The sequence below is a fragment of the Macrotis lagotis genome, chromosome 2 (assembly GCF_037893015.1).
Source record: "Macrotis lagotis isolate mMagLag1 chromosome 2, bilby.v1.9.chrom.fasta, whole genome shotgun sequence".
NCBI classification, from domain to species: domain Eukaryota; kingdom Metazoa; phylum Chordata; class Mammalia; order Peramelemorphia; family Peramelidae; genus Macrotis; species Macrotis lagotis.
The window spans coordinates 140,617,064-140,905,421 of NC_133659.1; the positions used below are offsets into that span (position 1 = coordinate 140,617,064).

The following is a 288,358-nucleotide window of genomic DNA, read 5'->3' on the forward strand; positions in this document are numbered from 1 at the left end:
GCTTTTTAAAAATCTAAGCCTAAGGATATAGACTTTTTAGTTCCTTATTTTTGCTCTGTGTGAATCTTTACAAGTGAATTTTTTATAATTAACACATTGTTGGATTCGGATTTCTAATCCAATTCTACTTGAATGAAAGCTGGAGGAAGTCTCACTGACATAAACTTCTTATGTTCTGTGAAGAAAATCTTCAGTATCTGAAGGAAAAAAGTCAGGTATCTAGATAATACACATCATATTGAAATAAAGCAATGTCATTCCTTCTTGAAGTACACAGAGGCTGACCTTTGTTCAAAGTCTCAATTAAGAAAACAAGACTAGAAAAATGAATAAATGGAACAATATGCCAGTGATTAAAAAAACAACACAATTTTTAGATCCAGTGATGTCAAAGATACAAATCCAGAAGAAGAGAATTAAGATCACAGTATCTATCTAAAACACAGCTGTGTTACAGTTTACTACAATTCCTGGAAGAAATGGAGAAAGAATTTAATCTTGCTATTCTAAATGAAAGTGATATCTAAAGAAAAGAAAAATGAAAGAACTAGAGCACAGAACTGAAATGAGAATAAGAACTCTAGGACACAAAATTTTACCCAAGTAATAGATACCGAGGAAATTTATAATAGACCAAACAGAAATCAGTAACACTATGAGAAAGTAAGAAATACTAGAATAAAATCAGACAAAAAAAAAGGTAAGATAAGGTGCCTAATTTAATTTTTTTTTAAAGTTGACATAAAAGAAAAGATTATAGAAATTCTTAGACTTCTCTGATTACCTAAAAATGATAATTCTTTTAAAATGGCTGATTACAGTATTTCAAGAAGTCAATAATGAAAATTTTCTACTTGACTACAAAGTTAAATTAGAAAGAATTTACTGGTTAAAGCTGAAAATGATCCTTCAAAAAAATTTCCAAATAAAATATCCAAGTCAAAGACAAACTACAGCAAACAATGAGAAAAAAAGTTCAATTACCATAATTAGAATTACATAAGGTCTGGCAACTACTTCTTTCTTTCAAGAAGATGCAATCTTGGAATAGTATATTTCAAAGGGTAAAAAAATTAAAGACTAAGAACCAGGAATATCTTGCCTGTCAAAGCTTAATAGAATCTTACATGGAAAAAAATAGATATTTAATGAAATGAAGGATATCTCAACATTTCCAATGAAAACTTCAGAATTGAGATGAAAATATAAACATAAGAATCATAAGAAGCATTTGACCAATTGAAAGGGACGTTGATGATACAGTGTATTCATCTTCATTATGGACAATGTGTCCCCTTAGAACCCTAATGCTTCAACTATAATACTATCTAAAGTGTCCCCAATAAAAATTTCACCAATAGAATTGGTAAATATGATCAACTTGTTCCAATGAACCATGAAGTCTATGGAAGCAGATGCTGTGAAGAGATAAGCAACTGTTTAGACATCTAAGATGCCTGGGTCATCTTTTGTATCTTGAACCATTGCCAGTCATCTTGACTTTTGTTCTGTCACTGGATTGTGATGACTCTAGAAGAGCACGAGACTGACAATTTCACACAATTCTACCATAATAATGTCTATTAAAATAGATAAGTTGGTTTTTTTTAAATATGTGAATGATCTTAAGAAATAAGAATGAAAAAGCAATAATTAGGAAAGGTGGGTTAATTTATAATTTCATAAAAATGGGGCATGGGAGAGTAAGCCAGAGGTGAAGCCTGTATTGGATGAACTTCACTTTTATTTGAACCTGAAAAAGGAAAGTTGAACAATAAGTACAGTGACAAATGCACAGATTTTGGCATAGAAATAACTACTCAACTGAGGAAAGGTGATACCAGGGAGAGGAAAGAGTGAGGATTAAGACGGAAGGTAGATTCAGGACAATACTAACAAACCAATATCAGAGTGTATCATTAAAAAAAAGCAAAGCAAGGAAATTAAATAAATGAAAAGGTAACTAATTGGAAATTGGGCAAAGGGAACAGAAGAAGGACAGTTACGGGCAAGCATATCACAGAAATCATTGCTTACTTAAATTGAACATGTTTTTTCGCAAAATATAAATAGGAAAATATGGAGGAAAATTTTAGAGAAATGAACAATCACAACCATGAAAGTGAATAGAATGAATTCACTTATAAAACAGAAGACAACTGCATGAATTTGAAAACAGAAACAGCATATGTTATTTTATAATAAGCAAATTTAAAGATTTACAATAATTAAAATAAGGGGCTAGAGCAAAAGCTACTAAATTACAGGGGAAATTAAAAAAAGCAATGTTGGCAATCATGATCTCAGAGAAGATAATAGTTAATATGCTAAATTAAAAAAGAAAAACAGAGAAACTATACTATGCTTAATAGCAGACTATACAGTGAATAAATATGAAAATGATACCAAATGGCATAATGTCTAAGTACTTAAAGAAAAAGCTAAATGAATTTCATGGAAAATCATAAAGTAAGCTATAACAGGTGGGGTCCTCATTATAACACTTTCAGAACTAGATTAAACTAACAAAAAGACAAAAAAGGCATATGGACCTGAATAAAGTTTAATATTCTAGTTCTTCAGTGACTGCTGAGAGGGAACAGAAGGTAATGTACATATTTCTCAGGTTCTATGTGGAAGATGTACTATGGCATTGAAACCTCATGAAAATATAGAAAAAGAGATATTATGCATATTTTACTGAAAACAGTAAAAGACAATCTATTCAATAATGGTATTTTAAAATAAGCATTAAAATTAGAGACTATTAATCCTAAACAATAATCTTACAAGGCAAAAAAAGAAAATTTAACCAAATTAAAAAAATAAAGTAAAAGGATAGTCACTGGAAGGAGTTTGGGTGATATGGGGTGTTCAGGGAAGACTAGTATTTCTGATTTGAGGACTGCCACACTATTTTTAGGGCTGCTCACCCACATTGGTGTCCACTTGCTATGCAATTCTTCCTTGTGATTTCAAAAAGCTGTAGCATGCACAATAGCCATACTTGTCAAACTATCTCAGCAGATGGACAAAACCAGGTTGAGGATATCTGATGGGCCCCAACCACAATGATGAATTGCTAGGGATGTCTACCCAAGAAATTGAAGATTTCCCTAATAAAATAGGTAAATGTGATCAGCTTGTTCCAATGGGCCATGAAGACTGTGAAGGCAGGTGCTGTGGAGTGCTAATCAATTGGTTAGACGACAAAAGCCATCAAAGGGTACTATGTTTTGAGTCATCTTCAGTCATCATTGCTTTTGTCTTACTACCGGATTGTAACGACTCTGGAAGAGAGAGTGAGGCTGTCAACTTCATACAGCTGTAGCTCACTTAAGTCCAATTTACAATCAAGTTTTAAAAAAAAAAGGAAGGACTTTAAGAAGATTGATAGATTAATTGATATGGATGCATAGATAATTAAAAATCTTTTGATATTATTTTATTAAAAAATTATAGGTAAGATTTACATTTTGACAAATATTTAGATTTGTATTTATTTGTATAAATATGTAGACATATAGAAGCTGTTATTAACTGTGAATTGGTTCTTCCATTCTGTTACATTGGAGGGGTAGATAGTGATATGATACTTTTTATATATATTTAAAAGAAATAGTAAGTTGTATGTAATAGTTTTGCAGTTTCATGTACAATCATTCTACTGTTATAGAAATGCTTGTTTTATATCATGTTAAAAATAAAATAGATTTAATTAAAAAAACATATACCCCTTAAAGTTCCTAAATTGTGTATCTCTTTTAATCATTTGTACTATTTCCAGGCCTATATAGTAAAAAGATCATATTCAATGGAAAAGAATTCACATGTACAAGAATATTTATAGCAACTCTTTTTATGGTGACAAAGAACTGGAAATTAAGGGAGTATCTATTAATTCAGAAATGAATGTACAAATTATGGTATATTAATATAGTATCACTATTCTATAAGGATATTATTAATATTAAGTCATAATTATTACTTTAATTTCAATAAATGATAGCATATTAAAAAAGAATAGTGTCAAAGAAACCTGGAAGACTTGTATATACTGAAGCAAAATGAAGGTAGTTTAGTGAAGTGAATGAGATACTGCACTTTGAGTTAGGATGATAATTTCAAATCTCAAACATTTACTAGCTATATAACAATTGTCAAATCATTTAAGTTCTCTGTACCTCAGTCTCCTTCTCTGAATAATGATTGTTGACATAGCATCAAAAGTTTTCAAGGTCCCTTCCAGCTCTAAATTTAACATTCTAATTTAGCAGAATCATAAAAACAATAACAAATATAAAATGCATAAAACTTCTAGTCAATGCAATAACCAGTCACAAATCCAAAGGATAATCTACCCACTTCCTCACAAAGACAAGATGGACTCACTTGGTCTCAGTGAGACCTATACAGCCTCAGACAATATGTGGATTTGTTTTGCTTGCCTGGCTTACTTGCTAAATAGCTAGAGGTTGAAGAATTGGAGAAGGGGACAAGTAATAATGTTACAATTCCCTCCAAGAAAAAACCAAAGAAAGAAAAAAAGAGTCATTGAGGCATTTAAAACAAACAAAAAAGAACATGAAGTTCAGAATAAGGTATAGATGAGCAGAGCAGCTATGAAAATAACATGTTGAATCTACTATATACATTTTTAAGGTAAATGGTACATAATAGATATTCACTAATTCATATACAAAAATATTTATCTTTTGTGTGTTTGTAATATTCTGGGCTTTTTTTTTTAATATATGACCATTTTGTTTGCTAAAAGGAAAAATATATACTTGTATATGTGACAAAAAATTAGCCTGAATAGAATCACAGTCCATCAGACAAAAGTCCTTGAGGGGAGCTACAAGTTACCATGAGAAGACCACAGAAAGAACAGTATCTCTCACAGGCAAAATTCAAAGTGAAAATAAAGATCCTACAAGGAATTATTGCTCATTGATCACTTTGCATGTGAAAACTTTTAGTATTTTTGAAAAAAATATAGTTGGGAATTTTGTCACAAAATTGTTTGTGAACCATGGGAAAATTGTGTCAATATACATACATATATGTACATATACTTATAAAAACATGCATACAACTGCACATGCTAGAACTGTGCACTCTATGGTATTTTAGCCAGAGTTAGAGATGAGACATTACTCAGGAGGAGTTCCTAATTTGAGACACTGGATATCAGAAAAAAACATGAAGGCAGAAAATGAAAAGTCAGAAATCAGAAAAATGAGAAACCATAGCAACAGTGTTAAGTTGGCTAATGTTTAACAAACCAGTTCTCTAAAAAAATGTTTGATATATTTTCCAATTTAATCTGAATTATTAATATTTTTTCTGAACCTTAATTAAATCTAGGAAATCAATCAAACAATATAAAACTCTGATTTGTTGGGGTTTAGTGGTTCCAAGGTAAAATTCTCATCTTGAAAATTTGACAATCAGCTCTTGAGATTTTCTGAGCTAGCTCCCATACAACCTTGACCAGCAGATACTTAATACCCTGCTGAGGACAGTTGGATGTGAAAAGAGCTTGACCCTTCTGTGTCCTGATAATGAGAAGAGACATGCTTTGCCTAGAAGGAGAACTTTGAACTTTAGAAAAGGAGCAGATAGCAGAGAACTGAACTTACCCTGTATGTGACACAGTAAAGACTGTGCCTTAAAGAGATCAAGTCCTATAGGAATGCATTATGCGTTTCCTAAGAGAAATGGATTTCTTTACTCATTGTTTCAGTGCTATTATTCTGTAAGTAAATGGTCACTCTTCCTCACAGAAATTGCTTGGATTTATGGAACGGTGTGAACTATGTTTGTATATGGTCTGTTATGTTTTCATCTCCCCATTTTTCTTTCTATTTTTTTTGAGCCAATTCGGAGTTAAGTGTCACACAGCTAAAAAGTGTCTGAGGTCACATTTGAAGTCAGGCCCTCTTGACTTCAGGGCTAGTGCTCTGTCTACTGTGGCATTTAGCTCCCCTGTTTTGCTTTCTTTTTAAATTAAAGCTTATGCTTAGTAGTTACTGGCATCACTGAGACTATATTCTGGATAATTGGAAAGTCCACGATTAAGGTTTAAAAGTTACCTTGGGGAGTAGTAGGAATCTTTTCCCTATACATATACCAGAGTTTTCTCTAAATCCCTGAGAGTTGGTTATAGCATCCAACAAGGGCTTCCATCTGAGAACCCCCATTCCTTCCAACTACCAATGAGTAGGGTTTTTATTTTTTTTCAGTGAGTAGGTTTTGGAGTGAGCCAGTTCAGTAAATGAGAATATCAGGTACCAGACTGAGATTCATCCAGAAATACTGTGTGTGTGTGTGTGTGTGTGTGTGTGTGTGTGTGTGTGTGTGTGTGTGTGTGTGTGTTTTGCAAGCAGGATAAAATATACTACAATAAAAACATTAAAGCAAACCAAAAATAGAGAGCTAAGAATTATCTTTGGACAAGTAGATGCCTGGAGCAATGATCTGGTTAGGGTGAAATAAATAAGTGGAGTGAAATGGAAGAAAAGAGATTTTTTCAGTTATAGAGAAAGGGTCTGGAAGTGATAATGAAGAGCAAGAAGTAGACCAAATCCTTCTTGTGTTATAATACGTCAGTGGAAATTAGAAAATTCCCACTCCAAAAGTAAGAAGTCACAGTTGGTAGCTAGGGATCCAGTATCTGTTGGGAAGAATCACTGTATATGTGTCTGTACTTAAGAAGATTGCATTCTACTTAAAAATTTTAGCCTTCTCAATCATCTTGGTACATGGAGGAAAAGGGTTCAGCTACTTGCAGAATCTGAAAAGTTAGGCAGGTATTTCCACTCTGGAACATCTCCCACTACTTCTCATTGATCATCACTTTAAAACTTGAAAATATAGAGAAACTAGGTCCTCTCTGTTATCCTTTTTTTTTTTTAGGCAAATGGGGTTAAGTGGCTTGCCCAAGGCCACACAGCTAGGTAATTATTAAGTGTCTGAGACTGGATTTGAACCCAGGTACTCCTGACTCCAAGGCCAGTGCTTTATCCACTATGCCACCTAGCCACCCCCTGTCATCCTTTTAAACATATTTGATAAACTTGGCAAATTTTTGGAACGATGCTTTCATAGATCTTAAATCTGAAAGAAACTTCACTGAATAATAAAGGACCTGTTTAATGGACTTGTTATTTATTCATGTTCAACTTTTCATGGTCCCATTTGGAGTTTTCTTGGCAAACATATTGGAGTGATTTAATCACTTCCTTTTCCAGCTCATTTTATAGCTTAGGAAACTAAGGCAAACAGGTAAAGTGATTTATCCAGAGTTATAACTAATAAGTGTGAAGCAGCATTCAAACTTGGGTCTTTCTGACTCTAGGTCAAGCATTCTATCCACTCTACCACCTACCTAACCTTTTGATGGGTATGTCTAGTCATATAATGACTGTTCAGAAATGTTTATTGTCTCTTCACTAACTGCCAATTAATATCTAAATTCATGTGTCCCCCATTCATGGTCTCCCCAAACCAGAAGATAGGTTCCTTTTCAGACTATTTTGCTTGAACATAGTACACATTAGACTGAGGTTAGGCATTGTTTTGCCTCTCTTTTATCTCCAGCTCTTAATATCATTCTGCAAATATGCCCTATGTTTTCCTGTCTCTATGTTTTTTGCTGATGTTATTGTCAGTATTCCTCCTCCTCCACAGCTTTACATATTGAATTTCTTCCTGTGTTTTAAGGTTTGAGACAACTAAAATGTAAGGCTCTATGTAAAAAGTTTCTATATATATGTTCAGAGGAGAAAGGCTTTCTTTTTCTTAGTTCATATAGAGCTTTGTTTTACATTTCTTTAATGTACTTATCATGCACCAGTGGATATTAAGTATAATTATTTGTGTCTGTGGGTAATCTGCCAGACCAGTCAATCAGGACTCAAGTTCAAATTAAGAAGCTCAGGCAATGATTACTTGGAGACTTACTGTTCCAGAGGAAAGGCAGTTATATTACCAAGACTCATAGAAGAATAAGCTGGTCAGCAGTCCTTTCAACAGCCCAGCTTTTGTAGACTTTAAGCTAAAAACAAGATTAATCCTATATATACTATCCCAGTTCTCACATTACTGAATGCAGAGTAGAAGTCAGGACTGTTACCATAAAGCTGGGTGACCCATGGTTAGACCATGAAAGGAAAATTATGTAACTCATAGAAGCCAGGTAGAAAGATACTTTGAAGCTGTGTGTGTCTCTGTGTGTTGTGTGTGTCTTCCTTTTTCCTCCACCCTCACCCCACCCTTGGAGTCAATGTAATAGGGAAGTTCCCACGGGATGGAAAAGCCAAGCTTCATGACCCTGACTGGGGATTTTATCACTGTCTTACAAGGTGATATCCTCCCTAGGATGACCTTGGAGAGAGTATTTTTAGAGGGAAGGCAGGGGTTCAGAATAAGAAGTACGTGCCTGGCCTATCTCTTTGGGAGGAAGGCAGGAACTCAGTATGAATGGTACATGTTGGCCATTCTAGTGGTTATGGAATCAGTACAGGATGGGCCTATTGAACTAAGTTAATGAAATACTAATGCACTGTTGTCCTTCATAATATGTGTCTCACCTCCTTAGTGGAATGTTAACTGCATATCTTATTTAAACAAAGTAGGGAATTAATATATGCTTATTGGACTGAAGAAAATTGAAATCCACTGAAAAGTTGATGATGGTTTTACATTTGAACAGAGACTGTATAAATCTACTCTTAAGCACTAGTTCTTAGTAATCTCATATGATCTCTAGTCTGAAACTTGAGTAGACCTATCCATAGACTGACTGCTTGGTAATCTATTGAAAAAAAAAATGTCAGTCAGCCTGCATTCACTTTCTTTTGCAGAGTCAACTGTCCTTCTATCTTGAAGCAAACTCTAGGGAGTCCTAAATGGAAGGGAGCTATAGTTCTGATAGCCTATGGGGTCTAAGAATATGCACCAATACGATATCATACTTACTCATTTTCATCTGAAACAAATCATTTGAATTTTTGAGATTACTGGAAGCATGCTTCTAAGGAAAATATTTATTGCTAACCCCCAAATCTCATGAAGAATACTATTAAACTCTAGATTCATCTGGGCTGCCTTCCTGTTTGAATGTTTCTCCAGTTTACCAAACCTTTTCTAAGGTTCTGGCTTACTATCCTAGAGCGAGGTAGGAGTTCTAGGTTTCAGGAAATTTAGTAGGCTTGAGGTTGTTTTTACAGTCATAAGGTTGAGTCCCCACCACGTGTGTTCCCTCAACTTTTAGGACCCAGTACATAGCGCCCTCATTCTATTTTTATCAATTAGTATCAGTTAATTTTTACAAAGGGACAGCTAATCAAAAGAGAAGAGAAAAAATGAAATATAGAAATCCTTACCCTGTGTATCCCCTAACCCCTACAACCAACTCAGGAAAAACTTAGCTCAATTCCTACAAAACATTGAGGGGGATACAGGTGTTCAGGCAAGATTAGTACCTCTAGTGTGAGGGCTGCTGAATTCTTTTCAGGGATGCTCTCTACCTTTATATCCACCTGTCACCCAATTGTCACCTATGTTTCCAAGAAACTATAGTATGCACAGTGGCCACAATCTGGTAAAAATATTTTGTTGGATAGACTAAATAGGTTGAAGGTAGCCAAGAAGCCTCAAACTCATTGGTAAATTGGGGGATGTCTACCCTCAACATGTGAAGTCTTCCCCAATGGAATAAGTGAACGTGAACAATTTGTACCAACAAGTCATTAAGGTGACAGAAGCAGGTATTGTGGAACACAGAGACATCAAATATACCAAGATCACACACTGCATTCTGAGCCATTGTCAGTCATCTTGAGTAGTCTTGCCACTGCAATTTGAAGACTCTAAAAAATGGAGTGAGGCTGATGACTTCACATAACTCTACCATTTTTTGTGTGAATTAAAAGACATCACCCAATACCATTTTTATCTTCTTCAAAGTCCTATTGAAAAAATAACAGGTTATGAAGCAGTAGATGCTATATACTGGGAGCTAGAAGTGCAGATCATAAGGTAATCACACTCACCTGAAGCAACAGTGGGGTTGGGCAGTAGCCTGGGTGTTTGAGCAGTCTTTTTTTAAGGACCTTTCTGCTTACCTCCTAATGTCTTCATTAGGATAGAAAAAGGTGCCCTAAAAATTGCCTGCATCTCTAGATCTTGGCCTATTTATCATGGTAGGTTGGAATCCAACCCTGCTATCAAAACACAAAACAAATGTACAAAAACTTTTGTGAACTCAACATTGGTACATATTTGTACAACACAAGCATACACACTTGTGAGCAACACGAAATTCATGATATCTGAAAAATGAACAACTCTTATTGTAAGAGAACTCAGCAGATCTCACATCCAGGTATTAGCCCTGAGTGAAACAAGACAGGCAAATGAAGATTAGATAACCAAAGTCAGAGCTGGATACATGTCTTTTTTTTCTCCTGGAGTAGTTACAGTGATGGGGAGTGTCATGAAATCCCAGTAGGTTTCACAATCAAAACTAATCTAGTCAGGTGAAGCCAAGATGGCTGAGTAAAGACAGAAATGCACCTGAGCTCTCTTCTAAACATCTTCAAATACCTTTAGATAATGACTAAATAAATTCTAGAGCACATAAAAGGATGGAGTGAAGCAATTTTGCATTCCAAAACAACTTAAAAAAAGACAATTGGAAAGTTTTTGCATTAGTGTGAGAGTGGAGCACACTCCAGCACAGGTAACATCAGCACAGACCTGGTCGTTGGAGCAGGCTTTAAGAGCCACTGTATCAACAGCATTTGTAACTCACTTTGGTGTTCTTGGTCCCACAGGGAACTGAGTCAGAAGGAGATTACAGGGGTTTCTTTGTCAGCACTGTGGCAGGATTTTGTTGCTTTGCCCGTACATGGATCTGGGGCACAGTCCTGGGTTGCTGTTCCAGGACAAGGGGGGAGTACCTGCACACCACAACTTGCAGCTGCAGGGGACCAGGGATCCTCCTCACAGTTCCAGAATGGAAAAGAATGGCTGTGGTCACTCACAGATCACAGCACAGACCAAGAAAGTAGTAAACACATCTTTCTTTATGTATCATAATACCTTAGAAGAACTGAAAACTTATAGGTCCCTAGAAATATTTCTGAAAACAATTTGCATATAACCCCAGAAGCTTAGAATACTACACCCTTCATCCTAGAAACAGAGCCCAACTTTAACCAAAATTCATTGAAGAAAAAAATTCCTTAAAAGGTAGAATTGGCTAAATGGAAAAGGAGGTACAAAAGCTTTGTGAAGAAAATAATTCTTTAAAAATTAGAATTGAAGGGTGGCTAGGTGGCGTAGTGGATAAAACACCAGCCTTGGAGTCAGAAGTACCTGGGTTCAAATCCGGTCTCAGACACTTAATAATTACCTAGCTGTGTGGCCTTGGGCAAGCCACTTAACCCCATTTACCTTTCAAAAACCTAAAAAAAATTAGAATTGAGAAATAGAAGAGTATGACTTTATGAGATATGAAGGAACAATAAAACAAAATTTAAAAATGGAAGAATATATGAAATAGCTAATTGAAAAAGCAAACTGACTTGGAAACGATCTAGAATAGATAACTAAAAAATTATTGGGCTGCCTGAAAGTCATGATCAAAAAAAGAACATAAGATATCATCTCTCAAGAAATTATCAAGGAAAACTGCCCTGTTATTATAGAACGAGAGCAAAATAGAAATTGAAAGTATCTATAAATCACCTCTTAAAAGAGATCCTAAAAATGAATACTCCCAGGAATAATATAGGTAAATTCCAGAGTTCCTAGGTCAAGGGAAAAAATATTTCAAGCAGATAGAAACAATTCAATTCTCAAGGAACAATAATCAGGATAACATAAGATTTAGCAGCTTCTACATTATTGGATTGGAGGGCTTGGGATATGATATTCTGGAGGACAAAGACCTTGAGTTGCAACCAGTAAAACTGAGTATAATCCTTCAGAGGAAAAAATGGATATTCAATGAAATAGAGAACTTTCAAGCTTTCGTGATTAAAAATAACAGAACTGAATAGAAAATCTGACTTTAAACTATGATATTCAAGAAGAGCATTAAAAAGCTAAGTAGGAAAGAGAAATCATAAGGGACTTAATGCTAATTTGTGTACATTTCTACATAGGAAGAAAACTGTTAACTCACAAGAACTGTCTTCTGCAAGTTGAATATGAAGATATGATAGCTAAAAAAATAAAATTAAGGGGTAAGAGAGGAAAAGGAAAGATAGAATGGGGAAGTTATCTCACAGACCAGAGACAAGAAAAAACTTTTTCAATGGAGGGAAAGAGAAAAGAGGTGGGGGAAGTGGGCCTTATTCCCATCAGTATTGGTTCAAAGAGAGAATCAAATACACACTCAGTTGGGAATAGAAGTCTATCTTATCCTACAGGAAAGTTGAAAGGGAAGGGAACAAGAAAAGGCAGTGGGAGTTGACAGAAGGGAAGGCAGATTGAGGAAGGAACTAGTCAGAAGCAAAACCCTTTTTAGGAGGGTCAGGTAAAAGAAGAGAGAGAGAAAAGAATAAAAGGGGGAAATAGGATGGAGGGAAATATAGTTAGTAGTAGCAACTGTGAAAAAAAACTTGAAACAATTTTCTCTGATAAAGGCCTTATTTCTCAAAAATGTAGAGAACTAAGTCAAATGTGTAAAAATGAAAGCCATTTCCCAATGGATAAGTGATCAAAAGATGAAGAATTTTCAGATGAAATCATCAAAGCTATATATAACATATGAAAAAATGGTCTAACCCACTATTGATTAGAGAAATGAAAATTAAAACAGGTCTGAAGTACTACCTAATTGACAAAAAAAGACAGATTTTAGAAGAGATGTGGGAAAAATGAGACATTAATTTTTTATGAAGTTGTGAATGAATTCAACAGTTTTGTACAGCAATATGGAACTATTGCTCAAAGGGCTACAAAACCATGCCTACCCTTTGATTTATCAATGCCGCTACTAGGTATGTATCCCAAAAGAGGTAAAAGGAAAAAGGAAAAAGGACTTATTAGAACAAAACTATTCATAGCAGCTTTTTCTGGTGACAGGGAGTTTGAAATTGAGGGGATGCCCATCAAATGGGGAATGGTTGAATGAGCTGATGCAGAGGAAATATACTATGTACAAAATAACAGCAACATTGTAATATGATCAACGGTGAATGACTTATCTATTCTTAGCAATACAGTAGCCAAGACAACTCTGAAGGACTTTTGATGAAAGATGCTATCCATCTCCAGAGAAAGAATCAATTGAAGCATGCTTTTTAATTTTGTTTTTCTTGAGGTTTCTTTTTTTTGGGGCGGGGAATCTATGTTTTCTTTCACAATACGAATATTATAGAAATGTTTTGCATGACGATACATGTGTAACATTTCAAATTAATTTTTTCAATGAGGGGTATAGAGAGGGAGGAAGGAAAAAATTTTTAAATGAATGTTAAAATTATTTATACATAACTGATGAAAAATAAAATACTATATTAAATAATTAATCTAGTCAACAAGCTTATATGCCCAGCAAAAAAGAATAAACTACATGTTCATGGCAATGCAATTGCAACTTACAGGAAAATGCTATGTCACCATCATCAGTGAATGTGCCCTCATCATGGACTCTGATGAGGTCAAAGAAAAATTTTATGAAAACCTGGACCCCTCATCATCAATGTGCCAAAAGATGACAAGCTTATAATTTGGGGTAACTGTAATGCCAGTGTTGACTCAGACTATTAGACATGACAAGAAGTCCTTGGGAAAAATGGAACTGGAAATAGGAACAGCATCAGAAACTTATTACTGAAGACTTGTACATCCTATGACCTTCCCATCACCAATACTGTTTTCCATTTGCTAAAATGCAATAAGCTTTCATGAATGCACCCTCACAATAAACACTGGAAGTCTATGTCATTGGAAGGAAAAGAGACAGACAAGATGTGAGAGTGACAAAGTTGGTTCATGGACTTATTTTCTTCAAGTTAAATATTTGCTTAAAAAAAAGGCAGCCCTAAGGCAAGACAACTACCAGAAGACTTAATTTAATCAGATTAGAATATTTCTCCATGCACAAACAATTTGTGGCTAACTTGGAAAGAGAATTGAGTCAACACACAGTTGGCAGCAGTGGATCAGAAATAAAGTAGGCAGCATTCAGAGATTTGGTGTGTAGCACCATATTTACTCATCTGAGTCAGAACGGTTGAAAACATCAAGTTTGACAAAAATGATGGGAAAATTCAGAAGTTGTTAAATGAAAACTAAGAACTCCACAGGGTTCACCAACAGTACTTGTCCCTAAGAAAGCAACATTTACTTCATCAGCAGGACTCTTACCTCAGTAAGAAGGCAGATGAAATTCAGTTTTATGCTGATTGTAATAATCCAAAGAACTTTAACTAAGACTTGAAGTCTATTTATGGGTATTATAGTGTATCTCAGCTCCTCAGTGTTGATGTAGCTACACTGGTTAGTGAAAAGGTCATGTTCTTGGAGAGATGGGATGAACATATTTACAAAGTGTTCTCAACAGATCATTATCAATCAGTGCTCAAACCATTGTCTCAGGCTGAAGTCAATCCCCAAGTGAATTTATAACTGAAGAAGAGGCTTTGAATGCCATTAGGCATCCATCTGGCAAAGCACCTAGTGTTGATTCTATTCCAGTAGAGATTTCCAAGACAGGGGATCCAGTGCTCAAACAAAAGCTGACTGAAATACTCTAGATTATGTAGAAATATTAGCTTATCCCCCAAGAGTTTAAGGATGCCTTTCAAGTCCATCTTCATAAAGGAAAAGAAAATAGCTTGCACTGTGACAATGATAGAAGACCATTGCTGGCAATATTCTTTCCAGAATATTCCCTAATAAGATCCTTTACCTGGAAGGTTGCTCTTCTATCTGAGAACAGAAGTGACTTCAGAAAGTATCCTGTAATCCTGATCTTTTACTGCTTTAATCACTTGCAGTGAAACACATTGGACCTTGATCCTAACATCATGGTATCATTTTGGTTCTCTTTAAGCACAAAGGACAATCAGCCAACATGACACTGATCCTACCAATTCATGAATCTAATAATAATGCATCAGTTTGCATCCATTACCTTTCCAGTAATGACCACTCTCATATTTTGTCATCCATTTCAATTTACTGTGAAATAAAATCTCAATATTGTCTGGATTTGGATTTCTCTTATTACTAATGATATTAGTGATTATTTAATATGCTTGTTGATAATTTGTAAATCTTTTGAGAAATATACATTCACATACTATTAAAAGTTACCCACTGGGAATGACTCAGTTATATATAGGTCTTTTAGATCTTTCTATATCTTAGATAACAGCCTCTACTTAGAAACCTTTGATTCAAATGTTCTACAGATTAGTTATTTCTCTTCTAATCCTGTATTATTTTGTTTATTTAAAAGCTTTTAAATTTCATACAATCAAAATTAGCTATTTTACATATATATATATATATATATATATTTTAAAATTTAAGATAGCACATTTTTTTCTTTTTTTAATGCTACCACAGGTTGAAGTCAATCCTTCTCTAACAGAGTTTATTACTGAAGAAGAGGCTTTGAATGCCATTAAGCATCCTCTCATCTGGCAAAGTACCTAGTGTAAATAATGCATTTCTTCCTGAAGTTTCATTACATTAATGCAAAGTCAACTATAAGCAATGTATCATTTTTATTTTAAATATCTATTAATTATGCTAAAAATTTCTAGGTAGTAAAGTAGACTGAATACTAGACTTGGAGTTAAAAAGACCTTAGTTAAAATCTGACTCCTGATACAATAACAGTGTTACCCTAGGCAAGTCATTTAATTGCCTCTGCCTTAGTTTTCTTATCTGCAGAATAGAAATAATAACAGCACATATCTCCCAGATTCTTGCAAAGATAAAATGAGATAACTTTAAAGCTCTTTACAACCTTGAAGGGCCACATAAATGTTATAATAATATTATTATTATTAATCAACTTGCAAAATAATGTCCTATGTCCGTTTAAACAATATATTATACATATAATAATTAGATATTCATCTTTTACTGCATCTGTAGTTTTATTTACCTGCAGTGAAATAGAATAGATCTTAGTTTCTCATTTAATTGATTGAAGATATATATATATATATATATATATATATATATATATATATACATATATATAGGCTTTTCTTCACATTATATTAGCTACAAGTGGAACCATCCAAAAGTGTTGTATGTATGATCTGCTAAGAATATTTTCAACTGTATCAATCATTGCAAGTTGCATTAATTTTTGTTCTGTAATAGGCTTTTTTTTTACACTTAAGGATTCTTTAGCAACTTTATCCTATATCACTAATCCTTTTGTTAAATTTTCTTATTAAAAACATTTAATTTTCTCAGGAAAACCTATACTACATACAGAAGATATTAATACCTTCGGGTAAAGCATTCGTACAAAGCAAACTATCAGTCTTTCTTTTTCACATATTATAGTGCCTGTGAATGCCAATGATAAATCTTTATTATTTTTATTTAATTTTGTAGACAACTATATTTCTATTCCTTAAATTATTTTTGTGGTCTTTGCTTATTCTGGTTTTGGTTTCTCTAATAGTTTTCTCTTTTAAAAATTTCTATACTTCTCTCATCACAAAGTGTCATTTCTCTTGGTTCCAAATCAAAACTACATTATCCCAAAGCTGTTTTAACCCACTTTAGATGGAAGGGCCAGTGTCTCTTTCAAATTTTCAGCACCCACTCCAACCCCTCTTTTCAGGTTGAGGAAATTTTCTCTCCAAATTTTTCTTGCTCATAATTGTTTTGAAAAGAGAGATCAGACAAAGAAAGGGAGAGTAGGAGCAGCTGCAAAAGTAATGGATAAGAATGAAAGGGTAGTAACATTTCAAAGTGTGTTCTGAAACATGATTAGAGAAAGCTGGAAAATATTATCTGGCATGTTTTCATTGGTCAACATGTAACTCTACATACAGGAGTTAATTCTGCAGAATTCTAAGGGAATAATAAATCAAGAATTGCCATGACCATTTTTATCAAGAAGACTTTGAGGATTTAGTAGGGAGGGGAAAGAGCATATTTTGAGTTTTTTACTATTAAAAGATATTTTTCACTAATTTTAACATGATAATTTTGCATAGGAATTATGGAGCTAAGACTAGTTGCATTCTTGTCATCATAATCATGGTCATAGTACTGTTTTCACCCAAGTAGAGATGTCCTAGTGTGACATTTCTAGTTTGATAACTATGGAAACATTCCTTACATTGTGGCTTCATAATAATAGAACCATTAGAAGTTGGCTGTCTCTTTGGGCCTCAGCAGAGACAGGAAAAAGAGAAGGCATTAACTTCTCACTAAACCTGTTAAAGTGAAGTCACTGAGCATTTTATATCTACTAACATAACACAAACACAATTCTGTAAAGTTTATTTTCATGATAATCCTTTTACTTAAGGGAGAGGGAGATTATGATCATATATTATATATCCCAGAAAAGTGGTGCAATTCAGTGATTTTCTTTTCCTCTTTGAGCACCTCAGTATTTCAATATTTCAGCACCCTTTCAGTTTCCATGGTTCAATGTTACTTACCTACTCTGGACCTGTGATATGTATGTGAGTTTGAATGAGTCTAAAATCAAGGCAATTTTTGAGAGATTTTTCATATAAAATGAGGAGAGATATAATTCAAGAAACTGACAGCATCTGCAATAAATTATGATTATGAGATCATGAACATGTGAGAGTGAGATTTTGTTTGCAAGATACATCAAGAGTATGAGTACAGGGATACTGATGAGTCCAAGAGAGTCAGTGTTTGAAAGGGAGAGTACAATTTTGACAAATAGATGTTCCATATATTAATGGCATGCATGTGTAATCATATGAAAGAACAAAAAAAGAAAGAAATTAGGAGAGAGAGAAGAAATGAGAATGGTAGGAAAGAGGCAAATATGAAGGAATGTGAAGAGATTCTATTCATGTCATTGAAAGTCAATTGATGTACTTATGTAATGATGGTGTTTCACATATGTAATGGCTCATTTTTACATGTTTGACTCAGTGTCTTATATATTTGAGAAGTGAGGTCTTTATCAGAAATGTCTCATGAAAATTTCCTCCAGTTTCCTGTTTTTGCTTCTAATTTTTGGTGCATTTGTTTTAGAAAAACTTTTTAATTTCATGTAATCAAAATTATCTATTTTATTTCCCATAGAGCTCTAGCTCTTGTTTAGTCATAAACTCTTGCCTAATCAATAGAAATAAAAGGCACATTTTTTCCCATGGTCCCCTAATTTATTAATGATAACATCCTTAGGTCTAATTATTAATCCATTTTGACTTTATCCTGTTACATAGTGTGAGATGTTGATTTGTGCCTAGTTTCTGTCAAATTGCTTTGCAATTTTTCCAGCAATTTTTGCCAAATGTTGAGTTCTTACCACCAAAATGAGGATCGTTGAGGTTATCAAACATTGAATTACTATGGTTATTTACCATTGTGTATTGTGTACCTAATTTATTCTAATGATGCACCACTCTATTTCTTAGCTGGTACTAGATTGTTTTGATGATTATCCATTTGTGTTATAGTTTGAAATCTAGGTCTGCTAAGCTGCCTCTCTTCCTTCCTTCATTTACTTATTTCCTTGATAGTCTTTTTTTTATCTTTTTTATTTTTTTAGGTTTTTGCAAGGCAAATGGGGTTAAGTGGCTTGCCCAAGGCCACACAGCTAGGTAATTATTAAGTGTCTGAGGTCAGATTTGAACTCAGGTACTCCTGACTCCAAGGCCAATACTCTATCCACTATGCCACATAGCTACCCCCTCCTTGATATTCTTGACCTTTATTCTTCCAGATTAAATTTGTTATTATTTTATCTAGTTCGACAAGATAATTCTTTGGTAGCTTGATTGGTATGGCAAAGAATAAGTAAATTAACAGGTAGATTTTCATTTTTATTATATTGGTTCAGCCTACCCATGAACAATGAATATTTCTCCAGTTGTTGAGATCTATCTTGTTTTGTAATTGTTTTCATATAATTTCTGAGTTTGTCTTGGCATGTATACTCCTGAAGTTTTGTATTGTCTATTATTTTAAAAGGAATTTCTATTTCTTCTCTTATATCTTTTGTTGGTAGGATATGCTGATGATCTATTTCAGTTTATTTTGTAGGCTACAACTTTGCAGATATTGTTAATTGTTTCAACTAGTATTTTAGTTGATTCTCTAAGATTCTTTAAGTGTTATATCATATCATCTGCAAAGAGTGATAATTTTGTTTTTCCAATGAAGAAGCAAGAATCATTTTTAAAAATTCTATTAATCCCTTTAGTTTTTATATCACTTGCATTTCCTACAACATCCCTGTTCTAAACCTCTCCCAGAGAATTCAAGGAAATGATAAAAAATTTAACATAATTTCAATGGAAGACTATTGTGCTGTAATGAACAATAAATATGATGAATGCAGAGTAACATGAAAATGAATATATAAAGTGACGCAAAAATGACCTAAGAAGAACCAGGAAAATTCTATATACAATGAAACTGGTGCCATAAAGTTTGAATGGCCATTAGATCACAAAGGAAACATTTTTATCCTATTGTACACAAGAAAAGAAAGACTCTGAGTGTAGAATATTGCGCTTTTCAAATGTTTGTTCTTATGCTGTTTCATTTTCTTTCTCTCTTTCTTTTTTATCATAAACCCATTTCATTCACAAGATCTTCCTTACTTTGACATGCAAATGAATTCAAATAAATTTCAGAACTAAATGTTAAGTTGCAGTTTTACTTAGAAGTTGAAGCATTGTGGCAACTGTTATTAAAGAAACCAAGAGCATTAAGACCTGTGGGTAAATGTTATGTGAATTGTTCTGGCTCCATTAATTTCTTTACTCATGTGTTTCCTTGTGAGTTTTTGGTAAGAATGTGCTCATTCTACTCTATAGACTATGTATAGAAGTGAAAAAATATGTATGAGTTTTGTACATAGAGTATTTTAGTATATTATTTTTGGTTTTTCTTTCTTTTGATTAAATGTTATACTAATTCTTATTTGTTTTTCTGCTTAGTGAATTATTGTTTTGGTTTCTCATTTAATAACTTTCCTGTTTATAAATGATTTGTATTATTTTAACTGATTTCTTTGTAAATGGAAAGCACACTTGTGAGGAGTAGGAATCTATCTTCTTCACTAGGGTTTTCCATTAGCACCCTATGAGTGAGAGCATCTTGGTGATGGCTATAGCTTTCCCTCTGAGAAAGCTCCTCAGAGTTCCTGAGAATGTCAATTGGGTATTACAAAAGACTCTACCTAAGTCTATTAGCAGTTTGGGTTCCTGAAGAGAAGGTAGCATTTGATCTATGACTTAAAAGGAACCACAAAGAATATGAAATAGAAGTGAGAAGGTAGATCATTTCATGCTCTAGAGATAGCTAGTTTAAGCATGCTAAGAATGTTGTCTCTGAGGATTAGGATGGAGGCAAGTATGACAGAGACACAGTATGTATAGAGTAGTACAATGTGGAAGAAATAGAAAGGTAAACAAGGGCCAAGCTATGAATATTGTCCATTTTGTACCACTATGCCTTAGATACTTTCTCCTTGCATATTTATAGAACTCTTCTTCCAAAGGTGAACTCCTCCTGAAACTTCCATATTGAGGAAGTCCTATTTTTCATTCCTCAGACTTCACCACCACTTTTCTATCCCATATGAGAGCATGATGATCTCACCTAATACCTTCTACTGCCCCCCCATTCCCAATTCAGCTCCCTTTAATGTATTTTTTTCAAAATATATACTTAAACAGATGGATAGAGAAAACAGGTCAATATTATCTGTCATACTTTTATAATTCTGGATGTAACTCCATTGTTACATCGGAGTTAGTCTTGTTGAATTTCTAAGAGAATGAAATGTCAAGAATTATAGGATATCTCTACAGAAAATACTCATTATGAAGGATAATATGTTTAAGGCACACATGGAAAGGACAGATGACTAGTAAGTATGCATGGATATTTTGGTTCCAAGATCCCATTTGGCCAGATTACAAAGAAGAGTAGTTTTAAAGAAATATATTGGATCTAGATCTATAGACATATTTAAATGTATCTATCCATATGATTTTGAGGACTTAGTAAATCAAAAAATCACTATTTTGAATTTTGCACTATTTGCTTCAATTTTCCACTATTTTTAAAGCATTTTTATCAATGCAAAAGAATTATAGAGCAAGGTCAAGGTGAATTCCTGCCACCATAATTGTTGAAACCACCATATTTTCATCTAAAGTAGAGATTTCCTGATATGGCATCTTCTGTTTATCACTCTAAAACATTCCTTCTCTTATGGTATATCTGCAAGAGAACCATTAGAAGTTATTTCTTCTAGAGACATCTGTCTTTGATCTTTTGGCCAAGTATCGTTAGATCTCATCAAAGCAATGACTAGAGAAAGCAGTAACACCTAGTCATTATAACTTCTGAAGCAGAGTCTCTGGGTATTTTATATTTACTAATATAACACACAAATAAGTGTGAAAGTTTTACTCCTTGATAGCTCTTTAAAGGGAGAAGATGATAGTCATTTGTATATGAATGCAATTTAGTCTTTCCCCCCTCTGAATTCCTCAGTGTGATTATGATACACTTTCAGTTTTCAAAATTCAGTTTTACTTCCAGTGGGCCTCAGTTTGACTATGTCTGAAAACAAGGCAATTTTTGAGGGCTCTTGCATATAAAATGAGGAGAGAATAATTTAAGGGAGTGATAATATCTACAAGAAATATGACTATAAGATCATGAATATATGAGAATAAGATTTTTGTGTACAAAACAGCATAAATAAAGGGATATTGATGAATTCAATGTACCTAGGAAGCATCCAAACTATCAGCTGTGGAGGAGAAATGATTTCTTGGAATATAGTATATTGGTTTAGAGGAGTCAATTCAATGCAATGTACAATTGTACAATGTACAAATTGGTGTGGTAGCCACTTCTCTCTTAGTTTATGATGTTGACAGGAATTGAGGCATTAACATTTAAAAAAGAAGAAAGTTTTTATACAGCAAAGATATAGAGGCACATAGCTTCTCAGTATGTGGCCCACCTTGTCTCTATCTTGATTCATGTCTGGTAAGTCAGTCACCAGGGAATAGTGATTTATGTGCTCTGGAGCAGTCACCCAAGATGGAGAGGCTTGGAACTTTTTGGCTTCTGAAATTTATTGATCAGAGGCCAGAAAGCTACTTGGGAAAAACTGAGACCAATTAGATTTCATGGAGGCAATGTAAACTTCAACAGGAAAATTGCTAGGGAAACTGAGGTCAAAGGAAGTTGTGAGGGTTTGTATGTAGGGAGAGAGCTATGTCAGAGAAAGCGAAGTTATACTAGGAAACTACTGTTCTATCACATTAAGAAACTAACACGTTAAACACTGATCTAGGATCTAGAGATGAAAAAATAAATAAAGCTTGTTCACTGTCTTAATGAATTTTATAATCTAGGTGAAACAGATAGGTAGATAATGATAGAACAGTCAATATAGACATATTTAAATGTATCTATTTACTACAGCATAAAGTAGAAAATAATAACTATATATATAACAGAGATAAAAGTATATCTTATATGTTATAAAATATTTTGCAAGTATTATATAAGGATACAAGTATTATATAAATGTTTATTATTATTGTTATTATTATATTAAAGGAAGCTTTGATCTTTGATCTTTAAAATATGAAGAAGGCAAAACAGGGTTTCTAGTATTAAATATTGGCTTCCCAAAATCCTACCACTTGGTTCAAGGTACTGCATGGGTCAGCATCTACTCAAAAAGCCTCCAAAACTGTGTATATTTTTGCCAAATAGTGAACAAATTAATTGAAAAAAAAACACATTTAAATTAAACAGTTATCAAACAAAATTATAAGAAAATATTGCCCCCCTCCCCCAGTTATATTTTCACTAGTGGGAAAGGACATCTCTACAGAAAATACTCATTATGAAGGATAATATGTTTAAGGCACACATGGAAAGGACAGATGACTAGTAAGTATGCATGGATATTTTGGTTCCAAGATCCCATTTGGCCAGATTACAAAGAAGAGTAGTTTTAAAGAAATATATTGGATCTAGATCTAAATAGTCTTGAGAATTCACACCTCTGATTCAAAAATGCTGTTAATATCTTCAGAGAGTTCTATCTTAATGTCCTTGTTGCTTTCAAAAAAAAATCTATGCATTCATTGTCTCTTCTCATCTCAGATTCCTTTATCTAATTATATCTTTTCATTATTCTATCTTACTTTCTTCTCTAGGCTTTTCACTTATACCATTGTCTGTTTAGGGTCATCTACACTGGCAAACTAAGCCCCTATATGTTAATATACAAAAACTAGAAAACTTCTCTCTTAAAAGGTGGCCAACTCTTTATTCCCATAAATTACCATATTTTGTTAAATGTTTGTCCAAGAAAAGTCAAGATAAGTGTCCCTCAGATTAAAACAAAATCTTTCATTGGGGGCACCAGTCTACAGTAGAATAAGTGAATTTGAAATTCAAAGACCTTTGTTTAAATTCTGGCACCAGTACTGTGGATAAACCATGCAAACTCTTGTCCATTTTCTTTTTCTAACAGGTGAAGGGAATTCGTTTAGTTTAACTCTAAGGCTTCTTCTGGTTCTAAAACTCTATGATCTTATGAATATTATGAACTCACAAAGAGTGGGGATGAATCACAGTCCATATTCATAAATGTGTATCCAAATTAGGGTTATTATTCCATAGTAATGCCTATCTAAACCTTCATGATGATTCTGTGCCTCCAAACACATTTCAGGGGATTCTCCCATCAGCTTTTATTTTAAAATTATTTTGCCAGAAGTAAATATATATTATTATACCAACTTCTCCCACTTTCCCTACAAATTGTGTTCTTCAAAAACCTGAAAGATGCTGTCTAACTTTTAAAATAAGCCTAATATAAATGATCCTTAGGTCACCCATAAGTTTTTCTCCTCTTTGTCAGTCTCTTCCTTAGGAAAGTGCTCATAAAATTAATGTTGGTCTTAAAATAACTTTTATAAAACTCAAATATTTTTTATTACTTTCAATTTACCTCAATATAAAGGCATTATCATTCTTCATTAGGCAGAATTATTTTATAAATTTATTAATTTATTTGTTTTTATAAGAAATCTTCATACTATCTCCCTCTTCTAAGTCTCTCCCAGAGAATTGTACCTTTTTAAATGAAGAATTAGGTAACTAGGTTACTTAGTGGATAGAGTACCAAATCTGGAATCAGGTAGACTCATCTTCATGGTTTCGAATCAACCTCAGTTTTGAGGTACTACCTCAACTATTAAGAGTGTGTGTGTGTCCCTGGGCAAGTTATTTAGCCCTGTTTGCCTCAGTTTCCTCATTAGTAAAGTGAGCTGAAGAAAGAAATGGCAAACCATTCTAGTATTTTTGCCAAGAGAACCTCAAATTGGATCATGAAGAGTTGGGCATCACTGACATGACTGAACAACAATGAAGCATTTAAAAAATACAATGACGCTGAGCAAAATAACAAAGGATTACAGTATAAGCATTGTATTACACTCATAGCATTGGGGTGATGCAACTTTTCATATGCTTTTCTTGGAGCAAAACTTGGTCATTATGACATTTAGTTTCAATTGCCTGTGTTAATGTACTCATTATGAATAATTTTCCTGGTTTTTCTTAGGTCACTTTGTATTGCTTCCTGTATGTATTTTCATGCTATTCTGCATTTATGAGATTCATGAGATTCATTGCTCCTTATAGCACAAATATATTATTATTATTATTATTATTATTATTATTATTATTATTATTATTGTCACTGAGAAACCCTGAGGATCTTACTTCATTTTTTGTCTAGAGTGGCCATTCTTGGTCTCTTTTCCTTTTTCCTCTCTTACCTAATCTCAATCACTGGATGGGTGTTGTCTTTGTCATCCTGTAACCTTGGAAAGTCCTTGCTTTAAAAAGGTCCCATTGCATCCAAAAGCATTTGTTGTCATCCTGATCCATATCTGGCCACTGGATCCAGAAGACTCTGAAGGAGAAAGTGAGACTAGTTACTTTGCACAGCATCCTTTCTTTTAAATCAACTCACATATTATAGCACCATCTCCCTAATCTCCTGATCTTCTTCAAGAATGAAGGACAGGGGCGGCTAGGTGGCACAGTGGATAAAGCACCGGCCCTGGAGTCAGGAGGACCTGGGTTCAAATTTGATTTCAGACACTTAATAATTACCTAGTTGTGTGGCCTTGGGCAAGCCACTTAACCCCATTTGCCTTGCAAAAAAAAACACCTAAAAAAAAAAGAATGAAGGACAAACATCATCATCAATCAATCTCAACCACAATTTACTTAGTATTTCCTTTAATTGATGGGGACCTTCTTTTTTCTTTTGTTTCCAGTTCTTTGGTATAAAAAATATTTTGGTGTTTAGTAAATATTTCTTTTTGTCTTTATTTTCCTATGTTAAATACTTAAAACTGAAATCTGTGGATCAAATTACATGAACATTTTAGCTACCCAAGATCTTCAAGTAATTTGAAATTGCTTTCCAGAAAGGAAGAATCATTCAGAGTTTCACCAACAATGAATTAGTGTGCTGGCTTTTCACCAAATATCCCCCAAATTTACTATTTTCATCTTTTGCCATCTTTGTTTTGATTATGCCTCCTGTCATAAATATTATGCAACAGTCTTTAAATTATTCTTAATGTCCACCTTTTTTGTTTTTTGGTTGTTTTTGTTTTTAAGAACTGCTTATTCATAAGCTTTGACCACTTATCCGGAAATGTCTCACTTATTTCTTTGAATTGTCTATATAAGTTGCTTATCAGACTCTTAACAGTGACATTTTGCATATTAACTTGGGAAAATCATAAAAATGTCTCCCCCCAAGTTTGTTTAGCCAATATTTAATAAAACTTAGAGATATTTTTCCTCTCTAAGGAAAAAAAGAGAGTTTCATTTTATTACACATCACAAGAACTATGTGGATGCTGGGGTACAAAGTCCACTTCATTCCCAAGATCTTCCCTATTTGGTATGCAAATGAATCCAACTTAGCTTACAAACTCAGTGAAAAAAGAAAGGACATTGTCTTCTCCTCTCTTGGTTCTCATCTATGCAAAGAAGCTATCAGGAGCACACCCAGAAAGGCATACATATGTACACATACACAAATATATACACTCTTTAAATACCTTTGGGACAGTATTTTGGGAGGCAAACACCCTGCTTTCATCCTGACATAGCAAAATATTCTTTAGAATCTGAGGAGCAAATGTTCTTTTCCAGCTGTTTGGATCAGGGATGACTTCTTTGAAGAAGTGAATTTGATCTGATTCTTAAAATGTGAATAGAATAGAATTTCAACAGCAGAGTTGAAAATTTCAACATTTAGAGCATGAGATGTGTATGGGACAGGAGTTCTTAAACTCTATTTGGTCTGGAACACGGACTGGGAGTAGTGAGATGTACCAAAAAAATCAGACAGCATCACATTAAAGAGAGTCTGGATTCAAGGACTGAAAAACTACAGGTAGCTAACAACTTGAAGAACTAGTCTTTTTTTTTTTTTTTTTTTTTGGTGCATTGTTGTTCTTGTTGCATCCGTGTTGGTCAATACCTTCCCTTGAATTTGAACAACCTCACAACAGCTTACAAATCTAATCAGTTGTAAAAATTTAAGTTTTCTACTATAATTTTATTTTCATTGGTTCTCTCCTTTTGATTCCTATTGTGATCCTCCTGATATACAGAGCTTCAAAATCACAAATCTGGCAAATTGTAATTGCCCCCAATATAACCAGTCAGCCTGAATTCAGTTTCTTGTCTTTATGATCAATTCTTGTACTGTAGCTAAATTAATTTTTCTCCTACACTATTGTTAAAAGCATCATGGTGGTACAAAATCAGACTCAGAATAAAGAAAACTTAAGTTTGCATTCTGCTTATGACACATCACTTATGCTTCAAATAGGATTCTAGTAAATGTTGCCCATCTTCATTATTAGAGAGATTTTACTCACCACAAGTCTACATCTGTAGAATTACAACTCTAGACAAAAACAAAACAAATAAAATAACAACAAAAACAATTAGCTCATATCATTCCTCAGACCCAATCACTTCAAACCTCTCCTATAGTCTACTAAATCAATACAAAGTTTTTTGCCAACTTTCTTTTTTCTTGATATTTTATTTTTCCAGACACATTTTATGAAAGATTTTCAATATTGATCCTTGTGCATAGGCATATTTTTAAGTTACATGATTTTCTTCTACCCTCCCTTCCCATCTCCCTTCTCTCAATGGTGAACAGTCAGGTAAATATTGCACATATACACATTTGTGTTAAATATGTTTACAGATTAGCCATTTTCCAAATGAGAAATTAGGATTAAGGGAAAGAAATACTTAAGAGATTTTTTTTTAAAAAGTGAATGGAGTGTTGATTAGATTCTAAAGGGTTTTTGTTTTGTTTTGGTTGCTATGTTTTATTTTCCTTCCTCTCGATGGGGATAGCATGGCGCATAGTTGGTCTAATAGGTAGCTCTCTGAAATGCTGGGAGGAGCTGCATCCCTCAAGGTTGATTAACTCACAATGATGTTGTTAATATAGATGTTCTCTTGGTTTTGCTCCCTTCCCTCATTGTCAGATCCTGTAATTCTTTCCATGCTTCTCTAGAGTTCTACCATTTATGGTTTCTTTCTTTGGTTGTTTTTGATTGTTAACATTTAATTTGTTTTCCAGTTATATACAATAGTAATATATACCTATCATTTTTGTAAGGTTTTTGAATTTTACAATTTCCCCCCTCCCCCCCACAGAAGGCTGTCTGATAGTCTTTACATTGTTGCAAATTGAATGTGTTATAAGAGTAAACATAAACCCCCCCTCCCCCCAAGAAGATGAGAAACCTCAATAATAGAGAGAGAGAAAAAAATGTACTTCAGTCTGTGTTCAGATTCCAATGACTCTGTCTCTGGGGTGAGTTCCTTTCTTTATCATAAGTCCACTAGAGAAGTTGCTTCAATATTTTTCCCACAGTTGCTATTATTAGCTGTACCTCCACTGTATTTCTCCCCACTCTCATTTATTGTATTCTGTCTCTGTCCTTTCTTCTTGGCCCTATCCAAAAGTGTGTTGAATCTGAGTACTCTCTCCCTTGATCTTCCCTCTCTTCTATCACCTATTCCCCCCTCCCATTCCCCCTTATCCCATCCCTTTCTTCTTATTTTTCACTAGGGTAAGATAGATTTTCTCACCTTGTTAAATGTATATGTTATTTCCTCCCTGAGACATTTATGATGAGAATGAAGGCTCACTTATTCCCCCTTGGCTCTTATGTGAAATTTCTTAGCTTCTTCTTCATCTCCTTTTCATTCCTCCCAGTACTTTCCTTTATCACCCATTGACTCCATCTTTTTTTACTATATTATACCATCTGCTCCTTCCTGTGTCCTAACTATATATGCTCCTTCTAACAGCTCTTATAAATGAGAAAGTTCATATGAGTTATCAATATCTTCTCCTCATGCAGCAACAGAAACAATTCAATATCATTAAGTTCCTCATACTTAGTCCTTCTCTTCCACCCCCTCTATGGTTCACCAGAGTCCTGTACTTGGAGATCAAACTTACTGTTCAGATCTGGTTGTTTCACTAGGAAAGTTTGAAAGTCCCCTGTTTCATTGAAAGTCCATCTTTTCCCCCTGAAAGAGGATGTTCAGTTTTGCTGGATGATTGATTCTCAGTTGTAAACCAAGATCTTTTGCCTTCCAGAATATCATATTGCAATCCCTATGAACCCTTAATGTAGATGCTGCCAGATCCTGTGTAATCCTGACTATGGAGCCTTGGTAGTTGAATTGTTTGTTACTGGAAGTTTTTAGAATTTTCTCTTAGATTAGGAAGTTTTGGAATTTGTCTATAATTTTCCTGGAAGTTTTTCTTTTGGTATCTCTTTCAGGAGGTGACTGGTGAATTCTCTTGATTTCTATTTTACCCTCTGTTTCTAGGATCTCAGGGCAATTTTGTTGTATTATTTCTTGAAAAATGAAGTCTAGGCTCTTCTCCTGGTCATGGCTTTCAGATAGCCCAATAATTTTTAAATTATTTCTCCTGCATCTGTTTTTCGAGATCCGTTGTTTTTTCCAATGAGATATTTCACATTTTCTTCTAATTTGGGGCTTTTTTGGAAGTTTCATTTCTTCCTGATTTCTTGAAAAGTCATCAGCTTCCTTTAGTTTCATTCTGCATTTGAAGGAGTTATTTTCTTCAGAGAACTTTTTTATCTCCTTTTCCAGCTGGCCAATTCTGCTTTTTAAGGCATTCTTCTCCTCATTTGCCTTTTGTTTTGCTTTTTCCATTAGGCTTAAACTGGTTTTTAACATATTATTTTCTTCAGTATTTTTTTGTATATCTTTCACCAAGCTGTTGATTTATTTTTCATGATTTTTCTGCATCGCTCTCATTTCTCCTCCCAATTTTTCCACCTTTTCCCTTAATTGCTTTCCAAAGTCTTTTTTGAGCTCATCAATAGTCTGAGCCCATTTTTCTATTTCTCTTGGAGGTCTTGGATGCAAGCTTCAATTTTGTCATTATCTGAGTATGTACTTTGATCTTCCATGGGACTAAATAATTCTCTATGGTCAGATTCTTCTTTTTCTGTTGTTTACTCATTTCCTCATCCCAAGACAGCACTTCCAAGACTTTGGAGATTTTTTGGGGGAAACCCCATTGGAACCTTTATTCATCTAAGGTCTTATGCTCTTTTGCCTTGCTTTGATATGTAGATGGCCCCTGTACTTCTCTCTGCCCTGGGGCTATAAGGAGGATCCTGCTATCTTAGTACAGAAGCCCAAACTGTGACCTGGATCTGAGTGTAGGCTAGCAGCAGAATCCTACCCTGAGGGAGAGCAGAGAAATTTCTGCAGTCTTCCCTGACAGCTTACTATCTATGGGGGTGTAGGTTGCTTTCTCCAGATTCTCAGTGCAGATTCTGTGACCAGTGCTCCTCACTCCACACTCATTCTGGTGTAGCAGAATTCTCTTACCACCCCTTCAAGCTGTTGCTGGTTTTTTTATGGTTTCTTATAGAACAATAGTGTTCATTCATATACCATAACTTGTTCAATTATTTCCCAATGGATGGGCATCCCTTCAATTTCCAATTTTTGTCACTACAAAAATAGCTACTATGAATATTTTATAACATGTGGAACTTTTCTCACTTTTTAAAATTTATTTTCATCCATATGTACATGTATATTTTTAAGTTACAAAATTTCCTCCCACCCTCCCTTCCCACCCCCTCCCCTCAGCAGCAAACAATCAATTGTACATACATATTTTTATAAATTAAAAATTAGTCATTTTCAGTATGAGGAATTAGGATTAGGAAGAATATTTTGTAACATGTAGGACTTTTCCCTTTTATAATTATTTCTTTTGGATATAGACCTAGAATTGGAATTGCTGGGTCAAAGGGTATGAACAGTTTTATTGCTCTTTGGGCATAGTTCCATATTGCTCTTCAGAAAGGTTGGATCCATTCACAACTCTACCAGCAATGCATCAATGTCCCAACCCTCCCACAGTTTCTCCAACATTGATCATTTTCTCTTTTTCTCATCTTTGTCAATTTAATAGGTGTGACATGATACCTATTACTGTTTTAATTTGCATTTCTCTAATCAATAATAATTAGGAGCATTTTTTCAAATGATTATATACAGCTTTAATTTCTTCACTTGAAAACTATTTGTTCTTATTCTTTGACCATTCATCAATTGGCAAATGATTTTTGACCTTATAAATTTGATGTATTTATGTATATATTTTAGAAATGAGACGTTGTTGTAAATATTGTTTCCCAATTTTCTGCTTTCCTTCTAATTTTGGCAGCATTGATTTTATTAGTGCAAAATTTTTAAATTTAATATAGCCAAAAATCATTCATTTTGCAGTTTATAATGTGTTCTAATTCTTGTTTGGTCATACATTTATCCTCTTTCCAAAGATCTGATAAAGTATTTCTTGCTCTATTAATTTATCAATGGTATGGTCCTTTATGTCTAAATCTTTTACCCATTTTGACCTTATTTGGGTAGGTGTGAGATGCAAATTTATGACTAGTTTCTGCTATACTATCTTCCAGTTTTCCCAACAATTTTTGTTAGATAGTAAGTTCTTATCCCAGAAGCTGATGTTTTGGGGTTTGTCAAATAATAGGTTGCTGTAGTCATTTGCTGTGACGTCTTTTGAGCCTATCCTAATCCACTGATACATTACTCTATTTCTTAACCAGTACTGAGAAGTTTTGAAGACTGCTGCTTTATAGTATAATTTTAGATCTGGTAGAGCTAGGCCACCTTCCTTTATATATTTTTTATTAGTTCCCTTGCTATTCTTGCCCTTTTGTTGCTCCAGGTTTTTTCTAGCTCAGTAAAGTAGTTAATTGATAGTTTAATTGGCATGACACTGAATAAGCAATTTTATTTGGGTAGGATTGTCATTTTTATTATATTTGTTCTACCTAACCATGCGCATTTGACAGTTTTCCAATTATTTAGATCTGATTTTATTTGGGTGAGACGTGCTTTATAATTGTGTTCATAAAGTTTCTGGGTTTGTCTTGGGAGGTAGATTCCCAAGTATTTAATGATGCCTATAGTTACTTTAAATGGAATTTTTCTTTCTATCTCTTGCTCTTAGGCTTTGTTCATCTATAGAAATGCTGATGATTTCTGTGGGTTTATTTTATATCCTGCTACTTTGCTGAATTTCTTAATTATTTCAATGAGTTTTTACATAATTTTCTCAGGTTCTCTAGGTATGCCATCATATCAGCTGCAAATTGTGAAAGTTTTGCTTCCTCATTGCCAATTCTGATTCCTTCTTTTACTTCTCTTATTGCTACTGCTAGCATTTCTAATACTATATTGAATAGTAATGGTGATAATGGGCACCCTTGTTCCATACCTGATTTTATTAGAAATGTTCCAAGTTTATTCCCATTACATACAATATTTGTTGATGGTTTTAGATAGATACTATTTATTATTTTTTAAAAACTCCATTTATTCCTAAACTTTCTGGTGTTTTTAATAAAATGGATTTTGTATTTTATCAAAGGTTTTTTTCCAGCATGCATTGAGATAATCATTTGATTTCTGTTGGTTTTGTTACTGATATGTTTAATTATATTGACTGTTTTCATAATGTTGAACCATCCCTGCCTACCAAGTATAAATCTACCTGATCATGGTGTATTATCCATAACTTGTTGTAGTCTCATTACTAAAATTTTATTTAAGATTTTTGCATCATATTCATTAAGGAGACTAGTCTGTAATTTTCTTTGTCTGTTTTGGTTCTTGCTAGTTTAGGTATCAGCATTATGTTGTATCATAAAAGGAGTTTGAGAGAACTTCTTCTATTTTTAAAAATAGTTAATGAAGAATAGAAAGTAATTGTTCCTTTAATTTTTGGTAGAATTCACTCCTTGTAAATCCATCTGGACCTGGAGACTTTTTCTTAGGATGTTTATTGATGGTTTCTTCAATTTCTTTTTCTGTAATGAGGTTAAATAATTTATTTCCTCTTCTGTTAATCTGGGCAGTTGGTATTTTTATAGATATTCATTATTTTCACTTAAGTTATCAAATTTATTGGCATATAGTTCAGCAAAGCAGCTCTGAATCATCTCTTTAATTTCCTTCTCATTGGCAGTTAGTTCATCCTTTTATTTTTGATATTAGTAATTTGGTTATCTTCTTTCTTTTTTAAAAAAAATCAGATTAACCAAAGGTTTGCCTATTTTATTCACTTTTTCATAAAGCCAACTCTTAATGGTTTTCTTGCTTTCAATTTTATTAATTACTCCCTTGATTTTCAGAATTTCTAATTTGGTATTTAATTGAGGTTGTTTAATTTGTTCTTTTTCTAGCATTTTTAGTTGCATAACCAATTCATTGATCTCCCCTTTATCTATTTTATTCATATAGGCATTTAGAGATATAAAGTTTCTCCTCAAAACTGCCTTGGCTGCATCCCATAAATTTTGATATGATGTCTTGTTATTATCATTTTCTTGGATATAATTATATTTTATTTCTCATATTTGCTGTTTGTTACATCCATTATTTAAGATAAAGTTATTTGATTTCCAATTAGTTCTTGGCTTATCTTTAATGACCCTTTATTACATGTAATTTTTATTGCAACATAGTCTGAGAAGTTATTATTTCTGCATTTCTGTATTTGAGTATAAGATTTTTGTGCCTTAGTACATGATCAATTTTGATGTAGATTCCATGTACTGCTGAGAATAAGTATATTCTTTTCTATCTCCATTAAGTTTTCTCCAGAGGTCTATCAAATCTAAGTTTTCATTAACCTTAACTTGCTTCTTGTTCATTTTGTGGTTAGATTTATCTAGTTCTGAGAGAGGGAGGTTGAGGTCCCCCATTATTAAAGTTTTGCTATCTATGTCTCCTTGTAATTCACTCAGTTTTTCCCCTAGGATTTTGGATGCTATACCACTAGGTGCATATATGTTTAGTAGTGATATAGCTTCATTACCAATGGTGCCTTTTAAGAAGATAAAGTTTCCTTCCTTATCCCTTTTAATGAGATTGATTTTTGTTTTTACTTTATCTGAGATTAGGATTGCTACCCTAGATTTTTTTACTTTAACTGAGGCATAATATATTTTGCTCCAACCTTTTACCTTTACCCTATGTGTATCTCTCTGCTTCAATTGTGTTTCTTGTAAACAACATATTAGAGGATTCTGGTTTTTAATCCATTCTACTATCTGCTTCTGTTTTATGGGACAGTTCATCCCATTCACATTTATAGTTAAGATTAGTAATTCTGTACTTCCCTCCATGCTATCTTTCTCCATTTACATTTTTGCTACTTTTTTCTTTTATTCCTCCTCATCAAAATTTTACTACCTTTTCCCTTTCTCTTTTCTTTTAAAAATTTAACTTTCAATTTATTTTACTCCTTCCCTTTATCAGTCCCTTTTTCTCATATCTTCCCCTTTCCCAGTCGCTCTCCACCCACCCATAGATTAGAGAAGATTTTTAAACCCAAATGATAATGTATTTTATTCCCTCTCTGAGCTAAATCTATTAAATAGGACTTACTCAACATTCACATACTCCCTTCTTTCCCTCTAAAATTATAAAACTTTGTGCCTCTTGCCTTGGTGTTATTTATTGTTTTAATCCTATTATTCAGGTATCATCAATCATAATTTGATTATCTGATTGCTTGATAAACTCCTATTATTGTGAAGGAACCATCACAGATTATTTGCTTGATTGCTTGACAAGCAGCATTGACTCAAATTGCATAAAATTATAATTATAATCATTTTTCACCCTACCCCCTTTTCAAGTATCTTTCAAGAACACATAGTCTTCTTTATGAGTCAAAGTATCGTCCAAAGACATATCATTTCTTGAACTATTTGTGTTCCTCATCCCAGGCATATTTTCTCTCATGCATTACCCCTCCCCCCATCTCCATCCTCCACCCAGGGTTAGGGTGCTTAACCCCTTGTTAAGTGAATCAAGGGTTAAGTCAAACCCTGTTCTAATTAACTGCAAGAATCTTAAAGATCTCTAAGTGTTGGAAGGCTATGGAAGTCTCACCTGAGAACCTTGTTTATGATTATAAGTTACAGAAGCACTGACTCAGGGCCACCCAGTTTATGATGTTTAAAGGGCTCTAAGTACTGGGAGGCTCTGAAGATGTCACTTGAGGAGGGAGGAGCTGAGTCTGTGTCTCTACAAATGATTGTAGACTGCAGAGACACAGACTCAGCTCCTCCCAGTTTATGATGCTCTCATTAGACAAGGTGCTAAGCACAGTAATATTAAAATTGGTCAAAGGATAATGAGATATTTAAGTTTAAAGTTAACACCCCTGCTTTTCTTCAGGGCTTTCTGTCTTAAATATAGTGATGTCATCTTGGACCTCTTCAATGGAGAGAAAAGACCCAATTATACCCATATCCTTTAGGTTCATTCTATTCAATTATATTCTACCCTTTAATTATTCTAAGAGAAGCAAAGTTCTAAAGAATTAGAAGTGTCATATCTTCCCCTTTAGGTCTATATACAATTTGATGGTCTTGACCAACATTTGTTTTGTTTTGCTTTGTTTTTTCCCTTCCCTTTTTCATTTACCTTATTTTTGCAACTCTTCAGTTGTGTATTTGGTGATTGAATCCTCTGTTCAGTTCTGGTCTTTCTGTCAGGAAATTCTGGAAGTCCTTTATTTCATTGAATATCCATCTTTTCCCCTGACAATATATGCTGAACTTTGCAGGAGTACATTCTGAGTTGTAATCCCAGGTCCTTTGCTCTCCAAAATATGCTATTCCAGTTCTTCCCATCCTTCATTGTTGAGACTGACAGGTCCTGTGTGAGACTGATTGTGTTTCCATTGTTTTTTAATTGTTTTCTTTTTTGCTGCTTGCAATATTTTTTCTTTTATTTGAGAGTTCTAGAATTTGGCTATTACAGCCCTTGAAGTTTTAATCCTGGGGTCTCTCTTCCTGGTCTTCTTTCAAGAGTTATATTATCATCTTGGTCTAGTGATTTGGGCAGTTTTCCCTTATAATTTCCTGCATGATTTTTCCAGGTTCTTCTTTTGATTCAGGCTTTCTAGTAGTCTGATGATTTGTAGATTGTATCTTCTGCATATATTTTCCAGGTCATTCATTTTCCCTAAAAGGTATTTTACATTTTCTTCAGTTTTTTCAGCCTTTTTATTTTGTTTGATGGAGTCTTGTTGTCCGGTCGATTCATTGGTTTCTATTTGTTCAATTCTAATTCTTAGGATTTTATTTTCTTAAATTAGCTTTTTCAATTTAACTTTTATTTAATTTCAATTTAACTTTTCTAGTGTGTTATTTTTTACTTTTAATGGAGTTGATTTCTTTGCTCAACTTTTCATAATTTTCCTGCATGACTTTCATTTCTTTTTTCCACTTTTCTTCTTCCTCTCTTCTTTGTTTTTTTAAACATATTTTTAAAATTTCATTTATTTAAAGCAATGGGGTTAAGTTACTTGTCCAAAGCACAGTTAGGCAATCATTAAGTGTCGGAAGTTGGATTTGAACTTGGGTCCACCTGACTCCAGGGCTAGGGCTAGTGCTCGATCCACTGTACCATCTAGCCCATTGAATATAATTTATAGAATGCTTTGATACTTCTCCTGTGAGTGATTTTTCACTGCTTTCTCCTTCAGACCTGGCATTGTTATCATCTTTGTCTGTAAAGTAGTTTTCTATGGTGGAGCACTCTTTCAGCTTTTTTGTTCATCTTTTTTGTTTTAGATCTGCTCCTGGGATATAGGGAATATAGATAAAAGCTTTTTTTTTTTTTTTTTTTTTTTTTGCTGGGACTGGGGTCTGATCTCTGGCTTTTCAGTGGTCGAGATGTTGCCTGTGCAGCCCAGGCTGTGCCTTTGTGGAGGGCCCCCCCCCCCCTTTATTCTCCAGGTTCTGACTTAATAGTTTGTTCCTAACCCAGCTTTGTCTTTTACCCTGGTGTTCTCAGGGTTTAGACTTTGTTTGGGGTTGGGGTCTTTCCTGCTGGTTTGCTATCTAGCTGCCTGGACCTCTGCTGTTGTTAGGCTTTTGGGACCTGGATTGTACTGTGGCTAAAAGCTCCCACTTCACCGACTTTTCTGCTCTCCTGTCTCCTGGACTCCCTTCCTCCCCTCCAAAGAGACAGACCTTCACTGAAGATCCTCCCCATGTCTGCAGTTGAAAACTTTGAATTTTCTCTTTTTCTTGGGAGGATCTGTAGTGTGAATGTCAGAGTAGAGGCTTCATTTATTTTTGGTAAAGAAAAGCTTTTCCCACTTTTTATGATTTCTTCTGGATATTCCTAGTATTTGTATTGCTGGGTCAAAAGATATGAATAGTTTTATTGCTCTTTAGGCATAGTGTCATATTGCTCTCCAGAATGATTAGATCAGTTCATCTAGCAATGTATTAATGGCCCAATCCTCCCACAACCTTTCCAATATTGATCATTTTCCCTTTATCTCATCTTGGCCAATCTGATAGGTATGAGGTGATACTTCAGTGTTGTTTTAATTTGCATTTCTCTAACCAAAAATGATTGGGGGCATTTTTTCATATGATATATAGCTTTAATTTCTTCATTTGAAAAATTGTCTGTTCATATCCTTTGACCATTTATCAACTGGATAATAACTTGTAACCTTATAAATTTGATTAGCTATGAAAATTGCTTCTCAGCTTTTGCCCAATTTTCAAGGCCCTATGCAATATAGAATCATCTTGCCTTCAATGGCATTTCTCCCTATCTTATCTGTCCTTCAAGACCAATATCCAAAGTCAACTTTTTTATGAAGTCTTCCTTTATCCAAATAATTGGAAATTATATTTCTCTTCTTTGAGTCTACATTAATCATTAAACTGTTCTTGAATTATTCTTATGTACTCAGCATGATTTTTCATATTCTTTTTATTTATGTATCAAATGTATTCCCAACTAAATTATAGATTCCATGCAAACAAAATTCAGCACCAGATAGACTCATTGCAAATAGTATAGACTTATTTTTTCAAAAAAGATGTAGCTCTATTTTGGAATCTCACATCTATCCTGACTCTGCAGAAACATGAAGAATCACTGTGGACAATTTAAAGTTCTTTGCATACATTTCTTCTTTGGCATGATGGATAACTGAACTCTTCAAAATTTTGTACATGGTCCCTTGCATAGACATCAGAATATCAGTTGCATCCAGACCTATGAAAATTATGCCTAAACCAAGGATCTCTTAGACATTCCAAACTAACTCATTGTAGCCCTTATTGATAGTCTAAAATTCACAGGAAGTCATAGGTTCAATTTATATCACAGGCCTACTCCAGCCATTTAAGTTTGAGACTATCCTTGAGTTACCACCTAATCAAGGATACCTCATTTTCTTCTTTGCTACTCCCAACAGTTCATTGAGATCTGATTTGTTCCTTTGAGAAATCTCTCCATTGTCCCTTTTTTAAAAAACAAGATCAGATAATCCCATTTGTAAACTCTTTTAATGTTTATAATGTTCTTCATATTCATTGTCTTCTCTGAGGACCTACCCTCCCTCCCTTCCTCCTTTCCTCCCTTCTTCCCTCCCTCATAGATTTTGAGAGTTGGCATAGCTAAAAATATCATAAATAAATAGCAATGCTAATTGGAGAATGAGTCTCTTACAACTCAGGTAGTTTTCCTCTGATAACTTTTTAAAATTATGCCTCTGTCCCTAGATCTAGGATTTCAAATCCTTCTATCTTGGTGGATTCTACAAGGATTTGTGTTTTTCTGTGATACCCTTCCAGAAGCCAGGGTCACTCACTTAGCAAGTAGGCATCAGAGAAAGCTTTTATTCTGAATAATAAGAATAGTAATAGCTCAATTTCTATAATGTTTTAGTTGACAGAGCACTTTTCTCATAACAATATTGTATGGTAGTAGGGAAAATACTGAAGAGGGGAGTCCCTGTAGTTTTAAATTGCACTAAGACTTTTGGGACTCTGGATTTGTATGTTATGATAAACAAAGTGAATTGAAAATAGGTAAGATTATTTGCCCTTTATCATGCAGTTAGTGTTGCATACAAGATTAGATACATATTTTCCCTCTCCCTCACGCTCTCAAATGTATTGTAAATTCATGGAGAGGAAGTACTGTGCTTTAAAACCTTTCATAGCCATGAAAGTCCTAGTCCAATTTCTTGCACATACTACAATAGATTTTCTTGAATGAATCTTTTAATACAAATTATCTGTGAAAGAGATAAATTTTCTGGGACTGATCAACCCTATCCAATTCAGAAATATGATACAAGGAATGATCTTCCTCTAAAAATGTGGGAAAACCAGAGAAATCTTCTGAGAATCCAACCATAAGCCCCCCTGACTTCCTGCCAGGGGACAATGGTGTAGAATGCTTATTTTATAAACAGCACATGTAGATCCAAGGAAATTGCAATATTTCCATAGAAAAACATTGATTGGTTTTAGCTTTTAATTTAGAAAATTGCTCTCAAATTTGTAGAAATCTGTGGTTATGTACATAGAGTTTACAGCAATTTGCAAGACCCTTAGAGACTGTCGATCTGGAATATTACACTCCTGTTTATGATCTGAAGCACGCAATTCAGAGAGACTTGGGCTTTGAAGATGGACACACTCTCAGGCTTTTCTCCCTTCAGGGACATCTATTTGGGAATTTCCAAAATGTTTTTCCAAAAGTATTTTCTGGCATCGTCTGGGAATTGTTTTGGCTGCTCCGCAGTTCAAGTGCATCCATATGGTCCTCACACCTCGGGCAAAGTCTGTGCTTAAGCCCATGTTGGCGTGTCCACACTGCCTGTGGTTTGGGAGCACTTTCTTGGTTGTGGTGGTGCTGATGGAAGCAGAGAAACAGGCTATGAGGAAGGGAATGCTCAGTGTAACCCAGATTTCAGAGAGGAAGCAAGACTGCAGTAGACTAGGAAGTGGCTGCAGCTGTGTAATAAAAGACAGTGAATGGGACTAATAGTGTACTCATAATGGGGAAGGAAGCACAGCTGGCCTTCAGTGGATTATAGCACACAGATGTGGAAGAACAGGTGATGTCCCTGGAAGACATTCAGTCCATTTTTTCTCCCTTGCAGTTGAGTGTGATCCTAACATAGTGCTATTCTGGCCATGAGGTCCATGAAGTAGGAAAGCATCTGTCCTCTTCCCCACTCCCACCCTCCCCTTTTTGGCAAATAAACTAATAAGTCTCCAGTCAAGTTACTTTAAAAAAAATTACTTACTCTAATATAATATAGTAAAACTCTTCTTGGGGAGTAACTTGAAAATAAATCTATCCTTTCCCAAGGTCTACACGCATCTTCTGATCTTGGAAATCACAAACATGTCTCCATGTTTCATGTTAGCTCTTTGCTTTTATTAGAGATTAATTGAAATCATTATGATTATCTTTTGGTCTTTCATTCCTGAAGAAGACATTAGGGAGGTGATGCCATGCATGAAAAGCACATGTGCTGTGCTAAGTCACCAGCCTCACTTTCCCCTTCAGATTCATCTGGATCTAGTAGCCAGATATGGATTGGGACGACTGGAGATGGCCCTGGATGTGAGGAGGAAATCAGGATTAAGTGACTTGCCCAATGTCACATAGCAAGTGTCTGAGACTGGATTTGAATTCCTGTCCTCCTGACTCCAAGGCCAGTGCTCTATTCACTGCACCATCTTACTACCCTTAGTTCAAATCATACTTGAGCAGGGATTTCCTACATAACAACTGAAAATATGGCAATCAACAGCCATTTATTAAACATCTTCAATAAGCTGTAGACCTTCAGCAAGTATGCTATGGAGTACTCAATAACCTGTACAAAAGTACTTCATTGCTTCCTGAAGTAACTCATTCTACTTTTTAACATCTCTAATTCTTGGGAATTATTTCCCTACTCTAGTTGAAATCTTCTGTCTTTTTGCAATTCCCACACATTGTTCCTAGGCTTGCCTTCTGGAGTCAAGCAGAACAAATCATGAGTCAAATCCATCTTTCATGCAAAAACCCTTTACATCATTGAAGATAGCACTCATGTATTTCACAAATCTTTTGTTCTTTGGATCAAATATTTGCAGTTCTTCAATCTAAATAGCATAGTCTTCAGAATGTCATGATCCTCCAGACATATTTTTCAGCTTGTCAATGACATTCCTAAAATGTGATTTTTTAGATCCCTGGACACAATACTTACCAGGTTTGACTACAGGGATACTAATCAGCTCCCTGAAACACTGCTTTTATCCCTAAAGACTAGCAATAGCTCCAACTGCTTGAGATTCTATGGTGAACTCAGATAAAGATGTTGCCCTCCTCTAAAGACGTGGGAAAATCATACTAGAACTGCTTCCATTTCTAGTTTACATTGATAAGCTATGGTCATTTATTTCATGGCATGCAAGGAGAGATCATCATAGTAAAGGACCACTTATGGTCAAATTGGATCAGAATGATCCAGATCCCACTTAAATGGAAACAACTTTAGACTATGTATCATGAGACAAGATTAAAATATATCAGCGATCTTTATTGCTTCATTGCTTCAAAAGAATTGTAATGATAGTAACAGGAACATTGTGTGATGATCAACTACCAACTATGATAGATTTAGCTCTCTTCAGCAATATGGTGATCAAAGACAATTCTAAAAGATTTGTGATGGAAAATGCCATACATTCGGAGGAAAGAACTATGAAATCTGAATGTAGATCAAAGTATATTATTTTCACATTTTAAATATGTTTTTATCTTTCTTGTAGTTTTCCCCTTTGTTCTGATTCTTCTTTCACAACATTACTAATATGAAAATATGTTTAACAAATATAACCTATATCAGATTGCTTGCTGTCTTAGGGAGGGGGGGTAAGGAAGGGAAAGAGAAAGAAAATTTTATGAAAAATGGGTGTTGAAAAAAATGCTATTAAGTTTAAAAAAATAATTGTAATTAATCATTGATGGTATTCTTCCATCAACTCAAAATTGCAACCCTCTCCATAGCTTAGTAAATGCTCTTCATGAGTTATCTTGGCCACAATTATTCAACATAACACCCAACCTGCTGGTGATGAACTACTTTGAAATTAAATAAAGTGATCTTCATTCAATCGAAATTATGTGTTGGAAGTATGGGCCTAAGACTTTTCTAATTCAATAGGATCTTTCAGAGCTTAAGAGGCAACTAGATGGTTCAGTGAATAGAATGCTGGACCTGGAGTTAGGAAGATCTAGGTTCAAATCTGACCTCAGACTAGCTGTGTGAACCTGGACAAGTCACTCAACTTCTGCTTGCCTTTGTATACTGGAAAAGGAAATGACAAACAACTCCATTTATCTTTGAATAGTACTTATGTGTTGTGTATGGTTCATGGGATCACGAAGAGTTGAAATGAATGTTGTTATTTTGTTCTTTGTTCTCGAAGAAGACCATGACATCAAAAATGTGATGCTATGACAAGCACACAAATTGAATTTGAGTGGGGGATTGCTATGCAAAGTCACCAATTTCACTTTCTCCTTCAAAGTCATCTAGGTCCAGTGACCAGATATGCATCAGGATGACTGGAGATAGCCCTGAATGTGGGGCAATTAGGGTTAAGTGACTTGCCCAGAGTCACATGGCTAGTCAGAGTCAAATGTACAAGGCTGGATTTGAATCCTCCAGACTTTAGGTACAGCATTCTATCCAATGTACCATCTAGCTGCCCTTTGGACATGACTGAACAACAAAAGTCAAAAGAACTTATACTCTTCTGGAAGTCTTTAAGAAGATAGGTAAGGTAAGATTTTAGTGGAGGAATGTATTTATAAATTTTATAAATATAGATTTGTGCACTGTATATGCATAAAGGATTGGACTGGCCAGGTGTACTGGTGTATACCTGTAATTTCTGCCACTTGGGAGGGTGACACCAGTGTTTTGCTTGTGTTTAGAGCTAAAACTGATTAGGTGTCCTCAATAAGTCTGCTCCCAATTATGTTCAGTCCCTGGGAGCATGGAAGGCATCAAGCTACATAAAGAGGAGCAACCTGTTTGAGGTTGGAAACATGTGTCCAAGGGTAAGAGAATATTTTCAAGGTTTTTTTTTTCCTTCATTATCTAACTGTGAAAATTAATCCAAAGAAAATTTTTTTGTTGTTGGTGAAGTACAATCAGAAAATTTTGTTTGATAAAGTATACTTCAAAATGTCTTGGGAAATTTATTGGAATTGTAGGGAGATTCTAAAATTATTTTTCTATATAATTTATGTGTTTCCTATGGCCACTCTGGGTCTTTAATTTTAGAACTTTGAAAAGAAATTTTTTTGTATCCTTTCACTAACTGATGATAATGCTAACACCTATTCCCATTTGTTAGCCAAGCCTCAAAGGGTTCTTGCCTACTCCCCTTAAGTTTCTAGGCCTGATTAGAAGGAGCAGGGTTTTTTTTTTTAATACTATCACTCACAATCCTCTATCCAGTAATCTCCCCACTGATTATCAGCTAGATTTCATTAGGTATAGAAAGCACAGTCTTCACTTGCATAATGTGCATTTGCTTTGAGCCCAGTTCAAACAAAGAATGCACATGTGGGGTAAAAGTATTTTCATGAAAATTTCTAGTCACTGAATCAAGTTGTCTCCTTGACTTTAGCACTCATAAAATCTAATGTGCATGTTCTGGACCCTGAAGTTTAGTGCTCTTATAAAATTTTGAAGCTGCTTTCCCTGTTGTGTCCAATTTGTCCTCCAAGTGTTTCTCAGTTCCCAATGAAGATGCTCTTATCACCCACTGGTGAATTGCCAACAGGTGAATGTGATCATTGACTCCTATTTGCCAATGGGAATTTGACTGTTATTTCTGATGGTGCTAATGGAATTCCCAAACTCTTGTGATTGCCTACATTTCTCTTTTTCCTGTCCCCTCTCCAAGAGATTCCTTTTCATGATCCTAACTGGGGCAGCTTCCCCAGTAGACTTCTCTGCTGCTAGAATATGAAATTCTGAACTGGTTTCTTATGTGATTTATAGCACCAAGGAGCATATCTGATTCTTTCAGCTAATTCTAAGATATTTCCTGTGTGGTATCAATGGTTTTCATTGGTAGTCTAAGCTCTTCACTCTTCCTAATTTGATAAAAGACTTGTTTTCCTCTAGTTTATAAATATAAACTGATTATTTCAGCCAAAAATATAAGTCTTCTGTGTTATTTTATTATTTATTTTATTATTTTCTTAATATTTGTGTGGAGAGTGTTAAAAACTTTCTCATTCATATGATAATGATGATGATGATGATGACGGTGGTGTATTGTGTTTGATTTAATCTGAGTTTTGATTGAAACAACTACAGTCAATTCAGAATTGATCCATACCCAGTTGCAAAGAAATGTATTGCTATTGGTTGTCTTCTAAAGCCTGAGCAGGACCTATAAACAGAATGTATCTGAGAGACTAGTGATTCTATTTGGACAGTCTGCAAGACATAGACGCTGTCTGATAACAAGCAACACATGGCCAAGCAAGACACACATGTGGTACAGGCAATGTTAAAAGGAGCAATGAGATTTGGGATGGAGAATTTTGTTTCCAGGTTTTCCTAGAAGTCGATGTAGATTTTATGCAGACACACAGTAGCTATTCTTGTTCTTAGAGCCTTCCCTTATTGCAATCCTTCTGATTCCTTTGTAAAATAGTATGTTGTTATGTCTGGACAAAATGGAAGTAAAATACGAAATATTGATTCAAATATGCACTTACCAAAAGCTGAGAAAGATATTCTTGCCAGAGAAGAAATCATGATCTGAAGAAGGCTATAGGTTAATGATCATAGTGTCATATGAATGAATAACACATGTAAAATTGAAAAAGTACTATATTTATCTCTGATCAGGGAGTCATCTTCCATGCTTGATGATTAGTCTCTGTAAAGAAGGAGGAAATAACATAAGGTATTGAAGTAACATGTTTCGTAATCAGATGAGGTAGCATGATATATAGAGTACATAGGACAAAAGCACACTAAAAAGCATCTACTTTTCCCAGGCAGGAAGATGTTTGTCATCAGAGGCACTTCTAAGGGACTTTAAGACCCCTTTAAAACGGTCCATTTCATGCGGGAAATCTGGGACACTAATTACATTGTTGGTGGAACTGTGAACTTATCCAACCTTTCTGGAGAGCAATTTGGAATTATGCCCAAAGGGCAAGAAAAATGTGCATACCCTTTGATCCAGCAATACTACTACTACTGGGTCTATATCCTGAAGAGATGATGAAAAAGGATAAAAACATCACTTGTACAAAAATATTTATAGCAGCCATGTTTGTGGTGAAGAATTGGAAATCAAGTAAATGTCCTTCAATTGGGAAAAAGCTTAACAAACTGTGGTACCTGGGTTCAAATGCGGCCTCAGACACTTAATAATTACCTAGCTGTATAGCCTTGGGCAAGCCACTTAACCCTGTTTGCCTTACGAAAACCTAAAAAAAAATTTAGAAAAAAAAAAGAACAGAGTGAAGTGAGCAGAACCAGGAGAACATTGTACACAATAAGAGTAACACTGTGTGATGATTGATTATGATAATCTTAGTTCTCAGCAATGCAATGATTCAAGACAGTTCCAAAAGATGTATGATGGAAAATGCCGTTCACAACCAGAGAAAGATCTGATGCAGATCTAAACAACTATTTTCACTTTCTTTGCTTTTTTCACATTCATTTTTACTTTTGTTCTGTTTCTTCTTTTACAACATGACTGTGGAAATATGTTTTTTTGTGATAGCTTATGTAGAGCATATCAGATTGCTTACTCTGTTGGGGAGGGGATTATAAAGGAGAGAGAAATATTTAGAACTCAAAAATCTTTTTTTTATTTTTATTTTTATTAAAGATATTATTTGAGTTTTACATTTTTCCCCCATCTTGCTTCCCTCCCCCCCCCCCCCCCCACAGAAAGCACTCTGTCATTCTTTACTTTGTTTCCATGTTGTACCTTGTTCCAAATTGGGTGTGATGAGAGAGAAATCATATCCTTAAAGAGAAGAAAAGTCTAAGAGGTAACAAGATCAGACAATAAGCTGTTTTTTTCTAAATTAAAGGGAATAGTCCTTGCACTTTGTTCAAACTCCACAGCTCCTTATCTAGATGCAGATGGTACCCTTTTTTGCAGACAGCCCAAAATTGTTCCCTATTGTTGCACTGATGGAATGAGCAAGTCCTTCAAGGTTGAACATCACTCCCATGTTGCTGTTAGGGTGTACAGTGTTTTTCTGGTTCTGCTCATCTCGCTCAGCATCAGTTCATGCAAATCCCTCCAGGTTTCCCTGAATTCCCGTCCCTCCTGGTTTCTAATAGAACAATAGTGTTCCATGACATACATATACCACAGTTTGCTAAGCCATTCCGCAATTGAAGGACATTTACTGGATTTCCAATTCTTTGCCACCACAAACAGGGTTGCTATAAATATTTTTGTACAAGTGATATTTTTACCCTTTTTCATCATCTCTTCAGGGTATAGACCCAGTAGTGGTATTGCTGGGTCAAAGGGTATGCACATTTTTGTTGCCCTTTGGGCATAAGAACTCAAAAATCGTATAAAAATAAATTTGGAAAATTTTCTTTACAAGGAATTGGAAAAAATAAAATACTATTAAAATTTGACAAATGAAAAGTACTCAAACTAAACAAGTTATGGAATACTATTGTTCTATAAGAAAAATATTCATAGCAGCTATTTGTGGTGGCAAAGAATTGGAAATCAAGTGAATGTCCTTCAATTGGGGAATGACTTAGCAATCTGTGGTATATGTATGTCATGGAACACTATTGTTCTATTAGAAACCAGGAGGGACGGGAATTCAGGGAAACCTGGAGGGATTTGCATGAACTGATGCTGAGCGAGATGAGCAGAACCAGAAAAACACTGTACACCCTAACAGCAACATGGGGGTAATGATCAACCTTGATGGACTTGTTCATTCCATCAGTACAACAATCAGGGACAATTTTGGGCTATCTGCAATGAAGAATACCATCAAAGAACAAAGACTATTACCTTCAAATTAGAAAAAAAGTTATCTTATTATGTAATGTTACGATCTTATACTTTATTTTTCTTCCTTAAGGATATGATTTCTCTGTCATCACATTCAACTGAGATCAATGTATACCATGGAAACAATGTAAAGTCTAACAGAATGCCTTTGGCGGGGCAGGGAAGCAAGAATGGGGGGAAAATTGTAAAACTCAAAATAAATAAAATCTTTCTAAAAACAAATGATAATTTCGAAGCTTCCTAATCTCAACCTTTCTTTCCTTTGGTTCATGTTTCTCTCTTGTACCTAACATTCTTTCATATCTCTTGCATATTATTTTTTTATGAATTATTATTATATTTAGGGCAGTTGAGGATAACTAGGTAATACAGTGAATAAAAGTGCTGGCTCTGGAGTTAGGAGAACCTACTAGCTGTGACCCTAAGCAAGTCACTTAATCTTGTTTCTCTCAATTTCCTCATCTATGAAAAGAACTGGAGAAGTAAACAGCACACCATTCCAGTATCTTTACCAGGAAAACCCCCCAAAAAGATCATAAAGAGCTGGACACAATAAAAAAGCAACTAAAGACAACAATCTCTTAAATTGTTTTTCTTTTTTTATTATTTAATTATTCTTTTCAACCATATGCACATGTACATTTTTAAGTAACAAAATTTCCTTCCACCTCCCTTCCCACCCCCCTCCCCTCAGTGGCAGTCAGGTTAGCATTTTACAAACATATTTCTGACAAACATGTTTATAGATTAGTTATTTTTTGGTGTAAGGAATTAGGATTTAGGGAAAGAGATACATAAGAGAAAATATTTATAAAGTATTCATTAGATTCTGAAGGGTTGGGTTTTTCATTTTCGTTTTTTATTTTTCTTTCTCTGGATGGGGATAACATTGTCCATAGTTGATCTAATATGCTTGTCCTAGGGGTTATTCATCTCATAATGTTGCTGATGTGTACATTTTTCTCTTAGTTCTGTTCCCTTCACTTAGCATCAGATTGCATGCTTCTCTTGAGTCCAACCATTTATGGTTTCTTATAGAACAATAATATTCCCTAGTATTCATGTACCATAACTTGTTTAGCCATTCCCCAATTGATGGACATCCCCTCAATTTCCAATTCTTTGCCACTACAAAAAGAGCTGCTAGAAATATTTTGGAACATGTGGGACTTTTCCCATTTTTTAATGATTTATCCTGGATATAGGCCTAGAATTGGAATTTCTGGGTCAAAGGGAATGAGTTAAATTTTTATAGATTAATATTATATCTATGTGGTTTGGGGCAAGAGTTCTGACTAGTATTACTTTAGTTTGAGTACTTTTTATTTGTTGAATTTTTTAATAGTATTTTATTTTTTCCAATTCCATGTAAAGAAAATTTATTTTTATAAGATTTTTAAGTTCTAAATATTTCTCTCTCCTTTATAATCCCCTCCCCAACAGAGTAAGCAATCTGATATGCTCTACATAAGATATCACAAAAAAACATATTTCCACAGTCATGTTGTAAAAGAAGAAACAGAACAAAGGTAAAAATAAATGTGAAAAAAGCAAAGAAAGTGAAAATAGTTGTTTAGATCTGCATCAGATCTTTCTCTGGTTGTGGACAGCATTTTCCATTATGCATCTTTTGGAATTGTCTTGAATCATTGCATTGCTGAGAAGAACTAAGATTATCATAATCAATCATCACACAATGTTACTCTTATTGTATACAATGTTCTCCTGGTTCTGCTCACTTCACTCTGTTCTTTTTTTTTCTAAATTTTTTTTTTTTAGGTTTTCGTAAGGCAAACAGGGTTAAGTGGCTTGCCCAAGGCTATACAGCTAGGTAATTATTAAGTGTCTGAGACCGGATTTGAACCCAGGTACTCCTGACTCCAGGGCCAGTGCTTTATCCACTACACCACCTAGCTGCCCCCACTTCACTCTGTTCTTATAAGTCTTTCCAGTTTTTTTTTATATTTGCCTGATCATTATTTCTTATAACTCAGTAGTATTCTATTACATTCTTAAACCACATTTTTTTTTATCATACTTTAAGGATATTTAAGATGTGCATTTATAATTCTAGTATTTTTATCTTAATTTATAAAAGATAACATTTTTAATGCATAATTCTAGCTTTCTGGTTCTATTATCTGATAGATAATGTTGAGTCAATTTCTAGTTGTATCCAGCTCTTTGTGACACTATTGGAGGTTTTCTTGGTAAGGATATAGGAGTGGTTTGCCATTTCCTTCTCCAGCTTATTTTACAGAAAAGGAACTGAGGCAAACTGAGTTAAGTAATTCACACAGCTTCTAAATGTGTCTGAGTCTGGATTTGAACTCAGTTCCTCAATTCCAGGGCTGGAACTCTATCTACTTCACTAACTAGTTGTCCTAGTTTTTAACTTTTTACTAATGAATTAGATAAAGACATAGATGACATCAAATCCATAGAAGATCCAAAGTAAAAAAAGATGATTAATATATCAAAGATTAAAGCAGATTAATCATAATAAATTTGAATGGTAGATAAAATAAAAACATGATAAAATTAAATAAAGATAAGTGTAAAATTTCACCTTAGTTATAATTTTTTGGAAAAGTTTAAGAAGTTTTAGTGAACTATATTTAAAATAAGCAATATGCTGCAATTTACTCCACCTAAGAAAAAGTTAATACTTTTGGTTGCATTAGGAGACATAGTGCCTAGAAATAAGAAGGTGATAGACTTGCTGTACTGTTCCTTGTTAGGCCTAATCTTCATTTCTGGAAACCAGACTTTAGGAAAGACGTAGACAAATTAGAGTCTGCCTAGAAGTGGACAACTGGGGGTAAGGGAGAATACATGATAATAAGTCATATGATAATTAGTTGAAGGATTTGGGTATGTTTAGCCTGGGAAAGGGAAGTTTTTGAATTGTCTTCAAGAATTTGAAGAACTTTCAAATGAGAGACTCATTCTTCTTGGCTCCAGAGAAAAGAATGAAGAGAATAAGTGGACTGACTCCGGAGACAATATTTTCCCATATTGGGTGATCTTCAAACAGAGAGTGACTGACCACCTATTCAATTTGTTTTACAGTAGGAAGATGAGTTTTATATTCACATACAGGACAAAATTACCTTTAAAATTCCTTCCAGATCCTAGATTCTGTGATCTTTTAAAAGAGAAAGGGCATTCCAAGCAGGGAATGTAAAGTTCTATCAGCAAAGTTTCAAATAGGGGTGGAGACAAGATGTTGGAGTAGAGGCATTAAGCCAGTTAAACTATCCTAACTTTTCCCTCCAAACAACTTTAAAATAATGGCTTGGATTTTTAAAACAGAGTCAACAAAAGGTCAGGGTGAGACATTTTTCCAGCCTGGGACAACTTAAGAGGTTGGCAGGAGAAGTCTGTAACACCAGGGTGGGAGCCAGCCAAGTGCTCATGCTGTGGCAGTACTAGCAGTGGGCCTTGGATGCAGCTGCTATAGCAGTAGCAACAGCAGTTTCAGAAGTTCCCAGCCCCAGAGATGGTAAGGAAACTGTACAACTGGTTAGAAAGAGGATACAGGGGACCTTTTACTGGCACTGGGTGAAGCTGGCATGGATTGGCAACTTTATTCCCTATACGCAGTCCTGGGTTGCAATTCCAGAACAAGGACAAACACTTGTGGTCAGTTATAGGGAGCAAGAGTCCTGGACACAGTGCCAAGACAGAAATGACACTGGCATTAGCAGCCATAGCAGAGCAGTTTTCCTGGTCATAGTTCCAAGGTCAAGAGAGGTGCTAGTGATTGCTCTGAAAACAGTAAAATAAAAAATCCTGAACCTTGTAACAGTGCCTGCTCCGCAGGAAAAACCCAGGCAAGCAGATCACAACTTTAACATAGCTTATAGTCATGAATTAGGCTGGTGAAAATGAACCAACAGCAAAAAAGAACTTAACTATATAAACTATTATGGTGATAGGGAAGATCAAGACACAAATTCATAAGACAACAATATGAAAATAACTACAAGCAAAACCTCAAAAAATAATAAAAGAACACAAGTTCAATAAGAATTCTTGGAAACAATACAGAAAGAGATGAGTGGTAAAAGAAAAAAGAGTGAGGCAAGAAAATTATGAAAAGGTAATTAATGGCTTGGTAAAAGACACTCAAAACATACTGAAGAAAATAACACTTTTAAAAACAGAATTGGTCTAATGGTAAAAGTAGCATAAAAATTTGTTGAAGTAAGGAACTTAAGACACAGAATAGGATATATATATATGTGGAAAGAAAAATATGAAAGTTTAACTGAAGAAAATAACTCCTGAAAAATTAGAATTAGACAAGGGGAAGTTAATGACTTCATGAGACATCAAGAAACAAAGTCAAGAGAATGAAAAATAGAAGAAAATGTGAACTATGTTACTGGAAAAATGATTGACCTGAAAAAGAGGTTGAGGAGAATTTTTGTACTATCTGATAGCCATGATAAAAAAAATAACATTTCAAGAAATTATCAAGGAAAACCTTCCCAATATTTTAGATCCACAGGGTACAATAGAAATTGAAAGAGACAACTGATCAGCTCATTTTTTTTTTTCTTTTTTAGGTTTTTGTAAGGCAAACGGGGTTAAGTAGTTTGCCCAAGGCCACACAGCTAGGCAATTATTAAGTGTCTGAGACCGGATTTGAACCCAGGTACTCCTGACTCCAGAGCTGGTGCTTTATCCACTATGCCACCTAGCCACCCCCTGGTCAACTCTTAAAAGAAATCTAAAAGTGAAAACTACTCTCAGGAATATTATAGCTAAATTCTAGAGCTCTCTGGCCAAGGAGAAAATTTCTCAAGCAACCAGAAAGAAACAATTCAAATGTCATGGTGGCACAGTCAGGATCATATAAGATTTAGTAGCTTCTACATTGAAGAAGTGAAGGTCTTCAAATATATTCTGGAAAGTAAAGGAGTTAGTTAAAATTACATTAAATAAAAACTTACCCAAATAAAACTGATGATACTTTTTGACCCATCAAACCTATTACTAGGCCTATACCTAGAAGAAATCATAAAAAATGGGAAAAGTCCTACAAGTTCCAAAATAATCATAGCAGCTCTTTTTGTAGGGGCAAAGAATTGGAAAATAAGGGGATGCCCATCAATTAGGGAATGGCTGAACAAGCTATGGCATATGAATGATATGGAATACAATTGTTCTATAAGAAACCATAAATAATCAGACTCTAGAGAAATATGGAATGACTTACAGGATCTGATGCTGAATGAAGGGAGAAGAACTGAGAAAATGTTGTACACATTAACAACAACATTTGTGATTTGATTTACTTTGATGGAAACAGCTCCTCTCAGCAGTTCAGATAGCTAGAACAACCTTGTTAGATCAGCTATGGACAATGTTATCCTTATTCAGAGGAAGAAAAACAAAACAAAACATAACAAATTTTTAAAAATCCTTCAGAATCGGAATGTGTACTACAATCCCCCCCCCCCCCCCCCGCCCTTTTTCAAATTTAAAGCAATGGGGTAAGGGAGTTGTCCAAGTTCATACAGCTAGGCAATTATTAAGTGTCTGAGGGCAGATTTGAACTCAGGTGCTCCTGACTCCAGGGCTGGTTCTTTATCCACTGGGACACCTAGCTGCCCCTATATTCATTTTTTAAGAAATTTCTCTTATGGATTTCTTTTCTCAATCCTAATTCTGCATACTGAAAATGACTAATCTGTAAATTTATTTAACACAAATGTATGTGTCCAATATTTACCTGAGTATTTGTTGTTGAGGGGAGGGAGGTGGAAAGGAATGGGGGAAGGAAATTATTTAACTTAGAAAAACTTTCATGAAGTGTAAGTGGAAAAATAAAATATCAATTGAAAATTCTTTTTAAAAAAAACAAAGTAAAAAAATAAAATAATGTTTTGTTTTAAATAATAAAAAAAGAATAACCTGCTCAGCAAGATGGTGTATTATCCTTCAGGGGAAAATGGATTTTTTTTTGTTTTGAATGTCTTTTTAAAATTTTTCTTTAATTTATTTGCACATTATTAAATATTTTTGCTTAAGAGTAAATATCATACCCCTCCTCCACAAAAATATAAAACTTCATGAGAAATAAAGTAAAAGAAAGAGAAAAATGTGTTTCAGTCTGTGTTCTGATACCATCTGTCTCAGGTGGATCAAAGTTTATCATAAGCCCATCATAGAAGTTACTTCTATATTTTTCCATAGTTGCTATTGCTGATTGTAATTCCCTCCATCCATTCCTCCCTACTACCATCTATTATATTTTCTCTCTCCTTTCACTCTGTCCCTCTTCAAAAATGTACTGTGGGGTAGCCAGTGGCTAGGAGGCCCCAAGCCTATATCCTACCCCAGAGACCCAGAAACCATGGGGCCCTGTGGCCCAGACAGACCATCCAATCCCAGCACTTTGCAAAAAGTAAAAAAGAAAATGTGCTTTATCTGACTATCCTTTCCTGTGACTTACCCTCTACTCTATCACCATATCCCCCCTCCCCTCCCCCTGTCCCTCTTCTCTCCTTTTTCTTCTAGATGTGTATACCCTATTGAGTGTGTGTGTGCTCTTTCCTCTCTGAGCCATTTCCAATGAGAATGAAGGTTCCCTCATTCCCCCTTGCCTTCCCCCTTCCATACCATTGCAAGAGCCACATGAAATATCTTTTATATGACATATCTTAGCCTATTCCACCTCTCCTTTCTTTTACCCCCAGTACATTTCCCCTTTACCCATTGACTTCATTTTTACCATATATTATATCTTTAAATTAATTCTCTCCTGTGCCTCACCTATAAAAAAGCTCCTTCTACCTGCTCAATTAAATGAGAAGGTTAATATGAGTATTATCAGTATCATATTTCCATGCAGGCATACACACAGTTCATCGTCATTAAGTCCTTCATAATTTGACCTTCTTGTCCACTCTTTATGCTTCAACCTGAGTCCTGTACTTGAAGATCAAACTTTCTGTGCAGCTCTGGTCATTTCAATAGGAACATTTGAAATTCCCCTGTTTCATTGAAAGTCCATCTTTTTCCTTGCAAGAGGATGTTCAGTTTTGCTGGGTAATTGATTCTCAGTTGCATTCCAAGCTCTTTTGCCTTACAGAATGTTATATTCTAAGCCCTATGAGCCCTTAATGTAGGTTGCTGCTAAGTCCTGTGTGATCCTGACTGCAGCTAAATGATATTTGAATTGTGTCCTTCTGGCTGCTTGTAATATTTTCTCTTTGACTGGGAGTTCTGGAACATAGCTATAATATTTCTGGGGTTTGTTTTTTCTTTTTTGGATCTCTTTCTGGGGAGATCAGTGGATTCTCTCGATTTTTATTTTACCCTCCACTTCTAGGATATCGGGGCAATTTTCCTAAAGGAATTCTTTAAAAATGAAGTCAAGGCTGTTTTCCTGATCATGACTTTCAGGTAACCCAATAATTTTTAAATTATCTTTTCTGAAATTGTTTTCCAGATCAGTTGTTTTTTCAATGAAATATTTCACATTTTCTTCTAATTTTTCATTTTTTTGCTGTTGAATTATTGTGTCTTGATTTCCTCACAAAGTCATCAGCTTCCTTTAACTCCATTCTACAGCTGAAGGATTTGTTTTCTTCAGAGAGCTTTCTTATCTCCTTTTAAAGCATTCATCTCCTCAATAATTTTTTGAACTGTTTTATCCATTTCACCTAAGCTGGTTTTTAACATGTTATTTTCTTCAGAATTTTTTTGGATCTTCTTGACTAAGCTACGACTTTGTTTTCATGTTCTTCCTGCATATCTCTCTCTCTCTCTCTCTCTCTCTCTCTCTCTCTCTCTCTCTCTCTCTCATTTCTTTTCCCAATTTTTCTTCTATCTCCCTTGATTATTATTTTTCTTTTTTGCAAGGTAATGGGGCTAAGTGGCTTGCCCAAGGCCGCACAGCTAGGTAATTATTAAGTGCCTGTGGTTGTATTTGAACTCAGGTATTCCTGACCCCAGGACAGGGGGTCTATCCATTGTGCCACCTAGCCACCTTCCCTTACTTGATTTTCAAAATCTCTTTTGAGCTCTGTCATAGCCTGAGTCCAACTTCTTTATTTCTTGGAGTCTTTACATGCATAAGCTTGGACTTTCTCATCTTCTGATTGCGTGGTTTGGTCCTCTATGGGATCAAAGTAATTATCTATGATCAGGTTCCTTTTTTTTCTGTTTACTTATTTTCCCAGCCTGTGCCTGGTTTTGAAGTGCTTCCTGAGCTTCTGAGTATTATTGGGACAGCCCCTCCCCCTCCAGGACCTCAATGTGTGAGGCTCTGACTGCTCTCCAGGTCTGTTGAATGATCACAAGCTCACCCCTCTGCCCTGAGGCTGTGGGGGGGGGGGTCCCTGCTCTATAGGAGGCCTAGACTGCAACCAGGATCTGAATGTGGTCAGAGCCCCAGTGTCCTTTTCTAGGGACAGAGGACAGACCTTGGCAGTCTCCCTCTACTCCCTTACCTTCCGTGGGTTGAGCACTCAGGGCACAGCTGCCTGGAGGCTTCTGCTGGGTGGTTCCATAGGTCTGCTTCCGTTTCCTGCGATCTGGGCTGCACTGAGTGCCATGGCAGTATTGAGGACCTGCATTTCACTCACTCTGACAGTGATCACTCTTGGCTGATCTTCCAAGTTGTGCTTGGTGCTCCCTGGGGTGCAGGTCAGGAAACTACTTCTGCTCCTAGGAGCCATGCTCCCAGGTGCCCTGGAGCTGTACCCAGGAGGCTGAAGTTCCTTCACTCTGGCATAGTGTGCCCCTCCAGTCCTGTGGAACAGTCTTTCCACTATTTTCCAAGTTACCTTGGAATAGAGAATTGCCTCACTAGATCTTTCTGTGGGTTGTGTCTCTTGATAATTTGGAGTCAGAATTTTAAGGTTTTTGAAATATTTTGGAGAGATCACCTAAGAGAGGCTGTATTTCTGCCACTATCTTGACTCTGCCCCTCTGGAAAATGGATATTTGATGAAATAAAGGATGATTAAAAAGGTTATGAATTCTAGAGAGAGAACTGAAGAACTCTAGGTACAAATTGATATATTATTTTCTATACTTTTGTTCTTGCTTTTTTTGTGACATGGCTAATATGAAAATGCTTTATATGTCATCACATGTATAATTGATATTGAATTGCTTTCCTTCTCAGTAGTGATGGTGGTGCAGGAGCAAGAGGGAGTGAAAGATTTTAGAATTCAAAGAAAACTTCTAAAAATAATGTAAAAATTAAAAAAAATAATTTTTAATAAGTTTCACATAGGAAAGTGGAAGGTGTGTTTGGTTGATGATAGGTAGACCAGTTTGGTCAATATGCTATATACATTAAAATAAATACTCCACAAAATCATTGTAATGCTACAGAGAACAATTTGGCATTACAAGATTTTCCTTGAATTTCTTCTGAGGGATATTAAATTCCAGAAAGATCTTCATAGCAGAATCCTCATAGTATGAACCCTAAGATTCATGGCACTTTGCCATACTCTAGTTTATTTCCACTGGTCAATTTTCTCTTTGTTCCAATTACTCATCTTATTTTCATTCTGTTTTCCTTGTGTGTCTATTACATTGATTTTATTCAACTTTAAATACCACAAACATTTAAAAAGTGATTGCTATGTACAGAGCAACATACTAAAAGCTAGAGGATAGTGAGCACTGTAGTTAGTGTTAGACATGGAATAAGGAAGACCTGAGTCCAAAACCAGTCTCAGATATTTAGCAGTTGTGTGACCTTCAGCTAGTTATTTAACCTGTATCTGCCTCAGTTTCCTCATCTATAAAACAAGAACTATAATAGCACCCATCTCCCAAGATTGTTGTGAGTATAAAATGATTTGGTATTTATAGAGTATTTCGCAAACCTTAAAGTAGTATATAAATACTAGATACTGAGAATAATGATGACGACAATGATGATGATGATGATGATGATGATGATGATGATGATGACAATGATGGCTCCTATTCTCAAAGTGTTTACAATTTAGTCAGGGAGATAAATCAAGTATACAAATAACTAGGGATAGATAGAGAGAGGGATTGTACTGTGATTTCATGGCAAAGGGTATTCTTGGATAAGGAAATTCCTTTATGAATGTAGTTCAGAACTTTCCTTGCACCTTATGGTCTTATCACAGGGCCTGATGTGTAGTCTAGATTAATAAATATTTGTTACCTAACTGAGAGATTAAGTAATTTAACCAGGGTTATTAGGTACTTTGTATCAGATACAGATCTTGGAATCAGATCTTCTTAACTTCTAGGTTGGCTCTTTATCCATTGTGCCAGCATTCCTCTCAAAAAGCAATCAACTAACTAAAATACAAAAACAATATGATTATTGCATGAGAAAAAACACAAAAAGTTACATATCTTACTCATACAAGTACTGTGGCTGTTTAACGCATGCTCAAAGGGGACTAGTGATGGAGTTCATCACAGAGAATCAGAGACTTCAGGGAAAGAATAGATCATAGACTTTATCCAATTCAAATAATTCATTTTGTAGATGAGAAATATTAGTGCTGCAAAGTTAAATGAGTTAAACCACAGTCAGAACTGAGATTTGAAATCAGGTCATCTGACTAGAGCTTTGGCATTATCTCCATTAATTATGCTTTTTTGATGATTATTCCTTTGAATTTCCTCAGTATTTATGTTTGCAGATTATCTTGAGGAAAAATATATCATTGTAGTTTCATTGAGGTACAGATCCCTATTTGCTGATTTGTAGTGACACTTGAAAAGAAAGTCCATTCCAAGTCCTAAGCTGAGGAGGAATTTCATACCACTTCCATTATCTTATGGGATAGCTATCCAAACCTTATGGTGTGCTGAGCTCATACTTAGGCTGGCCAGCTGTTCCCCTGTCATTATCTGGCCATGAGATCTGTCATATTTGGAAGTTCGTGCAGGACGACCTAAGATACACATTAATTCAAGGCAGAGGTCAAATACTGTTCAGCAAAACCTCCATTTTGCTCCCTCTCAAATCTACTTGGAACATATGTTTCAGGTATCTACAGAAGGTGGGAATGCAAAATTGGGAACAGAGAAGAAACAGGGTGATTGTTGTGTTTTAAATCCAGTTCAGGAATTGGTGACATTGGGACCTAATTTTCCTACTAAATATCCTGGATTTTGCTTTTTGGAAATGACTACAATATAGATTACTACCATTCATAAGATAGCTAATTAAAATGTGGCACATCATATGATATATTGGCCCAACTAATGAAAATACTCCTTGGGAAAATTTGAACTTCCTCTCCTAACAATGACATTTCTTTGAGGTCCAATAGAGGGAAACAGCAGAGTATTCAATTAGTTGAACAGAATAACTAGAATCCTAGACTCATACAAAATAGCAAGTGGTGAGAGTATTTTACTTCAGGGACATGGCTAGAGAAGCTTTAAGAATAACAGTTATCCTGTACCTCTTCTTCCTACATGAGTGTAGAGTTGGGAGATGCTGGTCTTTTCAACTTCACAGGAACATAGAATTATGATGAATAAAAGTTTGAGAGACATAGTTTATGAATAATTAATGATTTTTATTAGTTATTGATGTCAAACAATTAATAAAAGGGATCAGTGGTACTCTTAAAAGCTAAAGGAATACTCATGGAACCCACACATTTAGTTATATGCCTTTGGAAGAGTGGGTGTTCCTAAAAATTGCAATTAACTTTGATTGGTTATGACTATTATAAAGAGAGGTGGACTTATTCTAATGAGGGGCTAAAGGATGTAACTTTGATCACTCTTGGTCCCAGACTACCTCCACACTCAGACAAGCTAGACAAAGAATTTACCCCCTACCAGAGCCTTCGCAGGGTGGAACACAATGGGCCAGAATTCACCTTAGATTAAATTTTCTGTACAGTTTGGTGAGGTCTTCCACCCAGGATCAAAAGCTTGTACCCCTGGGATTTGAGCAATTTCATCCATCAACAATAACCTTCCAATAATGACCTACAGGTTTCTGAATGAGAAAATAATAAGGAAAAACCTTGGATTTACCCAATAATTGGTTATTTTGTAATTATTTCTCTCATAATCATAGAATTGGAAGGAATGTTTATAAACCATCTAGTCCAAACCCTTCCTTTTAACAGAGGATAAGTGACTTGTCTAAGATGACACTGGCATTATGTGGTAGAGTTGAGATTCAAATTCTACTCCTATGACTCCAGGCTCAGCCATTTCAGTATAATATAGCTCCCTTTATACCATATTATCAATGGTTTTTGTTTAGAAGATAAACAGTATAGTGGTTGGACAGCAGATGTCTGGGTTGCTCTGAATGGAGCTTCAAATATTTTATTAGGATTATTTGTCTGAGTCTAATTGCTTAAAAGGAGGGAAAATTTAGAGCCCTTTAACAGTCATCAGGAATAAAAAAGTTGTTTCAGCATTCATATATATCACTTAATATGTTTTTAAGATACCTTCCTAAATGTTATTGCCCCCATTTGACCCTTTAATTGCCCTGTAAGGTGGGCAGCATAAGAATTATTTTCCTCATTTTATAGTGGAAGTAACAGAGACCCTATGAGAAAAGCCCAAAGTCACAGCTGGCTTTTTAATGCTATTAAGTATTATCTGTAATGGAATTCATCTTTCCCTCCAAATGCTCCTTTCTTCTCACCTTGCCTATTACTATCTTGGAGAACTGTTATCTTTCCAGTAATCTAAGGTCGCAATCTCCATGCCATCTTTAATAACCTCCTGACTACCCCCCCATCTCTGTGACTATTTCTGTCACTATCTCTAACTCTATATCTCCACGTTATTTAATCAATGGTCAAATCTTGTAATTTCTGCCTTTATAAAATCCTTCTGTAAGTCTTTTTCCCACCACTCACAGATTTGAACTCTAGTTCAAGATTTCATTGCATCAATTGCAATAAACTTCCAATTGGTCTCATAGCCTTCAGTCTCTCCTCTCCTCAATCTATTCTCCACTCATCTTCCAAAAAATGATTTTCCTAAAGCATAGATCTAGCTGCTTCACCCAGCTATTCAACAACCAGTAGTGACTCCTTATTTTCTCCATGATCAAAGTTGCTTGATATTCAAAGCTCTTCACAACATGCTGCCTTACTATCCTTCCAATGTCCTTATATGCAATCTCTTTATAATGCACTCCATGTGTATTATGATTTTGCCATACTGACCATTTGCACATGACATTCCATCTTCTGCCTCTCTGACTTAGTACTGGCTATTTATTTCCCATGCCTAGAATGCCCTCTTTTCCAACCTCTAACACGTAGAATTCCTAATTACTTTTTTTAGGGTTTTTTTTTTGCAAGGCAAATGGGGTTAAGTGGCTTGCCCAAGGCCACACAGCTAGGTAATTATTAAGTGTCTGAGACCGGATTTGAACCCAGGTACTCCTGACTCCAAGGCTGGTGCTTTATCCACTACGCCACCTAGCCGCCCCCCTAATTACTTTTTAAGACTCAGAAAAAGAACCTATTCTCTGTCCTGCTCTCCCTCCTCCCAGTGGTTACTACTCAGCTCTTCTAAGATATTTTATATTTATCTTGTAAATTCTAAATGATACATCTCCCTACTCCCCCCCCCCCACAACATGTAAATTCCTTGTGAGCAGAGACATTCTACCTTTCTTTATATTCCTATTTATTTAAAAAAAATGCAACACAATGGGATTAAGTAATTTACCCAGAGTCATACAGCTCTGAGTCTAGATTTGAATTTTGGTCCCCTGATTCGAGGACCATGTGCTATCCACTGCACCATCTAGCAGTCCCTGTATTCCTAGTTTTTAGGATAATATCTGATGTATTTGTCTTTGTTTCAGTTGTTTCAGTAATTCCTGAGACTTTTTATGACCTAATTGGCTTTTTCATGGAAAAGACACTGGAATGATTTGTCATTTCCTTCTTCAGTTCATTTTATGGATAAGGAAACTAAGGCAAACAAGGTTAAGTGTTAAAATTCTGGTCTTCTTGACTTCAGCCAAAGCATTCTATCTACTGTGTCACCTGGTTACCCTGTCTAGAATATAGTAAGTATTTAATGCTTGTTTATAATGATTGATTGATGACACATGACCATTTGGTAAATAATAATTTATAGTGGATGCCATTTTCCAAACTAAGTATAGTCTTTTGTCAATCAACTAAGGAAAATTCTCTATATGTTTCTTTGAGGAATAGAAACGAAGGGAAAAAAAATGATTCCTTCAAAGTTCTGGAAACCCAACTTGCCAGTGAGAGTAGCAGTTGGTTTAAGGAGGCCCAGAGTTCTTAGAAAACACTTTACAAATGAACCTGTAAGAGAAATGACAAGTATTGTTATTTCTATTATGTGCATTTATTTGCATTTTCTATTCAAATAATTATTTAGAATTTAACTTTGAATTTCCTATGACCATTTTCTAGTAAAGAAATGTTAGAATTATGCTTAAAAGTTTTCCAAATCATTATACTACATTTACTCTTTATTTTTATACTGTTTATATATATATATATATATATATATATATATATATATATATATATATATATGTATTTACATTTTTGGAATCTATCTGAGACAGATATGTACGTATGTAAAGAGCATTCCAAAATTTGTAGTTTAGTCTGAAGCTAAAACTTCAGTATGTGTGTGTGTGTGTGTGTGTGTGTGTGTGTGTAAGTAGGTGATCTTTATATCTACCTATATACACAGACACACCTATGTATACACACACACACACACACACACACACACATATATTTATATATATTTATCTATATGTACACAAATAGACAGGTAGATAGTCTCCAAAGTCTTAATGATATGTGTGAGTGTAGTGTTTCTGTGTATGCATATTTGTAGAAAAGTGATAGTGTTTTTATTATTAGGAAACTTTTAGGTCAGGAAAATCTCTCAATTCTATCTAGTACATTCTCAGAAATTTATATTCTTAGAGAATTTCTAGAGCACCAAGAGATTATATATAACTTTCCCAGATTCATCCAGCAAGCACGTGTTGGAGATTAGACTTATACAAGTCTTTCTGGCTTCAAGGCCCAGTTCCTTATCCATCACACACTCTGTTAGGTATATGTGTAAATATATGAGAATATACATACATGTATATTCACATATGTGCATAAACACTTTTCCTTATAGAACTCTGTCCTATGCAATCTTTGTCAATTATGTTGGTCATTATTTTTCCCCAGTACATATGTGAATGAAATGAAGAAAGCAGGACTGAATTTGATTAACCAGGACCTCTTCAGTGAGTAGACTGATAGCATGATAGACAATTGAGTCTGAAGTTAGGAAGATGAGTTCAAATTTCCTCTCAGACCCTTACTAGCTTTGTGATCTTAGACAAGTCACTTAATTGCTGTCTGCCTCAATTTACTCAATTATAAAATGAGAACAAAAGTTCTAGGGTTGCTATGAGGATAATATGTTATAATATCTGTAAAGTACTTAGCATAGTGCTTGGTGACATAATAGACATACAATATAAATGTTTAATATAATACATTTATTTATTATATTAATTGTATATTATATATTATACATATGGTTTGCTGGTTGGTTGGTTCTTGTTCATTATTGAAGAAGACCAAAATGACATCACAATGTTAGAGACAAATCACAATGTGGCCATTCAGACACGAATTTGGAATGCTCTACTATAACTTGGGCACCGATAGTTCAAGAGAACACCTGGAGTGGTTATTCTAAAACTTATACATATGATATAATATAATAATATAATATGCAATTATATATTATCTACAACCAATTAATACAAATATATAAACAATAAATATGTATTTTTTGTTTTTACTACAAACAATTGAAATCATTCTCAGAGAGCTCCCTTTTCTAACCTATTCTTCATTCTACTTCACTCAAGAAAGGACCAAAGATGGTCCTTCTCCTTACTAAAGCAAACTCTTTTATGAGCATAAGTGATTCCATCCCAATCTATCTTCTTTAGCAGTTAGCGCTATCTATTATCTCTGGTCTCCCAACTTAATGGCTGCTATCTACTATCTACAACCTGTTTATATCTCTCCCATGCTCAATAAACTTCCCTTGATTTGTCCAACCCTTCTAGCTATCACCTCATATCTCTTCTCCCCTTTGTGGCTAAACTTGAGAATGCTTTTTACAAAGCATGCTTCCTTGTCTTTTCTTCTCATTTAATTTTTTTGTAGTCTAGTTTCTGCTCTCATCATTCAATTGAAACTCCTAAATTTACTAATGATCTCTTAGCTTCCATCTCTAATAACATTCTCAATCCTCAATCTTTTTGTCCTCTCTGCAGACTTTGACAAGGTCAATCATCCTCTTCTCCTTCAGACTTTCTTTTCTCCAGGTTTTTGTGACACTGCTTCTTCCTGTGCAATAGACATCTTGAATTCATCGTATTCAATGAACTCATTATTTTTCCCTCAAATGCTCTGCTCTTCCTAACTTCCCTTGTACTATAACTTACAAATTTAGATGTCATCCTGCTCATTTTTTCTTCCCCTCTAACCCCCCTCCCAATTATCAAAATCAGTTGTGAAATTCTATTATTTTTTTTTTTACCACTATAACATTTCTCAGATGCACATCCTTCTCTCCTCAGATACCAAAAATATCTTGGTGCAGAATCTCATCATCTCACTCCTGAACCATTAAGTAGCCTGCTGGTGGGGATGCATGCTCAAGTCTTTCCCCACTACTGAGCTGTCAAATTTATCTTCCTAAATGAAAGTCTGACCCTATAACTCCCCTAGTCCTTATATTCCAGTAGCTCTATATAACCTACGAAATCAAATTAAACATCTTTTGTTTGACCTTTAGAACCCCTTTTAAATCGGGACCATTCTTACCTTTCCAGTGTTCTTATGTCATATTCACCTTCATGTTCTTTATGATCCAGGGACCTTGGTCTCCTTGCTGCCCACTTGCACAACACTATCTATCAACCCTGGAGGTTTTAGTGGCTATCCTCGTATCCACCTCCTTAACTTCCCTGACTTCCTTTAAGTCTCAACTATAGTCTTAGATTCTTGGAGAAGCCTTTTCTCATCTTCCTTATTCTTATGGTTGTCCCTCTGATACAATCTCCAACTTAACATAAATAGTTATGGTTGTACAAAGCTGTTTGCATATCTCCTATTAGATTGTGAGCAACTTGATGACAAGGATTGTTTTTTGCTTCTCTTTGTACATCCAACACTTAGCACACACTGTACTTGATTCATCTGTTGTTTGCCCATTTCAGGCATGTCCTACCCTTGGTGACCCCAGTTGAAATTTTCTTGATGAGTAGTTTACCATTTCCTTCCCTAATTTATTTTACTGATGAAGAAGCAGAAATAAAGAAGGATAAGTGACTTATCCAGAGTCACACATCTAGTAAGTGTCTGATGCCAGATTTTATAATCTGACTCAGGAAGATGAATCTTCCTGACTCCAGGTCTGGTACTTTAACCATTTGCCACCTAGTTGGAACATATCTATCTATCTATATATCTATATCTATATATGTACCATATATATATGTAATACATATGTAGCACTAGATAACAAATTTCTTTGTTCATATTATTTATGCTACATCTCCTTAATCCCTTATCAAATGTTGTAATATCTCATGCCAACTGTACACCTCTACTTGGGCCTTTAAATAACATTCTTCTTTTAGATCTCCAGTTTTTGACTGGGGAAAAAGCCGCCAGTCGAATAACAGTATGAAAAAGTTAGGGCTTTGCTTCTGAGGAAAATATAGTCAAAGCTGTCATTAATCTTCTATCAAATTAAATAAGGCTATGAACATAAAAGTAATGAACAGTTCATTTATATATTGAAATGACAAGAGACTCAGACCCAGGTTCATCTTCTCTATAAAAGTTTTCAGGAAAACTAGGAAAGATAAGTGTCAGATTCTTCCAACAATTTCTTTTTTCTTTTTTCTTTTAGTTTTTATGGTCACACAGCTAGCTAGACAATTATGTGTCTGAGTTCTGATTTGAAATCAGGTTCTCCTGACTCCAGGGCTGGTGCTCTATCCACTCTTCCACCTAGCTGCCCCACTTCCATCAATTTCTTATGTACATCTTCATTCCTCAGAATGTAATCTTTTTCCATCTGTCTCATAAGCTATTAAGATGGAGGCTCTCTTTTCTCGGTTACAAATTCCTCATCTCTAAGCAAACCATGTCCTGCCAATGGTCTTGGTTACATTCAAAAAACAAAGAATGATGAATTGAAAATATACCTCACCTACTTGATTGATCCCAGTACTGTAAAGAAAATATAGGCTTCAACCTGATTACATAGCTTCTTCCTCTTTTGTTAAATTGGCATTTATTTTCCCAGATCTTCTTCAGGTGAGTTGGAGGTCTTAGCGAGGTCACCCTTGTGGTATGCAGAATGTATCTAGAGCCATATCAAAATGTAATTGAGAAATGTTTAAAAAAATAGTAAATTGCAATATAATTACAGATATTGCTAAGTGGTAGTTTTCTAAGTCAATATGACAAGTTGTAGTTTTCTAAGTCAATATGACTCTGGAAGGAATCAGTTCCTGTTTGAATTTGAAACCTGGCTTAGACTAGCTATACTATTGTAGTGACATGGAAATGAGAGAGGAATTATGATACTCATGACGAGTGATTAGGTAATAGAATAATGTTAGGATTGTTTATTGATCATCTATTCCTAACACTTTTAAATATTCTTATAAAGCATATTGGGACCTAAAAGGAGCATATTCTGATGACCAAAATAGATGTTATATTTTAGAAGAGAACATTTGTATTCAGTATAGATTTATGCGCACAGAGAAAATCTCTCTTTTCAAAATGTAGTTATTATAATAGCTATCATTTACATTGCACTTGAAGGTTTGTAATACACTTTGCTAATGTTATCTAATCCTCTTAACAATCCAGGAGATGGCTGCTATTTTTCATCCTCATCTTAGAAATGAGAAAAAATGAGACAGGGAAAAGTTAAGAAATATCTGAGGTCAGAATGAGTCAGGTCTTCCTGACTCCAGTTCTGATATTCTATCTATTGCGCCACCTAGCTGCCTCTGATAAACTGAGGGCAGGAAGAAATGTTTAATGACATAATAAATTAAAAGAATTTTTTTTATTTCTTATTTGTCAAGTATAAGTTTCCTTGTTCTAGGTCTGACTAATACAAAAGATCAGAGGATCATCAAGTCAATTAATAACCAAGAATTTGTTGTCTATTATGTGCCAAGCATTGAGCCACATGTTGTAATTATAAGATTAAAAAAAAGATAATCTTTGCATTTGTGGAGTTTTAATTCTATCAAAGAGAAAATACAAATACAAGCAAATATTATAGAACAAATAAAAACAAACCCAAAACAGTTGGGTAGGCAGAAATGGAACTAGTAGCTAGACAGATCAGGAAATGCTTCATATGTAAGATTGTATTTGTATATGTTCCTTTATCTCTTTTCATACAACTATCACCTTATTGCATCACTTTTCTTGAATTATTGTAATGCTTTCTAAGGAGTTCTCCTCAAGCCTCTCCTGACTTCATTGGTTTCCTATGTTAATAGCATTAATTAGAAATTCTTCTGTTTAGTTTTTTAAAAACCCTGTATAACTTTGTCCTACTCTATGGTGAGTGGCTGTCTATATCTATCTATCTTTCTATCTCTATGTATCTATCTTTCAAGCTATCTATGTATACATCTATCTATACATATATCTATCCATCCATCCATTCATCCTTCCATCCAACTCTCTCTCTCTCTCTCTCTCTCTCTCTCTCTCTCTCTCCCTCCCCCAACACACACACACACACACACACACACACACACACACACACACACACACAAAATCTGTGGTTTAGTCAAACTAACTTCATCCTCACCCAAAATAATACATCTCCTATCCCTGTCCACTTTGCACTGGCCATCCATTATGCTTAAAATGTGCAACTTTTTCACCTCCACCTTTTAAAATCTCACTCTTCCTTCACCTCAAGTACAATATTCTTCATGAAACTTTTCCTAATACCTCCAACTAACAACCCCTCTCAAAGTATTTTGTCTTCGGTCTCAGACACTTACTAATTACCTAGCTGTCTGGCCTTGGGCAAGCCACTTAACCCCATTTGCCTTGCAAAAACCTAAAAAAGTATTTTGTCTTTAACCGCTTTCCATTTATTCTTTTTATGCTCATTCTGTATACACTTAAAGATATATATGTGTCTGTGTGTATAGATAGATATATATGTATATATTCTTCTCTTTCCCATGAAAATATACCAGTCTTGTATTTGTATTTCTAGTACTTACCACATTGTCTGGCATATAATAGGCACCTAAGAAATATTTGTTATTGATTGATTGATTCTATGGAATCTTAAAAGAAGAAAGGAATTCATTGAGACAGATAAGAAGAAAGTACATCCCAGATAGGAGTATAGTTTCTGCAAAAGCAAAAGATAGGTAAATAATAGAGAGAAGCTTAGTTTGGTTGGATTATAGAGTATAGGAAGCTTGCATAGAAAATCTGGAGGGATACCCAAAGATGTTTAAAATAAATAAGGGATTCTATTTGATACTGGAGATAAGAGAGTCATTGTATTTTGTTGGCTTATAGAATGATATGGTAGTTTTCTAAAAGATGAATTGGAGCACTACTCAGCACGGGTAGTGCTGAGGCAGATGAATTTGGAGGCCATTGAACAGTCCAGACAACAGGTGATTAGGATTTGAATGAAGGTATCAGCAGTGTTGTTTCTTGTTCTCCTATCTTCCCTTCTCTTTCCTAATTCTTCAGTTAAATGCCCACTTATAAATTGATCCCTCATATGAAATGATCCCAAAATCCTTTGCCAATTTGTTTTGCCTTTCTTAGGATATTTTTCATTTTTTCTGCTTCTTCAGTTACATGGGTCAGTGTATGGAATTTTGAACTTGAAGTCAGGAAGACCCAAGTTCAAATGTAGACAAAGACACTTGATATTTGTATGATCTGGGACAAGTCACATCTATCTCAGTTTTCTCAAGTATAAAATGTAGATAATAATAGCACCTACTTCAAAGAGTTAATTTAAGGATCAAATGAGAGCATATTTGTAAAGCATTTTGCTAGCTTTAAGGTGTCATGAAAAGACCAGCTATTATTAATTATTATTAATACTCCAGAGGTATCCTAACAAGGCAAAGCCCAACAGAATACCAAAGCTTACCCTCTTTCATTGTACTTTGAGTCTTCCAGGCACTTCTACCATAATATGAAATGGGAAAGAGAAAAGGAGAATAGATTACAAATGTTCATTGTTTGGGTCCTAACTAACAGATGAGATGAGGGGCAGATCTATGATTTCATTGCTAATGGAAACTCCTAGAAGAGAAATTTTCCTACCAATGAATGTCAATACCTTCTCTGCATCTTAGAGAATTGTACAAGTGTCAAAAACTAGGCCTACTGGGTACCTGCAGACCAAAATGCTCCCCAGAGTGATGAACCAAATGAATATGTAATTAGGAAATATTTACTAAAAATTAAAATGAAGCAAGATAGTTTTAATGTTTTGCAAGTCATTATGCATCTGCCAGGATCCTTTTGTACATATTAGTCCCTGTTTTCATCGGAGTTGAACATCCACAGATTTAGAACACCGTGTGCTCATGATCACATCATCACTATGTGTTGAAGTCAGGACTCAATTCATGTCTTCCTGTCTCCAAGGCCAGCTTTATATCCACTGTGTTATGTTATCTTTTTCAGAAGTCAGGGAGAAATCAAAAAGAAAATACTAATAACTAATATTCATATGGTATGCTACTGTAACAAAAAAACATTTCTTTTACCTTGTTTCATTTGATCCTACCATTAATATAGTGAGGTAAACAGTACCAGTATTTAAAAAATAATTTGCAGATAATCACAGAATATCAAAGCTGAAGTTCACTTAGCTGTTCTTTACTCCAACTCCATTCACAGAGCAAGAGAGCTAAAAATTGCCTGTGTAGTTAGTACATGGGAGAATCAGGATTTATTTTCTGATTCTAAGAATGTCTCTTTCTACTAAATCATTATATCTATGAGATGAGGAAATCGAGTATCTTTGAATTATTGTAGCTAGTTAGTATTATATAATATATCATATAGTATTTTATGGCTAATATAATATAATATTTTATAATAATATACTATATAATATTATATGAAAACTTTAAAAGTATTTTACAAATATCTAATTTTAACTTCACTGCCTTGAAAGGTAGGTTCTATAATTATCTCCACTTTATTCATGAAGAAACTAAAGCAGACAGGAGTTAAATGACTTGTACAGAGGTATTTTAACTCAGGTCTCATAGCAGATAAGCAACTAAACTAGTAGAGAAATATGAGTCTTCTGACAGAAAATAGAGAATTTTTTCTTATTATACAAAAGCAGGCCTGGAAATATCTAAATTGTCAATTACTTCCAAATGTTGATTCATAGATAAGGCATTGCCTTCACTATTATTATTATTGTTACTATTAATTATCATTTGAGTCATGTTTTAGTCCTGGAAATGCAAAAATAAATGTAACAGACCTTAGTCCTTTTTTTAGGGGCAGTCTTTCCGGATAGATGGCAAAAATAATAAAACAAATTCTTGGCTACTAATCTCCAGGATAGTGCATAAGTAGTTATTTCCAGAGTTGGCTAAATGGTTTCATGAATGCAATTGATCTTCAAAATTATATATAGTACTAAGCCTCCTGTATCATCAGTTCCCTTCCTTTGAGTGGCATAGCAAATATGAAATGCTAATTTTAAAGAGGGAGGGAAGGAAGCTTGGAAGGAAGGGAGAAGGGAAAGAAAGGAAAGAAGGAAGGAAGGAAGGAAGGCAGGAAGGCTCTTCTAGCAGACAGAATAAGCTTTGCATTTCACCTTAGAGCTGCTATTTGCAAAAGCTAGAAGAAAATCCCTTCACTATTCTGTGACTTATTTTCTCTATTCATAAGATTGATACCTATTTCCTGCTTCCTTCTGTCATAAAAAGATAGTTTACAAACTCATATTTGAGAATTTACAATGATGGTTTTAAAAACGTGGTGACAAAAGAAAAAATGGGCCTATTGTTTTAAGTTATAGAGGCATGTTAAATGATGTTGGCGTGTATGATGAGCAGGTAACCAAATGTGCAATGTTTGTGTTATTTCCAGCTGCAGTTAGGTTAATTGATTCTGTAAATGAGCATTAGTTTCATGAGATCTACTTAGCTGGAGGAAGCAATCAAATAGTCTATACACAAATGACCAATTCCCTATCTATTTCTTTGGCTTTTGAGATTCTGTGTATATGGATGTATGTATGAATGATGATTATGATGATGAAGAACTTGCTTCACATCAGCTCACAAAGTCAGGTTAACTCCTGTACTAAAGGCATAACAGGAGATTGAGGATTTTGTTCTAAGTTGAAAAATCAAAATAGGGCAAAGTAATTTATGTAGCAATGGCTACTTGTCAAGAATAACTGTCATTAAAATTTCCATAAGCTCCAGTGAAATTGATGTTGTGGGAAAGGCTTCGGGAGGGTCTATTACAAAGCACAGTGGATTCTTCTGAATTTTCCCAGCCAAGTTTGGAAAATCTTAAAAGATTTTTTTTTCCCCTTGTTGGGTTCTTCTTCTGTCCAGAGCTCAAAGGTCTCTCTTTTCTATTCATCCCCATGTAGTCAACATCCTAACCTAGGAGCATATGTCAACTGAGGCTGAATTCTCTCCTCTGGATAGAGAACCATCTTAAAATGCAGCCAAGAGAAGAGAAGTTTTTTTTTTTTTTTTTAAAAAGCAACAACAAAAAAAGAGAAGGAAATAGCAGGCATCACTCATACCCCTCTGATATAACCAACCGAATTTACTGAACAGAAGAATTGGTCTGGCGTCATTGTTCCAGTTTCTCTCAATGTTGCAGGGTCTGATTTGCATTAGAAACCTCTGCATTCAATAAACAAAAATAGGGATAATAATGACCGAATCGCTGTTGGAAACACAAACTAAACTCAAGCATTGAACGCTTTGCGCTGCCTTAATTGAAGATTTTACTGAAGGAATTCTCACTTGGTCAGGAGACTCATTGGGATTTTTAATTTTACTAGGCTCACTTATTCAAAACAAAAGAATCACGATGTGTGAGTGAGTATGTGTGAGTGTGTGTGTGTGTGTGTTTGTGTGTGTGTGAATGTCAGATCTGTCACACAACGGGCTACAGCCTTCTTCGTGCATTCTTCACATTGCAAGCCCATCAACAAAAGGAGGAAGAAGATCTGAGGGAAACGAGTGGTTTTGTGGGCTAGGCGATGGGAGAATTTCTCTACATAAACAAGAAGGTTTGGATTGGAAGTCTGCTAAAAAAAAATGTTAGAGTTGACCACAAGGTTGTAAATCCACAGACTGGAAGGAGGAAAAAAGAAACAGTGCAAGCGACTGAAGTGTGTGTGGCTGCAATGTTTGTGGGTTAAGAAGAGAAACAAGCTCTGAGTGAACCAGGGAGGGGAGGGGGGCGGGGGGTGGCTGGTGTGATTTGTTTGGTGATCAGAGCCAATAGAAAGCCTAGACTGTGATAATATACCCATGCAGTGACTGAGAGGAGTCAGAGCTGAGACTCCGGTGCTCCTTTTCACATCTGCAGCCGGAGACAGCCTTAGACCGTGAAAAAGAAGGCACGATCTCCCATTTCCAGCTCCCTTAGCCTGTGCTCTATCTTATGGGCATCTGCTGCAGCCTGGCTGAGGCAGAATTGAACCCGGCATCAGGAGATCAAACTTAGGAGCCCCTTTGGACTATATCACCTCCAGAGGAGGGAGAGAGAGCGAGAAGGGAGCAGAGCAGAGAACTCCAACAGCTTTGCAGGTACGGAGCTCATCACAACTCATCTGGCAAGGACGTGCTTCTCTCTAGCACATTTTTCGTAGGTTTTGCTAGGGTCTTTTGCCTTTCCTTAGCTTTTCAGAATAGAATTCAAAGATTAGCTCTCTCAATTCATTCTCTATTTTATGCAATTGCCACCCATCTATTAGATTTACAGGGAGTGTGAATTAGAGACCTGCAAACTTGGCAGTGTCTTCTCTACCCCCAATAAAATCAAGGGCTTTGCTGTCAAGAGATCTTCTGGGGGGCATATTAAAGTCCTAGATTTTAATTATGTGCAATAAAAAATAAATCACTATCTGACCTCTGTAAAGCAACCTTTTTTTTAGCATTCCCTGTGGTTTTATTATGTGTTATTATTAGACCGATGAAACTTTCCTGATGTAAGGAGGAAAATGGAATGATTCTTGTTTGGTTTTGAATCGAACAGGATGTGTTATGATGCATTAACTTTACCCATATAACGTTCTCCCTTTCTTCCAGCAGTTGATAATTTTTTTAAAAGTTATATTCCCAGTCCTCTTCTTCCCTGCACCTGATTTTATTTTTAACATTTGAACTTAAGATATTCATTCCTTATCTCCATGTAGAATGAATTCAGGGAGCTCTGTGATTACATTTACAAGCTGAGGTTTAGGATTCTTGATTAATATATTTCTTGTAATAAAATACCAAGGATGGATTTGATACCAACAGGAGAAGAATCTATGACTTTTGCTGTGGTTGATATGGAGATCGTCAAAAGAAAGAAAGAAAGTACTGGTAGTTTACTTGATAACTAAATTATTTTTTCAGCATTTTGAATCAAGTGACTATATAATTTAGTTTTCCTCTATGGATTTTTGACTCCAGCCTTTCTCAGTCAAAGACAGAACAAGCTGAATGAAAGCTCAGTTAAAAGCCTGCTTTGAATGCTTTGAGTGACTCTCAAGTACACGTGCTCAGCTGCTTTGAATCTTTGTAGAAAGAGTGGCTCCTGCAGTGGAGACAAAAATACAGATTAGGTAGGACTGATTCCACAGTCTAACAGAGAATGGTTCCTACAGCAGGTGCAGTAGCAAGTCAAATACTTCTGGAGGTCTAATTAGCACTTTGCATACTAGACCCCTCCCAGACCCCTGCAAGTCTAATTCACTGCAAATTTCCCATCTGTTAAGAGCTTCAGCCAGATCTTAATTCAGGTGTTCTCCCCATTTGCCTGTGTAAAGATGATAGTGATATTTGTTTCATCTGCCTTTGCACATTCACGATGAAGAATTTGTATTGTTACCTTGACCTAGATTCTGAATATTAAGACTTCTCTCAGGCTGAACTATTACATAAATTGATGAAACAATTCCCATTTTCCTCCCTAAATGACTACTCATTTTGATTTGATAAAAGAATTTTACTGAATTCCCCTATAAAATATATTTTCATTGGGGGGTAAAAGAAATAGATGGAATGTAAATCCTCTTTTGGGGTGCTATCAGCATTAGTCCATTATTTTACTATCTCTATGTCATAAGGATGTTTTTTTTAAAAAAGAAACCTTAGTGACAAGAAGGCAGTCGACAATGCAAGTTAATGTTGCTAAGACCCAATCAAATACTATCAATTGAATCTAATGAACACTTTTTCATATATATATATATATCATATATATCTTATAGTATACTCTTAACTTGTAAGTAGAATTTAATTTCATATTTAATAATTCATACTAAAATACTTAGAAAGTCTTGGATAACTAACTGCAGCAAAGTTGGAGTGTATTCAGGACTCAGCACAGAAGGAGTGAATTACTCTGACAAAATACTACATGCCTTTATTTTTTAATTTGTGTACCCCAAACTATCCTGTGTGACCTTGGATGAATCAATTAATCTTTTTGAGAAAGATTTTCTTCATCTGTAAAATTAGAATTATAAAATCACATATCTACAGTTGGAAGGGACTGAAGAAGACATCAAGGTCAACCTCCTCACCAGGGTCACACATTAAGTTTCTAAGGCAAGTGTTTGGACTAGTTGATTTAAATGATCCTTTCCAGCCCTAAAACCCACAATTTACTTTATTTTTGGAATTATTTGTATAGTTTTCTAGTTTTCTATTGGGATAGATAATTTACAGAGTTGACTACGGTTCTATGCCATAGTCAGCCACATCTTAATCTTGAGGCTTCCTTGAACTGCTATTGAAGTAAAGTTTAAACAATGTACACTCCTTCAAATCTGCTATAAAATAAACACTTCCTCCCTCAGCTTTCTACCACTGGAACAAAGAAAGAGCATTAGGTCGAAATCTTTGCATGGTATTCTTATTGATATGAATAGAACTGACACCTGGTCAAAGACAGAGTTACTCCAGAGGATTTCTGGAGTTTTGTCTATATGATCAGATAAGGTTGAACCTCTTTCATTCCGCTACATACAGGAAAACTGTTTTATATCCATTTTCTCCTTGTTGGAACACTTTAAAAATTAGGTTTGTTGATTATGACAAAAATTTTGCTGGTGACAGGAAGGGAAAGGAGGGAAAAGGACTGAAGAGTACAAAATTATTTTTATTAGAGAGAGTTTAATGTAATTGTAAATTATCTTGGGCTCCTCTCCTTATTCCTCCACTCTTTTGATAGTAGACTTCCTTATCTGCACCTCATTTTCTTGATCTGTTAAGTGGACTTATTTGCATTCTCCCTCCCATTCACTAGAGATGTGCAATATATCTTATGAAGGAAGGGTATGGAAGAGAAGAATCAGTAGGTATCAAGCACCTCAAGACATTGAGCAAAGCACTTTATAATTATTTCACTTTATTCTCAAAACAACCCTGAGGTACTGGTACTATGCCCCTTTATTTACAGTTGGGGAAACTATAGCAGGATGGAGCTGAAGTGACTTACTGTCACACAGCTATTAAGTGTCTAAGATCAGATTTGAATTTACATTCTTGACTCTAGACCTGTTGCTCTTATTCTCTGATCCTAAATGCATTTTACCATTCCTACTATAATAAATGTTAACCATTTCTAATGTTCCTAAATGGCTTTGGGGGCCAATGGAGAGTATACTAGTCAGTGATACTACTCTAGGTTCTTGTATGCGCTCTTCAAGATATTTTTAGCCCCCACTGTTCATTTTGTAAAGTGTTACATGTTTATGTTGTATGGATTTTCCTTTCTGTTGTTGGTTACCTTGAATATTTGTAGAATTTCGACCATCTAGTGAACTAAATCCTTTTGGACTGGGACCATTGATTGACATTTGACCAATCGGTGTCATTCTGAAAACAAACTTTATTTCAGCACTTGTTTGAAGAGCAATGTCCCATGTCCATTTGTTGAGGGAGAATTATTCACAGAGGGATGTTGTATAAAGAATGTTCAACTTATTTATGGCATAATGGTAGATATCCCTACTCTACAAGCAAGAGGTAAAAGGATTAACGAGTATGTAAAAAACCAAAACAAACAAACAAAAAATTCCCATTACCTACAAAGAAGATCACATTGGAAGTTGGAGCATTATAAATTGGAAAGTTTTATTGAAAGACTTTACCCATTATGAACAGGTGGGCAATTAAATACTACTTGATTGTGACAACACCTACACATAAAGACCAGGAGAGGGCAATCTTCCAACTCTCAAAAGTGAGTTGCCTCTCTAGTTGGCCATTGAATGTAAAGAAGAACTCTGTTTCCAGCCAATCTTCTGTCCTATTAAACATACCCCTGTTGCTCCTTAATGTCAAATATAGTTAAGTTTCTTTTATTTCCCCAAATGGTATTAGTCTTGTCTGCCAGAAAAAGGAAAGTGAGAGACACTAAAAATAGAGTTAGTTTTACTTATGCTTTGTACATACTTAACTTTGGTCTCTCCCAGCTGCTTTGCTATTTGTCTTCTTCATATAGTTTTAATGGGAAAATAAAAAGAAAGAAGGAAGGAGAAGGGCAAAGGAAAGAAAAGGAACTTCTTTTAAGCCGACCCTTGATGGTAGATGATCTCAGCAACCATGGACCAGTGCCACTATTGGCATTGGACCAATGTGAAATATACATTTGCAAAAGTCATGCTGAGTGTGTTTTCATACTTCTGATAGTCACCAGTACCTTGGGTAGTCTGCTTATTTTGTTATATTGAGTTTGGGGATAACTAGAAGCAGGTTTTTGACAGTGGTTTTAGGAATGCTAAGCATATTTTCACTAGAGTATGAATAGTAGGGAGTTGTATTTCCAAATATCTGAAAGATGATAGATAGCCAATCTTAATATTAGAGCAGAAAAAGTATATGAGTTTCTTATGCTTCTCATAATCTCATAGTCCAACTGATTATTTTCTTCTTTTTTTAATTGCCTTCACATTTCTGGATCAGTCATAAACCACAGTTAGCTAAGAAATGTCACAGTTGAAATGTAGGGTAATTATCATTAATGCTCATGACATGATAGTTGCTCTATTCAATAAGTAGTCTGCTGTTCTGGTAGGTTAGCACTAAGGTTTGGAAATATCACTGTTTCCCCTCCTATCATCTCTAGCTCAGGTATTATAGAGTAAGAGATCCCAATATTCAATAGTTCAACAGAAGAAAGTCTTATAATCCCATAGAGATTCTACTGGAAAGAATGGGAATTTCTTCTGACCCAAAAAAGAACTTAGGGAGTATTTGCAAAATAAAATAAGAGAGATTCCAAAAGCTTATGGGGAGCTGAATTCGGAGAGGCCTGGAAGATTGAGGATTTTTTTTGTGAAATGAACAATACCAAGAATATTGTGGTCTTTGTTTTTTGCACTTGTGTTGCTAGAAGCTGTGCATTTCTCTGTGTGTGTGTGTGTGTGTGTGTGTGTGTGTGTGTATACATATGTTTGAATTGACACAGTGAACTTTTTCATAGACAAAGAAAAGGTTCCAGAGTGTCTAGAAGGAAAGACAAGGTGATCTATCTCATCTATCTCATTGTCCTTTCTTTATGAGAAGATTGCTCTCCCCTTTCCTTCACCTCCAAATTTAGTAATAGACAAAAAAAAATAAAATTTGTGCTAAGAGTTTTGACAAATGTAAGTTATTTATCCTACATCACCAAAAGATCAAGTAACAACATAATATTTAAATAGGAGAGGGGCAAAAGAACAGAAGATGTAACAATGAACATAAAAGATCCTGCATCTCTCTTCCCATTTTTAGCAAATAGAGCAGCTACAATCAGAGACAGAAATACCAATTCCCCTCTCCTTTTCTCAATATTGCTTTCCGATAAATATATTTAATTTTAAAGATTAAACCTCTTTGAAAGAACTCACCCAACTGACAGGAATCAAAAGGTAAATAAGATAATAATATTATGATCAATTACATAAATCTCGCCAGAAAATATATTTCATTGTACAAAATACTATGAAAACATTCCTAGATAAAGACTACAGGGGAATTAGGAACAAAGAAAAGACAGTGACTTATGGAAAAATTCTCTTGGAAAACAGTTTTTGAAGGACATGACATCTAGAATACAAATACTCTTGAATATGACATTCATTTTATAGATTACCAGCAATGCCAAACTAAAATCCTTGTCTCCTATAATTTATTTAAGCAGTGGGAAAGAGGAAAAAAAACAAAACACACACACACACACACACACACACACACACACACACACTGAACTGGGGAACACTTGACTAGCTCATGTGAAATGCTAAGTTGACTTTGTCTTGTACAAACATTGTCTGCATTAAAAATATTGTTCAACCTGGCGCTAGGACTGAGACTCCAAAGGGTTGGGAGGAACCTAATCTTATCATCCGTGGAAAATTAGCTGCCTTTCACTATTTCTTTGCAATTGTAATACTGACCATAGGTAATCCATTATATTTTCTGCATTTCATAACAACTGCATTTTAAGGAAGGTAGTCAGTCAGATATTTTGCTTGAAGGCTCATAAAAATTTGGTAGCCTTTCAGTGATATTTCTTTCTTGTTTCTTTTGCTCTGAATCTGTCTCAGCTGATTGTAGAGAAGTGATTCCCTTTATGATGTATTTTATGGCCAAGCCTAATGCTCCCAACAGTGTGAAAGATATGTAAATTTGATATGGGCAGTTACCTTGAATGATGGTGTCTTACTAGCTACCAGTCCCCATAAAGCTTCAATTGATTATAATTACTTACATTTACAAAGCACCTAAATCTTTACAAAATATTTTGAATGTTTTCTCAGAGCATGCTTGCAAAAACTCTGAAGTAGGTAAGACAAGTATTATTCCCATTTTTGCAGTTGAAGATAGAGGAAATTGAGTCTTGGAGAAGTTGTGACTTGGCAAGTTTCACAACTAGTGCATTACAGAATTTACCCATATTGTAATGATTTTTGATGATGTTGTTTCTATGACTCCTGAAACTGATCTCAACCTTTTGCAGAATTAGAGAATAAGTGCAATATTTTTTAAGTAGGAATTCATTTGTGTATGTATTTTTTGAATCTCTACCCTGAGCAAGGTACTATATTCATCCACTCAAATACCAAAGAAGAAAAAGGAGGTTTAAAACAAAACAATACAGGGCAAACATGCCATATCATGCTTAGAAATCTCCTGAAGCACCCTGCCTGTCCAAAGAAAATTTGAAAATGTGAAAAGGGCATAAGATATATGAAGTTAGAGAATCTGGTATTCTCTCAGTTCTTCCAATTTGGGGCATAGATTTAAAGCTGAAAGCATGGAAATGCTCTTTCTACAGCAATCATGAGCCTGAATAAATCATGTAAATTCTCCAGGTCCCAGTTTCTGTATCCATTAAATGAGGGTGTTGAACTCAATCAGAGCTATCAAACACTTGAATGCTACTTTCCACTGGAACCAAATTAAAAAGTAATCTTAGCAAAATAAATTTAGCAAATTTAACAAAATATATACATTTATAATAAAGCATAATGTTAGTATATGCTTTTCTTAATCAGTATGTGGTCTGCAGTAATACTTGGGTCAGTTTTGGCCTCTGTTTCTATTTGAGTTCACCACCTTTGGACAAGATTGTCTTGAAGGTCCTTTGCAGTTTTAAATCCTATGACTTATTTTTCAATGTTGGCCTAGGCTAGGGAAAGGAATAGTTTAGACCTATGGAGGTGAGCACCCAGATGTAAAGAGGTTTGGCTCTCATCTCTTTGATTAGGAGTCAATTGGATGTATACCCAGCCATTCCTTTTTGCCCAGTGGTATGTGTGATGGTATCTTCTATATCCCTTGGCATCTTCTGTGGCACAATGCCATAGATCTAATCATCTTAGGTTTGATATTTTTGATTATCTCAGAACTGTACAAATATATACATATATGTGTATATATATATATATATATATATGTGGATGTTGAACAGCCAGTCTTAGACCTTCTGTTATCTCTAAGTCAGGAGTTAGAGCACAAGTTAGGGACCAGTTTTGGGGAGAATGTAAGAGGAAATCTTTACTTTACTTTAAAGAAGGAAAACTCTTCTTTACAAAGACCATAAAGAACATGGCTTCTCCAGCAGTCAGGTAAGGTTTGCCTCCTTGTCTAAAACAAAGGACAAAAACTATCATGAATGACTTAAGTAGCAGAGAAGACTCAGATATATGTCATGAGTATTTACATAAAACTGTCTTTGTTGTATCTGATAATGGCTCATATTTATATTTAATCATGTTTACCTTAAAGTGGGCCTGAGTAATAAATAGCATGGTTAATAAGATTATGCATTTTCAAATGATTAAATGATCTCAAGGGAGGGTAGGTAATTTGTCCAGTGGCACACATCAGTTCTGGACATTTTCTTGGACTGACTTCCAACTTGGAATGTTTTCCTTCCTCATCTTCATCTATTAGTTTTTCTGCCTTCCTTCTAGTATCCCAAATCCTATTTTTGATTGGAATTCTTAATTCTAGTACTGTATCTTGCTTATTTTCCAGTTTGTTTCTACAGCTATTCACTTGTATTCTTCCTCTTGTAAGGATTGTGAGATCCTTGAGGGCATGGACTGTCTTTTGCCTAACTTTCTATCACCAGGGTTTAGCCTTATATTTATTTGTCACACAGTAGGCACTTACATGATTATTTAATGTTTATTGACTGAATGATTGGGCAATGCATTTTCACTTGGGAATAAATTGTATTTAAAAGAGACAGAGTTGTCTGAAGTAGTCAATCTCACTTTCTTTTCCATAGTTGTCTGAGCCCAGTAAAATGAAAAAAAAAATCAAGAGAATTGGAGATGACTCTGTGGACTTTTTCCATCTCTTGGTTCTGTGCCTATATAGGTTCAGCCTGTTCTGCTCACCTAGAATGTTCTCCCCATCCATCTCTACTCCTAGGAATGCCTTCCTCCCTTCAAGACTTAGTGAGGGAACCCCTTCATATACAAATAATTTCTTGATTTGTGTTTTGTCCCCATTCTCATCTCAGAAATTATGTCCATTACCCATTTCTGTAAATTCTTTTCTTCCCTCAGTAGATACTTTGAGCTCCTTGAGATCAAAAACTATCTTGCTTTTTATCTTTTAATCTCCAACTCCTAACAAAGTACTAGTTTCTTAGTAGGTGCTAAATGTGCTTACTGAAACAAATGGAATTGAGTATAGTTGCATTGATATCACAAGAGCATTTATAGAGTAGGTCTGCCCATGCTATCTTTGTCTTTTGAAACCATAAAATCTTTCTTTTTTTTCAATTCAAAAGCATGTTTTAAGCCTCTTTGTAACTTGAGAAGGCTGATGTTTACTGCAAATGAATATCTCAATTCATCTAAAGTTGTGGAGATGGTTCTACTAGGCAAGTTCCCTGTTAGCAATTGAAACAGCACACTAGATGAAAATCCATTTGAATGGGAAATTTATTTTAGAACAGAATTTTGTTAAGTTAATTTTCATTCACATTGATAGATTGATCTAGGGAAAGAAAATTAAATCCATTTAGGAAAGTATTAGCTTATGATTCTAGGGTCAAAATCATTTTCTTGTCCACTCTAAAGATTCCAAATATTTTAGATGCACTCTATCCACTTGAGAGACAAAATGCTAATGCAATGCTAACATAATTGAAATAGTTTTAGATACCGATATTTTGAACTTACATATAGCATGAGAAAATAGAGCTTTTAGATAGCCTCAGCAAACCACGTCCCTCATGATACTCCTGAAAGCTATTTGCGTAGTGTATGAAATGGCTTTTTTTAAACTGAAAACGTTCTTAGGAATATTATTTATATTTATTTTGGCTTCATCCACACAATCTCTAAGCAGCTGGGCACAGCAGTTATTTCAATGAGAAAATCAATGTGTCAATAAAAAATGATTCAGTCAAATTTTAGTAACATAACCCCAAAATTTTGAAGTTAGAAGGGGTTGCAGTATCTACCTATATATACATGAAATATCTGTCACATGCCTGGCAAGTGATCAACCTATTTTTGAAGACCATCCTCCTCATTTTTCCTCTCCCTCTCCCCCCACAGTGATGTGAGAATCCCCAATCTTCTGAAGCAGTTCATGGAACTTCTTGAGAGATCAAATTTTTAGAAAGTTGTCCATTAAGCCTAATGCCTCTTTTCCTCTTCTACCTAGCAATTCATTAAATATGTAATGACAACCATTAGGTTCCCTTCATATCTTCTCTTCTTTAGGCTAAACTGCTGCTCCTTCAATATTTTGACTGTTTTCTGGAGGTTCTCCAGCTCACCTACACCAGACTGTACAAACTGAACTGAATCCTCCAGGTATGGTAAGATCAGGGAAAAATAAAATGGGACTCTATTCTAATTTAGGAAATTCTGCCTCTCTTAATGAAGCCCAGATAGCCTGTAATTTATAGTCTTAAAGAGTTTCCCAGGTTACCGATTCATATAGTGAAACTCTTTAAGGCTATAAATTATAGAAGTACATTGGTAGAGCCTCTTGCCTATATCAAGTAAATAAGAGAACTGGATTAAGAACGAAGCATTATAAAGTGCTAAATAATTATTTGTTTGTATATATACTCTAATGGACTGACTATAAATATTTGAGTTTATTATAGTTCTGGATCCCCCAGTTTAACTATGTGCCACTGGACTGAAATATTTGTTTGGCTGAAGGATTCAAACATGTAATATTCTTAAATCACAGACATCTCACTCTTCTGCACATGAAAAGGTTTTGGTGATGCCCTGGAGTTTTAGAACAAACTGTGAAACCCACAGTGCCTAAGTCAATTACATTTTAGACTATATGAAGGAAGGAGGTATTTAATCTCCCTTTAAAACATTGTCTACAAAGCCAACCATAATGCTTGTAATGCTGCATATGCTTAAAAACTGTCCTTACAACCAAATTAAAATTTTATAAAGAAAGTATGCATTATATATGAATTAAAAACTTTTAGTAATTTTAAAAGTCATTAGTTATTTTGTTCTCCTTTACATGGCTAATTAGGTCCCAAATTTCAATTTTTTTTGGAAAGTATCAGTAGAATTCATATAATGTAGGTAAGAAATCAAGGAATCATTAAGGGAGTTCCGGGGAGGTGATACTAAGAATGGTTTTGTTTATATTTGCCTGTCTGCAAGTGACCACAATTGCTTTTTAAGTAAAATAGGAGACAAAAGATCTTGATTGTGAATGGAAATCTTAGGGAAGTTTGAAGAGGAATGAAAAGCTTTGGGAAAACTGCTTTGGTAAGAGGAATAGCAAATAGATCAGGAAACTGTAAAAGGATTTTTGCAATGAGGACTCAGTTGAGATTATGCAACATAAATTTGTACTGGACCCAGTCAGCAAAATTTTGCGATTTTTATCCTGATTTGACCTGGTTTATCTAGGAACCAAAACTCTGGTAATGGAAAATAATTCAAGAGTGAGTTTTGGGAAGGCAAGATTGATGATAGGGTAAAAGGGCAAGAATCTAGAGAGAAAAGACAATGTAAAGTTGAACTAGCTCATCAAAGGGTCAGGATGGAGAAGGGAGGAAAGTATAGCAGGGTTGATGGCCTGGGAAAGGACTGAAGAGTAGAGAAATTGAAGGTCACAATGAGTACAAAGAATAGGATTAGGAGTTATAAGGCAAAGGGAGAGGTAAAATGACCAACTATTGTACTTAACTAAGGGACTTGCATTACTCATGAATGTTAAAAAGGATTACTAGTGGATGATGGCAAGATCATCCCTGTGTGTTGCTGAAGTGAGATAGAATAGTGCTACAGGGGAAATTAGTAAATTGAAAAATGAGAGGTTAAGGTATTTAAGGGGGTATTATGATGTCTATCGAACTTTTAATTATAAGAGGAGAAGTTAGGGAGGAGAGAAAAACCCTATGAGGCACAGAATTCATTGAGGAAAGAAGAATGTTGGTTGGCAATAGCTACCAAAATCTCAATTTGATAATCAATATGGATTTTATGAACTCCAAAAGGAAAGAAGTTGCTGAGTAATGGTGGTTATTGGGGAAACCTAGAAATGACATTGTGTACAAGGAATATTCAGATTCCCTAGCCATGAACAGCAAGTTGGTGGTATGAGTAAAGTGCAACCAATGTTGGGGAAAAAAATGTCAAGAGGATTGTAAAATTAGGAGAAGGAACGATCTAGCTGAATGTGAGATGAAAGGAACAAGAAAGGGAAAGGTTTAAAATGAAAACAAATTTGTTATCTATAGAATTCCATGGAGCAAAATTGAAAGTCTGGGTAGCTGTATTGAAGGGGATAAGAATAAGAACAGTCACTGGAGATGGAGAATAGAGTTTGAGCAATAATAGCCTGAGGTGGGATGGGTTTGGTGTGATGTGGTGAGGAATATGTTAATCAATGAGGAAAGTTCTCATTATGAGGATGGAATTAACCTATGGCATTATGTAGAAGTATGTAGTAGAAAACTAGTAGGCAGGCATAGGCAAAGCCACAATGTGAATGTGGAGTTAAAGGTGGCCTGATGGGAGCAGAATGGTTGACTGATCCAGACTCCCTCCTGTCTTGGTCAACTTAAGTGAAGCAACTGGTTTTATTGAGAAGGTAGCTTTGTCAGGCATCTACTATACTCCAAGAACTGTGTGAGATGCTGGAAATTTTTTTCTTTTTCTTTTCTTTTTGGACTGAATCTATACTTTCATTGGTATATGGAACTCCAACTAAGAAAATTTCCTTTATCAGTGGAGAACCTTTTCTGCAAGTCTATGCCTTCCCTGAAAGAGTTTATATTGTCTATTTCAGGGAAATGATATATACTTAATCATTAGAGTGTATATAAAATGATTTATGGAGAGAAGGTACAAGTCTAATATACAGAACTATTTGTTAACAATGGAATAAGAATTCCAAAGGGCATAATCAAAAACAATAGGGTAGAATAGAATGGGAGCATGAGAATGGTAGCATTTATATGGATGGTTATGAGAGCAATGAACAGTAATAAAACTATATACTCTATAAAATTTTTTAGATTTATGTTGATCTGCAGCATTTTTCCCATGATATTCCTGGTATAATAAAACATAAAACCTAAGAGGTCTTATTTTGGCTATATTCTCTATGTAGGAATATAACAGACATCATCCTGCAAGGAAACAAGGATTAAATTTCTTATAAGATTTTGATTTTCCCTTTAATGTTCTTTCCCTTCACTCCATCTGACTTGTCACTCGGGAGATTTTCAATCAGAAATCTCTATGTGGTATTTGCTAGTAACCTACACCCTCACAGTAGCTTGTGACAGCACTTAACTATAATTATCATGAATAAGGAACATCTGAACAGTAATGAAATTTGTAGTCACTCTGTTCCTGCTGGAAGATTTTATTTGCAGAGGAACCAAGAAAATATGTGAAGCTCTTCTGTATGAGTATTGTATTTGTAAAGTATACATATGAAGATTGTGACCTGAAGTAAATATTTTAACCTCTCCATGCCTTTGTTTCCTCAATTCTGAGGGAAGTTGAACTAGAAGAGAATCTTTCTAGATCTAAATCTATGGTCTTTATGATCTCTGTAATCCCTAATAGCTCCCAATCCTATTAACCTATTAATTGCTTCCCTCTCAATGAAGTTTTTCCTTATTGCCTAATTAAAGATTTATTTCTCCTTCCACTTAACTTCCCTAGAAATTATTATTATCACTAACATGTGTTTTAACATAAGTTGTCATATATTTCATACATATTATGTGCATTATCTCTCTAAATATCAGTGTTTTACATATGGTGAGTCCTCAACTATTTGTTGAATGAATGACATCTCTATTTTCAGGTTGACTTTGCAAAAAAGTATGGTTTATAGAATGCCAAACCTGGGCAAAAGTTAGGGTACTAGTCTTAGTTGTTATGTTAGTGTGGAATAGTGGATAGAGTGTTGAACTTGGAATTAACTTCAGTTGTTTTCAGATATGTTTGATTCTTTGTTATCCCATTTAGGGTTTTCTTGGCAAAGAATTTTTTTCTGTTTCCTTCTCAAACTGTTTTACAGTTGAGGAAACTGAAGCAAACCTGGTTAATTGACTTGCCCAGAGTCAAATAGTTAGGAGGTGTGTGAGGCTAGATTTGAGTTCATGAAGATGAATCTTCCTGATTCCAAGCCCACTAACACCTAGCTGTCTGTGAGTCTGGAAGCTCTGGGTTGAAAATGCAGCTGGTCCTAACTGTGTGACCATGGGCAAGTTACATAACTTCTCTGAGTCTTAACTTCTTTATTTGTAAAAGGAGGGGGTTGCTCTAGATAGACTTTGAAGTCCAATTCAACTCTAAATCAATGATTCTAGAAATCATTCTAAACTTCAGTTGTCACTATTACAAAAAGCTGGGGGGCGGGATGAGCAGATTTATTTGATTGCCAAAGTACTTTCCAGTTCTCTTTTAACCATGTTTCTCTTGTATGAAAATATTATGAAGTAGATCTGAAAGTGATAGATTGGGGGAAACAGTAAAGAAACAGAAGATAAATATTTAAGCAATTTTTTTAAGGTAACATGCAAAATTGATAATATGAGTCTCTTTACTCTTAGTTGAGTATTATTCTATTATACTCAGACATGACCAAAAGAAAGCCAATAGAAATAAGTCAAAATGAAAGTCTATTCAGTAAGTGTACATGTTGGCTAGACAAGCAGGTCACACAAAACAAATGCTCTTATGTTTTTCATTCATTCTGACTTTATTATTTGTTGTTTTCATCTAAGTCTATTAGGCAAAGGTCAGGTTCATTTAAATCCATGCATAGAAATACTTTTAAGCCTCTGTTTAGACAATTTTGTTGCCATCTTTCTCATGCCTATATTCTGTGATAAATATGATGAATTATATATCCTATCTTGTACTCCCAGGTACTGCTATGGCTGGTGGAGAAGAACAGAGCAAGCAACTATTAAGCACCTCCTGCATACTGATATTGTGCTAATAAGGGCTTTACAAATCCTATCTCACTTGATCCTCTCAACCCTGGGAGCTAGGTTATTAATACAGCATTTACTGTTAAGAAACCTGAGGCAAACAAAGGTTAAGTGACTTGTCTAGGGTTATACAGCTAGTAATAGTCTAAAACTTAATTTGAACTCAGGTCTTCCTGACCCAGACTTTATCTACTGGACCAATCAGTCGACCATGGTTAGACCAAGGCAAGGTCTGAGACCAAGAACAATATGTGTTTCTACTCCCACTTTTCCTCTTCTATGCTCAATTCTCTATTATACATTACTTATATTTTAGTGAAATATAAAGTAATGTTTGTAAGTTGCTTATAAGGAAGCAGACACTGGTGCTTAAGTAATCTAATCTAGTGGGGGGAATGCCCTGGATCAAACAGCATCCACTGTTTTCAACCTTTGGGGGCATTTTTCCAAATTGCTTTCCTGAATGATTAGACCCATTCACAACTCCTCCAACACTGCATCAATGTTCTTGTCTTCTCATAGTCCATGCAAAATTGATCATTTTTTTTGTCAAATTTACCAATCTGGAGTTTTTTTAATTTGCATTTAGCTAGTTAGTGACTTGGAGCATTTTTTAACCTATTCTAATCCCTAACATACTTATGCATTGAGGAATGGACCTTACACTCACTTCACAGCCCCAACCATTGACTTGTGTGAACAAGTCAATAATTTTAGCTCCCCAGGAAAATGGAGTCTTTGACTCATGGCTTTCCCTGTAGGAAAAATGCTCACCTCTCCTTTGTGGAAGCAGTATAACCTAATTCCAAGCCACTTTGTACCAGGTCTACTGGAAGAAGCACTGGTCTTGGAATCACAAGAATCATGTTCCATTTCTGACTCCAACATTTACTAGTTGTATGACTGCAAGAATAACTTCTCAGAACCTCATTTTCCACATCTGTAAAATGGAGGTACTTTTTAAAAAAACATACTGACCTTTCAAAGTCATTACAAAGTCATTTTTTAAGTTGGAAAGGATATAATAGGCATTTATAAGTAATTAGTGAATGATTTGTTGACTGAATCATTCTAGGTATGTTTGCTGCATATTCAGGAAGATGCTCTATTCTACTGACAATTTATCTCAGGGATCCTGTCATTAGAAAGAGACAAATAGGTATAGAAAAGAAGCATAGGCCAGTCAGTATGTTTTCAAAGCAGAAAAACCTTATGCCATGGCTTCTAGTTAAAGTTTGCTGTTATAAATCAGCTGAAGTTTATGTGCCACTGATTTTTTTGGTAGCTGGCTCATGGAAGATAAAACTCCAAACTAATACTAACACCTCATAAAAAGTTCCCTTTATCTTGAGTTAGAACTGAGGATTCTAACTGTTGTCCTCAATGTAGCATGAGAACTGAGTAGTCTAAGAATGATGTTTGAATAGGGACCATGTGAATTGGTACATGGAGAAGGAAAACAATTTTTTGATGTAAAAACACTGACTACCGTCTTGAGGATAATATACACCCACATTTTTTGGCAGGTGGTATTGCTATAAATGATTATTCTTGGACTGATACAAAGTTCCACTTTCAAAGAGATTGAACATTTTTTCAGATTATCAATGCCGCATGCTAAATCTAACCACCTCTGACTGCAAAGCTCAAAGATAGAGAGGTCATTTGAGGTTGTATACTCAAACTTCAACACTCCAGAGAAATCTTTTGGTGACCAAAAAAGTCATTAATAGGAGGGATTATACTTTTATATAGCACCAAAAAAAAAAGCATCAGTGGAAATTAAAATCTTACATATCACACTTTCATTCATTTTGTTTCTCAAAAGAAAGCTAATTGAGTTAATATCTAAAAATTTAAAATTCTGACCATCTGCTGTTTTGAGCTTTTAGAGCTGCTGGTTTGGATTGCGGTACTAGTGATCTGATTGAATGCCAAATGCCAAATGATCAACTCAATCAAAAAGTGTTCATTTTGGCAATTGGCTGATCAGAAAATCAACTGAATTAGTGGACAAAGTTATAGAATTTTTAAACAGGATGGGGATTTTGAAATCATTATAGTTCACTTCTCTCCAACCTTCACCTTTAGAGATGGGAAAACAGACCAAAGGACAAATCATTAGTATGGATAGGAGCCTGTGCTCTTTTTTACCAATCTATTGTTCTTTAGATTGGTTGGAGAGATGATAGTTTTCCTTGTTATCTTAATTTTTTTAGTTTTTTATTATTTTAAAATAGTATTTCATTTTTTCCTAGCCATTTAACTCAAAAATAATTGAGTTCTGGGGGTGGTTAGGTGGTGCAGTGGATAAAGCACTAGCCCTGGAGTCAGGAGAAGCTGGGTCCAAATCTGGTCTCGGACACTTAATAATTACCTAGCTGTGTGGCCTTGGGTAAGCCAGTTAACCCCATTTGCCTTGCAAAATAAAAGCCTAAAAATAATTGAGTTCCAAATTTGTCCCCTCCCTGATCTTCCCCTTCTCTAAAAATGGAAAGCAATTTCTTATTATAGGTTTCATATATATATATATATATATATATATATATATATATATGTTTATATATTATTGTTAACCAATTTTTTTTACTAAAGGATATCAATCTTGATTATAAGTCAAAAATGAAAATTTGAACGACAGATTTTCTTGGTAGGGAATAGAGCATATGTTGCTCCAGGGGAAAAAAGAGACAAGATATTTCAAAATTTTAATAGCTTAAACTGCACTAAAACTTTTGGAATACCTGAGGTTGGGCTGTATAAATCAATCTTCTTCATCTTCTCTTTAACAGAGCGGATATTTTTTGCTATGGTTTATTTCTAGTTTCTAAAAGAACAAGTAAACCTAACTTGTGGCATCTGAAATATTCCCCTGATTTTATTGTCTCCTGACTCAGAATCCTACCTCTGACAAACAGAGCTCAGAAAACTGCCAAGTTCTGGCTTCTAAGCCTTGTTTCTCTCTAGAGACTGGTTTCATTCCTGGCATTTCTCTCTGAGTCAAGATTGCAACTAGGGTCGTAAAACGTGATTTTTGGAATCCAAACAAGCTCTACTCAGGTGTAATTCTTTGGAAAATGTGTTCTGCATAAAGAGAATGAGTACTAGAGGAGTCATCCCCTATGTTTCTGGTTTCATTTCTGGGACTGGCAGGATATTAAGCTGTGAAAAAGAATGGTAGTTCAGGCTTGTAGTTTCCAGGCTTTATTTACTTGTATATTGGCCAGAATGCAAGATGGAGAAAGTGAATATCAAAAGGTCATATCCTTTACTTTTCTTCCAAGTACGCAAAATGAGATAACCAAATGTTTGTTTTTCTATATGAGCACTAGTGGGGGTACATCTACGTGACCAGAAGCAGCTGAATTGAAATTCTCTTTCCTAACTTATGCTTCCTCAAAGCTCTGAATATCCTCAAGTGACACTGGAAGTGAATTAAGCTTTCGTTTGATTATTTAGCACAGAAGGAAAACTATTACCTGAGGCAGACAAATGGATTCTCATTCTGAGTTGAACTGGGTGAATTGGGCTTGCTATATTTATTTGGTGTTCTATTCTCTGCCAGAGAACAGAATAGTTCACTAGAAAATAGTGAGGGTAGCTAGGTATTGCAGCAGATAGAGCACTGGACTCATCTTTCTAAGTTCAAATCTGGTCTCAAACACTTTACTATCTGTATGACCCTATTTCCTCATCTGTAATATGATTTGGAGAATAAAAGGATGAAACACTGCATTATCTTTGCCAAGAAAACCTCAAAATGAAGTTACAAAGAGTCTGACATGACTGAAAACAACAAGAAAACAACAAGAAAACAGTAAACATCCTCAAAATTTTATATGTAACATAAAAGCATATTTAGCAGAAAGTTCACTCAATTTGGAGGGTGAACCCCGGATTCTAATAACACCTTCATGATCTTGAACAAGTTACTCCTCTCTGACTCAGTTTAATTATCTGAAAGAGAAAATAAGGCTAAATAATATTCACCTATTACTCTCATCTGCAAGGATAATGACTTTGCCTTTCTTTGTGTGCTAATTGTTTAATATAGTTTCTGAAATATAATTAATTAACACATCCTTATATATATTGTAAGTAATTAATGCACCCTTGTGTACTTTCTCATCTTTTTTTATAGGGATCACCCATATGATGGTACTCTAAAAACATCAAGGTCAGATGTTAAATATAAAGTGGAATGATTTAAAATACTTTTTATTGATGTCTTTTTTATTACCAAAATATCCCCCCCCCCAGTATTCTCTCCTCCCCTTTCTCTTTTTCTTCCTGAAGAGTCATTCCATAGGAAAAAAATAGAAGTTTTTTTAAAGAAAAAGAAAGAAAAAGAAGGAAAAAATCAACTTAATTGATAAAAATACATAAAAAGTCTGAAAATATGTGCAATATATAACATTTTCCTTCTTTGAAAAGTGGGGTTGAAGGGAGGTTCAGGGTTCTTCTCATTCTTGTTTTAAGCCATGTTTGTCCTTTATGATTTTGCAGCATTTGCTATTGATTTTTTCTAGTTCTTTCCATTAACATCATTGTAGTTATTGTGCATATTGCTTTCTTAACTCTCCTTCTATCTATATCAGTTCATATTGGATTCGACATGTTTCTCTCTATTCATATATGCTATTTTTTCAGTGGAGTAATAATATTCCATTACATCCATGTAACTCAAGTTGTTTAACTTTTCCCCAATTGATAATTATTTCTTTTGTTTCCAGTTCTGCTTTTGTTTCCAGTTTTGTTACCAGTCCGTAAAAAAAAAGATTTTGATACAAATGGGGAAGTCTAATAATAGAACATCAGGGTTGCATATGGGTATTTTAGTCTCTTTGTATTATTCCAAATTTCTTTTCAAAATTGTTATTTTAATTTACAATTCCCCCATCAATGTCTTAGCATGTCTGTTACCTAAAAACCCTTATAACATTGACCATATATTACATTTTTGTCATTTTTGACAACATGTAGTATCTGAGGTGAAACTGTAGAGTTGTTTTAATTTTCATTTCTTTTGTTGTTAATTATTTTGAGCATTCTTTTAATATGGTTGTTAATAGATTTTTAAAATTTTGAGAACTATTTATATCCTTTGATCACTTTTCTTTTATGAATTATATATACATATTATATATAAGCACATATGTGTAAATTTATTTGCATCAATATATAATATATCATATGTCAAATTCTTATCAAATGAATTTCATACAGATATTTTTTCCCTTCAAACTACATTGCTTCTTATCCTAGTATATTACTTTTGTTTTTGCAAATAATTTTCAGTCTCATAATCAGTTACCATCTTATCTTCTGTAATAACTAACATCTAACACTTGTTTAGTTAAGAATACTTTTAGTCATATCTGTGCGAGTATGTAGTCTTTTGCTCTTCTAATTTTTTTATAGTTTATTATTTAGTTTTAAGGCCATATCTTCTAAGGAGACATATTAAAATTGCATATTATGGAAAACAGTGAAAGGCATTTTTCTAAATTCAATTTGTGCTAGATTGATCTCAATTGTCCCAATAGTTTTTAAAATTAAATAAATTTTTCTTAAGTATCATATTTTAGGGGCAGCTTGGTGGCACAGTGGATAGAGCACTGGCCCTAGAGTCAGCAGTACCTGAGTTCAAATGTGACTTCAGACATTTAATAATTACCTAGCTATGGGACCTTGGGCAAGTCACTTAACCCCATTGCCTTAAATAAATAAATAATTGAAAATATTATGTTTACTATTTTATCAAATAATGGATGTTTGACTTATATTTTTTCTGATTCTCCCTTGTTGAATCTCTTTCATTGATCTGCTTCTCTATTTTGGCTTTAATGAATGCTGCTTTGTAATATAGTTCAAAGTACTAACCTTCATTTCCAACTCCCTTAATTGAAAGGCTAAATATTTTGGTTTTTCTAAGTAAAATTGTTACTATTTTAGAAAATTGTTAGATTTATCAAGCTGCAACGTGTCCTTTTGATTGTATAATTTGATTATAAGAGTACTAAAAGTTTAAAATAACTTTGGAAATGTTTTTTTTTTGCTTACTTCTATTATGTTGACAGCACAGTCTTGAGCACTGAATATAAATCCAATTATTTAAGTTGCTATTTATTTATTTAAGAAACATTTGTTAACTGGATATATACAAGCATTTTATGTATGCTTAGACAGATTGATCTTTGGATATTAAATATGCTTTGTAGTTATCTGGAATTTCATTTTCTTTCTTTATTGTCCTTAGATTTTATTATTTTTACATAGAAATTACTTCTGAGAATTTACTTTATGACCTTCAACTTTCCTTTAGCTATTATCTCAATATCTTTATTGCTTCCCTAGAGTTTTCTAAGTAAACAATCATAATGTCAAAGTTAAGGATATTTTTATCTCCTCTTTGCCTATGTTTTATGCTTTTAATTTTTGCCTATTGTCTTATTGCTATTAGTGTTTCAAAAATATATTGAATAATAGTAGATAGAGTAGACTGCTTTGGTTCTGTATTTGTTGGAAATATTTCTAGTTTATCTGAAATGCATATGATATATCACATTGGTTTTAAATAGATACCTTTTATATTAAGAAAATAAGGGTCAATAATTTTTTGTTTTCTTGTTTTTTCTTCTTGGACAGTTCATAATAACTGGTTCTATTTCTTTTTTTAAGATTTAATTACTTAAAGTCTATAGTTGCATGTTTTTAGTTCAGATATTTTGTACTTTGGGAGGTATTTCTTTTTTCCTTGTTTTTGCTTTTAGTTTTGTTTAGTTTGTTTTTTTAATTTAAATGAGTGGTATAGTCTTTCTTCAAAGATTTTTTTCCTCATATCTCTTGAGATTTTCATGTAGTTTTGGATATTTTAATTTTTCAATGATCAATTATGTTGACTGTGTTCTTAAAGTTGAATGATCCTGGCACCCCTCTCATAAATCCAATTTGGTCAAAATGAATGATTTGTTTGGATAATTCTTTGTAGACTGTTTGATAGGACCATATTTACTATTTCCAAATATATATTCCTTAGTGATAGTAATCCATTCTTCTTCCTTCTAGGACTTAAAAACTAAGACAATATTTTTTTCTCATAAAAGGAATCTGGTAGGTGCTGTCTCAATTTTTGAGAATAATGTATGTAGTGATATTATTAACTATTTGAAAATTCATACAATTCTATCTTGAACCCATAAGGATCAAAAACTTTTTGTTTTCTTGTTTTTTTCTTCATGGACAGTTCATAAAAACTAGTTCTATTTCTTTTTAAAAAAAGATTTGATTACTTCAGGTCTGTAGTTGTATGTTTTTAGTTCAGATATTTTATACTTTTGGAGGTATTTCTTTTTTTGCTTTTAGTTTTGTGAGTATTTAATTGTGTAGAATAAGTGCTGATTGTTGTTTTATTCTAATTTTGGTGTAATTTCATCTGGATTAGATGCTGTTTTATTACATTTTTTCTCTGCCCTTTGTAATAAGATTAACTAAAAGTGTATTAATTTTATTAGTATTTTCAAAGAATGAGCTTTTGTGTTTATTTACCATTTCAATATTAGATTTTGGGAGGTTTCCAGTTTAATGCTCTAATTTTCAAAATTGCTTAGGTTTTCTTTTTGGCTGTCTCTATTTTTTCAAATGAATGTTCTCTTCTTTTATCTCTTTTTTTCTATTTTGCTAATATATGTTTATAGGAATGATTTTTCCCTTGACTCCTTTAGTTTCACCTCAGAAATTTTGGTATGTTGTTTATTATAATTTTCTTCTATATAATTATTAATTGTTTCTATGATATATTCATTCATTTATCTATTATTTGCTATTTAAATTTTGTCTCCATTTGGCTCTATATCTTTTGTTTGCTTCCTGAATGAGTTACTTTTATTTCCTTTTTTCTTTACTCCTTTCCTTCCTTCCTTCCTTCCTTCCTTCCTTCCTTCCTTCCTTCCTTCCTTCCTTCCTTCCTTCCTTCCCTCTTTGTTTCTCTCTCTCTCTCTTTCTTTCTTTTTTTCCAATCTGTAAGGAAGATACTTCTGCATTTTTACACTTCTTTATACTATACCCAGAGTTGATCATGTTTTTTTTTGTAAAATCACGAATCCTTGGTGATAAATCTCACCTTTTCTTCCTCCTTATCCAATTCTTTAGATTCCCTTTGTGATTTGATTAGGTTATAACAAACATTCCCCAATATCTTCATTTTCTTTCCATTTTAATTCATTCTCTCATGCTGTAACTTAGTTTCACAAAGCACTGATTCACCTGTAGGAGGGGCTGTTGTGAGATTAATTCATGATATTTCCCACCTGTTTCTCCACCATCACTTCTATTTGACTTCTGCTTTCACTTTAGGTTCTTTATGTATTTAAAAAAGAATCTCTTAATAGTCTCATGGTCTTTCTTATTTTTGCTATTGTTGTGCTTGAATTCTTTATTTGTTTACCTTGTTTTTTGCTTGTTTTTGTTTGTTTTTGTTTTGGAGTGTTTTCAAAGTGAATATTTTTGTTTGTTGTGTTTTTTCCCCCAGGTCTGTTTTGCCTTTCTAGGAAAGCTTCTAAGCTCATTTGTATTGAACAGTCATTCTTTTCCATTAATGGTTAAGTTCAGATTTACAGGATAGGGAATCTTTATTTTTTCCTTTTTCTTTCCCTAAATGTATCCCAAGTCAGATTTCTAGTGCCTAAAATTTGTTTAAAAAGATTCATAACTTTTCATTATTTATGAATGAGAATAAAACAAGAATACTTGTAGGAGGTTTATTTGCATTAGTTATTAATAAGAAGCAAAAGGAAGAGGAAAATGGGCAATTGAAGGTAATAATATAAAGATATCACTACAGGTAGAATGGATGCAGAAAAGAAAGGCTTATGAAGACAGGTTTTGTTTTATTTTGTTTTTTGCCAATTTCAATTTAGTTCATTTCAACTAATATTTATTGTGCAAAACAGTATATTACTTTTTGGGGGAAAATACAAAAATCAACAAGAGATGGTCTTTGCCATCATACAATTCACAATCTACTAGGAAGACATAATGCATGAAAAATTAATTACTATAATGTAGTTTAAGTGCATAAAAGTCTCAAATAAAGTGCCAACTCTACACTCATATCATTGGTTTATTAATATAAAGAGCAAATAAATATGACCCAAGTTACTCTGATATAATTCCTGGAAAGGATGTCACTAATAGGCAGGTATAAAATGGTACCATGTATATATAGATTAGTAACTTGGGCTGAATGCTTGATTTCTCCTTTGAATCCGTCCTTGGGCTAATCATTAAACAACCTGACTTTCTCACATGTGTATCTTTCTACCTAATCCAGATAGCAATACCAGTAGTATTCATGAAATTTGTTGGCTCAATTCTCATGTTGTCTCAGCATCGAAGGAAGGAGCTATTCCTCCCTACTCTCCCTGAAACTTAAGACTAGTAAAGGAGCAAATAAACTGCTTGTATTTATTCTATCAATGGATATTTTGGGGGAGTCAACTATATATAACATCAACTCTTTGTATCAACTTTAATAATGAGCAGTATGGTAAAGTGGAAGTGGTAATAGTATAGTAGGAGAGGAGAGAAGGAGGAGGAAGAGGAGACTGAGGAAGAAGAGTAGTAGTAGTAGCACTAGCAGTAGCAGCAGCAGTACCTGGCATCTATATATGGGACTTTAAAGTTTGCCAAGAACTTTATTAATATCTGATTATCTGATTTTATCCTCACAACAACCTTATGAGCTAGCTGCCTTTATTACCCTATTTTACAATTTAGAAAACTGAGGCAGGCAAAGTTCAAATGACTTTCCCAGGGTAATACAAATAATATTACCTGAGAGACTTAAGCTGACTCCAGGTAAACTCCTTAATCCACTGGGACACCTCCCTTCAAGAGTAATGGATTTGGTGTCATAGAACTTAGGTTGGAATTCTGGCTCTGTCACCTGTGACCATGAGCAACTTTTTAATTCTCACTTTTCTCAAATGTAAAATAAGATTGCTGATTTAAATGATTGTAATGCTTCTTCCAGTTCTAAAACTATGATCTTATAGAATACTGAGAGAATAAGTTAGCTTAATGGGTATATTTGACCTATCAATACTATGATAATATACTTCATTCTAAAACTAAATATATACATTTACACACACACACACACAAACACAGTACTTGTGCATAGACAGACATTCTCAATTCCATTCCCCCAAATATAATAGCTGAGTTGATTGATGTGTGTTTATATAAGTTTGTTCTCTTCCCCTTGAGAGAAGGAGATTGGCCTCAATGTTTACCAAAGTTTGGAGATACATCAACGGATAATGAAAACTGCACCGAAGTAGTGTTTTTAGGTTTCATGATTGGGGTGATTTTTTCCAAATTGAGGTTTGAGAAAAAGTTTCTAAAGTGGGGGTCCCAGTGTAGAGACTAAAATTAGGATCCATTATTTCCATGTCTTTGTTCAAACTATTCCTAATGACCAGCAGCTCTTTCTTCCTTTTTCTTTGCCTGTTTAATTCCTTCCCATCCTTTAAAGCTCAACTAAAATGCCATGTACTCCCGGAGACTTCTCTGGTCCTTGACCCTTCCTTCTTAGACTACACATGTATCTTCTTATGCAAATTTCTTCTGTATTTTTTTCTTTATTTTTGACCCTGTCGTGACATTAAACCTGTTTCACTGATATGAACATGCATACTTACTACCTCAAAATCTAACTTTGTCCATTCAGACCTCTCAATACAGAAAATTCCTTTTACCAGGGAAGAGTGCCAATTTTTCCACAATTTATAGTCTTGGTGCAGTTTCTGGAGACACTGAGAATTTAAATCTTTTTTTCTAGGGTTATATAGTTAGCATGTCAGAGCCTTAGATTATTGTATGTTTTATATAATGCTGTTTAATATAATTATCATATTGGAATCTTATATCTTTTTGCTATTGGATCAGTTTTCAGTTTTGTCAGACCCTTTGTTTAGGGTTTTCTTGGCCAGGATACTAAAGAAGTTTACTAATTGCTCATTATAGAGATGACAAACTAAGGCAAATAGGGTTAAATCACTTGTCTAGGATCACACAGTAAGTGTCTGAGGTCAGATTTGAATTCAGGAAGAAGAATCTTCCTGATCCAGGTCAGCACTGAAGCTGGAATCAAAGGAATCTGAATTCAAATCCTGCCTCAGACACTAGCTAGTTGTGTGGCCCTAGCAATCTATGTAACTTCTCTCACAACTTCAGTTCTGTTGTCTGTAAATTGGGGAGAATACCAACTATCTTAAATGGCTATGTAAAGCACTATGTAAACTTTAAAATTGTAATTAGTATTATTCGTATCAGCTTTTTAGATGACGTTATTTCTAGTTATATCTTCCTTTATTTAACTTGGGAAGTTGATTCTTGAAAACAAATTTGAAAATTTTCTAAACACAAATTTTTTATTATTCTGTTAAATTTTAAATTATCAATTCACCTCAAAAATCTAGTCTGTAAATATATACTTTTGGATACTGGGTCCAATTTTTCATTTTGTGATCTACAAGTCTTATAAGGATGCTGTCTGTGTATTCCTTTAGTTAAGTCATTAATAAAATTATCTAACAACATAGGGTGAAAAATAGATCCCTACACTACTCTAGAAATGTCCTTCCAAGCTTACAGTGAATTATTACTAATTATTCATTTGGTTCAACCACTAATTTAAAATGTATCTATTTATACTTTGTCTAATTGATGACAGCACATTTTCCCTGTTTGCTAAAAGTGAAAATGTCTTAGACGTATTACCCTGATTCTCAAAGCTGTCAAAATGAAAATGAGTTTAGTAAGGCATGACTTGCTATTGAAGAAGGGTTGTTGGTCTTTGTGGGCACAAATTCTTTTAATTTATTTTATGTAAGACACTTGTATGCAACATGTAGTTCCTATTTCTATTTCTAACCTATTGGTTTGAAGGGTGACTGTCTATTCCATGTGATTTTCTGTAGGAGTCAGTGAAGGACACTGTAAAATCTCATTAATGTAGAAATAGTGCAGATTTATTCTCCCTTTTATATAATTCAGAAGGCATAAAGACCCATTTTCATTTATAAGTGACCACAATTTTAAATCTTTGGCACTAACAGAATTAGGACAGTTTTTTTTTTAACTCTCATCTGCAAGCCATATAATCTGAAATATTGAGAGGATCATAAGGCATGAATTCTCACTCTATCTCTGATGGTAACTGATGGTTGTAATCTTGGACAAATAACTTCACTTCTTGACCTCAGATTTCCCTGTCTATAAATTGGAGAAGCAAACAGTCTCTCTAACTAATCTCATAGATTCTTTTTAGAAGCTACAAATGGCAGTCAAGTGACTTATTGGATAATTGAACAGTGTACCTGAAATCAAGGAAATGAGTCCAAATCCAATCTCTGACATTTACCAGTTGTGTTAACTTGCATAAGTCATTCTACCTTTCTCTTATCTCAGTTTCCTCTTCTGTAAAGCAAAAAGAATCAAACTTCTTACATCCTTGGGTTATCATAAAAAATAAAATCAGATAATAAATATAAGGAATTTAAGAAATTTAAAACCTTATATAAATGCTAGCAATGATGATATGATGATGATGATGAATATAAAATGCTTTAAAATATAAAATAATATTAAATAAAGTACATATAAACTACAGTAGACCTGAATCAAACATAATATATATTTTAAGATATTAGATAATTTCTCATTATCCTATGTGTAGAATGTGGAAACTGCAGATAAGTCCACAAAGGACTACTAGAGCAGAGGTAACATAGGATCAGTCAGCAATTAGGATTTGAGCGGATTTGGAATGAGATCTATAACAACCTTGGTTGTTATATATATATTGGTGGACAAAATGTAAAGTAGAGTTTTTTTCTATTCCAAAAAAAGATATTTAAGACATTTAGCCATTCATAAAAGGCCTGTGATTTTTGCCAGTATCAGAAACCAATATAAAATCATATAATCTCTAGGATCATAAGAATACGGATTTAGTGCTAGCAGATACTGAAGACACTGCTCATTCTATCACTGTAATTTTAAAGATGAAGAAACAGGCCAAGATAAGCTAAAACACTTGTGCAAAGTCATTCAGGTCATTAGTATCAAATCCAGGAATCAAACTCAGGTTCTTAGACTTCAGAGTTCACCTTATTCCATTGTCTGTGGTATAGAAATATTAAATTCCTTGTCCAGGGTCACATAGTTTGCAAATATCTGGTGTAGTATTTGAATCCATATTTTCATGACTTTAGGCCCAGCACTCTAACTATTATGCCTCATATTCTAAATCTGTCTACGTAGTTATATTTTTTTGTTTCACAGGACCTTCAACCTATTGCAAATTTAATATCTTGTACATAATTCAGTGCAGGAAAATACACAAACATACATACACAATTACCCACATATGCAGACTCCAGAGTAGATTAGATTGTACCAAGAATATCTTAAAATATTTTATAATATATCTAATAAAATCTCTAATTCTTTCAAGGGTGATAGTAATTTGTCTAGTTGTAGCCTACTCTTTCTCCTTTACTCCTCTAATTTCATGTTTTCAGGAAGAAAAAGTTGTCTCACTACATTTGTGTGAATCTAAATTATATATTTTGGGATATGGAGTTGCTTTGTCAAAGGCATCTTAAATAGAGATACACTAAAGAGCTGAAACTAAATCTTCTGAACTTCATTCTTTAAGAGTCATCTTATTTATAATGAGATAAATACACTTACAGATCTCTTTGAAAGGAACAATAGAAACATATAGAGGCATGTAGGTAATCTGACTAATCCTAAATCAGTATTCCCTATGGCAGTGGTTCTTAATTTTTTTGTTCCTTAAATTCTCTTTTTCTACAAAAACGTATTGAGGAAAACTAGGGTAATTTAGTTTACTACTCATAATATTCTTTAAAATTATTCCCTGTTCATGACACTATTAAATAATTTTTAGTGTAAACCCCCATGTGGTCCACAAACATTAAATGAGAACATTTCTGTGAAAAATCAGAATGAGAACATGTAATTTTATTTGTTTTTTATGTTTTTAAAAGGAATATGACAGGTACTATAATTGTTATGAACATCCTAGACCTAAGAGGGGAAAATACAAACAAAAAAATCTTTTCTTAAATATCTTTTAATTGGAAATCAGGCTTTTTACTTCTAAAGAGTAAGATTCTTTTCTGGGATAAATTTTTTATTTCCATTTGTAGGTTTTCTTAAGAACTAAAATCGGACCAGTAATACAAGATACAGTCCCAAATTATGATCAGGAATATTCCAATGTGAATGGTTCCTAAGGTTGTGGGAAGTGGGGTAGGGAAAGAGTTTTCATTTCTATTTGAAAGAGACTAGTTATAATTCTCTAGAAAGAGCTACTTGACCAGAGAAATAAAAATTTAACCTGCCCTTTTGCCAGCAACAGACTTCCAAGACCAGGGGATTTTACAATTATTAATAGCATACTAGGTTGTGGCATATGGTAGTCATTAGTGAGCAAGTAACTTTATCCTTTATGATTATGCTTTGTCACTATGTAGTAATCTTCTTATTCATTTTATATAGAGTTGGAGGCAGCTTAAAGTCTGTCTCAAAGCATGACAGTCTCTAAGTCAAAGTAAAACATAATGAAGGTTTTCTTAGTTTGGAAACTATATCTATAGTCTTTGGGACTTTGTTACTGTCAATATGTGGGTTCTGAATTAAATAGAGTATAATTCTCTTAAAGTAAATTCTAAGAGATGGGGCAGTCAGGGACTCAAGTGTTCTTTGGGTAGAGGTTGGGTTAGATGATCTCCGAGATACCTTTATAAAACTATTTTTCCACACTCATGAGATTGAAATTCTCATTGATTGAGAAAACCTCTTTCTTCAAATTTTCTAATTTCTACATGCCTAAAATTCATTTGCACTAATTCATAGCGAAAATTGGCTTCCACTTACATGATATAATTTCATGGACCCTTCTCAGTTTCCTAGGTGGGAGTTTGCTTTAGTTTTAAATTTTGAGCTTTGATATTATATAAATTCACTTAAGAGCAGGTCAGGGAGTGTATGAAGCTTTAAACCATTATCAGTTATTTATACTTTAGTGTAAATGAGCTCTAAACCCTATCTTGATAATAAGATTTTGTAGAGAGAACAGGAAAGGACTGGACAGCTAAAAGGTAATGAAGGAGAAAAAGGATTACTCCAAAAGAAAGCAAGTTTCAGAATTAGGAGGCTGGGTAAACAAAAGATAAAATGTTTCCAAATCAAGAATTTTTCCAAGGTCTCATTGTTCCAATTTATTTTTCAGTCTAGTGTTGAACTGTGTATTTATAGATTTTTTTTTTAAAGTGCATAAGGGAATATGAGCCAATAGATATTATTTTTGATATCTTGCAAATATATATTACTCTACACATATAAGTTATGTATATAAATGTCATATATTCATATAAGTGCTCTAAATAGAAGTTTACAGTTGCTTAAATTGTCCTTTTTCCTGTTCTTTTTGGTATATTAAAGTGTAAATGGTTGATTATAAATTCATAATAACAATATTTTAAAACCAAAAGAGGGATTAAAAATCTCTATATAATCTAATTTAGTATTTAATGTATAAACAAAGGAAATGCAATGATGGAAATTTTAAAAAAAGAAGAGTAATAATAATTAAGGCTACCATTAAATGACTCCAGGAATCTTTTGGGGGCAATGGGGTGGGGAATGTCTTCAGATCTTATTTCACAGTCTTTTGAGTACTTAGAGACATTACATCTTCATAAATTATGAGTGAATTACAATTTCAGGAAAATGTTTCTTAAGAATGACTATTCAGAATCAAGTCTAGTAAATGAAGAAGTAACTCACTTGTGCAATTATGATACAATCAATAATTGGATGTATATGATGTATATGATGTCTCTGGTCAAATCATGTAATATATATATATATATATATATATATATTTATGCATCTCAAATGACAATATTGGAGAATTATATAGCTAATTATTTATTTAAAAATATTTGTTCTTTTAATAGATTCAGTTCAATAGAAAGTGCATATGAAGTTAATCCTGTCCTGCCCAATCTGTCTTCCATAAAACAACTTTTAAAAAAAAATTGCCTGTCAATGAGTTTCAAGAACTTATGAATCTATAAATTTAAACTTCAATTAGAAGTGTATAATATTATATCTAAGAATTTAAACTAGGCAGACAAAAAATTCTAGACTGACCAGGAAATGTGATATATACATATATATATATACATATATGTATATATATATATATTAACTAGAACCTTAACAGAAGCTAATGATCACAGCACCAGTTAACAAATTATTCTTGTTTATATAAAATTCCTGTTAATCATTCACTTCTTTTAATAAAACATATTTTGATTAGATATATCAGTACACTAATATATTGACTGGCACAAGATTTCTAATGTAAAATATAAAGTTCTGAAAATTCAAAGATATTGCATTTGTTTAAGGTTATTTATGAGTCTAAGTGAGAACATTTAAAATAAATATGACCTGGAAAATAGAAGTATGAAGAAAACAATGATTAATGAGTTTATTACATGTGCCTTTTCTGGGTCACATATTCTATACTTTGACCCTTAGCTTTGACATATTACCTTGTTCAGTATTAATCTCTTAAGGATTTATCTGGATTAATTAGGAATCTGAAGGGAGAATGGTCTCTACTCTTATGGAAGCATGTCATCTATAGATTTATGTGAAAATGGGAAAAGATAGTCTATTTCCATCTGTGAATGAACAAAGTATTCTACTCACAAATTTCTTGGGACATACTGAACTAGACTGAACTAAGTACATAACACCAAGGTGGGGATAAGGGTTTGACCAATCTGTTCTATTCTTCCCTTTCTCCCAGTTCTGGCCTCTGGAATCAATCAAGCGATTCTAATCTCTCTTCCATGTTACAGCCCTTAAATAATTTGAATAACTTGTATGTCTCCTAAGTTTTCTTTTCTACAAAGTAAACACTCTAACTTTCTTCATTTGTGGTCCTAAGCTTCCTCATCTGTTATGATGGGGTTAGTCAGAGGATTAGTCCCTTTGCTTCTTCAACATTGCTTTCTTCATGTCTTTAGAATTTCATTCTTGAGAGCATCCTATGCTTTTTGGGTAGACTTTTTCTATAGAACTTTTGCCTAGGGGATCATGCCTATTTATCCTTTCTCTGAACCCTTTGAAATCTTCTCTTCTAAAATCTACCATGCATGTCAAACTATGTTTGGCTTTCTTTTCTGGGGACAAATTCTAAGAAATGTTACTTTCCCATAAGGTTTCTGTGATTTCTAACACTCTGTTAGTGAGAATCAGATCCAGAATATATTTCTTCTACCTTTACTGAAGGATGAAATAATCTTTTAATTAAAGCTGATGTGCTTTGGGTAACAAGAGAACCAGGATGGATATCCAGGTAACTGAAGTCTCCTATCACTCACTATTCTATATATGGTTGAATTAATACTTCCTTTCAAGATTCTTTTATATGTTATTTCTTAATCCTTGCAGATAGCCAAATGGCTGGACCCACTTATGGCCAGGCATTGATAAACTTTATAACTTCAATATATTTTAACATTTTAGAATTCCATATATTTTAACAATATATTTTAGCATGACACCAGTCATTTAACCTTGGTAGAGATTGGAATGATATGTATAAGTGAATTAATAAATAAATAACAATAAGATATTTAACATACCCATCTCCCCAGTGAGTGTGACAATAGGCAGACAAGTAGGTAGCAAATAGTGGTTTATCTTCATTTAGGAAATGAACTAACTAGAAGGAAAATAAATAATTTTTCTAAGGGAAAGCAATATGGGAGTCATAATTCATCCATGTAGACTAGAGCAAGCTTCAGATTTCTGTGACTTCAGTCTGTCACATATTGACCAAAGTGATTAAAATCCTCAAAAAAGTGACCCCATATCCTTGTATATTGTTATATTTTAGAAGTATCAGTAGTTTCACATAGTCTATATCCACTACTTCTATTTAGAACAAATTTTAGAGTTTATTGCTTATAGTAAGTAAAAATGGAGGTTTTTAGCATACATTTATTGTCACAGTAGCTAATATTTGTAACTAAATATTTGACAATTAGGATCTGGCAAAATTGCATGCAAATTTGGCCCTGAGACTAATTCATGCAATTATTCTTTTAAGAGAAATGTGCTTCATTGAAATCCATATTCAAAAAACATGTGTATAAATGCAAGATCCACCTCCCATCAACACTAATTTATACATATCTCTGAACTTTTTTTCAAGCAATGTGAAAGTGGTGGGAACTAATTCTGAAAATAAAAAAAAGTATTTTTCAATATTCAGAATAACACAACATCTTTATGTGTATGTCATTGTTGGAGAAAGTTATGTTTATAGTAAAGGAGAGGAATCTAAATTAAGAACATACTAAGATTTCCTTTTCTCCCATTTCTCTCTTGTATGACACATGACAGAAGAAACATGTTTTTAATTTCAGAACTTTTCTTTGTTGAAATAAGTTGAGACAACATCACTTTTTTAGTCGGATCAGTTCCATGTTAGTTTTCAGGAAAGAAACTTCTATTTGTTTTGATATTGACAATGCCAGGAATATTTCTTAAGCTTAGTTAAAGGTGAGAATCCTATTTTGTGTGGATCTTGTAAGATAATTAATAAGGAAAGGGAAACTTTGAATATAAGTCTATTTTTGATGTCTATCAAAAATTGTCAAAGGAAAATTTCTTAGGAAAATTAAAAAAAACCTGTTTCAAAAATAAGGTTTATTAAACGTCATCCTGAGGACTACATTGGGAATAAAGACATATTGGACATATGGTACCTCAATGATAGCAATTTTGCTAACTACACATGTTCTAATTAAAATTTCAGATCTTTCATGCCAAAAAAGTATTTGTCAAATCTTTGAATTCTTAATTTATTAAATCATAAAAATAAAAGTTTAAAGAAAAGATGGAAACAAAGGTGAGCAAATTTCAATAAAATCAGCATAATTACTGATCAATTATCTTTTCAATGGACTGCATATAGCAAATCAGGGGTTTCAAAAAGAAAATAGTTTCCCGTTTAATATAGACTATCTTATTACTATTTTGACTTCAGTCTTTGATCTTGAGATGATTTGTAAAGGATGGAAAAGATTCCCTTAGAATAATACTATCTTTTTTCCCCCTCATCTTCATGGTATATACTTTCATTGGTATTCTTACTAGGTCAATCCTTCATGTTTAGAAATCTTAATAGCTATAGATTCGTTCTGTTTTTGGATGTTATTTTTATTTTTTTAAGAAATTAAGATAAAAATCTTTTGAAACCAAACCAAAGTCATGATTTGAAGGGATAAGCAGATTTGTCTGAAATCTGAACAGGAAGTATGGGCAAGTGATGTCCAGCTGTCACAAAGGTTTCATTACAATCCCAAAATGAGACCAGGAAGCTCAGTTAAGAAATAGTTCAGTCTATCTAGAGAGGAAAGGCAGATTCATTTCCAAGTTCAATGAGAGACTAAATTTGGGAGGAAGGAAGCGGAGGTGCAAACCAAGTTGAGGACAGAGCATGGCCAATTTAGTTGCTGGGCTTCCTGCAAAACAAACTGCATGTGATTTCCAATTTCAGGCTAAATGTGCATGCTGTCTTAACTCTGAAATGGTTTATCTGTCACTGAGCCCATGAATTTTTTTTCCCTTTCATTACTGAGATATTCTAGTACTCTCCAACAAGGTACATGGATATGTGCCATTGAATTACATTTCAGTGCATGCTAAAAGTGCTTACTTCCTTGAGACATATGGAGATATGATTTATCTTTTTTGTTTGTTTGTTTGTTTTGGCAGTTATGTTTCTTTTGTGGGTTTCACTATTGATAATATTGTCCTTGATTTGACTGGAAATGATCCTTTCCTCATTTATTCCTTCTAACATTTGCGGATATACAGTCCAAATCTTGACATTTTTAATGATTTTATCTTTATGCTTGTCATTCTTTGAAAGGAATCTATTGTTTTCCTAGGTTTTTGTATGAATACAATATTAATGATGTCATGTGTGGCATAATGGATAGAGAATTAGGGGAATATCTGAGTTCTGACACACAAAGAATGTATGTTCTCAGGCAAGTCATTAAGCTTTGGGTGTCCCAGTGAACTACATCAATAAAATAGCAGGGTCCAGTAAAAACAGATAATATTGAAAAATAAAGATGATGAGAATGATGATATAAATTGAAATTAGCAGTCAGAAACTGTCTTCTATAGGCTAAAAACTATGCTAAACACTTTTAGAAATATTACCTTATTTTATCTTCACCACAACCCTACAAGGTGCCCATTTACTGCTATCCCCATTTTACAATTGAGGAACCCAAGAAAAATAAACATTAAATGCCTTGTCCCGGGTTACAAAACTAATAAGTATGTGAGATCAAATATGATCTAGTTCCTCCTTTTTTAGGCCCAATATGCTATCCACTGCTGGCACCTCTTTCTTTAAGGGTATCATGAAAGGCTGAAAAATAAGATTTTTTAAAAATTGATAAAATCAGCACAATTACTGGTCAATTATCTTTTCAATGGACTCTAAAAATCAATTAGATTCCAATACAAAAATCAGAGATACACTTCAGAAAAAAAATCTCCGAATAAAAACTGCTAGTGAGAAAAATGTTTAAATGGGGGGGGGGGATTCTAGCAAAAAGGTAGGAACTGAATTATAGCAGTAACCTTTGCCTTCTAGGAGTTACTATCAATTTTAAGAAATTTTCATTCCTAACACTTTCAATGCTTTGTAACACTTCTCACCCTGTAATTTGTTTATTGTTATTTTCCCCAAAATTCAGGAACACAGCAATTTTGCTGGTGTTATGAATCTTCTCATTCCACACTATAAAACTGAGAGAATTGTTCTTCCTTATTACTTTTGGCAGTATTATAGAATTTCAGCTTTAGCAGGAATTTCTTACTCCTTCTAGTCCAAATCCCTGCCTAAATAAGGATTCTTGCCATACATGATAAACAATCACCCGTCTTTTGATTAGAGGTTTCGATCAATAAGGAATCCACCACTTCTGAAGGGAATTTAATAAATTCCTTAATAAATTTAATAAATAGCTTTCTTGGTTGGAAAGTTTCTCTATTGAGCTAAAATGTACTTCTAGTTCTCTCCTTTGGGGCTGGGCAGAAGCATTCTATTGCTACTTCCATATGAGAAACCTTCAAATCCTGAAGATAATTCTCCCAATTCTTCTTTCCTCTAAGTTAAAACTATCTAGTTCCTTCTATTCATCTTTATATAATATGATATTAAGGTCTTTTACCATTCTGGTTGCTTTCCTCAGAATGCTCTATTACCTCTCAGTACACTTCCTTAAATATTCTTCTGGGCATAACTCAGAAAGTATTTTGACCACCAGAAAATGATGTAGCATCCAGAATGATCATTATTGTGGTCCTAAATAAGATGATTTTTAATTTAGCCCAAGATCACATGTGAATTTTCAGCTGATTCATATTGAATTTTTTATTCACTAAAACACCCAGACTTTTTCTTTTGTCAGAATATTTGCAGTGTCTAATATTGCTGAGATGAAATTTTACATTTGACCTAAAAAATACTAAATATACTTAAACCTGAAAATTTCTTAAGTTGGCTCTTTATTAGGTTGTATGTAATAAGCTAATATTATTCATATCTTTCATTAATAATTCTACATGTGAATATGTGTGGATATATGTGGATATACATGTGTATATCTATATCTCTATGTATCTTATTATGCCTATAATTATGCGCACATCAATATACAGGCATGGGGGGGTGGAGAGACAGACAGAGACAGAGACAGAGACAGTTTATTTAGATAAAAGAATATATAGAGAGTTTAATTTGGCATGCTTCCTTCTCTCCAGTCCATCTTTCCCTCTTTGTAAATTCCATCTAGATTGAGACCATGTCTTTATTTGACCCTTTTATCTTTCCCAGTTCCAAGCATAATATTTCATAGAAAGTTGGCATGCAATATCTATTGAAATACCAATAAAAGTCCTTCATAAATTTGCCTGTTCCTGTCTTTCTAGTCTTCCTATACTTTATTCCTATTGAATCCTTGCTACAACACTTTCTTCCTTGCTGAATCTTGCATGCTATATACTTTATCCCAATTCTGTTCCATTTCATTGGTCACCCATTGCTGAACTACTCTCTCTTCTCACTTCTGTCTATTGGTTTCTCTGAATCCCTTTGACACTCAACACAAATCTAACCTTCTTCAGGAAGCCTTTTCCTACTCTAACCATTTCTCTTAGTGACTTCCTTTTAAGAATGCCAAATAGATACATATATATATATATATACATACATACATATACACACACACATATATATACATATATTATATTGATCTTGTAAGCACATAGTTATTACTATGTTATCTATCCCACTTGAATTTACACTTCATGAAAGTAATGACCAAGTTTTTGCTGCTCTTTGTATATCCAATGCACAGCATAGTGAATCGTAAACATTAAGTGCTTATTAAATGCTTGCTAACTAACAAGTTCCAATATTTTTATTTTTAAAAAGTTTAATATGACATAAAACATGTGGATTTTTCTCTTATGCAATGATACCTGTATTAAATGAAATAAATTTTTAAAAATTACAGATCTTCCCCATCTGATAAATGGTCAAAGGATATGAATAGACAGTTTTCATATGAACAAATTAAAGATATATATATATATAATCATATAAAAATGCTCAAATCATTATTGATTAGAGAAATGCAAATTAAAACAACTCTGAGGTATCACCTATCAGATTGACTAAGATGAGAAAAAGGGAAAATGATCAATGCTGGAGAGGTTGTGGGAGGATTGGGATACTGATGCATTGCTGGTGGAATTCTGAAATGATCCAACCATTCTGGAGAGCAATATGGAATCATGCCTAAAGAGCAATAAAACTGTTCATACCCTTTAACCCAGCAATTCCAATTCTAGGCCTATAACCATAAGAAATCAGAAAAAAAAATGGAAAAAATCCCACAGGTTCCAAAATATTCATAGCAGCTCTTTTTGTAGTGGCAAATAATTGGAAATTGAGGGGATGCCCATCAATTGGGGAATGATTAAACAAATTATGATACATGAATATTATGGAATATTGTTTTAAAAGAAACCAAAAATGGTCAGACTCTAGAGAAGCATGGAAGGAATTATAGGATCCGATGCTGAGTGAAGGGAGCAGAAAAAAGAGAACAATGTACACATTAACAACAACATTGTGAAATTATCAACCCTGATGAAAGCAGCTGCTCCAGTGTTCAGAGAGCTAGGATAATCCTATTAGACTGGCTATGGACAATGCTATATCCATCCAGGGGAAGAAAAACAAAGCAAAACAAAACAAAAAAATCCTTTAGAATCTGAGGAGCACTACATTCACTTTTTAAAATATTTATTTATTTTTAATTTTTTTTCATCCACATACACAAGTATATTTTTAAGTTCAAAATTTCGTTCCACCCTCCCTTCCTACTCCCCCATTCACTTTTTTTTGGGTTTTTTTTGCAAGGCAATGGGGTTAAGTGGCTTGCCCAAGGTCAGACAGCTAGGTAATTATTAAGTGTCTGAGGTCAGATTTGAACTCAGGTTCTCCTGACTCCAGGGCCAGTGCTCTATCCACTGCACCACCTAACCACCCCTACATTCACTTTTTAAAAAGATATCTCATGCATTTTTTTCCCTTAACCCTAATTCCACATACCAAAAATGGCTAATCTGTAAACATGCTTAACACAAATGTGTAAGTACAATATTAATATGACTGTTTTCCACTGAGAGGAGGAGGTGGGAAGAGAGGGTGGAAGAAAATTTTATAACTTAGAAATATGCATAGACATGTGGATGAATGTTAAAAAAAACTTTCATAACATGTATTTGGAAAAGTGTAACATCAATAAAAATAATATAAAAATAATGGATTATCTATTGTCAATAATATATTGTGTCATTCTAAAATCTTAAGTTATATTGATTTTTTAATGTATTATTATCACATACCCTATAGGAGCTCTTCAAAAATGCTTTCATAATCAGCATTTTTCAAAGCATTCTTAACTTGCTCAATCATAATCCACTATTTTAGATGTTTACCGACTGAGTAGATGCCCCCATCCTGATGGGTGCCAGGGGACTATACAGGGTTGTACTATATGCATTTACTTTTGGACATGTGTACTTCCAGGTTCTTAAATAGTATAAATGAGAATTTGTTGAATTGGGAGATAACTATATTATTCAAACTGCCTGGCAAAGAATAAGAGGTTAATAATATTTGCTGATTTATTGGTTGCCATGTTCAATAGCATAATTCAGATCTTAGAAAATTCATCACTTAAACCTATATATTCCCCAGAATCTACCACAAACTAATGAACAACTGAACTCTATTCATGTAGGCTTAAGGAAAAGGAGATACTATATTGTAAGCAATAGAATGGGCACTATAATTTAGTAATGATGTGGGACATATATATATATATATATATATATATATATATATATATATGTATGTATTCCTGAGGGTAAGTCATGGTCATAAGTGGAGACTGTAGATACATTTGTATTAGTTATGAATGTTCTCTAGTAACACTAAGAAAGTCGGTCTTTTCCTTGGAACAAAAGGAAGAAGAATGGCCTTAAATGAACAATAACATTTGTAATCTCTTTAAAGAAATAGTATCAAAACTTGAGCCATCCATCACAGAGAAATTCCAGAGGTTCTGCTCACAATTGAGTCAAGGAGGAGAAAATATTTAGGTAAGGTGTTAGTTGCAATACATAATGAAATAAAACAGCAAAATTGGTCTATTTCAATGAGTTTCACAATGCTGTGTGAAGGAGAGTGTAGAAATATGTGACCCCAGATATCTCTTGTGAACTTTCGTTTGTTTGGTTTTAGAGTTCAGGCACCATTTCCTCCAATAACCATTTTATTTGGTTCTAGCTATTGAACTTCAAGAGAGGAGTTCAGGAGTTAGGGTTATATATGGTTATATTACCATGTTGCCTTCAAAGTATATCCATACTTGAAGTGAGTGGTTCCAAGGCCCAGATAAAGTACACTAAAGAACAAATTTGGCTATGATGATGATAATGCAATATTAGCCATGTATTAAATCATTTGAAGTTGGATTCAGTCCCTTGTCTCTGGAGCATGGAAAGAGGAAGATGGTGAGGACATAATAAATCATGCCATAGAAATATTTCTATGACATTTTATTTTGTCCAATTACATTACAAAAATAGTTTTCAACATTCATCCTTTTGTAAGATTTTGAGTTACACATTTTTCTGCCATCCTCCCTTCCCTATCCCCTCCCTATGTGAAAAAATATGATATAGAATGCACATGTACAATCATTAACATATTTACACATTGGTCATGTAAAAGAAAAATTAGAACTAAGAGGAAAAACATGAGAAAGAAAGAAATGACATAAAAGAAGTTTTAAAAAGTGAACTAGTAGGCTCTACTCTGCACTCAGGCTCCATATTATCTTCTATGGATATGGATGGCTTTTTCATAACAGATCTCTCAGGATTGTCCTTGATCACTTAACTGCAGAGAGGAATCATATTCATCATAGCTGATCATCTCACAGTGTTGCTGTTAATTTGGACAATATTTTCCTGGTTCTACTCATTTCACATAGTATCAGTTCATGTAAGTCTTTTCCCCCTTTTTTATGATCTTTTTGGGATAATACATATATATGTGTGTATATATATATATATATATATATATATATAATACAGCAATTGTCCAGCAATCTCACTATTAGGTATAGTGATATTGCTGCATAATTGGTATGCACAGTTTTATTGTCCTTTGGGTATGGTTTCAAATTGTTCTCCAGAATGGTTAGAACAGTTCACAACTCCACCAATAGTGGAGCTAAAGTGTCCCAATTTTCCCATATCTTCTCCAACATTGATCATTTTTCTTCTTTTGTCATTTTAACCAATCTGATAGGTGCGAGGTGTACCTCAGCATTATTTTAATTTTCCATTCTCTAATCAGTAATGATTGGAGCATTTTTCATGACTAGAGATAGCATTAACTTCTTCATTTGAAAACTGCCTATCCATATCCTTTGACCATATATCAATTGGGGAATGACTTGTATTCTTATAAATTTGACTCAGTTCTAGGGGCATCTAGGTGGCATAGTGGATAAAGCACCGGCCTTGGAGTCAGGAGTACCTGGGTTCAAATCCGGTCTCAGACACTTAATAATTTCCTAGCTGTGTGGCCTTGGGCAAGCCACTTAACCCCATTTGCCTTGCAAAAAAAAAAAGCCTAAAAAAATAAATTTGACTCAGTTCTCTCTATATTTTAGAAGTGATTTCTTTATCAGAAACTCTACCTGTGAAAATTATTCCCCACCTTTCTGCATTTCTTCTAATCTTGGTTGCATTGGTTTTATTTGTGTAAAACTTTTTTTAAATTTAATGTAGTCAAAATGATCTATTTTGCAACATATAATGTTCTCTAGCTCCTTTTTTGTCACAAACTCTTCCCCACTCCATAGATCTGACAGATAGGCTATTCTTTGTTCTCTTAATTGACCTCTGATATTACCTTTTACATCTAAATCCCGTAATCAGTTCTACCTTATCTTGATATATAGGGTGTGAGATATTGGTCTATGCCTAGTTTTGCCATACTATTTTCTAGTTTTCCTAGCAGTTTTTGCCAAATAGTGAGTTCTTATCTCAGAAACTGGAATCTTTGAGTTTATCAAATAGTAGATAATTTAGTCATTTACTATTGTTTCTTTTGTACCTAATCTATTCCACTAATCCACTTTTCTCAGTTTTAGCAAATACCCATCAGTTTTGATGACTGCTGCTTTATATTATCATTATAAATCTGGTAGGGCTAGGCCACCTTCCTTTGCATTTTTTTTCATTTATTCCCATGATATTCCTTTTTTTTTTAAGGTTTTTGCAAGGCAAATGGCGTTAAGTGGCTTGCCCAAGACCACACAGCTAGGTAATTTTTAAGTGTCTGAGACTGGATTTGAACTCAGGTATTCTTCCCTCCAGGGCCAGTGCTCTATCCACTGTGCACCTAGCTGCCCCTCTCTTGATATTCTTGACCTTTTGTTCTTCCAGATAAATTTTTGTTATTGTTTTTCCTGGCTCTGTAAACTAATATTTTGGAAGTTTGATTGGCAATCATTGAATAAATAATTTAATTTAGGTAGAATTATCATTTTTATTGTATTAACTTGGCCTATCTATGAACAATTGATATTTTTCTAATTGTTTAGAATGGACTTTATTTGTGTGCCATAGAAATTTGATTGAAAGCAATGGAGATGTTTAGGCTCAAGAAAAATCTTGGATGGTACAGATAAGAGGAGGCATCATTTCTATCTTCAAAATTTTAAATGTTTTTCGTGTTAAAGGGAGATTAGTCTTTTACTGCTTGATCTTATTCAGTAGAACACTTGTATTGTGTCAACAAGTAGTGAGTTCTCTTTCACTACAAGTATTAAAGTAGAAACTTAATAACCCCACTTAAGAGTGTCACAGAGCCAATTCATGTTCAGATTTGAATCAGGCTAGAAAAGTTTTCTAATGGGGAATTAAATTGAAAAAAGTGTGTTTCCAATCCAATCCACAGAAGATAAATGAACATAAATTTGAAAAGTTTTCAAAAGATAAAAAGCATTAATAAATGACATAAAAACTATGCTCTACAATATTAAAAATACAAATAAAATAGATTTTAGGTACTTTTCGCTGGAAAAATAATGATTAAAAACAATGAAGCTCACTGCCAGCAGACATAGAGAAATACATGTATTGATGCATTTGGGTGGTGGTGGGGAGAACTACAAATTTGTAGATTATTATTATTTTTTTTTTGCAAGGCAAATGGCATTAAGTGGCTTACCCAAGGCCACACATCTAGGTAATTATTAAGTGTTTGAGATCTGGTTTGAACTCAGGTACTCCTGACTCCAGGGCTGGTGCTCTATCCACTGCACCACCTAGCTGCCCCCTATAGATTATTTTTGAGGAGCAATCTGGTAGTAAATAATAAACATTTGAAAATCACCAAATTTTTTGATCCAAGCATTATATTTTTGGAGATGTAGTTTTACCCCTCCATGAAATATATGTTCAAAGACTTTTATAGCAGATCAACAAAAGGGGAGTCATTGAATAAATTATGATATATATATATATTAATACAATCGAATGAAATTGAAATCAATAGACAAAGGGAATGAATTAATGCAATATGTGTAAAAAAGGGCAAAAAGTACAATCAAATTATGACCATGTAAAAGAAAAAAAACAATGTGACTGGATGAAGAATCCTAAGGGAGAGACTTAGTAGTGACTGAAAAGTCATTATGAAATTTTGCATCCTGACATTCATTTATTTACATATAATAATCTCAATTTTTAATGCTTTTTTATATCAAATTTAGCACAAATGTATTTGAAGAGAAGAAAAAGAACATGACCCTCTAAATATCTTTTCATTTTGATGGCAAACTTTCACCAACTTCAGCATAAGATCATTAGCATTTGATTGAGGCCAAAAAATGATAGGTTTCTTAAGACACTATAAATTGATAGGAATTAGTTTCATCATATTTTTAGCATATTTCCCTGACTCATAATTATGAAATGTTAAAAATAATTTAATCATTTCAATAAAGCAAATAATCAAATTTATTTTTAAAAATCTGTGTGACCTTAGGTTTTAATTAACTGAAATTTCCAGTGAATTAAGTGAAGATGGTTGATTCAGTAATCCACACAAATATAACTTCTGAATTAAAGGAGTGGGGGAGGATAGATGTAAAAGAATAACTTAAGCATATAGGGTTAAGGACAGGAGGTAGCCTAGTACTAAAAAACATTATTTCCAAGCAATAGTCTACAGAAACTTGAACTTGGTATTGACAATCCTTCTTCTGTTAGAGATAAAATTTGTCAAAAGATGGGAAGATTTTGTAGTTTTTTGGTAGAATTTTGAAGTACCAGTAGTTTATCTGTTTCTGTTTGTTGTACAAACAATACTAGTTTAACCAAAACTACCTACAAGTTTCTCAGTGCATCATCTTTACTGTGATGATATAATAGCATTATGGTTTATTATCTTCATTTAAATCACTGGACATACTTAGAAAAAGTATAGTCCAGTTATTTAGAGAAGAGTCCAGTATGTTTAATTTGTTAGGTTTTCTTCATTTGAATATGGAAATTTTAAATGAAAATGCTAGCTTACATATTTAGCGAATAAATGTATATGATGCCACACATGCAAACGCTTATTATGTTTTTCTCCTTTAAAGAAATTAGAACCTTCCAAATTCCTTGCATCCTGAGAACTCTATTAAGATATTCCATATGTAATTAAAACCTCAGGAAGATTACAAAAGATGAAGAAGATGCTTATTTATCCTCCTCAGTTCAGCATCAATTACATCCTGAATATAAAGGTGTCAAAATACTCAAGGGACCATATGAAGTTGTAATTAGATCCAAAGTTAGATATCCTCCATTGCTGTCATTCACCTCAGAGCAGTGATGGCGCCTAGTCCCAGCAGTCAAAAATGCTCAGTAATGATTCTTCAGAGGTGATAGTCCAGGAGGCAGGATCGTTTAACTTATTTGCTACCATAGTGCTTATGGATCAAAGAAAACTAATAAGGAGATTTCAGAAAGAAAGCTGAGAAGCCATTGGTGGTGACAATTCATTTCTCTTTTGCAGCCCCCCCCCCAAAAAAAAAAAAAATTTTGCAGGAAAGTAAACCCTATGCATACAAAGCAAAAATGGACCCCTCTGTATTTATTAGGCCACTCATATAGATTACTTGTAACTAGAGAATTTCAGAGCCAGAAGAGGCCTTAAAAGATCATCTAGTCTGACTTCCTCTTTATACAAAGCAGGAAACTGAGATTCAATAAAGTTTAAGTATTTTTCACATCATATAATTAATTTGTATTTGAATTGTGTGTATATATATATATATATGTATATATATATATATATATATATATATATATATATGAAATACACTTTTTTTTTAGTTTTTTGCAAGGCAAATGGGGTTAAGTGGCTTGCCCAAGGCCACACAGCTGGATAATTACTAAGTGTCTGAGACCAGATTTGAATCCAGGTACTCTTGACTCCAAGGCAGGTGCTTTATCCACTACACCACCTAGCTGCCCCTAGAATACACTTTTAAAATAAGCTTGTTTCAATAGGATGGTCTGGAAAGAAAATTTTAAAAATTGATAGAAAAATGGCCTGCCTTCTGATATATTACATATTAATTTTCAGTCCCCTAAATTTTAAGCAATTTGATTACCCATTCAAAAATATGCTCTAAGTCTTTCCAATGAAATCGATACATTTTTTTCAGTGAAGTAGATACTTTTTTGATATCAACAAAGAACAAAATTATGTAAAAATGAGTATGAAATATATTGGAAAGGAGAAGCTAGGTGGTACAGTGGATAGAGCACCAGCCTGGAGTCAGGAGGAATTGAGTTCAAATATGGTCTCAGACACTTAATAATTACATAGTAATGTGACCTTAATCCCATTGCCTTGCAAAACCAAAAATCATAAAAAAAGACAAACTATATTGGGAAGATATTTCTACTTTTCTGAATAGGAAAAAATAGGAAAATGAAAAAAAAAGTACTAATTTCAAAATAATAGTCATTTGCTTCTAAAATGCTCAAAGAAAAAATGTATTCTTAAATATAACTATTGCAACTTAACTTCCTCTCCTGTTTGGAAAAGAATATTTTCCCTAGAAATACATTTTTTTTTCTCCTAATTGGAGTCTCCACTAATCTAAAATACAGTTCTTGATACTTTACTTATGTCACCTTATGAATGTGGCCTCCCCACATTAGAATGTGAGCATTTCAAAGGAAGGGACTATATTTCTTTCTTTGTATCAGAGCACTTAGCACAGTGTCTAAATGCATAGAATGTTTTTAATATAAGTACTTCTTGATTAGTTAATGTTAGATGAATACAAAACTCTCCTCTTCTCCCAGAAGCTCCCATTTGTTTTATATATGTCTAAATATTCACAATTGAGCAAAATTACATTTTAGTATTATTATATCTGATCAAAGAAGAGAAGACTCTACATGGTCTTTAGCACACTTAACTAGTCATTGACTCTGCTAGTCATTTAGGTCTCGGTTTCTTCAACTGTAAAATGGAGGTAATAATATGACCTTCATCCCAGAGCAGTTGTGAGAAGCAAATGAGATAATATTTCTTAAGTGATTATGCCTGAAACTAATAATAAAAATGATTATTAGTGGGTTTTTTTGATGCTGTTACTGGTTGATAAAAAGCATCACTTAGAATCAAAATTGATTACATGTCCAGTCCCATGGATTAGTTTTTAATAGGCCATTGTTAAGACGGAGTGTTATCTCTGGATGGAGTGCCCTAGGGATCTATGTTTAGTTCTTGTCCTACTTATCATTTTTCTCAGTCACTCATATGAAGAGATAGATGACATGTGTCAGCTTTTTGGACGGTAGAAAGGAGGTGGAAGGTATAATTCATATCACAAAAGACTTGACAGGCTAGAATAAGCAGACTCTAATAAGATGAAATTTAATGAGAATAAATGTCAAGTGAATTCAAGTTTAGGTGACATTAAGAGATACAGTGTACAGAACAAGGATGGTTACAGTTGTATTATAACTGATGAAACTGCATTGCATTCTATTCTACCTGCCACATTTATTTTTAATAAAGTTTTATTGATGACTTTTAAAAAGTACCATAATTATTTCCTCCATTGCTTTATATGCAACAGAATCATCCCTTGTTACAAAGAAGAGCATTTAAGAGAAACCAACTATAACACAGCAATAGAGTCTGACAGTGAATGTAATATTTAGGATATATATCTACACTTCTGCCCCCAAAATTTCTGAGGAAATGTTTCAACATCTGTCTTCCAGGAATATGTTTGAGCATTTCATTTAACACAAAATACAATAGCTGAAATTGTTCTGTGAGTTCTATTGTCTTTTTTCTCCATTAGTTTATACAAGTTTTCCCACAGTTTTAATTATCTTTGGGTAGAATTTACTAATATTTTATTAACTTCATGTACTGTAATGTATTCAATCATTCTTCAGTTGATAGAAATATGCTTTTCCCAGTTGTCATGGGAATTCTTGCTATAGTTTGTTATAGATGTAACTATTTTTTGCTATTTTTACTTCTCGAGGGTATACAACCAGTGGTATTTCTGGATCAAAATGAATGAAGAGTTTAATAACATTTTTCTCCAAATTTCAGACAGGCAGAATGAATCTAGAATAGTTGGACTAATTCACAATCCAGCCATCAGTATATTAGAGTTGCTCTCTTTTCACAGTTGCTCCACACTGATTCTTTTTACCTGCCTCTTTTATGGTGTAAAGTGAAATATCAAAATTGTTTTGATTTGCCTTTTTCTCATTAATAGTAATTTGAAACATTTTAATGTGATTGTGGATAAGCAAAGCTTTTCTTCTTTTGAAAATAATTCATGTCTTTGAGCACTTAAGCAATAGCTCTGTCATATATTTGTGACTATTATAACTCTTTTATAGATCAAATATTTAACTGAAATAATTCATGCAATATTTTCTCCACTGACTGGTTTCTTCTTATTCTAGTTATGTTGATTTTGCTTGTGCACTTTAAAATTTAATATAATTAAAATCCATTTTATTTTTTGTGAAATTCTCTGTCATTTATTTATATAAGAATTCTTCCCCAACTTTAGACTTCAAGGCACCTCTTTGCAATACATATACTTATTTATTTACATACATGCACATAAACATACATCACAAATATACATAGGCTTACATATATGTACATATAAATATAAACCTATCTACTTATGTATTATATTTAGCATATGCTTATATATGCATATTATATAAATATACATACAAGTCTTATAAAAGATATGATGGCTAAAATCAAATATTAGAAGAGGGATTTTACTTTTTTTTACTTGGCCCAAGAGGGCACCTAGGAATGATGGGTTGTACCTTATGCAAATTCCAACTTAATATATGAGGAAAATCTTCCAAATAAAATAAAACTATCCAAAGAGTAAATAAATTGTCTCAGTAAATACTCACTTCCCTATCATGATAGATACTTTCTTTTTAATCAATTATTTTATTTTCATCGATAATTTATTTTCATGCATATTTCCAAGTTAAAAAATTTACCTCCATCCTCCCTTCCCAAGCCCCTCTCCTCAGCAGGAAATAGCCAAGTTAGCATTTTATATACATAATTTGATAAACATGTTTACAAATTAGTAATTTTCAGCATGAGGAATTAGGATTAAGGGAAAGAGATACATAAGAGATAATATTTGTAAAGTGTTCATCATATTCGGAAGGATTGGTTTTTTTCTGTGTGCTTTTGTTTTTCTTCCTCTGTTAGGGATAATGTAGTCCATAACCTCTGTCATGGCTCTCTGGACTGCCAAGAGAAGCTGCTTCCATCAAGGTTGTTCATATCCTAATGTTATTGATGTGTACATTGTCCACTTGGCCCTACTCCCTTCACTCAGCATCAGATTCTTTAAGTCATTCCATGCTTCTCTAGAGTCTGACCATTTATGGTTTCTTATAGAACAATAGTATTCCATAACTTGTTTAGCAATTTCCCAAGTGATGGGCATCCCCTCAATTTCCAGTTCGTTGCCACTACAAAACGACCTGCTCTGAATATTTTGGAACATGTAGGACTTTTCCCATTTTTTATAATTTCTTCTGGATATAGAGCTAGAATTGGAACTACTGGGTCAAAGGGTATGAACTGTTTTATTGCTCTTTGGGCATAGTTCTATATTGCTCTCCAGAAAAGTTGGATCTGTTCACAACTCCACCATCAATGAGTCAATATCCCAATCCTCCCACAGCCTCTCTTTGCCATCACTAATCTTTCCTTTTTCTCATTTTGGCTAATCTGAGATGATACGTCATTGTTGTTTTAATTTGCATTTTTCTAATCAATAATGATTTGGAGCATTTTTATATGATTATATATGGATTTAATTTTTTCATTTGAAAACTGCTCATATCCTTTGATCATTTATCAATTGGGGAATGACTTATGATCCTATGAATTCCCTATATATTTTAGGAATGAGATCTTTATCAGAATTTCAAGTTGTAAAAATTGTTTCCCAGCTTTCTGTTTTCCTTCTAATTTTGGCAGCCTTGATTTTATTAGTGTAAAAACTTTTTAATTTAATATAATCAGAAACAATAATTTTACAGTTTATAATATACTCTAATTCTTGTTTGGTCATAAACTTATCCCTTTTCCATAGATCAGATAGATTGATTATCTTTTGGTCTATTAATTTATCTATGGTATTGCTCCTTATATCTAAATCTTGTACCCATGTTGACCTTATTTTGATATAGGGCATGATAGATTCTCAAAGAGAAGTTGTATATTTGCTTACGTTTGAATAGAATCAAATAACCTGAGACAGAAATACCATTCACTAAGGGACATGTTTATAAAACATCTGCTGTTCTACGTACTTTGGGGCCAAGAATCATAAAGTAAGAAAATGGAGTAACTTCCGTGTTATGCTTTTAACCTAAACTGTTCCACTAGACAACGGGATATAAATGTTAGAAACAAAGAAGAATCAAGAGTTCATAGAAATTTCTGAACTAGTAGAACTGGAAGATGACCCCTTGAGCATGGAATCCAACCACTTCATTTCAAAAATGAGGAAATTAAGATTCTAATAGGTTAAGTAATTTGCCCAAGATCATATAATTAGTTAGCATCAGAGATGGAAATATAGTTTTCCTAATCCCCAATCCAGTATACTCTATGCTCTCTAATAATGTCTTCCTATAGACTATGAAATTTATTAGAATGATTAGTCAGAAAAGACTAATTGGATAATATGATATTTATAAATTAAATGAGTCTCTAGCATGTTTTAATTATGTAAGTAGTGGGGGTTGGAAAAGAGTATATTGTTCAATTGCTAGCACTACTAGCACATGAATCATCCTGCTTAGTTATATATCTTAAAAATATTTCAAACATAGGCATTTCATCTAACTGTGCACTTGGCTGAAGGACAATAATGGTTAGTCATTCAAATGATTTCTTACCACATGCACAATTTTTTACTTGCCAAAGTAAGAAAAAGTGGTTATATACATCTTTATTACTTGGGCTATATTTTTTAACCCTCTATCCTTAGGGTGCAGAGATGGGGGGAAAATAGAAGATGAGAAAAGAGAGGGGTGCTTTCTTAACCAGGTGCCTAAAATCCCTTTGATCTTTAAAAGATGGATACTTCTTGAATGGTGGCCTGGCACTGGATAAGATGTTTGTAGAGATTTCTAGACTTTCTGAAATTGGAGATGACCTATCTACTTATCCATCTATCCCTGTTTACCTCTATCCATCTATTTATCAACATCTTTCTATTTCTTTTGTCTAAGAAATCATTTATCCATCTATGTATTTAAATATAGAAGATAATTCTGTGGGCCTAGACAGAAGATATTGACCAATTTTTGAGTAATGGAGTCCTTTGTCAGTGTGATAAAGCTTTTCATATTCAGGAAAAAGTTTTTAAATGAATAAACTAAAATTCACAGGATTATAAAGATACCAATTACATTGAAATATAGTTATCAAATTTTTTAAATTCACAGAATTCAGGTTGAGAATGAAGTGTCTAGAATATCCTCAGAATTTCCAACAACTGTGTCTGACAATATAGCAAGTGAAACATTTTTTCAAGCTACAATATATAAAAGTTTCAAAATGGTAAAGCCTTGACAGATCTTTCTTGACTTTTGAAAATAGGATAGGCTTAGACGTGATAATTATCACCAGGAAGCTAACAGAGGTAAAACAGAATTCCAATAGAATATTTGCTAGGCTTTAAACAATTTAAAATATTTTTGGATACTGAACTACTTTTAGTAGTTTTTTTAAAATTGTCAACTTTATATCATTTGTACATTTATAAAAGGAAAAAAAATTATCCACATGAATTCAATACCTATATCCAAAGAGTTTAAAGGTTTTTGCCATCACTTTCAGATGTCAAGTTTAACTCCTGATTCAACAAATTTGGGTCCATTATATATGTAATTTATATACAATGTGTAGGCCTAATTTATATACATATATATGTATATAGTCTATTTTGCAAATAGTTTAAAATATAATGGGTCAACAGAACAAAATATACATAATACAATAAATTAAGAGGAAAATAAATGATACTTCTAATCAAAGACAAAGCTATATGCATGACTTTCCTCCTACCCACATCCCTAAGCCCCAGAAAAGACCTCATTTATTCTTTAAATTCCATTTTTAAGTACATTAAGGCCCTAATATGATATAACAGGGACTAGACAACTAGTGCATTGCTCAAGGGCTACCGAATTTAGATAACAGTAAATCTCATTTGTCAATATTGAAAATTATTAAATGACATGCTTTCTTTTAACATCACCACTACCCCATCCAACCTTAAGTGAGGTTCTCTCTGATTATATAGGATCCTTCCTCCATTACTCATATTATTCATGGCCAACTTCTCCAGCAGCAATCACATGTTGCTGTAGAGTCTTTTTCTCTTCAGTGTACCTCCACAACTGAACAATGTACTTGAACTAGTTTATGTGAAGCTTGCTTCAGGTGCAAAAATACAAGTTACAGCTCTTGCTGCATGTACCACTTGGGCAAAAACCAAAAGAGACTTTTTTATGTAGAAACTGAAGACTGAGATTGGATAAATGAAATTATTAAAATGGAGTAGGTTGATTAAGGAAGGTTACCTGAAGGACAGAAAACACCAGGAAGCCTCAAAAATACCAAGACAGTCACCTTTGCTCCTGGATACCTTGGCAGTTTCCATGGCAACTAAATGAGGCCTTCACTAAGGTGAAGGAAATGCAGACAAAAGGTAGCAACCCTATCCTATGCTTGGATTAATAGCTGAGTAAAGAATGACTTTTCCTTTCTCAGCTATTCCATTCTTGTCTAAATCAATTTGTTATGCCATTATGTTGCCGAATGTATTCATCAAGCAATACTTGGTAATTTATTTTGTAGTCTTTAACAAAGAGTTCAAAACAAAATTGTCCCATGAAACATATTGTACTTTCTACTGGCCATAAGCTCATCTATGTTGAAGGATGTGGAGAATAAAAAAGGGTTTATGGAGAAATAGATAAATCACTGCCAATCAGTTATATGTGTGTATGTGTATATACATATTATGCATATATGTGTATATAGTTCCTTTACGGTGTGTGAGCATGTATACACACAGTGAAGACACAACAAAACAGCATTCCTACCTCAAAGTTCCTAGCATGCTTAATGGTAAATCCTAAGGGAAAACCCTCTGTCAGTTATAAATAATTCCCTGCAGGAATCTTGGAAATCCCAGGGCATTCTCTAGGATCCTGTCTCTTGGTGTCTTTCCCACAGAGAAACATTAAACTAATGGCGAGGATTACACCTACAGTGAAAGGGGAAATCGAACACCAAGACGGCCCCTGGAGGATTAAGTTTTGATTCCTGACACCACCTGTTAGTGCAGGAATCATAATCCCTGTGAGCCACAGAACGGCAGTGTCTCAGACACAGGACTTGTTTCTAAAGTTCAGAAGTGACCTTGTAATTTTTCAATTTCACTAACTTCTTTAGCCTGACAAGGTATATAGTAAAAGGTTCTGATGGAAAAGTACTATTGCTTTATGGAAATAATGTGCCATATTTTTTCAGAGCAGGGATAAAGGTTTTTAGGACTATGTATCTCCATTTCCCATTATTCTCCATTTCTATGTCAATTACAATTATTCAGACCACACTCTAAATATTACTAACAAAACCCTAATCCCTCAAACCCTACAAACTCTCTACCGGAGAGAAAATATTTTTTGATCACTTTCCATATGCAAAATTTTTATATTAAGTCATTCAACATTCTTTTTTTTGGATATTTCATCAAGTAATACACTAGCAGTTTTTGTTTATTTTAAAATCTTTAGAGCTGAAGAGATATTTGTCTCTCTTATCATTTTATGTTATCATATTGATTATAAAATTTGATCTCAAGTTTTAAGAACTAATTTGGAAGAAGCTCATCCTTCTTGGAAAACAAGTAGAATAGAAAATGATTGATTCTGAGAAACCTAGCTATATTCAATGAGCTGAACACCTTGTCAAAAAAGATCTAGAGCTACTTTCTCCATTTCTGCTGTTCATTTAAGCTAATGCCTGTCAAAAGTAGGAAGAAAACAGAATATTAAAAAGTATAAAGAGAACTGGACTGAGCTTGGACTAATGTTATAGTCCCATGCACAGGGCTACTCCTCTCAGGGAACAGAGATGCTCTCAGGGGAGCACAGGGATATTTTAAATTTTTGAGGGAAAATATGCAATACTCGATATCTATGAAGACCACTGCAAGAACTAACTTGAGTTAGTTAATAGTTTTAATATTAGATCATGCTACATTACTTCAGGTGATGTTCTTGAATGTTTGAGATTTTATATTTTCACTTGGACTTGGAGCTATGCTGATAATTTCTCAAATTTTTTCATTTGTGACATTTTTGGTAGCTAGGTTTTTAGTGGGAAATACAGTGTTAAATAGGAAATGAAATTCATGGGGTCCAATCTTATTTGAGGATTTGAGAGGTTATACATTGATCATAAGCCATTTGTAAGCAATTCAATTTATGAATGTAACATCTTTAAATGTTTACTTGTTATTAGACATAAATGAAAATTGTATAAACCTAAGTACTTAATAAATTCAACTAGTAGGTTCTTTTGACCTATGGATGTGGATATTGTGAACTAAGAAAGTCCAGGAACCAAAAGTGTCTATTATGTTTCAGATACAGTGCTAGGTGCTGCGTGTATATTATTTCATTTGATCACAGATTAGCAACTCATATACTGAAAATTGCCAGGGACTCTGAATGGTTGAGTGACCTGTCTGTGATTACCCAATTATTTTGAATCCAAGATGAGATTATACCCAGGTCTTTCTGACACTAAATACAGTTCTTATCCACTGCTCTGGAGTTTGATATTTTGAATATCTTGGGAACAATAAATTATAGTATGGGAATAGAGGTTTGAAGGTATGCTATAGAATATAATAGAATTTCAGAGAAGGGCGAGGTTATTGGAGGTGATATGGACAGGTCCTGGACTTATGATTGTATATGCAGGGAACTTCTGGTTGAGAAAACTCCCCCTACCAAAATGAGTTGCTACCTTGTTTACACCTTATAATCTTAGATGCCTAGAGGACAGAGAAATTAAATGATTTGTCCTGAGTCACATGGCCAGACAATTTCAGGTGAGAGACTTAAATTCAGGTCTTTGAACTTAGAAATTAGCTCTCTATGCCCTACACCTAACTTCTTCTCTAACCAGAGTGAAATAACAGAATTGATATAAATGATAATTCAACAGTGATGAAAGGAAGTTCATTAGAGGAGGTAGGGTGTTAAGTTAAATCTTAGAGGATAGATAAAAACTTGAAAAGGCTTAAAAGGGGAAAGCAAAGGAGTTCTAGGCAGGCTGTTGTCATGAATAAGGGGTATGGGGTAAAAAAAATTAAGTTTCACTTAGAAGACAGAAAATTTGAATTGAGGAACAAAGGGACACAGGGCCAGAGAAGCAATTTGATCCCAGATTATGTAAGGCCTTGAATATTAGGCTAAGGAACTTGCTGTATTCAGTGATGAAATATGAAATCTAAACTTTTTGTCTGGACCAGGATTTCTTAAGTTTTATTGTGAAATGAAACCCTTTTGAACTCTTTGTCAGAATGTTTTTATTTTTATTTTAAATGATCTTCTATTTTTACCCAATTACATGTAAAAACAATTTAGCATTTTTAAGCTTTTAGTCCCCTTTCCTTCCTTTCTCTCTCCCTGAGACGGTAAGAAATCTGATATAAGCTATACATGAGCAATTGTGTAAAATATTTTCATATTAATCACTTTTCTGTGAAAAATCAAACCAAAAAAAGAAAGTGAAAAATAATATGCTTTGGTCTGTATTCAGATGATATCAATTTTTTCTCTGGAGGTGGATGTCATTTTCCATCAAGAATATTTTGGGATTTTCTTGGATCATTGTATTGCTATAAGCTATCATTCACAATCACTCATCATACAATATTGCTGTTACTGGCTACAGTGTTCTACTGGTTCTGCTTGCTTCACTTTGCATCAGTACATATAAGTGATTCTAGGTTTTTCTAAAATCATCCTGTCATTTATTATTGCATGATAATTTTCCCTAATAATAATATACTTGTTCAAAACTATTCCCCAAATGATAGTTGTTCCCTCAATTCCCAATTCTTAACCTCCATAAAAACTGCTATAAATATTTTTGTGCAAAGAAGTTCCCTCCCTCTTTTTAAAAAATCTCTTTAGTACTGATATTGCTGGATCAAATGAGTGCACACTTTTCTAGTCCTTTGTTCATAGATCCACTGTAGATCTACTCTATGGTTGGATCAATTCACACTTCCACCAACAGGACATTAGTGTCCCAGTTTTCCCATATTCCTTCCAATGTTATCATTTTCCTTTTTTTCTCATATTAGTCAATCTGATGGGTATGAGGTATCTCAGAGCTGTTTTAATTTGCTTTTCTCTTATCAGTAGTAATTTAGAGCATTTTTTTCATATGACTATTGTTAGCTTTGATCTCTTCATCTGGAAACTGCCTGTTCATATCCTTTGACCTTTATGTATTGGGAAATGAATTTAACTCAGTTCTTTAAATGAGAAATGAGGTCTTTATCAGATATTTGCTATAAATTTCCCCTCCGGTTTTCTACTTTCCTTTTAATTTTGGTTGCATTGGTTTTGTTTGTACAATATGTTTTTAATTTTATATAATCAAAAATTATGCATTTTACAGTTTGTAATGTTCTCTGCATTTTATTTGGATCTAAATTTTTTTCCAACCCACTATCTATCAAATAAACCATTTCATGGTCTCCTAATTTTCTTATAGTATCATTTTATATAAACCATGGACTTGTTTTGACTTCATTTTGGAATAAGGTGTGAGATAGGACTATACCAAGTTTCTGTCATACTGTTTTCTAGTTGTCACAGTAGTTTTTGTCCAATAATGAGTTTCTGCTTCAAAAACTTGGATCTTTGTATTACCAAACACTATATTACTATGGTAATTAACTACATTATATTGTGTACTGATTTATCATTCTATTTCTTAGCCAGTACCAGAATTGTTTGGGTAATTATCACTTTATAATACAGTTTGCAATCTGGTATGGTTTGGCCACTTTCTTTCACATTTTTTTCTCATTGATTCCTTTGATACCCTTTACCTTTGGAATAATGTTTTTAAATGTATAGCATAAAATACCTAGAATTACAAAGGAAATAAATTACAGTGGTACCTCAATACTCATCACTCATTTTTCTATAACTCCTGATGACTGATGAAACCAAGTAGAGAATTAATTTATTTTTTCCATGAGAAACAATGTAATTAGAAATAATTTGTGAAAGTTCCTGAGAACCTTCATATTTTATTGAACTAATATTAAGTAATGAGGTTGTTTTGTAATATACAACCTTAAAATGAAATGGGCCTGCATAAAAAAGCAATTAATTACATAAAAATAAAATTCAATTTCACTTTGCCTGTACTGTGAGAAGTTCATGGCATAATGGGTTGTTGTTTGTCCTTTGCTCTCTAAGAGGAACATGATATCAGGGAGGAGATGCCAGAACATACAACTGAATTGGATATAAGTAAGGGGGTGCTGTGCAAAGTCACCAGTCTCATTTTCTCTTCTAGAACCATCTGGATCCAGGGGACAGAGATTTATCAGGACAATTGAAGATGGCCTTAGATACCTGGGCAATCTTGGCCTTTTAAAATTAGGGCCTTTCCTAGGTCACAGTTTGACTGAGGCAATGCCCATTCAGTGATTAAGGGTAGAGAAGAGATGAAACAAAGAGGCCAGGAATGACACTTTTGCATAGTTCAAAAAAAATTAAACTAGAAGGGCAAGACCCCCATGCTTTTCAGTATTTAAGATATGTAAAAAAGAAATAATTAAGTTTTCTTATGTACCTGCTATGGTGCAGGCACTGTTTTAGCTTCTGACAATCCAAATACAAAGAATGAAGCTCCTTCTAATGAAGAGTTTTTACTTTAATAGGTAGACAAAAAATGCACACAAAAAATATACATACAGTATAAAAATAAATGAATAAATACAAATATATATATATATATATATATATATATATATATGGAGAGAGAGAGAGAGAGAGAGAGAGAGAGAGAGAGAGAGAGAGAGAGAGAGAGAGAGAGAGAGAGAGAGAGAGAAAGGAAAAATCTCAGGAAGTTTGGAAAGTAGACCACTAGATACTGAGGGAGTGAGGAAAAGTTTCGTGAGGAAGAAAATGGTGACCAAGTAGAATATAAAGGGGAAAATGTGGAATTCTACAAGGTAGAGAGGTAAGGAGGGAATGCATTTTGAGTATGTGGCCAATGTGAAGGCATGGAGAAAGAAGATGGAGTATTGTGTGTGAGAAAAAGAGAGAAGACTCTTAAGATCTCAGAGGGAAGGGAGAGTGCTGTATTATGAACCTGAAAAACAGATTTGTTCAAGGTTGTGAAGAGAAATAAAAGTTTTTAAAAATTGTATTTTATTCTATAGGAAAGCATTGCATTTTACTGGGGAAGGGAATTACATTGTTGTATCCATGTCTGAAGAAAATTAATAGCATTGCATAAGATGGATGGAAGTAGGGACAGTTTTGAGGCACGTATACCAATAATAGGCTATTTTAATAATTCAGTTGAGAAATGATGAGAGTGTGAATTAATGTGATATTTGTGTGAGTGGAGAGAAAGGATGGAAGAGATGTAGAAATGTTGTTAAAAAGTAGAAATAGAAAGATTTGGCAACTCATTGTATATGTGGAATAAAAGAAGTGAGGAGTCCAAAATAATGCTGAATATTGAGAACCTAGAATGATGGGATTTGTGTCCAACAGAAAAAGGGAAGTTTGAGTTGTCTGTGTTGTGTTGGGGGCAAGGATTAGGTTAACGGAAAAAAAATAATGAAGTCCTAGTCCTAAAAAGAGCCTTAGAAATCATTGTTTTAGGGGCGGCTAGGTGGTGCAGTGGATAAAGCACCGACCCTGGAGTCAGGAGTACCTGGGTTCAAATCCGGTCTCAGACACTTAATAATTACCTAGCTGTGTGGCCTTGGGCAAGCCATTTAACCCCATTTGCCTTGCAAAAAAAAACCTGGAAAAAGAAATCATCTGATTCAGAAAGCTCATTTTAAAGATTTTGAAGTAGACAACTATTTTTTATGAATGAATTTCAAGGTACTGTTACTAAACATTATAGATATGATTTGAACCCATTTCCTTTGATGAGAGCCATTTCTCTTTCCACTGTACCATACTTCCTCCTTCTGGCATTGTGGGGTAAGTACAAGGAAAAAAATTCTATGGTAGGAAAGTCCTAGGCATCAGGACACCAGGTGCTATCAAGAGAAATTATTGCCAAAGGAAAAAGAGGAACTTCCTTAAGAGATGTGCAATTACATCTCCTACAAATTACGTTAACTTTACAATTTTGCTGTGGATCAACTCTGGATTGATGCATTTCCTCTTTACTGCCTAATATAGCTGTAGTATTTTCTAAGGAGGCTGGTCTAAGAAATGTGACATAACAGTTTCTCTTCTTACCTCTCTAATTCTTTCAAAAATTGGATTGAGTTTAAAAAGTTTCCCTTTCCATTTTTATATCCACTAACATTACATTGATTTATGAAAGCCAGCAGATCTACTTATTATGCTTAATTTGTTGCTGCTGCTGTTGTTGTTGCTTTTGGAATTTTATGATCTCTGCTTTTTTTTGTTTTGTTTTGTGGGGTTTTGTTTTATCTTTTGAATTTTGGAAGCAATCGGGATTAAGTGACTTACCCAGAGTCATATAGCTAGTGTCTGAAGCTTTATTTGAACTCAGGTCCTCCTGACTCCAGGACTCATAGTGCCACCTCTGTGTCCCAATTTACTGTATTTTTAAAAAGATTTTATTTATTTTGAATTTTACAACCCCCCCCATCTTGCTTCCCTCCCCACCTCCCCCACAGAAGGTAGTCTGTTAGTCTTTACCTTGTTTTTATGGAATATGCATTGATCTAAGTTGAATGTGATGAGAGAAATCATAACCTTAAGGAAGAAACATAAAGTATAAGTTATAGCAGAATTACATAATAAAATAACGTTTTTTTTTAAATTAAAGGTAATAGTCTTTGGTCTTTGTTCAAACTCTACAATTCTTTCTCAGGATACAGATGGCATTCTCCATAGCAGCTACCTTATAATTGTGCCTGATTGTTGCCCTGTTTTTATGAGCAAGTCCCTTAAGGTTGATCATCATTCCCATGTTGCTGTTAGGGTATACAATGTTCTGGTTTTGCTCATCTCACTCAGCATCAGTCCATGCAAATCCTTCCAGGCTTAATTTACTGTATTTTAAAAGAGATTTCATTTTTGCCTTTGGAACACTAATGTTCCTCTTTCCTGAAAGCTAATCTGACTGAAAGAAAGTAAAATGCCTTGGGGACTGCAGCTACAAAGGGGTAGGTATAGTTGAAAGAGCAGATACTTCCAGAGGCAGAGTAAGAGATCTAGAAGAGGATGGATGGCTGACTGTTAGAATCTAAGACAGAAAGGACAAAGCAGAGATAGAATAAGTTCTTGTGCGTATTTCCAAGTTGGAAAATGTTGATTACTATAGCTCAGGGTTTCTCCTGGGCAGTAGAAGTCAGGCATTTTCTACCAGGAAGACTGAGTTTCCATTGGTTTCAGGTTTCTGGCTATAAGTTTCACACAGTTCCATTCTGAATCTGTAACTGCCTGGAATGGGTTATTCACTTATACATTTTTGTCAATTCATCTTGAACCAGATTCTTATTTTATATAAATTTATGGGGCCTTTTCCATGGAACACTATGAGGCAAAATAAAAAATTGCTGGCAAAGAAAAGATAAGAGTTCAGAAGACATCCTTAGAGGAATATGAACTCTGCACTAAATTACTGGTTTAAGTATGTGTGGCTTTTTTTCCCCTCCCTTTGTCTCCTTGCACTTTCATTTCAATTGGTCTCAAAAGTATTTGATATATATAAATAAACTTTGGCAGCCCCAAGACCTCACACTGCATTAAAACATGAAGTGTTAACTGTTTAAATTGTGTAAGCTAGTCTGTGATTGCTAATTGGAGGCTTTGTGTAATTAAAAGTGGAGCCTGTCAAACTGTGTAAACATCCACATTTCAAATTGGTTTCGGGAGACTTTTATTTGTCTGTCAGGTTGTAAGAGCCAAGTCCTAAATGGGACCCAAAGAGAATCTCACTTAGTCTGATTCTTAAGAATGCTAAAACATGCCCTTTGGTTTGTGGTCTTGAAACCATGAATACACCACATTCTAATCCAATTTAACCAGCATATATTAAGTGCCTACTATGTGCAAGATGTGGGCTGGTAGTTGGGAAAACAAAGACAAAAATAAAACAATGCCTGCCCTCAAGGAACTTAGATTCTACCAGGGGAATACAGTGCTTTAACATTTAAGGATGTTCAGTTAGATGTTCCACAAACTTTTGTTTTACCTACTTACTATTTCCCAGAAACAATTTTAAATGCTGAAGATAGAAAGGAAAATTTTGAGAGAAGTCAGAAAACCCTAAGAACTAAGGAAATCTTGTAGGAGGTGGTGAAAGCTAGAGGAGTTGAGAATCAAGACAGTATCAAACTCCTTTGTTATTTCCCCTTGCAGTAGATGTAACTATCACATGGCAAAGTCCCTTTCTTCAGTCTTTGTTGCACTTTGGTTGAGACCCCTTAAAACTGTCTAGTGTGAACTGGAAGCTAGATGACCAGATAGCTCCTTACTGAACCAGAGATAAGCTTTGGTAAAATGTACAAAACTCAGAACAGTTCATATTTCAAAAAGTTCACAGGCTTTACAGATTTGGCTAGATTTTCAAAGTTTTATGGTCTGGAAGACTTCTATACAAGTCTTTTACATAATAATTCATTCAGGTCAAAAATACCACTTGAAATTGCTTTTTTATGTAATATTTTAAAAATATTTTTTCCCTTTTATAATTCTTTGCCTTTGGCTTATATAACCTTGTTCTATGCTATATTTTTCTTTTCTCCTGCCTGATTTTCCCTCTTCACTGATCTATTTTCCTTTTTCTTTCTTTTTTTTTCTTTTTGTTTTTTTAGTTCTTTTGCAAGGCAATGGGGTTAAGTGGCTTGCCCAAGGCTTAATTATTAAGTGTCTGAGGTTGGATTTGAACTCAGGTACTCCTGACTCCAGGGCCGGTGCTCTAGCTACTGTGCCACCTAGCCACTTCCTTTTCCTTTTTCTTAAGTATAGGAAGAGTCCCTATTAAATTTTGTCATAAACCACATTTTTTATTTCTTTCTTTATTCTCTTGGTGATCTTCTTGACTCTAATTATTTCAACTAATAACAACATGTAGAGGACTCAGATCCATACCTCTATCCTAATTTCTTCTTTGAGTACCAATTTTAAAAAGCCAACTGCCCATTGGATAGCTGTACCTCCACTTCATCATATCAAGTAAGGAATTATGAATGTTATCACAAAAATATGTTGCTTTTCCTTATTTATTTGTGTTGAAGATGTTTTCATCCTCACAGTTACTCATGTACAAATCTTTGGAATCACATTTCATTCTCTGCATTTTCTTATCCCCTATATCCAACCAGTCATTGAATTCTTCCTTATGCCCGTGTAATACTTTCCACATCTGTTCTCTCCTTTCCATTACTATCATCACAATTAAAGTTCATTCAGTCATTACTTTTGTATGGATTATTGTAAGACCTTCAAGCCTTCTCTACCTCTATTTTCAGCCATCTTTGATCCAGCCTTGACACTTCTACCTAAGCAATCTTCCTAGGAAGCAATGATGTCTTTTCATTTCCAAGCTCAAAAACATTCAGCATAAAAAATAAACATTTTATTCTGACTTTCAAGGCCCTCCATAGTCTAGACCAAGACTACTTTTCTAAGGCTTCATTCATTCTATTAACCTCTTTATATGCTTTGATTTTCATCCAGAATGAATTAAATCCATTTCCTGAACTGAGGCAGCTAGGTGGCTCAGTGGGGCTAAATTCAGATAAGCTGTACTTGGAGTTAGTTTTGAACTAACCTGCTGAGTTTTAACCTGCTCTTGGACTCTAGCTTTGTGACACTGATCAAGCCACAACTATTGTTTACCTCACTATTCTCAACTGTAAAATGAGGATAGTAATAACAACCCCCCCCCCCCAGTGTTATTGTGAGGATCAAATGAGATCATAATGGTAAAGCATTTGGCACAGTGCTGACTCATAATGATGATGATGATGATGATGATATTGCTATCCTGCCCTATCCTACATCAGTGCTTTGCACGCTTCAGTTCTTATATCCATGGGTTTTTTTAATTTAAAAATTTTATTGATGTTTTACTTTTCCAAATACATGTTATACATTTATATTTATACATTTATATTTATACATTTTTTAACATCCATTCATATGCCTCTGAATAGTCCTAAATTACAAAATTTCCTTCTCACCTCCCTCCTCTCAGTGGTGAAAGTCAAGTTAATATTGTACTTACACATTTGTGTTAAGCATGTTTACTTGTTTAGCCAATTTTGGCATGAGGAATTAGGATTAAGGGAAAGAAATACATTAGAGATATTTTTTTAAAGTGAATGTAGTATTCCTCAGATTCTGAAGGATTTTGTTTTGTTTTGTTTTGTTTTTCTTCCTCTGAATGGGTATAGCATTGCTCATAGCTGGTCTAATAGAGTTGTCCTAACTCTCTGAATTGCTGAGAGAAGCTGCTTCCATCAGAGTTGATCATCTCACCATGTTGTTAATGTTGTTAATGTGTCAATTGTTCTCTTGGTTCTGTTCCCTTTGCTCGGCATCAGATATGCTTCTCTAGCCTGACCATTTATATTTTCTTAAAGAACCATAGTATTCCATAATATTCTTGTACCATAACATGTTTAACCATTCCCCCATTGATGGGCATCACCTCAGTTTCCAATTCTTTGCCACTTCAAAAAGAGCTGCTATGAATATTTTGGAACATGTGGGACTTTCATCATTTTTTTATGATTTTGTATAGGACTAGAATCGCTGGGTCAAAGTGTATGAACAGTGTTATTGCTCTTTGGGCATATAACTCCATATTGTTCTCCAGAATGGTTGTATCACTTTACAACTCCACCAGCAAAGCATTAATGCCCCAGTCCTCCAACGACCTCTCCAACATTTATCATTTTCCCTTTTTGTTATCTTAGTCAATCTGATAGATGTGAGGTGATACCTCAGAGTTATTTTAATTTGCATTTCTCTAATCAATAATGACTTGGGGCATTTTTTATATCATTGCATATATATATATATATATATATATATATATATATATATATATATATATATATATAGCTTTAATTTCTTCATTTGGAAACTGTCCATATCCTTTGACCATTTATCAATTGGGGAATGACTTGCAACTTTATAAATTTGACACAGTTCTATATATTTTAGAAATAAGACCTTTGTTTGAACTCCCATTTGTGAAGATTGTTTCCTAGCTTTCTGCTTTCCTTTTAATTTTGGCAAAATTGATTTTATTAGTGCAAAACCTTGGTCTATTAGTTTATCCATGGTGTCACCCTTTATGTCTAAATCCTGTACACATTTTGACCTTAGTTTGGTCAAGTGTGTGAGAGATGTGAGTTTATGCCTAGTTTTTGCCATATTATTTTCAAGTTTTCCCAACAATTTTTATCAAATACTGAATTCTTATCTCATAAGCTAATGTCTTTGGGTTTGTCAAACAATAGATTACTGTAGTCATTTACTATTGTTTCTTTTGAACCTATCCTAATCCACTGATCCATTACTCTATTTCTTCAGCAGGCAGTTTTGATGATTGCTGCTTTATAGTATAGTTTTAGATCTGGTAGAGCTAGACCACCTTCCTTTACATTTTTTGTCAGGTCCTTTGCTATTCTTGATCTTTTGGTGCTCCAGATGAATTTTGTTACTATTTTTCTAGCTCAGTAAAATAATTATTTGATAGTTTGGTATGACAGTGTATAAGTAATTTAATTTGGGCATAGCTTTTCTTTATATTTCTCCATATTGAAATTTTTTTATTCCTTCCTTGCTTATTAGAGAAAGCAAAAGCAGTGATAAATATGTAAAATCCCTGTATAGGGGATTCCATATTGACTTTCTTCTATTTCTGCTCTAGTTACTTCTTCCTCAGAACCTCTTAATGTTAGAGTTAGTACCCATAATTTTTGTATTCTAAATTCTAAATCTGTTCTGCAGATTATGGAGGATGCTCCTCTTAATTGATAGACCAGATATGACCTTAGGAACAGAAGTCTATCTCCTCAGATTATTTGTACCTTTACTTTCTGACCTGGCAGAAGTCTAGTCAAGTTTCCAACAATTTGAAAAATACACAGGAAGTAATAAATTACCAGCAAAAATTACAGTATTGTGGAGGTCTGTTAATTTGGAAAGTTTCTAACCAAGAAAGGTCAGATTAAGTCAGAAAGTACATATTAAGGGCTTCTATGTGAATAATACTGTGCTAGGGATACAAAGAAAGGCTAAAAACATACCCTCAAGAATCTCATGAAGTTCAGAAATGATAGGAGAATCAACAAGCAAATAAATATGTAAAAGAATACACATGTAGGATAAAACGAAGACATTCATAGTAAGACTAAGATTAAGGACCTGGAAAGGCTTCTGGTACATTACTGAAGTGACTTAATTGCTATGGTCAAATGTGTAAAATAGTTATCATCAGATATTCTTTATAGTAACAGAAGACTAAATAAGAGAATGTGGATTTAAATGAAAGTAAAGGGATTCTATTTATTAGAAGGAAACATTTATTAAGAATTAAAGATATTCAGCTAAGAAATTTTTTTAAATGTCATTTTCTTCAGTGTAGATCTTTAAAATCAGCACATAATTTCAACCATCTGGTAGTCTTTTAGTATTCCTTCAGCAGATTAGATAACTTTTTGAAGTTCTAGCCCTATCCATATTCAGTTGATACTGTAGCAAGAAAAAAATTAGGCTGTCTGGGAAAAACTTCAAAATTTTAAGCAAATAAAAAAGTTAGATAAGATTTTGAAAACCACCATAGTTTTGGTGAGAAAGTACTAAACTAGAAGTCAGCACACCTGCTGTCTAATCCCAGTTTCCAATTACTAGTTGTGTTACCTTGGGTAAATCATTTTGCTTCCCTGAGGTCTTAAAATTTGTGTAAAAGGAGAGAATTGATGTTTGATACAGCAATCTAGTTCATCTACTTCTTGCCCTTTTTAAATTTCAACAAACATTGAATACCCCATATTAGGTATTTGGGGACTACTAAAGAAAGAGAAAACTTAATGACTAACAGAACAGAAGTTGCTCTTCTGTAGGATTTGGCTAGCTTTATGAGTTAAATAAACTAGTTGGTCCATTTCTTATAAATGAATCTATTGTGTCAGATTCACTCACCAGAAATGGACATTCTTCTCCAAACTCAGTTTTGTAATACAAATTAGTAAAGTTCTTTTAGCCATTAGGAATTTAAGACCTCCAAGCCATGTTACTCCCAAGGACCAATATTTAATCTTGCTTTGAACCTTCATGGAACATATCCAAATACAAAGTCTCCTCTAACACTTAAGAAGACTTTGTGCTTGGATCAGTTCCATAGAAGTCTAGGAAAGAGATTAGAACTTATCCTATTTCAGAATAAGACAATATAAATCAAACTTTAGAAGACTAAAAAAGATGTACCACAGTATAGAATGATTTTTAGCTGTTTCATTTGGTCACCAAAGAATTATTTTGAGTCATTACTTTTTAAATTCCAAGTTTCCATTCCAATTAACCTTCTTGACTCCTCTTTATTTAAAGTAATGTGGTTAAAATATGTAGAACCTCCTTTAAAGTGTTTTGAAAATTGGCAGACATTAGGCACCAAAGTATGGTATTACTATTAAGCAAAGGTTACATTATTTAATAAAAGCAATCTAATTTGGTCTGGGTCACCTCTAACATTAAAGACCATCATCAAAAGATTTTCAGATTGGCCCCAAAAGACTATTGTGTAGATTTGTAAAGGAAAGTGCACTGAAATGTTACCAAAAACTTGCAAAATAAACTGAAGATGTTTCTATATATAGCACCACTTCCCTGAAGCCTAGTGCAAAGACAGAGTGGAGGCTCATTTTTTCTATTCTCCTCCAATTTAATTGTATAAAGGGGAGTCTTGTCTCATGACCTTAAATACTGATCCACCACCATCATTCAATAATTTCATTCTTTTTAAAATTCCATGCCATTGGTTTAAATCTCCTTGCTTACTCACATCCTTCCTGACCTCTAACACTCAGTACTATGAAATGGAGATTGTAATAACTCCTACCTCACAGGATTTTTGTGAGGATTAAAGAAGAAAATATTTATAAAACACTTAGAACAGGACCTGTCACAAAGTAGGTGCATCCTAAATATTTGCTCAACTTTCTGATCAGTGCCTTTTCTGAAATAACCTACTTGAGAAAGCCATTTATATTAGGTCTTTCTACTTTTTCCACTCTTAAATTGCTTTTAATTTTTCTGCACTCTGACTTCTGACTTCATCAATTAATTGAAACTGCTCTCTTCAGTTACCAAGAATCTCTTAATTGCCAATTCTAATGGTCTCTTTTCAATTCTCATTTTTCTTGATATCTACAAAACTAACACAGTTTATTACTGTCTTCTTTTGGCTATGTGCACTTTTATAGTTTTTAGTGACATTGCTCTCACTTGATTTTATTATATAATCAAGATTTCCTCAGTCTCTATTGCTGGATCTTCGTCCATTATGTCTCTGTCCTGGATTTTCTTTTCTCCCTCTATACTCTTCTTGCTTGTTGATCTCATCATCTTTCCTGATTTCAATTATTATCTTTATTCTAAAATTTCTATCTCTAATCTCTCTCATAAACTCCAACTGTCTTTTGCAAACAATAATAGTAATAATAATAGCTAGCATTTATATTGTGTTAAGGTTTATAATATATTTTATAAATATTATTTTATTTTATTTGAAGAACAATCCAGAAAGATTGGAAGTTCTTATACCCCAATTTTACAAATGACTAAATGGAAGCAGAAAGAGGTTAAAAGAACTGAGGAATTGAGGTGGGAGAGGGAGAGAGAGAGAGAGAGAGAGAGAGAGAGAGAGAGAGAGAGAGAGAGAGAGAGAGGAAGCAAGAGACAGGTGGAACAGAGAATGGGAATGTTCTCTCTCCCTTTGCCTTTTGACTTCCCTGGCTTCTTTCAAGACTCAATTCAAATTCAGCCTTCTACATTAAGATGTTTCCAGTCTTCTTCCATTAACAATGCCTTCTCTCTAAGATTACTCCCATAATGTTAATTTTTTGAGAACAGGAAAAGTATTCTTACATTTCTTTATATCTTGTATCTTAAGAGAGTGTCTGGAACATAGCAAATATTTAATGTGTCTATTTATTTATTGACTAATTGAAGCTTTAGTTTTTTCTCTTCATTGCTTCTCTTTTAACTATAAAAGTGATTCAGATTATTAAATTTTATAATTTTTTCTAAAAATTACTTTGACCCTCCTTTCTTCTCAGCCTTCATCTTTTCATTCACTTTCCTTTATAAGTTAAATTTCTTGAATGCATTTTATCTTATTTATCCAACTTTTTTATTACTGATTCCTACTTACCTTATTGCAATCTGATTTTGCCTCTGTAAGATTACTACTAACCTCTTTATTCCCTTGATTTCTCTCAGTATTCATTTTTGATTGCCTCCCTAAAGATTCATTTAATTCAATAAATCTTAATTATCTCCTCAGAAAAAATCTCTCTTCTCTCTTTTGGCTTCCCAGATACAATACTGTTCTTGTTCACTACCTCCTTCTAAATTCTTGGCTTTTTTCTTTCATTGGATTCAGTTAGTTTTCTCATATCCTACATATGAATGCACACTGTCTCAATCCTTCCTTTCTGGTCATGGTCACCTTTTTTGTAGAATTACTCTCTCTCTCTGTCTCTATGTGACTGTCTGTCTCTTCGATATATTCTCTATCTCCTCCTGTTCAGAATTTATTCATTACTTCATACATCATATTGATGAGAATGACTATCATCTATTTTCTAATTTCTCATTTGAATTTTGTTTCTATTTTCTGGCTTCTTCATGAACATTTTCCATCATCTCAAATGTGATATGACAAAAATAAAACATCTATCCTCTTCTCCTAAAAAAACCTAAATTTTCTCCATACTTCCTTATTTCTAACAGTAGCATTATCTTTTGTTCTCAGTCAACAAAACTTAAAATCTTGATGTATTCTTAATTACTTTCTCCTCAAGCATGTCCATCTTGTCTCCAAGTCCAGTTTGTTATTCCTATCTATTGAAGTGGTTCTTTCTTTTCCATCCTCACCTGCCACCATGTTCATTATCTTGTTTATGATTTAAGTGATCTGCTTGGTTTAAAGTGTAATAAAGAGTAGAACACAACTGAAAACAACTGAACACACACACACATCTGTTTTAAACTTTCCCAGCTTTTGTTGTTTGTTGTTTAGTCATCTCAGTTGTGTCCACTTCTTCATGACCCTAGTTGGCAAAAATACTGAAGTGGTTTCCCATTTCCTTCTCTAGCTCACTTTATAGATGAGGAAACTGAGGCAAATAGGGTTTAATGACAAGTCCAGGGTCACACAGTTAATAAATGTTTGAAGTTAGATCTGAAGTCTGGTATTTTTGACCTGAATGCTCTTTACACTGTTTCACCTAGCTTCTCAATCTTAATACTCTTCTACAAGATAAATTCATATGAAATATTTTTTGCGTGTGTAAACCATCCCACTCAAGAATTATAGTGGTTCCCTATATCTTATTCTGGTTTTCAAAATCCTTCATACTCTGATCCTGACCTCTAGATTTATTTCTGACTGTCCTTACACAAATCCTCAGAAGTTACTTATTCATTTTTTCCCAAGGAAGCATCTTTGTATCTTCACAGGGTGTTCATACAATTTCTCCTATTTCCACTCTTCTTACTCAAATCTTATCTTACTTCAAGAGCTAGCAGAAATCCTATCTTATCCATGAAGTCTTCCCCAGGTACTAAAGTTATTATTGATTTTTGACTGATTACAAATTCTTACAATGTATTTTTATATGCAAACATGCTACCTTACACATAGTTGGTATTTAATGACTTTTTTAATCTGTAGTTTATCTTTTTAAATAATTTTCAAGTGTCTTTGTGAACAAACACCATACCTGAGACTCTACTACAGTTTCCTAGACTCAGTAGAAAACTTCATAACTGTTTGTTGATGATGATTACTGTCAATAACTAATAGATTTTCTTTATTTCTCCATTCACCAAAAAATACCATGGACAGTGCCTATGACACATTTAATAATGTTTAACCAGAGGGGAAAGGCTATTGTAAACAATTACAGCTACCAGAAACATCGTGTTACTTAAAACACATATAAAATAAATGGAGAAGTTTAGTTTGTACTGTACTTTGCTTTAAGAAAACCCAAGTTCAAATCCAGTCTCAGATACTTAATGGTGGTGGACCTTGGGTATGGAACCTCTGTTTACTTCATTTACCTCATCTCTAAAAATGATGATAATAATAGCACCCACATGACAGGATTTCTATGCAGATAAAAGGAAATAAAATTTATAAAGTTCTTAATACAGTGCATGTCATAGGGAAAGTGCTATATAAGTTCAAGTTATTATTATGGAGATAATAATAGCCTATATCTCCAGGTTTGTTGTGAGGATCAAATGAGATAATATAGTGTCTAGAAAAATGGTAAAGTACTATGTAAAAATTTATGATTATTATCTTTTTTCCTTTTTAAAAACAAATCATATACTACATTCACATTTTTAATGATAGTATAACCAGAGATTTTGTTCTTATTTACAAAAAGTACAAGTATGCCATAATGGAATATTGGGGCTCAGGAATTTCTATAGCCAGGTCAAAGTGGGAGACTAATGGACAGAATAGTTATTAAGAGCTTTGACACTATTTCTTGCCCCTATTTTGAAGTCTCCCACCCAAATTAAATTTTAAAAACTCACTAGTCATATATGTGTGTGTGTGTGTGTGTGTGTGTGTGTGTGTGTGTGTGTGTGTGTGTGTGTGTATGGATGTATGTGTGTGTGTGAGTCAGGAGAGCCTAAGTTCAAATATGGCCTCAGACATTTACTAGCTGTGAGACTCTGGGCATGTCACTTGTGTTTTCCTTGGTTTTCTCATCTGTAAAATGAACTGGAGAAGAAAATGAAAAACCATTCCAGTATCCTTGCCAAGAAAACTTCAAATGAGGTCAGAAAGAACTGAATATGACTGAAATGACTATAAGACAACAATGATGAAAAGATAAATAAGTTTATTATTGGTGTGGTAATAAATGAATATTCAAAGTCTAATTAGAAATTCAAACAATTAAAATTCAAATGTGGTAACATTGAGTTTATCAAATCATTTTGATGGTTTACAGAAGTAGGATGGCCCCAGCTAAGTGGTTGACTAATAAATGGTATTAGGTAAATTAGTAAGAACTTTCCAAATCATTTTTGGACTTATTTTTATAATATGTACTGCCTTTGCTATAATTTTAGTTTTAATTTGCTATAGTTTTAGTGCTTCATACACTTCACAGAGTAGTGTGTGTGTGTGTGTATATATATAATATTAATATATTATGATGTTTGCATAATTAAACTATAGATTATTTATAGTTAATTTTATATATCTATATACATGCACACACACACACATATATATAGCTAAATTTTTTGTCTATAATATGCTACTAAATTTAGGACTTTGAGTTTTAGATGTCATGAACCTATATTTTAATTCTTTTTTTTGATAATAATTATAAAGGATCAATATAAATTTGGAATTGGCATGATAAATTGATAAATATGCTATGCATTAATTTAAATCAGAAATAAAGACTGAAATAAGTTTTCCATTCCATTTCAGAGCTAATATTTTGGCTGCGTTCTTAGAGGCATACTTCAATAATACAATAGATTGCTGACATTATATCTTCACATTCTGTGAGGTTCTTGTTCTTCTTCTATTGATGCTCCTCAGGGCATTCTCTCAGTAAAATAGGACCATCATCTTGTAAACTATTTTGTTTTTGAAATTTAATGAATTTCAATAAGGGTAAATGTGAATTCATATACTTACTTATTAAGATCAACTTCATAAGTATTATATGGAGGAAAATGATATTAAGTTGCAGTTCATTTGAAAAAACCCTGAGGGTTTTTAGTGGACTATATGTTCAGTTTGAGACCACCATATGATATGGGAGTCAGGAAAATAATACAATTAATCCAGAACTATGGATGTGAGAATGACTTTCTTGCTGTTTCATGAATACAATATTGACCAATTTTTCACGATTAGTCAATTAAATGGTTACTTTTCTCTGATGATGTCCAAACATGGATTGGGTTATGTCATTCCTATTAGATAATCCCTGTCTCCCTACCACTTGTTTGAATTTATGAACTGGTCAGATTACCTCTACAATATTGTGTCTAGTTCTAGGTAACAAATTTTGGGAAAAATGTGAATGAACTGGAAAGTGCTTGGGAGGGGATTTTTAAAAGTATACTGAGGGATCCTGAGATAACTTCATGTAAAGATTGTTTTAAGAAAGTGGAGTAGCCTAGAAAATAGAAGATTTAGGGGAAAATATGATCACTGATTTAAAATATTTGAATGGCTCTCATTTGGAAAAGGGATGAGAATTGTTCTGTTTGGTAAAACTAGGAGCAATTATGGAACACTATTGTTCTATTAGGGATAGGAATTCAGGGAAGTCTGGGAGGATTTGCATAAACTGATGCTGAGTGAGATGAGCAGAACCAGAAGAACATTGTATACTGTACAGCAACATGGGGGTGATGATCAACCTTAATGGACTTGCTCATTCCATCAGTGCAACAATCCAGGACAAATTTGAGGTATCTGTGATGGAGAATACCATCTATATCCAGAGAAAGTATTGTGGAGTTTGAACAAAGATCAAAGGCTATTTAGTACCTTTCATTAAAAAAATTGTTATCTTATTATATTTAAAAAAACTAGGAGCAATGGATAGATGTTTCAAAGAACAAAATTCAGGTTTGATGTAAAGAACTTCTTAAGATTAGAGTTATGGAAAAATGAAAGGGATTGCCTTTGGGCAATGCATTTCTTTCTTTTTTGGAGAATGCAAAGTAAAACTTAAATGACTATCGCATGTTTTTGAAGAAACTTTTTTTTCATATATGGGTTAGATTAGATATCTTTTACTGTCTCTTCTCACACTGTAATTAGAGGATTCATCTATTATTCCTTCTAAGAATATGAATTCATATCACACTATCAATCTACCATTATTCCTGAAAATATATTTCCTTGAAGTCCTAGAAGCATAATCAATCCTAAAATGAACTTTGACTGAGTGTGATATTTAGGATTAAATATAGAAGAGGGGTTACCTTTGCACCAAAATAATGTTTTTGCCTGTATCAGAAGCATAACAAAAGTTCAGCAGAGAGGAAATTGGGTTAAGTTGTATTTATACAATGCCAAATCATCTGTCCAATTTGGTAAAGTGAGTCAGAGCTTCAAGCAGGTGATGAGGCAGTAGGGATCATCTAATAGGAGTGACATAATCCAGTTCAGTTTTGGGTCCCATAAGACAAAAGCCACTATTTGAATGACTGATTGGAAGGAGTTAGTCAGTAAGCATTTATTAAAAACCTACTATGGGTCAGGAAAACAGAGAAAAGTAAAAAATAATTTTCCTTGTCCTTAAGATGTTTGCAGTCTAATGGGGGAATACAGAGAAAGGTAAAAAAAATTAATCTTTGCTCTTAAGATGTTCATAGTCTAATGGGGAGGCGACAAGCAAACAAATATGTAAAAACAAGCTATATTGAGGTTAAATAGGAAATTGTTGATGAAACTAAGGCACTAGAATTAAGACAGATTGGGATGGTGTTCTGTAGAAGGGAGAATTTTAGTTGGGGCTTGAAGGAAGGATTCAGAATGCAGAGATGAGGAAGATGGGTATTTCAGGAAAGGGGCATAGCTAGAGAAAATACCTAGAGGTGAGAAAGAGAAAAAGTGTCTTGTTCATGTAACATTAAGAAAGCCAATGTCATTAGACTGAAAAGCATAGGGAGTGGAGTAAAGTGTAAGAATATTGGAAACTTTAGGGAAGAGGTAGGGCAGCCAAAAAGATGATTTTATAAAAAAAAAATCAGTTTCTTTTATTTAAATAAATAATTTTGTTGCCAGGAGACTGGAGAAAAAGAAGTCTGCAAACAGTAAATAAATAGATCAGATGGGGGAGGGATGCAAAAGAAAGAGGAAGTGAATCAATGAAATGTGAACTTTATTCACTACAGATGATTCACCTGGAAAATGTGGCATAAATTAGTTATAGTGACATGAAGCTGATCCTTGGCATCTTACTCCCTCTACTTACAGTTTCTTCTAATTTATAAATGGTAACTTGAGTCATATACTCACCATTTTAGAAATAACATAATGGGGCTTAGTCAGTGCTATTTGCCTTGGGATTATATCTTGACTATGTACAAGGAAAGAGTTTGGAGATTCTTCCAAAGCTTTATTGACCCACTTACAGTCAGTTCAACTCAAGTTAAAAGGACATCAACCAAAAGAAACATATTTAAGAGAAAAGGCAGCAGTAAAATGAAACCTGTCATCACATCTTAGCAAACTAATCAGTCTTTTCGCAAGGCAAACAATGTAGAATGTTTTGGAATTGGAATTTGTTAAGCAGAAAGGTAAAACACAGCATCAGAGACTGGGGGTTGACTGAACAGAGCTCTCCAAGTGTGCAAGAGCCTCCATGGATACCATCCAGTTCTGAGACTCTCTGGGCCACAGTGGTTGAACCGGATACTGGGAAGCCAGTTTGGCACAGCAGCCATTTCTAGCTACCATAGACAATCTGCCGCCACTTGTGTGGATCCCCTCCCTTTCCCCAAGGCCATTGTGGAGCAGTGAGCTCTGATCTCCACATTGAGGTCAATCTAAGCTGAATCTCAGGCTTCTGAGGAGTGTTAAGAGACAAAGTGATTTGATTTAAGCTGGAACCACCCCCTTATCCAAGGGAGAGTTTTCAAGAGACCCTGGGTCCAAAATATTGTATTTCTCCTAACAGCTTAAAATCAAGGAAAAGCCTTGGTATCTTATATGCAAACCATTTTTCTTTCAATATCCAGGAACCCAAATTAAAAAAGATGTCTCAGAGAGGGCAAGCCAGCTATGGAAGAATCAATACTAATGGGAACTATTCAGGCTAGCTATGCAAAAGGAGTCAAAAAGACTGCTATTTTCCATTTTTGTCTTTTAGCAAGTAATAACTCTGCTTCCCTCCCTCCTCCCTTCTCTCTTTCACACTGTTTTATAGTTTTTGTTGTTAGTGGTAGTTTTTCCAAATATTATCATAGAGTCAAGACTCTAGATGGGTTCAGTATCCACCTCTGGTAGTAACCAGCTTTCTGATCACTGGCAAATTGTTCATTGAGCCTGTTTTCTTATTTGTAAAATGGGGATAACAATTTCTTTAGAATTTACCTCACTAGGTTCTTGTGAGGATCAAATGGTATAATGTGTGCAAAGTCCCTCTAAAAACTGGAAATTCTATATAAATGTCAATTATTATTATTATAGCTGAACAGTACTTTGGTGTTTTTAATGCCTTTTGCCCTCACCTCACCCCAAATAGCATTTGAAAGGTTCTCCCCCCCCACAAAAATGTTTTAGGAAATAGCCCATTAATGAAAAAATATTAGTTCTGTTTTGTTTATTTGTTGTTGTTTTTTTCCTTGGGCCTATTAATGTTTTTCTCTCCTTTTTGGTTGGCAGAAATTGAAGGACTAATGATGCTTCTTTAAAAAAATGTAGAGATCTTCTGTGTATTAACTTAGTCTAGACAAAGAAAATTAAGCTAATTAGCAGAAAGATTGTAAATGTGCTGTGTAGGAGGCCCTGTCATTATGGTCCCTCACCCAGGCTCCTGTGGTTTGGTGTGTGTTCAGAATGATAGTTCTGGTTTTCCTCTCTACAGAAAGGAATAAAATAATCTTGGTTTTCAATTAGAGACACAACTACAATTCAGTCAGGGTCAGAGGGGCCGGGGAGGATGAGTGCTATGCCAAGCTAATGTCATAAAATGTGAAATTCCAGCACATGGCAAAAGATCCTGAGGCCCTAGAATTACCACAGCGCTCATATTCAATAAGAGGCTAAGACTGCCAATTAGGATGCAGACAGAACAAATATTTACATTCTGAGAAAACAAGAGAGAAGTCATCAACAAACATAATGAATCAAAAGCCACAGGATCTCAGATGTGGGTTAAGGAAGTGTCACTGTCTGTGTGAAGCAGGGAGATTTAACTGGTTTCCAGTATTTGCAATGTTAGAGACCTAGATTACTGGAAAATTTATAGTAACATTTCAGTGAAATATCACCACTTCATCAATGATACCCATGGTTTAGAGAATGATGAGAAAACTACTCTTTCATTCCTTACATCCCCCAAAGCTCATTGATAATTCCAAGCTTTCCTTTACTCCATATCCATAGGGTTTAAGATCTTGTAGATCTGAACATAATTTTGGTGAGGCCCTTGAAAATTCTCAGGGTTCTAAAAGATATTTTAATGGCCTTTATTGTGTCATCCATTTTCATTTTTTGAAGAAAATGAGACTGATCCTCTGATTCATTCACTTGTCAGACTCTGGGATGAGATAAACTCACACAAAGAAGCTTTTTACAGCTTCACACACACACACACACACACACACACACACACACACACACACACACAGTATCTGTATTTTGTAAACCAAAACCACGTGGTTTACAGGGATTTGGAGTATGAGAAAGGGAGACAATTTGGTTTCTCTCCATTAGAAGTTATAGGTTAAGGATTTACCTCTCCAAGTAACTTCGCAGACATTTTTTTGTTACATTCTGCATTGATGGCTCAGACTTGAGGATAGAGAATGGGACTTTTGTTCATCCTGACTGTCTCATACATATTAATGTTTTCCAAATTGATTTGAAATTGCATTAAATCTTAGGTAAATATACATACATACATACATATATATATATATATATATGTGTGGTGTGTGTGTGTGTGTGTGTGTGTGTGTGTGTGTGTGTATACAGATGTTGTCACCACACCAAGAACCCCTAGGATAATTTTATGTATCTTTAACAAGATGTCTAGCTTGGGTCCTATTTCAAGGTATCAAGTTGTCCTAAAAATTTTTTTGTTGAATAACTTAGTGGTAAATTTTGATGGAAGGGCTTATCAGTCATATAAGGAGAATATTCTATATAGTTTGTCAAATATTGCTATCTTTTCCACTTCAAATTTCACTAATTCTGAAATTGTATAAGCATGATATTATATCTAGCTTTTTTCTATTCCATAATGGATCACTGCCATAATTTAGCATTTATACTTGGGAAAATGACTTTGCTGCCAATGATCTAATTCTGTGATTTTATTTTTACAGTACTGCCATCCAAAATTATTCTTTTGAGATTTTGTTTAAGGTATCATTATCTTTTTTGCCAAGAGATAGATTTTGGAGTGTTAATATTTACTGGTGGGCACAGGGGACATGGAAAAATATTCAAATTTTCATTTAATTATGGTCTAATATGGATTCATGTCTTACTTTCCACATTAATATGAAAGTTTTGATGATGGTAAATTATTGCCTTTTTTTAAAAAAAGCTAAACTATATAAGTCCACATTGCCAACGTTATTGCAATGCACAAAAATATGAAGAGATCAACTAATAGAAGATTAAGGAAAGTATATTAGGAGGAATAAACAGTAAGAAAGTCAAATCTGATTCACAAACCACAGAATTTTAGAGGCACACCCAATCTGAACCTCTGAACTTTGAGGTTAGACTATAAGTAACAAGAATAGTGCTAATCATTGTCAAAGAAGCCAACAAATTCTGCTTTCTAGAGAGTCTGACCTCAACTTGTCCCTTAATTCATTGACCCCTATTTATTTGCATTAAACACTTTAAGCATATGAAACTTATTGTGGTTCAAATTTTTTTCTAGTTTAACATTGGAAATATCAGTCTCTTTTTTTTTGCAAGGCAAATGGGGTTAAGTGGCTTGCCCAAGGCCACACAGCTAGTAATTATTAAGTGTCTGAGATGGGATTTGAACCCAGGTACTCCTGACTCTACCTAGCAGCCCCCAGTATCAGTCCTTTTTAAAGATACTTTAAAGTAATTCAAAGAACAAAGTCTGTAGTTAAATCCTGTCAAGTGGGGATATCATGGTAGCTCCTACACAGTTCATTTTAAGTATTGTTTTGAATTCATGTAAGATTTGACTATAATTAAGTCATTTTTATTACTTAGCTTCTAATGAAATTCTTCTTAAATGAATGAAAATGAGCACAAAGAAACTAAAGAACATTCTAAATTATTAGCTCCATGAAGGTTTGAAAGAAGTCTTTTAATTTTGAACGTGCCTAAGTTTTCAGGTAAACATATGTTCTAAATAAATAAATAAATAAATAAACAAGCAAACAAACAAACAAACAAATAAATAAATATAAATATCAATTACTGAAGCAAAGTTTAAATCCTAGAACTACTGAGAATGTTATTTAAAATATGTCATTTCTTTAAAATTTCTTACATTGATACAAATATCAAACATATTTTGCTATTAATGGTTTTATAATTTCAATGACATCTCCTCTATCAGTGTAGTTACTCCTTCTGAACCTCCTCCTCAACTATTATTCATGTCTTTCCATAAATATTCCAAAATGCATCTATATGTGTTATTGTTTCTTAATTTTAATGTGTTTACATAAATATATAATAAATATGATGTTTATGCATAAATTAGAAACATAGGTACATATATTTTATTCTCAAATATTTTCCATATTCGTATAAGGGATTTGTCTCCAAATCAATTAGACTTACCTTTTAATTAGTTATCCATCTCCACTACAATCTCTACATGCTGTTCAAGTGCTTAAATGAACTACTTATATAGTGGAATTAGCCTCTTAGGATAAGTATAATATGATTCATAAAGGACATCCATAGTAGTAGTAGTAGTAGAGATGCCACAGGGAAAATAACCATTCCCTACCTGACAGATCATATTATGACTGTGGTAGTCATACTTTTGAACTAGTGTTTTTGTTAGGGGACCAATGAAAAAGAACCTTTCCTCAACCCTTTGCATCTTCGATAGAATAGATTAAGTCACATAGATGAGTATACTTGGAGAGGTTGCAATATGCATCACAAAGTTATTACATTATCTTTTTTGCCTCATCTCCAAACATTCAGCAGTGGTACCACTTTACTTTTAGTCCACCAAGTTTAGAACTTGAGTGTAGTCTTTGATGGTTTTCTGACTCAGCTCACCTATTATGTTAACCAAATTCTGTGTTTCTATCCTAACACTACCTTTTTTATCTGTCTTCTTATACCACCATCATTCAAACCCTCATCTTTTACATGGACAATTGTGATAACTTTCTAATTGTTTTAGCCACTTCAAGACTGATAATGTCTTTCAAATTCATAGTCCACAGAGTTTTCAAACTGATCTTCCTAAAATACAGATCTAACAGAGCTACTACTCTAAATAATACACTACAATGCTATTACTTCTAAGATCATATATCACCTCAACTTTACCTCATTATTAAAACATTTTTGTAAATTGTGTAATGTACATAATTACTAGTATAGTAGTACATGTGTGTAATTTGTAAATAAAAATATATTCATAAATTAGAGGTATTCAATTTTTTACTATATATATATATATATATATATATATATATATATATACATAATTTTAAAAGTCATTGTAATTGACTGTGGAGTAATAGATGCTAGTTGATATGACACTGTCCATATATACACCAGACTAGGTGTGAAACTACATACAATGGACAAACTAATAAGTATTTATTGATTACTTATCATTTGGCCAATATAATACTTAAATCAATCATCTCAGTTAATTCATTGTCTATAAAATCTCTTGGGCCTATGCAAAATATACCATGTGTTCATGGTAGACCCAGGGAGAAAAATTCTGAATATTTCTTCATATTGAGTGAAGTTAGAAAATCCTGGGATTGTTTTCAGCTAGTTTCATTTTCCTTAAATGTCCTTTCTATTTTGATCTTATATAGATACTAATTAGATACTGTCCAGTTTTCAACAAGAGGTTTCTTCTTAAGTTTTTATTTTTTCTTTTGTGGCCCAGTATATATTTAAAATATACCTTTATCCCTAAAATATATATCCTTAATCTGAAGTCCATGGCATTATTTTATTTTGTTAACATTGATAATTGAATTTCAATATCATTGGTTTCCACTGTAATCCTATGGATTTTATTTTGTTTAATATTTTGTGAGTAGCCATTGGATAATTAAAGAGGCATGTGACATAAAAAAGGTTAATAACCATTGCAAAAGATGCACAAATATTATCTTTCCATTTCTTTCTCTCTTTATCTTCTCCTTTCTCTCTCTGTATCTATATGTATATATCTATATAGATATATACATATTTATATATATATACATACACATGTATATCTATACATTTAAATATACAGGTATTTATATAGTTTTACACCCACCTTTGGGCAGTTAGGTGCTGTAGTAGATAGTGTGCCATGTCTGGAGTCAGGAGGACCTGATTTCAAATCTGAAATTTCTGATCAGCTGTATGACCCTGGGCAAGTCACTTAATCCTGTTTACCTTAGTTCCTCATTTGTAAAATGAGCTGGAGAGAGAACTGGTAAACCATTTCAGTATCTTTTCCAAAAAAAATCCAAGTGGATCATAAAGAGTCAAACATGATTGAAATGACTAAACAATAGTAACAATATATGCAATGCATATGAAATAAATCTCTATTATTAATAGATAATTCTAGATACAATGCTGGAAGGAAATCCAAGTTGCCATCATATTTCAAGAAAGAACCTGGCACATAAATTATAACTCCCAGTCAGAAAGTGACAAGATGCCAGATGGGTGGAGAAATAGCCTCACCACATACTCAAATACTCTATATTGTTTTGTTTCTTAATTTCCTTTATTTGGAAGATTTTTTTCCTCCCCAGGAAAGGAAAAATAGCAGTGGAAAATTATGAAATACTACTACACACACAAATCTGATTTAAAATTACAGTGACTTGGTAAGCACTAAGTTGAAGACACATTTCCCAGGTTTGGTATGCTGTCTATTGAGGTTTATGAATCTTACCACCATTTCTGCCCTAATTTAACTGTCTTGCCTTTCTATCCCCTACCCTGAGTCATCTCGCAAAAGAAAAAAATAGTGTTGTATTTATATCATCAATTTTCCTGAGTTGTTCTAACAGTTTAGAGAAAGCCAATCTTCTATAAATAGAGGTGGAGACAGAACAGAAAGAAAGTGAAAGGAAAGAAGTATTAATACCAGACAGAAAGGGAAGAAAAAAGAAGACAAGCATAGTTGGCAGGACTCCTTTCCTTTAAGAGATCCGGTCAAGTCAACAAGTATTTATTTTGTGCCTTCTGAGGGCCAGGGATTGTTTAAAGTTCAAAATTACAATTCCCTGTACCCAAGGTTCTTGTATTCTACATTTCTACTAGAGGGAAATAACGTGTACAAAGAGAAGTTGATACAAAAATATCCAAGGCAAAAAACACTGTAGTTTGATGTGGTAGTAGCAATAGTGGTAGTATGAAAAAACATCTAGCCATTAAACTGAAACTTGAGGGGAGCTAGGGATTAAAAAAATGGATGCAGGGAGGGAGTACATCCCAACAACCTAGGTATAGAGACAGATAGAGTCACAGACATGCTTGAACATGACAATTAAGATTATTTGTTGGAAATTTAGAGAATGTGAGAGGTAATATGTAGAAAAAGTCTAATTTAGAATATGAAGAATTCTAGATACCAAATGGAAAAGTTGAGGGTTTTATTCTTTTTTAAAAACATAATATAAAGTCTAGCTTTATTTTAAAAAAAATTTACAAGTCTGTCTTTTAACCTAAAGTATACATGGCTGAATTATTCATATCTTTCATTAGTTGTGGCTTATTGCTTCAATTCCTCTCAGGAAAATACAAGTAAAAATAAATTTTCTTCCACAAAATACATCTCCCAATCACATGACACTGTGACTTGATTTTATTCCACAGTGCTACCCTGAGTGGCAGCACTTAGATTGACTTGTGCTGGCTGTGGCAGTCATTTGTTTTACTTGGCATAGATTCTGGTTCCACTCTAATTTCCAAGCTTCACAAACTAGCAAATAAGTGCAGGTTAACTATATGGCCAGAAAAGTTCAGTGAAAGCATCTTGTAAGGCTCAATGGCAGGCAAGAGAAAAAGTATAGCTTCCAGCAAGATCCTGTGGTGAAGCAGCTTGGACATGATTTAGATACCCAAACCTTCCTAGCATCTCCAAGGGAGGAACATGGGGTCCACATGTCTCTATTTGTAATGGTTGGTATTCATACAGAGATTCCTCAAGCTTTTGAATTGGGGCTAATGAAATATGCTGGCCCATTTTGATGCCCATGGAGAAAGTCACTGGTTTTACTGATTTAGTTTTCTCTAGTTGCATTTCCAGCTGTGTCGATCTATCTTTATTCTGCAGAGCTGCAGGCTGATTAGAATTCTCCAGTTCATCTAAGAGGGCCTGCTTATTCTTCCTTTTTAGAATTTGCTGCAGTTCCTTCTTTTATTTAAAGAGTCATCTTTGTTCATTTTCTTGTCGTTCCACTTATAAAGCTTCTTCCAAATTCTCCTGTACCCAAGTCAGTTTTAACTTGTCTTCCTTTTGGTAGAGTTCCATTTTCTTTTTGTTATTGTCCAAATCCACATTATTGGTCAAGTTTAAAAAGACTTAAAGAGTTGTTCAGAATGTTAACTGACTTGTTAAAGGTCACATGGCAAGAAAAGTGTCTGAAGCTATATGTGAACTCAAGATCTTTGTGAACCAAGCTCCAGTTCTGTATCCACTATGAGTTTTATTCTTGATACATTAGGGAACCACTGAATCTTCTGGAGCAGGGGAGTGAGATGGTATGTGAACTCTTTGAATATTACTTCCCAAATTTGGTGAGGATAATTCAAAAGAGAGAGACAATTTAGGTAGTGACATTGAGCAGGGTGGTAAGCAGGTGAATGGAAGTGAATTTAAAAGATGTAGTCAAGGTAGAATCAACAAGATTTTCCACCTAATTAGATACGTGGGGTAAGAAGAAGGAAGACTCAGAGACAGCTCATAGATTGTGAACCTGGATAAATGGAAGAATAGTAGTCTCCTCAAAATAAATATGCAAGGGAAAAGATAATGAGTAATGTTTTAGACATAATGCCTTTGAGATACAGGTAAACTGACTTTTAAGAATAGTTCAAAATATTCAGTAGGTCGAGACTTTTTCTTAAGTAGAGTTAAGAAGACAGATGAATGAAGTCTTGAGGAGTGATGAGATCTCTGAGGGTGAATGTAAGTGGATAAGAGAAGCATATTTAGCACCGAATTTTTGGGCACACCAATAGAGAGAACATGAATGATAAACTGGCAATGACAACCGAGAAAGAGAGATCAGACATACCACCATTCTTGACCCTGTTACTTCTTCAAGCTTTTATTTTCTTCTTCCTCCCATTCACAGATGAATTTCACAGTCACTGTTATTACCTTCCCTGCACTAATCCCTAGCAGTTTGATTTTTGTTCTCACAACTCTACTGAAACTATGCTCAACAATGACTGCATTCTCACTTATAGAAGGCTTTTTCCCTATACATTTGATAGTTGATTCTCTTTTATATTTCCTGACATTGTTCTCTCCATGCACTACCCACTACTTCTACTTCTTAATGAATTTGTAGAATTCTATGCGTTTCATCTTTATCTCTTTGGTTAGTTTCTTTTATCTCCATCACTCTTCTAAGTCTGAACATTTCTTGCTCCCCATCTCTGTCCTGCCCCACAATAGACTTGTGTTTCAGCCTTTATCTCTTTTCTTCTCTATATATTGTCTTCCTTGGAAAGCTTAATGACTGTTTATGTCTTGAAATATTACCTGAATGAAAATGAGTAATATAATTTTCTCTCTTTCCCTAACCTCTTTTTTGATCATTAGTCCCTCATGTTCAAGTATATAATTATCATTCATCTCAGCCTGAATCTTCTGCAAGAGTCTCAAAATTAATGTGTCCAAAGTATAAATCCTCATCTTCTTCCTATAACATATTTAGTCATTTCTTCAAATATACCCATTTTCTTGATAGTGTCTTGCTCAAATCTCTGGATTAATTAACTCCTTCCTCTTTCTTATTACCTTTTATTCAACTGATTTTCCTCTGAATTTTTCTCTCCAAAATATTTATTCCTTTCTGCTCATCTCCATAGCTGCTTATCCTAGTTCAATGTTTATCTTTCATAATTTATTATGGTAAGTTTTCAACTGGTCACAATCCAACCTATCATCTACCTCACTGGGAAAGTAATCTTTCTAATGCACAGAGGTGAGGAAAGAATTCCCTTGTTAAAAACAAATAAAAAAAAATAAACCAAACCAAAGAATATACCTAAAGTGCCTCAAACTTCTTGTCCTATCAATCAAGGCCTTTCAGAATTTGATCCCAACCTCCTTTTTTTTAGGTGCAATTCTTTTTTTTTTCTTCTTTTTTTGTCTTTTGCAAGGTAATGGGGGGGGGATTAATTGACTTGCCCAAGGTCACACAGCAAGGTAATTAAGTGTCTAAATCCAGATTTGAACTCAGGTTCTCCTGATTCCAGGGTCAATGCTCTATCCATTACACCACCTATCTGTCCCTTTTCAGATGTATTTCATACTATCTCCATCATTACCATCCCTCTACTCCAAGATAAATTCTTTATTACAACCAAATTGAACTACTTCTTGCTCTCTAACCCTTTTTTTACCTACACCTTCTTTCTTATAACAAGAAACAGGCTAATTTGCCATTCTCTCCTTGTTAAAGTCATAGATCAGTTATTTGCCAGCACCATGGTACTTTCCCTACTTCTCTACAAAGATGTGATTTTTCCTTCCATTGCTCAGATTTCTGTATGTAATAATTCTTATATAATTAATCATGTAGCATAAACTTATTTATGTATTTTACAACCTTTTAGAATATAAACTCCTTTAGGAAGATTACTATGTCATTGTTTATGGTATCCATACTGACTAATATGGTACCTTGCATATATTAGGAACTGAATAAATGTTTGTTAAATTTGGTGGTGAAAATTGAAAGAGAAAAACAGTAGGGAGATGGAATGATTCCTGGAAAAAGTAGAATTGAAATTTTTTTTAAGAGACTAGGATTATAACATGCTTTTAGGAGACCAACATAAAGAAAAATATTAATTTTACATTCCTCATATGGTGCAGGAAAAACATTTTAAAAAGATAAAAAGAAAAAGACAGAGAAATAAGATAAGAACATACTCAATAAAAATTGGGACAGAACTATTTTCACAAATTAAACTGTTACCCACAATCACATGGACATTATATTATTCATAGAATATTAAGAATAACCCTTTTAAAGGAAAAAGAAATATTGGAGAGAATGTAAGAAAATTAGGATACTAATACACTGTTGGTCGAGTTGTGAATTGATCCACCCATTCCACAGAGCAATTTGGAACTGTGCCAAAAGAGCAATTAAACTTTGTACTCACTTTGATCTAGCAATGCCATACTAGGTCAGTATCCCATAGAGATTATAAAAAAAAAGGAAAAGGATCTACATGTGCAAAAATGCACAGCCCTTTTTATTGTGACAAAACATTGGAAATTGAAGCATGTCCATCAATTGGGAAATAGTTGACCAAGTTGCGGTATTTGAATGTAATGGAATACCACTGTGCAATAAAAAATGATGCAGAGGTGCATTTCAGAAAAACCTGGAAAGACTTGTACAAACTGACACAAAGTGAAATGAACAGGACCAGGAAAACATAGTACTACACAATATCAGTAACATTATGTGATAATCAATTATGAGTCATTCCATTCTTCTCTGAAATACAATAATCCAAAGGACTCACAAAGGAAAATTATATCTAAATCAAGATAAGGAGTTGATAAACTGAAGCATATTTTTTCACTTACTTGTATTCTTTTTTTCTTCTTTTCCTTTTGATCTGTTTTCTTTCACAACTGTGACTAATATGGAAACATGTTTTACATTGTAAACCAAGTATGATATATATCAAATTGCCTACTATTTTCAGAAGAGGGGAGGGGGAAGGAAGGGGAAAAATTTGGAACTTAAATATCATATAAATTGAATGTTAAAAATTGTCTTGACATATAACTGGAAAAAAGTACTATTTTTTTAGGTTTTTTTCCAAGGTAATGGGGTTAAGTGGCTTGCCCAAGGCCACACAGCTAAGTAATTATTAAGTAGCTGAGGTCGGAATTGAACTCAGGTCCTCCTGACTCCAGGGCCAGGGCTCTATCCATTGTGCCACCTAGCTGCCCCTGAAAAAGTACTGTTTAAAAAAAAGAATGACCCTTTTTAAAAGGTATTAACTACCATTCTAAAACTATATCCCTGAGCTACATGGAACTTAAAGCTTTCAAAATATAGAAATTTGGATGACAAGACCAAAATTATAAATGAAAAGGATGAAATATATAGAATTCTTGTTTACTCATCTGTCACTGGAGCTCTCTTGGATACTTGATGAGAGTAAGCATATATTACAGTATTTTAATTCAGCTACTAAAGAAGTGACCTTATCTCTTTGCAATAGTCTATAGAATCTTAAATATGAATAAATAGTCATAGTTTAGAGGCATGCCCTAGGACTATTTCTATTAATACATTTAAAAACATGTGGCAGCTAGATGGCAGAATAGAGAGAGTATTGTCCCTGAAGACAAAAGACCTGAGTCCAAATATGGCACCAGAAACTAACTTGCTTTTTGATCCTGTAAAAATCACTTAACTTCTATCTACCTCAGTTTCATCAATGTGTAAAATGAAAATAATAATATGTACCTCTCAGAGCTTTTGTGAGGATCAAATGAAATTATATTTATAAAGTGCTTTATAAACTTTAAATACTATATTAATTCTATCTAATTGTGATAATTATGATATGCTTCCCAACATTGCTACACTTCTACTGATTGATATTAGGAGAAATTGCAAGTCTTCATTGGTTTTTGACAGATGATAATAATTATATTCAGCTACAAAATCACCTAATATTCTAGAGAAGACTAAATACAAAATAAAAATTCAGTGTTGTTCAGTTATGTCTGGCCCTGATTGGGGTTTTCTTGGCAAAATACTGTAGTGACTTCTCCAGATCATTTTTTACAGATGAGGAAATTGAATCAAGCAGGATTAAGTGACTTGTCTAGGGTCATTTAGCTGGTAAATATATGAGGCTTGATTTGAATGGAGGGAGATGAGTCCTCCTGCACACAGGTCTGGCACTCTATCTATCTGACCACCTAATTGACCCAAAATAAAAATAATAGGATAACAACTTGTCTCAGAACTATTTCTACATGAAATGAAATTTTGCATAGTTTTTGATATTTGCAAAGTCCGCTGAATAGATTATCTCATTTTGGCCTAGATATAAATCTGTAGTACATTTTCTTTTTCTTTCTTTCTTTCTTTCTTTCTTTCTTTCTTTCTTTCTTTCTTTCTTTCTTTCTTTCCTCTCTCTTTCTTTCTCTCTTTCTCTCTCTCTCTCTCTCTCTCTCTTTCTTTCTTTTCTTTTTTTTTTGGTAAGGCAATGGGGTTAAAGTAACTTGCTCAAGATCACACAGCTAGTAAGTGTCAAGTGTTTGAGGCAGGATTTGAACTTGGGTCCTCCTGATTCCAGGACTGGTACTCTATCCACTGACTCACTTAACTGCCCCTGTATTATATTTTCAAAAACAATTTCAAAATATTCTTCTTTCTGCTTATTAAATACACACTCAGAAGAATCAGATACCCAAATAAATGAAATAGTAACAATCAGTAGAGAGGTATATTACTTGGACCTTTCAGTCTCTGATTTTTAAAGGTTATTTACAAATCCAACACACTTTTTCTATTTCTAATCACTTTTCTGTTATATTAAGAATATATTAAAGCAGTTAGAAAGAAATTTAGAACTTGATAATTGGCAAGGTATCTGTGGTATTGTCTTTTCCATTCTTCTGACAAGACAAAAAATTCATGTTGTCTTATGAATGGAGATCTATGGCAAATATTTGAGAACCTCATTAGGATTATTTGCTGTAGAGTGGAATTCTATATGAAGCAGGTCTGCTTTGGTCTCTATCCAACAGTATTTAGTTACTGAGGGACTTTACTACGAATATGGTTTCATTCTAGTCAGTGCCTTGGCATCATGAATGAGGACAGCCCTGGAGTTGGTGCCAATGTTTTGTTAAATAAATTGTTATTTTTTGATTCTCATTGTGTGCCCTTCTATGCCCTAGTATTATTCTCTGGATTCTGGGTTGCAGATGTGCAGTCATAAATTTAGAACTCTCTAGGGGAAAGACTCATCACTGGAGAGGGAGAGGAAGAGAAATACAGAAAAATTTAAATCTTTTAAGCAAGTAGGCAAAATGTGGATAACTTGACATCATTTTAACCCAGTTTCAGGGAAGGATATTTATTTGTCTTCTGTACTGTACTTACTAGAGCTGTAACTTAGAGCTAGAAGGAACTTTAGAGCCTTCTAGTCTAATGCCTTATTCTACAGATGAGGAAAGACAGGTTCAAAAAGCTTACCTGAAGTCACACAGGTTATTGGCAAAGACAAAATTTGACTTGGATCTTTTGATTTCAAATTCAGAACATTCCCCTACTGCTTCCTAACATTGCCACACTTCTACTGATTGATATTAAGATAAATTGCAAGTCTTCATTGGTTTTTGACAAATATCAGTGACATATGAAAATCTCAAAATCTATATTGATCTTCCTTACCTGCAAAAATTTTGGATATTGAACATAGGAATCCATTGATTTTTTACCTTCAGAAAAGTCCCAGGTGCTCTGAGGTTAACTGATTTTCCACAATGTTACTTTGGCAAACTTCACCCTTAAGTTCAAAGCTTACTGTGAATGCAAAGGATGACTTTAAGACTAGAAGGTAATAAAAGCCCAGCAGTCATGCAGTTTATCATTGCCTTGACAAAACTCTGTGGAGAACTGAGATGGAGAGGACCAACTTATTTTAAAGAAACACTTTTATGAGTACTGAGAGGATTGGCAAGGTTAATTCCAAACAGGAATTTACTGAAATGATACACTGAAAGCTTAGAGGATCGAGTGGCATGAGGGTGTAGTGAAAAAATAAAAGACAGGGACTTAGAATCAAAAAAACTTGAATTTTGGACCTGAATCTATCCAACTTAAAAGTACTGTGAACTTGGCCTAATCGTTTAACCTTGAAAATCACTTCTCATTATTAATTAAGAATAATATAGTTTTCAATAAGTATTAAATCATGTCTATGAGAATGTTTTGTATATTATTGTAAAATGCTTTCTAAATAAAATACATCAACAATTAGCTTTTTGTTTTTAATTTATGGCTTAAGTTATTTTCCTATGAAAGTATGTCAAGGAAAAGATTTGAACACAGGTTCTGCATTCTATGTAACATGAATCTTTTGTTAAACATAATAAATAATCCATGGTACTTTAAAAATTATTTACACATTTCCTTTTACTATCTTAACATTTAACAAGCATTTTATCAACATACCCATTTGTAAAGTCTTTAATGTCCTCCTGAACTTACTTTTCATCTTATCTCCATACAGAGAAATTATTTTATATTTACTCAGGGTTAATTCTATTTTAACTAATTTGTAGATTATTGTTTCTTTTCAGTTAAATAGGAGTTCCCTGGGATCAGATGCCATTTTCACTTTATCTTTCATAATTGGCACCTAGTTCAATGACTAGTACTTAGAAGGGGTTTAATAAATGATTATTGAGTGGGTAACCAAAAAATTCTTTAATAAGTTGGCATGACTGAGAGAAAAGAGGACTAGTTGACTAATGAAAAAGTAATGATTGATAGTTACCTTTGATTCCAAATGCCATAGTCAAACTCTATCAAGTCTATATATTGCAAAATACTGCACCAAATGTGAGGTTTCAAAATCCTGATAAAAATATAATGTATGATAATGGAAATCAAAACCATCTAATGAAATGTTATTTCAGGGCAAATATATTTCATCTAGAACTAAGGAGTTAACTATAATACGTTTTCTAGGATGATTCCAGGGCAGCTAGTTGCAGTAGAATGAGTGACAAACCTGGATCATTAGGAAGACATCTTCCTGAGTTCAATTCTGGCTTCAGACACTTAATAGCGGTGTGAATCTGGGCAAGTCACTTAACCCTGTTTGCCTCAGTTTCCACATCTGTAAAAAGACCTAGAGAAGAAAATGGCAAGCCACTCCAGTATCTTTGCCAAAAGTTGGACACAGCTGCAATGACTAGACCAGTACAACAAGAGATAATTCCAAGCTCAAAGTCAATGATTCTATAATTTATGTTTCACAGGAAGTTTTTCCTATTCTCTTTTTCTTCCTCAATTTCACCATCTACTTTTCTTATCTCTTTTCTCAAGAGCTGGAAGGGCTCTTAGGAGTATAACTCATTCTAGAAAGATATCTTCCCTTGAACTCAGTACAAAAGACAAGAAGGCAGATAAGAATGTAGCTCAATAATGATGAAAATGCTCATTTCCTTTAAAATAAAACATTTCAGAAATTTTTAAGGAGACATTGAAACAAATTAGGAACTGTAAGAACAAGGTTTGATTGTAATTACCTGTATACATCAAAATTTTGATCTTATGCAGAGTAAACTCCTTTATTTATTTTTTTAGGTTTTTGCAAGGCGATAGAGTTAAGTGACTTGCCCAAGGCCATACAGCTAAGTAATTACTAAGTGTCTGAGGCCTGATTTGAACTCAGGTACTCCTGACTCCAGGGACAGTGCTCTGTCTACTGCACCATCTAGCTGCCCTGAGAGTAAACTTCTTTTAAAGGTTTCAAATGTACAGAAAGGAAATGTCAGAGCTTAACATAGATGTTTGTACTGAATAACTATGACCAACTCTCAGTTTCTTCATCTATAAAATGGAGGTTAGATAGTTTCTAAATTCCCTTCTAATTTGACAGTTATAATTGTTAAGTCCAATATTCCTCATTTCCATTCTTTTCACTCAGAATCATAGATTTAGAGCTAAAAGAAAATTTAGTTCAACTCTCATATTTTAGGGATTAGGAAATTGAGGACCAGAGATTAGATTACTTGCCTAGAGTACAAACCTAAGGTTGCTTGGCTAGTAAGTAGTGGAACCAGAATTCTCCCCCACCCTCTCTCATCTCACCTCCTATTTCTATTCCTTTTCCGCTGATGTCTTAAACCTGTCATTGGCACCCACAAGCATTGCTTAGCTAGTAGTAATCAAGTTAATTGGATTAAAGAGGTAATGAGGTAATTGACACTCAAAGATCATGTTTCCCTTCACATCAGGTTCCTTGAGCTATATACCTAGTGAAGTAAAATTTCAAAATATACTGTTTTTCAGAGTGATAGCATCTTCATGAATTTTTATTATAATGCAAAAAATGGGATATTTCATTAAGATAATAGATTTGTTTAGCTAAAAAAAGAAATCCTTGACTCTCTTCAATACACATGTACACACATATGCATAAACAATACGATATGGAAAAATTGTGAAATAAGCCAGATAAGTAATAGAACATTTATATCAAAGAATCAGTTATATGACTTATCTTAATACAAAAATTGGGACATTTCAATTGGAATATGGATTTGAAAAGCTAAGTAAAGGGGGAATATTGACATGTCTCCTAGATTCTCTTCAAAATACAATATAGATGCATATATATTAACATACACATACATGAGCAATACTATTTGGAAGACATGCAAAATGAGACTGGGCCAGATTAGAGAAAATTTGGTAGATCAGTAATAGAATATTAAAATCAAAGTACTTTCTGGAAGAAAGCCAAGTCAGAGAAAGAAGACGGGGGAAACCTGATCTATGATCTTGGCACTGATGATAATATGAGCAGCTGCATTGAAAACTCTTTGGACTAGCTGATCGAACTGTCAAGAAGTCCAGGGACTACAGAGTTATAACTGCTTTTTTTGTATTAATGATAAAGAAATAATAAAAATTAGTTTGCTGAGTCTTGTGGGGCACTTAATGGGTAGAAAGAAATATTTTAAATTTAGTAGAAGTATCTTAATGACTGACAGACAGAGAGAGAGAGAGAGAGAGAGAGAGAGAGAGAGAGAGAGAGAGAGAGAGAGAGAGACAAGGAGGGAGGAAGGAAGGAAGGAAAAGAATAACAGATTTTACAGATTGATTTTTCTTGTGGTGTGACTTGGAGATATACAAAAAACTACTAGCTCACTGGCAAGGTTGTCCTCCTTAAGGAATGTGTGGAAGAGGTAAATTCTTGATTTGGTCTAATGCCCTACATAAATCCTCCAGAGTCCCACCTTGGAAACTGCGAAGCATATTAAGAGTCATTTTACAGACTGATCTAGCTCTAGCACAAGCTCCCCCAAGACATATTTGAGAACTTTAGAGAAAAGGGATGAGAAAAATTCCCTCGGACTCACCCCATACCCTCCCATTTTCCTGAATCTACAACTTTTACCTCCCTAGATTATTCAATACTCCTTTCTGAAACAGACAAAACTTTCTGTTCCTATTGATGTAGTTATTCCCAGTGACTGAGGGTGTGAATCACCAAAATTTTATATAATTTCCATTCTGGAAAGTGTTTAGATTTTAAGGTTGACTAGTGAAAAGGAAACAGAAACAAATCACTTATCTCTTTCTCTTTATATAATACCTTCCTTCTCTGATTCTGTGATAAACCTGCTCAAGTAAAAGGTTGAAGAAAATTCTATTCTTCATAAAAATAAATTCTATAGATACGCATATATATATATGTGTATGCACACATATACATACACAACTATAAATAAACATGCATGAAAACATAATAGTACCACATACATGGAAAATTATATGTAACTAAATATACAATACATATAGAACCTCAAATTTAGTGTTGGAAAGAACCTCAAAAGTCAACTAGTACAACCTCCTCATTTAGCAGATAAGGAAAATTAAGGTCCAGGGAAGTTAAGTGATTTACCCAAGGTTAGTTCGTAGCAGAGACCAGATAGATCATCTAACTGCAAAGGCAGTGCTCTTTCTGTCTTTCCATTTTAAATTGTGCCTATTTTTTTCTGTATACATAAATATAAAACAAGCATAATACATATTCATACACTAAAGTATGTATACCTTCATATACATATATGTATATATGCATATATAAAATTACACACACACACACATATATATGAGTGAACTAGAGATCTCATTTCATTGGAAACTTTATTTTCTCAGTGAAGAAATCCTCCTAAGTCTGATCATGCAACCTAGAGAGCTGTTTAGACTACTGAAAGATTCAGTTACTTGCTTGCTCAGGCTCACATATTCAATGTAAAGCAGAGGTAGAACTTGAACACAGATCTAACTCAAACCCAGAACCTAGAGCTTCCTGATCTAGATTGGCTATCTGTACACTCTCACATTGACTTTAGTGATGGGACTGAACTAAAGGAGCTCTTCTGATTTACCCTAATTACTGAGCTGGAGCCTTGGAGTAAGAAAGACATGAAAGTCTGGCTATATGAGAATAACTTATATTTATAGGGCATTTAAGGTTGACCTGGAAGATGCTCACCAGGACCTTTTTATTCTCATTTTTGAAATTGTACAATTTAAACTCAGAAAAGCACTTTTTCTACCTTCCACATACTCTCTTGAAAACATATGTTGGAATGTCCATCTCTTTTTGGAAAAGAGAAAGATATGTAATTTTGTTTCTCTCAAAGCTCCTATTCTTTCCCTAGACTCGGGGATTTAGACAATGATGGTTTCAATCTATTCAATATAAAGTGTTATCTACCAGGAACATAATGTTAGAACAAAAAATATATATGCAAGAATTGTATGATATTAGAAAGAGAAGGAACACTGGAGAGAGATTTTAGTTTGTTTTTCATCCCTAAGACTTAATTCAAATTCTAGTATGTCATAGATATTTAATAAATGTTCATTGAATTGATTAGTCCAATCTAGTTATTCTGGAATAAGGAAACTGAAACTTGTAGAAAATTATTCAAGGTCTTTCAACAACAAAGCTGTAGTTGAAATCTCACTCCCCTGCTTCCATATCCAGGATCATCTATTTGCTTGCAATAAGTATATTATGCTATCCAAATGCCTAGGCAGATCATAACTTAAATTATTGAGGATTTAAAATGAAGAACTTTTATTAAGAATCATGGATTTCCTTTAGAAAGTATCCTATATTTAGAAGTGAGTCAATTAAAATTCACAACATTAATATATTTCTTGGTGTATGGTTGAAGGTTTTATGGAAGTCATCCCACTAATTACAAATCTCTAGAGAATACTGCACATCAGATATTAGTGACCACTGTTTTATAGCACTAACAGATCTTCTAAGACTCCTTGAATTGCCCTTAAATGAAAAATATCTTTTATGATCCTGCTCATATAATATCATGCTGGCTTCCTTTCTTCTAGATTTCAGGGGCAGTTAGAGTTGAAGTTCATTAAGATGAAAATATTGCAACTATGGCTCTCTTTAATAAAGGATACAATTTCCAGTATTATTAAGTAACTTGCTTATGCCCATATCGAATGGAACAATAAAGTTGCTAGAATTTGAACCTGGCTATTCTGACTCTGAATCTAAAAATTCCATGTTTTGGAATATCTGCACATCTTGAGACTTGTCAGTGAGAGAATTAAATATTACTGAATACTTAAGATTAACTTTGCTGATAAGTGAAGTAAAAAGACATGGTATAAGGGTGGGTGGGGATCATTTTCCTATTTGGATCTCTACAGGCATTGATGTAGATGTCCCAGGAAGTGGATAGGTTATTATTGTCCTAAGAATATAGGGGAGGTCAGAAACTTGCTCAGAGGAAGAAGGGGACAGATTTGGAGAAGATTAAGGAGTGAGGTAGATGTGATTGTTTTGGAAAATAGTTCTAAGGGAACTAAGGGAGGGATGCAAACATTTTCTTAACTCGTAATTGATTTATCACACTGAAATCAAGCCTTGACTTTTACTTTGGAAACCACTATTTTAAGAAATCATTTTATATTTTAGCAAACTATAATAATATAAATTTCTTGCATGTCCCCCAGCATAAAGATCAGCACAGAGTAGATGCTTACTTCAACTCTAATATAGGCACAAATAATATGTCTTGTTTTTATATTAGTTTGATAAGTAGAATGTATTCTTATAAAATGATAATTTACAGCAGTCATCTTTTTCTTTAATATTTCAGAGGTATTTTCATTCACTAAGACCTTTCTTTAAATTCCTCCAGTGCACTTAAAATTTAGTCAATGTTTCTGTTCCCTGCTCCCCCAATTTACAAAATACTTTACATACCATTTTCTTTTCAAGGAATGACTATGTTTTTTTTTTTAAGTGAAATACATCTTATCTTAAATTGTCTATGGAAGATAGCTATGAATTCCTTCCTCAAACCTTACATCTTTACCCTTTGAAAAGATCAATAGATGGTAGAGATGATAAGATGAGAGCCAGACTGGAGATAGATAACTGTTTAGTGTGTAAGCTGATATGATAGCCAAGAAACTTAGAAGAAGATATCAAAAAACATTAAGACTTACTCCTGACAACTCTCAGACATTTTGAACTTGATAGCCAATAGGAATTTTTAGAGAGTGACCCATCAAGAAATACATTTTAGCTGACTGTCATATACAAAAACGAGTTGTCCTAACAGTGATGTCATGGAGATACCTTATACTGAACCATCAATACTTTTACCCAATTCCCCAGTGACATTTCTGTATTACTAGAACAAAATGCAAACTTTTAGTTTTGAGAAGACTTTTCTTTTTATGACTTGAAATATTCTGCATGGGGATTGAATTCATGACTTTGTTATCAAACAGAATCAAATGGTTAATAAGAAGTCTCTTACGTTTCTTTTAAAAGAGTATTAGCATGAAAACAGACTTTAGTAGATAAAATATAAAGAAAACAAAATAACATTTCATTCATTCCAATGTCTGCTGAAGACTTATTTTTGATCATGACCCTGTGCCTCTCCTTTAAAAAAGTTAACAAAAAGCTATTAGATTCAAGGTACTTCTTGATTTTGATCTTTGTAATGGATTTAATTAGCTTATCCTGTCTGACTGACAGCATATTTGATATATTAACTATATTTAAAAACTGCTGTGATAGCTTTTGCATTAGCAATTCTAGGTCTGTCTCTTCCTAAAGAATGCAAATTCCCTTACAGACTATAAACAGGTCTCTTAACTTTGACCTTTCTGAGGAAGCAGGGCATCTGGAAAAGATGGGACTCAAGATACATGAAACCAACTTTGCAGTCCATGAGAAAAGATACAAACATTGATGTGATTTCCAGAAATTACAGAGACATTTTCTGTATTAAATAAATGGAATTAATGTCTAGAGTTTCTACTGTTTTAAGAGGAGTGTTTATAATATCTGACTCCATTGCAATATGTTGAATTAAAGTTGAAAAAAATTGAATGTTTGGCAACTGAAGAAAAATTCCAATCTGTGAAAAAAGTAGCATTTCAAATACCACAAATCATATATTTTTGACTAATGAATTCTTGTCTTGGCACAACATGTTTGACTCAATTTCCTACTTAATATCATCAATTTTTCTAGCTAGAAAGTCTTATTTTGCTTATTTGCTTCTTTCTATTTTTTAAAAAATATTTTTATTTAAGGCAATGGGGTTAAGCAACTTGCCCAAGATCACACAGCTAGGGAATTATTACGTGTCCAAAACTGAATTTGAACTCAGGTCCTTCTGACTCCAGGGCCAGTGTTCTATCCACTGCACCACCTAGCTGCCCCTTATTTGCTTCTTTTAAAAAATATTGATGCCTTTGTTTTTCCAACTCATTTATTTTCAAATATATCCTCCTACCAAGAAAATAATTCTTTATAAAAAAAAAAATTAAAAGAAAGAAGAAAAGAGAAAAAGAACCCACATAAGACACCTCTTGTGACAGTATATAAAATATTCTCCATTTCATTGAATATTTAGTCTTCCAACCCTGCAGTAGAATAAAAGAGGTACATTTTCTTAACTGTCCTCTGGAATCCCATTTCATATTTAAGAACTATGTAATCATTACTGAAAAATTCTTAAGATTTCCACAGAATATTTTAAAACACATAGCATAATATCAACAATGCCTTGATTTTGATCAATAGATTTAAGAAAATTTCATTATTTATTACTCAAACTTATCATACTGTATAAGCAATTTTTTTCCTAAAATATTATTACTCATAATATTATTGCTATAATTTACATCCACAATTGTAGGGAGTCATGTACTTGAGGGCAGGGACGATGAGAGTAGCAAACCACCAAACTCAACCTTAAGTACAATCTCCATTCCCTAAAAAGGATATATATATGTATGAAGGTGAAGATGAGGAAGGTAGAGGAAGAATGTGTTTTGCATGCTCTCTAGTTTCTCCTCTGTTTTCTAGTTTCTTGAATGTGGTTCAGGTACCCCTGGGAATCTCTAGGACACTTTCAAAAGTCAAAACTATTTTCACAATAATACTATGATATTTTAATTTCTAATATGGTAAATATCAATAATTATGATCATAGCACTCCTCTGCTCAATGAAATCCAGTGGCTCCCTATCATCCCTAGGATCAAATAGAAGATCATCTGATTGATGTTGAAAGCCTTTCATAACCTCCCCACTTCCAGTCTTCTTAAACCTTATTTTCCTCCATCTACTCTTTAATCAAGGGACATTGACTGCCTTGCTCTTCTAGAGTGAGACTCTCCATCTCTCAGATCCAGGCATTTTCTCTGACTGTTTTCCATGCCTAGAATGCCCTCTCTGCTTATCTCTGTTCCCTTGATTTCCTTCAAATTCCACACAAAATTCCACGTTCTATAGGAAGCCTTTCCCAATTATTATTAATTTTATTAACTTTCCTCTTTTAATCATTTCTTATTTATTCTTTCCATAGCTTGTTTATATTTGTTTATTGTCACTCCCAAAAGAACATCCTTTAAAATATGGAGTATCTTCTCCTTCTTTCTATATCTTGGTACACAGGATATAGAAGGCACTTAAGAAATGCTTATTTACTGAATCATCCAAATAAACAAAAGTTGTATGGTAGAAAGGGGATGGAGGAATACTCATTAATTTTTAAGAATGCAAAGAGATCATGAGACCAAAATGTTTAAGAAATGCTATTTTGGAGTAAGACAAGGAGCTTAATATCATCATCATTAATAGACAGTAACTTCTGAAATGTTTGTTGCAGTTTACACAGAAATCTTGTTAAACCTTGTCCTGACATCTTGGCCTCTAATTTTATTAAACATACTAATAGGCATAATTGTCATTTCACAAGATTGTTAATATATACTATGTAATAATATTTTGAAACCTTCTATAATATATTTTGGAGGTCAATCATCCATTTTTAAGATTTTTGTTTCCATGCAAAGTCCTCTGCCAGCAAAGGTACAGACACCCACACAACCAAGGCGTAGGCAGACTGATAAAACCCTGCTTTGAATTTGAAGCCTCAAAAGTAAGTAAATTTTCCAAGGTCATGGAGCAAGCTAACTGTATCCCACCCAAATCTCTGTTTGCTCCTTGAATACCAAAAAGGACATATTTATTGATCCAAGTTTGATAGTTTTTCTTCACATCTATCTGTCAATGGTTTTCCTGACAACTTTGTTAGATTCCTGCTAAAGATTTGCCTTTCTTGTTTCAAATTTCTCTGTTAGATTCCTTTCTGATATGATGATTTGGATTTTATATTATTTGAATTTAACAAACGAAATTTCAGAGGAAGAGGAATGGTATGATGCAAAACGTTCTTTGGATTTGCCATCACCTTGTGTGACTATGAATAGAATACAGGACCTGGAGACAGGAGAACCTGAGTTTAAATCCAGCCTCAGACATTTAATAGTCACTGACCCTGGAATATTTAATCTTCCAATTATTCAGTGGAATAAAAGAGGTACACTTTATCAACTGTTCTAGACAAGTCACTGAACCTCAATCTGCCTTAGTTTCTTCATTTCTAAAATAGAGATAACAAATAGGCAGCAACTACCTCCAAGCTTGTCAGTTTTTCAATACCTTGGTAGAACTTCCTACAATGCTTCAAATATGAAACAACAAAGTTGTGCTTCACTTCCTGTCTCCTTTGACTACAAGCCCAAGGAGAAAATCTGAGATGGCCAGAAAAGTATACCCTTGGCTCTGGCAGATCAAACCATAAGTGCCTTCCAAGGGGAAAAGGTACAAATCAGAAAACTTGTTAACAAAATTCAGCCCTATATGTAGTTGCTAGTAATATCTGTATTGCATTAGAGAAATGAATTTTTAGAACTTTGATTGTACTGATATTCAAATCCCTTGCCATTTGGATATGAACATTCCTGTTTCACTTGTGTTATAAATCCTAACGAGGAGTTGGGGCCCAGGACATTGAAAAGCATTGTGTTATAATGGAAAGGACAACACTCAATGTCAGGATATCCCGATTATGAATTTCTTTGTTCATACATTTCTCTGTCCATAACACCCTGATGTGCCACATCTTGACTGACCTAAAAAGGAAAACAGCCTGGTCTGCTTAATACTTGGATGAGAGACTACCATCTGGCTGCTAGATGGTATAGATAAAGAGCTAGGTTTAGAGATATGAAGACTTATCTTCATGAGTTCAATTCTGACCTCTGATACTAGATTTGTATCCATTGACAAGTCATTTAATTCGTTTTGCCTCAATTTCCTCTTCTGGAAAATGAAATAGAGAAGGAAATGGCAAACCATTTCATTATCTTTGTCAAGAATTCAAAGCAGATAAATGTCTTGCTCACATTCATATAATACGAAGGATATTAGAGGAAAGCTTTTAATCCAGCTTTTCTTGATTCTAAACCTAGGGTTCTGTCCACATTACAGAAAATATATCCCCTAAATAAAAGAGAGAAATTATATACACTACTGATGAGCTGCCATATAAAATGTTTTGAGCAACAAATGAGAATATTTCAGGCATCGAATTAAGTGTTTTACAAATGCTATCTCATTTGACACAGCCTCTGAGAGTAGGCACTGTAATCCCTATTGTACAGTTGAGAAAACTGAGACAGTCAGTAGTTAAGTGACTTGCCCAAGGTCTTATAATTAGTAAGTGTCTGGAGTTAGATGTAAATGTTAGCTTTCATGACTCTCAGGCCAGCATTCTGTGTAACCCAGCTGCCTCTGATAGTTTCTGATTCTATCAAATATTCAAAGAAAAATAATCTCTATATTTTGTAAGCTATTTTTAAAAATAAACAAAGATGACATCCTATTTAATTCTTTCTATATGGAAAACATAGTCTTGATCCCAAATCTCTCAAAGAAAAGATTCTTAAAAGAAATTTAAGGACAAATATAAATGTAAAAAAGGAAAAAATAAAATTGAATGCCAGCAAATAGAATATAAAATATACATTATTATGAAAAATGTTTTATACCAATATAAAGAATAGTTCAGTATTAGAAAAATTATAAATATAAGATATCCTAACAATATCTGCTATTCTATATGCTACCTTGATTTGTGTTCTTTCCTTAAACAATTACACCAATTGTTTGTAATTGAAAGTCCTGTGCTGACTTTTCAATTTCAGTACATTTTTGTAAAATTTCTTTGCTATTTTGAAAAGCAATGCCTCTCCATCCCTACTCCAAAAATGTGGATTTCCCAGAATTAATTTAAATGTTACTATAAGAAATCATAGTTTATCAATGTTAAGATCAACAAGTAAAGAAATGTCAATTCAGAAATATGTCAGTGTTCAAACTGCTAGACAGAATTTTTTTTTCTCACTTTTTAACTAATAAAAATAATTTAGGACACAATCTTTATATTTAAAAATGTTTTCACACTTTTTTGGTGTGATGCTAGAAGTACTATCAGTCTTCATTTCTTTAATTGAGATAAGATGATTTGCACAAGATTATATAAAGAATAAAAGACAAAAATAAAATGTTTTCAGCTACATTTTTCCATTTGCTCTTGTTATCCCCACTTCTGTGCTAGAGAAAAAGTCCTGGATTATTTTTTAAAATCTCAGAAGATGAGATTATTGATTAATCTATTGAAATTACCTTTATATGTAAGTAAATTGCCTTCTTCCGTAGAAAATTAATTCGCTATGAACTATGAAATTAATCCCAATTGTTAATTTAAGGGTAATGGCTGTAAATACTCCCCTGACCAGGTGCAAATACTTTTTCAATTGAATCAGATAATCAGAACTGAATGAGAATAGGGTTTTGCATATCCTTGAATCAATCAAAGCCACTGAGTAAGAGACTGGATCACACTGGGCACTTCCTATAAAAGGAAGTTGCTATTCCAAAATTAGGGAAGAGAATCCAAGCCAAAGCAAAGCATTGAGAAAGACTCCTTTAGCTTCTCCTGCCTCCCTACCTTCTCTATTATATCTCACCTTCTCTATTCAGAGATACTTAATCATAATCAACTGTTTCATTACTTAAATGTTCCCAGTAAATTGATTTTTGCCTCAACCATAGTAGTCAGATGTTAATTAGAAATGGACATAGAGTGGGATAGAGTCCCCAACCTTTTCCTAAGTGATGGACATTTTCCTAACTGGGGATTTTAAGTGATTATGACTGAAATCATAACTTTTTATCTGAAATAAATAGTCTAAAGTTGAAGAGGAGGAAACCAAAGTCTTTATAATGTTTTCTAGGCTTAATTATTATAGGAGCTAATAAGAGGGTGTTACATTAAGCTTTAATGTGAATTAGGCTTTGTAAAAACTGAGTTTGGGCTAACCATAATTGCCTCACAAAAAACCCCAAAGAAAAAGAAAAGAAAAGCTGGGTTTTATCTTTGATCTTTCAGTTTAATTTAAGAAGAGCAAATGAAATTGGCACTTCAATGTATTGTGTACTATGCTGGGTGTTGATGATACAAAGATGGTGAAATCATCCCTGCTCTTGTGTTTTTATATCGTATTGGGGAAGAGAATATACTCATAGGAGAAAAGAAAGATGAAATTTATACAAAGTCATTTGACAACTAGGGGAGAAGAAATCAGTATAGGCATCCTGTAGGAGGTCACTTGAACTTGGCTTTGAAGAAAGCTGTGCATGTTAAGAGACAGATGTGACGTCAGAGTGCATTCCACTGCATTCCAACATGTGCAAAAGCAGAGACGGGAGGTGGAATGTTTTTTCTAGGGAAGAGCATGCTGGTCAGGTTGGCTGGAACATTGAGTACATTCAGGAGAGTACTATGTAGTAGTCCTGGAAAGACTGGAGCCAGATTAGAAAGGGATTTAAAAACAGAGATTTGAGGTTTATTCTAGAGGGATCACCTTGAACAAAAAAGGAGCCGCTTGAGTTTTGAGGTTAGTCCTGTGCTTTGGAAATACAAATTTGATTTCTGAATGGGGGCTATTGAAGGATTGAATAAAGATTAGAGACAAGGAGACCTAGTCTGAGCGATGCTATTATAGAAGTTCAGACCAGAGATGATGATTGGGAAGAAGCTAGATAAAAGATTTGTGGAGGAAAAAATCAACAAGGCTTGGCTATTTATTGCATGCAAGGATTAAGAGAAATAAATGGAAGAGCTAAACATGATTCTAAGGTTGAACATCTGAGTAACTGAGGTAGGCATCCTCAACAGAAATGGAAATATTAGGGAGGAGAAGGGGGTCAGGTAGAAAGATGAACGATTTTGCTTTGGACATATTGAATTTAAGATGTATATGCGTCTGTCAGTATAGTAGGGCAAGACTGGAGATGTAAGGTTAGCTATATGAAAATCTGGGAGCTTTAGTATAGGTGTGATAGTCGAAACTGCAGGAGCTAAGGAAAGCTTTATGAGAGGAATTTTTTGGGGAAAAAGGAGGACCTGGTGGGGGAAGAATCCTCAGATTATCTCGAAGCAAATATTATTTAAAATTAGACAGATTTTTAATGATTTATTTTAGCCTGAATACTTAGGTCACTATCTCATCCCAATTCTTGGATACTTAGATTTTTCTTTGTACCTATCTATATGTTCTTGTATCACTCATCTCACTCCCTGTTGGATTGCAGATAGGAATTACCACTCTTAATTTTTGTATACTTGGTGCCTAGTTCAAAGCAGGTAGTTAATCAACATTGGTTAGATTTAAAGAGTTTGCTAGAAATATTTTTTAAAAAATTTCATTAAGTCATAAAAACTTTATCATGTAACTTTAAGGAAAGAGAAAGAAATTCAAGAAAAATTAAATTGAATGTTCATTCACTTGGCTTCATTAACAGTTTCACCAGTCAGTGTTGCATAGTAGAGTTCTGCAGTTCTTGCAGTCTGACAAATCTGAGTTCAAATTCCTGTTTTAAATACTCATTAGCTATGAGCTTTAGCTTCCTCATCCATAAAATGAAAACAAGGTAGTCTCTACGTCACCAAGTTTTTGAGATGCTCAAATAAGAAATTATACATGGCTTTTGGCAAAGTTTAAAGAGTATCTAATTGCTATTGTTATGAAAGAAAATTACTTTTAACCTACATCCACTCATTTGGAATTTGGAAATTTTAATATTTTTCCATTTGAATTCCTTGTGGATGACACACTTAAGTTAGCACAGCAAACTATCATTAAAAACCTAATTAAAGACAAGCATATTTAGAAATCTGATGATTTTTTAACACACAAATTATTGATATCTGAAAAGTAATTTTTGTAAACATCTTACAAATTGGATCATTGTGCAAACTATTATGATGTACACATTTATAGATAACTTTAGTATTACCTCTGAAAAGTGTATTTGAAATTTTGGCATAGAAATACCACATAGCCCTGTAGAATTGTAATACAAAATGTTGGAAAGAATTCTATAACCTGACTCTAAACTGAGGAGCCCATGGAATAAATGGGAGGCTCTATCTCCATGGGAGGTCTACCATAAAGGCTTAGATCTTTTCTCATTATATGAAAGATTCATGATTTCAGTGACTGAGATTTTAGAAACCTTTAGGAGCCAGAAGAGTCATCACCTAGTAATTTAGCATCAACTGTGTGGTTTAGTGGTGGGCTTTTTCATGTTTGGGAGTGGGGGGTGTGGGGGATTGTGCAAACAATATAGTTGGTTTGAAACTCATCCAGGACCAATGCAAACATCAAGTGGGCTGACTAAAAAACCACACATTGTTTCCTTCAGACAAAAGATAATGATGCACTAATGAGTTTTACCCTTTATTACCCTCCCTGAAACATAGCCTCAGGAAAGAAAACCCACAAAAACCAAGTTGTTAGGTCCAGAATTTAGGTTATTTTGCAATGACCCCTATCCCTTTTTCCTCAAGCAGTAGTATGTGTATTGTTAAGTGTGTTGTTTAACCCATAAATTCCAATCCCATGTAATCTTGATAATGCCCTCCCAGGAAGAGAAAGGAAATGAGGAAAGGTAATAATGAAACCATATTTATATATAGTGTTTCTCCATGGGATATGAAACTCTTTACTAATTCTAATCCCATTGAAATGAAAAATCATCACAGATTAATATTCTTATTTTATAGATGGAGGAGTAAAGGAAGAAAAAGATTAAGCAACAAACATGACATAACAGATAAGTAGAATAGAGTCAATGAAAGGAAAAGTTAAAGTCCTCTTAGATTCCAAAAGAATGGTCTAAATAAAATTTTTGCAAGTTTTCTCTAATCAAATTTCATATTTCAATAAAGAATGTTCTTGCATATATTCCTTTCACCGCTTCCATCCACTGGAATTTCTAAGTGATGACACAAATGTAATTAAATGAAGCAGGAAATAGAACCAGGGCTAGTTGATTAATTCCATCTATTCTCCTATCATTCTCTTAGGCCAAGTCAAAATGAGAATCTAACTTCTTTATCTATTAATCTATAAAATGTAGAATATTATAATTCATCTTAGAAAGGAAGGTCTAGGTCAATTTCTGGATCATTTCTACCTTTTTTTCTACTATGGAATTACTAAGCAATCTGGATAAGTCATCTGTTTTTTTAAACATCTTTTTGTCTTGTATTTCTATGCAAAGATTTTTTTTTCCCTATGGGATATTTTCTTAGCAGGTTTACAGAAATTGTCTCCATTTAAAACTATCTCTTGAATGTTTTTTATGTTGACGTTAAAATGAAAAGAACACTAATCTCATTTTTTCCTTTTCTCTATGTTGTAACTTTCCTGATGAATTCCATTTTTAGAATTCCCTCCTTTTATAATCACCTCTTTTCCATACTGTACTTTTCTATTTTGAAGAAGCCATTTCTGTTGCCAACTGAGACCTGTGAGTAGAAGAGTAAAGCAAAGAGTTAAATTAAAATAATTGCTTTCTATGTTGGAGAGGGAGTAGAAAACCAAGGGAAAGGACAGGAAATTAAATCAGTCTTCATCTTTTCCCAGTCACTCTTCCCATCTCCCTTATGCCTCCACTGAGCTTGGTATGGTCCTTTCATATATCCCTGTGTCTGTGGTTTTATGTCAGTAAAAACTTGAAGCTTCAGAAGTAGCTTGTTCCATATTCCCCTGAGATAATTCTTCAAATCCCATATAATAAAATAACAGATCTAGAAAAAAAAATGTTAAGATGTCTGTTAGTAGAACCTTTTGCCTCATTCAATAATTACTTTTATGTCATTCTTAACTACCTTTCATGGGTTCCCATTTTGTGATTAGAATGTTCTTTGAGGTGAGTCAAAATCTGCTGTCTTACAGAAAAATTGGTACAATTCTTAATTCTGCTCCTTGTCACAACCCAGAGAGAATGGAATCTACCTCTTCTACATGAAATCTCATCACCTATATAAAGATTCAGTTTCTCCTTTTTTTGGGGGGGGGGGGTCTAAATATTGTTAGTTTACTTAAATATCATTATGAATTAAGGGATATTAGTTCACCAGCCACTTGATTCATTTGTCAAAGTCATTTTTAGGAAACTCTACATTTGGACTGAATATCTTATATACCCAGTATGTTCCACAGGGAGATTGTGAAGATTAATGTTATTGTATGGGAAATCTATGAAGAACACAAAGAACTATATTAATTGAAGACTATTGTTTCTGAGTCCTGGACTGGACTCATGGATTTTTCTGTCATGTTTGGGTAACGCAGCTAGTACTCTTGACTACTGAGGAAATTTCTGTAAATGTTGGAAAGAAAGGAAATCCTAAATCTAAATGAGCCCCTTAGATTTGTGACCAATTGTCCTGCCCTTTTCCTTGTCATTTTGTTAGAAATAATGAATTCAGGTTTTCCCACTAAATAATGAGGAATAGGAGGAATAATGAGGAATCAATTGTTACTGATAACGATGTAACTCTAGGTGAGTCAGTTTTCCTTATGGAGTGGGAATAAAAACAATTAAGGTTGTTAGGGACAGAAAACTATGGTACATTTACTGTGACAGTTTTCCCTTTCTTAAATCTTAGACTGAAAATAATGAATAAATATGACAGATATAGTCAATAAAATTTTTCTAAAGAAATATATCATTTCTTGCATCTGTGTTATACCATATGATATAGATTTTCTATAAAACTTGCTCAAGGTTTGTCCAAGCAAAATAAATGCATCTTTTAAAAATTATATTTGAAATTATTAGAATTATGTTAGAATAGGGCAAATACAAAGGGAAAACATAATCAGCCATTCAAAGAGAATATATAGATAGTTTTGGGGGGGTTTGTGAGATTTTGGTGTTTTTATGTATATGTGTGTTTTTAAGACACACTCTCCCTATCATAACCAGGTTGTGGAAGTACAAGAGTTCTTCACAAACCTAGTCCTCTCTTGGTTGGTGGAGGGTCTTAGACCTTCACCATATTTAACCATAGGGAAAAAATTTGATGACCTCCCAAAAAGAGAGCTCATTATATTTATGTTGAACATAATGTGGACCTTCTCTTGGCATGGTTGTCTCAGAATTGTTGATCTCCAGAGATTCCCCACTTTAACTCTCCTTGGAGGCAAGAATTGTGGATATGAGTCTTCATACCATACTGGACTAATTTTTGATTTTATTCCTTTTTTATTAGAGGCAATGGGCTTAAGTGACTTGCCCAAGGACACACAGCTAGTGTCTGAGGCTGGATTTGAACTCAAGTCCTCCTGACTCCAGGGCTGGTGCTTTATCCACTGTGCCACCAAGCTGCCCTTATTCATTTTATAAATCACTAAATAGATATTTTATTTGATTAGAGAAGTGTTCAGTTTACACTTGGGATTTGAGAATATGCATATCATAGGCAGTGAATAAATATATCATATCATAAACAATTTGATTCATTCTGCTACAATTTCCAAGGCAGAGAAACTTTTTCCTCACACATCCCAGATGGTCCTTTATGTATACATCATCTATAAAGAAATGCCTTCTATGACTCTTGGCACACACTGTCCCCCAAAGCCTTCTTAAATATTATTCTATTGGTATCTATAGTACCTTATGCAATCTCTGATGGGCATTCAGAACATTTGGATCCATTTTTAGTACAAGGTAAGGGTCACACCTACCTGCATGGTAGATCTGCCCACTTGCTTTATTTTCTTCTTAATCTCAGGGTGATATTGTGGTTTTATTCTTTGCCTCTCAGAAAATCATTTCTACTGAACTGGGGCTATTTTTTTTTAACCAATCTCATTCAATGAACAAGATTCAGAGATTGGGGCAAAATATATGGCAGAACCTTCATAGGTCAACAATGACTTAAAATATCAAAGGATAGGACAGGATGAGAGACCAAACACCCAAACAAATAGTAAGTAATGAGGAGATCTATAGAAAATAACTAAGAAAGATAATCATAAATACTGATACAGAATCCCCAAAAGGACAGTCCTTCCTTACAAGACATTTTTTCTGTCCTATGATGGGTGTTTTTAAATGTGGTTCTGTGAGGAAAGCACTTCATTTCAAAATGACCATTCCAGTCTAAGTAGGCAATTGGAAATACTTTCTTAAAAGTCTTCAACCCCTAAAGTGTAGCTATCCCCCAAGGTTATGTCCTTCTCTGTCCATATCATCTCTCAGGGATCTCCTCTCTCTTGATTTCTGTCCAAAGTCTTACATCACCCACAGCATTCTGGATATCACTGCCTGAAAATCCCATAGTCATCTCAAATACCATACAACCAAATGGAAACTCATTCTTTATCTCAAGACATTTCTCTCCTTTAAATGTCCCTACTTTTAAGAGCAACACCAACCCAACAGTCAGCTAGGCCTTCAACTTAATCATTCTTGATTCTTTTCTCTCTATGCCTCCATTTCCATCCCATTAACATGTTTCTCATCCATCCCCTATTACATGATTGCTAACCTATATAGAGCTTTCATCAGTTTTCAACTGGATTTTTCCAATCTTTCTAACTGGTTCCCACTTATCTTCCCCTTTAATCCATATTCTACACAGCTACCAAGGTGATTTTTTTTTCTAATTCACATATCTGAAGATGTTGTATGACTATTTGAGAAGCTCTGATGACTTCCTAATGCTAAAATGCAAAGCCCTTGAGTCACAACTTAGTTTTCTAGATAAACTATGCTGGTTTTCTCACTCAGTTAGAATAATGGATGGAATTCTAGGCCTGAAACCAGAAAAATCCTAGTTCATATCTGACCTTGACACTAACTGCTTGACTGTAGTAAGTCACTTAATTTGTTTGCCTCAGTTTCCCCAATCATATAATTATTGTGAGGATCAAATGAGTTATTAGTAAAGCATTTAATTAGTACAGTGCCTTGTTCATAATAGGCATGGTATACATTATTTCATTATCATTTTATTACCTATATTACTATTTGTGTTCTAGCCAAACTAGCTTACTTGCTATTCCCTATACATAATTTCCCATCTCAATATCTGTGCATCATAGGCAACTAGAAGGCAGAGTGAAAATCTAGCTTCAGATACAACCCAAAATGGCAATCCACTCCAGTATATTTTGCCAAGAAAACTCCAACTGGGGCCACCAAGAGCCAGGTGCAATTGAGCAACTAATCTTTTCATTAGTATTTTCTTATGCATGTAATGTATTTTTTTTTCTCTCTCTCTCCTCTTGAAATCCTTTATTTCCTTCAAAAGTCAATTCAGGTGCTTTCTCCTAGAAGAGGAATTTCTTTACCTTCCCACATTGCCTTCGTCCAATAGTCCTCATCAAATTATTACTTCTCCCCTACAAAAATATTTTCCATATACTTTTTTTTCTTTGCCTATGTTCATCTTCTATTAATCTAGTAGAATAATAATAACTCCTTCAGATCAAGGACTGGTTTGTATCCTGAGTATGGATTGTATGTAGATGAAAGGAAACTCAGAGGCCATCTGAGTTTACAGATGAAGAAACCAATATCATCAGAATGTTTGACTGGCTACAAACGAATTATAAAGGACATAAGGTAGGAAACCAAAAATAAACACATCGTACCAAATCCTCTGCTATCTTTAGGCTATTTATAGAGAAAAGTTTTAAATAAAAATGTTAAAGATGAGTCCAAATTGATCCAAACTAATGATTCAAACTGATGATTATGATTTTAAATATAGGCCTATTAGTTCTTAGGGTCCTTTTTTGATACATATCAGTAATATAACAATGATAAAGAGAGTTGTTGGGGGTGGCATTCAGTCATTTTTCATTTATATCCAACTTTTTCTGACCCTATTTGGTGTTTTCATGGCAAAGATTTTGGAGTGGTTTGCCATTTCCTTCTCTAGCTCCTTTTTCTAAATCAGCTGAGACAACTGAGATTTTAAGTATCTTGCCTAGGGTCCCACAGCTGCTAAGTGTCTGATGTTGGATTTGAATTCTCTTCTTCCTGACTTCAGACCCAGCATTCTATTCATTTTGGCACTTATCTGCCCTCATGAGATAATGCATACAACTAAACAAACAGAGCTTCTCCAAAATGATAAGGGTTTGCATTTGTATAATGTTTTGTGATTTTCATATTGTACTTGTATTTGTTATTTTATTTGTTTCTCTAAACTTGCTCAGGTAGTCAGCTCAAATATTCTTATGCATATTTTATGGAGTAAAATCAGGTAAAAAAAAGCATCAAATGCCTACTGTCTCATGTAATATATGCTAAGTGCTAATGAGTATAGAGAAAGGCAAAAAGTAGACCCTGATCTCAAGGATCTCAAAATCTTATGGGGAAAAAAAACATGCAACTATGTAAAACAACACACACACACACAAGATAATTAGAGAAGGAAGGCATGGCATTAAGATTTCTTCTAAAAGGTGAGAATTTAGCTGATAATTAAAGGAAGCTACCAGGTAAAGATGAAGAGGGAGAAAATGACAGTCATGGAATGTAGTCAGCGAAAATTCATCAAGGCATGGAGGAACAACAAGGCCAATGTAACTGTATGATAGGAAAAATGGAAGGCATAAAGTATGAAAAGACTAGCAAGGGGGCGGCTAGGTGGTGCAATGGATAGAGCACTGGCCCTGAAGTCAGGAGTACCTGAGTTCAAATGTGACCTCAGACACTTAATAATTACCTAGCTGTATGGCCTTGGGCAAGCCACTTAACCCCATTTGTCTTGCAAAAACCTAAAAAAAAAAGACTAGTAAGGTAGGAAGGGACCAAGTCATAAAGAGCTTTAAAATCCAAACGTGATTTTATATTTGATCCTAGAGAACTATTAGAATTTACTGATTAGTAGGGTGACATGATCAGACTTGTGCTTCAGGAAGACCAATTTGACAGTTGAATGGAAGATGAACAAGAGTGAGGAGAAGCTTGAGGCAGGGAGAACACATAAGGCTATTGCAATAATTGAGGTGTGAAGAGATGAGGGCGAGTACCAGGGTTGTGGTAGTGTCAGAGGAGATAACAGAGAAAAGAGAAGACATATAATGAAGTAGAATTGATAGGCCTTAGCAGATGGCTATAGGAGATGGTATTTAATAGTATAAAACCTGGTTTGGAACCTGAGAAGAAAGATGGTGTCATCAGCAATGAAAGGGAAGTTAGGAACAAGTTGAAAAGAGAAAAAGTTCAATTTTGGATATATTGAATTCAATTTGAGAAAATTGAAAATGTTAACCTAGAAACTAGGAGAGGGATCAAAGTTGGATAAATAGCTCTAAGAATCATCTGAACAAAGATGATCATTGTATCCTTGGGAACTAATGAGATCACCAAACACAGTGGTATAAAGAGAAAAGAAAAGAGGACTCAGGACAAAGACCCATATGGGAGACATCTATGGTTAGCAGACAGGACCTACAGAGTGTATTGGTGAAACAAGTAGGAGGAAAGCAGGAAAGAGAAGAGAGTACATGATGAGGGCAATAAAAGGTGTCAAAGACTGCAGAGAGGTGAAGGATGAGGATTGTGAATCTCTCATTACATTTGTAGAAGAGATAATTGGTAACTTTGGAAAGAGCAATTCAGTTGAATGATGAGATCAGAAGCCAGATTGTAGAGAGATAAGAAAACATGAAAGGAATTAGAAACACAGAATGCAGATGGTCTTCTCAAGGGAGGTGTGATATAAGGGACATAGTATAGCTAGGGTAAATGGACAGATTAAGTGAAGGTTTTTGCTTTTTTTTGTAATTCGTTTTCATTCTGTTATGAGATTAATGGAGACCTTAGTTATAGTAAATAGGGAGGCAATTTGTAGTCTGGAAGAGATTTAATCTTAACTAGTGAGAGAGTGGGTGATAGAGATGACAATCTTCAGGAAATGAAGAGATGGATCAGATAGATCTCTTGTTCATGTGGAGAGGTTTGTCCTGGCAAGAAGAAAGGTCATCTCTTTGTCCACAAGTATAAAAGAAAAGATAGTGAATGAAAGGAGATGTACAACAGGAAAGAAGAGGGAGTTCTAAATGAATGACTTTAATTATTTTAATGCTGGGGAGAGAGGTAAACTATAAGAAGTTTGAGAAAGAATTAAAGATTTAGAAAAACTACTGTGATTAGCCTTATTCCTCAGATTGTCTTGAGTTATAGAGCTTAGAATTGAGCATCTGTCTTCTGAATACAATTTGTTCCTGTTTGAAAAATAAAAAAGGTACAATAATTAATGAGCATCTTTTTTTATTTAGTTCTGATGAACTATTCTTGTTTAATTCCATTATTAAGCAAACTACTTGAAAAACATGTGCCTGCTATAATCTTTTTACTTCACTACCCCAACAAATGTGGTTGACCTCTTACCTACAAATATCTACCGTGATGCCCATTTTTAAAATTGTAAAATTTCGGGGCAGCTAGGTGGCACAGTGGATAGAGCACTGGCCCTGGAGTCAGGAGTACCTGAGTTCAAATCCAGCCTCAGACACTTAATAATTACCTAGCTGTGTGGCCTTGGGCAAGTCACTTAACCCCATTGCCTTGCAAACAAGAAATAAAATAAAATAAATTTGTAAAATTTCTATATAAAATCAAGAAGCAACAGGTCCAGCCTGTGAAGGATTTCAGCTTTAGGTTATCTTCAGACTCTTACAATTTATTTCAAATACTAGTGTTAACAGATGCAGTGGGATCTGAAATTGATGTGGTAAATGAAAATACTGGTTATAATATTTTCAAGAAACCCAGTTACATTAATTAAATAGGAAAGAAATGCTTTGTTATGAATTACCAGCAGAAATTAGGAAATTTAGTAGCTAAGCATGTTAAAGCCAGGACCAATCCAATTTAACAAACTGTTAACATAAGCCAGCCATTGCTTTACTAGTAGTATTATTAGGTTAAGCTCTCAAACCCTTTAAGGCTCATTTTCTGTTTGTTTTAAAAGAAATATTTCCTCCTTTAAAAATGCAGATTGTAATTTCAGATTCTCTTTGCCTAGTTTAAGGTGAGAACATAAAATCTGAAAAGCAGTATCATAGTTCAGACCTTGACAGCAGTGATTTTTGATTCGGTATAGTTTACTCATCAATAAAATGTCGGGTTGGATTAGATGATACTGAAAACTCATCTCTGAGATGTGACATTCTCTTTTTAAAAATTAATTAATTAATTATTTCATTTATAGGCACATGTATATTTTCCAGTTACAAAATTTCCTTCCACCCTCCCTTCCCACCTCCCTCCCCTCAGCTGTGAATAGTCAGGTTAGCATTGTATATACATATTTTTAATAAACATGTTTACAGATTAGTCATTTTTGATATGAGGAATTAGGATTAAGGGAAATATATATATGTATATATATATATATATGAAATAATTTTTATAAAGTGTTCATCAGATTCTGAAGGGTTTTTTTTTGTTTTGTTTTGTTTTTCTTCCTCTGAATGGAATAACATTGTTCATAGCCAGTCTAATATCGTTGTCCTAGTTCTCAGAACTGCTGAGAGGAGTGCTTCCATCAACATTCTCTTTTCCTAATGGAATGGAGCAGGAAAGCAAAAAGTATAAGCAGAAAATTTAGGTGCACGCATGCTAAAATCATAGATATTTTGGCTGAATTGTTTTTCTTCTATTTATTCATTGTTTTGGGGGGTTATCTATACTAATGTTGATAGTTACATGTTGGATGTTCTATTGAATGACAGATTACTTTTCTGAAAAGTGTTCACAATCTTAAAACCTGGTAAGAAGCCAGTCTTTCATATTTGTCATTTTATATGTCTAGGTTCTTTGGTATGGTACTGAGTTTGACTAATTCTTTTTTTGGGTGTGCTTCAGACAGTCAATTCCAGTATTACTAAACCAGAATTTCAAAACTCTTACTTCCCAGGAAGAGGACCAGACTTGGAACAGAATTCTTAATAGCTCACAGATAAATAATTAAATGTAATCACATGAAGGACATTGTCATTTCCTTCTTTATTAATTTATCAAGCATGGAACTGAAGTGTGAATTATGTGAAGGAGGGCTTTAAATACTACAAGAACTAGTCAGCATTATTAATCACATTTTTAAAAAATCTGTGTTAATCTAATTTCTGGAAATGATAGAGGCATTCACCCTTACGAAGTGAGAGAGACCCCATGATAATACCATAACACCAAATACTGGAGAAGGCAGACCTAAGAACATCAAAAGATCTCTGTGTGGGCAGGGAATAAAGGGAAAAGGTGGACGATGGATTAATGTACCCAGGTGTTAAGAACAGGTGTGCTGTCAGCCTCCTGTTTTAACTAATTACTTCCATTACAAACAATAGCTTAACTTCATGATAAGCTTGGTTGTTACTTCAGTGACGCATATTTGAGTTTCAATAGATGACAGTTCTGACAACAGAAAGCACAGAATTAATTTGACATTCTGCATTTTCAGGATTTGGCTAAGGTAACCAAAGGTAAATAATAGACATCAAGAAGGTCACAAAATCATGATCTCCAAGGTAGAGTGTATTTTACCAACTCAGAGATTTTGTCTTAAAGACAAAACAAATTGAGGACAGTGAGAGATGAATGCAGAGTGGGGCATATAACAGAGTTTTGAGATTATAGAAGACATGGTAAATGGGATGCAATGACAAAATTGTGATTGGACAATCTAAGAACAAATACTTCATGTTAAATAGATGTTTTCCTCTGTCTAGGACAACATTCTTTCCATTAGAAATAGATTTTCTCAGTTTAGGTTACTTATCCCTAGTCTCTAAATGAAGGCTATGGTAGACTTCAGCTTCTCTAGAAGCACAATAAAATAGGACGTCTAGAGGCAAAACTCCAAACATCTGATCTATTTCTTCTGGTCTTCCTAGCTTCAGAAATGGGAGGGTAACAGAATGAGAAACTTGCCTTTTTTGTGTCTTTTTTATATCTAGTGTGAAGTATTATGTAGATGGGCAGCTCTTATTTGTGCTTTCCCTACTATGGAAAGCCATAATGCCAGTGTTAGCTCTAAAATCACTCAAGTAGCCAATCAAGTATTAAGCACTTATACCATATGGTCAGGTGCTGATCCAATAGAATGAATGAAACAAATACCTATTCACTAGGAGCTTATGTTCTAATGCACAAAGGTCTGAGAGGTATGTTATTGAGGTTTTGTTTTTGTAGGTACTTTTACAAATTAATTTCAAATGTGCCCTATACTCTTTCTCTACTTTCTTGTTCCTTGAGATGATTTCAAAACTTTAATTCGTGTTCTCTTGTGCTTATTTCCTTTGTTTAAAGAGTCCCATTGTCTCCTGAGGTACTTCAAATTCAACATTGCTAATGATAAGTAATAATAATTAATAAAGAAATATTTTAAAAGGGAAGAATATTATATATAAAACTTAATAGCAGTTGCAATCAGATTATTATTTTAATTAAATAACCTAAAGAGAGATTCCACTGTATCTTTGTACTCCCCTTATCTCTGGACCCAAAGAGCATTTTTCTCCTCTCAGATTTGACAGATCAATTACTATGAGAAGCATATCAGTGAATAAGTCAGTAATGTGCTCAGGCCACCCTGCCATTTTGGAAATACTGTCATTGTTGATGTTCATTTCATCCCTAAATCAGTCTCTCTGAGCCTTGGTTTAGATTGAAATCAGTATTCAAAGTCACTAGAATAAGATCAGGAATTGAATTTTCATTTTTTTGCCAATGATTCTTTTAAATGTTAAAAGCACTGACCATGTCTCTGGATACCAAGGCATGAAAACTCAATCTTTTCCCCCAAAATTGGTTGTAAGGCTATGGGCATGAGACTGATGTAGAAGGAGAATAATGGGTAGAACATAACTTCTTGGATCTTGATAGTTTAGGCTCTGAGATACAATTAAATCTGACTTTTCTAACGGATCTCTACCAATAACATAAAAATTCATTTTACATAGTGCTTTAAGGTTTATGAAACCCTACATACACATTATTTGACTTGATCTTCAAGTTGTAACTAAGAAGTAGTTAGAGAAGCTATAATCAAGCCAACTTTATTGATACATAAATTGACTCAGCATACTGAAGTCACTTATTCGTATGTCATCGTAACTGTGCCTTTTTTACAGTTTGTTTTCTCATGTGTAATATGACAACATGAAACTTGATGATCTCTTAAGTTCATGGAAGGTAGTGAAATAAGTATGTAGTTTTTTTGAGAGGTCACTGAATCTTAAATCAGAGGACTGGGGTTCTACTCTCTTCATACCCCAACTAATATGCCACTTTCATTAAGCCCCTTCTCTCATGGGTTTGACCTCATCTGTGAAATTAAAAGGACAATGCCTGTATTATCTATTTCACAGGAATTCTTTGAAGGAAATACATTAGAAACTTGACTAAAACTATTATTATTTCCCCAAATGACTTAGCAACATTCATATAGGCCATAAGTACTAGAACTAAGATTCGAACTTAGGCCTCTCTGACTCCCAGGCTAGTTCTCTTTCTGTGAAACCACAGCTGTCTCCTGTAATATAACTAACTTTGTCTTTTAAAACCTATCAAAAAGGTTCATGGCTGTTGGGCAGTGGCTAGAATCATTAGAATTTTTTCTTGTGAGCTGCTTTGAAGGACACAAAGGTCAACTTCACTGGGGTGTGCTGAACCAGGGAAAAGAGGAAAAGGAAAGAATTCTTCATGTGTACCAGAGAAAGTACAAAGGGGAAATGGTTCTGCCACTCCTCGGTTTATCACCATCTCCACGACTGGTCACACTATATACAAAGCAAATGCAGCGTGAAGCAGTGAGCGGCATACGGGTGGGTCAGACAGGGTGCATGGGTAGGATGTTTTTGATTTTGTGGAAAGCATTTTAAACAGGCCTCTTTAATTTTTACATATACAAATGCAAAAAACTCTCTGTCTGCTCCAGGCCAACTGGAAATGGTTGTTCAAAAGCTTGTCTTCAACATACAAGACTAACACTAAGAGAAAATGAGTGCCTTAGTGGAAGATAACTGATTTTTTTTCTCCCTTTATTCCAGCAGCATTGTTCTCTCTTTCAAGATCCTAAAACAAAACAAAAACAAAAATGAAAACAAAACTCTTTTATGGAAAAAAATTAAACAGCATAACAATTCCATAGAACAATTCCTGAACAAAAAAAGCTTTAAAGAATTTATCACCATTTTGATCCTTGCTTTAAATAAAAGTAATGGCACCCCCCTCCCCCAGAGAGTTCTTGGATTACCCCAAGATTCAACACCACATTCCTCACATCTCCAAGGAATAGGGTGGTGGCAAGTACCATTAACACTGTTTTACAGAGGAGCAAACTGAGAAGTAGAAAAGTGACTCATAGTTTGGACAAATGAAAGAATAGAAATCTTTCACCTAACTCCTACTTTTTTTAAATTTCCCCATATCCTGTCTACCTTTCTTACAAACCCTATTTCCCACTTTCCCCCATTCAGTTTGAATTCTTTTCTGAATTGGATACTGCCACTCCTAACATTATCTCATTAAAAACAAATCAACAAACAGGTGAGAGATCCCAGTCTCAGGATTTATTTGATAGTCAAAAACAGAAGGAAGTTATACTGGTTTCATTCTTTTGTAGTTGGATGTTCCTTTAGGGAAAATAATCTCATTTTTTCCAAGAAGGAATCAATCCTGTCCTGGAGGGAAGTGACACTACTAATTCCACTTGGGCAGTATCACTTGGAAAAGTAGATGAAGAAATTTGTAGTTCTTTCTCTTGAATCATGCAAGGTGCCCTGGTTATTCCACTATCGACTTGCCTACCACTAATAACTTCCTGTCTTTCCTTACCACATCATGCAAATTAACCCTCAATGTTTATTATTTTATATTTTCTCCTGTTTTTATTTCTTTCAGTAGGAATTGGTTAAATTCACCTATTCCTTTTCTTCAAGCCATAGCTCTCTCAGACTCAGGGTTTAACTTGTACATCCTCTTTCTATCTTTTTCTTCAAAAAGCAGATCAGATAACTCTTCTCTTATTGCCCATGTGATTCCCAAAATATAAATAATGAACTTTGCTATGTTCTGTCAATTGGCCAAGACAGATTGGAGAAGAGTAGAAACTAGGGATAGACATGTAGATAGCTACCTTGAATACAACACAAAATGACATACCTGTCAAAGAATGATGATTTGGCACTCCTTTTTCCTTTCCATGAAGCTACCATCAGAGTTGCCTCTCAGTTCCCTGGCTCCTAGAGGGACCTTTTGCCTTGGCTTATGGCACTTCTTCATGCTGAATAACATTTTAAATGACTACAGTTAGAAAGACTTGAAAGGTGCTTCCTTTACTCTGGCTAGTATACTTTTTGATAATACTTCTATATGGTAATCAGAAAAACTTGAGTTCAAATCCTGTCCTCAGATTGTATTACTCTGGTCAAGTCACTTCATGCCTACCTTGATTTTCTCATTTATAAAAAGAAGCTTGGTTATAATACATTACTCTTTTATTTTGAGGAAAATATGTAAAAACTTATTTTGAGTGTTTTGTAAAATTTAAAGAACTATATAAATGCCAGTTAGAGCAAACATAGATATATTCAGGTTTAGAGAATTAAGGATTCAGTGTTCAGTCCAGAGGGACAAGGAAAAGAATAATATTTGACAAAGGAGAAATATGGCACATAAGCTTAATGTAGAATTTTAGAAAAAAAGCGTCCCATGCATCCTCTTCATGTTAGTCAAGTGGGACTATGAAATGTTTCAACATGAGAAACATATCATTTTATCACTTGAAATTATATTAAGGAAGATGGAGGTATTAACATCTACTTTACTGTTGCACATGGGCCATGGGACCTTTTCATCTGAATTGCATCTGAAAGTTTCCATGTAGGTTGTCTTCCTATTAGAAGATGAACTGCTTGAAAGCAATCTGTCTTTTGATGAGGACCTAAGCAATACTTTATTCATTCATTTATTTTTTCAGAGAAACCACAGATATTTCCATCCTCCCAGACATTAGACAAAGTTTTTAGCTCATATATGCAGCAGTATTTTTCAGAGAGGCAGAGATCCCTAGGTATACACACCTGTCAATGAATGATGACTTGGCACTCCTGTTTCCTTTCCTTGAGGTTACAATCAGAATTGTCTCTCAGTTCCCTGGCTCCTAGGGACCTTTTGCCTTGGGTTATGGCACTTCCTGATGCTGAACAATGTTTTAAATGACTACAATTAGAAAGACATGAAAGGTACTTCCTTTACTCTGGGCAGTCTGTTTCCAGAGACTAGGCGACTTTGGTTCTGTACATCCCTCTCTGTGGTAGTTAAATAGCCTACACCAAAAGCAATGCCTTGGAAGAAAGGACCCCATGGTCTTTCTGTTTGCACAAGAGCCTTTGTCCAGTCCAGTCTGCTTAGGCCATCTGCATTTATAGCCTTGGTTCCCCTGCTGATTGACAACATTGTCAGACCAGCAGGAGAGTTAATAAAACCAACAGGATATATTTATGAGTTTCTCCAGATAACAGCTGAATTCAAGATGTAAGGGCAGAATAAAGTATCCTCAATGTTATGGATAGTAGTTATTTCAAACATTCCTGAGAGACCAGTCATTTGACTATCATTTCTCACTAAATGAGCACCACCAAACCAAATGCTTTGCTAAATTCTGTTGATTCTGTCTTAAATAATCCTCTCACAACTGTCTCCTTCTGTCATCTTGCAAAATTATCTCATGGCCTCTTGCCTTAATGATGATACTTGTCCTCCGATGTCAAAAAAGACCATGACATCAGAAAGGTGATGCCATGGCAAACATGTAAACTGAATTTGAGTGAGGTGTTACCATGCTCAGTCACCAGTCTCAGTTTCTCCTCCAGAGTCAACTTGGTCCAGTGACCATACATGAATCATGATTTCTAGAGATGGCCCTGGATGCAAAGTAATCAGGGTTAAGTGACTTGTCCAAGATTGCACAGTTAATAAGTGTCAGGTATCTGGACTGGATTCAAACTCATGTCCTGACTCCAAGGTCAGTGTTCTATTGCTTGTCTACCTGCTTTTCTACCCTGCTTTTCATCTCTCTTCCTATACCTTTAGACTATACCTGTCAATTCACTTCAATATTTCATTATTTCTATTATCCCATAATATGGGCAATTCCTCCAAGTGCTACAGATGGCAACCTCTCTATAACTTTTCATCTTTTGAGATCCTTCGTCCAAGTCCTTCCATAAATCTTTGGAGATGAGTGGTCCACATAATGTGCCTTTTTCTAAATCAATATCAGTGTAACATGCAAACTATACTGGGCACCTGTTTGTTGACCCTTTCCTTCCCTATGCATTTAGTTCATTTCCATGTTTAATCATTTAGCAATCTGATTATCTGCTTTTTAAGATCTATTCAAGTGTTAGTAGCAATCTATCCACACAGCTGCCAAAATAAACTTCCTAAAATCTCATTAATTTCATGCCCTAATCATTCAGTAGTCCTCTATTGCCACTAGGACAAAATTTAAATTTCCTAATCTGTCCATGAATGCATAGAATTATCAATCTAGACTAGGAAGGAACCTCAATGACCATATGAAGTACTCTAACCCCTGACTTTTTTATAGAGGAGATTATTGAGATCCAGAAAAGTAAATACTGCCCATACTCACCTAATTAGCAACAAAGGAGCAAATGGAATCTATGTGCACCAGACTCATGTTTATTCCATTGTACCAAGCTGTTCTGTTGTTCTCCCATTTATAAATAACCAATCTTCCAGTTAAATTAGAATTTAAACTATTTGCCTAACTTGAAAAAATTGATGCTAAAGTGCAGTGAAATTGGCCTGGGGGTCAGGAAGATCTCAGTTCATATTCTGCCTCAGGTACTTGCTAGTTGTATGACCCTGAATGTCATTCAATTTTACTCAACATCTGTAAGCTGAAGAGGTTGGATGCAGTGATCTCTAAGGTCTCTTTTGGCAATGGTCCCTGTGACATTTTAGGACAGCTAAATGGTACAATGAATAGAATGTTGGTCATTTGCTACCTTACAGGTAGTTATGTGGTCCTGGGTAAGTCATGTAATCCTTTTTGGCTCAGTTTCCTCATCTGTAAAATGAAACTGGAGAAGGAAATAACAAATCATTCCAGTATCTTTGCCAAGAAAACTCCAAATGGGGCCTTGAGGAGTCAAATAAAACTGAAGCAAATGAAAAACAACTGTGATATGTTGGGTTGCATGATTACATTCTCACTAGTGTTCATACCCAACCTGAATCTTTTCTTCATATATCCTTTTCAGATTATCTTTTCTCCCTTCAATATTTTAACATCTAACATGAAACATTCCCTGATTTCCACCAAACCAAAGTGTTTCTTCCTCCAAATTTTCCAGAGCACTTTATCTGATATTTCCTTTACCCCATTCCATTCTCTGGAATGTCTGTTTACCTGTAATATCTGCCATTGATCTAATACCACTTATGTCTCTTAAAAGGAAGGACTGTTCATTCATCTTATATTCTTAACACCTACCATGATGCTGTACACTTGTTTGTCTTTCATTCTTGAAGAAGACCATGACATCAGTGAGGTGATGCCAGAACATACAAGTGAACTGGATTTAAGTAAGGGAGAGCTATGCTAAGACACCAGTCTCATTTTCTCCTCCAGAGCCTTCTGGGTGCAGTGGCCAGATATGGTTCAGAACTACTGCTGATGGCCTTGGATACACTGGGAGACCCTGACCTTTTAAAGTTAGGACTACTTGCACATAATAAACTTTACTAAATGACTCTTCATTGACTCAAAGTGCATGAGGAATAGATAAGGATTGTGGACTACTGAATTAAAGTCTTCCTTCATTTAATTTGTAAGAATGGGGATGATTGTACAGCTAAAGTACTTAAGAACGCACTGTCTCCTACTTCAGTTTTGAACACATAAAAAGAAAATGTCAATTGTAGCAGCTACCATATACTGTCTCTAAAGGTGATTGAATGAGCTTTTAGCCAACTTTCCTGCCTTAAATTTTTTCCTGTTTTTGGTCATGGGTGAGAATATTATTTGAATGAAAGAGAAAGGAGAAGGATACAGGGAAGGGTAGTTAAACTTTGTCTCACGCAGTTTAGTCTGACCTCATAACACTTTCTTCTCATCAACTTCATTTTCTTCTTTTGAGAATTTAGTAGCTTTTTCTTTTTGGATTCTTATAAGGAATAACATTTAAGGAGGATCACCAAATCTATTAATGTTAAAAATAAGAGAGAAGTGTACCCAAGAAAAACACACTTATCAGGCACCAAGTCAAGAATTATGGCTTTCAAAAATATTTGTCTCTGGTCTGAATATATTTCAATACTCTTCTCAAAGACAATAATTAGCATATGTTGAGGGAAAGATAGATTTTTGTTTTTATCAATGATATATGTTTGTTTTGGGCTCTGAGGTGGACAGAAAATGGCTTGATTTTGTAAAGGTTTCCTGGCTGCAGTTTATCAAGTTTGGGTCATATTTACTTCTAATGCTAATAATTTTGGAAATTATTAAACAAGAAATCATAATGCTTTCCTTTTAAGAGAACACTGAAGCTCAAATCACTTTCAAATACAATGAGACAATTAAATTTTATAGGTTAAATATATCATGTTTGTCATGAACTTCTTGGAGGTGTGACTGCTTTTATGTGTCTTTTATGCATGGAAATAAAGATATAGCGAAAGACTTTTAAAAACTTGGCTCCAAGACTCACAAACATTTGCTAAAGCTTAAAAAAAAAAGAAACTTTTTACTTTATTTGCCTTCTTCCTCATCTTCAATTCTTCATTTTTCTTTCCTTTTTTTAACTCTCTTGTCTTCAATGAAGGCTTACTAAATACTTTTATATCCATTGTCTTCATAATTATGTCATTATTTAATGTCCATTTTCATACATTGCTCAACTAGGTACCATATTAAGTTTTCTTTGAGTTTCCAACTGGAAAAAAATGATGGCAAAATTTAATTATGATATTCATCAAACATTTCTTTTTAATGCTTGCCTGTTGTGCAAAAAGAATAAATATTTGTTGAATTTGAATTGAATTTGCTCCATTAATTTAATGTTGTACAGAATCTCTGCATTTGAAGAGATCATTGAGAACAATCCAGCTGAATTATTTTTTCAAAAGAGACAGAAGGACAAGTAGAGAGATCCCTGGGGAGAGGTAACAGTGTTAGTCGGGGCAAAGGAGCTTGGTTCAGGATCCCCCCTGTAATGTGTGTCCTTGGACAAGTCATGTAACCTGTTTCATTTCTAAAATGAGAGGGTTGCATTAGATGGCCTCTGAAGTTCTTTTTCCATCAAAATCTATGATCCTCACCTTCTTCTTCTTTTCTTCTTTCTTTCCTTTTTCTTTTCTCATCTTTTTTCTTCTCTTCTTTTCTTTTCTGATTTTTTGAAAGGCAAGTGCCTTGCTCACAGCTAAGTAAGTATTAAGTGTCTGAGGCTAGATTTGAGTTCATCTTCCTGACTCCAGGGCTGTTGCTCTATCCACTACGCTACTTAGCTGTCCCCTCTTTTCTTCTTTCTAAACATTTCTGCCTTCCCCCCACAAGTTTCTTCAATGACTTTTTAGATAATGTCTATTTCTATGTTTATACTGTGCATCTTCATTAAACATCTCTAAAGAGCATATATCTCATTCAATACCAGAATTCTAGAGATATTATAATAATAAATATTTTCAAGAATGATAATAATGCTTTCATTTGTGAAAGGAAATAGAAGTATTTTACAGGATGATCTAACAATAACAATAATTAATAGTTTATATTAAGGATGTAAAATATCCTTAAAGTTAATTCCTAAATGTATTATAATCCCACTATATAGATGAGAAAATGTAGATATATAAAGGTTTATTTGTGCACCCTCATGCATTAAATCTAAAGATAGGTTAAGTATATTAATTTTTCAATTCATTTGTCTAATCTTTCCTTCTATAGTAATATCTAGGACATTGCCATTTTGGGAGGTTTGGGGGGGGTGTGGCAATGGAGTTAAATGATTTGTTCAAGGCCACACAACTATTATACATCAAGTGTCTAAGGTCAAATTTGAATTTAGGTCCTCTTGATTTTAGGGCTTGTGCTCTCTCCTCTCCCATTCTGCAGGTAATCAATAGTTCAGTTTGTTTGTTCCATGACCTATGTTACTTTTGAATGGATGCTATTTAGTGAACTTGCTTTGGGGACTCCTGGGATTTCTCCTTTTCTAGAATTCTCTTACTCCTAACTCAGCTCTAGTCTTCCTTCAAGACTCAGTTAAAATCTCAACTTCAGCAAGAAGCTCTTCCCGCTCCTTTTCACTACTGGTGTCTTCCCTCTGAATTTACCTCGTATTTGCCCAGCATACATTTTGTACAATCATAATTATTAGCATTTTATTTCCTCTAACAGCATGTGCACTCTTTAAGGAGAGGGACTATTTCTGTCTTTCATCGAATCTCCCGTGTTACCTAGTAAATACTTAAGAAACATTTGTTTCTGATGGACTGAGAACTCTGCCACCGGAGTCACAATAAGCGCAGTCCGACAAATCAATTGATTCTCTTAACTCCTGAACAATGGCTCTTAAAGGTTTTGCTGCTTCTCATCGACTCTACAAAAAGCTATGTTAGAAGCAAATATCACGCCCCTGCTGTCTTTCCTAATTAATGCTTTTCCCTGCCTCTTTTCCTATTGCAGGATGTTTTGGAAACTTTCCCTCTCCTTGTTCCTGGTAGCTATGCTGGTGAAGGTGGCTGAAGCCAGGAAAAACCGGCCTCAGGGAGCCATCCCCTCCCCATACAAGGACAGCAGCGGCAACAACTCGGAGAGGTGGCAGCATCAGATGAAGGAAGTGCTGGCTTCCAGCCAGGAGGCCTTAGTGGTCACTGAGCGCAAGTATCTGAAGAGTGACTGGTGTAAGACCCAGCCCCTGAGGCAGACGGTCAGTGAAGAAGGCTGTCGGAGCCGGACCATCCTCAACCGCTTCTGTTACGGCCAGTGTAACTCCTTTTACATCCCTCGGCACGTGAAGAAGGACGAAGAGTCCTTCCAGTCCTGTGCCTTCTGCAAGCCCCAGCGGGTCACTTCTGTCCTGGTAGAACTGGAGTGTCCAGGACAGGACCCGCCCTACCGACACAAAAAGATCCAGAAGGTAAAGCAGTGCCGCTGCATGTCTGTGAACCTCAGTGACTCAGACAAACTGTGAATGGCCTCTGTGGCAGGATGCTGCTCAGCATTTGGGGGGACCCCCTCACCCCACCTCCTGTCAGATTTGCTGCTGCCTCTATCCCTTTCCTCTGAGCAGATTCACGCACTGGCTGGTCCTTTCCCTTTCAGCAGGCAGTTCTCTCGGGAGATGCAGGTTTCCGTGTCACAGTGACAGGAAATAGAAGCTTGGCTTATGTGTTCCCAGGTGCCCCTTGGCAAGATTCCTGCATCCAAGACCAGGCTGTGAAGCAAGGCCTAAGGAAGAAGATGGAAAACAGTCACCAACCAAAAAAGACAGAAAGAAAGAAATTGGAAGGATATTTTAGGTGATGCACTGTTAAATCCAGCATTAATGTTTCCACTGTGTGGGAAAAAGATAAAAAAGAAAAGAAATATATATCTCCTTCTCAACCCTACACTCCAACCATACCCATGTGAAGTGAAAGATGTCTCCATGGCTTCACAGTCACTGGATTTCCCAACTGGGAGCTTTTCACTTTCATGCCACCACTGCTGCCTGAGCTGTGATGTAGACAAGCACATGGTTCAAATAAAAAAAACAAAACAAAATCATGGGGAGACTCTTGACAAATCTGATTACAAGACGACTGTGGGAGTCTTTTGAACCAAGGATTTGGCTTCCCTAGGGAACCTTAAGAGGAATTGGAAGGGACTTTTCAGGTCATCTAGTCCAATCTTCTTATTTGACAAATGAGGAAACTGAGACTGAGAGGCAAAGTGATTAGGCTGAGGTCAATGTTAGAGGCAGGTTTTGAACATGGTTCTCTGACTCCAGATTCACTATAACACACTGCCTTCTCCTTACCACCCTAAAACATGGGTGGGTATCAGCTTCTTCACTGTTTTGTTGTTGTTTCCCTCCCCCCTCCCCCATTCCTGGACTTGAGACAGATTTTGGTTTTGCATGCTTTGTTGCTGCAGTTAGAATATTATTACACACAAAGGTCTCTACATTAACGCTGGTTTTTATAATCAACCTGTAGTAAAGAGTTGTTCAAAGTAAAATCATCCTATCCACATATTGTTTCATGTGTCAATTTTGACTCTGGCATTGGATGACAATTCTGAGTAAACACCAAGTTGCTGGGGTTGGAATAATCTTCCTCCACATAGACCAGCTTCATGGTAGTTTGAGGTGCAGAAGCTTGCCACTCAGAAATATTTCTCAGTCAGCCATTCATTGCAAAGTAGCTATGCTTGGGGATGGGCAGGGTGGGGAAATACTAATTTCACTTAAGGTACTAGAGCATCTTAACACTGGGTTGGGGTTTGGGGGGAGGAATAGGGCAAGAATGAATGGGATTATTTGTTAAGCTGAAAAAACAAAAGCCTCATTAACTTTTAAGGTTTAGATACAAAAAAAGAATATTTTTCACTGCCATGAAACTAAGCATAGACCTTTCCTGCTAAGAAGAAAGAGGAACTTAACTGACAAAGGATTTGGGACATTTTTCTATGCAGAAAGAAATGAACAATGAAATATATCCAATAAAAAACTAAGTTAAACCATTCAATCAGGGATTCGTAAACCTTTTTTACATGTCATAGACTTCTTTGGCAGTCCAATGAGGTCTATGAATCCTTCTTAGCATAAATATTGTTTTAAAATCTTAATGAATAAAATGCTAAATTTCATTTGGAGATTAATTTTTAAAATTTGAAAATTCATGTTCAGGAATCCCCTGAAATCTCTATTCAGATCCCTTGGGAATCCAGGTTAGGAGTCCTTGTATTAAAGAAAAGAGGCATGGGAGTTCCTTTTGGAAAGTTAACTTTTTCCAAATAACCCCTTATTTTATAGTGATATATAGGATCTTCCATATTAATTAATTGGCTAATAAAAGTTTAGGTAATTGAAAATTTTCATTTAAGTTAAGCAAATTCTTATTAAGTGCCATTTGCTTACATGTTACTATGGTAGGTTGTAGAGGTTCAAAGAAAAGCCAATGAATTTTTTTTCTCAAAAAATATTTTCAAAATATCAGGTCCCTTGCCTCAAGGGACTGACATTATACAGGTCACAACAATACCCTGCTTCTCTTTCTTCGAAAGAGGATTTATAAAAATTTACAAGTGAGAAAAGTTTGCATATTTATTAGACTTAGCATCCTCTGAAACAATTTTGGGTCATTTCTCAAGAATTGACTCTTTTATTCCTCCAAGCATAAATTAATAGACTCTTGCTAAGAGGGTTCACATCCCTGTCCATTAGAAAAATACACTGTCAGAAACCAAGGATTCATTTCTTTCTGACATATACCTGTTGAGATTAAAAGAGTCTTCACAGGATTTCAGTGGGAGACCTGGGAAGTTAGAAGTCATTATCCTGTTTCCTTTCCCAGCCTCATTGCTTTAATTTCTATCAGTGATTCATATTTATGAGGATGGGGAATGTGATACTGAAAAGATACTTGGCTTTAGCACCTGTCTTTGAGGTGCTTCTCAATTAAACATGTAGTGGCCCTAAAGGGAGCAGCACTAAATTACAATCTTGGTGAAGGAAACTGGGAGTGAGGGGTGGGGGTAGATGTAGGCAGGTGAGAGCAGCAAGGGAAGGAGGATGGGCAAGTCCTACCAATTCAGAACTGACATTCTTATACTTAGTGATGATTTAAAAGCAAGATTCTGAGATTAAAAGCAAGATTCTGGGATTACAAAGGTCAGTAGAAAAGCTATGTAAGGAAGGGGCTTTCAGGAGCCTACATGGGCATCCTTTGGTGACTCTCTCTTGCAAAGTCAATCCCTATGACCAAGTTAGCAGAAGATCATGCAGATTAAGCTATACATAAACACAACACAAACATGCACTCTCCAGGGGTATCAATGAAAGCAATATGATATGCTGCAGTGTGAAGCCCTTTCTGGAGTTTATTGTATGTAATAACTAAGTTTACCTTATAATGGTTCAAACTGTATTTAATTGTTTGTGTTTTTTTGTTTTACAAATGAAGAAAAAAGCTATAAGTATAATGTAATTATTTTATAGGTGTACTATTAAATTATAGAAAAAATAAAGATAATCTAGGATTATATGTAATTTAAGTCTCATTGTGCTGCGGAAGGTTAATTGGGAAGTTGTATGGGGTGGTGTGCTCATAAAACCCAACTTGTTCAAGACACTAAAACTGATCAAAGACTGGGAGGCAGCTTCTTGGACTGGTGATGACTGTGGGCAAGATCCAGAAGAGAATGTCAGGGCAGTCATGGGGCAGAAATGACTACTGGTGGTTTTCTGGGGTAAAATGGGTCATATAGACTTTGTGAACAATCAGAACTTGTGGTCAAATATAAGATCATATGTACAGAGGAAGAAGGAACAAAGAATAATAGTAGGTAGACAGTGTTTTGCAAGGGTTACTCTAGAGTGAGAGAGTCTAGATGCAAATCCTAACTCAGACACAAAAAAACTAAGTAATTCTGAAGAAGTTACTATGTATGAAGAGCTCTTTACAATAAAGGCAAACTTATTGTTTATGCCTTCAGAAAACTCATATTCTAATGGAAGAAAGAAGATGGAAATTGTTTTGGATATATATATATATATATATATATATATATATATATATATATATATATATATATTTAATATGTGTAAATCCAAGAGGGAAGATGCTCACAGTAGTGGAGAAACCAAGAAAGATGACTTACAAAAGGTTGGATTTGAATTGAGAATTGAAGGATGCATAGGAAATTAGAAGATAGAAGTGAAGAGAGAGAATTATCCAGCCATAGGAGATAGCCAGTCAAAAAGTCATATTGTGAGGAGGCAGTGTCATATGTGATGAGGAATATCCAGAAGATTGAACGCAGAGTTTATGGAAGAGAGCAAAGTTTAAAAAGATTGTAAAGGTAATAAAGGGACATATTGTAAAGAGATGTAAATGTCAAAAGAGTTTATAGTTGATCACAAAGGTAATAAATAAGTACATTTTAATTTGGAGGAGGAGAGAGTGACATGGTCAGGTCTCTGCTTTCAGAAAATAACTTTGGCAGTTGATTGAAGATTGCATTCAAATATGAGAAGATTTCAAGCAGGAAATAACAAAGTAGAGAGATATTGTTATATTTCAGTTAAGAGATGATAAGATCTTTGCCAAAGTAGTGGCTATATGAAAGGACAGAAAGGGATATATAAAAAAAATTTTTGAGAAAGTAGAAATGACAAGATTTAACAACAGATTAGATATTTTGGGTGAAACTGAAGAATTAGAGATGACACTTTTCTTGAGAACCAGGGTGAAGGGGAAAGTGGTGGTACCCTTAAAAAATTTGGGAAGTTGGAAAGAGTGAGATGGGTTGAGGCAAAAATTCTATTTTGCTCATTGGGTTTGAGTTGCCTTTCTTACAGTGTCACTGCTTTTTTCTTTTGGATGACTCAGCTACCATTTGAGGAATTAGAATTTCCATTCAGGAAAAATAAAACACTTAATAAAACCAAAGAAGATTACTTGGGGCATGGTCATCAATATGACTCAATATGACTCAATAAAGCTATCTGATGATTTTATATTTGTTGACTGAATACAAGAAGCTATACAGTTTCGAGTGATAAACTCCAATGCCTTTGTTTGTCAAGTTCCCATATTGGTTTCTCAATTATACATAAAATGAAAATTAATGACCAAGGTGATTCATCAACAGGAAGGGAGAGCAATAAGGAAGATCAAAAGGTTGTTTGCAGAGCACCAACCTGCTGTCTGAATCGGATTTTGATGATTAAAATGTCCGCAAAGATTGTTGGAAGAGTTTTTCCTCCTAAAGTGGTACCATGCAAAGAACTAAATGATAAAAATAGACTCTCATATTTCTGAATATCCTCAATATATCCTCCTACCTATTATATGGTACTCTAAGAGATAATAGGAATAACCATTCAAATCAAGAAACACTTAGGAAGTCACAATAATGTACAATATCATGAATGTAAAACTATTTCCTAAATTTATTTTCCCCCAACATACCCACAAACAATAACCAACTTTAAACTAGAACAATCACCAACTTTAAATTACTGGCTAAGGACAAGATAACTTAGAAACTGAGGTAATTCTTTCTATAAGAATCATGCAACCTCAGAACTGTGAATTCTTTAGTAACACCATTCTTTGAATCAATCCATCTTGAGATCTTGGATAATTGCTTTTCCTTAATACAGCCTATCCTACCACCTTGCAAATGTTTGAAAGCCACATCTTTTACCTCCACACTATTTCTCTTTTCATTTCTAATAATTATAACCCTTGTCAACATCCTAGTTTGTGCCCTGACTAGCTTTTGCCTAGGAAAAATCATCCTAAATGTTGTCCCCGATATTTCATTATTGAAGTAAACAAAAACCTATTTAACACCTACTGTGTGCCAGATCTTTTGCAAAGTGCTTAGGAGACAAAGTGAGGCTAAAACAACAAAACAAAACAAAATCCAAACCATACTGTATCTGCCTTCTATATAGTCTAATTGAGGTATCATATAAATACCTGTGGACAAAAAGGCAATAGGCAAAATAAATTGGGGATAATCAATGAAGGAAAGAAAATTTTGAACTGCTTCCATGGTTTGAAATTTCATTTGTTTTTAAACCAAGCATACCACCTTGTAATTTCTACTTAATTAGTCTTTTTTTTCTGTTTTTTTTGGGGGGGATAAATAGAGCAAAGCCTTCTTTTAAATGATAACTCTTCCAACCCTTTAACACTTGGCCCTGATCAAGGGTTTTTGGCACACTGGGTAGAAAGAATCCAGACTAGAACACAAACATGAAAATGCTGGAATGTAGGAGATTTGTCTTTATTCAACACAAAAGATGCTAAGCTGAATTTTTATACTCTAGCAATTCAATAGATGTTTGATGCTTTGATGTGGATACTTTCTCCACAAGTTTTGATAAGCAGCCTTCCTAACCGATCTTTTCTATATCCTACTATGTACTCCAAAGAGGCATATATCTAACTACTAAATTAAAATTTTCCTAAAAATTGGAGAATTCTGAGATTCTTCTAGACTATGACCTGATTGCTGAGGGTACAAAGATGCTCCCTGCTCTCAAAGGTTCTTTTATCTCAATATAAATAAATTTTAATCGAAATATAATATCTCAATCTTTTATCTCAATTTAAATAAATTTATCCAATCTCCATGATCCTGGATGTCAAGGCATAAAGTTCTTAAAAAGTGATGTTAAACCCAAACAGAAAGGAATCCCTTTCAATCTTGACTTAAAAAACAAACTACAAAACAGGATAGTCTGTTTATTGTATTTTTAATATTTTGGTTAATATTTTCCAACTTCATTTTAATCTGGTTTAGACCCACTTGGAAGTGCATGTGGAGATGGGGGTAGAGATGAACAAGGAGGAACAATGATACCAAAGATAGTTTTTAAAGGGAGATAACATTTATAGTGAGTGCCCTAAAGAGAATCTGAAACATCGGAGTCCTATTTTAATATCCATGCTACCTGTGTCATGCTAGTTACTGCCATAGAATGGTATGAGTTAATCATAAAATTATGTTATCATAGGACTAGTAAGTAGCTACAAAAAGCTTGTCTATTTTTTTTTGTTGCTTTTCTCTAAGACTATAGCATCTGGATTCCCTTACACAAATGGACAACCTACTACTTTAAAATGTTAAGGAGTGATTCCCTTATATCTATTATAGTCCATATTCATGACCTTGATCATCAGCAAATTTTCCTGATGTTTAATTTAACTGGTGATGCCATTTGCCAAAAAAATCTCCGGAAAACTGAAACTTCCTATCTTTCAAAGAGTAATGGAGAGGTACATGAACAAAATTACTAGATTTTAACTTAATATGGAAAAGAGAGGGATAATCATAAAAGTTATTATGAAAAAAATGTACATCCTTTGTGGCTGGAGTACTTTCCCTACTCCATCTCTCTAATTCTTTGAGTGCCTAGGTCCCTTCAAGTTCTAGCTCAAGTAGATAGAGTATTGGACTTAGAGTCAGGAAGACATAGATTCAAATACCACTTCATACATACACTAGCTGTGTGATCCTGGCCTCAGTTCCCTAACCTGTAAAATGAATGATCTGGATTCAATGACCTCTAGGATACCTTCCAGCTCAAAGTCTATAACTTCCTCCTTCTTCAGTAGACAAAGGAAGGAGAAATCAATCACTGGAATCCTGAGAAAGCAATGAGTAATAAATATTTTTTTCCATATCTCCTTAGCCCAGGAATTATAGGAGTTACATTCCTATCCTCCTCTATTTTCTCTTCCTTCTTTTTGATTCTCTATCTTCATTCTCTCTATCCTTTGGCTAAACTCTTTTAAAATTCTCTCCTTACCTATCTTGCCTTTCAGTAAGGAGGGGAAAATATTTTCACTTCAACCCCTTACATGCTATAATATGTAAATCAAATTTAATTAAAAAAGAATTTATTAATTGCTTCTTATGTGCTTCAGATTTCTTATCTTTAAATTGGGAATAACTCTTAAATGATAGTGTTCTTGTTAGGATAAAATGAGATAACATAGGTATGTGTGCGTGTGTGTGCGTGTGTGTGTGTGTGTGTGTAAAGCATTTTGCAAATCTTAATGTGTAATATAAACATTAACTTATTAGCTACTTGAGGAGAGTTTTGACACTATCTTTTGGGTGTATAACAGCTCTAGAAGTTTGATCCTTCTTCCATTAACCTCAGAAACTGTCTCTACACTACATCTGGATAGGGTGGTCCTAATTTTTCCTGCTTTCAATAACAATAACCCATATATGTATAAAAGTTTTGAGTTTAGAAAGGGCCATTTTAACAACCACTCTATGAAGAAGGTAAGGGGGGCAGCTAGGTGGTGCAGTGAATAGAGCACCAACCCTGGAGTCAGGAGGACTTGAGTTCAAATCCAATTTCAGACACATAATAATTACCTAGCTGTGTGACTTTGGGCAAGTCACTTAGCCCCTCTGCCTTGTAAAAACTTAAAAAAAAAGAAGATAAGGGATTGAAGCATTATTCCCATTTTGCAAATTAGGAAACTAAATATCATACAGTTTTATGACCTGCTTATGATCATGGAGTCAGGAAATAGCAGAAGTGACCTTAGACCCTGGTCTTCCCCAAATCATCTGCTCCTACAGTACTACAATTTCGAGTGTAATTGTGTCAAGCTAGCAAAAAGAAGTTATAATAAAAGAAAGGAAATCCAACAATAGATATTGTTCAACCACAAATCACAGTAATTCAAGATCTTACAGTGAACATTACTAAGTACTATTACAGCCCTTTGGGGAAAATTCAACTAGGATTACCATACATTCTTTTTGTCTAAGATTGGATTACAAAAATGGAATGTTAGTATATAAATGCACAAAGGTGAAAGGTAGTATGTTAAGAAGGATCTCAGAATTCATTCTCTCAAACTTTTCTAAAGTTTTTGAAGGGAAGGGAATGGAGTCATGAGAAGACTAAACTTTTTCCTTTAGAATTAGAGATAAATAAGTACTCTATTTTTCCACCCTTACTGATGGTCTCACTTTATATCCAAGTCTTGTTTTACAAAGCATGATGGGGTAGTATCAACAGCTTCAGAATTTGCTCCTTCATGTTGGTCTCTGGAAAGCTAGTTGGTATAGTGAACAGAGTGCTGGGAAATGGTAAAACACTTCAGTATCTTTGCCAAGAAAACCCCAAATGTAGTCATGAAGAATCAAACATTACTTAAAAAACTGAACAACAATAATCAGTCTATTCCCTAAAGGCATGAGAGAAACCCTTTGTTCCTCAAATAAATTATCTTCCCCAAGAGAGTAACACTGAGATTATAAGTGTGAGAGTTAAGTTATTTTGATTTTGAGTTTTTCTCACTTAAAAATTGAGGGATTTAACTAGTATGAAGTTCAATTTTCTAATAATCATTTATTTGATTTCTATTTTCCTCTCTGTAAATTTTCTGGATTCTTTAGAATCCTTCCTCCTAAAAAACTAGTATATATTTAATATTATGCCTTTACTTTCACCTTAATTATATATCATGAATACATAAAATTCTCATGTCTTCTCAATGCATCTATATTAAATTCTACTAGAAAAAAAATAAGAAAGGTATGCAAATAACTGGAGAGAAATAGCACTATATTGGGAATCAGAGGATCTGTGTTAGAATTTTGCTTCTAACACTTACTTGTCACCTGTGGGACAATGATTAAATCATTTTCCCATATGAACCTCAGTTTCTTCATCTGCAAAATGAGGAATCTGGGTAGTTGGTGAGTGGATAGAGCACTAAACCTGGATTAGGAAGATGTTAACTAGCAGTGTGACCCCCAGCAAGTCACTTAATACCTATTTGATTCAATTCTCATCTGTAAAATGGCAACATACTGAAGAAGAAAATGGTAATGTCAAGAAAACCATGTGGACAAATCCATAGGGTCACATAGTCAGACACAACTGAATGACTGAACAATAACAATTTCTACAGTTCCTAGGAGTTACAAATATATGATCCTATGAACTTTTGGTATAAAATAGACTATAAATAAAGCAAGAATAACATTCTGACATTGAAATATAATGTAAATTAGCTTGCTAGAGGAGGTAAGGACATGAGGAATATTCTCCCCACCTTCACTGACACTATTATTTAGATTGTTTATATTCCAAATCTGATGGGCTCTATACTCTCAGGATTTAAGCATTGATTAATGATAGGGACGTGATCCTAGAGAGATGGGCTGAATACTTCCATAGTATTCTTAAAAGTCCATTATCAATCAGTGCAGAAGCCATTGACCATTTACCTCAAGTTGAAGGCAATCAGTCCCTAGTTGAAGTCCCAACTGAAGAAGAGGTTTTTGAATGCCATTAGAGTCCTTTCAAGTAGCAAAATTCCTGGTGCTGATTCTATTCTAGCTGAGATCTACAAGGTGGGGGTCCATTGCTCATCCAAAAACTGATTGAAATTTTCCAGATTGTATGATATTAAGAGATTATCCCACAAGAATTCAAGGATGCCTCCATTGTCCATCTCTATAATGGTAAAGGGAATAGATTGTCCTGTGATAATCACAGAGTCTTTATCAATAGGCTGATCTTCCACCTGGAAGATGATCACCTCCCTGAGAGCAGTGGAACTTCATACTTGTCTACATCCATCAATTTTTTGGTGAGAAAAAGCTCAAAGTCAAAATAATTTAATTTTCATATTTATAAACTCAGTGTCACTCTCTTGGGGAAGAGAATTTATTTTGAGAAGAAATGGTTTCTCATGCCTTCAGGGAATGGGCTGATTATTGTTGTTCAATTTTTTAAGTCATGTCTGACTTTCATGACTGCATTTAGGATTTTCTTGGCAAAGATTCTGGAGTGGTTTACTATTTCCCAGCACTCTATTTGCTACAAAAACTAGCTGACCAAAGACTATGGGAGAATAGTCGATACAATGTTTGTTGCCCAACAACTACAGGAAAGAGGTATGTATGCAACATTTATAGATCTGATCAAGGCCTTTGATATCATCAGTCTTGAGGGTTTATGGAAAATTATGTCAAAATTTGGTTGCTTGGTGAAGTTCATCAGTATTTTATGTCAGTTCCATGACAGCATGCACGGTCAGGTTCTGAATAATGGATGATGCTCTCAAGACTTCCCAGTCACCAGTGGAGTGACACAAGGATGTGTCCTTGCTCCCATGCATGATGTTTTCAGCCATGTTATCAAATGCCTTTATTAAGAATGAAGTTGGGATCACATTCAGCTACTGCACTGATGGTAAATCTTCATTGAAAACATAAGCCTAGACCAAATCTGAGGGAGTCTTGGTGCATGATTTTCTATTTGCAGATGATTGTGTACTCAATGCATCCTCTAAAGCTGAGATGTAACAAAGTTTTGATCAATTCTTTGCTTCTTGTGCTAATTTAGGACAGACAATTAACAAGAAAAGGTAGGTGCTCCATCAGCCAGTGATATGTGGAACCATAAATTACAACAAATGGAGAAGTTTTGAGGACTGTGGACAAGTTCATTACTTTGGCAGTGTCCTTTCCCGGGAGGTACCCAGTGGTAATGAGAATGACACACTCATTGCCAGAGCTAACTCAGTGTTTGGGTGGCTCAGGAAAAAATTGTAGGAGAGAAGAGGTATTTAGACTGACTACCAATTTGAAGGTCTACAGAACTGTTGTGCTGACCTCATTGCTACATGCCTGTGAAACCTGGACATTCTACCAGCACGATGTCAGGAAAATGAATCACTTCCATTTAAATTGTCTTAAGAAGATTCTGAAGATCATCTAGCAGGAGAAGATACCAAACACTGGGGCCCTTTCTCAAGCTAGACTGTCTAGCATTCAAATGTTACTATGGAGAGTGTAACTACAATGGGCTGGACACGTTGTTAGAATGTCAGACATACACTTTCCAAAAAGACTATTTTATGGAGAACTCACAAAAGGCAAGCACTCACAAGGGGGTCAGAAGAAGCGATACTGAGATACCCTGAATGTCACATTGAAGAACCTTAGAATTCATTGCATACATGGAAACACTGACACAGAACCACCCAGCATGGCGTACTCATCAGTGAGGGTGATGCACTCTTATGAGGAAGACAGAACTGAAGTAGCTCAAAGGAAACATGAAATTTGTAAATTTAGAGCACCCACCCTAGGTGTTTACATGGATTATTTGTGCCCAACCTGTGGTAGAACATTGCAAGCTCATATTAATCTGATCAGCCACAGTTGGATACACTGTAATTTGTCTCAAACATAGTGATGTCATTTGGTCTTCTTTGATAAGGAAGGACAAGAGTCAAGCATTGAACATTAGAGAGCTTTGAAATAGGATCCACAGAAAATAAGCAAATGAGTAAATAAATAAATAAATAAGTCTTTTTTTTAAAAGAACTATTTAATGGGAACCATACAGTATATGGATTATAGGATTAATTAACAGCTCAATAACAGACAATATAAATTCTGTAAACAATTGGAAGCTCTCAAGTACATATATCAGAGACATTTCCTAGCATGCAAACCATTCAATGACATAAAATTACTTTTATGTAAAAAGCTTTAATAATAAACAAAAATACAAGGCATATAATTATTACTGAAAAGAGTTTGATGATGGCTTGCCTCTTCAGGAGTTCATTTGCACATATCTTGTCATGAGGCCATGGTGACATCTCAACTTTTGGAAGAAGTCAAGAAAAGGAAAATGGGATTAGAAAAAACTAGTGGTGGTTTCTTTATTTTCCAGAAGAGCTTTAAAGAGGAAGGAGAGGGAAAAGGAGAGAGAAAATGGAAAATAAAGAGGGAAATGGGAGGGGAGGAAAGTTTGGAGAGATTTGGAAGGAGAAAGGAAATTCAAGAATAAACAAAAAAAAAATTCTATCTTGAACTCCAGATTACTAGAACTAGTCCAGTTAAATCACATGCTTCTGGTCATGCAATTTATTAATAGATCCAAAGTGTCTCTTCATCTACTCTCCTAAAAAATAAAACAAATATATATAAAAATCTGTCAGACCCCAAAATCTAAGAATTTTGTTTGTTGTGTCCCTTTACTAAGGAAGGATATAAATTGGAAGAGTCAGCAATATCTTTATTACACATCTATTCCAAAAGAGATCAGAGAAAGAAGGAAAAGATCAATATATACACCAAAATATTTATTTGATCTGTTTTCATGATCATAAAAAAAGGAAATTAAGGTGGTGCCCACCAATTGGGTGATGACTGAACAAATTATTGTATGTCAATTAATGTAAAATTACGGTACCATAAAAAATGATGAAAAGAATAGTTTAGGGAATCATGGCAAGAATTGAGTAAACTGGTGCTGGTAAACAATTCATTAGTAAAAACACCATTGTAAAGACAAACAAATTTTAAAAAAATTATTTATTTTCATCCATATGTACATGCATATTTTCAAATTACAGAATATCCCTCCACCCTCCCTTCCCACCCACTCCCCTCAGCAGGGAACAGTCAGGTTAGCATTTTACATATATAGTTTTTTAAACATTTAAAAATTAGTAAATTTTGGCATGAGAAATTAGGATTAAGGGAAAGAGATACATAAGAGATTATTTTTCTAAAGTATTCATTAGATTTGGAAGGTTTAGGTTTTTTTCTGTGTGATTTGTTTTTTTTTTTTTGTTTTTCTTCCTCTGAGCTAAACAATTTTAATAGATTTAATAACTAATCAAAGCAAATGACTAACCATGATTCTAGGGGACTGATATAGTCTACTCACTTCCTAAGAGGTGATGGATTGAAGATGCAAAAAAAAGCATAAGATTTTGAAGATGAACAACACGAAAATTATTGATCTTGACTACATATTTATTATGAGGGCTTTTCTTTTTTTTTTCAATTGTATTTGGGAAGTTGGTGGAACAAAGGGGGCAGGCATGGATTTGTCAAAAAAAAAAGAAAATAAAACCAAATTTATGAAGTACTTTCCTTAAAAATGCAATTTAGGGGCAGCTAGGTGGCACAGTGGATAAAGCACTGGTCCTGGAGTCAGGAGTACTTGGGTTCAAATCTGGTCTCAGACACTTAATAATTACCTAGCTGTGTGGCCTTGGGCAAGCCACTTAACCTCATTTGCCTTACAAAAAACTAAAAAAAAACCCCAAAAATGCAATGTAAAGAACACGAAAAGCTAGTACAGATTAGTGACAGGAAAGAAAACTTGGAAAATTATATAGTAACATATTTTGTATTAAAAAAAGAAAAGCAAAGCAAGATGTATAGAGATTCACATTTTAATGATTAACCCATATTTTCTCTTCTACCATGAATAGGGAAATGCTCATTTTGTTTGACATTAAGTTTAGAATTAAAAAAAGTTTGTTTTTCGAATTTGTAATTTCTCTTCTGCTTATATTCTCAATCAAATATGCATGATTTTCAGGAACCATAATAGAATATCTCTAATAGAAAATCATTCCCTATATTTGTACGTTGTAATCAATCCTAGAATGGCTAGAACTAAATGAAGCAAAAGTGAGTTCTTCTTTACTCTTGTTCCCTTTCAAATCTCTGGAAGCCATTAGTTGCTCTGATATTATCAAAGATAATTAAGAAAAGGCATTTAGAATGGTGTCAATAAAAGAATGATGTTGATAAACTATGCAGGGAGTAGAAACTAGTTTAGCTGATCTGAAGTATAGTATAAATGGCAGGGATTAACTAGTTTGAGATAATATTAGCAAGGTATGTTGGAGTCAAATGCAGAGGGTCTTAAATATCTGACTAAGGAGGTTACACTTATTCTGTAAACTGTAGGTCTTTTTAAAAAAAATTTATTTTAGGCAATGTGGTTAAGTGACTTGCCCAAGGCCACATAAGTAGGGAATTCTTAAGTGTCTGAGCCTGGATTTGAACTCAGGTCCTCCTGACTCCAGGGCTGGTGCTGTATCTACTATGCAACCCAGCTGCCCCCACTATAGATGTTTTTAAAAATTCTTTAAATCATTGAGGGATTTTATTATAGGGGAGGAATTTGAATAATAAATCTGGCAGTGGTAAATGAACTGAATCGATGTGATATGGGAGATTGAGGTATGAGTAAAAAAATAGCTTGAGGTATGATTTGTGAGTCAACATTCTAATAATGATAGTTAAAATCATAGAGGTGTATAAAATCATGAAGGAAGAGTGTCCTGTAGAGAGAACTGCAAATGCCAAGAACAGAATTAGTAGGATTAACTACATTTAAGCTAATTACATAGAAAATGTATTCATAGAGAATGAAAATCAAGATTGTAGTCATGAAAGTTAAGAGTGTACAATCAACAGTTCATTAAGAGTGTCAAATCTTTTGTAAAACTTAAGGAAAGAGGAATTTGAAAAATCTGATTAGATTTGGAAATTAGATGGCCACTGATGTTTCCACACCAACATTGCATATATATATATATATATATATATATATATATATATATATATATATATATGTATATATATATGTATATATATATATATATATATATATATATATATATATATGTTACAAGGGGTTAGCACTTCCAAGAAGGTTGGCTGTAACGAAAGATTGAGTAGTAATTCTTTAGAAGAGTCAAAGATGGAATAGGAAGGAAGCAAAAGGAATCATACATAGCTTTGCACCTTTATAATGAAGTGTTAACTTCAGCTATTTCTTTATTTTGAAATTGGAAGGAAGGCTAGATAGATGAAGTCATGAAGAAGTTTTGATTTAGGATGATTAGGAACAAAGGAACTAGGGGAACTTTTTAAAAGAATTTAATCTCCTTAGTAGGAAGTAAGGTCATTACCTGAGGACTGGGGAAATAGGAGACTTGGGGGCTTTTCTTTTCTCCACAATGCCACTGATGTCTGGGATTTCATTTTATACTTCTATATGCATGCTCATTTCAAATTCCCTGAGGAAAGTAAACAGCTTCTGAATAAGCTAAATAGACAAGAAGGCATTACCCCGACTATAACTCCTAAAAAGACCACATTCTACATTTGACAAAACTGTTTATTTTAAAAGTTGAAACTTGCTCATTTAGGGTGAGGACATATAGGGTATAAATTACCACTTGGGTGTCTCACCATAGCTGGGAACTAAAAATTCCATGTTTGAAACTTCAGCATAACATTTGAGAATTATCAAAATATTTATGGTTGTAGTTTCTTATTGTTGTTTTTTTTTAATTTTTGTGGTAGTGGTGTTTTGTTTTCCTTGGTTTAAGGAGACAGAGAATATACTACTTGGGTTACTATAGGCACCACATTGCCCTGTTCCCATGTATGGGAGGCATTATATCAGGAGCATCTATTTTAGTCTTTAATTACAATTCTTTGTTGATTTTGCTAAAAACACTCAAGACTCTGTCTCAGTCTCTGTTTCTGTCTTTCTTTGTCTCTCTGTGTGCCTCTATGTCTCTGCCTGCCTCTCCCTTTCTCTTCTTGTCTTTCTGAAAAAAAAAATATGTCACCTCTAATTTAGGAAGGTTTAATGATAGGTGCCAGAAAGTAAGCAATTGGATAGTTAACATTTATATTGCACTATGTTAAATGATCTATAAACTTTATCTCATTTGATCATCATTACAATGCTGGGAGGAAGATGCTATTATTGCCCTCATTTTATAAATGAGGGTAAAAAGAGATTAAGTGACTTGCCTAAGGTCACACAATAAGTAATTATCTGAGACTAGCTTTGAAATAAGGTACTCTTGGCTCCAGACCTAACAAATCTATCTACTATGCCATCTTGCTGTTCCTAAAGTCAATCAGTGTAATAATAGAGCCCTTTAAATTATGGCATGTATATGATTGTATCATTACTCAAATTATGACAGCCCTTAAATAAGAAAAAATTATTTCATGTAACATAATTAGCTTATAAAGTATGTGGTAGTCCTGTTTGCCTGTATCAGAATTATATAGTGTTCATAATTTGTAGTAACTGATACTGGTTTTCTGGAAAAAAAATAAAAATTATATTAAAAAAATAAACCCATGACAAGAGTGTAACATTGTCCTGCAAAATCTCTGTGTAATATTAGGTAACTCTTAAACTCTTCCAATCTGTTTCTCATCTATAAAATGAGAAATTTGGACTCTGAAATTCATTCTAGCTAAGATACTTTCTAACAATTTCAGTCGGAGATCTAAGGAGCAAATCTATAATTTAGGGAGATCTACTATTGTGAGTTTATTGTTTGTGTGTCTAGCATGAAAAATAAATCTCTGGAGTATATAGCTACTATAGGAAGTAATTGAACATTTTCCTGAATTTATTATACTTTTCTAGTAGGAGTGAGAAATGATCTATGACTCCAGAAATATTCTGGCTATCAGTTGGGCATCAAGGAAATTGGAGCTTGGTTTATATTGAAAATGTCACTTGTCTCCATGGGTAGTAGTGTTTTCAGGAATAGAAAAAAGAAAAATGATTGTTTTTAATAAGCATTGAGTGATAAGGATATGAAGAATAATGTAAGGAAAAAATTCAGTTGGAGAGATATGTGACTAGAAAAGGAAGTGAGTGATTTGTGTAGTATAAGGCAACCTTTGTGCTCCAATGATATCTATGCTCCAATGAAAGAGCTAGAGGAAGACTCCAAGATGTTGAATGAGTACTGTGAGAAGGCCTTGTGGAAGGACTTGAACCAAGATAAGAGAGCATACATGGGTTATAATCTGAACAATTAAATGGAATAGCCACATTGAGGCAATCTAGTATCATATTATAGAAAATAGATAATTGCTTTGTATTTAAAAATGCATTTTTATAGATGATATTTCTAGAGTAGAAATGGACCTGAGATGATACTTTGTTCCATGTTTCTGAAAGAATGTGCTGAGGTACACTAGTAGTTTTCTGAATCTATGGCAAATCTTTAAGTCTTTTTCATCCACAGCCTTCTTGTTCTCTCTAATTTCTCAAGATCAGTTTAAAGTCTCTTCCTGACTTAGAGACACAAATCCTCAACTTTCTGAGGGAAAGTAAAGAAATAAGGTAATGAAGCAAAAGCAGGGAAGGAAAAACAAAGTAATCCCAAACCAAGGTAAAAGGTATAGAAGACTGGCTTCTCAGAAACTCTTTTTTTTGTATCCAGCTTAAATTCTTGGTCTCCCATGGTTCCTCAAGAAAATAAAATACTGTGTCTTGAGAAGAAAAAAATAAATCTGAGCAACACTGATGTAGTGAATTCCCCTCCATTTACAGAAAAGGAGACATGGACTCAGTGAGATTAACCTACATTCCCAAATTTAGACATTCTAGCCCAGATTCTCTCACTCCAAATTTAACACTCTTCCTCTGCTGTGCATTGCTCCATGTCCTCAGCAAATATTTCATCCAAAGAAGTATTGAATTTTAGCTCATGCTGCTGCATTAGTAGAGGGAGTTTCCTCACCAGGAGATCCATTCACCACTCACATGTATACATATTTCAGATTTGAGATTTTCTTTTTCATATTTGCTTTTCTTCATCATTGAAAAGAATACAAGGGGAAAGCATGGTGGAGTGAAAATTGTTGTTGTTGTTTGTCTTTCATTTCAAAGAGGACCGATGAAATTATGGTTGACACATGACTTGTGTCTGAATTGGATTTAAGTAAGACAGAGTTGCACAAAGTCATTGGCCTCAATCTCTCTTGCACAGAGTTTATCAAAATCCAGTGGCAAGCCAATAGTTAATAAAGACAGCTGGTGGCAACCTAAGATACAGTGGATGACCTGGTTTTCTTCAATGTCTCACTCAGTTCCTTATGGAAGGACATGGACTATGAGTTATTCCTACTTCAACTCACTTCATGGCCATGGGAACAAAAGGGTTTTCATCTGCCCTTTCAGCTGGGTAAATCTTTACTTGTTTTTTTTTTTTTCAATCTGTAATAGAACAGTTATGGGATCACTGAGAAAGATCTCATTGAAGAGGTCTCTTCAGGTCCTGAGAATACCTTCAGCAAGTTAAAATATATCTCTTAAAATAATAAATCTGTACAGTATGGGGTTCTAGAAAATCAGAGTAGAGTAGTTTTGTCTTACTTGAACTTCAGAGATTTTACTTTCTATTGCAATGACTAGAAAAGTCCAGGGTTCTTGGTATGTACTTAGTGAAACCTTGTTGAGTTGAACTGATAGGAATGTTCCTGTGCTTGTTGACTAATTAATCCATTAATTTTACTAAAGCTTAAATTGCCCTAGATCTCTCCAATATAGAATGGGCAAAATAGGATTAATCACACTTGGTTTTGCATCAGTTTATTTACAATCCATTTTCCCTTTCTATTAGTAGCATTCCTCCAAGTTCCCCTGGCCTGATCTCTATGTCAGATCTCCCTATGGGGACTGTGATTCACTGTTGTTGTTGAATCATTTCAGTCAAGCCTGACTCTTCATGACCCCATATGGGGTTTTCTTGGCAGAGATATGAGAGTGGTTTTGCCATTTCTTTCTCTAACTCAATTTAAAGATGAGGAGCTGAGGTTAACAGGTTAAGTGACTTGTCCAGCATCACACAGGTAGTAAATATCTGAGGTTAAATTTGTCCAGGTCTGGAACTCTATTTATTATGCCATCTAACTTCCCTGATTCATTAGCCTTTATTAAAATATTAATAAATGGCTAATGTGTACACGCAGAAAGGACTTTGGATAAAATTACTCACCTTATTTTAGTTAACATATGACATTCCTTATGTAAGTAAAGTTATCTCTTAAAGGCATTTGGTTAGTCATTTTGGCAAAAAAGTTGATTAAAAATAAACTATTAAAAACAACCAGCAGACTATTTCTTCCCTTTATTTTTCCCAATTTAGAACAAGCTTATTACATTTTTTCTCAGAATCTTGGTAAATAGATTTTTAAAAGGTCATTTTTAGACGCAAATAGGACTGCAATGATAAAATACTTCTAGTCCTTAGGGAAGCATGAATTTATCAGTGGATTTTTTTCACTGGCAAAGATTATAACTCCTCTCTAAAATGATAGAATAACTTTCAGATATATTGCACCAGAAAAAATCTGATTAAACTGGTAATGAGTATATCTGAATTTAACTGGCTCATCCTTGGAAAATAGACTTAATTGACCTTGTTCTCAAAGACTTTCCATCCTGATAGGATTTGTCAGAACTTTTATAATTATTAAAAAAAAACCACACATACAAAATTAAGAAAAAAAAAGTAATTGCATCTTCAAGACACAATTTCCTCATCTATAAAATGAACTTGTTGGAACAGATTACCTTCTACAATAACTCTTTGTATTCCAAATCCTATAATTCTAGCATCTGTCTATTCTTTAATAGCAGCTTGTAAAAAAGGTGATAGAATGGGTATATTACAAATAACTTAGCTGTTCTCACCTCTTAGATCTCACTGCCCAGGCCAGCTTCAGTGCTCCCATAACTCCTCTTTCTGCAGTCAGCATTTTTTTTACCAGTACTCAAATTTTTTAAAGTCACTGCAAGAACATAGCATCCTGGGAACTCATCATTGCACAATTATCCTGTTCTCTCATGTGGGAATTCCAGAGTGTGGTCAGCCTTACTGGCATTGGTAGCAAAGAAAATCCTAATGAATTTTTCTTTCACCATTTAAAAAATAATTTACATAGCACAATGTTCACTATTTTGGAAAGGTAATTCTTATCAGGGTACAATACACCGACTGAATCAACTCTGCTTGCCAGCAATGACTTGGGTCTGGCTGTCAATCCTACTTGTTTAGATGCTAAAGTAGTTTTTTCCAGAAAAATCAAGGGTTTTAGAATAAGGCATGGATCCTTATGATGATGGCTCTTCTTCCTGTGGAAGGGGAGATAACTGAATAAGTACAATGCATAATTTTTGAAGGGTGGTTACATTATATTCAACATTATTTGAATCAAGGAAAGAAAAGGATTTCTGCCATCATACATGGGGGGAGGTGAGAAATCACAAGCAACAATGTGGCGAATTTTTCTTTCTTATTTTAATTTAAACTCTCATATTAAAAACAGATGAGCATTATAACTGGAATTTTGTGGGATCTAAATCTCCAGATAATAATTACTTTATGGCATCATATAACATTACACACATATCAAGATGGTATTTTAAATCAAATTTCATTCACTAAGCCTTTATAAAGTACCTACCATGAGCAAGACAGCTTTTACTGCTTTGTAGAGGGAGGCTAGAGCCTCACTGAGAGTTTAGAAATAGGAGCTCAGCAAAAAAGATTTTTCAGAAAAAAGACTCTCCTAGAGTCTCCCATGTAGGGCATATTTTTGCTTTAGCTGAAATATAAAATTTGGAGCCTTAATCTAAAAGAAAGAAAATAAGCAAACTTGCCTTACTTGTATTTGCAATAGAACAGTCTTCACATTTGTAGACTTGTTTTAATTTAAGGCAATAATAAAATAGAAATAGAAAAGCTTGGCACAGAATAGAAAACATTTTCCCTCCCTCAGATCTAGTTTAGGATTCTTTCTTTTCTCCACCATTAGAATAGAATCGTCTTGAGGGCAGGACCAATTTTTAGTTTTGATTTGCATGGAGCTCCAGTGGTTAATAAATGTTTTAGCTATTTGATTCTCTAATATAATTTTTATGCTTTATTTTACATCACATGGTTTAGTTATAGAGTGCTGTGAAGTCAGGAAGGCTTAGGATCAAATCCCATCTCAGATACATTGACTAAGGGACTGTGGATAAGTCACTTACCCTCTCTGATTCTACCTCTGTCCCTTCCCCCTTTCAACTTCCTCTTATGGCTTATTTTCTTTCATTAGAATATAAGTTACTTGAGGGCAGTGACTATTTTTCTTCTTTTGTTTTGGACTTGTGTATTTCTAGTGCTCAACAAAATGCTAGGACCATAGTAAGCTCTTTAATAAATACTTACTGACATTTGACTGACTGATTCTCACATTACTCTTCTGAAAAATGAAGTACTTCTTTACATGGTTAAAATGAGACTCAATAATATATCTGTTAAGGTCTTTGCAAAGCAAGATAGGAATGTCTGTAATTATAATTATTATTTGTGTATATGTATTATATATTCTCACAGGATTATAAATTCCTCAAGGGAGCGGACTATGCCTTAATCATCTTAATACCCATCTCCAGCGCTTATCCTAATGTTCTATAATTCTTAGAAGGCCCTAATTATATATTTTGTAGTACTTTTTTCATCAGCTTTAAAAGATGAACTGACAAAATGTCAAATACCTTGATTCTATGACAAAAATTCTTCATATGAATTCTTGAGTCTAAACTAGGGATTTTTAATTCCATGAAGTGTTCCATTCCAGCAATTGAAATCCTACTTTGCTATCTCATTTTAAATTAGGTTTAGCTCTTTATTCCCAAGGTAACTTCTCTACCTATATTCTAGCAGTCTCCTCATGCGGCAGCACCTCCATCCCTCTGGTCTCCTGGTATCCTATGATTGATGAGTTCCTTCCAGAACTCCATTTGAGGAAATATCCATATGTAGTATTCACTTCAAATACAGATCTGTCCGTTAGAATGTAGCTTTCTTTAGAGGAGAGACTTTTGGCTTTAATTTCTTTTTCAATCATTTAGCACAGTGCCTGGCCCATTGTAAGTGCTTAATAAAGTTTCTGTCTCTGTCCATCCATGCATCCATCCATCCATCCATCCATCCATCCATCCATCCATCCATCCATCCATCTCATTAAGGCAAGGGATTGAGTCTGCCTTTCCAAGGGCTATGTCAGGAGCACAAGCTCTTGCAGATAGTTCCATCCTGGAAAGGCTTCATCTGTTCAATAACTAATGTCTGTTGGGTTGGCCATTTGGTGATGAATTATTTGCTTATAGCAAATCAGAAAAGTGCTAGGGGAAATAGAAAATGCTAATGCCCCTAACCTGACAATGTTGGTAGAAACAATTTTTTAATTGAAATTTTATTTTATTTTTCCAATTACATTCTATGGCAGTTATTCAACATTGATCCATTGCCAAATTTATGAGTTACACATGTTTCAACCACTTCCTTTCCCTCCCTGCTCCCCATGGTGACAAAAAATCTGGTAAAAGTTGTATAGGTACATTTGTGTTTAATATATTTACATATTGGTCATTTTGCATAAGAGAAATTTGAACTAAGAAGGGGGAAAAAAAGAAAAACATTGGGATAGGAAGGAAAAACACAAGAGAAGGTTTTTGGTTTTTGTTTTTAGGTTTTTGCAAGGCAAATGGGGTTAAGTGGCTTGCCCAACGCCACACAGTTAGGTACTTATTAAGTGTCTGAAGCCACATTTGAACTCAGTTACTCCTGAGTCCAGGGCCAGTGCTCTATCTGCTGAACAACCTAGCCACCCCAAGAGAAGTTTTGAAAAAGTGAACATCAATGGCATTCAGATTCTTAAGTTTTTTTCCCTCTGTATGTGGATGGCAGTGTCCATAGGAAGTCTCTCAGGGTTGTTCTTTATCTCCAACTGTTGAGAGGAGCTGCATCCATCATAGTTGATCATCTCACAAAATTGCTGTAAATGTGTACAATCTTCATTCAGTGTACAGTATGCAATACTTTCCATGCTTCTCTAAAATCTGTGCACTCATGATTTCTTATAGAATAATAGTATTCCATAATATTTATATCCCATAACTTGTTTGTCCAATTGCACTTTCCAATTCTTTGCCACTACAAAAAAAGTTGATATAAATATTTTTGAACATGTGAGATTTCCAATTTTTATAATTTCTTTTGGATATTAGTATTAGAATTGCTGGGTCAAAGGGTATGATCAGTTTTATTGGTCTTTGGGCATAGTTTCCGAGAGACAGTGGTTAAACAGCTACTTGCAACAGAGTCCCATCATTCAGTCATGCTTTACTTAATAGAAAGAAGGAATGCTAAAAATACAGATTTACAAAAATGTCATAGATCATGATACCTTGTAAATATTTCCAGTAAAAGTGGCTGCTCCTTTTGGAATAGATGCTTCCCAGTGAATTTCATTGTTAAGTGAATCTTATTTTCTTCTTAAGTTCGTTTATATGATTGACTATGTGTACTCAGGGAGAGAGTATGGTGATTGTGCATGAGAAAAGATAATACTCTCAATAGGCTGTGTTAATTTTATTTTACAAAAAAAAAGTTTTAAGATGAAGATTAGCCCTTTGACATACTAGTGCTATAGTATAAGAACAGTTTGTAAGGAATACATTATTCCTTCAGGATATCTCTACCTCAGTGACTATTTCTCTCCTACCCTCCAACTCAAATTCAGTGTGCCAAAAACTAAAATTTATTATAATTGTGATTATTATTTTGCAATTAACATCTTTTCTCTGGTTGACTCCATTATTTTTGTCTATAGTATCATTGTTTGCCTATTCTTCCAAGTTTAAAACTTTAAGCATATTTTTATTCTATCCTTTTCATTATTCTTAATTAGTTTCAAAGTCCTATTACTCTTTTGCAATAATAATCTAATTTGTTCTCATTCATCCATTTTTTCCTGTATTCCTATAAACACCTTAGTACAAATTTAATTATGATCTACCTATCCTATTATAAAATTTTACTAACTGCTGACCATAGATCTCTATAATCTTACCAAGATCTGAATAAACTTTCTTTTTCATAGATCATGTCATTCCTCTGCTAAAAAGCCAGCAGTAGCTCCTTATTGCTTACTGAATAAAATAAACTACTATTCTTGATATTCAAGGCCTTCTACAATTTAGCAAATGAGATTAAAAATCATAAAGGTAGGAAATTTTAATACATCAAAAAACTCCTGCAATAAATTGCAAAATACCATAACATTGACCTCTCACCTTTGCAAAGGTATGTTGTTAGAGTTATCTTCTCCTACCTCTTCTTTAGATCTATACTTCTTTATACTTTTTCAACATTCATTTTAATTTTTTGTGGTTTTTCTTTCTGTTTCCATTGTTATAATCACTGTGTAAATAGTTTTTTGTTTTTTTAATTTCAATATATATATATTATTTTACTTTAAAGCAGGTCACAACACTAAACTCAATCCCATTCTGCTATTGTACAAGCTACAAATGCTTGCTTGGCAGTTGAGGGGCAATCTTTAGAAGCATATTTGAAAAGTGAATAAAAATCCATGTAAAACAAATATTCAAATAGTTTCCATAGGAACACAGATAAGTGTGACCCCATTTCTAAGTCTTCCATATTGTTGCATTTGCGCCAAACCTATTCTTAAAATATTTAAAAACTCTAGCAGGAATTAAGTTAATGGTCCCCCAAATGCTCTAATACAAGCTAAACTTGCAATTAATGGCTACAAACAGCCTCTATACATTAATACTAGCTGAAGTACAAGTTGTTGAGTGACGTTCCATTCCACTTTCCTAAGCACAAGATAATGGCAAAGTGTTGATATCCTGATCCTCTACTTCTGCTGGAAAACCTTGGGTCTTGATTTGTTGCATGCATTACCATGCTGGCCTAGACATCACATACTAGATAGTAGGTATCTGGAATCCATTGAAAGTAGAAGCAGCAGCAACAGTATAAGTACCCATGTTTTCAAATAGCATCCAATCTCCCACATGCATTTCTGGCAAATCACAGCATTCAACAATTTGATCAAGGCCATCACATGTTGGTCCCCATATGCTAGTAGAATAATATTTCTCATCTGGTTTGGGTCTCTTTTGTAGAATAGGTTCAACATGTGCATGATCAAAGAGGATGCAATTAAATGATCCATATATTCCATCATTTACATAGTACATGCAAGTTTGGTCATTTGCCTCATCTTCATCAATAGAACCTGTCTGTTCCTTTAATATAAGTTTTTTGGCATTGATGTTAACTGCAAGTGTGAAAGCTGATGTAACATAGTATCTGCCTGGTTCAGCTATGATTCTCACTCCAGAGTCAGAAGGAAAATACTTGTCCAATGCTGGATTGATTACACTTATGATCTCTTCACAATTAAGCTTTGCATCTTCAGATCCAGGAAAGCCACCACCAATATCAAGAAGATACATGTTGAAACCAAATTCCACCGCCATGTCAAAGACACATTGGGTATCAGAAACTGCTTGGATATACATTTCTGGATTGGTACAACCACCTCCCACATGGAAACTGATTCCAGTAACATCAATATTCAGCTCCTTTGCTAGCTCAAGGAGTAGCCTACTAGTTTTGAGAGTGGCACCCAATTTAACACTTAGCTGACAGATGGCTTTGGAGTCATCAGTGGCAATCCTCAAAACCCGCTTTGCCTTTGGATGGGATCTGGCAACTTTCATTAGCTCTACTTCACTACCAAAAGTCATCATTTGCACTCCATTGTTGGCTGCATACTTAATTTGTGACACTTGTTTGCATGGATTTGCATAGATTATCCTCTCTGGAGGCACCCCAACACTCTGTACTATTTGTATTTCAGTCTTGCTAGCACAATCAAAACCTGCTCCAGTAGTAACAAATGTCTTCACTATAGCTTTGCTGTCATTAACAGCATAAAAAGGAGTTACTCGAGGAAGAGCTTTGTACCATCTCAGATGTTTCTTTAGAATGTCATGAAGGTCAGCAACATAGAAGGCATCTTATCATCAGAAGAAGAAACTTCATTAATTTTCTGGTCCAGAATATCCTTAGCAGTAAAGCCTTCATCAAAGAAACTGAAGTTAAATTCATTATTGCTAAAGTTGTTCATGGTTTCTTGATGTTCCTCTAAAGTGCAACAAAACGTGGGGCGGCTAAGTGGTGTAGTGGACAAAGCACCAGCCTTGGAGTCAGTAGTACCTGGGTTCAAATCTGGTCTCAGACACTTTAAATAATTACCTAGCTGTGTGGCCTTGGGCAAGCCACTTAACCCCATTTGCCTTGCAAAACCCTAAAAGTGCAATGAAACGGAAAAACTAAGAGAGGGAATTTAAAGACAGGCTATTTCTAGCTGTACACCGAAGGTGGTTCTTCAGGAAAAAAAAAAAAAAAGTCCTGTTAAGGCTACCATTGTACCTTCGGTGCAGTGGTTACACTTAAAGGGCATGGACAGACGCTCAAGGTGAAGGTCCCCCAACCTCTGCCCCCGTTCAGCTGCCTCCCACTGGGCTGGGGGAGCCATGCCTAGCTGCCCGGCCTGAGGTGGTGCAAGAGCTGGTGGCAGAGGAGCTGGTGGCGGCGGTCGAAGGGGTCTGACCGTAAATAGTTTTCTTGACTGCTTACTTCACCCTATATCAGTTTATGAAGCTTTTCCCCCCCTTATTGCAATATATTCATCGCATTCATCAATTCTTATAGGATGATCATGTTCTCTTACATTTATATACCACAATGCATTTAGGTATTCATCAATTGGTGAACATCTTTATTTTTTAATTCTTTCTTATCTCATAAAAGTACTTTTATAATACTTTGATGGGGATGGGGACTTTCTCCTTATCAGTGCTTCACAATCATTGGCTAAAAGGTTTTCTTTGCATAATTCCAAGTTGCTTTCCTAAATTGTTTTACTAATTCACAATTTGGTGTAAAGTATTTGCAAACATTAAAACTGGTTTGCTGAAATGTTGGGGAAATACCAAAGCTGCTGAATGAAAAGTGAGAACTCCACAGGATTTACCAGCAGGATAACTCTTCCATTTCTAAGACGGCAGCATTTGATTCCATCAAAAGTAGAGTTTAGAGAGAGGCAAGATACTTGGTTCAGTGTGAAGGCAGATAGTAATCCAAAGTGCTTTTATGATGCTCCAAAGGCTATTTATTGAACAAAGACATATGGTCATCTCAACTACTCAGTGTTGATGGATTCACATTGATTAGTGATAGGAACATGATCCTATAGAAATAGACTGAATACTTCCATGGCATTCTTAACAGATCATGATTAATCAACGCAGAAGTCATTGACTGTTTACCTCAAGTTAAATTCAATCTATCTATAGCTGAAGCTCCAACCAAAGAAGAGATTTTGAATGCCATTAGTCTCCTTTCATGTGGCAAAGCACCTGGTACTGATTCTATTCCAGCTGAGACTTATAAAGTGGGGGTGGGTTCCAATACCAAAAAAAGCTCACTGAAATTTTCCAGATTACATGGCATAAAGAAGTTATACCCATAAAAATTCAAGAATGCCACCATACCATCTCTAAAAAGGTAAAGGGAATAGATTGTTCTATGCAATCATAGGGGTATTTCTCTTTTAGTCATTGTCAGTAAGTTCTTGCCAAAATCTTTGTCCATAGGTTGATGATCCTATTGTGATGCTCCACATTGTGATGATCCACAATGAGAGCTATTGTGGCTTCAGAAAGAATTAAGGACCAGTCCATATGCTGCCCATCAGCTCCGGGAAAAAATGGCAGGAGCAGAACAGAGATCTGTATACATTATTTGTAAATCTGACCAAAGTCTTTGATACCATCAGTCATGAGGTTTATGGAAAATGATGTCAAAATTTGGTTGCCTGAAGTTCATCAGTATGGTACATCAGTTCCATGACATCTTTCTTGCCCAAATTCTGGAGAGTGAATGATCCTCTTGAGATTTCCCAGTCACCAATGGAGTGAAAGAAAGATGTGTCCTTGCTCCCAAGCACAATGTTTTCAATCATGTTGTCAAATACTTTCACTGAGGATGAACTTGACATCAAAGTCAGCTACTGCACTGATGGTAAATTCTTCAATTTGAAAACACTAAAAGCCTAGACCAAAGTTGAGGGAATGTTGGTGTATGATTTTCTGTTTGCAGATGGTTGGGCACTCAAAGCAGCCTCTAAAGCTGAGATGTAACAAAGTATTGATCAATTCTTTGCTACTTGTGATAATTTAGGACTAACAATTAACATCAAGAACACACAGGTGCTCCATCAGGCAGCACCACGCCATTCATGTGTAGAATCATCTATTGCAGCAAATGGAGATGTTTTGAAGACTGTGGACATGTTCATTTACCTTGGCAGTGTCCTTTCCAGAGAAGTACCTAGTGGCAATGAGAATGAGACATTCCTTGTCAGAGCTAGCTCAGTGTTTGGGAGGCTCAGGAAGAAATTGTGGGAGAGAAGAGGTAGTAAAATGACTACCAAACTGAAGGTCTACAGAACCATTGTGCTGCCCTTATTGCTGTATGCCTGTGAAACAGTTTACCAGCATCATGCCAGGAAGATGAATCACTTCTATTTAAGTTGTCTTAGAAAGATTCTGAAGATCACCTGGCAGGAGAAGATACCAGACACTAAGGTACTTTTCTGAGTTAAACTCCCAAGCATTCAAATATTACTACCCAAAGCACAACTACAATGGGCTAGCATATTGTTAGAATGCCAGGGATATGCTTGCCAAAAAAAGACTATTTTATGGAGAACTCACACAGGTCAAGCACTTACAAGGCAACCTCAGAAAATGATACTGAGACATCCTGGAGGTCTCTCTTAAGAACTTTAGAATTGATTGTGTAGCATGGGAGACACTGAACAGAACTGTCCAGCATCCATGCCCTCATCAATGTGGGTTCTGAGTTCTATGAGGAAGGCAGAATGGAAGTAGTTTAAAGTAAACCTGAGATATGTAAGTTTAGAGTGGCCACCCCAGGTGTTCACATCAGCTATTTGTTGCCAACCTGTGATGGAGCATTCCAAGCTTGTTTTGGTCTGATCGGTCACAGTTGGGCACACTGTAATTTGTCTCTATCTAATATAGTGATGTCTTTTAGGTCTTTGATGGAAAAGTACAAGAACCAATCAACTAATTCAAAGCTCCATCACAAATGAGCTAGTATACTTTCCTCTCCACAATTCTTGGAGCATTAAATATTCTCATCTTTTTCAATTTTTCTAATTTTTCAGGGTATGGGATTCTTTTCATTTGTGTTTTTCTTATTAAGGATTTTTTCATATATTGTCAATAGTTTGCAGTTCTTCAGAGAATTTTTTCTTCATGTTCTGTGATAAGACCAGGATCATCTAAGTTAGAAACTGCTAGGTGGCCCAATGGATAGAACATTGGAGGAAATTATATCATTTCCTCTCCTATTTTTTAATCTATATCTATTTAGAATACTTTTGAAATACTATGAAATGTTAGTCTAAGACTAATTTTTCTGAGACCAATTGTTTTCTGAGCAGCTTTTTAAAAAAATAGAATAAGGATTCTTTCCTAAGTAATCTATATTTTGATTTTAGCTAATATCTAAGTCGCACTGTTTCTGGTTCTCTCTTTTTTTTAAACATTTAAACATTTTATTTGTTTTCCAATTATATATAATAGTAATAGGTACCCATAATTTTTGCAAGGCTCTGAATTCTACAATTTCCCCCCTCCTCCCTTCCCTCCCCCTCCCCCACAGAAGGCTATCTGACAGTCTCTCTCTACATTGTTTCCATGCCATACATTGATGTAAATTGAATGTTATAAGAGTAAATATAAGAATAAACATAAACCCCCTAAGAAGATGGGAAGCCTCAAGAATATAGAGAAAAAAAATGTACTTCAGTCTGTGTTCAGATTTCAATGACTCTGTGTCTGGGGTGAGTTGCTTTCTTTATCATAAGTCCACCAGAGAAGTTGCTTCAATATTTTTTCCCTCAGTGGCTATTACTAGCTGTACCTCCACTCTATTTCTCCCCACTCTCATTTATTCTATTCTTTCCTTTCATCCTGGCCCTGTCCAAAAGTGTGTTGTATCTGAGTACCCTCTCCCTTGATCTTCCCTCTCGTCTATCACCTATCCCCCCCTTCCCTCCCCCCATTCCCCCTCATCCCTTCCCTTTTCTCCCATCCTTCTCCAGGGCAAGACAGATTTCCTCACCCTATTAGGTATGGATGTTATTTCCTCCCTGAGCCATTTTGATGAGAATGAAGTCTGACTCATTCCCCCCCCCCCCCCCTTGCCTTCCCCATCTCCACTCCATTGAAAAAGCTTTTTTCTTGACTCTTATGTGAAATCTTTCAGCTTCTTCATCTCCTTTTCCTTCCTCCCAGTACTTTCCCCCCATTGCCCATTGACTCCATCCCTTTACCACATCATACCATTATATTCTGCTCCTTCCTATGTCCTTTCTACATATGTTCCTTCTAACAGCTCTTGTAAATGAGAAAGTTCATATGAGTTATCAATATCTTCTTCCCATGCAGGAATACAAACAGTTCAACATCATCAAATTCCTCACAGTTAGTTCCTCTCTTCCACCCCCTCTATGGTTCACCAGCAAACTGGACTTGGAGATCAAACTTTTTGGTCAGCTCTGGATAAGAAAGTCTGAAAGTCCCCTGTTTCACTGAAAGTCCATCTTTTCTCCTGAAAGCGGATGCTCAGTTTTGCTGGGTAGTTGATTCTTGACTGTAAACCAAGATCTTTTGCCTTCTGGAATATCATATTCCAATCCCTATGAGTCCTTAATGTAGATGCTGCCAGATCCTGTGTATTCCTGACTATGGAGCATCGGTAGTTGAATTGTCTGTTTCTGGCAGCTTTTAGAATTTTCTCTTTGATTTGGGAGTTTTGGAATTTGGCTATAATATTCCTGGAAGTTTTTCTTTTGGGATCCCTTTCAGGGGGTGACCAGTGAATTCTCTCCATTTCTATTTTACCCTCTGCTTCTAGGATTTCAGGGCAATTTTGCTGTATTATTTCTTGAAAAATGAAGTCTAGGCTCTTCTCCTGGTTGTGTCTTTCAGATAGCCCAATGATTTTTAAATTATTTCTTCTGGATCAATTTTCAAGGCCAGTTGTCTTTCCATTGAGATATTTCACATTTTTTCTAATTTTTGGCTTTTTTGGAAGAGTTTTATTTCTTCCTGATTTCTTGCAAAGTCATCAGCTTCCTTTAGTTCCATTTTGCATTTGAAGGATTTATTATCTTCAGAGAGCTTTTTTATTTCCTTTTCCAGATGCCCAATTCTGCTTTTTTAAGGCATTCTTCTCCTCATTTGCCTTTTGTTTTGCTTTTTTTTCCCATTAGGCCTAAACTGGTTTTTTAACATATTATTTTCTTCAGTCTTTTTTTGTATATCTTTCACCAAGTTGTTGATTTGGTTTTCATGATTTTTCCACATTGCTCTCATTTCTCCTCCCACTTTTTCCTCCAAATACCTTAATTACTTTTCAAAATCTTTTTTGAGCTCATCCATAGTCTGAGACCATTTTCTATTTCTATTGGAGGTTTTGGTTACAGAACTTCCATTTTGTCATCATCTAAGTATGTGTTTTGATCTTCCATGGGACTAGAGTAATTCTCTATGGTCAGATTCTTCTTTATCCTCAACCCAAGACTAATTTACAGCACTTCCAAGGCTTTGGGGTTGTTTTTTTTTTTTCAGGGGTACACCACCCCATCTTTACTCCTCCAAGGTCTTAGGCTCTCTTGCCTGTGCTTTGATATGTAGATGACCACAGCACTGCCCTCTGCCCTGGGGCCATAAGGAGGGATCCTGCTATCTTACTATGGAAGCCCAAACTGCAATCTGTATCTGAGTGTAGGCAGACAGGAGAGTCCCACCCCAGGGAGAGCAGAGAAATCTCTGAAGACTTACCTTATTGTCTCTGGGGGCACAGGCTGCTTTCTCCTGATTCTTGCTGCAGATTCTGTGGCTATTCTCCTCACTCCACATTCACCCAGGTGCAGCAGAGTTCTTTGCTGCCACTTCAAGCTGTTGCCAGTCATTTCTAGGCTGGGCTGGGCTTTTTTTTCCCCCAACCTCTGGTCTTGGTGAAGCATACCTTTCCTGCAGAAGTTCTAAGTTATCTTGGACTGGGAACATGTATCACTCAGTCTTTCTGTGGGTTCTGCCCCACTAAATTTTGGCTAGAGCCATCCTTTGATTTTGGGGGGTTTGGGGTTCTTGGGGAATGCTGCCTTCATGCTGTCATCTTGGCTCTGCCCCCCATTTTTTTAAGAAAGATTTTATTTTGAGTTTTACAATTCCCCCCAATCCTACTTCTCTCACCCCACCCACCACAGAAACAGTCTGTTAGTCTTTACAATGTTTCCATGGTATACATTGATCTAAGTTGAATTCCTTAAGGAAGAAAAAAATAAAGTATAAGAGATAGCAAAATTACATAATAAGATAATGGTTCCCCCCTGCCCTAAATTAAAGGTAATAGTCTTTGGTGTTTCTTCAAACCCTGATTGTTGTATTCATGGAATGAGCAAGTCCATCAATGTTGATCATCACCACCATGTTGCTGTTAGGGTGTACAATGCTTTTCTGGTTCTGCTCATCTCACTCAGCATCAGTTCATGTAAATTCTTCCAAGCTTCCCTGAATTCCCAGTCCTCCTGGTTTCTAATAGAACAATAGTGTTCCATGACATACATATACCACATTTTTCCAAGCCATTCCCCAATTGAAGGACATTTACTTAATTCCAATTCTGATTCTCTTGTATGAGCTCTATTCAATTGATCTACCTCTCTGCTACCTTATGATATAATTTGAGGTCTGGAAGTGTTATTCTCCCCAATTTCCCTAATTTCCCCTTGATAGACTACATTTTTGTAAAATTTCTTAGTACTTTAAATCTTACAAATCAACTCTTTGAGAATCAAATATATATATATATATATATATATATATATATATATATATATATATATATATATATAATCAGATTTTGGTGTATGCCCAGATTCAAGATGGAGACAACCAGGAGTAGCTAGGTGGCGCAGTGGATAGAGCACAGGCTTTGGAGTCAGGAGTACCTGAGTTCAAATCCAGCCTCAAACATTTAATAGTTACCTAGCTGTGTGGCCTTGGGCAAGCCACTTAACCCCATTGCCTTAAAAAATCTAAAAAAAAATGGAGACAACCACATGAAATATGCCACGGACCTGCTCCTGCTTCTGGGAGAAGACATTCTGAGTTCCCTTACCATATAAGTAGGAGCAATTTCTTTCCATTGATTACATATCAAGATCTTCCTGACAGACTTTTGGCCAAGATGGTGAAGAGAAGTCAGGCACAGTGCTAAAGTCTCCTGATCTTCCCTCACATATAATATGAAACAAACCTCTTAACAGAAATCCGATTTACAAAACCCAGAAAGAGAAACTAGGAGATCTACCTTAAGGTTTGTTCTCTGGGATAGTGGGTGATCCAGGCTCAGAGGGTGGACTCTGCCAGGAGCACAGGAGGTCAGAGCCAGAGAGCTTGACTAGCCTGACTGGAGGGGTGGGAGAGATCTTCAGACCCTGAAAGTGTGCCCAGCCTGATCAGTAAAGGGGTGGGTGAGAGTCTGAGAACTTGAGTAGCCTGATCAGCAGGATTAGAAAGCCTAAAATCAGGGGCAAGCCTGATTGGCCATGGGTGGTGTGGGCCAACTAGGGAGCAGAGGCATAGGATGTGGCACTGATAGTCTGAAGTTTACAGGCAGAGCTGAAGGGAGAGTTCAGAGCTGTAGAGTTGCAGCCATACCTTCATTTCAGCTGAAGCCTCTTCCCAGAACAAACACAATTATAGCCTACCTCTGCCCCAAGGTGCTAGTGTGAGCAGCAGACCTCCCTTAGCTGTGAATAGGGAGATCAATTACCTTGCCCTGGGACAAAACCCATCCATTTGTCTAAGATAAAAATATTCAACAGCTTCATCTACCCCCTCCAGGCTAAGGGAGAAGGCCTCAAATTAAGGTCACAGAAACTCCAGAGAAAGCAACCAGCACAGCCTACTGGCCAGCCCATTTGGAGTTACTAAACCCAGTGAGTAAAGCCTCTAGGAATCTCAGCACCAAATCTCTGTGAACCAGCCCCTCACCAACATAAGATCTTAGGAAAATGAAGAAAGTTCAGCAAAAAGGAGGGTCCATAGTAAAATTCCTAGAAGGAAAAGACCCTAACTCAGATATGCCTAGAACCTTTGAGGAGAATGTGATCTGGTCTCCAGCACAGAAAGACTTCCTTGAAAAAATCCAGAAGGAGTTTAAAAATCAATTGGAAAATTTGGGAGAGACAACACCTTGCAAAAAGAAAAAAATCACTGGAAAATACAATTGGAAAAATTCAAAAAGAAAATAATTCTCTCAAAACCTCAATTGGTCAAATGAAAAACTCTTTCAAAAATAGAATTGACCAATTGAAAAAGGAACTGCAAAAGGTAAATGAAGAAAATTCTTCTCTAAAAAAAGAATGGAGTCTGTGGAAACTAATAACTTAATGAGACAGCAAGAGCCTGTTGAACAAAACTAAAAAGATAAAAAAATTAGAAGAAAATGTAAAATACCTCATCAGAAAAACCACTGACCTTGAGAATAGATCAAGGAGGGACAACCTGAGAATAATAGATCTTTATGAAAACTTTGAAAAGAAAAAAAGCCTGGACTTAATATAACAGTATTAATGATGGAAAACTGCCCTGATATCATAGAACCAGAGGTCAAAATCATTATTGAAAGAATACTTTGATCCCCTCCCAAAAGAGAATTTAAAATGAACACACCAAGGAATGTTGTGGTCAAATTCCAGAACTATCAGAAAGAGAAAATCCTTCAAGCAGTCAGAAAAAAACCATTTAGATACCAAGGAGCCACAATAAGGATTACACAGGACCTGGCTGCATCAACATTAAGGGATCAGAGGGCTTGGAATGAGATAATCCAAAGAGAAAGGGAGCTTGGATTGCAGCCAAGAACCCACTACCCAGAAAATCTGAGCCTTCACTTCCAGGGGAGAAGATGGACATTTAATGAAATGGGAGACTTCCAACATTTCATGATGAAAACACCAGAGCTCAATCTAAAATTTGGACATCAAACAAGAACTGCCTGACAATTTACAGATGGGGAAATCAAAGCAATCCATAATCATATGAAAAGTTGCTCTAAATCTTTACTGATTAGAGGAATGCAAATTAAAGCATCTCTGAGGTACCACCTCATACGTCTAAGACTGATCAATATGATTAGAAAGGACAATGATCAATGTTGGAAGGGATGTGGGAAATCTGGGACACTAATACACTGTTGGTAGAGCTGTGAACTCATTCAACCTTACTAAAGAGCAATTTGGAATTATGTCCAAAGGGCAATGAAAATGTACATACCCTTTGATCCAGCAATATCACTACTGGGTCTATACCCTGAAGAGATAATGAAAAAGGGTAGAAACATCACTGGTACAAATATTCATAGAAGCTCTGTTTGCATTGGCAAAGAATTTGAAAATGAATCAATGTCCATCAATTGGGGAATGGCTGAACAAAGTGTGATATATGTGTGTTATGGAACTTTATTGTTCTATTAGAAACCAGAAGGGATGGTAATGCAGAGAAGCTGGGAAGGATTTATATGAATTGATGCTGAGTGGGATGAGCAGAACCAGAAGAACATTGTACATCATAATAGCAACATGGGCTTGATGATCAATCTTAATGAACTTGCTCATTTTACCAGTGCAACAATCAGGGATACTTTGGGGGTATCTGCAGTGGAGAATACCATCTGTATCCAGAAAAAGAATTGTGGAGTTTGAACAAAGACCAAAGACTATTATCTCTAATTTAAAAAACAAAAAACATTATTATTATGTAATTTTGCTATCTCTTATACTTAATTTTTTCCTTAAGGATATGATTTCTCTCTCCTCACATTCAATATGTGTAGCACAGAAACAATGTAAAGACTATCAGACTGCCTTCTGTGGGGGTGGGGGAGGGAAGCAAGATTGGGGGGAAATTGTAAAATTTAAAAATAAATTAAAAAAATAAATGTTAAGTTAGTCAAAAAAAGGAAAAAAAAGAACTACCCGAGTCTTTAAAGCCCACCCTTCCCTCAAAAATTAAAGATTTTAAAGGTATTTAGATATAAAGATATCAGAAAAGTTAGACTAAATTCTGCATACTATGGTTCCAGTCTCTTCTTAATCCCTAGTGACAAACAATATTCCTTCTTCCATAGCCTTGCTACATAGAATCCCAAATTTATTTCAAGATTTAGCCTTCTCCTTCAAGAAGCCTTTTCTGATTCTAGTTATTATCATGTGGTTTTTCTTTTTTGAATGTATACTCTGTGAACTTTGTATCCCCATATAGAATATATGCTTTTTGAGGACAGGGGCTATTCATGGTAATCTCACCCTCAGAGTCTAACACAGGTAATCGGTACTTAATGCAATTAACTTTTCTTATAATCATACTCACCCATGGATGCTTGTGTCTAATAGAGTTATTCAACTTAGAAAATTTTTTAAATTCAAAGCATACATAAAGTGAATTATTTCTTGCCTTTGTGAGTTTGAAATAAATGAATAACAATTAAGTAAGAGATATAGAAGATTTTTTGCATCATTTTAATGAATCACTATTTCTACAAATATTTTAAAACAAACAGAGCTATTTGCCTCCATCAGGAAAATGATCACTTGGGAACAAACCATCATAGCAATGTTTTTCATGCACTAGATTTTATTGTGATACATGGCAAATTTAGTTCAAAAAATAGTTTTGGCACCATAGTACCCTGTATTATGGTTCCTAGAGTGGCTTAAAAATCAATGTTATTAAAATTATTATACAAGTACTTATCAGATAAATAAAAAGTTGTTTCAAGGCCATAAAATTCTACTAAAGATAATATTTCCTTTCCCTGTTCAAAAGTGTGAAACTTCAGTATTTCCTTGCTGTCAGAGGTCAAGGTGAGAAGAATGAAAATCCTGATTAAGATGCTTTCCTTTCCTAAAAAGCCTCATAAATCTAAAATTGCACATTACCTACATCCCTAACAGGAAAGAAGTTAATCATCAGTATTAACAATAATGGCATGGGTAGGATTTATTTATGGAAGCAAAAATGCTAGCATTCTTTTTAGAATTTTTCAGTTTTTTTCTTTTTTCTCAATTCTCTTAATATCTTTGTGTTTTTATTATTCCTATCTACTTTCTTAACCCCTATCTTTCATATTGTCTCATCTGCTATGGACACAAAGAAACATAAAAAAAAAATTACCAAATATAGTTATTCTATCTCCAATAAACCAAAGAATCTATGGTCTCATTAATTCTTATCCTTATTTTTATATACATACATACTTACATACATGTATATACATATATATATACACACACATATGAACTACAGGATGTCTGCCTAACACATTGAGAGTTTATCTTCCACACTCCACACATGACTAGGCAATTTTAATATTAATGTGTGTATGAGAATGCACACATGCTTGCCAATATATTTATATTTCTGTTCCAATAAACCTCTATTAACTATATTCTTTTTTTGGAAGGTACTATTTTCTATCTGCTATGTAGAATCTAATATTTAATATTTGTGCATAATACTCATTTTCTAATAAAACACATTATTAATGGATGGAAAAATAGAATAACTAGTATTCCTTCTAAAATACAAGTATCTAATATATGCTTTTAAAATATTAATAATGATAAGGTCTGCAGTAGAAATTTATCTTTCCTCTTCCTTCTAAAATATAGATGTAAGATCTTATTTCTCATTTTTTCTTAGTGTAAAAATACAGCTAAAGATTTTAAAGATATTCTTAGACAACACATATAACATAAGAAAACAATTTTTATTATTCATTTTATTTTCATATAAATTAACATTCTAGAAAAAATTGAAATAGAAACACTAAATACAGTATTGCACATAGTGATCTTGTTAAATGACCTTTTACTTATTTCACTGTAGCATGGTTAATATACATGTCATTGAGGGAAACAGGAAGACTATAAAATAAACTATTCTGTCTTTTCACTTAAAATAAGTCCCAAATATAAGAATATCAGACTATACATAAATACAAACATGATTATGAATCAGTGATATTGAAGTAGACTATCATTTTTAATTGTTTTCCCTAGCTGGCTCAAAATAACAAAACTTCTCCCTTTTTAACACAAAACAAGAATCCAACAACATACCATTTTCCCAGAAATTTTTTTTTCCTTCTCAGCTAGAAGAAAACATAAAAGAAAGATGAAAAAAATTTAAAAATATTATGTTAGAAAACAAATATAACTTTATTCTCATTCTGCATCTTTTAAATTATCCTGTTATATTATTAATTCAGAAAGAGCCAAGGACATTTCTGATTTCTTTTAATGTTGCTTTTAGTGTTGTGGCAGGTCCCAAATAAAGTGTAGATTTTAATTTAAAGAGTAGATTATAATTTAATCAGGGGATTATTTATTTTATTCCAATTCTTGCCACAAGATGAAAGTTTATGGGTATCAAGCATTTAAATTCTTTCAAAATATTGATAAATGGTCCTTTTGAGAGAGTATGTGAAATAGGAATGAAGAGGATAAGTTGCTGCCTCTAACTGAGAAAATCATTGGTTTCTTTTAGGAGAGAAAATTTAAAACTAGGTAAAAAATATCCTCATTAAAAAGAAACTTCCATTGATTTCCTGTTATTTGCTAAGAATAGTTTCTTTTTGTTGTGGTTGCGCCTCCTTCCTCTCTCTCCTGACCCCATTCAGTATCTGGAATAATTTAACATTTGGGGAAAAATACCCATAATCATCTTCACAATTATTTGAGTATGGAGAGTAACCAAAGAGCAGGGAAAGCATTGATTATACTGGGTAGACAGCACTTAAATATTTAAAATACAAAATACAAATGTGGATATGAGATTGTTGCAAAGAATTCACTAGGAGTAACATTTTCCTTTCTGAAACTCAGAGCAGTGTGGTAGAATCTAGATGTTTGTGGGACTGGAAACATTAATTCACATCACTGCAATCTGAGGGTTTAAACTCAGATTTAAGTTTCCACTAGGTTCAAAATCTTTGTTGATGATGCCCATGCAATTTCTTTAAAACTATTCCCTAGGCTTAAAAGTAATAAAATATAGAATATGATAAAAATAGAAGGTATTACTACTAGCCTATTTCTAGGTGTGTCACTTTTGATGTTGCTTTTGAAAATAGTGTGGTTTGTGAATTACAAAGGGAAATATAATAATTTTGATCTAGTTTCATCTTGGAAGAATTAATGGCTGTGTTAATGTGCTACTTTTGCCATCAAGCTGACTTAGAACATCAGTCTTTAGCTAGAGGAAAATGGATTGAGCTGATTTTCTTGTATTTAGTCAGAGTTCAAATCATTTGAGTGCTAAATTTCATGCCATTCATGTTTCATTATTTCCTATTTTTGGATTTTTTAAAAGATTTTTTAAAATAGTGTTTTTTTTAAGAATTGACATTACTCTGAGAAAATGTGTAAAAGATATAACTCATACTTCAGTGACTACTAGGGATATTTTAGTGGCTTTCAATATGGGAAAATCAAGGATAATTCAAGCCCCTAATTAAATATTAGTTAAACCAACCAGCAGAGCAAGACATGGTTAAAAAAATACCAAGAACCTCAAATAGATAAACTATTTCCATATAACCTGATTAGTCCTCAGAAACAGGTGAAGATCTTGAGAGAGGTGGTTACCAATTGGAGGATTTGCTACTGATTCCTTGTGGATAGATTCCTTGAAATTAGAAGACCAGTTTAAAATCAGTTACTAACCATTGTTATAAATAAATAATGCTCATGATGGGTAAGATGATGCAATGAATATTGTACCAAAGATTGGTAAAAGTTGTTATTCTGGTTTTTTTGGTTGATGAAAATTTTTTTTTCTTTCAAGGCCATTCCAAAAACAATGCTTAAGTAAGTCCACGTGAGTTTGTAAGGTCTAGAACTCTTTATAAGATATAAAACATCCACCTGCAAAGAATATTTTGGAGACTTTTTTTTAATCTTTCAGAAAATCTAGAAGTACATGCCCATTGAGGGAATGATGACATATGAAAAATATTTTGATATACTAGGAAACAGAGTTGTTCTAGAATTGTAGGAATTACCAAATGGAGATGGAATATTTTACTACTGTTTTGAATTAGAATGTAACATGAAGGTTAAGATATATATCCAAAAGATGTGTCATTAGCCTGGGAAATTATCTGAACTAAACCCATTTTAAAATTTTAGGCAAAGAAAAATTGGTAAAAGATACACTTAAAAAATAAAAGTGATAAAATATTTCTTTCATAATGAAGAATTAGATAATATTCATCAAAATTCTGTGAATTAAACTCAAATAAAATAAACAAGTGATTGCCAATAAACAGGAGGACATATTGCATGTAATAAGTTTTTTCTTAATATAAAAAGTAGTTTATTTTCTGGGTCAATAAATTTAATTATTTTACTTTTTATATTTAATTTGTGCACAGTACAGTGGAATTGATCAGTAAATCAGTCATGAAAACAGAAACTAGACTTAGGTCAAAATGAAAAAAAAATGATCCAAGTGATGTAGTTTCCTTTCCCCTCTAAATACACTAAATTTTGTTGATCTAGTGGCAATGATATATCCATTCTGACTTTTGGTGATCATATTTTCATGCTTATCTTTGCTTTCTGAAAACAGACAAGATAGAAAAAAAAGTTAGATATCAACATTTCCAAGAAATGTAATTATATACATCCTTCAATGTTACTAAGTACAATTTTTTTTTATTTGGAATAGATTCCAAGAAAAATACTATCCTTTCATGGAGAGTAAGTGCTTTTAATGTTCAGCTTTGTTTACTGTAAAATTAAAAAAAAGGCATTTGCCTCTGCCCCCAAATCAACAAGCCCCTCCTCCAATTTTATGTACCACATTTCTCCATCAGTCTCAGAAAAATGTGACTAAAATTAACATATTAGTCAATACTCCCCTTCCTTTGTGACCTTTTAAACATATATTTCAATTAAGAAAGCAAAGTACTGAAAAAATGTTGTCTGCACAATACATTTCAAGCTGAAATTTGAAACTTGATCCAAATTAAATGAACTATGATTTGTAGGATTAGGAATAAAACTAGTATTAGTAAGTAAAATATGACTACTAAACATATATTTTCCCCTTTCTAATTATATTTCATTTTAGAATATTTTAATAACTTGTTTTTATAGACAGTGCTGACAAAACTCAATTGTCAAATTTCTTCAAATTTAAAAATATATACCAATTCATTTTTGTATCTTCAGTCTTTGGTGGCATCAAACATTTTCTAAACTGTGTGATTCAATATTTCAATGAATCTATATATGATCTCATAAATATTGGTATTCCAACTCAGAGGATGATGTAATGACAGAGACAAAGATGACACAGCAGCTTATCTACAAAGTCTCAATATGTATGACTCTTATTCATATGCTGCCATAAATTCCCCATAAAGAATGTATGCATTGCAATGGAGTGTTTTAAATGGTTAACATTAGATAAGTATCAGTATAATGCTTGAATTATCCATTTGCTTTTAGGACATTCCATCTCTTTTCCTGATCATAAATTTCTGGGCTGATTTCTTTTGTTATTTGTTATAATCCAGTCATCTTTGGTAATTTGCTGTAACTTATCTAAACCAAAAGATGAATCTTTCCATTGCTTCTGGGGTGCCTATAATTTTGGGGTTGTTTTAGAGATTATAGTGATGTAGTCACACAGCAATCCTAGAAGAATAAAATTTAGAATTTGAAAAGATGAGTTTTGTTTTAGAAAATGGCTTATGATTGTTTAAAGCACACATTTCCCAAATTTAGCTTAATCTACTCTGTTCTTTGTTCAATCTGGGTCTAGTTCATTGTCCATTTCCAGTGTTAATCCAAGATATATGCAATAAACATACTAACTCAATGGCTTGTCATATCAATTGCATATTATATTCTGATTAAAGAGATATTATTTATGTATTTGCTTTCTTTTCCTGTACTAAAAATTATATCAAACTCAGTTGTGGATCACATGATACAATCAATACAATGTGTTACCTAAATAAAATCATCTGCAGAACTTGTTATGATGAATGTCTTTTCCATAATCTAAATTTCAATAATTTAATTATCAGTTTGCATGCTCCATAACATACACATTATACAAATTATTTGCTTCACTAGTAGTGAAGCTTAATGTTCCTTTTCCCCATGAATAATAATTTGTCACATTATGTAAATAGAGCAAGTGAGCAAAAGGAAAATCTTAACTTGGGTGGTTAAATTCAGCTCATTATCTGACATCTGTTAAGCAACTAACTTTGTAATGCCACTCTTGGTTCTGAATTTAGTTTTCACAGTCACAGGCAAAGGACAACACTATTTGGAATTTCCCATTTTTCTCCCTATCCCAATAAAGCTAATCAAATTGTAACATTTACTCTAACTTCAAAGGGAAGTATGGAGAAAGTTTGAGTTCCCTTTTCTCAATGGTCTCATCCTCTTTTCCAATCTGAAAATTCTGGAAACCCTTGCCTCAGCTCAATGGCAGCATTCTGTGTGAGCAATTGCTTGTGCAAGAAAATCACAAATGTGAAAAGAATGAAATAATAGTCCAGTTTAACTGTATGTGTATCTTCATGTACATTTTAAGAGCAAGTTCTGGAAGCCATAGGCAGTAAACAAAGAGTATGCTATATACTTACAATTCCAGAGTCATGTTTCGGCTTTATTTTATACAGAGATTTTTCTTTTTTCTGCCTACACACTTCCTCGGCTTCTTTTACTCTAAAGACACAGAGAACACATTTTGAAACACAAGTTAAAGAACAATAAACAATTCCTATTATAGCAAGTGAGAATTTTATAACCGGTAAAAACTTTAGAGAGGGACTTACAACTCATATCCCAAAAAATACAATGGAAAGCTCTGTAAAATGGTGACTATCAGAAGTACTAAAGCCAAACTCTAAAGTCTCCTTTTGGGGACAACATGAAAGCAGGAGAATAACCTCTCTTGCAAGCCCAAGCTGATGAAAAATAAGCTTAGGCAGATCCTGCTAGGCTGTAAGAGCTTATGATATAATTAATATTTGCTTTTCACCTTATTTTTTAAAACTTCATTTTCTGAAGAACAGTCTTGGAAGGTTTTGATCAGGGAGATTCATAGATTCTTATTTGTGAACTAATAAATGTGCTTGAAGACAAGTTCACTCTTTAGCTTCATTTAAAGATTCCTTTTTCAAATACATACTCATAGGAAATAGCCTTTTTGTTTATGGAAATAGAAAAAAATGTATCCCTTGGATTGGGGAAGAGAAGAAACTAACTGTTCAGTGATTAGTGGTATGAATTTGGTCAAGTCACCCACTCTAGGCTTTAATTTCCTCATCTATCACATATAAGGATTGAACTAGATAATCTCTAACATTCCAGGCCTTGATACTCTAATGATCTATGAGTCTGTGAGGCTACTTTATGTTTAAAAGATCATCTTTCTTTTTAGAACTGTGCATACTGTGTTCCTGGAAAAATAACAACAACAAAAAGGCAGGCACTTACATCTTAACCCAATCCTTTTATGCAGCTCTGGAAGGCCAATTTATCCAAGAGAAATGTATAATAAATATGCTTCTCAAGTCCTGTCTGTGGCAAAGCTCTGATGAAGGAATTCATCTTATATACAGTTGAATGAAACATTTACTTTTTACAATTCAATGAAACAAATACAGTCCAATATCAGTGGCAAGATGATTAATGATACAGTATACATTAAAGCATGACAAATGAAAGCAATTCCTTTGGACATAAAAAGCCTGCTGGGGTTGATCTTGTTAGTAATTCCAGAAAATGATGACAATTTAGAAGACACTCCATTGTTGTTACTTTTATTACTTTCTACCCAAGCAATAAATTGTCTTTAATCCTCCCTCTAAACATTTGCAGAAGAAAAAAAAAGTTTCTTTATAACAAGCTAATGATCACAGAGACCACATTTTCCCCTGAAATAGCTACCAGTAAATTTAAGTTGAAGTATTTGGATGAGACATTAAGAGAGAACTTTTTGTGTACTTAGTCAAAATCCTGTAGATCCCACTATTAAATTCACTTTTGACTCTTTAAAAACATTTTTTTCTTTTTAAATTTTGTTGACATTATATATCTAACAATATGAAAATCCTAATTTTTCTACCTTTCTATTTTCTTTTCTAAATACATGTTAGCTATTTGTGAACAGTTGAGTGCAATGATAAAAGATTTTTTCATTTCATGCTAAACTAATAATGAAATTGCTATATTACAGAGACAATGTGATGTTCAAAAAAAAAGAGAATCAAAGATGATTTTTAAATTTTTTTTCTTATTTTTTTACACAGGCTGATTGATTAGAATTGTCAGAATCAAAAGTTGAAATTAATCTGATTTGCCTATGAGATATAATATAATCAGAAAACCAGGAAAGCCAGATTTTTATAGTTATGTCATTTAGCCATCACTTTATGAACTGGGTCCCAGGTGATACATCCCACAAAATATAGAGGTTTTCATAAAATTGTGATGAAAAAATATTTATTAATCTGAATTAATTACATGTGGTGGTTGTGGGAAGCGAGGGAGCCAATATGAATGGGCAAAAATGACAAGAAATAATTTATTAAAAAGATAGGAAATTTGCTATTTTGATAAATACTTTAATTCAATCTGTCTGCTAACCTAATTCCAGATAAACATCCTAAGGGACCCCCTTTAGTTAAAAAAAATGGCTAGATTAAACTTGTAAAGAAAAGTACGGATGTTCAGATCAATTAATAAGCATTTGTTAAGACAAAACAAAAGGAGATAGTCAAGCTGTCAGAGATTACATTATAAACATAAAAAATCATATAAACTACTAATGTGCTAGGTTGCTCAAAATAAACTTTTTTAATAAGACCCCATGCAACCTAATTAATATTGTTAATTTGATTAGGAAGGGAACTAGGAACAATCAAAGATTTAGAAAAATGGGAGATTTAGATGCATGAATTTCACTGAAAGATTAAATGCAAAAGGTTTATGGAGAGGACAAATCCAAAACCCATTGTCAGCTTTGATTTTCAAGGTTTTGTAGAATATCCAAATAGAAATATAGCTGGAGATAGGTATCTGGAGCTCAAAAGATGGAAAGATATATTTGGGCGTCAATTGTTTAGGTCATAGTTAAAATCCTAATTGTGAATGATATTACCAAGGGAGAGCTTGTAAAGAAAGAAAGAACGGGCAAAACTATTAAGAAATAAGAGAGTAGATGAGGAGTACCTGGCACATTGCAGATACTTAATAAAAGCTTGTTGGTAGATTGGCTGATGGTCTGATTTATTGAGTAAATGATATATATTGAGGTCCAGAAAGATGTGAGTTGGAAAAAATGTGCCTTTGTATTTTAGGTGATTAAGAGATCATTGGCAGTGTTAGAATACTTTTAGTAGAGTGGCCAAAAGCCAGATTCTAAGAGTCCAAAACAAGAATGATTAAGGATTAAATGGAAGCATCAGTTGCAGAAAATACTTTTTAAAAATATAGCATGAATAGAAAATAAAAAGGGCAAGGGACAAAGAAAGACTCTCAAGCAAATTTTTCTCAAAATCTATGATCCTTTTTTAAAGTTATTTATTTATTTTGAACTTTACAATTTCCCTCCTAATCTTACTTTCCTCACCCCACCCACCACAGAAACAGTCTTTACAATGTTTCCATGGTATGCATTAATCTAAGTTGAATGTGATGAGAGAGAAAAAGCATCCCTAAAGAAGAAAAATAAAGTATAAGAGATAGCAAAATTATATAAGATAATTGTTTTAATTCTTTCTTTGGATACAGATGGCATTCTCCATCTAAGATAACCCCAAATTATGCCTGATTGTTGAAATGATGAAATAAGCGTGTCCATCAAGGTTGATCATCACCACCATGTTGCTGTTAGGGTATATAGTGTTTTTCTGGTTCTGCTTATCTTGCTCAGCATCAGTTCATGCAAATCCTTCCAGGCTTCCCTGAATTCCCATCCTTCCCGGTTTCTAATTGAACAATAGTGTTCCATCACATACATATATATCACAGTTTATTAAGCCATTCACCAATTGATGGACATCCCCTCAATTTCTAATTTTCCACCACAAACAGAGCTACTATGAACATTTTTGTACAAGTGATGTTTTTACCCTTTTTCATGATCAATAGAGGCCCATTTTACAGATGAGGAAACTGAAGCTAAGAGAAGAGCAGTGACTTGCCCAGGGTTACACAGCTAGTGGTTACCTTATACAGGACTCAAACTTAGGTCTTCCTGATCCCAAGGCCAGCATTGTATCACTATGCCTCCTAATTGCCTTATTACTTTGCTAGCATGTAAAACGATCCTTCTCTTTTTATATATCACATGGCTCTCTTTCTACAGGTTCTCATGTAGCCTTCTTCTCCAGAGCTTCCAGCCTATTGTTGTGGGTCCTTGGCAAGCTTGTACTAAGTAGAACAATGATGCTTGTCACTGTTTTCTATCTGGATGCTCCTTTTTAGCACCCCAATTCCCCACTTGGACTGAATAGTTACGTGTGGAAAGGAAAGAAATTTGAAGTAAAGGGTTACAGTGAGAGAATAAGGTTTCTTTTGGTTGTGGCTCAAGTGTGATCCTTTTTTAAAAACATTATTTTATATAAATAAAAAGTAATTAAACTTATTGAAAGCTGACTCCTATTATTATTTTCATTCCCAGTATTCAGAAGCTCCAATTATTAATGGTCCAGTGTTTAATTGGATTGGTTTCCTTCCAAAACACAAGTCTCCAAATATCTTGTCTGGATGGTGAATTGAATTGAATTGAATTAGACAGAGGAGTAAATGGTTCCAATACATCCAAGGCAACATATAAGAAGAGAACTTTGTATTGAGTCTAATGAAGCTAACAGATCAAATATATTATATCAAATGTAGGGCTGAGGAATATAAAGATTGAAAAAATTCCACATGGCTTTGTGTTAGTAAAAGGAGGTAAAGAGTAAAGTCAGGAGCTATAATAACATAAGATCAGAAAGAGAGATAGCATTCTATTTTATAAACAAAGAGAAAATATTCCAGTATTCTCTTTGATCAAAAACTTCAGAATCAGAGAAGAAATAACATAGGAGGTAAAAGTATAAATTATTAAAGAAAAAAAAGAAATAAAAATACCAAAAAAAACCCACCTTTACCTCTATCAATACCTGGCTTTAGATTTTCAGTAGATATAGAACAATCATCACCTGATCCTTCCCAGGTAAAGATCTGTTCATCTGTGAAAGAGAGCCCACTTCTCCCTCATAGACAAGATTGATATTGAGCAATGGAACCAGAGGCTATGCATGCTATATACAATGTCAACCAAATTAATCTCTTCCTTAAAGGTAAAGTCAAAATTAGTTATCTCTACTTTGTGAACTCATTTTTCTATTCTCTTAATAGTATTTATTAAGGGAAGTATAAATATATAAATACAATTTCATATAAATGAAATTATATATAAATAAAATTATATACATATACACATCTATATATACTTACTTACACACATACACATATATGTATGTGTGTATATAATTAGAAACTGTATACTGTCCCTAGCCTTAAAATGTTTATATTCTATTGAGGGGACTTAAATTTATATACTCAGAAAAGCATATACCAAGTAGGTATCAATAAAGTAAATAAGTCTTTTGGAATTTTTTTTGTAAGAGGGGAAATAGAAGAGTATTAACCCCTGGAGGGATAGGAAATGTTTAATGGAGGCAAGTAGCACCTCCGTTAAACACTGATTCTAACAGAATCAATTGTGTGGATGTGGTGTTATCTCAAAGTGGGAGAACAAATATCAAATACAGAGCTCTTAGGAGGACCCTAGATATACTAGGAACTGGTTAGAGGTGCAACCAGTAGAGATATAGGTTCTAGTGTCAATAGGCAGAGATACAGGCTAAGATTATCTTACTGTAAACGAAACCAGAAAAAAAAAAGTTGCATTTAAATGACAGGATGATTCACAGGTTGCTCTTGGAAGAAGGCAAAGAAAAGCATTGATAGAATCGGCTTCATGTTTTGTCCCAAATTATCAAGAAACATTGTAGAGTTAATTATAAATATGTGCTAAAAGGTCACTATAAAGTAATCACAGTTTATTCCACAAATTTTATTTCAGAGAATGAAATGGTGGAGAAATTTCCCAAAGAAACTTGATAAAATCCTTCAAATTATTTCAATAAATATCTAATACTTCAATGAAAAAGTGGCTATGGGCAAGAATGGCATGAAATATATTAGAAAACATGGATTCAAAACAAGGAATGAGAAAGAACAAAGATTTATCTATTATGCAGAAACATCATTACCATACTTCAGGAATACTTTCTTTGGGAAAAGAATAAGAAAGCATTAGATGATAAAACTTGAATAACATTACAAAAATTAAATTGATTACATTTTAATAAACAAGAAATGACCCATCAGCAATGTGGGAGTCATACCTGAGATTAATCATCTACAGGTAGTCATATCAATGATCTATTGCAGCAAGGATTAACCTCTAGGACATAATTAAAATGACATGCAGCACTAACACCCCATACTGGCTTCTCTCTCAATTTATATTCATACACATGGGCTGGTTTCCCAGAGGGTGAGTGGTGATTTGAGATTCAAAGGGTATTCTGTGAGTACTGACTTCACAAACAATAGTTCATTAGTCCTTACTAATATGTTTCCCCTTTACAACCAAAGAGTAAACACAACAAATTCAGAGTGAAGGCATTGCTAAAATGCTAAAGTAAGGAGGTGAGCTAAAAATTATTCTCCCCCCCCCATAATTCGGTGGGGAGAATGGGCACAAATTTAAGAACACATGGGTAGTGAACTCTACAACCAAGTCTATTTAGTACTTCAGTGTGACTGGACCTTGAAATTTTTTCTCTACTGTTGTTGTTATGTTCTTAGTTTTTGAAGAGGACCAATGACATTTCAGGGTGATATCTTGACTTGCACATGCATTGATTTAAGTTGGGCAGAATTATACAGTTATCAGCCTCACTCCTTTTTTCCAAATTCATTGAAATCCAGTGGCAAGACAAGAGTCAAGATGACTGGCAATAATCTGAACTGCATTGAATGATCTTGGAGACTTTGATGTCTGACCAAATTCTCAGTGTTCCATTGCTCCTACTTCAGCTACCTTCCTACCATTGGAAGAAATGATTTACTTCTGTCCATTCAGCTTGGGGATATACAGTCACTTAATTCACCTATGGGTTTGAGGTCTGATGATTACCTCTCCTGAGATGGTTTACTGGCTGAGGTTGCTGTGCATGCTACAGCTTCTTGAAACCATACATGAGAGGTGACTTACAAGTGGACACCAAAGTTGGATGGGTAGACCTGAAAAGGGTCCAATGCCCTCACATCAGAGATGCTAGAACTCCCTGAACACCCCCCCCCCAATTCACTGCTCTCTACTAAAGGTCTCTCACTAAGCTCCCTCTGGTATGTAGTATGAGTGTACTCAGAAGGGTTTCTAAGGTCTGCTCCTGTCTACCACTCAGGTATTAAGGTTCACCTCTTTGTCAATGGATAGTTGGCTTTTGTTGTTACAAGGGGTCACAATCCTTTCAGCTGCCTTTGAACTCCAATCTGTGTAGCATTTGTCTTTGCTTGCTGCAACTCTGTACCCCAACTACTCTAACACTGACTCTTCAACTAATGGATTATAGTGGTTCTTTTTCTAGGAAAGTAGCTTTGTTACTAGAAACCATAACTCATATATGGGGAAAGTTGGGAGAACAGAAAAAAAATCTAAAAAAAGGTGAAGAAAGGGTTCTGTACTTCTTTATCTTTAATTAGCTCTTGATCTTTGTTTTTAGAGATTAATAATTTAAAGTTCTGAAAATTCACTTATGACCCTTGTTTTACTAATCCAATAATATTCTTTCCTGCTGATTCAGAAAAATGTTCATACTTTACAAGGTGATACTAGGGAGGCTAATACATTGTTGACACATTATAACCATATTAGCTATAATTACATTCTATAAATATATCAACTGAGTTGAGGGAAAATGTCCTGCCTTTATATTTTTTTCCCTAATAAAACATTTGATAAGCAGCTAGGTGGCCTAGTAAATAGAGGAGTGTGACCTGGATTCAGGAAACTCCTTCCTAATTTCAAATTTGGCCTCAGACACTTACTAGTTTTATGACCCTGGGAATGTCACTTAGCCTCTTGCCTCAGTTTCCTCATCTTTAAAATGAGCTGGAGGAGGAAAAGATGAACTATCCTAGTATGTTTGCCAATAAATCCCAAATGGTGTCACAGAGTTGAAATGAATGAAAAATTATTGAACAACATACATTTTAATGTCCCTATCAAACTGGGGTGCTTTTTGGAAAAATTGATAGTTAATAGTTCAAAAATAGCTTGGAAATTATTATTTTCCTACCAGTATACAGGTTGACCATAGCTGGTGGACCTGAGAATTGCACTCACTTCCAAAATCATGTTGACTCAACTTTTTATAATGTTATTATTTTGCAGAATGCCTGGTTCCCTGTGTAGTGCAAAAGTCCACTGAAAGCCAGACTGTTAGGAAAAGAAAAATTTTTAATAAAAAGCCTCCTCTCTCCAAGCCTCCCCCTCTCCAAGGGGAACCTGGTCCCTACAAGGATTCCAGAACATATAAAATTCTCCCCACAAGAATTAGGAATCAGGAGTAAATTAGAAGTTACTTCTCCATTCTTCAAGAAATTAAATTGTGCTGGGTAAAAATCCCTCTGGCTCCCAGTAACTTATAGGCACCTGAAATTTCTACAGACATCTGCAAAATATACATATATTGGTTAATGTATAAAATGTATCTTAAATATTTTAGATTCCATTATACCTTTAATATTTTTTCCTAGATATTTCCTTTTTTGGAGCTTTTTCTTCCTATAAACTCTCTCTTGGTTTTATCTATTGGTCATATGTTCTGAGAAATACTGATGTTAGGCTTGTCTCAGTTTTCTTCTTGCTTAATTTTTCTCCCTTACAAATTAATCAAATGCAAGACCATTTTAGAAATAATAGTAAAAACCAAGGTTTTGATGTTGAATGAATCATCAACAGATCAGAGATAAAGAATGATTTTTTTAACACTGTCAAGTATTATTTTCATCTTAGTTCTGATGGAATATTTGTTTCCTGAAGCTTAAAGAATTAATACCTGGGGATTCCTTTCTTGTATTGGTTGGATCAAATGACTGCTAAGTTCTTTTCAATCTCTCAAGTTTTGTAATTCCATGTATTTAAAAAATATTGATGACAGATTTTGATGCTTTAGCTGTGAATTTAATTCCCTATTACATGTGGAATTTTAGTGTCTGATTTTGCTATCCTAGTAAAAAGAAAACTTTTTTTGTAAAGAAGGAAGGACAAAATAAACTTCTGAAAAGGTACACACACACACACACACACACACACACACACACACACACACACAGACATATATATTTAAATCAAGGCATTTTGATAGTACAAACTGGTTCCTATGTACCAATAAACAAAAAGTGAATGGATTAGATTTACCTTAAATTATCAAATGTTTTCCCCATCAACTCATAGTTTTTTCTTTAATTAAAGAAAAATTGAGGGAACTTTATCATTGCTATAATAGAATCAAGAATATTTAAGAAGTATTGCTACTTTTTCAGTAATGTCAATACAAGATGGTAATGAATCATTTAGCTTTGTCCAAACCAGTCACTAAAGTCACGGAGAAGAAATAAAAAGTTATGATTAACTGAACAGAAATTTGATATTAGGAGGCTAAATTTTATAATTCTATTTTAGGTTCTAAATGCTAACATTTTCCAAAGTATTTTTCTACCTCAATACAGGTTATGAGATAGGGAAATATGACCTTAAAAGGAAGATTAAAATAATAAGACCTAAGAAGGAAGACTTAAAATAATTCAGTTAGTTAGAAATCAAGGTGAAAAGGGAACTTCTGAACTTTCAACTATCAGTCATCTCTGTAGACATCATTTTGAGTGAATGTTTTTTACTCCTTAGTCAGTTTGCCTATCCTGCTAAGATCTGACATGTCACTGATGACTTCTGATCATTCAAGAAGGATTTAGTTATGTAAATAAAATTAATCTGATGTGAACTTAAGAATTACATCATGTGGAAGATAAAAAGGCAAATTCGTGTAATGTTATATAAACATGTATAATCAGTATATATATATGTACATACATACATACATACATTTGTTGTTGTTATTATTCAATCATTTTAGTCATGTCAAATTCTTTATGCCTCCATTTTGGGCTTTCTTGGAAAAGATACTGATTTGGTTTGCTATTTTATTTTCCAGATGAGGAAACCGAGGCAAGAAGTTAAGTGATTTGTCCAGGGTCACAGTTACTAAGTATTTGATTTCAGATTTAAACTTAGAAAGGACAGACTTTATGACTCCAGGCCATTCTATCCACTGGGCCACTTAGCTGCCATAAACATATATATAACACATACCTACACATTTACATAGATACATACATATGTCAGATTATCTCTCCTGAAGCAGGAATAATACATTATAAACTTTTTTATGACATTGTTTTATTGTCTAGCATAATAAATGACCAAATGTGCTTTGATTTAATCAAAGTTAGTTATACTTTTTATATAAGCAGAATCCATAAAGTCTAACAAGATTTGTCATTAAAAACAAAAATACAGTTCATATATTAAACACAGTACCCCTTATTTTATATTTCTTTTGAAAATTGAAATGAACAAAGAAACTCCCCATATCTAAACTATGTACTTTTTTTATATTTTCAGGGCATAGTTTACATTATCTCTTTTGAGCTTTGCTACTATAGTTATCCCTATCATCCCCATTCAATAGGTGAGAAAACTGAGGCTCAGAAAAATAAAATATGATTGACTTGTAATCACTGAACTAGTAAAGATAAGACAAAGGATTTGAACCAGATCTCCTCAACTCCAAATCCTGTTCATCAAGCTGCATTCCCAAATGAACATTAAAGGCCATAGGAATTATTGAGGTTAGAATTGGGGGGGGATAATCTGTTTCCATAGGGACAACATGGGAGACATAATAATTTTCTACCATCTCTGAAATTTGGAAGAGATAACTGGTCAAATAATCAAGGCCTCTTTTGTAAAGATAGAGCAAGCTTTTCCTTTGAACTTCAATACTTTCTCTTATCCATTTTAATGTATATCTTTCTCAAGTATATAATACATTTCTTTGATTTCTTGAAAAGAGGTACTGATCATCATTTAATCAGTCCTTAATGACTTATCTTTAGTAATTTCCCCTAATGTATTTTTTGTGCTCTGATTCCTTCAGAGCTACTGTGAAACATTAATCTACTAATCCAGTACGAATACTGAGCCCAATCTGCTTTGATAAATTTTTTATTTTCTTTTTCATTTTTCTGTTTCATACACTGATTTCAGCTCTCACTACATATGGGCTCTCAATGACTTTTCACCAAAATCACTCTTTTATTCCATTTCCCTCTATCATTCTCTTTCCTATACTACTCCTTTATACACTTTAAATCTGTGCAGCCTGGAAAACATATCTTCAATAGCCAAACTATTTTGAAATGTGTGTTAAATAAGAACTAAGGCAATAATAATGTATAAATAGACATTTAATAAATGTTTCTTAAATGAATTAGGAGACAACTCTCCTCTACAGAATAAGTTACATGAGTGTCAGGTGTTTCAAAATCCTTTACTTGTAAAAATCTGGTAATGTCAGTCTGTCTTACAGATAATGGGGAATTATTGTAAATGTAGCTATCATGGCCAGATTTCTAATATTCTTATATAATAATAATAATGATCCATAATATAGAAAATTATAGGAATATGAATTTGAAATATTGAAATCCAAGTTTATCAAGGAAAATGATACCGTTACTATTCATGGCAGATTTATTATGATACAAGAGAAAACTTTTTGACCAGCTGGTAAAGTTAAGATGCTACTTGGTAGGGAACAAACTGTACTGTTAATCAATGACTAAGCTGACCTGACATTCTATCATCCAGAAAAAGGATCAGGGGGAAAAAACTACAAAACTTTTAATTGTTAAAATTTAATAATAAATTTGAATCCTAAAAAAATCACACACAAACATTCTCTCCTCTAGTTTTAAATATAACTAAAAAAAACTGTAAACTATTTTCAACTTGCTTTTAGGGGTACTTTTCTTTCCCCATGAAAATATAAGTATAAATGGTTTTGCCTACTTTAGGGATTTGGTAGCATAAGAGAGCAATTTTATCAAACAGATAACATTTTTCTGTAAGATGGTGAGTGTTTTTTAAAGAATAAATGAATAAAACAAAAATCATCATCCCTATAGTGTTGTTTCAAACCAGCATAATTTGAGTGATTGGTATTTTATCTTTAGTATCTTACAAAGCAAAACAAAGATTCTCAAATTTCATTCTTAGTGACACTTGCAGTAAGGGTTAATCTAAACAAAGGGAACACTTTTTTGTATCTGTCCTAATAAAGTTGTGTTATTTTTTTTTCTCGGCACTTTCCCTCCCTACCCCCAAACTCATTTATTGTCAGGCAAACATACACAAAATGTTCAGCATGATTAACTTTAAGGACAGTTTGCAAGATGAATAAAGGAGATATACTTTGGCACAGATACAGGAAAAAGAAACCAGACATCCTTGCAGCCTGCAAGCAGGAATAATTTTTATCTACCTTCCATACCAATACCAGGCTGGCCACAATCTTATTAAATAGCAGATATGCTCTCTCTCATCATTCAATCTGATTAGAAAGACCACTTTTTAACTACTAAACATTCAATTATTTTGTCTAAGGATATATCTATAGTAGACAAATGCATTTCCTAGTGGCACCTTCTGCATTTGGGAGAAAGCTTAACACATCATTGAAGTCTACTAGCCTAAGACCAATTTAAGCCATACAGAGCTAAAATGGACACATGCATTAGGCACTGACATAGCAGTAGTAATTCTAACAATCCCTTCTAGAATAAGCTAAGCTAAGAGTAGACACTATTATCATTACCAGCTGACAACACACTTTTATGAAAGCTTACACCATCCTGCCTGTCTATGAACTTGAAATTCTGAAACTGAAAAATGGAAGGGGGATGGGACATTAGGGGACTGAAGTAAGGACAGCTTGTTTTAGTTTTATAACTAGGTTTTTCACTAGCTAAAGAGAAGATGTTGGAGGCTTGTAGGATAAAAAAAAGAGTTCCTGGAAGTTGATTCTTAGCTTACTGTGAAACATAATGATAATGGAACCAAAGTTTTATTTTTTTTCCTTTTCTTAAATTCAAGTAATTAGGAAATTAGAAACATTTTGTTCTAAAATTTCTGCATTGCAGGTAAGTTTCCATTTGCTGGGTCATTTGCTAAAGAAACAAATTATCACCTCAAATAATTACAGAAGGAAATTTAAATCTAATAAAGTAAGCTCTACGTGGCAAAGTGGATAAAATCCCAGGTCAGGAGTGAGGAAGACTTCTCTATGTCTTCAAATCCAGCCTCAAACACATACTAGCTGGGTGACCCTGAGCAATTTGATGACTTAAACCTGTCTACTTCAGCTCCTCATCTTTAAATGAGCTGGAGAAGGAAATGGCAGATCTCTCCAGTATCTTTGCCAAGACAACCCCAAATGTGTTCACAAAAAGTCAGAAATGACTGAAAAATGACTGGACTGAAATGAACTTAAAGCTTTGAAGACACAGGCAAATCACAAGGTTCTATGAGTATTAATAATAATAACAATAATAATAATAATAATAATGATGATGATGATGATGATGATGATAATGTTATGATTCAGTAAGGTATGGCAAAGGTTTTCATGAAGATAAAAAAGACATTATATTTTAACTGATCTCTTCAAACAATGATTTCCACACTACATCATTATAGTCAAATTTTAGAAAACACTTTCTCGATTCAGGAAACAAATCTGAATTCAAAGACTAGGATAAATGAATTGAAAATATTTTCATGTCATCTGTTTTAATAATCTCATTGTTTCTTACCTGGCTGTTCTCCTGAATGCTCTTCAGAAACTTGTTTTCCCATAAGATCACATCAATTCTGAAACTTACACCTCCTTAGTGTACTTGTTCCTAGGGCCCCTCTCTTCCTCTGACAAAAATTTCACAAAATATCCTTTTGTGCATACTGAATCATCCCTAATAGGCTATAAACTGCTTGGGAGCAGAACATATGCCATTTTTTCATTTAAAAAAAATCTCCTATCATGTAGTAAGCAGTAAAAAATTATTCATTGATTTGAATTCATAAACTATATTTATAGAAATGTATTATCCATATCAAGAACAGTAATATTTTGATTATATATTGTTCTGGACTGACAGAACCTGAAATAATTAGTTTGTGCTGTATACTTTAAGACAGACTCTGTGTAGTCTGAAAAAACTGACTAGTTTCAGACAAGTATGGAACGGACTACCTAGAGAAGAGGGAAATCCTTAACACTAGAAGCATTCCAGCAGAAGTCAAATGATTACCTCCCTGAGATTTGGGGGAAATGCTGAAGTTATTTGTTGAATTGAGGAGTTTAAATTAAATTTGTATTTAAATTAAATTGTATTTAAATTTGTATTTAAATTAAATCTGTATTTCAATAATACAGATTAAAAAACCTTCTTAACATTAATGTCTCCTGAAAATGAATAATGAATAATATTATATCAGAAACAACCAAAAGACCTTAATGTTTTGATGCAAATGTCAAACTTGCTTCATAGATTAAGTTAAGTCAAGTCTTCCTTCTATTAGGTTTTATGCACCTTGAGGGCAGGAACTGTTTTCTTATTTCAATCTTGTCTTTGTTTTCTTGGTGCTTTATTCACAATGATTCTTATAATGCACTAGAGGACTGATTCCTTGTAAATATATATTGAAATTATTTAGCCTTGTATCATGACTGATATTTTTTTCATGTGAGAAATTCTGGGAAAATAAAGGAGGTTTTTAACTACTTAGAATTGAATTTATGACCATAATAGACACATTGCTATAAAAATAATCCCATTAGGAGATTTATAGGAACTGAGGGTGATTTAAGCAGACCCATGAAAATGATACATATGATGAGCACAACAATGGAAGTGGAAAGAACAGAACAAATTTAATTGAATACTGTATAATTATAATTACCAAGAATGGCCCCAAAGATAACTTGAGAAGCCCCATCTCTTTTTTTGCAGAGGTGGAAAACTGTGGGTGTGCATCAATATATTAGTTTCAATGAACTGCTGCTCCCTTCTTTTCATTTTTCTATTTTATAGCTTCAGAGGGATAGCTCACTGGGCATCAGAAGAAGGGGGTATATCCATAAGTAAAGATGATGTTATAAAATGATATCAATAATTCACATAAAATGTTATATAATCACTATTATCTTCATTTTTATTTTTTAAGATTTAATTTAGACTCAGGAGAATTTTCTACTAAAGAGCCATATATTTATCTGCAGTTGAATGAAATCCTTATAAGAATTATGAGCACTGAATAAATCTTAGACCTGATCCAAATAATAAAACAAAATTCAAAGGTTCTTCGATTACACAATAATACAGATGCTCTGTTCTTAAAATTTTTCGCTGGCCACACAAGATGGCCAAAATAAGTATAAAATCATATTTGACAACAAAATTCATTTTTTATTAAGGGACCATAGCTTTGTTTGCTACATTTGACATTTTGCAGGCAAACATATTTTTACAATTACCACCTGCATTGAAATCTTTTCAGGAACTCAGTGTTTCCTGGCATACACTCTTGTAAAGGTTTTGGTTATTGCTATTAAAATATAAAGTTAAGATCTGTTGGTGCTTATATTGCGGTTTTTGTTTAGATACTGTTTGAGTATGGTTGCCATGCCTAGATAACATATTTTCCTTTCTTTGGAGATAATTTATTTTGGTATGCTCAAGGATTGATGTGGGAATGGGTTTGAAAAGGCTTTGTCAAATTTCCTTATCCATGAAGTTTATAATGAGGTATAACAATGCCATATATAATGAAATGATCTAGAAGGATCCAGTCTCTTATAGAAGCAGAGAAATAGTTCCTTGGCCACTGAATGTTTACCCCTGGAGTGCTATGGCTTTAACATGCATTTTTCACCAATAATATATCCATCCCTTACACTCTATTAATACTCAATTAAAAAATAAATGTAAAGCCACAGAATTCCAAAGCAAATAAGGATTGTAGAAAATAAACTAGTCTATTTCCTTTTGGAAGGGAAAAATCCTCTATTCTATCACTGTTAGTGGTAAGAAGTTGCCTTAATCATATTTCTACTTCTAATGGTACAAACTGATTTGGAAAAGCAGACATAACGCCGGGCGTATTTTATTGCTCTGAAATTTAAAACACAGATGGAATGCCTTTGTACAAGATTTAGATGACAACTGTAGTTTGGTATCTGTCACAGTTATATTTCACTCGTGTCTTACAATGGAGCAGCTTTTAACTGTAAACATGCAGTTACAGGAAAGAGAATAAAACCATAATCAGAGTATTATCTTAACTAGACAATAAGCTCTTTGGGGCCAGGGAATATACCATCTGCTCTTTTTTTGGTGATTCCTCTAATGTCTAACATGTAACATAAGAGCAACTCCTAAATAATAAAAAGGTATTATTTTGCTTTCTATATTGCTCTCCTAAAACAAGAATATGAAAGAAAGTTAGTGCTAGGAAATCTTTTACCAAAACAAATTAAATAAAAGCAAATGAGATTTATCTACCTGGTTCAATATGCCCACACTAGATTTGAGATGATGTTTGTCCTTCATTATTGAAGGGTACCATGGAATCATGGAGGTGCTGCTATGGCAAACACATGAATTGAATTTTTATGAGGGGGTGCTGTGCTAAGTCACCAGTCTCACTTTTTCCTCAAGAATTATCTGGTTGCAGTGGCCAGATATGAATCAGGATAAGTGGAGATAGCCCTGGATGTGAGGCAACCAGGGTTAAGTGTTCAAGGTCACAAATGTCTGATGCAGATTTGAACTCCTGTCCTCTGGACTCCAAGGCCAGTGCTCTATCCATTGTGCCACCTAACTGCCCCCACACTGACATAAAGAAGTTAGAAAAGAACCAGTAACATACAAAGTAGAATGAATATTTTGGAGAAGTTTTAACTCAAATACTCAGTTTCTCCTCAAAAGAATCAAGAGATATATTCTTCTTTTGGTCATTCCTTCCTCAAGTGCCAATTGAAAGCCCCAATTAGTATCATTAATGAGAGCAGTTGCTTATTATGTTCTAGTTTGTGTTATGCTGCATTTGCTGCAGTAACAACAAGTGAGATTCTAGTATTAAGATAACTCTAGAGAAGGATTACTATTTATTGAGGGTAGGGGAATGTTTGCTATTACTTACCAGGTGCCAAATATTTATCTTATTTGTAAAATCTGGAGTCAAGCTAGTAATGTCAAGCTCTAAAAAAAACAATCTGAGATGAATGAGGAAAGGGATGGGTAGAGACAAAGTTATGGTGAAGAATAGGGATCCATCTTATATTAGATCCATGGTGTGAGTTATCAGTGTCTAAATGCTATAAGCCAAGATTTAATAGGAAGAAAACATTGGTTTGAAAAGGAGGTATAAAGGATAAAGGGATACCCTGAACTTTGAGCAGTCCATAATTCAGGGGAAGGGCCTCATTTTTGGCCCAGTTAGACTGCATTATTTTGGAACTTTGTGGCCTTCAGAAAGGACAGTTTAGGGCAAAAGAGTAGAAAAGTCAACTTCACAATAATGTATAAGCCATAAGTCATATTCAGTACATTTGCTTCAAGTTAAAAAAACACAACAAAAAGAGAAAACATGGGTTTACTAAGTGAGGAGCATCTCTCAAAGTCAAACATCTTGTCAAGGCATAAAAAAAAAGCTGAAAAGAAGAACTCATTGGCAAAATTTTTCCTTACCCAGACAGCTGTAGGGCAAAAATCAGGTTTCTTGGATGCCAGGACTACAGTGAATGAGACTACTATTTTTTACAGATGGAAACTCAGTTGGACTTCATTGAAAATAAGGGTAGGGTTCTCACTCTCAGTGCTGCTAAATACTGGATTCTAGAAGAGCTTAGAAACTTGCTATTTTCCAAGTAAGGAATGGGTTGGCTAATTATAAGGGGAAAAGTCTAGAAGAAGCAGGAGGTCAATCAAGTAATTTAAATGGAACCAATTAGAAATAAAACTTGTTTTCCTTTAAGATTGCATGGAGAACCATGATTGTTAAAAAAAAAAAATTAGTCAAGGAGATAACCTAAATTTCAATTAGTTCAAGGTATAACTAACTGGAAATCCTCTCTTCAAAAGCCCTAATGGATCATCTGATCTCATCTAGAAGACTTTCACTGCTATTTCATTTCTACCTCTTTATAATTTGCACTTAACTAAGAGTCAAGAGACATAGCTTCAAGTCCCCATTCTTCTGTGAAGTTGCTGTGTGACCTTGGACAAGTCACTTAATTTTCTTGAGTTTTGATTTTCTCATTTGAAATGAAGATCTCTGAGTTCCCTTCTAGTTTTAATTGTTTATATATCTGCTTGAAAAAAAGCTATCATGTCTCTTTCTTTGTGCTTTAATTCTCCAGGATATTCTCAGTTCTTTTCACCAAACCCTTTATAAAATTCTTTGGAGTTTGCTCACTATTCTGTCTTTTCTAAAACATGGTGGGCAGGTAGGCGGCAATCCCAGAGCTGGAGTGAGGAAGAGGCTCTTTGTGAGATGAAATCTAACCTCAAGTACTTAAAAGTTGTTGTAATCCTGGAAAAGTCACTTAACCTTTTTTTTTTCAGTTTGAATTGGAGAATGAAATAGCAAACCATTTTAAGTGCCTTTAATAAAACAATCCCCAAATGGGTAAATAATCTGAGATGAATGAGGAGGAGATGTGTAGAGATGAAGCTATGGTGAAGAATAGGGATCCATCTTGTATTACATCCATGGTGTGGCATGATTGAAATAATTGAACAAAGTGTGGTGACAAGAAATAGATGTATATTCAACATGTGATTTATTTCTCCAAGGCAATGTGTAGTGATACTTCTTTCCCTAACCTGGGCCTATCAGTGCAGCCACAAATAACATTAGACTCAATTTGAACTTGAAATCTCAACTCCAATGTCTTTTTTCACATGAAGAAGTCAGCAGTCCCTGCTTCAATTCTACCACCTCCTCCTTGTCCCTGTCCTAAGCCTCTACTACTCACCAAAACCTTGGAATTGGGAACTTGATCTTTTCAATTAGGGCCTTACCTTTATTTCTACCAAATTTTACCTTACGAAATCTAATATCTTATCAGAGAGGTATAGTGGGTAGAAAGATAGTCTTGGAATCAGAAATATCTGAGTTCAAATTTCATTTTTTGGTAAATATTGAATAGTTCATCTAACCTCATAGTATACTAGCGTGGGTACTGACATGCACCATTTGAGGGAGTTTTTTAAACCAATTAAAACAGAGGGTGAAAGACAGAACAGAGAAAATTTGGCTTACTACCCTAGCACAGATTTTGGGGTTCAGGATTATTTTAAACTTTTAAAAATTATTAAGGACTCCTCTTCAAAGAACTTTTGTTTATTCAGGCTATATCCAAGAATGTGGTGGTGTAGTTGGTAGTGTACTGGGAGGCAGGAAGACTCATATTTCTGAGTACAAATTTAGCCTCAGACAGTTATTAATTGTGTGACAGTGGGAGTCACTTGACACTTCTTGCCTCAGTTTCCTCATCTGTAAAATGAGGAAGGAAATGGACTGCAGAAGGAAATGGCAAACCTCTCCAGTATCTTTGCCAAGAAAACACCAAATGAGTCACAAATCAGACATAACTGAAATGAATGTATAACAACAAACGAGGAATATGCTGGTAAATATTTACAAGTCTCCGAAAAATAAACAAACAGGCAAACTCTATATACCACACACTTTTAAACTTTTATCTTATTAACATTTTCTCCATCACTTGCTTGTCTCAACTATCAAGAAAACAATAACTTAAGGTCTGATTTGTAGCATTTGCTGATTTCTGAGGTATGAATTCTCATTGAAAATTTAACAACTGATGCTTCCCAGCTAATTTAGGTTGGCTCCCATATAACACTGGTTATATTTATCACTATTATCAATTAAAACAATCTAATATAATAAGAAAAAAATGGTTTTTAGTTCCTGAAACTTCTTGAAAGGATTTCAGGAACTCTTGGAGTCCATGGACTATACTTCAAGAATCGTTGCTCTAGCTTATCAACTTTTTTCATTGCACTTCTATTATACAGTAATAGCTTTTCCCAACTCCCATTTTTATATTATACACACAGATAAGCATTAATTCATTTAAGTTCTTGATAAAAATGCTGCAAAAATTAGAATCCTACTGAAGCCCAATATAAACTCTGATTTTATGTTAATTTTCAGTTATTTGGGTTGAGTTATTTAAACTAGTTCAGACTTCTCCAAACATGATCTGGTCCATATATCTCCATCTTGCCCACAAGAATATGATGACAATGTGATATGCCTTGCTGAAATTCAAGTTTGCTATAAATAGTTATTTCTTAACCTACCAAAAGAAAATATTATGAGTTGTTCTTTGATAAATTCATGTTGGTTTTTATTGACCTCCATTTCACTTTCTACATATCCTTGTTTTTAAAAATGCATTCTAGGTTTCTGTCAGGAATGGTGTCAAAATCATTGTTCTACTATTTAAAAAACTAACTTCATTCCTCTTTTGAAATTCACAATTCTGTTTCTGAATCCTCTAGACCTCCAGAAAGCACTTCTTTCATACCTCATAAATTTTCCAAAGATGATTGATAAGACCTTAGTAAACACATTCTCCATGTTCTTTGAGTAACCCAGAAAGTAGTTGTCTGAGTCTGACAATTTAAACTCTTTAAAAATTTCGTAATTTTTTCTTTTTTTCTTTTTTCTTTCTATATTTTTCCTTGGGGTATTGAATAATAAGATCCTTAAACTAGCTGTCATCATTGTGCCTTAGACTTACTGGGCACTTAAAATGTTGAATTAAATTGAAATCATCCCAAAGAAAAGATATTTACTGTATTCAGTAAGCTTTTCTACTTTTTTATTTGTTGAAAGATCCTAGACTATAAAAGGAGAGATGATAGAAGCTAGAAAACAAAAATAGTAACCATCAATATGAAGCCAGAGACTTCCTGGTAGAAGAAAGGAGTAGTCAGCTAAGTAGTGTAGTGGATAGTCTTGGACCTAGAGTCAAGTAGGCAATTCATTTAACTTTTGTTTGCCTCAGTTTCCTTATCTATTAAATGAAATAAATAATAGCATCTATCTCTCAGGGTTGTTGTGAGAATCAAATGAGAAAGTAATTGTAAACTTCTCAGCACACTGCCTAACATAGTAAGCACAATATAAATGTTAGATTTTATTATTATGTAAACAAGTGGCCTCATGGCATCATGTTGGATCCCATTTTTGAAGTATAAAAATCATTTATAGTCTACAAAAAGACTATTTTGTAAGAGGTCTCGTATTTCTATGGTAGATAGAAATGGTCCTTGGTATGGAATCAGAGAACTGATGTTCCAAACATGATTACAATCTTGTGCTCTTAGGCTAGTCACTAAACTCTTAGGTCTGATTTTGTCATTTATAAAGTGAGGGGGAAGGATTAGTTGGTCTTTAAGATCTTTTCTAGTTCTACAATTGTGATTCTTGAATCATATGATAGGTTAATATTGTGTAATATCAACTATATTGTATAATTATAAACTTTCTACACATCCTTATGGTACAATACTATATACTATTGTGCTATTCATTGTGCAATATCAACTACAACTTTGCTTCAATGTGCATACATATTTGCATATATATATATGTATATATATATATATATATATATATGTTTATTTATTTATTTTTTCTTTTCAGGACCAAGTTTGAAGCAAGGTTATACTAGAGATTAGGAGAATTTGTCACAGAATAATTAATAACACAATATTAGCATCTCTCAGAGGGTATCCAGATCAAAATAGTACTGAGTTTCTAGGTTGGGATGCTGTTTATAATGATGGAAATCACATGATAGGTTTGTACAACCTCTCTTTTTTCTTTTTTTTAAAACATGTTTCCTCAACAATCTGACACAGTTTTGTTAAAGGAGACATTAATACAAACATAATTTGTTTATGCCTGATATTTCCAGTATTTCAAGGAGAGTATGAGCTAGTCAGATAAATACATCAATTATTCTTTCCACACGCTAAAAATTTTGTGATGAGAGATTAGAGGACAAGAAAAGCACACATACAAATATGTGTGATATTTCATTGCTCTAAAGTTTAAAATACACTATCTCAAAAATAGTTTCAAATATCTGAAAACTATTGCCCTTCTATTTTTCCCCACAATTGAATATAAATATAGTAGAATTGTAGCATCACAGCTATAAAGTTGAAAGGTGTCTTATAGTTTCTCTAATTCCATAATTGTGATTTTACAAATGAAGAAAATAAGTCTAAGTGAAGTCAGATAACTTGACCAAGATCACTTAGATAGTAAGTAACAGAAAAGGCACTCAAACTTGGGTCTTATGCTGACAAGCTCAGCTCTCTCTTTCTACTATAAGATACTATAAATATAATCATTTTCTAAACTTGTAGGAAAAATGTGGATTTAATGAGAAAATTTTGTATATTCTATTCTTTGCTCTAGAATACAGGTGCCAAACTTATGGTCCATAGTACTCCCAGGTGCAGAATGAACCAAATTAAAACGTATTTAATGAAATAAATGAAAATACAATAAAATATAGATAATGTTAATTTGTGTTTTTAAGTCTATGTGTGACTTTTAGGGATTCTTAGTGACTGACCCTTTTATCTAATTGAGTTTTATAACAATATTTTAGATTATTAAACATAAAATATGACAAAGTATATAATATCAAATAATTTGAGTTTCAAAATAGGGTTAATTTTTAATTTTAATTTCTCTTACCTTTTCTGCTTACATATATAAAATTAAATATGTATGAAAGGGATTTTATATATATATATATATATATATATATATATATATATATATAGCACATAAATCAAGTTTATCTTATAGGTAAAGAAAGAGAAGACAAAATTGCTTAAGGTTCTTAATATCTCTCACTTTATTACACATAAATGAGCCTTTTGCTTTCTAATATCTCATTTCTGACATATCTTTTGAGTGGCTGCTAAAATAATCTTCCCAAAGCACTTTCCAATATCACTTATTGGTTCAGTGTCTTACTTGCTCCCTATTACTCCCTATTAGAAGAAAATTTCAAAATTCCTGGACTGGCACATAAAGTCCTTCCTAATCTGGCCTAGAGCTATATTTGTAGGCTCATTTCATATGTACCAGTCAATTTGAATACTTACTATTCACCAAATTGCATCTGCCATCTCCCACCTATGTGTCTTTGCCATCCTTCTTACCTGAAATGTATTCCTTCATTTCCCCCTCTCTGAATCCTTAACTTCTTCAAGGTTCAGATCTTATGACATCTCCCATTGTTCAGTTATGTCACTTATGTTGGACTCTTCATGACCACATTTGGAGTTTTCTTGGCAAAAATATTGGAAGAGTTTGCCATTCCTTCTCCAGTTCATTTTACAGATGAAGAAAATGAAGCTAACAGGGTTAACTTTCTAAGGACTGCATAGCTAGTAAGACTTTCCAAGGGCCACATAGCTAGTAAGTGTCTGAGATCAGATTTGAATTCAGAAAGATGAGCCTTCCTGATTCCAGAGTCAGCACTCCATCTACCATGCCACCCAGCTGCTCTGACATCTTCTAAGGGCAACCTTTTTTGATTCCTTTAGTTGTTAAAGTTCCCTTTCTCCTTAAATTATTAGATATTTGTTTCTCTGATAAGTATCCTAACTGAAAGGATGCTAAGCTCTTTGAAGGTAAGAGCTTTTCAAATTTTTTTAATCTTAACATCTTTAAACAATGTGCCTTGCATCTAGTAGGAATGTGGTGAATTGAAAATAAGGGACATATAGGTGGTAAGAGTATTTGAATCTAGGATTCCAGATTCCAAATCCAGTGTTGTTCGTATTATACATCACTCCCTTTAAAATCCCAAAATGCAAAATTAGACTAGATAGGTACTGTCAATTTATTCCAAACTCTTAGGTATTCGAGAGTTTAATTAGTTTGGAAAATACCAATCTAAGCTGAAGATTAATTTGTATCTTAGTGAATATATAGTAGTATACATTGTTATTTCATATGAATATTAATTTGAGGTTAATGTTAACTTTTTAAAAAAATTTATTCATTTAATGTAATGGGATTAAGTGACTTGCCCAAGGTCACACAGCTAGGCAATTATTAATTGTCTAAAACCACATTTGAACTCAGGTCCTCCTGTTTCCAGGGGGCCAATGCTCTATCCACTATACCACCTAGATGCCCTAATGTTAACATTTTAATAGTCAATGAAAAATACAGAAATCTTGAGAATCAACTTCATATTTCCCACCATGAAGTACTTATAAAAAATCATAATACATTGACATAATTATATTCATCTTCCTTATTATGGCAAAAATATTTGCCAGAATATATTTTTGGGGGGTTTAGGTGTTTTTGAGGCAAAGGGGGTTAAGTGACTTGCCCAAGACCACACAGCTAGTGTCTGAGGTCGGATTTGAACTCTATCCACTGAGCCACCTAGCTGCCCCTGCCAGAATATGTTTAGCATATACTTTCAAGAACTAGGTCTTAATGAATCAATATTGATTGTGTCCACAAAAACAACAATAACAAAAATAATTTATCAACCATAATCATTTCATTGTCCTGATGCTTAAAAAACAGTCCATCATATTATTTTTATACATTTCCTTAAATTTTCACTTATGATTATATTAGAAGCAAACATTTATCAGTTTATGTGGTGGTGTGGAGTAGGAGTGGGCAATGAGAGGGGAGTGGATAGAAAGCTGATTAAGGCAATCCATGCCTTAGAATGAGGATACAAACACATAAAATTAGAATCCAAAATGAAATGTTAGATGCATAATAGAGAGAAAAATATAAAAGATCTGAAGAGTAAGAGATTATTTCCATTTAAGAGAATCTGAGGATCCTTAGAAATAGAGCTACCAAAGCTTCATATACAAGTACTCTGACTTAGGGACATATGCCTACTTGGATATGACAAATGTTAAATAGATTCTATTAAATATTTGGGCCTGGTTCACAAGTAGAGTTCAGGAGAGATTCAACTTTACATAAAAAGATTAATCATTATTGAAACCATATACTCCTATGAGTGGCACAAAATGATCATTCAAAGGATGTTGTATATGCTTGTAAGGGGATGCCTTTCAAAATTTTCAAGTCCAGTAATTTTTTTCTTTTTTCTGTGAAGAACTGTGATAACATTATTTTTTTGACTTTTTAAATTATATAAGTATTTTCTTTGTTTTCCAATTATATACAATAGTAGTTCCTACCAATCATTTTTTGCAAAGTTTTGAATTTTATACTTTTTTCCCTTCTTCCCTTCCCTCCCCTCCCCTGCCCCCCAAAGGAAGGCAATCTTATATAGTCTTTACATTTATTTCCATAACATGCATAGATAAAATTGAATGTGTTGAGAGAAAAATATAATCTTATGGAAAAAAGAAAAATATTAGAGATAGCAAAATTATGTAATAATTTTGTAATTTAATAAGGCAACTTTTAAAATATTGAAGATAATAATCTTTGGTCTTCATTTAAATCCCACAGTTCCTTCTCTGGATCCCTATGGTATTTTCTATAATAGATCCTCTAAAATTTTCCCTGATTGTGGAATGAGAAAAGTTCATTAAGGTTGATCCTCACCCCCATGTAGCTGGTAGGATGTAAAATGTTATGGTTTTGCTCATCTCACTCATCATCAGTTCATGCAAGTCTTTCCAGGCTTCCCTGAAATCCCATCCCTCCTGGTTTCTAATGGAACAATAGTGTTCCATAACATACATATACCAAAATTTGTTTAGTCATTCCCCAATTGATGGACATCCCCTCGATTTCCAATTCTTTGCCACCACAGAGTTGCTATGAATATTTTGTATAAGTGATGTTTTTATCTTTTATCATGATCTCTTCAGGGTATGGACCCAGTGGTGGTATTGCTGGATTAAAGGACAAGCACATTTTTTACTGTCCACAACTCCACCAACAATGCATAGTGTCCCAGATTTCCCACATCCCTTCCAACATTATCCTTTCTGGTCATATTGGCCAATCTAAAAGGTATGAAGTGGTACCTCAGAGATGCTTTAATTTGCATTTCTCTAATAATTAGTGATTTAGAGCAAATTTTCAAATGACTATAGATAGCTTTGATTTCCTCATCTGAAAATTGCCTTTGTGTATCCTTTGATGGGTTGTCAATTGGGGAATGCAAGCCCAGTATTTCTAATGTAATCTTACCTCTTCCACCACCACACATATCCCAGAACTTGGCTTCCTACTCTACCCTAATCAAATTGTCTCTTCCCTCTTCCTTCATATTTGTTTTTCAAAGTTCTAGAACCCTCTTCATGGAGGGAGAGACTTTTGGACAAAAATGAGGAAGGATCTCTTCAGAGATAATTTATAGAGAGCAGAAGATACTTTATGTACCAAAGAAAAAAGAAACTATAGGGTGAGAGAATGTGGTTGTAGAAGGATGACTATTGAAAATTCCCTTTAAGTACCTCTGGAAACATAACCCTAGTTTGATGAACACTGCCATAAAAGGAACAATTTAGTACTTTATATCCCTAAGCTTCAATTTCTTCTGTAATGGATAAACATCTCTAAGTATTTCACACAGATCATCTAATTAATCATAAACTAGAATTCACAAAATTCAAGCTACTATACAAATAAAGGTCAGTGTTATGACGAACACTGTTTTCCATTTCAGGAAAAATCCAATTTAAAAGCAACAAATGAACCTAGGGCATATTTATTTTTTAGTGAGCCTAGGCCAAGCCTGAGTTAACCAAAGAAAGTCATTTGACTTATCTGAACAAATCTAGGACTTTTCTTAACTGATGAAATAATTATTTCCAAGTATTCTCCACCCCATTTACCTCCCCCACACACTTGAGAAACTTTAAAGTGGCCAAATGGAATTTTATCAAATTTTCCCCAAATATTCACCCTTAGGCCTTAGGAATTTCCACCTCAAAGGTTAATTTTTTGCAATAATGCCAGCTCATAAAGACAAAAACCAATGCAAGTATGTTTCCACTTACTGAAAAGGACCTTATGTCTGATTCAGCTCTTCAATTTAGCAAAATGTTTAGTTTCTAAGTACAAATTAAAATATGTGAGATATTACAATTCACTGTTGAAAAATAATTCACTGCTTCTTGTTTGAGAATTGGCCTGTTCTACATAAAATCACTATATATGATTCAAAATGTAATTGATTAGAAATATTATTTTTCATATTCTAATTTTAACTGCTTTTCTTCTAAATAAACAATTATGTATGACATTCATATTTGTTCTCTTTTAAAATACAATGCGAAATTGAACATGAACTGTACTATGATTTTAAACTTGGCTATTTTTCAAAGTTTTTTGGCAAGATAGCACACTGCTTGAGATGCCCAAACAGCAAATTAAAATCCCAGGTGCATAAATGTTTAGAATGGAATTACAAGATAGTTAACCAATGTTCATTATTCATGACAACAATGTACTGATTATTTTCCATAAAAACCAATATAGAGTATTATCAGATGCTACTATATACTTCAACAATGACAGTAGGGTGAGATTAATTCTAGTTTAGATGTAATGCCTTCTAGTTCTCTGGTGGAATAAGTCAAATGAACTTTATTGTATAGAACAGAGAGGGAAATCAATGTGGCTTTAAGGATAGATAGCAGGTCTTGGACTCAAGAAGGTCTAAATCAAAATATGTCTTTGACATTCAATTGCGATGTGATTATGGGTGAGCCACTTCACTTTTTGGTACTGTGGGTTTAATTATAGTCACTGTATCAGTGGGGTTTCCACACTAGGACTAGATCTAAAATGTCTTCCCTCAAACACATCAAAAAATTTTAACCACAATTTCCCAAAGCTAATTGAATAATCTTCTAATCTACATTACAAGATGTGCCTTGTTGCACATACCAATCCTCATCAGATTTCTTGGAACATTGATATCCTTAAGGAATTGTTCAAAGGCAAGGAAACAGGAAAGGGAATACAGAACAGTAAAAGGATATTGTGAAAATCTAAAGAAGGTTTAGCATGGTATTATTTCCCCAAATCATCACCTAGTTATACTCTCTCCTAGGAGAGTGTTTATAAGGCATGCAAAGGGGCACAAGATAGGGAGTGGCTTAAGACACCCATAATTATAGGAGATGGGAGCAATTTCTTGCATATAATAAAAGATTTCCTGAACTTTCCCCACAGAATCTACTGCTAATTTGACCTTGATCTGTTCATTGATAATATATAGTCCAATTCCCTATTTATTATCTTTGTTTTAGGACCAAGTGAAAGTCTCTATTGCTAGAGTAATACAAAGTCATATTTACTTTGCAAAGTGCCTCTAAGACCTAAGACTTAGTGTGTATGGGAATTCTTTGATTCTTCGTTTCTTTAATTATATTTCTATTACTTTTCCTACATTATCCATTTCAAACCCCTTCTTTCTTCAGGCTTCCCATACCACATTCCCTTGAAACCCCTTGTAAAGGGTGCCACTCATATTTGACTAAGAGACAGAGAATGTCTCACAATGTTTTTCTTATTTTCTCCTTCTCTACATCTCAAAATATCTTTATATCATTGTGTACTTTCATCCTTTATTTTAGTCTCTGTTGAAGAGGTACTTGAGCAACATCACTGCTTCTGCCTTTGTTCCAATCTCAAGGATCTTCAAAATTTCCTTATCTATTGACTTCTTTCAAACAAGGTTAAACCTCCCAAATTCTTAAAAATTCTTCACTTTGTCATATCATTCCCCAAAGATACTAATCTTTATCTCTCAATGCTTTCACAGGCATTGACAATTAAGAAGCTCATTGTCTCCATTTCTTCTCTTCTTACTACTCAATCCCTTTAATATGGTTTCTTAGTTCTCATTTTTCTTGATCTCTCTGTAGGATTTGGCACTATTGACCATCCACTTTTCTTGGATATGTGTCTTCTCTGTATTTTCATGACTGTGCTAACCTCTCATTATCTACCACACTCTCTGCCTATACCTTTTCAATTTCTTTATCTTTGAAGGATACTGAAATCTCATCTTTATATAATCATCAAATTCATCTTTCTAACTCTGAGTATACCTCAGACTCTGTCCTGGGTCCTCTTTTCTGCTATATTCTTTTTCTTGGTGACTATCTGCCTCCTTGGGTCAGCTTTTATCTTTAGGCAGATGATTTCCAGATTGACCGATCTGTCTGTCTGTCTGTCTAATAATAGGCTCTTTTCTGAGCTCTTGACCTCTGTCACTCACCCAATTTTAGGCAGTCTCAACATGACATCCTTAAACATCTCAAACTCATTGTGTTAAACAAAAATTCAATATTTTTCTCCCAAACTTACTCCTCCTCCTCCTCCTCCTCTGATGTTCTCTATTTCTCTTAAAAGTCTGCCTAGTGACCCAGATTTGCAACTTTGGAGCCATCTTATTATCTTTTTAGTCCTATAACTCTTTCATATCCAGTCATGTGCCATGAATAGAATAGAATTTTATCTATTCTAGCCCTACAACATGTCTCACATAAGTTATTTTTTAACCATTTATACTTTTTAACCATTTACATTTACAAGTTTCTTACACTGCTTTCCCAGACAACAATAGCCACCTAATAATGTTCTCTGACTCTATTTTCATTCCCCGACCACCAACCAATACATCCGCTAAACAAATGAAAAGTAATATTCCCAGCACAAATATGATCATTTCTTCTGTTTGTCATTTTAAACTCTTTTATAATCTGGCTTTAGACTTCCTTCATTGTTACATTGTTTCTTACAATTTTCTGTCTCTATTTTTATTTGAATGTACTACCCCCTAGTACTTATAATGCATTCTCTTCTCACATCAGTCTCTTAGAATATTTTGTTTCCTTCTAAGCTCAGCTTGATAGCTAGTATGCTCCTTGAGAGCCAGGCATGTTTTCATCTTGTATTTGTATACCTTGTGCCTAGACCAGGTCATAAATCACAGTAGATCTTTGATGAATACATGCTCTTTGATTGAAATACCCTCTCCTCCAAGAGACTTGTTGTGATTGCCTTGGAGGCTAGGGCAACCTTTCACCTGAAGAAATTTTATTATATCTGCTTTCAATATCTTGCATTTATACCACTCACATTATCTCTCTCTCTCTCTCTATCTCTATCTATCTATATATCTATCTTTATATCTATATCTAATCTATTGTATCTTCTGAGAGGATGTAAGTTCCTAAAGAGCAGCAACTGTTTGGTTTTTACCTTTGTATTTTCAATGCTTAGAACAGTGTATATATAGTACATAGTAGTAGCTTAATAAATGCTTGTGGTGTTTAATGTAGAGTACCTATAAGATTCTGCAAGTCTTCACCAACACTTAACGATTTTATGCTTTAATTCACCTGCTGTAATCATTAGTAAATTCCTTACAATGCAGCAGTAGGATGTGACTTGCTCTTATGAGTGATTTAATGAGCCTTCTGTGCATGCAATAGCGGTGGTCTCCTAGTATGTTTTTCACTTTTCAAGGCACAGCTATCCAATGCCAGACTTTAAATTACTCAGCAGCAAGTTTTAAATCATCTAGCTAAGGAATCTATAGGGAGACATACCAGCCTTTCTCCAGAGAGAGAGAGAGATCAATGAGCTGTGGAGACATATTGGCCAGGAATCCCCTCTTTCATCTAGATATACAGTGTGACACATCAGGTGCCAACTTAGCTGCTATTCTTAGGGGAATGGGGCAACTTTTATAATCAATTGGAGGAAGGGGAAGCTGATGGATTATTCAAGGGATGTTAGGAATTACCTTGGTAGTTAAAACAACAGCAGGAGTGGATTAAATGAAGTTCTCAAACTTAGCATGATGTTTAAGATATCTGAGATTCTAAGCATTTGACTATAGATCTTTTTCAGGAAGAAAAAAATGAAAAAAATCTCAGAATTTATTTAAGGCAGTAGTCAAAAGGAATAAAAAGAAAACTTTGCAACATACATATGTATTTTATTAAGTAAGAGAGTCTAACAGAATTTTTATAAGCAAATATCAATGTTCTGCTTTATTTTGGAATTTATATTGAGTGGAACATTATTTTCTTTTTTTTAAGTTCTACAAAATCTTTAGCCTTTTGAATTCCAAAATCATAGCTCCAAACATTTCAGAAGCATTTGCATTTAAAATGAATATATAACCAGAATTAGATGAACATTTAAAACATCAATAATATTGGAAATAATCATTCCTGACAAACTAAAGATCTAAAATTATCACAGTCCTATTTGGCAACTCTGATTAACATCCAGAAGGCTGGACATTTAAATTCTAAGCTATTTAAGAGTGCCATTCATAAGGTCAGATTTTATTGTATGCCAATATTTTCAAGTCATCATCATCACTCTTTAATGAGTGTCCTAGATTGTTGGCACCTCCATTACTGACATGACAAATATTTCCCTCTTCCATGGCTAAAAATTCTTCTCATGACACAGCAGCTGCCCATGGTTTAAACTTTCATGCATTAGGGAGTTTGATGAGCACAAGCATGAAGCCAGAATAATGATTCAATAAAGAAACTACATTAGTATGAGGTCCTTTAACAGCAACCAAAAGACAAAAGGGACTGAAGATAAAAATGCTCTGAGCAGTGAATTGTAAACCTGGACGATTAACAAATAAAGGCATGATAGATGACAGTTAATTAAAAGCAGATGGCATAGTCCTAAATCAAAGGCAGAAAATCTTATCCCTTTTCCGCTTCAAAATATTTTTATCTGACCATATTTTTAGTTACCCTAGAATCCTATCTCTCTTAGATCTAAAATTTCTAGGAGCCTCAATAGTTAAGTCAACAAACATTTATTAAGTGTCTATTATGTATGTGTCAAATACTATGCTAAGGGATATAGAGAGAAAGGCAAAAGATAGTCCCTCCTCTCAATAAGATCATAATCTAATGGTGGAGAAAATAGGAAAATAACTATGTAGAATATATTACACACATATATGTATAAATAATATATGTACATGTATGTATATATATATTATATATATATATGTATATATATTGCACACACATATACACACACATATATAGGCTAGATAGGTGGCACAATGAATAGAGCACTGGGTTTGGAATCAGGAAATCTCATCCTCCTGAATTCAAATCTGGCTTTAGACACTGGGTGTGTGATCCTGGGCAAGTGATTTCACTGTGTTTACCTGTTTCCTCTTTTTTAAAATGAGATGCAGAAGGAAATGACAAATTGTTTCAGGATTCTTGCCAAGAAAACTCTGGGGGGGGCAGACACAATTGAAACAATAGAACAACAAAAGATGTTTGTGTGTAGAGAAAGAACTACTCATATTTTTATGTGTTCAGGTATGTAAATATGTACATATTACATATGATAAATTAGAGATAATTAACAGAGGAAACTCACTAGTATTTCAGGTGATCTGGAAAAGCTTCTTAAAGATATTGGAATTTTAGCTGAGACTTAAAGCTATGAGGCAGATATGAAGAGAAATAGAATTCCAGGAATAGAGGATAGCCAGTTAAAATGCCTGGAATGATGAAGAGCAAAGAAGCCACTGGCACTGGATTACAGAGTATGATGGAAGGTTAAGGGAGGGGTGTAAGATGTAAGAAGACTGGAAAGATAGAATGTTTCCAGGATATGAATAGCTTTGAATGTCAAATAGAAGATCTTATATTTGATTTGGGAGGCTCTATAGTTTATTAACTAGAGATAGGTAAAGGGAGGGAATATGCTTGGGTTCTTTCAGAAGACACATTTGACAGCTGAGTGGAAGAGGGATGGGAATGGGGAAAAACTTGAAACAGGAAGCTCAAACAGCTGGCCATTGCTGTAGTAAAGGCAAGAGATTAAGAAGGTCTGCACCAGACTTTCAGCAGTGTAAGAGAAGATGAGTGGGCATAAGGAAAAGGTGTTATAAAGGCATTGTGTTTATAAGATTCAACAAGAGGAATATGGAACAAAACTATACATTGGAGGTGCTTAAAACCTATAACCTTATTCTACTTAGATTGTGCAAACTTAAGTTTGATATAATTTTCCTCTTTGGCCATAATGTCCAATTCTCACCATTTTACAACATATCTAAATCTGCACTTCTCTCTCAAGGTGAATTTCAGGTCTTCAATATCCCTCCTTGATCTCTTCACTCTTTTAGCTTCACTTCTATTTATTCACAATGTTGATCATCTGAAAGATACATTTTCTTCTAAATGCTGCATTGTTTGGATCTCCTGCTTTGCTTCTCTGTTTTCACCTAATCCTGGATAACTTCACTATACCTTTTCCCATTAAGAATGCAAGTAGTATGCAGGAGTTAAGGAAAATGCACTGACTGGGTCTTCTGTGAATTTTTGCTATTGTACTTTATCATATTCTCCTATTTTTTCTGGAGCAAAGGTCCTGAATTTCCATCTGCTCACTGGACATTTCTGTGTAAGTTTTCTGCAGACAACTCAAGCTCAAGATAGTCATAAATGAATTCATTTTCTTTCTCATATTTGCTATACTTGTTGATGCCATCACCATTGTTTAATCAGCCATGATCAAAAATTTCCCTTCCTAATGATTAGCATCCCTATTAAAGCATTTGCCATATTATCTTCATTCTGAATTAAAAATATATCCTCTTTTTTATACTTTTAATGTCACACTTCAAATCTTCTCTTTATCCTGAATATAAAAGTTTGTCTTTTTTTTCCCTTTCTCCTCCCCAGATTTTCTTTCTCCATCTTTTAAAATTAATGGCACTACTTTTATAAAGCTACTGTAATATGGCAAAAATGGCATTTCCATAATCTTTCTATGATCCTCCAAGTAAGGAGCAATTTTCTCTTTTGTAAATCTTTCAAGTCCTTCTTTCTAACCCCTTTCAATCAATTATTTTTTAAATTTTATATTTACTTTTATACAATGTCTTCTCTTACTGCTAAGTAGTAAGCATCTTCAAAGATAATTGTATCTTTTTTTTTAAAAAGTGTTCATCTGAGGCCTAGCATATTACCTTATAGATAGAATGTAATTTAAGAAGCATTTGGTGAATTGAAAGACTAATTGTTAAAATGTCAACTAATACAATATTTACATATATATACTTATACATACATACATATATATGTGTGTATGTATTGGCCATGTCACATAAGTAATTATTTTCCCCGTAGGCTCTTTTAATTAATACTTTTAATAATGAGTTTATATGAGTTTTTTCAATTGAGTCAATTATTGATTAACAAATAAATGCATTGTGGTCTGAGATTAATATTGTAATGTCTTTGACAGTATATCAATTAATACTTTCTTTGGCTAATATTAACATTATTTCATGCCATTCCAAGCACAGGCTATCCTGAAATATGCTGAGTTTGGGGGTCTTGGGGCGGGGCAGGAGGTCAGTCAGGATTAAAAAAAGTTGTGAATATTCTTCCCTGAGATCATTGAGAGTAGACTATTTATGACTTTGATCCATTCTTATGACTAAAAATATATTCTGAGGTTTCTGCTTGCTGTCTTGAGCCAGTATTCTCTCTCATTCTCTCCACTGCACATAAATCATATGTCATATTATTTTTGTATTCTGCACAGGAATTTACATTCTCACCCCCCCTCCTTAATTACCCACATCCTCCACCCTGTCCTCACTCTCTTCAAAAGCATGCATATATATCTGTACCCCAGAGTTCTTACTTCCAAAAATGACTTTTTTATCATAGTAATTCTAAATCTTTTTACAAGCCAAATATTAACCAGACTAGTCAGAGCTAAGAGATATGGCTGCATTTTCTTTATCAGACCTCTTTTCCAGTAAAATTGATAAATGTTCTATAAGGATTTTTTTTTCTGACCACACCAACTCTTCCTTAAAGTTCTTCCTACTCTAAAAAGTAAATCTGAATAAGTAAATAAATTACCAGCTCCAATTTTGACCTTTGGACTTTTATTATTATGAACGCCACTTCAATTGTGGGGAAATCTTTCTTCTTTTTTTTTTACAAGATAATGGGAATAAATGACTTGCCCAAGATCATAAAGCTACATTATAATTAAGTGTCTGAGGTCATATTTGAACTCAGGTTCTCCTGATTCCAAGGCTGGTGCTTTATCTACTGTACCATCTAGTTTCCCCCCAAAATCTTTCTTATCTATACTTCTTAGTTCAGCCTTGAGTCATAATACTCAATATAGCATATATATATATATATATATATATATATATATATATATATATTACTATTAAAGCTTAAAACTGTACTAAGTTTTTTGGGACACCCTTCACTACATTACTGCCATTTCAAATGACATGCAGCAGTGGGATTGATATAACTATTTTATTAGAAATCTCTCTTTTCCAACTGTTTACATAATATTGCTTGTTTGGATTTGCATCTATTACTGACAGAGCATACTTACAAGTCTTTATCAGATTCCTATATTTGCCCAAATGTCTTTGTTTAAAGAATCATAAGGATTCTTTATTTGATACACACTACTTCAACCAGTTTAGTTCTATAGCTTCCCAGCAATTGTCTGATAAGTCACACTATCTTAAGATATTCTGACATATTTTGAAAACCTTTCTACTGCATAATTTTACCTCCAAAAAGGCAAAAAAAAGTCATATTGGTGTTGGTATCCTGACATTGTAAAGGAGTAACAGAAATAGTTGCTGACATTTATAAAGTTTTTAAAGTTTTCTAAGACCTTAATGCAAAATTATCTTATGTCTAACAATGACTCTGTAAGTAGGTAATAAAATGATAATTTTCATAATAATTATGATTGTTCTGATTTTACATATGAGAAAACAGACATTCACAAAGTTTGAGTTGCCCAAGTCACATAGCTTTTAAAAGCTAGGCAGGATTTGAAGTAGGGTATCCTGACTTGAGTCCATGAGACTATACCATGCTTTGCTCTGCCAGACCTGCTTATCTAGTTCTGTGGATTTGTATAGGAATGGATACTGTTTCAATGATGCATAACTAAATTCCAAGACTATTTTTGGTAATATTATAATTGTAATGATTATCAGACTCATCAGATTTTCATCATACTCAATTTATTCCAGGACAAAATAGTCATTTAGAAATTTGCATCTGATCATAACTGCTCAAGAAAAGATCAATTTGGCTTGAAGTCTCCTTAAAACTCCCTAAATTTCCTAAAAAGGTACATATAAACTTAAAAAAATCTTTCTCCTTGCGTGAATCATTGAGCATAAATATCAGAATCCTGTGGCTGTTTTCAGTTTTCACCAAGTTATACTGGGATGTTACTTTATGAGAGGCACACACAGGTTTATATAACTAAAAAAATACTTTTACTCATACTCTGCCTTAGTACCTCAATTCCTCACTTATTAGCACAATTCCTTTTGAACATTCTACAAACATGCTTCAATTGAATTCAGTCTCTATAGTATCCAAGTGAAAGTCAATTCCTTGTTATTTATTATTTTATCTCATTCAATGGAGATGAAGATCTTTGAAATTCATCTAAATACAGGCATTAAACACCTGGATTAATGAGCATGCCATTTAAAGATACTATATCTTTGTTTCTTGTATGAAGTAAAGTTAATAAAATATATGTACTTACTACATATATGTACAGAATAATAATCAAATCAAATCAAAACAGGAAAAATAGAAGTTTTTAAAAAGGGGACATGCAAGCAAAAAAGGCCATTTTTTAATTACCATCTTGGATAGCAGTGTCTGATAATAATGGCATTAGGACCTGAGAATGAAATGAAAGCAATGGGAGGGCAAGCCATTTAAACCCACTGTGTTGCAAAAAAAAAAACAAAAAAACCCCAAAAAACCTAAAAAAAAGCAATGGGAAGAAGCAGGTTTGAGATGTTTTTTAGGAGCCTGGCAGAAAAAAAAAAACTACATAACATCTAAGGGAACATCTTGAAGATACCAATAATAATCATCCTGGAAACCAAATTACTTTCCACATGTACTTTCTCCACACTTTCCCTCTGTCTTTACCTATTTAAGGGAGTACATGACATAAGTTTTAAGAAGTAAATTACATGAAGGAAGGGGAAGGGAAGAGGAAGAACAATCAGGTTATTTATGGGTTTTGTTTGTTTGTTTTGATTACATTTTAATAAGAACTTATGGTATTAGCATTGTATAGATTAGAAAAAATTCCCAGCTCAAGATCATCATGTTTTCTATTACTACTGTTCTAGGAAGGTGAGTAAAACCCCCCAAATCTATTAATTACTATAACACTGAGCCTCAAAACTTTTATTTTTAATTAGTTCTTTATTATTTTTCATTGTTTTGGTAGAAAAAATAAAACAAATTACTGTGGGTCCTCAACCATGACAAAGTTGTTTCCTCTCCTTCTTTCAATAGCCTTGAAGCAGAAGAAATTAGGATCATATAATTATTTAATTACTATAATTTAATATTTGCAAAAGAAAGAGAGTGTTGCAATGGAGACAAAGAACTGACCCCAAACTCCTGAAGCTGTGTGTTCAAATGTTGTCTCTAATACACTGTCTGAGACTGCAGGCAGATAAGTCACTTTACTAGCAGGTTGCCATTCTATCAGACATGTTATCCCTCTCATCTTTAGTCTCTCTCTGGTTCTATCATGACTCCTTCCCTTCAGCCTACAAACATGCACAAATTTCTCTCTCTCTTTTTTTTCAGGAATTCTTTATTTTATTCTTTTAAAAAAATTATTACTTTTTTGAATTTTAACTTAAATCTGAAATAATAAAAGACAAAATATTGCCATATACATAGCAGAACATGAGAGCATTCAAATTCAAAGCAATAAATTTCCATTTCAAGAAAGCCTGCATAATAAATATTATTATATTATCTTCAAAATTGGTCATCTTTTCTTTGCTTCCTTGAAGATTTTCCTTTGTTCTCCACTGTTCACATTTTACTTTACATATATATATATATATATATATATATATATATTCATAGATAACTATAATTATATATAAACACTCAAACATTCATGCATATACATGGAAAACTGTACAGTGATTATTTCCACTTGTCCTCTGTTTCTTTGAAGGTAGATAATATCTTTCTTTCATAAGTCCAAGTCTTTTTATATTTTTATAAACCTACCAGCTCATCATTTCTTCTATAATAGCAGTATTTCTGCCTTATACTAATTATTTTAAATTGTCTAATATGATATTAATATTGCTGACATATAGTATATTTTCCTTACTTTTTCCTCTTGATTAAATCTATTTTAGCTTTAATTTTATCTGAGATCATGATTACTACCCCTGCTTTTTTTTCATAAAAATTCTACTCCTAACCTTTATTTTATGTTTGTGTGTATTTCTAATTTTTATAACATTTCCTGAAAGTAACACTCTTCCACACTCCTTGGCTTCACTTTTACCTGCAATCTTACCCTCCTATTCCTTAGCCAGCTCTCTTCAAGAATCCCTCCTTTACACACCCCTCTATTCCTGTTAATCTACACAATCTTATCCTATTTCCTCACCCCCTAACTCAGTACTCTCCCTATTCCCTTACCCTCTTATTTCTTTCTGAATTTAGAAGACTTTTATACCATTTTACGTTTGTCTGTGTGTGTGTGTGTGTGTGTGTGTGTGTGTGTTATTCCTCTCCTTAACTCATTCTAGGTGGGAGTAGATTTCCAAAACTATGAATCTTTCTTCCTCATCTAATTTCTCTGTATTAGTTCTTTCTTTCATACCTCATTTGCATGAGATAATTACTTTTTATCTTTTTCTACACATTTTTATTTTTTAAAAATCATATCCTATTCACTTCTACGCCAATATTTCTTTCAAACTACCCTATTACTAATGACAATCTTAGACATATGGCTTACATTCCCATTTCTAAATAGTAAACAATTTATTCTTCTAGACTCCCTTGTAATTTATTCTTTGATGATGACCTTACATTTCTCTTGGATCTTATATGTCAAATTTTCTATTAAGTTCAGGTCCTTTTGCAACAAAATTCTAAAAGTCTGACAATTCACTGAATGTCCACTATTTTTCATTCAGAATTAGGTTTAACTTTGCAGGGTTTGATATTTTCAGCTCAGTTCTTTTGTTATTAGATATATAGTATTCCAAGACATGAAGTCTTTTAATGTAGGATTTGTATATTTCTAATTGTGACTCTGCTATATTTTAATTGCTTTTTTCTTTTTGCTTGTAATATTTTCCCCTTAACCTGGTGGTTTTAGAATTTAATTATTATTTTCATATAGGTTTTCCTCCAAGGATCTCTTTCAGGTGGAGATGGGTGGATTTTTTCTATTGTGACTTCCCTCTCTTGTTCTAATACTTTAGAGCAATTTTCTTTAATTATTTCTAGTATCATTATGTCAAAATTCTTTTTTTTTTGCTTGAAGCTTTCAGGTATTGTGATTATTTGTATGTTTTCTCTTCTTGATCTGTTCTCCAGATCACTTTTTTTTCTTATGAGATGTTTCACATTGTCTTCTGATTTTTCATTCTTTATATTTTTAAAAATTATTTTGTGGTCTCATAACTTTTTGGCTTCCCCTTGCCCAATTCTAGTTTTCAAGGAGTCATTTTCTTCTTTAAGATTATGGAAATCCTTTTCCAGTTGGTTGATTTTCTTTTTATAATCTTGTTTTTCATGGATTTTTCTTATTTTCAAAAAGTTTCTACTCAAATCTCTGATTTTTAAGGTTTTTTTAAAGAGTTTTTTATGAATTCTTTTTGTGCTAATAATCATTTCACAATTCTCTTTGAAGTAGGAGAGGCATATTTTGCTTCAGTATCCTCCTCTGACTATGAATACTATTCTTCTCTATTCCCATAACTGTCTTTGTTTTTCCTTTGCCAGCTCATTTTTTTATTTTTGTTTTCTTATTTTAACAGCTTGCTGTTATATTCACTTCTAGGCCTGGGAAACAGGGGATGGTACCTCTAGCCTCAGTTCCTTATTGTTAATTTTTGAGTTTTGTCTTGAACCCATGCTCTGTACTCTTTTCTCTCTACAAGTCATAGGTAGGATTCCTCAGCATACTGTGATGGAAATGATCTTATTTCCTGAGAACCTTTCAATGACTATGACCTTCAGTTCTCTTCTCTTCCCTGGAATGGAGATCAAGAACCAGGTCCACAGCCAGCAGTAACCCTGTTTCTGCACTTACTGGGCTGTTCTGGTTCCCTCCCAGCAATGTTGGGCTTGACATCCCTAATCAGCAGAGATTCCTTTTTCCCCCTACTCTGAGGACTGACAACCCATATGACTGGAGAGATGAAAATTTCTGTGGCTGAAGCTGAAGTTAACTCCCAACCCAGCTGTCCTTAACTAGCTGGAAGAATTTACATTTTGCTCAGGCTATAACTTTCTGGAAAACTTCAGGTCCTCTCGAGTTATCCCTAGAGGAACACTGTATGGCCCTAAGTCTTATTTATTTATTTTTGCTGTTCCATGTTCACTCTGGGGTGCTTTTTGTTGTTTGTGGATGAAATCTGGAGAGATTATAATTTTCTGACTTGCTCTACATTCTTCCCAGAATCTTTCCCATTATTCTTTCTTAATGTATTTATTTTTCCAGTTACAATAAAGACAATTTTGCTAAGTTTTGAGTTTCAAACCCTCTAACTTCCCAAGATAGCAATCTGATATGTCATATTTATAGGCAAACCCCTCACTTGTTTTAGTTGCCTGAGGTATCTTCCTATATCACTCCTCCCTTTCATAACTAAACTTGAGAAAGTCATATCTCCTCTCACATGCCTCTTACTTTCTCTATCAGGTAACTATCTTCTAATAAAAACCTTTCAAAGTTCTAATAATCTCTTAATTGACACTTCTAATAGCCTTTTTCTCTACCTCTGGCATATCTGATTCTTGAAAATCATTTCCTGGAGGCTTTTGTCCCCTTAGATTTTCATGGAACTTTCTTTCCTTGTTTACTCCTCCTATCTGTATGAACTTCTTAATCTCTTTTGCTAGATCTTCACTCAGGTTATATGCACTATGGATCTGATCTTTGTTCCCTTGGGTTCAGATATCACCTCTATTTAGATATTTTCAGGTTACACAACCAGTTCTAATCTCTACCCTGAGGTCCAGTCATGCATTATTCAACTTTGGTTATTTTAAACTAGACTATTTTTAAACTAGTTCAAATACTTGAACTTAGCATGACCCAAATTAAATGCATTGTTTTCCCCAAACCCCTTCATTTTTCACAGTTTCCTTATATTTTTTCCCAAAATAACATGTCTTGTATAAGTTCCCTTTCATCTACTCACACAGTAAACGTTCTAGTTCAGACTTTTATCATCTTTATTTAATCAATCTTCTTGACTTTCTGTACTCTAATATGCCATTTCCTCTGATGAAAAAGTGATTTTTACCAAAACATAGGATCTTTTATCTATTAAACCTGGGATCAAATATTAAGTATTTTGTTTTATTTTACATAATATGACTATTTCTTATCTTTCTAGTCTTCTTACTTTTCACCCAAGTTGTCACAAAGGGCTACTTGTATTTTGCCTACAGAAAATTCTATCTGCTGTCTCCAGATCTTTGTACTGGCAATCACCTACATTTGGAATGCAATGGTTTCTCTCTAAGTTTTTACCCATTAGTTTTTCTGGTTTCCTTCAAGATTCAGCTCAAATAATACTTTTTGTAAAAGGTCATTACTTTCTAGTACCTTGTCATTTTATATTCTCTCCTATCTACGCTGAAGGTACCTATAGGTAGCTTGTTATTTACAAGTCATCTTCCCCATAAGAATGTGAACTCCTTAGGATAGAGGCTATTTTTGCTTTTCTTTGAATCCCTGGCACTAGCTGGGGATAAATAATCTCTCACTGATTGACTGAAATTCTGATGTCCCAGGCAGTCTGTAAATTGATAAGTTGCAAAACAGGTGAAGATAGGACTAGTCTTAAGAAAGTTCCTTAGAACATGAAATCACAGATATTGTTATCAACCCCACTCAACAATACCTGCAAAACATATATAAAAGGCAAGGTTAACTTAAAAATAGGGGGCATAGAAAAAAGAGGGCTGGGCCTGGAATTAGAAGACCTAACTCTATATGTGAATTTGACAAGCACATTCATTTCTATTTTTTAAAAAATCTAGTTTCCATGTAAGTTTTGTGAAATTATGATTGCCGGTTGTCAAAAAGTTTCAGCCACTTATTAGCTGTGTGACCATGGGCATGTCACTTAACCATGCTTGCCTTAGCTTCCTCATATGTAGAATAAGCTGAAGGAGGAAATGGAAAACTATTCCAGTATCTTTGCCAGAAAAGCCCCCAAAGGTCAGGAAAAGTCAGACATGACTGAGGAATGACTGATAAACAATAAAATTAAAATTATTCCATTCTCTGAACAACTCATACTTTCTAATAAATCTATAATAGTATATTACAGCTTCTGAGAGTTATACTTTCCAATCCTGTTTTAGATAACTATGGGCTTTAGTATTGATTACAAGGCAAGGGAGATGCTGACATAGTACTGCCTAGCATGGCATTCCCACATCAAAGAAGGTGTTCTCCTCTCTTAACAAAGCAATATTACCGGAGCATAAAGAAACATGAAATTCACAAATCCAGAGACATCTCCATTTCATATGTTCAGATTTTATTTGTGCCTAACCTATGATAGAACTTTTTGGACTCACATTAGTCTGATCACCCACCATCAAAATCATAGTTAGCATCATGATATCATTGATCCTTTTCCTGATCAAAGGACTAAAAACAACAATGTGGTCAAGTACAGTCCCTTATTCTTGCCTTAATTTTTCATCTCTAATAGTTCCACCACATTCATCACATACACGAAAGTAATGCGCAAACTTATCTTGTAACTTTAAGTCAATAAACATGCAGTGAGTATTTACCATGGTCAAGTAAGTTTATAAAGACAATTTTAGACAGACTTTCTGACATAAAGGAGCTGATAATCTAGTTTGGAGGGAGAGATATAAAAGTGGGAAAAATGATACAAAATGGTCTCAGGTGATTTGCAAAATGAATTAAATAGAGAGGAAGACTATAGAGCAGAATATAATTTTCTCTGTTCATTATCATTGATAGGGGCTTGATAAGGACATGAAAAAAGTCCAGGGTATTAAGGGCTTTACAGTAATGTTCTTTTATTGCAAAAGGATGAATATCGAAAACGATCTTTTGCATGCTATTGGAAAATAAATAAATAAATAAATAGAAACAAAAGCAACAAAACAATATCAAAAGAAATGTTCTTTTAGTTGCCAAGTGTAGGATATATTTGTGCAGCTTACAAAAAAAAGAGAAAAGTTTTGAAAAAGTATGACTTCAGTCATAGGGGTTTCTTTCTCACAGCAATTAGTTAAAAGTGGGCCAAAATGAGTAATATGTTGTAAGGGGTATACTGAGGCAGAAGGAAGTATTTGTTAAGCAAGTGTCAGACAATGTGTTTTATCTATTATATTATCTAGTTTGATTCTCATTGCAACCCTGAAAGGTAGGTGCTATTACAGTTGAGGAAACTGAGGCAGGCCAAGGGTAAGTGACTTGACCAGGTTTGCATAGCTAGTAAATATCTGAGGTCAAAAGTCAACATGCAGACCCATATTCCACCAACTTTCTCCTGCCTGGCTCACACTACTGTTTTTAGGTAGGAAAAATTCTCAGGAAAGTCTGCAATTCACATACTTGAGAGCCTGTGGCAAGATTGTCCACATGCCAAACCCAGACAGAAGCATCCAAGAAAACCACTTAAAGAGAAATAGTAATTCTGTAACCTGAGGAAAGCTGGCTCTTGGCATATCAATATAGTAAGATTTCAAAAAATATTGAACTATTACTGATAGATAACATCATATTTGAAGTTCTTTCTAATGAGGAACATATGATGCATAAGCTGTAGTACTAAGGAACTTTGCCCAGGACATTTAGGATTCTCAGTTTTTTCCCCTGAGAGGGTTACTAAACTGACCATAAACATCTTATAGTAAGCATAGGTGACTATTTCAATGAGATAATTTCAAAGATTTTAGAAATGTCAAACAAGAACAATAATCAATAAAACATATTTCCAAATTCTAGCTATTATCTGAAATTCTACCATGAAAATGTAATTCCTTACCTTGAGATTCTGATTCTTTTTAAAATGAAAATGTTCCTGTTTGACCTCTTAGAATATAGCCTAATTAACTTCCCAACTGCTTCCAGGATGGCCCTCACACATGGAATGCAGTCCTTCCTCACTTCTACCCCTTAGAATCTCTAGCATCCTTCAAAACAAAGCTAATTTGTCTTTTCCTAATTAGGACTTGACAGAACTTACTACCTATTGGTGCTCTTTCCCCTCTCAAATGATCTTGTCTTATCTATCATATATTTTTCCTCTTAGAAAAATGGACAGAAATGCTTTTGATTTTGCCTTTGTATTCCTGGTGACATGCATATTGTAGACTCTAGTTATTCAGTAGGATCAGAAACATTTCAGACTCTTTTCTTTCATTTTCATTCACTTTAAACATAATGATTTTCAGATCCTTTTCTGATACCATGGTTTGATATGGATCTCTAGAAGTCATGAGGGTACTACATTTAGGAGATTAGGGACAGGTTACTGTGGGATGGAGGTCATATGAGAAATAAAGAATGTGAAGACTGGAAACACTAAAATCAGCATATTTCTATTTTCAATCTTGACAATGACAAGTTTTATTTGGAGAAAGTCACCTAACATAACTATGATTTAATTTTCCACATGTAAACTTGAGCTCCCCAACTTTTCTTAATTCCCTTATAGACCTCTCACAGATCTACCCTAGGACAAAACCAAGCCCATCTCCCTTCTGACTTTCTTTGTCTATGTTTCTCTGAGGCCTCCTGGGATTTTTTAGAGAGACTAGACTGGACAATACCCCTTCCCGATCTATCCCTCTTCCCAGCCATGTCTTCTTCCATTGCAATCAAGTTAAAACTAGGTTTCTACACATTTTTTTCTGCTCCTGCCTGCTGTGAGACATTCATATTAGTACCTCCAAAAATACAACAAACCAACCTGCAAGGAGGTTGGACTTCAGTAGAAGTACTAAATGATTTGATCATATTATTCCATTGACAGAAATTTATCCAATCACTTATACTCTGCCAGTACTCATTCCTCAATGGTTAACGCACTCACATTCCATTGAACTTTACATATTCTATCTCAGGGACTGTGAATCCCTGGCTAGCTACAGATATATAGAGTCTATTCTAAAGGTCAAAGTATCCACTCCCCTTTCCTTAATCACTTTACCCCCACCACTCTAATGTTTGATTCCAGCTGTTCCAATTTATTTCACTGTGCTTTCCAGAATTTCTGATCCATAATTTACTTACTTTAATTTTAATCCTGAACGTGGTTGGCACTCATTGAGATCTGGATTTCTCCTGATATTGCTTCTGTTGCCACCTAGTCTACTACTGGGTGAGTTTGCTTTCATACCCCCAAACTACTTTGATTCAGTGGGAGCACAATATTTGCTTCCCATTGGGACTTCCAGAATCTTTTTCTACTACCATTTTCAGAAAAACAATGCTACTTTGAAGAATCCAAATGTTTTATCCAATTCAGATTCTTGGGATGATTACTTATCTCTAGGACATTCTCTTTTCTTCCTCAATGGAGTTCAACTTTTATAGTCTTGACTCCCCTTCACAATTCCAACACTTATTTGGAACTTCTCTGTCTAAATACACACACGTATATCCATAATCTATTTATTTAGATATATAGATATAATTATATAGTTCCTCTCTCAAATACTTCACCTTCCCAATTCCTCAATTTAGTCAATTCCCAAAACAAACTTCTTTAATGCATCTCAGCTATACACAAATAGTTATACCATTGATCTTGTCATCATCCTGAAGGGTTCAGCTTCCACTTTCCCAATCTCTGAAATCTTTTATCACATCATAATTTTTTATGAATCTATCTTTTTCTATGCCATATGCCTCCTAATTCTGTTAGGAAATGTGAAATAATTCAAGGTGTTATGATCATTATTAGTATTCCTAACTGTCCTTTTCTATCTCATCTAAATAGCTTTGTGATTAAAATTCTAACATATTAGTCTGTATATACTGGTTTACATTTTGATATTCTTATTTGAAAGTTATCACTTAATTTTTTCTTTCCTTTGTATTCCTTCTGCAACCCATTCCAATTATTTTTCACATTTCCCTTTGCTCAAAAATAATGTTTTATCTCACAACAAAGTGCAAGATTCTTTCTGTAACAAAAGGATATAGTATCTCTCTTGCTTGTTCCCACTGATGTAAAGTGATGTCTTAATGTTTCTTTACAAATGAAAATCAAGTGGATGATTATTATTTCAAGTAAGCAAAGCATTAGGGAATTTTATAGTACTGATGAACAAGGTCCATTGGGATACTGAAAGTTTTCTAGAGATCTTAGGCAAAGCCACTGTTGGTAGAGAGTTATTAGAAAGCACACTAAGTGGTTTGGTTTTGGTTTGGTTGTATAGGGCATATTAGATTTCCCTTGCTCCTTCCCACAAGACACAGTTATTTCTGGATATAACACACTGGGAGGTCTAGATTTCTTCATGACTCAATATTGAATTAGGCTGCATGTGAACAGAAGGCTCCTCAGTGATTTCATAAACTCATTGACCTGTATTTTATTTCATATGTTCACATAGAACCCCATTCCCTCCTCCCAACCCCAAAAAGAGTTATTCTAGGAAATATAGTATGGGACAAAAGGTTTTAAAATTATAAAATATTTGGTCAGTGATGCTTTTCATGATCTTCAGACTAATTCTGAAATGCAAACATTGATGTCAATACTGTCAAAACACGAAAAGGGCAAATAATGTTTCTACAGTGCTTTATATTGAAAAATTTATCTCCCAATATTAAATTCCATCAGTGTTTTTCATCTAAATTTGATTCCGTCTCACAATTATCTAAAGACATTTCCTCTGACCCCCCCCCCAGACTATTATCCGAGCTGGTCTTCATTTCAGCTACTCTATATCAGCATCCTAACTTTTCCTTTTCTCTGGCCTGTCTGAACTCTACCTTTTGGCAATTCTCAGCAGCCCTCTTAGTCTATCCCTTGTAAAGAGTCATTCGGCTTCAAGTCTATAAAAGCTGGCAAACTTAGTGGTGTCACACCTAATAAAACATGAGTTTTAAAATGTCTTTGTTCAAATGAAAACAACCTACCTTTCTTGAAGAATAAGTTTGTTCTCTTTTTTCCAGAAATCTTTAAAGTCAGAACTGAATTCATGCCAGAGGCTGAAGAAAACATTTGGGGACACTTCCTTCTCTCCCATTTTTGGTTTCATAAAGAAATAGGCTGTAGTTTCCAAAAAACTGTCAAAACACATACACACATTTTATACACACAAAAGTAGCAACATTTCTATTACTTTTCAATATGAGGTATTCTTTCTTCATCCAAACACTGATTTCATTCATGCATAGTTTGTTTTTTTTTTTTTACCACCAAGGAGACTAAAACACTTCAAACACTAACAGTAGCTCTGTTACTTTCTGATGTCAGAAACATGTATAGAGGTGATAGGTGACAGCCACTAAGCATCTCCCATCTCCTGATGACTACCCCTCATTATATGAAATTTTTAAAATAAATGTTTTTGTGAAACTTAAAAAAATATTACAGTATTAAGATCTGGAGTCAACTTGAGAAAAATAGGGAAAAAAATTACCTCAGTATAATTCTCCAATCTATTATAATTTTGGCAATTTACCCCAAACTTAGTACTTATATCTCAGCCAACTTTACATCAGACAATATGCAGTCAACTCTCCACCTGCCCATCCCCTTTCTAATTCTAGACCAAAATTAAATAAATACAACCACTTTTCTTGGAAAATTTGTATTTAGTCTCCTGTCCTATAGCTCTACTTATCATCCTTCTGACTTTTACAACCAAAAGATCCTTCCTTGGCCACTGGGAGGAGCTTCTGGAGGACAGAAACTGTCTCCCCTTGTGTTATTGTATCCCCAGGATTTAGCACTATTTTTAACACTTGTAGTAATAGTGTTATTTTCTTAGCAGTTCAGAGATCTAGGACAAACCTGGGAGACCAGAAACACCATCCACATCTAGAGGAAAACAAAGCAAAACAAAAAACCCCACAGAATGTGAATGTATACTATGTTCACTTTTTAAAAAACTTCTCAAGTTTTTCCTTCCTATTTCATGATTTTCTGTCTTTACCACTAATATGTGAACATGTTAAATGCAATGAACACTTACAACTCTTACTAGACTGTTCACTGCTGAGGGGATGGGGGGTTGTAAAAGAGAATGGTAGAAAAAAATATGCAAGTTGATGAATGTTAAAAAAACTTTCATAACCTGTAATTGGAAAACTAAAATATCAATCAATAAAGTAATAACATCAATAAATGCTTTTTCATTCATGTCATTTTTGTATGTTTATATTGACACATAGTATTAGGTCTACTAGTCTCTAGATGAGAAACAAAACAGGCAATGTTTATACAATTTCTCACATAAAAGATCATAACAGACCTATAATATTGTCACAGATATAATAAATCTGTAACCATAGCTTTCAGGACAGTTTCACTTCTTATATAGTTAACATAATCTTGCCATGATAAGTATTAGTGTATATCATCTACTAACAAGTCTATATCTAAGGAATTGGCAAATATATTCATTCTAAAAGCATAACATTTGTCATAAACTATTTTGAAACTCTATATTTGATATAATCTTTATTCTATTCAATCAAGTTGAAATTGGTCCTGCCCTTTAGCTATCTAGGACAGATATAAAGGACTCATTGTTATTTTATTAAAAAAGGAATACAGTACATACTTAGAAGAAAAAGTAGTGAAAGTATTTTGTGGAGTCCTAATTGAAAGTAAAGTCAATAAAAGCATATATTTAGAAATGCTGGGATCTGCTAATGTTTTCTTAAGTAAGATATACTAGGAGGCACAGTAGATAAAAGCACTGGCCATGAAGTTAGGAAGAGGAGTATTTGAATCTGGCCCTAGCTGTGTGACCTTGGCAAGTCACTTAACCATGATTGCAACCAGTGCTACTTCCAGTCATCCTGATCCATATCTGACAATTAGAACCAGAACATGTTGGAGGAGAAAGTGAGGCTGGTGATTTAGCACCCCCCCACTCAAATTCAGTTCACATGCTTGTCATGGCATCATGGCCCCTAATGGCATGGTCTGCAAGAAAGAAGGACAAACATCATCATCATCATGTAAGGCTGAGTTTAGTCTTTGTCTTTGTGCTAGCTGTTTCAACTTCCTAGGCATTTTTAGAGTCTTTTGTTCTTGTCTTTCACAGTTAACCATTGTTTCCTTGATTCCTATCTTAATGTCAGTTTTGTAACAAGGATCAAAAGTTATTTAAATTAATAAGAAGATTAGGATTCACCTGAGAAAGAATTAATTGATTATTAGCATTATGACATATATTTGAGCATACACACATATGCATGAACACATGCAAAAGAAATGGTTACGAATATACAGAATGGTACATTCAATGTTTTTTTAAATAAATCTCTGGGTGGGGGGGAGGGGGATAGGGCAGTTGAGTAGCAGATTGAATAGGATACTGGGCTTCAAATTAGAGAGACTTATCTTCCTATATTCAAATCTGGCCTCAGACACTAACAAGCTGTGCTTAGTAGAACAAGTCACTGAATTTTGCTTGCCTCAGTTCCTCATCTGTTAAATAAGCTAGAGAAGAAAATAACAAACTACTCCAGAATCTTTGCCAAGAAAACTCAAAATGGCATCATAGAGAATCAGACATAACTGAAATGACTGGATAACAACAACATGGATCTCAAGAGTGTCTGACAATTTATATTC

At 34.2% G+C, this 288,358-nt stretch overlaps 2 protein-coding genes and 2 pseudogenes across 3 annotated transcripts in view; 1 reads left to right on the plus strand and 3 right to left on the minus strand.

Moving 5' to 3' along the window:
• Positions 1-71,399: 71,399 nt before the first annotated feature.
• Positions 71,400-199,418, plus strand: GREM2 (gremlin 2, DAN family BMP antagonist). 2 transcript variants are annotated; one of them, XM_074222918.1, is made up of 3 exons: positions 71,400-71,700; positions 81,342-81,434; positions 195,378-199,418. In XM_074222918.1, the coding sequence occupies exon 3, from the start codon at positions 195,379-195,381 to the stop codon at positions 195,883-195,885; it is 507 nt and encodes a 168-aa protein (XP_074079019.1). In that variant the 5' UTR covers positions 71,400-71,700; positions 81,342-81,434; position 195,378; the 3' UTR covers positions 195,886-199,418. The 2 variants fall into 2 exon arrangements, with proteins under 2 accessions (XP_074079019.1, XP_074079018.1); XM_074222917.1 differs by lacking the exon at positions 81,342-81,434 and having other exon boundaries at positions 71,402-71,700; positions 195,378-199,417.
• Positions 152,881-187,478, minus strand: LOC141511964 (CDK-activating kinase assembly factor MAT1-like; annotated as a pseudogene).
• A 21,250-nt stretch (positions 199,419-220,668) lies between the features above and the next one.
• On the minus strand, positions 220,669-222,256 carry LOC141511189 (ornithine decarboxylase pseudogene; annotated as a pseudogene).
• An 11,649-nt stretch (positions 222,257-233,905) lies between these two features.
• The window catches only part of FMN2 (formin 2), a 463,537-nt gene continuing 409,084 nt past the window's right edge, over positions 233,906-288,358 (minus strand). Inside the window, exons 16-18 of the mRNA XM_074222920.1 lie at positions 285,685-285,834; positions 238,763-238,844; positions 233,906-236,714 (exon numbers count right to left, since the gene is read on the minus strand). Coding sequence (XP_074079021.1) covers positions 236,688-236,714; positions 238,763-238,844; positions 285,685-285,834 — 259 coding nt within the window. The 3' untranslated portion in view covers positions 233,906-236,687. The remainder of the gene's footprint in view (positions 236,715-238,762; positions 238,845-285,684; positions 285,835-288,358) is intronic.

Excerpts from the sequence above, each read along its gene's own strand:
- GREM2 (XM_074222918.1), top strand. The coding sequence starts at position 195,379 with ATGTTTTGGAAACTTTCCCTCTCCTTGTTCCTGGTAGCTATGCTGGTG.